We start from the raw sequence: 281778 nt of genomic DNA on the forward strand, positions 1-281778 counted from the left end.
ATGTGTTATCAATTAACTGATTTCTCTAGATGGCACTGCTATCTTTTGCTATTACACTTTTGTTAGTAAGTCATATTTCAGACTGTTACACTACATGCATGAGCTTCCCCCCATTATCTTCTCTCCCCAACATGTGATGTGTCATAACATGCAGATACTGATGTCATATACAATATGTGTATGGCATGAAAATTACGTCCATTTTTCCAAATCATATCATCATGCGTGTGTTGCCTCGGTGATCCTGTGACAGCAGGTTGTGATAAAAACTTGCGAAAAAGATAAGGATTTCATTGAGAGAAACTTATAAATATGGATAGACGGAAAGGCAGAACTGGTGCTGTTGCCAGAGAAGGAAGAAAGGAAAGTGATAAATTTATCTGTTAAGGTCATAGAAAGGAAGAAGGTAGTGTCAAAAGACAGGATCACTTACTATCTCATACCTTTAGGAATTCCCACTTCTGCTAAAGTTGTTCGTTCAGACACTTGAGAGAGAAGGTATTCAGCATTCGCTACAGAACAGAGTTGTCCAACTTCAGTGTCACAGATCCTGAAAGTTGACCTTAGCAAATCTCTACTGTAAGCGCTAAGAGAAAGGCCAACAACATGTGGAGGAAAAAAAAAAAATCAGTAAATTGTCGATTGTCATCTCTATCAACTACCCATAAAGAACCTCCCATATAAAATGAATAGAAATCGTACTGTTTTCTCTTGTTCCTTTTAAAAAATACAATGTGTCTGAAAAAGAACTCCCTAGTTTTAATGTGTCCTAGAATCTGTACAAAGTGACATACACTATTCTAGCTTGTGGTGTTTGACTCATCAACTCTCCAAGTTTCGCTCCCCTGCAGTTGGCAGGTCTGCTTAACCTTGAGTTGGCACCAGTGCTATTTTTTCCTCTGTTCCCTCAGTTCAGTCCAGGCATGCATGCAGTCAATGCAGAGCAGCTCAGCAACAATGTGTACTCTGCAGTGGAATGTGCAGAGTGTTATTTGGCTTGTGAAAACTGAGTTAGTTATAACAGTGTAATGTAATTTTAGATGTCGGTATGGTGGGGAACCACCTACAGCAAAAACTATTTGTCATTGTCTAAAGTCTTTCAAGGAAACCAGAAGCGTTTTAAAAGTAAAATATTTCGTGTGTTTGGAGCCCGAAGAAGTCATTGGCCAGACGTGGTCTACAATTAGGAGCACCTAAGGTACTGTGTATGATGTGCGTAAAAGACTTAAGTTGCATGCCTACAAATTGCAACTGTTACATGAAACAAAACCTACTGATAAAATTGAAAGATATTAGTTTGCTGTTGACTTTATACACAGAACTGATAATAATGTCAATTTTTTTAAAAAAAGATTCTCTTTTCTAGTGACGCTACATTTCATGTTGGTTGGAACAGTTAATTGTCTAAACTGCAGAATTTTGGGGGGCAGAGCATCCACATGATGATCTCCCAAAGTTAATGCCTGGTGCGCTTTGATGGAAGATCGTGTGATTGGTCCTTTCATTTTTGTAGAAAAAACAAACGGGGACGTTTACTGTGGCATGTTGACAGAGTATGTCTTTCTCCAAATGGATGATATTGAGGTGGAAAAGGGGCTTGTGTTTTTCCAACAAGATGGTGCCCCCCCCCCTCATTACAGTAACCATGTGCGTGCGGCTCTTGACACTCGCTTTCCAGGAAGGTGAACAAGCAGGGCTGGCCCAATACCTTGACCACCACGAAGCCCAGACTTAACCCTATTGGACTTTTTCTTTTGGAGCCACATAAAAAATGTTGTGTACAGTGAAAAGATCAGAGACATCAATCATTTATGGAATCGTCATGCTGGTTGGGACAGTTACACCTGGAATGTTGGTGAATACATGGTGAGAAGTGGAATATCGTCTCGATGTGTGGATCCCACATTGAAATCTACTAATATTAAACAAAATTCAAGGAATTATCTTTCATGATATGTACTCATTGATGTAATTTTTCATTAATTTCTGCATTTAATTTATACTTAAAACTAGGGCGGTATTTTTCAAACACCCTGTATAATATCTCGAATATACATAACACTATACATAAGTGCTGGCAGGTCGATAGACACACAAACAAACACAAACTTAAACGTGAAATTCAAGCTTTCGCAACAAACTGTTGCCTCCCACATGGAATGTTTCCCTCTATTATATAACACTATACATATGTATATGTCTTTTTTCTGTAAGAAACACATATAAAAAAAAATTCCTGTTATCTTCTCAGCCACTTTTAGCGCTACACTCTTGCTTTCTCAAGCAAAGATACAATGTAGTTATTAAATAAGCTAGAATAGTAAGGGAAAGTAATATCTTTAAAGAAATAACACAGCCATTAACTCAGACTTCCAAGGGACATTATTCCGCCAAATTTCCAAACTGCAAATTCTTCTGGGGGTATATATTTCTTAACTGTTTCAACATTGTACAGTCCCTTTTCCTGGCCTCTATCTGGGTCAACCAAGAAGAGTGTCTTAGGATGTGGTATTCCTACCATCTTAACAGATGCACAGTACCATGGAAAGAGCTTACCCGTGATGGACGTTGCTTACAAAAACTAAGTCAAAAAATGGCTCTGAGCACTATGGGACTTAACATCTTAGGTCATCAGTCCCCTAGAACTTAGAACTACTTAAACCTAACTAACCTAAGGACATCACACACATCCATGCCCGAGGCAGGATTTGAACCTGCGACCGTAGCAGTCCCGCGGTTCCGGACTGCAGCGCCTAGAACCGCACGGCCACCGCGGCCGGCAAAACTAAGTCACCTACGCAATGTTTATGTGCTTAGGCTGTATTGTTAAACTTACCTAGTCTGCACTGTGCTGACTCGTGTAACTTGTTTATTATCGTATTGTTACTAATGCCTCTTCTTCCTTTGAAGGGGGCCATTTAAAGAATTTTAATAATGGCTCTCTTATAAATTCCTTATGCATTATCTCTACTGGTGATAACCCAGAGGACATGTGAGGTAACTAATTCAATATGACTTGGAATCCTGCTATCATTTGTGCCCATGTGGTATGTTTGTGGGAGCAACGTGTTCTACATAATCAGCCAATCTCTTTAATTACTCTCTCACATGGATTGGACTGCAAAAATTGTGGCTGGTGGTCCACTGACAGCTAAGAGTTTCTTAGATTTTCCTATATCTTTAAAATAATTATTTAAACAGTTGAAGAAAAGTGTCTGCCATAAGGTCGTGTAACCCTTTGGGTGCTATGGGATGCTACTTGTAGTTTATACCACTATAGTCTTCTTTGTCCTTTTGATATACATTACAACTTCATAACAGTTTAATTACTTTTCAACAAGGTTCTTAAAATAATAAAATTTATTCATATGTTATGTGCATTTATGTGTTCTAAAATGTCCGTGATTTTTGTGCATGAACCATATTAATTCATATTCAGCACACCAAGGTGTGCATAATTTCTAACATGTAGTTTGTAAATATGCTTTCCACAGTAAAATAACATTTATTATTGTCTATGAAAGTTGTTCTGATAGGACCAATGAACCCTGTTTACACTGTCGGGGACTGATGACCATAGATGTTAAGTCCCATAGTGCTCAGAGCCATTACACTGTCAATATTTCTCACTGAAATAGTCATCATATTCCTTGTTTGATCTTTAAGAGCTGAACTGCAGTATACTTCATTTTTGGTACAATTAATACCTAAGAAATTAATTGTGAATATCACTCCACATTTCATATCATTCATACTCAACAATATTCTAGATAACACACCATGAACATGGCACTCTGATAGTTTTATATAGTTAATCTCATGTGTAAACTTCTGTAAAAAGAGAAGTCACTTCATCAAGTGATCATGTATTAGTCTGTTCTCTGTAAGAAAGACTAATGCTTAGTGGTCAGTAGATATAACTATCTTCAAACCCCAAATCAAAGTCTGAAATTTCTTTATGCTCCAGATAACGGTGAGCAGTTGCTTTCCTGTGGCTGTATAATTCATCTCATGTATACGTAGACTATGACTTGCGAACACAAGTTTTCTATATTTTCCTGGTGCGATTTTCCTTGGAATAATTCCATGAGTAGTTTATAGAGACTCTTGTCCCAGACTGAGCTGACACCTTTTCATCTGGTTGTACATACAAAATACATTACAGTAACTGGTAATATAAGAACTAATTGTTTCTGTTTTGTAGTTTGTAATAATTCTTCCAATATCATGATACTTCCTTACCTGAATTGATGTATAATACTTTATGGCTATATACTTCTCCTAACATACGGGTTTTGGTGGTGTACGATCAGTTTCACCTCCCTCCTCCTCTAGTAACCATTCTTTAGTTGGAATTGTATGGGTATAGGCTACTAATTTTTGTATATATGGGCCAACTATGGACCAGTCACACCCTGAATTCTGGCCCTCACCCCAGGATGTTCTGTGTTTCTGTTTTTGTTACATCTTTAGTTGGTTGGTTGATTTGGGGGAGGGTACCAAACAATGAGGTCATCGGTCCCATCGGAGTAGGGAAGGATGGGGAAGGAAGTTGGACATGCCATTCCAAAGGAACCATCCCAGCATTTGCCAGAAGCAATTTAGGGAAACCACGGAAAAACTAAATCAGGATGGCCAGAGGTGGGTATGAACTGTTAGCCTCCCAGATGTGAGTCCAGTGTGTTATTACATCTTCACTTAACTCTGGAGTAATACCTGCATTATTATTCACGTTATTATTGGTGGTAAGTACTAATACTGGCAACTGTATATTATTATTGCTAGCTGTGCTCTGCTTATTACATCTACTGTTGACATAACAGAAATTCACCTCTCTTTTGCCTGCAAATGAATTCGGATATTGTCTGTCTTTATTCTCCATGTTTTGATTAGTATCATTAACATTTGATTTACGTTGTTTGTTGAGGGTATGTAATCCCTCTACAAGAGTGAGTAAATCATTCACAGATGTCTGTCCAGCCTCTATAACAAATTTCTTTATGCAAATGATGTGGCAATCAATGCATTACACTTTTACTGAGTGTGATACCTCTAATAGATGCCACTCCATGTACTTCTTATAACTACCCCAAGAACTATTGTAATGCTTTGGTTCAAATAATTTGAGCATTAATTTTCCTTGTGTGCTGGTACACCAATATTTCCCTTTCAAACCTTCTTGAAAATTCTCCCAGGACTTGAAATCTTCAGAATGGTCACTTGTCAATTCTGTTGCATCACTGACTAAATAACTATGCATAAAATCTGTCTTTCTGGAATCCTCTCATCTTTTTGGTAATAATCTAGAGTGTACTCTTAAAAAACATACTGGATGCATCTCCCCATCCAATTTGAACCTTGGAAACTGTTTAGAAAAATTCATCCTGCTTTCCATTTGTATATTCTCGAAAAACTTACGTGCTACGCTAACATTATTATTAGTCTCATTAGTGCTAAATCCTATTTTTGCATTTTCTAGGGCCTTCCAACAATTCCTGTATTTCCTTTCTGTGGTGTACAATACCTCCTAAACAATTGGTTTTAATACTAGTAGATTCAACCGTATCCTGTACTTCTTATTGTGGAAACTACTGTACTCCCTCTCCCGAACTAGTCAAGGTTGCATGGGAACTCAAAATTTCATTTACTGATTTTCCTTTCTCTATCATTTTGCCTTGCTCCTGCGTATCTGAGATGTGTTGTGTAAGGTTCGTACTTTATTATGAACTTCTTTCAAATGATTGTGTACTTCATTCCTCACTAAATCATACTGCACATTAATGTCAAATTGTACTTTGCTAGGCAAATCATTTAATTTTTTCTCCATAGCTGTAATTTTATTTCCCTGTACATTAACTATCAACATTAACTCCTGTTCGGATGCTTCTGTCTGTGATTTAATTGCCACCAACTTGGTAGTGGTAGCTCCTAACGTTTGGTTAATGCTTTCTTCTAACTTCTGAAGAGTAGCATCCCCTTGAGCCTTAATGGTAGCTTCCAATTTGGCTTTCATATCATCCCCAAGTACTTTAAAGGCTTCCTGTGCATTTCTGAATGTTTCTTCCAATTTCTTGTTAAATGCTTTATTGTTTTCCACAATAGCTTCACAAATAACCTAAACAATTCTGGTGCTTCCACTGCCATTTTTCTAGTCTACATTGGCATACTTTACTAATTAAATATCCAACTAATTAGTTAAATTAGATGTTTACCAAGTTTCTTCGCCCACAGACTTCAGTAATTGATCCCATAAGTTCCTGTACACACAACAATAAAATGAAAAAATCCTAAACTGATAAAATTACAGCTCACCCGACATGTAGAACAGTGAACTGGGGATGCTGCACAGGCGAAGCTGGTGCATCAGATTGAGAAGCTGTAGCATGCGGCTGCTACTCTGGTGATGAGCTGCTATATGAAGTGCCACGAAGACTCACGCCATTGTAGTTGGTACACTGACTCGAACTGCTGTCCTCTGGTTCATCTGCTGCTATCCTGTCATTACTCTTCCTTGTCAAACCATAGCAAACTCTTGTGTGTCATAATTGATACATATGTGCATGTCGTTTGTAAACACACACAATGGTTGTCTCAATTAATGTAAACAACTGCAATTATTTATCTTCTGGTTATGAAATTCTGATGTTGATTTTTGAGTTGTCACTGTCAACCAAGTGTTTCTTTCAAATAATTACAACAAGTTTTAATAAACTCTCCTTTCCAGCACCACAGTTTTCTCATCCTTACTAAATGCTGTGTTTCCTCCAGTGTGTGCTTGGTAACTTGGCTGTAACACCGTGAGTGGATCTGTTACTGTGATATGGTCTATGTTACCTTTGCAATATGGTCACATTATAGTTTTTCTTCTTGTGGTCCAGCTACTTTGTATCCATGCATGGTGATGCTGGAAGAGTGTGTCTCACCACTTCCAGCTTCTGAATGACAAACATGTCTTCAGTGATAATCTTCTGTATTGTTTCAACTATTTACATCAAGAAAGATCCAAATATCAGTAACTCATAAACTCATACACATTGATCAATATGTCCAATCACATCGAACTCATCGTAATATCTAAGATTTACGGTCTTCATTGGTCTTGAGCATTTTCACTGCAGTAGGTCCATTTGTTCATGACAACTTCAAGGGACATCACCAAGGATAAACATCCACGTCCATTAAGTGCTACTGCACTCAATATGTGGTGCTTTGCCCCTGCTGTATGTCACTGTGTACACACCATCTCCACAGATCACAGACTGGGGTGCACACAGTGGATTTTTTTCCACTACGTAAAATATTTGTACAAGACACAGCCATCTTCCACCAGTGTGAGCATCCTCTGTGGAATATTGGTCATTCTCATGAGTATGCTATGTTACACTACAGCCATAAAGAAGAAATTCTCATTCAGTGTTGGACACATTAATTTAGGTCCTAGGACAGAACACTGTCAGTGGGAGGAATGGGTGTCGAGATGCTTGGTGCATATGGTCAATGGAGTGGCTAATCAGAGGGAGAGGAGAAGGAGATAACAGTGCAACACTGGCCCCCCAGTCAGTCAGTTCATCAGAACATCCGATGATTGTAATGTGATTGTTTGCTGAAAAACTGTGCCTGTTGGACACTGACATCTGGCAGTTCATCTGTGAAATATTTTGACAAGACTTACTGAGTTCTACAATAAATTTTTGCAAGTAATAGTGAAGATTCTGTTTAAGAATGACAAGGAGGAGGAAACATACTTGGAAAAGACCTGAAGTCAAGGAAGAGTCCAGCTAGATACAGCATGGTCAGACAGATATTACAAAATCAGACACAGGATTGGAAGGTGTACCAAAGTAATGATGAAGAGTAGACTACAATTTAAGAAAATCATCCAGAATAATCAGTGTTAAAGGAAGTGGGATACTAAGTGTGAAGGAATGATGACTCATGTTTGAAGTTCATTAAAAATATGGATACTGTGATAAAGAATATCACAGTTCAGTTGAAGAGGAGAGAACATCTCTACATTTGGGTAACAGACGGAATACTTCATGTAATTGACAAAAGAAGAAAGTACAAAAATATCCAGGAACAGACAGGAATACAATATAAATCACTTGTTGTTGTTGTTGTTGTCTTCAGTCCTGAGACTGATTTGATGCAGCTCTCCATGCTACTCTATCCTGTGCAAGCTGCTTCATCTCCCAGTACTTACTGAAACCTACATCCTTCTGAATCTGCTTAGTGTATTCATCTCTTGGTCTCCCTCTACAATTTGTACCCTCCATGCTGCCCTCCAATGCTAAATTTGTGATCCCTTGATGCCTCAGAACATGTCCTACCAACCAGTCCCTTCTTCTTGTCAAGTTGTGCCACAAACTCCTGTTCTCCCCAGTTCTATTCAATACCTCCTCATTAGTTGTGTGATCTACCCATCTAATCTTCAGCATTCTTCTGTAGCACCACATTTTGAAATCTTCTATTCTCTTCTTGTCCAAACTATTTATTGTCCATGTTTCACTTCCATACATGGCTACACTCCATACAAATACTTTCAGAAACGACTTCCTGACACTTAAATCTATACTCGATGTTAATAAATTTCTCTTCTTCAGAAACGCTTTCCTAAATCACTTAGGAATGAAATAAATAGGAAGTGCTGGGATGCCAAGGCAAGATGGCTGCAGGAAAAGTGTGAAGAAATCGAAAACTAAGAAAATGATTGTTGGAAAGACTGACTCAGCATACAGAAAAGTAAAAGCAAACTTCAATGAAATTAAAAGCAAAGGCAGCAACATTACAAGTGTAAAGGGATGGGAATTCCACTGTTAAATACATAAGATAGCGGATGGGTGGAAAGAGTACATTAAAGGTCTCTACGCAGGGCAGGAATTGTCTGATAATGTGAGGGAATAAGAAATTAGAGTCAGTATGAAAGAGAGAGGGGAATGAGTACTGGAATCAGAATTTAGAAGAGCTTAGAAAGACTTGAGGTCAAATAAAGCAAAAGGAATAGATAACATTTCACTCAAACATCTGTTCAAGATGGTATGTAGAATCTGATACTGGAGACATACCCTCAGATCTTTGAAAAAATATCATCCACACATTTCCAAAGATAGCAAGAGTAGACGAGTCTGAGAACTATTGCACAATCAACTTAACAGTTCATGCAACCAAGCTCCTGATGACAATACTACAAGAGAAGAAGGAAAAAGGAAACTGATGTTCTGCTAGATAACGATAAATTTGGCTTTAGGAAAGGTTAAGGCACTAGAGAGAAAGTCCTGATGTTGCTCTGACAATGGAAGCAAGAATCTAGACAAGTTCATAGGACCTGTCAACCTGGAAAAAGCATTTGGCAATGTAAAATTGTGCAAGATGTTCAAAATTCTGAGTCAAATAGGAGCAAGATAAAGGGAAAGATGGGTAATATAGAAAACGTAAAAGAAGCAAGAAGGAACAGGAAGACTAAAATACCAAGAATGAAGTGGTCATTTTAAAAATGGTATAAAACAGGGATGCAATCTTTCACCCCCACTTTTCAATCTATAAATTGAAGAAGCAATGAAGGAAATGAGAGAGATTCAAGAGTGCAATTAAAATTCGAGGTGAAACAATATCAAAGATAAGATTTACTGGTGACATTGCTGTCCTGAGCAAAAGTGAAGAACAATTACAGACTCTGTTGAACTGACTACAGAATATGGATAGAGAGCAAACCAAGGGAAGATGAAAGTAACGAGAATCAGCAGAAATGAGAAAGTGAGAAACTTAACATCAAAATTTGTGATCATAAAGTAGATGAATTTACGGAATTATACTATGTTGGAAACAAAATAACCCATTTCAGAAGAAGCACGGAAGACATAAAAGGCAGACTAGCACAAGCAAAGACGGTGTTTCTGGCCAAAAGTCTGCTGGTTTGAATTTTCTAGTAGCAGATCTGGATTTGAGGTCCTGTCATGCACAAATTTTCAACTTTCTTAAACGAATTATTTCAATGTCCAACTGCAGCTGGTGTCAGTCTTTCCTTTGGGAAAAAAGAAAAGAAAAGAACTTTTTGACTGTGTATTTATTGGGGCCAGCATTATATGGTAGTGAATCATGGACAGTGGAAAAACAGGATCAGAAGAGAATCGAGGTGTTTGAGACTGGTGTTACAGAAGAATATTGGAAGTTGGGTGGACTGGAAAGGTAAGATATGAGGTGGTTCTCCACAGAATTGGAAAAGAAAAGTAACATGTGGAAAACACTGGAAAGAAGGGACAGGATGATAAAACTTATGTTAAGAAAACAGGGAATAACTTTCATGGCACTAGTGGGAACAGTAGAGGGTAAAAACTGTAAACGACGACAGATTGGAATACACCCACCAAATAATTGAAGACATAGAATGCAAGTGCTACTCAGAGACAAAGAGGCTGGCACAAGAGAGGAATTCGTGGTGAGCCACATCAAACCAGTCTGAAGACTGATGACATTTTAGTTGATGAAATGCCACATGTATGAGATTTTTGTTTTGAAGACCACATACCAAAAAGTAATGCCTCTGAATTTTTTATGTGAAAATTCTTGAAGATTTTTTAAAAATAAAACTAACTATATTAACATTTACATCTTTATTCTTCACTTCTACATATTTATTTCTGAAGTCACCCTGGTGACAGACACATTTGTCCCAACAAAAGAAGAGTTTAATGATACTGTCACTGTAGAAGGTTTGTTGATAGAGCCACAACCTACCTCTGCTTGCACCACTTCATGACTATCAAAATGAAAACCTCAAAGCTGTTCTTTAAGTTTTGGGAACAGATAAAAATCGGATGGGGGCCAAGTCAGGGCTGTATGCAAGACGGCTGAAGACGGTGAACCCAAGGCATCGGATTCTTGCAGGTGTCACAGCATTTGTGTGTGTCTGGCATTATCCTGCTGAAGGAGAGGGTGCTCCATGTGTGGATGAACTCTTAGAATTCAAAACTCAATTCCAGTTGCCCATTTCTCATTCACCAACACAGTTGTGTTACACATCACCCTGTTATATGCTGCAATTTGGGGCCATCTAGTGGTCGAGGGCTGCAAATATGTAGACATTAAGAATAAAGCTATAGAATGTTAATAATTTTTGTTTTATTCACAAAACTTAGAAAGTTTCCACATAAGAAATTCTGAGGCATTTCTTTTTGAAATGCCCTTGTAGAATAATATTGGCAGGCATCATTAAAAAATGTAGTTATATTTGCAAGCCTCTTAATTCTGTCAAAAATTAGAACAATTTGTAGAATATACAGCCAATAATTTATTACAATAACTTTCCCTTTAAATGTGTGCTATTATTGCCCACAGTTCCTGATTTTTATGTTACTGTTAAAAATTTAACTGAACTGTGTTCTACATTTCTGCAAAAATTTTCCTATGTGAACCTGTATATAGGCATTGTAAACAGAGTGAAAGCACAGTTCAACTGTGGCCACAGTCTGTCAATGTTAAAGCAACATCACAATAAGTTACAGACGAGGTACAGAAAAGACTAAGCATTCATTCTCATTTATCCCCTGTCAGTTGTTGCCAGGCCATAATAATGTTCAATAAGATGCTACCTAATTGTTATTGATTATGTATTTATAGTCTGCATACAGATGGGATCATCATTGTTACTTGCAATTCATGGAAATATGTCAGACTCCATCAAGAATATGTAAATTACTGACCTGTGTTTTTGAAGATTAATGAAAAATATGTAATACAAGTAAGTATACACCAACTGCGATTTAAATTTGAAAGTATTGCCTTAGTATTCAAAATTTTACATCGCTGTTCATCAGGTGAACTACAGAAAAGACAAGGCACTAGAAGCCAGTAACTTTACAGGCTGTGTGAATATAGGAGCGTAAATCTTTGAATTTCCTCCAAGTAGATGTACTAGTACAAGCCATATCATTTACACCAGTTTTTGACTTTAATTACATTATTTTAATTGTGCACTTCATGTACTTCTCTGTTGTTTCTGATACCTTCTTAGGTGAAATTTAGTGAAAGTTACGCAGGACTATGGCCATCATTTTCATCTATATGGTTTCGTCAGATTATCTCCTCTTGGTGATGTTCTTATTGTAGATTCAGCTCAAATTAATCAAACAGAATCCAGCTTAGTTTTAAGAGCAAGCAAATTCTCCCCTTGCCCAGTTAACGAAGCACTCTTATTTCTTTAACTTACTACTTTGATCATTTAACGTTGATTTCTTTTCACTACTTGCCCCTGAACTTCCTCTAATTGAATATTTCTCCCCCATAATCTGATCCCTACAGATCAAACATTGTTTAAGAGGATTAAAATGACTTAATTTTAGCAAATTTCTTGTCAAGCGTCTTTACCTAATCTATGTATTTTCTTTATAAAAGAATTGGCGCAGCCAGTACTGGATAACAACAACTGTTTAATAAAACACAGTCAATGTGAGAACAGCGTGTGTTATTTGGCTAGCAGTTAATTTTTTTTTTTAAAAAAAGCCTGATTGATCAGACAAGTATGTCAGTGGTTGAAAAGATTACGCCATGATACAGTATTAAGTGTCATCAAGATTGTTGTCGCTCACTTGCAAACACTCCTCCCTCTGAATGACACTGATTCAACAGCAACACCACATGTATGGGGACAACAAACTGCTCTACTACAGATTAGTGCAGGATTCCTTAGCTGCCAATTAACTGTCCTGAACTGACACAGACTGCAGTACCCAGTGAAGTACCACATATTTTTGCAGATTGTAACTTGAAGAAAGTAGTTCCAGACAGTCTGGAATTATTCTGAATTAATGCTGTGAATGGTTTTCAGTGCACTTGTAATCATAACCGATGAGAACTATCATATCTCTAATATTTTATTGGTTCTCATGCTTGTTATACGATTGGTAATTTTGTATTCACTTGTTCATCATGTTCCGTATATCCATCACAAGGGAGTTTTTCAGGGAACTGGAATGAGAAAAGGTACGTTAAGAAAGGCAGAAAAATCAAAGAAACTCTGTATACTGCCTTAACAATAAAATATCACTATACTGCTTAATGCTGTTCATGTCTATGTCAGCTGTTTTTAATTTGTTTGTTATGTGGCGAACTGAGATTCTACTCTTTGTTGTCAGACAGGAAATGACAAGTAGATGACTAATGCGATTGCCCCACACTAGGAGCCAGCAATTCATTGATATCAATAATTAAATGAAATAAAACACAAAGGGTATGAAATTAAGGGGTTTATGTATGAAGGTGAAAAGGTTACTTGGATAATTAAAACACGAAAAACTTGTATTTATTTCAGTGCTGTGGACACAAAGCAAAACAAAATTACAAATCTCAGGGCCGATTTGACTGCGGGTGGACATGACAGTTATGAATGGTGGGGCGGGGGGGACGAATTGTCTCACCATTATTCATGATCATTCATTGTGAACTGCTGTTGGTGGCAGGCACTGCGCGAGTCAGCTGCCCTCAACAGCGATCACGGCTTTCTGCGAGGCCCAGTGTAGTGTTACCTTTTTATTTTATTTATCTCTTCTTCTCATTAGCTATTGAAACAACATCGCTTTGTAATGTAAATTTTAATTTTCACCAAAAGCACATTCAACGTCGCCGAAAAATACACGTCTTTCGTATCAAGACAAGAGAGAGAAAGTCCTCCTTTAGTTCTTAAAAACAAAAAAACTACGCAAAAGTAAAAAAAAAGAACAAAATTATTTATAAAATCGGTCGCTGGCGCAGCGCTCTTCTGCGTGCGCGATCGTAAATTATAACTTTGTATTGGCGGAGGCGCGGAAGTCAAAGTACCATTACAATGCCTCCTCTACTGACACGCTCCGCAAGCGAGCGTGGCAGTATAGAAAATTTACATAGATACATACATATATGAGAAAATAAGAAATTTACATATTACAAAAAGATATTTCTGAGCACAATGCGCTTTGCATATCAGTCTTTGTATACAGTCTTTTTTGTGTGTACCTTCTTTAGGAGTCGTAACATTAACGTCTTTGAATTGCAGCGTAGTATCGTTGCTTAGCACAGCGTTTGAATTCAGTCCACATGATTCATGTTTACAATGGAATTAATTCGAACAATAAATGTTTCTATTATATTGCTCCAATGTCTTTAAACGTAGTATCGGATTCTGAGTGTGTGTGTACTGCCTGGATCTCTTACGTGTGACTTGAAGAAAATCCAAAGTTTGTTCAATGTGTCAACACGAAATTGTGATCTCCAGCAGTCGAATTTTGGTGGCGTCTACCGGGGTATAAATGGTCAATGAGGGCACAGGAAACACCTCACTGCCTACGACAAGTGATGAGCTTGTCTTTTACACCAACCTGAAGACCTGCCGGCTTCCACAACACCATACACTTCAAAGTATATTGACACTACGTAAATATTTCTTGACCAGTGTTCCATCACGTTGGTTTCTTCTTTGCATTTTCAGTTCCATTTATACGAATCATGTGCTACATGCACAAGTCCTTTGCAGTTCATTAACATCTCCTTAAAATACATTTCTCGATACAATAAGTACATGAATATACAAATATTTACAATTAATCATTACATGAGATACATTGTTGTCATATAGTACATATACAGAATTAAATGAAAAATATAGTCTTTTTTTTTTTTTTTTTTTTTTTTTTACGTTACATTCAAGATCATTGTGCTGACATTGAATTACATTACATTTAGATTGAAATATACATTTTATTTGTTAGCTCATTTTTTTTATTTTATTTATTTATTTAATTTTTTTTTCGTTACACTTGCATCATTTGAAGATAATTGTGGCAACTCGCTAGAATATTCAACTTAAAATTCATCTTGCCTCCTGGAATGAAATTTACACATATTTCAAGCTTCAAGACAGCCCTCTGTAGGAGGATAGGTTCATGGGATGGTTGCTAAATATTTCATAAATACTAGTAAAGTCATCTCCTACAGTGGACTACACAAAATAAAATACATGTTAACTTGATATAATGTAAAAGTTCCTATACCTAATACCGTTTCTAAGTGTGGTGTCCCCACTATTGCTGTTTCTAAGAGTGGTACCCCTCTATTACCGTTTCTAAGAGCGGTGCCCCTCTAACTATCTTAGGATCCTACAAGTATGTACATCAGTGAGAGAGAGTGTGTGTGTGTGTGTGTGTGTGTGTGTGTGTGTGTGTGTGTGTGTGTGTGTGTGTATATATATATATATATATATAGTTCAAGTCAATCATGTTCCTATAAAGTTTGTGTAGTTCATCTCCTTCCTTTCATGAGTATTAAGCAATATAAATAAATGTTTTACTTAATAAATAAATAAATCTTCTTAGATAATTGATGCTGCGTTCCATGCTGTATATCCATTCTGTATTTACCTTGTGGTACCTGTAAAATTCTATTCGTAAATAAATATTTGTGTATGTCTCTCCATACTGTCAGATAATCACGAATTATATAATGTCCAATATTTCATCAACATGTATAAATTTTTCTAAGGGAGGGATGAGAGTATGAGCCGCAACAGAGGACTGACGTTTTGTTTTCTCCTTATTCCCCTTTCTATTTAACGGTGCATCAGTTCAGTTCAGTAGATGAGCCTTAATTATGTCATTAGATGACTGCTAAATATGTTCTCTTAAATAATTCTTCCAATCTGAAGTGTCAAGCCTACATAACTCCAAAAATTTCATTACAAGTTCCCATTAGATTAGTGTTAAAGTGTTATAGATTTAAATCTTCTGGTATATTTCCAACAGTGGCTTCTGTAAATAATTCTTTCCATATAAATCTATACTTTCACCTTTAGTTATAAGAATATATAAGACACCACATAAGTTATCATCTCAGGCATACCAATCTTTCAATAAATAATATTCTTTCCACTACTTTCATTCTGTATTCCATGAGTACATGTGATATAGCGTTCAAATCTAGTTTCTCTCCTCTCAACATATTCTCAATTACTCATAACATTCTCACCTACCCATTATTCATTCTTCACAAAATAACATATACTTATTCCTCAACATTATATATATATATAATACCTCTTATTCATCACCACTTACTTTTTACTTCAACTTCAACAACAATAATAATACCCTTTTCTCATCTTATATTCCATTTACCTCTCTCCATATTACTATTTATCCTCTTATTAAACTAAAATTACATTCACTCATCTCATTCAGTCACTCACATCACTCATATCAACATTACTATTATCACATGCCTCCTAAAGAAAATAATTCTGTTCAGTTCTCTGCCTCCTCTAATGTGTATATGCCTCCTCTAATGTGTATATGCCTCCTCTAATGTGTACATGCCTCAATAGCAACTCCTCTTGTAACCAAATATCTTATTAGCTATTGGATGGTTCACATTGCTTTCTAGACTTACCTGCATTCATTAGATTGTAAGTATCTGTATAACTTAAATGTAGGCTCATCATAACTGTATATCATATTAATTATCTTCTCCTCAGTAGCTAACATTTTACTGTATGTATTTTTTCAAATGTCTGTGTGGATGTAGACCTCTGGGTTTATGTGTTAATGGATATTCTAATGAATAACAGCCAGGGTGTGGAATATTTGCAATTCGGTATGGTCCAGAGTATAAGATCTGCCATTTCCTGTTTAAATGTTTCAGTTTTGTGGGTTTAGGATGTGTTCTTAGTAAAACTAACTCATCAACTTGAAATGTTTGTACTTTCCTGACACCTCTGTCATATTTCTGCTTTCTTTCCTCAGCTTTGTCACATAATGTTGTGTAAGCTTGTCTTACCTTTTCTTCTAAACTAACATGATTTGTTGTTGCTGTAAATTTAGGTAGAGGGTCTGTCCATTCATTTCTTTCTGTTTTATCCATAATTAATTCAGTTGGTGTGTATCCAGTAGAAATGTGAGTTAAATTGTTCACTATTTGTTCAAATGGTGCTAGGTATTCTACCCATTTTGCGTGCTTCTCTGGTGTGTGTGTGTGTGTGTGTTCTCATAAACTGTCCAAATTCTCGAAATGTTCTTTCTACTGGGTTTCCTGCTGCGTGAAATCTTGAAATTAAAATGTTTAACATTCTGTTCTTCAATAAATGTCTTCCATTTTAAACTGGTAAAATATGCTGCATTATCTGTGATCATAACTTCAGGTTTTCCTATTCTTACAAAATAATCTGTTAATAGACGTCTGGTAATAGCAGTGGTAGAAACTGAACGTAAAGCATATAATTTTAAATACTTTGTGAAAACATCTAACACAGCAAGGATGTATTTCATTCCTCCACGTGCTTGTGGATAGGGTCCTGCAATATCTAAAGAAATTAGCTGTAATGGCCTCTTAGGTATGATTGGGTGCAATTCATTCATGCTTGTGCGATTAGAATATTTGGCTTTCTGACATATGATGCATTTCCTAATATTACTCAATACTCTTCGCCTTAAATTTGGAAAGTAGCAATATTGTATAATCTTATCTGTACATTTGGTTACACCATAGTGTCCCCAAGTTCTGTGTGTAAATAAAATAAAATCATCAACATGAGCTTCAGGTAAGCAAACACACCAATGCTGTGATTCAGGGTTTCGTCGGTGAAATAATACTTCTTTGTGTAACGTGTAATATTTTTCAAGATGTGGGTCTGTTCCTGCACGTAATTTATTCTTTATCTGGATCCACCTGGGATCATTGTCCTGCAATATGGCTAACTTCCTGCACATGTTTTTGTAGTAAGGTGCAAATGTACCATCATACATGAGTAAAATTTTGAAATCTGATGTTTGTTCTGTCACATCTGAAAATTCTTGTAGGCCTTGTGGCAAACGAGATAGAGCATCGGCTATAATGTTGGATTCTCCTTTTATATATATAATATCAAAATCATATTCTTGTAGTGATGCACACCAGCGTGCAAGCCGTGGATGTAATAACTTGCATGATAGCAGGAAAGAAAGAGCTTGATGATCAGTATAAAGCTTAGTACGTTTTCCCCATAGAAAGTAGCGAAACTTGCGAAACGCCCATACTATGGCAAGTGTTTCGCGCTTGGTCACTGAATATGACTTTTCGCATTCAGTGAGAGTGCGGCTAGCAAAACTTATAGGTTTGATGACTGTTTGTTCATCTTCTACATGAATTTGGAATAAAAATGCTCCGAGCCCATAGGAACTTGCATCTGTTACTAGGCAAAAGTCTGACGTCATGTCAGGATGACATAACAACGGTGCATTAACTAAAGCATTCTTAATCGCTTCAAAATCTGTCTGACAGAACTCTGTCCATTTCCAAATATTATTATTTTTTTTTTTTTTTTTTTTTTTTTTTTTTTTTTTTAGTAAAGATAGAAGATGTGGACTGTTAAGAAGGTGGTAGGGTACAAATTTCCTGAAGAATGAAGATAGACCAAGAAAGGCTTTGAGTTGTTTACGATTCTGTGGGGATGGAAAATTCTTTATTGCATCAATTTTTCTTGAGTCTGGATAAATGCCTTCAGTTGATATGATGTGACCAAGGAATTTGATTTCTCTCCTCCCGAATTTCGTCTTTGATAAATTGATAGTGACACCTGCGTCAGAAAATTTAGTCAGAAGTTGCTTCAAAAGATTTACATGTTCTTCCCAAGTAGTGGTGGCAATGACAATGTCGTCAACATAAACTGTGATTTGCGATAACAATTGTGGTCCAAGAACAGCATCTAAGGCTTCAATAAATACTCCAGCACTCACTCGTAGACCAAAGGGTAGAACACAAAATTGATAACTACGTCCCTCACATAGAAATGCAGTGTATTTACGACTGTTTTTATGGAGGTTCACCTGCCAAAATGATGAGCGGAGGTCGATATTGGTTAAATACTGTACATTATGAAATTTTAAAAGTTGTTCTTCCAAATTAATAGGTCGTGTGTTGATTGGGATTATAACTTTGTTAATTTCTCGTGCGTCCAGCACTAACCTTACACTACCATCCTCTTTATTAACTGCTAGTATCGGACTGCAATATGGTGAATGTGACCTTTCAATGATACCCCAAACTTGCATTTTTTCAATCTCTTTCAAAACTGCGGGTTTCTTTGACCAAGGAATATTATAATATGTTCTACAGTATGTTTTGTGTGGTTTAACATCCATCTCATAAGTATAGCCTCTAATAATTCCAGGTTTCTCCACAAATACCTCAGCAAATTGCTGCAAAACTTCAAGTAATTCAAGTTGTTGTTCCTTCGTCAGATATTCAGATTCTGTGCATTTCTCATATAAATCATTAGGTTTAATTCCCTGAGATACAGCTTCATTAAAAGTTAAATCACATATGTTTATTGCTGGTGGATATACAAAATGTAACTGTTCAAATTTACCTTGTTTACTGTTTAAGTTTTTACCCTGTGTTAACTCTATTGTCAGTTGTTGTTGGTTTACGGTTAAATGACATTTCCCTTTTCCCAAATCTATGATTGCTTGATATTCATTCAAAAAGTCAATTCCTAATATGCAATGCATAACTAATTTGTCTACTACCAGAAAACTGTAATTGAGTGGTATATTTGAAAATGTGAAGTTAATTAGCACTTGAAATTTCACATTCTTTGATTTGTTACCGGTGGCACTTATAATGTGACAATTCTGTACTGGCAATGTTTGTATGTTCATTATTTGTTTGAGTTCATTATATAAGGACATTGAAATGACACTTGCTGCTGCTCCTGTATCTAACATTACTTCCACTTCATAACTACCAATCATAATTCGCGTTATAGCCTGAATAATCTTCTTTGTTTTACTGGTACTATTAAGATCTACATCCTGATATAATTCTTTTTCTATTTTATTACTGTCATCATATCAGAGAAAACAAATCGTCGGTTCCGTTGCGCTCTGCCCCCTACTGACCGTAACTCGAGCGCTTAGCTCGGTCGTCGTCCGTTTTCCGGCAAATTCGGTTGTTGCTGCGGGTTGGGTTCATTGCCCAACTCAATAATATTTACATTTCTGTCGTGCGTCACCCAAGTATCAGCTGTTTGGTTGTTGACATTACCCCGCGTCACATTGGGAGTTCCGTTAGGTACAAATGGAGGGTTGCTGTATTGCATGTGTTGTGGCGGTTGTCCATTGTGATTTCCCCATACATTATTTCGCCCATGACTGTAACTGGTATTGTCATTACTGTTATTCCTGTAATACATGTTTGGATGTTGTTGGATGTTGTTTCTCTGAAAATATCCTGGATGGTACCTGTTATCCTCTCTTCTTTGATCTCTATAATTTCGGTTCCTTCTACTGTTGTTATTTTGAATATAACTGTTATTGTTCTGATTGTAATTACTGTTCGGATAACCATTATAGTAATAGTTACTGCTTCCTTGCCAATGCTGCGAGTTGTTTCTCCTAATATTGATTGGATTTGTCCCAGTGTAGTGTGAATTGTTTCTTTGAGTGTTTTGTTGTGGTGTCGGAGGCGGATTCCAATAGCCTCTGTCATTTCTGTTGTGCGTACGCGAATTGCTTGGATGGATCGGATACAATTGATTGAAATTCCTGATCTCATCTCTGTAAACAACATCTATCTCATCAACATAACCAAAAAAATTCTTTATGTTGTCCTCGGACACTCCTATTAATTTATCACGGTAAGGAAATGGTAAGTGGCTTTTAAGTGTTCTAATTACGTCTGGTAAATCTGCTGGTTTTGTCCAATATAATGTTTTATCTAGGTAGCGTTCAAAGTATTGTCGTAAAGTCTCTTTCTTCGGGTTGTAAATTTCTGGATTGTATACTTCTCGTTTTAAGCTTTGCTGTTCTGTGATCAACCAGAATTCCTCAAGAAATGCTTGTTCAAACTGTTCAAATGTTAAACCGTCTTTTAATTGCTGCTCCCCACTTAGCTGCTCTTCCACGTAACAAATTTGTAACATATCGAATTTTGTCGGCTTCTAACCAATATCTCGGAAAAATACCATCAAAAGAGCGGATAAAAACAATCGGATGCACTTTGTCTTTCTCATCACATGAAAATGTCTGAAAAGTATCCATGTCGTACTAATGTTTCATCAGCTACTCCCGATGGTATTATGGGTCCTGAATTTTGTGTCAAACTGTGCATAGTATGTGGTGATGTCTGATAGTAATTTTGATCTTGTGGTAGCATTGAAAATGGTTCATTGGGATTTATATCACTCATTGGTAATTCTATTTTCGGCTGTGTGCTGGGTCTAGCATTATTATGATTCTCATTTATGTTTTGGTTGTCTGTTATGGGTTTTGGTATCACTGACGAACTTGGTATTACATTCTCTTTAAGTTTACATACCTCTTTCTGAATATTATCTGTTTCTCCCTTTACTTGTTCCTTTGTTTTATCTAAAATGATCTGTGTCATTGTCTCAAACTTCTCATTTAAATAATCATCACATAATTTGCATTCATGTACAAGTTTTTCTGCTAGAGTTGTGTGTCATTCTTTAAAGATGCTACATCTGCTCTGTCTTCAAGCTTTTCTAACTTTTCTTGTAAGGATTTCTGCTCCAATGTTACATCATTTAATCTGTCTGAAAGGTCTGTAATCGTCAGGTCTAAGTGTTCTTGGTTTGTTTTTACGGAATTGTGTGACTGTCGTAATTCGTCAACTTGGGTACTGGTTTTCTGTTGTTCAAAAACTACTGTTAACAATTTCTCATTACATCGTTGTAAGTCAGTTCTTGTCTCGTAACCTTGTCTGATAAGTCAGTAAATTTCCTTCCAAGACTACTGGTGGTTTCTGTCAAGTCGGCAATTTGTCTCGATTGTTTTTCAAAATTTTGTTTTATGTCCCGTGTCAGTTCATCGAATTTAGTGTCAAATTTCCCAATGTCACGTTTTAAATTGTCGTCTAAAGCATCAAATCTTTTGTCTAAAGTGTCAAATTTTCTGTTTTGGTCACCAAGTAACTTCAGAATCTGGTTGAGCATGTCAGAGTCCTGTGTCTTAGTTTCGTCATTTTTTCGTGTCTGACGTTTGGTTCTGAAGTTGACGTTGTCAATGTCACATTTTGTCGCGCAGTACTCACTCTCCATTCGCCTGTATATCTGTTTAAATATAGGGGTTGTTGTCTTAATCGATCCGGTAAAATTATGTCTTGAACATCCTCCCTATTAAGTTCAATATTCATTTGGCTGTCGGACATGTTTTGCAATGTGTCACTTTCACTAAGCTCGTCCGCGGAAACAATTTCTACGCGTCTAGCGTCCATCTTGCGATTTTCATAATTAATTGCAAATAAAATTTTCCAATGGTAAAAAAAATATTTTTTTTTTAATATGATGTTGAAATCTGAAATTTCTCTTGTGGAAATGGATATTTCTAAATGATTTCTAATTAGAAATTGAATTATTAAATTGGCACTGAAATTTCCCTCTCACAAACAAATGACTGAATATGCTCTTCCCTTATCATTTGCAATAATAGTAGTAAATCAATTTTAACTACAAATTGAAAAAAATAATTTCGAAATAAATGGATCGGAATAAAGGAAGTACAGATGGCTGCTTGAAACTGGAAAAATGTAAATTGCTGTACTCACCATTTTTTTTTCTTTCAGTCTTATGTTGCAAATATAGCGTCAAATATATAGTTTTCAATCCCAAATTTTTCTTTCGCGTCCGTGCAAATTATTTTATGGAACGTTATCCTTTTCCCTTTTTTTTTACCAAATTAATTTCCTCAACATGAAAATGAAAATTAACACAAATTAATAACAGGGAAAACAATATTGTTGTAAATTTCATGCACGTAACATTACAATTGAAATGAATGAGACTTAGTCCAAATTTATCTTCTGATGCTATTAAGTGGTTAAAATTAGATAAAATGTCCAAAATTTGTAATAACTGCACTTGTATCAAATCCTAACTGCACTTGTATCAAATCCGAAGATTGCACGTCCTGTCACCAGGACGCCAATTGTAGTGTTACCTTTTTATTTTATTTATCTCTTCTTCTCATTAGCTATTGAAACAACATCGCTTTGTAATGTAAATTTTAATTTTCACCAAAAGCACATTCAACGTCGCCGAAAAATACACGTCTTTCGTATCAAGACAAGAGAGAGAGAGAGAGAGAGAGAGAGAGAGAGAGAGAGAGAGAGAGAGAGAGAGAGTCCTTTAGTTCTTAAAAACAAAAAACTACGCAAAAGTAAAAAAAAGAACAAAATTATTTATAAAATCGGTCGCTGGCGCAGCGCTCTTCTGCGTGCGCGATCGTAAATTATAACTTTGTATTGGCGGAGGTGCGGAAGTCAAAGTACCATTACACCAGCTACAATCTCCGCACTATCTGCCCATTGTCGGTTGCATGGCTGAAGCTGTAATATCGCAGTGTCAGAAGGTAGATACCAATTGACGATGGACGGAAGAGACTTCATGTCCACTCATTTCTGTGCAATCTCTCAGCTCAAATTCTCTTCGAAATTTTCTTCCTTTTGATGTTTTCATTGGGCGAAAATTTCGAAGAGGAGTTGAGCTGAGAGATGGATTTGGAGTGGAAGTGGAGTTGGTGAGGCGGCACGGAAACAAGAGGACGTGAGGTCTCTTCCATCCATTGCCAACATCCGCCTTCAGACACTGTGATATCACAACTTCGGCCACACAACCAACCATGGCAGGCAATGCAGAGATTGTACCTATGCATCGCCGCAAAACTGCAATTGCTGATGAGGACAGCAGACTCACACTGCACAGTTCCGAGGTGATGCGCCTTACTGCCACTGACAGCAGTTCATGACGAATAATCACGAGTAAGGGCAAGACAATTTGTCCCATTAATAATAGAGTCTTGTACACACCCACTCAAATCAGCCTCAAGATTTATATTACATATTTTTCATTTATCTTCAAAAACAGGTCAGTAATTTATGTATTCTTTTGTTTTGGTTTGTGTCAACACCACTTAAATAAATACGTTTCTTTCATGAAAAGTGATCCAACACAGAGGCAGTTTGATGTTAAGGGTTTGTACAAGGATAAATTACTATCAGAGCTAAAGGAGGCTTACTTACAAAAACAAGTATATGTTAAGCTGCAAGCACATATTGATTTGATGTCTCATGATTTTGTGGCAGTCATCTAGAATTATCTCCATGAGATTGCTTTTATTTGCAGTATAGTTGATTTTAGTGGGGGATTTAATATATTCCACAAATTTTTAACAAGAAGACTGGAGGGTGTTCAGTTGTTTGAAAGTGTTGTACAGTAATTTCAGACTTCATGGAACTATGCTTAGTACCACTGTCGAATTGGAAGATAAAATTGTTTTCATCCACGTCTACAATCAGCAAATCATCTCACAGAGGGTGGTGGTGGTGGTGTACTGTGTTCACTGTTTACAAGCCACTTTTTCCACATTTGCCTTCAGCAATCCCAGTCATGTTGTGCATCATTCTTCAAATGACATACAAGAGTCGGACTTCAACCTAATATTGTTTAGCTCCAAGTATTTACTCACTTCTATTTTTATTGATGAAATTATTGTACAGCTCTGGGTTGTCGTCGAGTATGTGCTATGTGCAAAGTTAAAATCTAAGGCAAACCATCATTCTAATATATATTGTTTTATAAGAAATTTTCATTAAGAACTGAATAAACTACATTTTTTGCATACATTTGGTCTTGAACGTATAGCAAAATCTAGCTATTCATGAAATGTAATAATTTAGGAATCTAGTTATTTAAATTTTACACACAAAGTTTACTTTTACAAAAGATAAATTGGTTAATTTGGGTGAAGAATAAATGAGTTTCTGCACACCACCCAAACAGGGTTTTGTTCTACAAATTTCTTTTTTGTAAACAGATGCGTTCCCATTTTAACTTTGAGCACATGCTCTAGCAGGCTTACAGAAAATATAGCTCTTTAAAGCAAAAGAATCAAATCTTTTCAAAATCCAAACGTAACTTTGTTTTGCACACTTAACAATGAAGTTTGAGACTGACCTGCGACACCCAGTTTTACTTGATAGCAACACTATTTGGAAGCACTTCTTGTACCGTACATCAGTCTGCATACCTGGTTAACAGAGGGCAACACAGTTCAACACTTCGAGGTGCTTTACGAAATTCTTGGACTGGGCCATCTTTAAATCCTAGTCCTAACTAACGATGATGCATGTAACATAAGTATATACATCTGTAATAGTGTGGGTAAGGCAGACACACAAGTTAAGGCATTTACACCTCCGAGGTTAAAGCACTGCATGTCACTATAATCACAGGAATTAAAGTTTTAATTTAAGCTACTTTTTTGATTAAATTCAAGCTATGCATTGTTATCAGTTTTTACTTTCTCACTATCCTTTGTTCAAAATTTGTCCATAAAATGGGAGGGGGGCCAATGAGTAGAGGGGAGAGGGGGGGGGGGGGGAGGGAAGAGAGAGAGAGAGAGAGAGAGAGAGAGAGAGAGAGAGAGAGAGAGAGAGAGAGAGAGAGAGAGAGAGATTCAGTATTTCTCCCTTAATTTTTTGCACTGAAGGAACACTATACAACCACACCCAATACAGCAAAGTGATTAACAAAATACTCAAAACTAGAGTATAACAGCAACATGGGGTTTATAACCTGACGGTTGTGAAAGTGCATTTTTGATGAATATGCAGCCTCTGTCAACCACTTGATAAACTGATGTCTTGAGTGCTGTAACACCATATACCACAACAGCAGGGTTTAGTATTTTCTGCACAGATTTTATTATGAACAACCACAACTGAGTAACAATCACAAAGATACATTCCTTAGTAAACAAAACATTTAGGACATTACACACAAACATCAAATTTAGTAATTAATATTTATGAAACTGACTAAGATAAGAGTTATAATCTGCCGTCATAAAGATTAGCTTTCAAAGAAATTCCTTTCTTTACAGACAAACTGCACGAAAATCCACAATTTTATTACATCTTTACACATTAATTATCCAGTTATGAAACCATATTGTGCTCTGTTATCCTGCAACCTCTTAAAGGAAGCATTATGGGTTTACAGGGGTGGAGTAATACATAATCAAGAATCTTATGGTTTATAACGTCAGTCTGGAATGGGGGAGGAGTAATACAACAAGGAGGCATCTTGAACATTCACACCTTATAGGAACAGAGCTGTATGAGTCTAAATGAGGACCATGAATATTATACAATTTTATTGCTTACGAGTTTAAACTACAGTTAACTGAACAGTCAGACAGTTTGTCCCTATCCTATAACCATTTAAGTACTTCATATTCTTTTTGAAAATATGTACATACATACACATACACACTATCTAAATTCAATAAAACTGTAAACTTCATAAAAAAAACTAAAATAAATCACATGAAACTCTTTCCAATGAATGTACAGATAACCTCATGGTTTGCTTACAAACCAAGAAAAATTAAAAATATTAAGCAATTTATTTTTGGAATAGGCCACCAGGTTGAGGATATCACGTATTGTGTAAACTGCATTAAATTCATTTCTACAGTTTTATTTCTGGGTAAATATTTTATTAAATTAAGAGGGGATTAACCATTAACAACTGTCTAATTATTTCAACAATGCGTTAACAACGACATTACAAAACCCATAATTAAGCAAACTTTTAGTCTTGGCGACATAGCCTGGTCTTTGTATTTTATTTACTACCCAAAGGTCCACAAACATTGTACAAATTGAGGACCTACATTCTACGCAGAAATATGACCGTATATTTTCTATGGATACATTAACCTACTTCATTTTCACTAAAGCTCTCTCAGACTAGATAAAAGAAATGTGCAAAATAATTTTGCAGAGCACAGTTTAAGTACTACAGACATTCAGTGTGTTAAGATGCACCATCTCAGGGAAGAAAAACTTGCCTGTCAGAACTATAGCCACTGTATGAAAGTCACTTCTACACTACTCATACATACACACACAATTGGCTGTCTAAAGATTGCCTGCAAAGAGGAGAAAAGGTTTCAAATCATAAAAAATTGTAACTGCTGAATAGGTCAACTAATTGTCAAAACTCAATACCACCAACTTTTGCTGCAGCCTTCTTACATCTCACACCTCAAATAAGGCACACACTGCAAAGCACATTAAACAAATCTGCAACCTTGCTAGAACAGTTACCGAGAATGTACCCATGCAGCACAGTTAACATGAAAGTTCCATATCTAGATAGAGCTCAATACACTTAACTAAGGATTAGCCTATGGTTCTTTGGTCAGCAATATATTATATATTACACACATATATATTTATATCTATATATGTATATATATGAAATGTTTTGTACTTTGCAAGTGTTAGTGAAATCTTTATTATTCTTGAACATGTGCTGTTACACATGGACTCAAAGCACTTCTACATCTGTTCCCTGGAAGCTCTAGTGAAACAATTGTGTTATTTGAATGGGACCGTAGATAATTAAGTGAACAGCAGAAAAAAATCTTAAACACTATTACATACTTTAAGCGAAGTACATTTGCACCTCTACGTTGAAATAATCGGCATGTGAACCATAAGGAAAATTTCAGTTTAATTCATGAATTTCACTGAACTAGCTCACAAAATTCTTCGTTGTCACCACGCCGTAATACAAAATTATGAAAGGTAATAATGATAAGTAATACGTGAAACAAACTTCACACTACTTTTTATGCAAACTGATTACCTCTCAAATTTATTCATTTAATAGATGTCATAATAAAGATCATTAACATTAAAAAATAATATTTACATATAAGCATTTCATTATACAACAATGATTTCAGAATTTTTGGAGATCAACATGTATGTCACTTATGATAATTGCAGCTTACATTATCCAGTAAAAATAGCTCTTAAGAGAATTATCACTTATGTCTTTTGTAAATTAAATATGATGGTATCCTACTTTGTACAGGATTCAACAATGGCAGTCTTCAACAAATGCAGATAACTACAAACATGCAGTGCAGAAATTGGTACAAGAAATTATTGCATTTCATGCCCATGTCATTGCCTTGCACTCAACCTAATTTTGAACGCCATACCTTTCACTTACACTTTTACAGACGATGGCTTGATTACATAAGTTTATTAACTCTAAAAATAAATAAAACAATTTATGTAAACAATGCAATGAACTTCTCATCTCCAGATCTAATTGTCACTGACTAGAGAGGTTCTACAGGATATCATACCAACCATGAAGCACGAACAACACAGTACACAGTGGACAATATATATATTCATGCATTCTGTGTGTACTACAGTGGCAAGCATGCAATAATTGTTTCCGAAAGTGAGAACACACTCAGAATTTTTTTACCTATTGCAATTTCTCTTAATTTGATTATTAATTTTTAAAATAAAGGCAGGATATTAACATATGTACTCAGAATGTTCCAACAGCATTCTCACTAATAGTCTTAACGGGAATGCTTGCATGAACTTCAGCAGTGACCATTTACAATGGCATTTGTTTACAAAGAGGCCACGTATTAAGTCTATTAACTGTTTAGCCTTTTCGATAATACGGTCAAACGCAGTTTTGTAATCGTCTCCTGCATAACGAGAAATTTGATAATTTATTCATATGTTTAAGATAATGACCTAAGCTTTCATTTAGTACTTATTACTATTGTGTTAAGAAACTAAAGAGATTAAATAAGGACTTAAAATATTTTGTAATAACATTCAAAGCTAAGGATGGCAAAAGCTAAGAAACTACAATGAGAATGATGCGTATGGAACCATGGCATGGCATCTTCATAACTCATGAGGCAAAACTTCAATACGAGAGCTGCAGCAAAACATTGTAAACAACGATCTATATGAGGTCAGGTAGTAACTCTGAAAACAAACACTAATCAAGGTTCACACCACTGTCCTCTAAGAAACTTAACGTAAGCAACTGCTCGTACTTTTAGCATTTCACTGCATATCTATACCACAATTTATGTCAACCAGCTACCCTAACCTTCAACTGTAACTGTCAGAACAATAACAGTTTATTGACCTCCAATCATAAAGATATTAGTTATGATTAAAACATCTACATTATGCTAGAACATTTAGATATCACAACAACCCAATGGGTTTTTTAAAATGATTTGAAGCTATAATGCTCTAAATGTCTGCAGAACGTAACAAAAAGGTCCAACAAAAACTGCACAGCAACAATTTACTTTTCTTTCTAAGACACACGAGTACACCAAAGTCAATGAGCTTCAATAGGCCGGTGCTTGGTAGTCTGTTCCTATTGCACCTGGAATAAAAACATAAGAACTTCGTGAGAATGTGTCCATGAAATGGGAATGTGATACAGTACACAACATCTGTTTTAATTCTCTAAGGAACAAGCACAAAAACACAGAATGGAATGCCTCAGTCTTAAATGTGTTTTGAATTCTATGTTTACATTTTTAATAAACAAGTATGATCAACGTAATTCTGAATGATTTTATGTTTGTTATAAATGCAAGATTATTTCTGTGTTTAACCCTTTGAATGACACAGTCACGCTTTACATTCTGTGATGAGAGCAGCTTTGTTGCTGCTGTACTGCTCACCTAATGTTGCTGCCTGTGCTGAGCAACTGTGTTCCAGTGGCTTTGAAATACGTATCAGATTTTAGGAAAACTCTTCAGCTAAAAATTTTTTTAGCACATTTTTCAGTCTTACATCTTTACTCAATAAAGGAAATTTTTTTTGTTATTCATTACAGTTACTGTGCTGCATCAGATTAAATCACTGCATGAAATTTTAAAGAGTTTACAGACGTAAAAACCACATTGCTTAAGGTTTGCGTATGGTCTAAAATCATACACTGTTTATGAAATTCAGGCAAAATATTTAAATTTTATTTGAAATTAAGGGCAGAAAGATTTCTTATTTCAATCTGCAAGTTACTGGTTTTTATATATGGCAGATGGTCAAGTGTGACATCCATATCTTTGTCCCTGAACATCGGGAATGATCCTGTCGTACTTCGTTAATGTTTGAAGATGACAAAACGTAGCTTTTTGCAAATGATAGCACAGAAAAAGGCATATATGTTGTATGACAAATACTCTTAATTTTTTTGTTTACCAAGATATGGAAGTAAGTCATCTAACAGTGAGGGGGGGGGGGGGGGGGGTTGGAATGGGATGTTAAACACATCAACAGCACTTAGAGGAAACCCAGGGGTTGCATTTAAACATGTCCTCAGTATATGGAGAGTCCTGGAGCACTTAGTTAACTTGTCCACAACAGCTAAAGGATCTTCTGAGAGTGAGGTGTAGTTCACTGTATGCGTCAATCAGTGTCCTGAACCAAGAGACAAGTCCAGATCACTGCTGTTTCGCGTGTCAGCTACTGATAATAGCATGCCTCTAGGACTGAGAAACTTTTCACAGGCTTCACCTGCTTTGTAGCTCGTTTGCTACCAAGGATGAGTAATTGGCGAAACAGTCTACAGTTGAGTGCTGCCCCAGTGGGAATAACATCAACTTTTTTATTCCATGAATATTGATTATACCTGCGTGTCAGTCACTGGTTTGATGACAAAAATACATCTGGCTCTAATGTTGTCTCAACAAAGATGACAAAACAAGTATGCACAATCAATAATAATATTTGGCGAACAAAATTAACAATGGAACATGTAGTGAAAGTGACATTTATTTTTTGAGTTACTTTTGGTAGCCATAAACAGAAAATCAAGAAGAAAAACTGTTTTAATTTTATGCCAAAGAGAAATTCAAAGTCCAGTGTGTAAGGAAGGGTGGAATCTTTTCAGTCACTGAGATATGTCAACTTGTATTACACTAACTGTGTTGCTTCAGACAAACATAAATGACAAAATTTCAAGGATACATAAGCATTCAGCATATAGTTAACAGAACAATACACTTTGTCCACATGAGTGACAAATTTATTGCAATCAAAATCATGGTTTTGTTGTCTGCAAAACGAAAATGTGGCATGCCACACAACAAAATAAGGAGAGGTGAAGCAATCATACCCTTCCTCCAGCATAAAGTTATCATATAAAATTTGTTTAACCTCACATAATCCCATAACCAAAGCAATAGCAAGTGTTACACATTTCATTAATTTATTGCTTCATAATTTCCTTGCAATACATATGGTGAATAAGGCCACTGTAGCGTAAAAACTTCAATAGACCTACAGTTTGCTTGCTATCATGAATAATGCCAATTGTTGAAACTACGGTATCCTCTATTAAGACAGTTTTTGGAGAAGTAAAGGAATGAATCTGTGCAGAGTGAGTCAAGTTTGCGAAAGTGTTATGAGGAATGGAAGTCAAAGACAACGTGAAAAGACCTACTTTCAACTGATCCCATAGGTCACTTCATTGCCAATGCCATTGTCTTACATTAGATCCTTCAAAAGGCGAATCAAAAGCATTTCTGCTTACAACAGAGTGCCTTGGGAGGGGGGGAAGAGAAAAAGGGGGGGGAGAGAGAGAGAGGGGGGGAGAGAGAGAGAGAGAGAGAGAGAGAGAGAGAGAGAGAGAGAGAGACACACAGAGACAGAGACCTTGTTTTATTTACCAATTCATTACACTTATTGGGTCAGTAGAAATTCAGTATGATATTATAATACAGTTCCTACTTTTACATTTTCCCCGCTTTTCACATTCATTTCTGTCCATCTCAACACAAGTATTATTCTCTCAATACAATGCTTTCCTACCATTAATGATTCTGTGTTACAACATTTCCCACATTTTACATTTTCTTTGACATTACCATGATCTTAATTTGAATTTTTGTACAGATATTTGTAGTCTGAGCATGAATATGATGCACTTTTTCCAAACGAATTTACTAATCATGTAACATAACATTAGCATGGTAAGCAATATTTTCACTGCAGGTATGTTCAGTCACAGTCGCCTGTATTACAAGTTCACAATGTTTGGAAGGGTGAGAAAGTACGCCCAGTCACTGCTTTAACGATAATCATTATCTGAAGATAGTAACTAGTGGCAACCTGCCTTCTGCTCATTGCGTTTTAACAGCTTTAAATTAGTTTTCCGCCATTTACACATATAAACTCTTTTTTGAGACAGCTGCCGCTATAATGGGTTTTCACAAATTGTTACTTCTGTGTGAAACATGCCAATCTGAACTAGGCGCGCAGTCTTACGTTGGTATAGCCTGACAAACATTCCTCATCAAGATGCTCCATAACATAATGACAATTTCCGCCCTTCATCACCAGGAACATCCCTCAAATGAGTGACATTGTCGGCACCAAGCTGTTTATTTCGTGCTTACTGTTCTGTTTATGAGGACTTGTAACTTTAGTTATTTAACAAGTATTGTGTTAAAAGTTTTATTTACCATAGTTTTTTAAAATGATTATTGATATGTCTCACATTAGAACAAAAATCCCTTTTTAATGCGATTTCACAAAAGAATAGACCTAATAGCCATTAGAATGGAGCAAAAACAATTATTTAAGATTTTTTAAACAAAATTAAACTGTTTGAATTTCATACTTTTGAACAATATAAAGAGAATGACAGTAAGATTAATTTAGTCATTTTTACTTTTGTTTCCTATGGTGCCCTGTATTTTACACTTTTTTGGGTCCATCCACTGAAAAGTGTACAGAAGGGGTTTTACTGTATATTACTTTTCATGTTAGACACTACAGCATTCATGAGGAAGCACCTTTGACTGCCACACACTTAGTGAAGGACGTATCACTGCCAAGCCAGGCACACTATATTAGACAAGGCTCTGCTGTGGCCACCTTGCATCAAGTCTGCAGCCCCAAGGCCACAATAGCCAACGTGTTCAAGTCCTCCAATCCTATTTCCGAAAATGCTTCATGTTACGAACATAGCTCACAGTTTTTGCAGGTTGAAAGAAGAGATACGAAGTTTGTTTCCAGATGTTGATATATTTATTTTCCAGTATTAAAGAGATTCTAGTGAAAGCCCTGTCTAGGATTCAGACATTCAAAGATATTGCCCCTCAATGCTAATGAGATTGGGACATGGGTATAGCAACAGTCTACTACACTTAAAATGTTATGAGTATAACTAAGATGATCACTGTTCTGAAGAATGAAGCATCTTTACTTTTAGCAGCAAAGAAACTTTTCAAATCTTCGGAAATGAGAAATAACTGGGGACATCAAAAATTCACAATTTTTGTTAAGCGTGAATATAGATGCAAACTCTGCCTCAACATGCAAAAATGTGAATTTAGCTAATTAAAGCTATTTCAAGCTACTTGTATTCCAATGAACTATTTAAACAGAGACAGTTTGAAACAGCTTTATTTTCGGCATATAAATACCAAAGATTTACTCATTTTTCAGTTACTGGTATTGCGAATCATCTCGTTAAACCCAATTTCTGAAGATAATGTGCATAAGAAAAGGTCTGCAAAATAAAAAGTAAATGAACGTAATGATGTATCATTATGTTTGATGCTCTGGTGACCTACCAATTCTGGGTGGCTGAATGGTCTGTGTAAGATGTACATCACGTAATGCACCATACAACTCAATTGTGCAGCCTAGCATCTTAGAACAAAGAAACACTTTTGCCTGCTAGCTACGGTTGGAAAGTTAATATAATGTAAATACTTCAATGTGGCAGTTTTAGGTGTTGGGTGCTTTGGACTATGGTTACATTGATACTGGTACAGGTCAGGCCAGGCCTAAACTACATCATTTACGACACTGAACATCCCCGACAGTGTTGCTCATTTTATTTTCTTGTTTTGAAATGTGTGAAGAAACTAATCATTGTCCATCATGGAGTTTGATTACTACCATCAAAACACTAGAAGGAATCGGCAATCTCTATGACCATATGTGAAGTTCTGCTTACACACACACCACACCACACCACACTACACTACAGATGTACACTGGCTGCTCTGCAAGAGGAGCTGGCTGCTCTGCGAGATGACTTTTTCCCCCGCACAGCACTTCTCCCTCTTGGCAGTCTTAGTTCTAGTTTGTTCATGCTCACAGCCAACTGCCAGTATACAGTATCCGCACTCTGCACTATATGGAAAACAAAACTTATTAACATATATTTTGACAATGTCACAAGCCTTCCCCTAAATTGTGAATTGTTATTTTCAGTTCTACTTTTACACTATGCTTGTCAGTTCCATCTGCAGCACTGTTGAGTGCGAGTCGCACAGCTACAAATGCCCATGTAAGCTCAAAATCATTTGCAGTTTTGTAATTATCGAAATTGGTGGAAAAAGAAAAATGTCAAGAAACACCCTAGATAAAACTCATAAAAATGGTGGTGCTTAGTAACAGATATGATCTGTTTAAAGATTAAATGGAGCTTAAAGAAAGAAACAAGCAAGTACTATTTAAAAACTACTTAAGTTTTTGCAAAAGCAAACCTGGAAGGCTACCAAATTACTAAGGCTAGGTCTTCAGCCAGAAGTGTGAACTCAAATTTCTATGTTTAATCATTTAGATGCTAAGAAATTCACCACAAATAGATGCAACATTTTCAGGTCCCTAGCCGAGTTTGGTTTCCTGCCACAAGTGACCTGTCGGCTTAAAGAAATGGGGCATTCATTTAAGAAATCTGTGAAAACTGGTTGACAGCTGTGCAGAGATTGGAAAGTGTGCATGGGAAATGAGATTAGTCAGGGAAAAAGCATAAAATCGTGTATTCAAAAATTCTACAAGGTGATAATTATACTGCAGTAGAAACAGACCTGACAAAAGTTCGATGTTCTGGACTAGCTGCAGTTACATCTGTAGACGTTGAGAGATTATTTTCTCTGATGAAAAATGTTTTAGCTAACAGGAGACTTAAAATGACTCCAGAAAATTTACAAAAGCATTTTGTTGTTATGTGCAACCAATAAGCATTGTAATGCATAAGCTTTCAAGAAAAATTTCATTTTTTGTAGAGTACAATTAGCATTTTCTTTAAAACTTCCAAGTTATTTTAAAAATACAACATAATATTAACACAGATATGATGGAAATGTATAATTTAGTAAGAAGGAATAATGTAAGTTTTTCCATGTTGCTTTTTGTTGCCTACTTATGTCTTTTTACCTGCATATTTTAATGACTTCTAATGCCTAAGCTTCCGGTCGTCTTAACAAGGGTACTCAATTATTACCAAAGTATATGCTTACCCCTTGTCTGATTAGCCGAAAATGGTGGATCCTGGTAAGCCCCATCAACATCCTGACTGACAGGATATGAGGAATATGGAGCACCTCCAGGAACAGAGCCTGGATCAGCTTCATAACTGGGATTGAATGCAGCATCACTTCCCTGGCGGAATCGCTGGTAAGCAAACCACGCACAGCCTGCCTACAGAATATCGCACAGTCAACAACATGGTAAATGAGTTTATACAGATCCTGCAATATATGCAAAAGAACTCTTGCAATCAAATTTTATATCCTAAAAATGAAAGAAATTCAAATAGAATATGAATCCTCTTTTCAGCACAGCTTCATTGAACAACAATTTATAAATACACTCAGGGTATGATAAGCTAAGAGAAGTCTCTTCAATACTACATGTTAGACAAACAAAACCATCTTTTAGCAAATACATCACAGAGATTACAAGGAAAATGGACCACGATGTTCGGATGGTGTGGTGAAAATATTAAGACGAGAATTTCATTTAATGGTTCAACTTGAAGCCATAACCTTGGTTATATAATAGATTCAGACCATTGTCCCTAACCTAAGGTCCCTACCCTGCAATCACACCCACTATAAAAGCTGGCCCCCAATTACCACTTAATCCAGGCCCACCAATGGTAGATCCTGTAATACTGAGCAACTTCCAAAACAATTATAATCTGACATGTTTTGTGCACAGTGTTTTATACAGGTACAACAAATTAAAATGGCTGAGTACATGAATGGGCATAACATTAGGTACCTCAGGGTTCCCAGTCTCTTGTACAGATAGGAAAAGCCTTTCCGAATGCTTTCCAAACAATTTTGAAATTGCGATATTTTTGCATTATTGTCACTGTGACTCAATAAGTATCCCACTATAGATCCCAATGGTCTGGGCTTTGATCCTTGGCCAGTCCAAAGATTTGTGTGTTTTAAAAATGGAAACCCCAGGTTCGAATATCAACAATATTAGAAGAAACTAGATTGCTACTCATTGTAAAGATGACCTGTTGAGTTGCAGAGAGACAACAAAAAGCCTGTTACAAATTATAGCATTTGGCTAAAAAAAACCTTACTTCTGAAAGCTCCAACCGGAATGCGATTTCATGTGAATAGAAATCTGGAATGGTGTGCGGAAAGAGGAGGGATAGCAAGGTACGGGTGACAGAAGAGAACACTGACGGGGCATGCAACAATTAGATGGTCGCCTGACAAGACCTGAAGGTGCAGCATCAGAAGGTGAGGTGTAGAGGGAAAGAAAAGAGGAAAAATGAAGGACTAGGAAAGGAGAGGGACAGTGAAGGGGTTAAGACAGGCTGATACACTGATACACTGGCACACGAAAGAGTGTGACAGAATGTGAAAAGGGATGAAGTGATAGGATGAGGGGGGGGGGGGTGTGGAAATTGTTGGGTGGTGGGTGTGGGGTGAGGAGGTGGTTGTAGGTTAAGGTCAGGATAATTTTGGGAGTGGAGAAAGTGTTTTAAGGATAACTCCCATTCGCACAGTTCACAGAAAAGTGGTGGCAGAAAGTAGGATCAAGATGGGGGTCTATCATTGTCGGCAGTTCAAACTTATGACAAATGGTGGTACCCCTTAGGGAAATGGAAGCACAGGACAGGAAAGGACAAGGTGCACTCAGTATGTGTGACTGAGGGCCTCATTCAACATGCTGAAGAGGTTATTCTGACAGCCACTGAGCGAACAGGGTGCAACAAACTGCAAATTGTGTTGGCTGTTTGAATAAATGGTGCCTTCTGTGTTCCGAGGTCATTCTTGTTTCAGTCCAGCAACTGGCAGAGAAAGATGAGAAGAACACACTTGTGCTTGGAATTTCAAAAAGCTCACAATTTGCAGCATTGCCCCCAGAACTGACCATGACAGTGCAAGGAATGAGCCAGAGACTTCGAAAGTTCTGCAACAAGCTATGCTGGGACTTCCTGGACTTGGACCATATGGTTGAAAACTGTAGTGTCCCCTAAATAGGTTAGGTGTGCACTACACATCGGAGGCAGCTATTCACTTAGCTGACAGTGTGGGGTGCCCACAATAGTCTTTTAGATTAGGCAATTCTCCATCAAATCCAGATACCAATAGTAGTAGAAAACCAAGACTTATCAGTGTAAGGTCAGAAAAAACCCTCCCCCAATTGATATTACTAAAATCCTAAAGGTGAACTGCTGAAGCATTCACAACGAAGTGCCAGAGTTTGAAGTGTTCATGAAAAGCAATGAAGCTCAAAATTCTAGATACAGAAAGTTGGTGGAAACCCGAAATTGATAGCAGTGAGATTTCTGGGGAAAATTTCTGTGTATAATGAAAGGACAGGCAATGGGAAATGGAGGTGACATTTGTCTCAGTAGATAAAAAACTCAAATCATCCAGGATAATGCATTTCCTAGCAATGTTACTGAATTTAGGTGAACACATTAAGCAAACATAATATTATATCTATATAATATACCTTCATTAACATCACATTTTACTAAAATCCTCTTGTTATAGGTCTCAGAATTCCAGGTTGGAGCACGATTCTGTTCTTGCACATGATCATCATGGCAGTTCCCCCCATTGATTTCATTGCAACAGAGAGTGTTAGGTTTGTAAGTAACCTGTTACTACATTTTATGATCAACCTTTCTACTGATTTCTAATGTAATACTAAAAAAATATGCCTGTTAATCGAAGTGAGAAAACTACTGGTTTGGAAGAAAGAAGAAAAACAATACAGAATACACTATCTCAGTATTGCAATATTATAATGCAGACATGGAAGGGGATTACTTTTGAGTGATTAAGGCCAAGTTTCTGAGATCCGCTTATTCAGAAATTTGTTAGTAACACGTTTCTTATTAACAGTCAACAGGAACAACAATACAATACCAACCACTGAACTGACTCCACCTCCATTTGTTTCTGTAGTAACGGAAAAAAATGCTTTCTCCCAGTCTTGGGAAGTAACTTTTTAACAGCTTCTTTGCTAACTGACTGCAGACAACATTTTCTTTTAAAATTATGGTTGACAATGTAACCCTTAATTTGGGTCCACATCAACTGTGTTGGGTAGATATGTCAGTGACAGGGTGGCAGTCTAATGATATGCCCATATTCTTCCAGCTTGTCAATTTTGTGTATAAGGAATCTTGATATGCACGAGTGTTGTCCAGAAAGTAATGCAGCACATTTTTTTTTCCTCAGCCGAAAACAATGCTACAAATGCACTGTATTATTTGAAGCCTCCCGAGTGAGCATACCAAGTTTGTCACTTCCGACAGATAGCTTAGCTACAGGACAGTTTCAAATGGCATCTGTGGGTGATGTACGTTACAAGAAATGTGCCGTCATTGAATTTCTCACTGCATAGAAAGAAACTGTGGGGAATATCCATAAACACTTGTGCAAAGTCTATGGAGCATTTGCTATCGACAAAAGTACAAATAATCATTGATCATGGAAGGTGAGGTCATCAGAAGGCAATTTGGTGGAGCTCTACGATTTGCAACAGTGAAGGAGACCATCCACGGCTGTCACACCTAACATGTTACAATGAGCTGATGATGTCATTCACGAGGACAGATGCATTACAACTCAGCAGTTGGCACTGTATCTGTCAATCTGCAAAGCAAGTTCACACAGTGAAGCATTGGTTCCGCCACCAAGACAAACATTTTTTTTTTCACTGGATGAAGGCAGTAGAACAGGATGGAGATTACATGGAAAAATAGGTTGTGTAAATGAAACACCATTCTTTCATGTGTGTAATTCTCATTATGTTCAATAAAGAATTGTTGAAGAAAAAAAATGTGGTGCATTATTTTCTGGGCAACCCTCTTAAGAGTTTAGATCCATAAGCTCTGCCTTTTTGAATTCATCGCTTCAACACAAACTCATCTCTCTCACTTTGCCATGGTAGTTTTGTAAACAACAGAATAGCTTGGAGGATGATCAATAACAATCCTTGACAGTCTGGGCACTTAAAATGCCAAACATGTCTCTCAAATGAACTCTTATAGTAAACCCCTACACAAGTGAGCGATATCTGCAATTTCCACTGAACAACATTCAAGGAACTTCCTTCGGCTATTCTCCAGTATTAACACCACAAATGCAACAAATGAAAAACAAAATCTTAATGCCCAAAGACCTACACCACAAGAAACTAGGACAATTTAAACTGTCACAGTGCAAGCAATAGTTGTTTAAGTGGTGGGTGTAAAGGTTTGTCTGGCAACAGTGAGTGTTCGTTGGGGCTACAGCTCCTCAGATTGGTTTTTTTTTTTGTTGGGTTTAAGGGCGCTCAACTGCTGAGGTCATTAGTGCCAAGTCACTGTTGTTAGAGCACATGGAATCTGGGAAAACTCAAGGGGATGGGGGGACACCAGAAGGACCTGACAAAGATGCAGATAAAATAAGTAAAAAGGTTAAATGTCTTTGGACAAGCCAGTTAAAGTTATAAAACGCAGAATACGAGCAGCTGCTCGAGCGTCATCAGCTAAAACATCCGGTAAAGTAGATGGCAGGGACAGGACGACACGAAATTGACCAAAACGGGGACAAGACAATAAAACATGGCGCACTGTTAATACCTGACCACAAGGGCACTGCGGGGCTGGGTCACCGGAGAGCAGGTAGTGGTGGCTAAACCGGCAATGCCCAATCCGCAACCTGGTCAGAAGGACCTCCTCGCGCTGAGATGGTCGGGAGGATGTTGTCCAAGCAGTTGGGAGCGGTTTTACTGCCCGGAGCTGGTTTCCTTGGAGGGATGACCAAGCATCCCACCACAACGACACAAGCCTCTTACATACATCCCCACGAACGTCAGATGACGGGACACAATGGGAGGCTGGCCGAGGCAGGACGACTGCAGCCTTGGCTGCAGCATCCGCAGCCTCATTCCCAGGCACTCCTACATGTCCGGGAACCCACAAAAAGCTGACAGAACCACCATTATCAGCGAAAGAATGGAGGGACTGCTGTATCCGTTGAATCAAGGGATGGACCGGATAGGGAGCTCCAAGGCTCTGAAGAGCACTGAGTGAGTCAGAGCAAAGTACATACGATGAATGGCGGTGGCAGCGGGCATACTGAACGGCCTGATGGAGAGCAAAAAGCTCGGCCGTAAAGCTGGAACATTGGTCGAGGAGCCAGTATTTAAAGGTGGCGGCCCCGACGACAAAGGCACAGCCGACACCATCGTCAGTTTTGGAGCCATCGGTGTAAATAAAGGTGTGACCGGCAAGTCGAGCACGAAGTTCGACAAACCGTGAGCAATACACTGCAGCCGGAGTACCCTCCTTCGGGAGTGAGCTGAGGTCGAGATAAATATGAACCGGAGCCTGGAGCCAAGGTGATGTCGGGCTCACACCCTCTCTGAAGGTGGTAGGGAGGGCAAAATCCAATTGTCGAAGCAGGCGACAGAAGCGAACTCCGGGGGGGGGGGGCAGCAGGGCAGACACATACAACCCGTACTGACGGTCGAGAGAATCGGCGAAGAAGGACTTGTAAAAAGGGTGGTCGGGCATAGACAACAGCCGGCAAGCATACCGACACAGCAGTACGTCGCGCCGGTAGGTCAATGGTAACTCGGCAGCTTCAGCATAAAGACTCTCGACAGGACTAGTGTAGAAGGCTCCGGTCGCAAGACATATCCCCCGATGGTGGATGGAGTTGAGCCGGCGTAAGAGGGATGGCCGAGCGGACGAGTAGACGAAGCTCCCATAATCCAGCTTCGATCAGACTATGGACCGATACAAGCGAAGCAGGACAGCGCAATCCGCTCCCCAAGATGAACCGCTAAGAACTCGGAGGACATTAAGGGAACGTGCACAACGGGCCGCCAAGTAAGAGACATGTGGAGACCAACACAGTTTCCTGTCCAACGTGAGCCCTAGAAACTTAGTTGTGTCCACGAATGGGAGAACAACGGGACCGAGATGGAAGGAGGGCAGAAGGAACGCTTTATATCGCCAAAAGTTGATACAAACCGTCTTCTCTTCAGAGAACCGGAAGCCATTTGCCACGCTCCATGAGTAGAGGCTGTCTAGACAACGCTGAAGGCAGCGCTCCAGGAGGCATGTTCTCTGGGCACTGCAGTAGATCGCGAAGTCATCGACAAAGAGAGAGCCTGAGACATTAGGTGGAATACAATCCATAATTGGCTTGATCGCGATGGCAAAAAGGGCTACGCTCAAGACGGAGCCCTGAGGCACTCCGTTCTCCTGGAGGAAGACGTCGGACAATACGGAACCCACACGTACCCTAAACTTTCAATCCGTTAAAAAGGAATCAATAAAAAGGGGCAGGTGACCGCGTAGGCCCCACCTGTGCATAGTGCAGAGGATACCTCCTCTCCAACAGGTATCATAAGCCTTCTGCAAGTCGAAGAACACGGCTACTGTTTGGCGCCTTCGCAAAAAGTTGTTCATGATGAATGTCGACAAGGTCACAAGGTGGTCAACAGCGGAGCGGCGGCGACGAAAGCCGCATTGGACATTAGTAAGTAGTCGTCGAGATTCAAGAATCCAGACTAACCGAGCATTGACCATGCGCTTCATCACCTTACAGACACAGCTTGTAAGAGAAATGGGGCGGTAACTAGAAGGAAGGTGTCTATCCTTCCCGGGTTTGGGTATGGGAACAACAACGGCGTCACGCCAACGCATGGGGACTTGACCTTCGGTCCAGACGCGATTGTAGGTACGAAGAAGGAAGCTTTTGCCCGCCGGAGAAAGGTGTGCCAGCATCTGAACGTGAATAGCATCTGGCCCCTGAGCAGAGGACCGGGACAGTGCAAGCGCACGTTCGAGTTCCCGCATAGTAAAGGGGGCATTATAAGTTTCCAGATTCAGCGAGTGGAAGGAAGGTCGCTGAGCCTCTTCTGCCTCTTTCCTGGGAAGGAAGGCAGGATGGTAATTGGCGGAGCTTGAAACCTCCGCGAAAAAGCAGCCAAAGGCGTTGGAGACAGCCACAGGATCAACAAGGACCTCATTACCTGAGGTCAGGCCAGGTACCGAGGAGTGGGCCTTAATGCCAGACAGCCGGCACAGGCTACCCCAAAAGACGGAAGAGGGAGTAAAACTGTTAAAGGAGCTGGTGAAAGAGGCCCAACAAGCTTTTTTGCTGTCTTTGGTGACTCTACGGCATTGCGCTCTGAGTCGTTTGTATTCAATACAATTCGCCAACGTAGGATGGCGGCGAAAGGTGCGTAAAGCACGTCGTCGAGCACGGATAGCCTCCCTACAAGCCTCGTTCCACCAGGGGACGGAAACGCGACGTGAAGAAGTAGTACGAGGAATGGAACGTGCGGCAGCATTGATAATAACAGCCGTGAGGTATTCGACCTGACTGTCACAACTGGGAAAATTGTGGTCCGGAAAGGTCGCCAGGGAGGAGTAAAGTCCCCAGTCAGCTTTCGGTACGTTCCAGCTCGAAGGACGTGGGGATGGGGTGTGGTGCAGGAGACTAACGACACAGGGGAAGTGGTCGCTCGAATAGGTGTCAGAAAGGACATACCACTCGAACCGACGGGCAAGAGTGGTAGAACAGATACAGATCGAGAGGTCCAAGTGGGAGTAGGTATGAGTAGAGTCCGAGAGGAAAGTCGGGGCGCCGGTATTGAGGCAGACAAGATTGAGATGGTTGAAGACATCCGCCAAGAGTGAGCCTCTTGGACAGGATGCAGGAGAGCCCCAAAGGGGATGATGGGCATTGAAGTCGCCAAACAATAAGAACAGCGGGGGAAGCTGAACGATCAGGTGCATCATGTCAGCCCGACTAACAGCAGATGACTGGAGTGTAGATGGTACAAACTGAAAAAGTAAAAGCAGAAAGTGTAATGCGGACAGCTATTGCTTGGAGTGGGGTGGTCAATGGGATGGGATGGTAATAGACATTGTCCCGAACGAGCAACATGACCCCACCATGAGCTGGGATACCGTCCACAGGGGTGAGGTCATACCGCTCCGAGGTATAGTGGGTAAAGGCAATACGGTCAGTCGGGCGCAACTTGGTTTCCTGGAGACCAAGGACGAGAGGACAGTGCAGGCAGAGGAGCAGTTGTAATTCCTCCCGATTAGATCGAATACCTCTTATGTTCCAATGAAACAACGCCATCGCTAGTCAAAAAGTTGGGCGAACGAGACGGGGGAAGAGCTGGTCACCTCGACGGCCGCGGAGGGCCAGGTTGCGAAGGAACAACGCTACAACCGACGGGAGGCGGATCCGGTTCCTTCGACTCGTCGCCAGCTGCGGCCGCTGTCCCTGGTTGTGTAGGAGGGGCCGCACCATTTGCCGACAAAAGGCCGGCGGAGCGCCTGGCAGCAGAGCGTCCCGGCGAAACTGAGGACGGCCGGGAGCAGCGACTCACGGATGGAGCGTCAGATGAAACGCGCCGGGATGGAGAGGGGGATAGAGACTACTTCTTGGAGGCCTTCTTGGAAGGCCGAGGAGGCACAGGGATGGTGGGCTGGACCCGAAGAAGGTCCTCACGCGCGGGGTCCGTTTTGGAACGCCGGACCTCGGAAGCTGGGGTCCGGAACATTTCCCCGATGGACGCCTGAGAAGAGGATCGCTTCTCAGGTGGCGTGGGGGGGGGGGGGGGAGGAGGGGGAGGAGGAGGAGGAGGAGGAGGAGGAGGAAGGGTGGCCCCTGGGGCAGAGGGGGTGGGGGCCACGGGGGAGGAGGATTTGGAAGGGAGGGATTTGGGAGGCGGGGGAGGAGGATTTGGAAGGGAGGGATTTGGGAGGCGGAGGCAGAGGCCCCTGATGGGCGGAGGAGGCGGAGGGGGGACAGGATAGGGATGAGGATACCGCGGAAGGAGTGGACACAACTGAAGCAAACGAAGTGGTCAATGGCACGGGATGGAGGCGGTCATACTACTTCCGGGCCTCAGAATAAGAGAGCTGATCCAAAGTTTTGATTTCTTGTATCTTCTTCTCCTTCTGATATGCGGGGCAGTCTGAGGATCTAGGCGAGTGGACGCCAGGACAATTAATGCACCGAGGTGGTGGGGTGCATGTATGTTCCTCACGAAGAGGACGTCCACAATCGCCACAAAGGGGCTCAGCCTCACACCGTGACGACATGTGCCCAAAGCGCGAACACCTAAAACAGCGCATAGGAGGCGGGACGTAAGGTCGCACGTCACACCGGTAGCACATCACCTTTACCTTCTCCGGGAGAACGTCCCCCTCGAAGGCGAGGATAAAGGCCCCGGTGTCGATGCGACGGTCTTTGGGGCCACACTGGACTCGCCGGACGAAATGCACGCCTCGGCGCTCCAGGTTGGCCCTGAGCTCCTCATCAGATTGCAGCAGGAGGTCACGATGAAAAATAATCCCCCGCGTCCTATTGAGTGCCAGATGTGGGACAATGGATACTGGGATGTCCCCTAGGCGGTCGCACGCCTGGAGCGCCGCCGACTGTGTGGCGGAGGTGGTCTTTATAAGAACAGACCCTGAACGCATCTTGCTGAGAGCCTTGATTTCCCCGAAGATGTCCTCAATGTGCTGAACAAAGAACATGGGCTTGGAGGTGGCGAATGTCCCCCCATCGGTTCGAGAACAGACCAAATAGCGGGGGAAGTACTTCGCCCCAAGCCGGCGGGCCTGTCCCTCCTCCCATGGAGTGGCCAAGGGGGAGAGGGCAGGAGAACCAGAACTAGAAACGGTACCTTTTCTTTTGAAATACTCAGCCGCAGAGCGACCTGATACGTGTTGACGTTTCATCTGCGAAACGTCCGCCGCGATACCACCCACTCCGACCAGGGGCTCTCCCCACGGGCGCCACCCAGCCGCAGCAAGGGCCACCTGGCAGGATGACCGTTGCCGGGAGTCCTGATGCCCCAAGGAGACGGGCATCTACTCCTTGGCCGACGTGGGGAGGGTGCAGCTCAGGTATCGGCAGTACGATCCCTGTGTTGTCAGGGGGCTACAACCTAGAGGGTACATGACGACCCCACCACAACGGGCTGGCTACCGTGCTGGATTTCTGGTGCCATGGAAAGTCCATCATGATCGCTGGTGCAGATGGAGACGCACTATGGGCGTAACTTAGACAATCCGTCAGGCGTTTAGGCCCAATTTGAGGAATAGTGGGTATGGTTACAACGCCGGTGCAATGCTGAGTGCCAAGGTCTTAGTGCACTTAGGACCAGTGGTACACCATGTAAGGTGTCCTTCCCCAAAAGGCTCGTACTTCTGTAGAATTTTGAAAAATGGAGGTCAAACCCCAAGGGGGACCATCACATGGAAGGTCGAAACGGTTGAAACTCCTTTTAGTCGCCTCGTACGACAGGCAGGAATACCTCGGGCCTATTCTTACCCCGGACCCGCAGGGGGATCAGATTGGTTGAATCCCTGCAATACCTTCTGCCTGTACCTCATGACAACTTTCTTCATAGCTGTCAATGGTAAAATAATTCTGCAAGGACTGTAGTTACCTTATCCCTTACAACAAACACCCCATATACATTACACAAAAAAGCTAACACAAATGCATGTGTGCACAAATGCATGTGTGCACACATGCACAAATTTGATGCCTAATCTCCTCTCCTGCAATTTGTGTGCTTGTCAATTCAAACACTTTGCAATCTATTTCTCCCTGCAAAATTACTTCACTCAGCTAAACAGGGAAACAGATTTTTCATTGAAAAGCAACAAAACTGGTATTCATTTGGAAAGGAAACACAAATTAGAGAAAGCACCACACGAATTTTCTGCTCAAACACTATCAATGTTCATAACTTATGTGGTCTTTTGTACTGCTTCAGACTATTTTTCTTTACGTTACAGTTTGTGTACCCTTGGTTATGAATAGTTAATCCTCCAGCTATGGGCTACACATGTGTATGGTCAGCTCTTTCTGTGCACGAAGTTATCGCACGAGATATTAATGTCTGGACTACTTTTATATATCCCGCCTCACCTGTCAAATCTTTTGCTCTGAACATTGGGAGTCACATTGTATACATTCTTAATGCTCAGAGCCAATGGAAATTGAAAAGTCATTACTACTTTGACTGCACCGTAGAATATACACCAGGTGCCACGCAGTTTGTGGCAACAAACTGTTTTTGACACTTTACAGCAATGTTGTGAAATTTACAAAATAGTAACATTATTTTTCAGTAAACTGTGATTATTTATCTTATTAGAAAAAGCACATTACACTGCAAATTGAAGTTTACAACTTCACTTGTTTTAACTAATATTTTCAACTACTAGATGTCACTAGAAAATGGACATGGTCATCTAAAATGGCTAATGACAATAAAATAATGCATTTTTACACAAATTAATTCTAAAACTACCATACAACAGCAGTGGAATCTCTACAGTGGAAAAGACTAACAACTTACAGTCAGCTGTGCGACAGCATTGTTGATGGTGGGCCTATATTCTCAATGTGTCAAATCATGCAACATGCTCTTGTGGCTGGACAGAGTACAGCGAATATGCCCATAATTTAGGAAATGACAACTGCAGTTTTGAAGAAAGTCTCTGTAATAGTGATGAGTCAGATGAAGGTGACTTGTCTGCAAGTTGTTGCATAGGGAATGAAATTTAGGTAAGTAATCTTCCTCCTGCTCTACCAACTTTCTTTTACTTCAATCCCAGGAGCAATAAATTTGGATACAATTACTGCATCACTTGAGTTTTTTTGTAATTTTTTGAATAGATGATGATTCATATACTGGTTAACTGAAATTAGAAGTATGTAGCCCAGGATAGTACCAAGTAGTCCAAAAAAATGTGAATTTTTAGTGTAAGAAGTGACTACGTATTAATAAAGATGAAATGGAAGTTCTCATACACAACATGTTACTACAAAGTATAAACAGTTTACCTGAACAACAATGGTACTGGGTCAAATTTGAAACAATTTGTGTTCCAATTTTTTTGAAAGTCTTACCATGAGAAATCAGGTAATTTTGTTTTCCATCAAGATATGCATCTGCGCCCAAAGTTACAAAAATTATTCAAAGGTACTGAGTACGAGGCATGTTCAGAACGTAAGTATACTACATTTTTATATTTTTCATTTTTTGGAAAAATGAAATAACTAAACACAAAATATGTATATATAAAATCATTTCTCTCCCCTCTCAGATGCCACGTCTGGTCAAAAATGGAAAGTGACGCGGACCTTGATCAAGTGTGACTTTCTTTTAACTGTACAGTATATGTTATATTGCATTTAGGAACTTTCAGGTAATCGAACACTTATCAATAATTACAGATTTCTGTAGTTGTATATATAAGTTTGGATGTAGCTGTATTGCATTGATGTACTGGTGGATATTGTGTGGTATGACTCCTGTAGTTGGTAGTATGACTCCTGTAGTTGGTAGTATAATTGGTATAATGTCAACTTTATCCTGATGCCACATGTCCTGGACTTCCTCAGCCAGTTGGATGTATTTTTCAATTTTTTCTCCTGTTTTCTTTTGTATATTTATTGTATTGAGTATGGATATTTCAATTAGTTGTGTTAATTTCTTCTTTTCATTGGCGAGTATGATGTCAGGTTTGTTATGTGGTGTTGTTTTATCTGTTATAATGGTTCTGTTCCAGTATAATTCGTATTCATCGTTCTCCAGTACATTTTGTGGTGCATACTTGTATGTGGGAACATGTTTTATAAGTTTATGTTGTCAGGCAAGCTGTTGATGTATTATTTTTGCTACATTGTCATGTCTTCTGGGGTATTCTGTATTTGCTAGTATTGTACATCCACTTGTGATGTGATCTACTGTTTCTATTTGTTGTTTGCAAAGTCTGCATTTATCTGTTATGGTATTGGGATCTTTAATAATATGCTTGCTATAATATCTGGTGTTTATTGTTTGATCCTGTATTGCAATCATGAATCCTTCCGTCTCACTGTATATATTGCCTTTTCTTAGCCATGTGTTGGATGCGTCTTGATCGATGTGTGGCTGTGTTAGATGATACGGGTGCTTGCCATGTAGTGTTTTCTTTTTCCAATTTACTTTCTTCGTATCTGTTGATGTTATGTGATCTAAAGGGTTGTAGAAGTGGTTATGAAATTGCAATGGTGTAGCTGATGTATTTATATGAGTGATTGATTTGTGTATTTTGCTAGTTTCTGCTCATTCTAGAATGAATTTTCTTAAATTGTCTACCTGTCCATAATGTAGGTTTTTTAATATCGATGAATCCCCTTCCTCCTTCCTTTCTGCTTAATGTGAATCTTTCAGTTGCTGAATGTATGTGACGTATTCTATATTTGTGGCATTGTGATCGTGTAAGTGTATTGAGTGCTTCTAGGTCTGTGTTACTCCATTTCACTACTCCAAATGAGTAGGTCAATATTGGTATAGCATAAGTATTTATAGCTTTTGTCTTGTTTCTTGCTGTCAATTCCGTTTTCAGTATTTTTGTTAGTCTTTGTCTATATTTTTCTTTTAGTTCTTCTTTAGTATTTGTATTATCTATTCCTATTTTTTGTCTGTATCCTGGATATTTATAGGCATCTGTTTTTTCCATCGCTTCTATGGAGTCACTGTGGTTATTCAATACGTAATCTTCTAGTTTAGTGTGTTTTCTCTTGACTATGCTATTTTTCTTACATTTGTCTGTTCCAAAAGCCATATTTATATCATTGGTAATTGGTTGAGTTGTTGATTTGTTGCTGCCAGTAGTTTTAGATCATCCATGTATAGCAAATGTGTGATTTTGTGTGGGCATGTTCCAGTAATATTATATCCATAATTTGTATTATTTAGCATGTTGGATAGTGGGTTCAGAGCAAGACAGAACCAGAAAGGACTTAATGAGTCTCCTTGGTATATTCCACACTTAATCTGTATTGGCTGTGATGTGATATTATCTGAATTTGTTAGGATATTAAGTGTGATTTTCCAGTTTTTCATTACTATGTTTAGGAACTGTATCAATTTAGGATCTACTTTGTATATTTCCAATATCTGTAGTAACCATGAGTGGGGTACACTATCAAAAGCTTTTTGGTAATCAATGTATGCATAGTGTAGCGACCTTTGTTTAGTTTTAGCTTGATATGTCACCTCTGTATCTATTATCAGTTGCTCTTTACATCCTCGTGCTCCTTTGCAGCAGCCTTTGTGTTCTTCATTTATAATTTTGTTCTGTGTTGTATGTGTCATTAATTTCTGTGTAATGACTGAAGTTAATATTTTGTATATTGTTGGTAGGCATGTTATGGGGCGATATTTTGTTAGGTTTGCTGTGTCTGCTTGATCTTTGGGTTTCAGATAGGTTATTCCATGTGTAAGTGTATCAGGGAATGTGTATGGGTCTGCAATGTAACTGTTAAATAATTTAGTTAGATGTGAATGTGTTGAGGTGAACTACTTTAGCCAGAAATTTGCTATTTTATCATTTCCAGGGGCTTTCCAATTGTGTGTAGAATTAATTGCTCATGTGACTTCATATTGCAAAATTATCACTTCAGGCATTTGTGGTATCATCTTGTATGTGTCTGTTTCTGCTTGTATCCACCATGCATGCCTGTTATGTTGTACCGGGTTTGACCATATGTTGCTCCAGAAGTGTTCCATGTCTGTTATGTTTGGTGGATTGTCTATTTTAATGTGTGTGTTATCTATTGTTTGGTAAAATTTCTTTTGGTTTGTGTTGAATGTTTGGTTTTGTTTCCTTCTATCTTCACTTTTTTTGTATCTTCTAAGTCGTTTGGCCAATGCTTGTAATTTCTGCTTCTTTTCATCTAATTGCTCTATCACTTCTTGTTGTGAGATTTTACCTAACCTTTTCCTTTTTTTCTGACATTTCATTTCTTATAAATTGTGTTAGCTGTCCGATGTCTTTTCTCAGTCTTTCTATTCTGATCCGTAGCCTGTGTTGCCATGCTGGTTTTGTGGGTTTCATCTGTGTGTTGGTTGGTTCTGATCTCTGCCTAGTGTGTATATTTAGTGAAGTGAGTGCTCCTACATAAACCAGTAGTTGTAACTCTTCCATAGTTGTATTTTCATTTATTTTGTTGTGTATGATTGTGTTGATAGTTTTTATTGTTGTTTCGACTTGTGGGTTATTTGGCGGTCTATGCAAGAATGGTCTAATGTCTGTATTTGTGTCTTTGTATTCTATATATGTCAGCTGAAATTTCTCTTCTATATCTAACATGTGTGTCACTTCATGTTCTATTTGTGCTTGTTCTGGTGGCTGTCTTAAGATTTCGTTTTCCTCTGATTGTTTAATTGACGCGTTTTGTTCTTTGTTTGTTTTCTCTGGGACGTTTGAGTCCATTACTGTATTTTCTTCTTCTTCTTCTTCTTCTTCTGATTGCACATTATTTTGTTCCAGTATTTGTTGTACTTGTTTGATGTTTTCTAATTCTGACTGGGGTATCCTATTATTTTTGATTATTACACGGATCTGATCAGCTAGTCGTCGTTCTGTTAAAAATTTAAATTTTGGGTATCTGGTAATAAATGTTGTGTATACTTGTGATCTGTATCCAGTTGTGTTGGTTCCTAGGTTTGTTCCTTGGTAATAACAGAACATGAGGTGTCGATTAACTTCATCTGACCATCATCCTCTGTCTTTGTTTTCCTTCTAGGGTGGTTACAGGAAGCATATCCTGCAAAACACCTCTATTTGGATTTGAATCATTTTCCAGTTGGCTAGCAGTGTCGTTACCATTGTGGGCGGGCATAGGGTTCAATCGTCGTCCCCAACCATGACGGCGCTTGTCCGAGGCTTCTTTAGTTCTGTCCTGAACCAACTAATCACACTAAAAGGGGGTTAGCCCTATTAGTGGTTTGTTCTTTTCGTCGCCTTTTACGGCTGGCAGAACATACCGGAGGCCTATTCTTTTCCCGGGCCTCCACGTTTTTTTTACTAATGATACAAAAGGTGGCATTGATAGAGCTGACTGATAACTATTATGAGATCACGTGGAAGCAAAACAAGAAATATTACAAGAAAGTATTTCATCTTGTTATCGATTAGTTTTTTCAATGAATTTATTACATTCCACAAAAAATACAAACACAAACACAACATTTTTCAACTTTAATGAAAGTAACTGAAGCAATTTTTGAGAAATACGTACAAGCATTAACCCTACGAGTACAAGGAGATACACATACATTCTCGTGTGTGTGTTTAATGCAATGTTCCCCATTTCCTGTATTAGATACAATAAATATCAATTATAATTCACTTTTAAATTAAATTTCTGGTTTTCGGTAGCATTCCTTTTATACGATCCTTGCAACTATTCCAATTATGGAATAAAAGTGTCCATGATTTTATACAGAAAAAACTGAAATCACCTGTAGTTTGAGGGCCAGACTGTTCAACAGTTTTTACTGTACTCCTGAGTCACTTTTTCTTACTATTTGTTTAAAAAGTAATTTTAGCTTTGATCTGTAGCAGAAATCAATACGACTATCACATATGTGAAACATTACTCACAGCTATTGGTACCCATGTCCTGATGAGGTATAATGATTGTCAAATACAGTAGATACATTAGTGTTCTGCACTGTACGTATCATTCCAATCATTCCACTCTGGGTGAATTAACAGAAACTATAGTCTGGCACAATAGCTGAATGGTCAGCACGTTTGATTGCCATTCACGGGAGCCTGGGTTCAATTCCTGGCTGGGGTGGGAGATTTTCTCCCCTAAGGGACTGGGTGTTGTGCTGTCATTATCATTTCATCCCCATTGTCGGTGTGGAAGTCGCACAATGTGGCGCCGCACTCAGTACGACTTGCACTTGGTGCCCGAAATTCCCACCTGGGAACTCCCGGACACTGACACCATATGATAATTTCCATTTCCAAGAAAAACTACAGCTTCAACCACTGAAAGTTATGGTTACATACATGCCCCACAGTATTTTTTGTGCTTTTTCACCAATGTGTTGCACACAAAGACAGAACAATATTGTGAAAAGAAAAGTCGCTATTCACCCTATAACAGGAACGCAGAGTCGCATATAGGCTCAACAAAAACGCTGTCGCAAATATAGCTGTCAGCCAGTAAGGCCTTCGTCTAAATTAGACAAACCCCCCCCCCCCCCCCCCCCCCCACACACACACACACACACACACACACACACACACACACACACAACTGTAGTCGTGTGTGTGTGTGTGTGTGTGTGTGTGTGTGTGTGTGTGTGTGTGTGTGTGTGTGTGGGGGGGGGGGGGGGGGGCAAAGCTATATTTGCGACAATCTTTTTGTTGTGCCTATCTGCGACTCAGTATCTCTGCTATATAGTCAGTAGCAACTTTCCTTAACACAGTATTATTACATTCCATTCAGGATTTTCCATTGTTTGACACAAAGAAATTTCCTCCTTATGAAAATGTGAAATTTACAATTTACGATTATTTTGTAGGAAAGCATTTTCTACTGTGCATTAAACAATTTTTAGAATTTAATCCATGCAGGTGCATAGCTAGTGGTCCACAAGCTGTAAAGATACTTGTGTGCAAAATCATTGCAGGAATCTTTTGAGAAGAAATCTCCAAATCATTATTTCCAATTAATTAATTTGGATTGTTTTCTAATGAAATATTCCTGAAGTACTAATCAGAGTATGTCAGTAACACACATAATCTACTAAATCAATTTTTGTGATTTTGTAAATAATATACAACAAATTTCAAAATTTTGTGGATAACATACCCAAGTAAAAATAGAAAAGAAGGAGAAGGCAATGGCAGCTTGAACGTCATTGACTCCAATTCCTCCTTGCGGCGTGCTTGACTGGCTCCACTGATTTGTTAAGTAACAAAAGCCGACAAAATACAAAAATGTCCATAAACCTGAAACAAATTCAATCATGCACTGACTATGCCACAATACATTTTATCTATATTGATCAACAGTTCACAAGAATTTGGTGTTGTTATAACAAGGAAACAGCTTCAACTTCACAAAGAGAAAACAAGTTTAAAGAAAAGAAAGGGGGCCAACTAGCACTTTGGTTTTTTATGTCAGCATCTTTAGTGTGACACACATAATAAATGAACAAGCTGTTAAATTATGGTTTTGATAGATACGAACTGTTCTGTTAGGCAAAGAACAAATTCATTTTACAGTTACAATTTAGTGGCAACTTACATAATCTGTATAGTAATGAAATTTAGTCACAGTAAGTATAAGAAGTAATTAAGAAAGTAGAAAACTATCACAAAACTTAACCAACACGTTCAACTATATCCTACCAGTCAGTCATTTTTTCACAGATCCTTTTCTATTTGTATTTTTATTTTGTCAAATGCAGAAAACTTCAATAGTATCCTGAGAAGAAATGTTGACATGATAGTGTAACTTTTTTTTAAAAAAACCATGTTGCTTCTTTCTCTACTCCCAGGAACTTTTACTAAACTAGCACTTGCTAGCAATACCAAACCAGCAAGGTAAAAATTTATTTTTTCAAAATTAAATTTCACAAGGTAGTAGCATATAACAAGCTGTGCAGATCGCCTTAGCTTTCAATATAGGAAGCAACAGTGTTTCCTGACAGTTCTAGTCTTGATGTGGACCAATCTAATAGTTAATCACAAATTCACTTTAGTAAAATGTGTACCGTAAGTTTATAACACGATCCATTAAGTAAATTCAAATTCTTGTTACCATTCTCAGAGAGATGACGTGTACCATGCAGCTCTCCATGATAGTCTATTCTGTATAATTACGAGGGTCATTTTTAAAGTAAGAACCATTAGTACATTGTGCCCATGCATCCTGTCGTGTGACATTTGTTCATGGTCAGCCACTCTTGGCCCGTCTCTCATGATGCCACCAATAAATTTTATGTCTCTGTCGTTGGTTGTATGGTTATACTGCTTCGTTTGTTACCACGTTAATCATTACTCACACTGACTGAAGTGCGCTTGTTTATTCGGTTCTTCAATGTGAAACAAGTCCGTCCTGCTGAAATTCACCAGCAGTATGTTTAAGTTCATGGTGCAGATGTAATGAACGACAGAATTATGCGAAAATGGTATAGGCCGTTTGAACAAGGAAGGGCAAATGTTTATGATGATGAACAATCTGGATGGTCTATTGTCACAAATGAAGAGTTAACCCAAAGATTTGAGGAGGTAATTCGCTAAAACAGGCACCTTACTACTGGTGAGCTGCATCGGAAATTTCCGTAAGTTTCCAGATCCATAGTTTATCACAGTGTCACTAATAAACTTCCATAATAATAAAGTATGCAAGATGGGTGCCAAAAATGCTGACAGAGGAACACAAAACAAAGCAAATGGCACATTCTTTGTCCGTTTTGGAGTGCTATAGCAAGGATGGTGACAGGTTCTTGAGTCACATGGGGACTGGTGATGAAACATGGATTGTACACTACACTCCACGGAATGAATGTCAATCCAGTGAGTGGCATCATTCAAACTCCCTGACGAAACTATGAAAATGCAAAAAAGAACCTTCAACACAGAAAATCAATGCCACAGTTTTATGGGACCAGAAAGGCATTCTTCCATTACACTTTTTTGCCAATAGGAATGACAATGATGAGAGATACTGTGAAACATTATTAAAGCATAAGCACACCATTCAAAATCGCTGGCAGGGACTGCTCTCTAGCGGCATCGTTCTGCTCCATGATAATGCTCAGCCTCATGTTGTGGCAAGAATAAAGACAACTGGACAAGTTAGAGAATTACTGGTTCATCCACCACACAGTCTTATCAGACTCATCTCTTCCAAAATTGAAGAAATTTCCACAACTTTACAAATGTTTAAATGTTAATGGAGATTAAGTTGGAAATTGAAAAAATATGCATATTTCAGTTTGTGACAATTTATATTCATAAAGTTTCTCTTACTCCATTACACAATGGTTCTAACTTTAAAAACGATCCTCTGACAGGCAATTTAACTTCATTGCTATATTTCAGCTTTTATCTTTATTTACAATTTTTACCTCCATATTTCTTTACAATATTAAATTAACTATTCCTTGGTGCCCCAGAATGTGACCTGTCAATCTTTCCCTTAAATTAATCAAATTTTATCACAGAACTCATCTCTTTCATTCAGTACTTCAGCACTAATTATGGAAACTGCTCATCAAATATTCAATCTTCTGTAGCACTACAATTTCAATGACTTCAATTCTCTTGCTTGCCCTAGTTACTACCAATATTTCATGTCTATATATAATTACTCTGCAGGCCAACTCTTTCACAAAGATGTTAACTTTTTTCCTTTAGAAAAGTCATCATCAATCATTATTATTGACTATCTAGTTTATATCCTTTACTGCTGCCATCAGCAAAATCTTTCTTCTACTTTTAGCATTATAGTTCCTAACCTAATCCCTCAGTCATCTGACAAATTAATCTAAATACAATCTACTACCTTTATTTGCTTTTACTGATGTTCATCTTCTATCAGAATTATAAAATATTAGTTTGTTTATATTTGTAATCCTTTCTCATCATTAAAAGTAAGTTCTACGTGAAATTAACCCATGGTCTCATCCTCAACATTTCACATCTTTATAATATTTTTTAAGTATTGTTTTGCTTGCATGAATTATTCCAAATTTATTTCTTTTATGGCCATCACCCCCAAAAATTATGTGACTTACAGAGCTGAAATTTGCACCATTTTACTCAGTTTCTTGTAATCTTTAAAATCTGTGCGCTACTTGCCCATATTAATACAGATGCAGATTTTTTCCACAGCATTTTTTTTAATTCATAAAATTTTCAATGCTAATTTCATTTTGAAAGGGAAAAATGTCAAACAATATTTTTTAAAGTGTGTGCCAAATTTCATGATGTGTTCTAGTGGGAACCTACTACAATGAATTTTATTTTAGTGCTGAGTGCAGTACCCATCATATAGTCTGTAGGACTTTGTAATGGAATACTTAAAAAGCAAACAATAAGTAAGTGACTAGTATTAGAACTCTATTTAAATTTAAATAGAATTTGTCTTCCCCATGTTCAACATACATCAACACAGGCCCTACATGGACTATAAATAACTCACTAGAAGTCTGTAAAACTGTTTTGGATTTCATAAATTATTCTTTTTATTCTTTTTTTTTACAGAAATGTAAGTAGCTGTGCTTTACAGATTTAGATGCAATGGAAACAAGTACTACAGTTAAAAATTGTCTGTTAGTTCAGGGTTACAAGTAAATTGGGTATTTGCTTTTAACAGTCACACTTATGAAACCATGTAAGAGCTACATGCAAAGGCACTGTAACATGGTTCCTATGCAGTGAGTGAGTGGGACACTTCCAGTACAGTTTGGCAACACTGCTTTACGACCATGACTCTTGCGCCATCCAATCACACAAGCATTGTTGGATGTAGGAACCAGATGCAATTTTAATTGTTACTTGTCACAGTTGTGTGCTCTTGGTGCTGCATTAGTTCACTTGTTACTGGAATGAGTGTTTTGGCTTTTTTTAAACGAAATGCCCCATACCTGCAGTAACAAACATGACAACTTTTGCTGCATACATGCAGTTATTTATGGTTCACATAGACAACAATCAATTAGAGCACTGAAACAATCTTACCCCTTCTAGTTTGGGTATGGAATTGGAGCTGCTATATATGTTAATCTACACTGAATTATTGGTGTTTAGTAAAAACACCTCCATGGAAGTTGGTCTGCCTGCTATTTAGTGCAAACCCATAATTCATAGGTCTGATTGCTATTTTTGTATGGCACCTCCACTGAGAAAACAAGTCATACCGGGAGGAAAGAGGAAGAGAGATATTGAATCAAACGTTTGACTGTCAAGAGAGTAACACGCGTTGCCTGTAATGACTACTGTAGTCTACTATTGTCAAATCAGCTTTCGCAGAACCCAAAGAAAATTCTGATTATATGTAAAGGCTGTTAGTGTCCAGCCCCTAGGGAATGAGACAGGAACTAAAATCGATGGCAGAAAAACAAAAGCTGAAATGTTTAACACCATTTTCAAACATTCCTTTACAAAGGAAAGCTCAGGAAAATTGCCCCAATTTAATCCCTGTACCACTGAAAAGATGAATGAAATAAGTACCAGTCTCAGTGGTATTGATAAACAGCTGACATTATTACAACTGAACAAAGCTCCCGGCCCTGATGGAATGCCTTTCAGGTTCTACACTGAATTTGCAGCTGGATTAGACTCTTGTAACTATAATCTATGGCAGATCACTAACAAAATCCCATGCTCAGTTCTCAGAAAACTAGTACAGGTCACACCTGTACCAGGAAGTTAATAGAAATGATCCACAAAACTAATGTCCAATATCCTTGACATTGATTTGTTGCAGAATATTAGGACATATTCTGAGCTCAAACATAATAAGGTATCTTGAACAGAATGATAACCAGGATAGACTTCAAAAAAGTCTATCATGAGAAACACAACTCTCACTTTTCTCACATGATGTACTGGAAGTTTTGGATTACAATAGATTCAGTGCTTCTCGATTTCCAAAAAGCATGACTCGGTACCACATCTACAATTATTGTCAAAACTATGATCATATGGGGTATGAAGTGAAAAAAAAAAAAATTACAGTAAGTACCACACATGCAGCAGATGGGGTTAAAGTAGACACTAATTTCTAATTTTTTGCGCACGCACGAGTTAGAAATTAATGTCTACTTTAACCCCATCTGCCGCATGTGTGGTACTTATTGTAACATGACAAAACTTTTCATGGGAAATAGGAGAATCTAAAAACAAACGGACTTTGTGGACAAACTCGTTCATGGTCATTGCCTGCAAAATGACCCTGAAGATTTGCTTCCTTTACTCTCACTCAGTCCACAATGTGTTCCTAGATAAATGTGGTGCACTGAGTGAAGAGCACACCTAGGGTTTCCATTGGGACATTTCTCTCATGGAACAGCAGTAAAGAGCATGACGGGCTACTGCTATAGATGCTCAGGACACCACCCCCAAGAGGACGACAAAGAAACAGTACAAATAAATTATGGAAGTTTAATAATGTATATAACTTATTTATTATGGTAGAAATATAAGTGAAATGTAAAGTCTTAAGTTCAGTGCATCAGAATCTATGAAAAGTGTGTACTTGGGTTTCAGAGGAAAAAAAAAAAATCCACTGTGGACTAGTTTAATACCATCATTACAATAAAACTCTTACACAGAGAGCTGTTTTTGCAGATGACTATCCAAGGATTTGTATCAGGATTAGAGAATATGCCCTTTCCTTTCAATTTTCAACACTGGCAGATCCCCACATTCTGATCATGTTCTACATCCTCTTCGCTATAATGGTATAAGCTACCTTGAATGGTCACCAAGGCTTCACAATCATCTAGTTTGTCTTCAGTTTCCTTTAACCTCTTAACAAGCCATGCTTCTGCACCGTAGTCGAGTTTCATATGAAGGACACAGATGATGTGTCGCATTTTTGTATTTTTGATAAAGGGTCATAATCCTCAACTTCATATGTTATGTCTGATGCGGAATGAAGCATACGACATCTCTAAGTAGCATTTTACTAATTTTTTTCCCAATGGTGCGCACTTTATGCACAGGTGTAAAAATATACATACCAAGCCTACTAGGCTTTATCTCACTAACCAGTGCTCAGCCTCACTATCAGCCTGTTTGCCGTGGCTTCACCCTTGCATGTGATCAACACCTGTACTCAACACACCACCTCCTCCCCTTTAGGTCACATCTTCCCACCTCTACCTGTGTATCTCCTCTTCCCCTCTCTTTGCTCATTTCCTCCAGCCCCTCTCTTTCCAATTGCCCCACTATCCCTCTACACCTTCCACCTGCCTCATTCATCTCCTGCTCCTTCCTTTTCTCCATTCATTTCCTCCTCCTCCTCCTCCCCCTCACTTTGTCAATCCATTGTCTATCCACCCCAACCTGTCCCCAGATACGCGGATCAGCATATGTAGCCCCTGCAATACATTTCAATGAAGTAGGCCAGTACTACTCCTGAAACATGCTTGTCAGGCAGGGCAGCCTACATGTTTGGGTCTGGAAAATCATTTCTTGCTTTTGACATGGCTGCCCTGTGAAGCTGGTTCATTTGTCAGGTCAATACCGTTCCCACACACAACATGCTTTTCATGCGAGGCAGCCTAAATGCCAGGAACTGGAAAGAGACCTGTTGCTCATACCTCTATACCTACTGGAGCTAGAAGCTTACAGACCCCACTGTGCTCATACTTGTTAGACCTAAGGTTTTTGCACAACATTTGGTTGAATGTATTGACAGGGATAGCAAAACACTAAGAATAAACAGCAATCCAGCAGTGACTCAGTAGCGCCACACACTTGGTGGTAGCAGTCAGCGCAAGCCAGGGCATTACTGTCGCTGATTGAGTGCAGGTTACTCATTGAGTTTTACCATTCCTGTTAACACACAGCAATAAAACGTATCAGACTAGACTAATCTAGGACTGATTTAACGAACAGGCATGTAAAATTCTGCTTTAAAAAGCATTTTGTTTGTAATGACACTGTCAACATTGAGCGTTGCATGAAGAAAGGCATGATTAGCACTATTGTTTGAGTTGACTCCAGCAACACAATGCTAAAACAAAATTGTGAAAATCTGCTGAAAAACAGAAGAAAATGAGCTTGCCAGAGGGTCACTATATGCCTGGCATGATAAACCCTAGTGTACTTTATGACAAGTATCATTTTAACTAGCTTGCAAACTATGTGGAGTTGAAATTTGAACTAATAAACTGGGTTGGGAAATTTGCATTTAAGAACAGTCAGCAAGCACATTTTTAAAGATGACTAAAATGGCACAAATTTCTAGTTTGTAAGTCAAATAATTTGATATATGGTAATTTCAAGGTTTCAAAACCTAGCAAAAATCATACCATTTTGCAAGCTTTACAAATTAATAAAATAACTCAAAAAGTTAATGCCTAGAAATTTTAATTTTGAATTTTGTTGTTTCGATATGCCTGTAGAAATCATACAATTCTAAATCATCAATTTTCACAGTTTTCTTTTTTGTTTATTGGTCAATTTCACAAAGGGACCGCGAAGGAAATAACTTTTCCTTTTTATTAGCATTAAAAGATCATAGTAACCAATTCATGTGGGAACTTCATGTAATCAATTTAAACTGACCTTTAAGACAAAGTGGGTGTTTCAATAAATTTTAATGTGTGAAGAAAAGCTTACAGCCCTGGCAGAACCATGGTGAACCATTGAAATTTAATTGTTATATAAACAAAAATTGTAAAGAGTGGCGAGGTCATAGATTTAAGTGTCAAAACCAACATGAGCCACACAAATAATTGATATGAGACCCATATAATTCCAATCTTCAGTGTAATTTTGATATGAAATACGAATTACTACCTGGAAACCAAATTCAGACAAAGCTACCTTGTCTGGAAGATCAAGAAAGTATACAGTATTAAAAGGTTGCCAACACAATTCTGCGTATTTTTCTTGTCTGCACTCCAACAATGAATACAGCCAGGTTGTTCAATGTCTGACAAAACTAGTTACACAAAATAATTTGACCACTTTGTCTGTCAGCATTGATTCCTTTAATCACAAGTGTGCTCTTCAATTAGAAACACTAAACAAAGACTTTTGTTCTTTGTTAGTGAAAAGGCCAACGAGTTAATCAACATCAACTCAGGGTGTACACATGGAAAAAAACGGGTTTCCCCTGTTAAAAACACATACTTTCCCCATGTGAAAATACACTTCTTCCAAGGTGAAAAACACACTTTTCCATGATAAGAGACCGTATACTTTCTCTTGGAGCTGTGAAAGTATCAATCGACTGAATGGTAAAGATTTTATACACCAGCAGGGAACTTCAGAGAATGAAAAAAATTCAGTGAAAATAAGTGTCGGAAAGATCTGTGATGTGCAGCAACATTTACACTGCATATTTTCATATGATATGCTGCGTATTTTTGTATTTGCATTAAGAAAGTATTGATTCGAAATAGCACTTATGATTCTGAAGCATTGAAATCTAGATTAACATGGGCTTTTGTAAGCTAATCATATCTCATGTCACGTTATCTCGCCAACCAATGACAGCAGATATTCAGAGCAAATGACATGACAGTCAGCCAATAGCAACATCACTTAAGTAGTGTGAACCACAAATCGGAAAAGTTAAGCTTTCACACATAATTTTGCTCTTTTTTTGTGTGTGTTACACTAAGATACATCACACAAACGTGACAGTAAAATTTTAAATAATGACGACGTCCGGTCTTCTAGACTCTAGAAGTCTTTTACATGGCTAGTCCTCAAGGTGTTAGGTTTTAAATGAGAGTCAAACACACTTTGATTTAAGAAATTCATTGCACATACAACACGTGTCATCTTGTGTAAAAGGAAACTTACTCTTAAACTAACTCTTTTCAAAGCACCATTCGCAATATTTTCTCACGATCATAGCTTCATTTCAGCAGTTGCCAGAGACTGCCAGGAAACAGGCGCTGCGTATGGGCAGCTACGATGACATAGGAGGCCCGCATGTTCATACATATATAGTATCAAGAGATACTACATGATGTTAAAATACAAAGGATACTCTAAGGGCATTGGAATTTTGTAAACCACATTAAAATGAATAAAGCTTTTGAGTGCAGTTTTCAGGATGCAAATTTTCTTAGAGTACCACTGTTGTATTATCTCATGCTTGGTTCCTTATTATGGCATAATGCCTTATGTGCCAGAAGCTGAAAATGGGCACTTGAAATTCACTGATCAGTTTAAACTGGCCAATAGTGCAGAATGAAACACTTCACTTCTAAGGAATTTATTGCCTCTGGGGAAAAATTAATGAAAGCCACATTTATTTATCAAACTGACAGAAATAACTTGATTGTACTGCAAGGCAATTGTCTGGAGGGGGGATTGTGCAAATAAAATAAAAGAACTGAAATTAATAACATATGTTAGCCTTCTGTAATTATCTGAATGTATTTAATTCACTTGATAGCTCCTAGCCACAGAAATCCATTTTGTTTTCATTTGATGTGACGTGTAAACGAAGAGGAAACAGCAAAAATCACTAAATGTAGACATGGCTTACATGTAGACTAACCCCCTGCTCTCTACAACCCAGACTGCTATGCACATGTGCAAATTTGGCAGCTTTGACACACCAGAAAAATTGTTCCGGGTAGCATCCGAGTGCTTGTTGCTACTACTGATTCAGCTAACAGCCACACTTCAGGTAGCCAGAAGCAGGAGAAGGTATGGACCATACGCAACTCAACTGCTTGTGTGTGAGAGCCCATGGGCAACTGCAAAATGTACTTAGGCCTAATGTAAACAGTTGTGATGTCATGCTTGTCAACAGCAATTTATTGTTATGAAGTATTCCATAGTCTTTGTCCTAAAGCCTTTGACACATTTTGCTCTATCCGTTCTTACCAGTCAACATAACAAAAATTTAATTGAAGACTAAAACAATGAAAAATTATTGGGTTTTTCCCGGTTTCCTGGAACTTACCTGTTTAACTATTATGAAGGTTTGTATGCAAGCATATACCTTCACACAAGCAGCCTACAAAGATTTCACTTAAAACTTTGTAAACATTCTAATAAATTTCAGAAATGACGTAAAATAAGGATTAATATCACATGTTTTTAAGTAACCTGTATAACAGATGTGCAGAAGACAGAGGAAAGTATATACCCAGTTCCACTGGTTACAACTAGTTCTCTGAACGCAATCTAATAGTACATCTACAGTCCACCCATGAAATATGTACAATGAATAAGCCATTAGTTGCCTGCTTATGAGGAACTAAAAGCAAGGTAACACCACTACCCTATCACAATATTACCCATGTACAGTAGTATCAGCAACTGCATATCATTATCAACAGCCACTACATTGAAAAGTTGTGCATTTTCAAGTTCCCTCATTCAACTACTGTTCAGCTACAAGACTTGCCTGATAACGCCAACCACTGTGAAACTTATTACTTCAAACAAAGTGATCCATTATTCACTACTTCTCTAACCGACAAAGGATCACAGTGACTGGGCAAGCATTTTGTTCTCCTACTATTTTTTTGTGCATGTCATGAGCAAGAGTGGCCACAGAATATCTGCCAGGCAGGGCAATGTGCACCTCTCCGGTGCTTGGAGACACTTGCCGATTGTGGCAGTTATTCTATGAAATTATGAACATAGATCATGAAGTCAAAGCAACTACAAAGTCTACTTGTGTTAAACAAGTACTGACAAAGGTTGGCATTGTTTATACAGCATAGAAAACGGGAATCACACACTCACTATGACTGGATGTGGTGGAAACCACAAGTGCCCAGTCACAAACGTTAGTGCACTAATAGCATAGAAAAACGCAAGGGGGCAACATCAGAAAGTACTTAGAAGGACGCAGAGAAACAAAATAAAAGAGTTAGATCTTTTTGAACAAGTCCATCAGTGTAATAAAACGAAGGACACACACAGCTGCTTGAACGTCATTAGCTAAAAGTTCCTGTAAGGTAGACGGCAGACGGCAGACATAGGACAACACGAGAGTGAATAGAACGGGGACAGGGCAATAAAACATGACACACAGTCAATGGATGACCACAGGGGCACTGCGGGGCGGGGTCAATGGACAACAGGTAGCGGTGGCTAAATCGGCAATGCCCAATCCGCGACCTGGCCAAAAAGACCACCTCTCGCTGGGAAGGGTGTGAGGAGGTCGTCCAAGCCATCGGGATCGGTTTGATGGCCCTAAGCTTATTTTCATGGAGAGAGGACCAAGCCTCATGCCACAATGATGAAATGTGCCAACAAAGAACCCCACTAACATCAGTTGATGGGACACAAAAGGAAGCTGTCCGAGGCAGGAGGACAGCAGCCTTAGCCACAGCATCAGCAGCTTCGTTCCCAGGCACACCAATGTGGGCAGGAAATAAAACACGAGCTCCAGTATCAGCTACCAACTGAAGGGACCATTGAATTCGTTGCACAAGCGGGTGGTCTGAACATGGGTCACGGAGACCCTGTATGGCGCTCAAATAATCAGAGCAGATGGCATAGGGAGCATGACGATGGTGGCGCATATACTGAACAGCTTGATAGAGAGCAAAAAGCTCAGCTGTAAAGCTTGAACACTGATCAAGGAGCCAGTATTGAAAGGTATCATCTCCAACTACAAAGGCACATCCGACGCCAGCAGTAGTCTTGGAGCCATCTGTGTAAATAAAGACATTATTAGCGAGTCTCAAATGAAGTTCGACAAACCCCGAGCGGTATATCAAATCCATTGTCCTCTCCTTTGGGAGTGAGCCGAGTTCAAGGTGAACGCGAACCTGAGCCTGGAGCCAAAGTGGCGTCGGGTTCTCACCAACTCGAAAAGTCATAGGAAGGGTAAAATCAAGTTGCTGAAGCAGGCGACGAAAGCGAACTCCGGGAGGTAACAGGGCAGAGACATACAGCCCATATTGGTGGTCGAGAGAGTCGTCAAAGAAGGACAAATATGACGGGTGGGTGGGCATTGACATCAGTCAGCAGGCGTACCGACAAAGCAACATATTGTACCAGTAGTTTAGCGGTAATTCGGCAGCTTCGGCATACAGACTCAACAGGGCTGGTGTAGAATGATCCAGTTTCCAGAGGTAACCCCCGATGGTGGACAGAGTTTAGATGGCGTAAGATGGATGGCCGGGCAGAAGAGTAGACAAAGCTCCCATAACCCAGCTTTGATCGGACAAAGGACTGATATAAGCGAAGCAAGACCATTTGATCCGCTCCCCATAATGTACCGCTGAGAACACGGAGGACATTTAGGGAACGGGTACAACGAGCAGCCAAGTAAGACATGTGGAGACCAGAAAAGTTTCCTGTCAAATGTAAGACCTAAAAATTTTGTTGTTTCCACGAATGGGAGAGCAACGGGACAGAGATGTAAGGATGGTGGAAGAAACTAACGCCAGAAGTTCATACAGCCCGTTTTCTCACCAGAAAAACAGAAACTGTTGGCGACACTCCAGGAATATAGACGGTCTAGACAACGCTGAAGACAGCACTCCAGAAAACTTGTAAGCTGCGTGCTGCAGTAGATGGTAAAAATAGTCCATGAAAAGGAAACCTGATACATCAGCTGGGAGGCAATCCGTTATTGGATTGATCATTATGGCGAAGAGAGTGATGCACAAAACTGAGCCCTGTGGCACCCAATTCCCCTCGCGAAAGGCACTGGACTGGACAGGACAGAACCCACACGTACCCTGAACTGTTTATCCATTAAAAATGCATTAATAAAAAGAGGGAGGCGGCTGCGAAGGCCACAAGTGTGCATGGTGCGGAGAATGCCCACCCTCCAACAGGTGTCATAAGCCTTCTCCAAATCGAAGAACACAGCCACCGTCTGGCACTTGCGCAAAAAGTTGTTCATAATGAAGGTAGACAAGGTAACTAGGTGGTCAACAGCAGAGCGGCGCCTACAAAAGCCACATTGGACATTGGTAAGGAGGCGTTGAGATTCAAGGAGCCAAACCAATCGAGAATTTGCCAGCGCTCCATCACCTTGCAGATGCAGCTGGTAAGGGAGATGGGGCGATAACTGGAAGGAAGGTGTTTGTCCTTTCCTGGTTTGGGTATGGGAACAACAATTGCTTCACACCAGCATGTGGGTACATGACCTTCAGTCCAGATGAGATTATAGGCGCGAAGAAGAAAGCCTTTACCTGCAGGAGAAAGATTCTTCAGCATCTGAATATGGATCCATCGGGCCCCGGAGCAGAGGATCGGGACCGGTCGAGAGCACTTTTGAGTTTCCGCACGGTGAATGTGGCATTGTAACTTTCACGATTCAAAGACTGGAAGGAAGGTGGCCATGCCTCCTCCGCTTGTTTTCGGGGGAGGAAGGCAGGGTTGTAATGGGCAGAGCTCAAAACCTCTGTGAAAAAGCGGCCAAAGACATTCGAGAGATACTCTGGATCCACAAGGACGTCATTCGCTACAGTCAGGCCAGAAACCGAGGAATGGACCTTGGTGCCAGATAGCCGGCACAGGCCACCCCAGACAACCGAAGAAGGAGTAAAACTGTTGAATGAGCTGGTGAAAGCCACCCAGCAAGCCTTTTTGCTTTCTCTGATAACACTACGACACTGTGCACAGAGTCGTTTGTAACTGATACAGTTCGCCATCGTAGGGTGGCGTTGGAAGGTGCATAAAGCACGTCGCCGAGCACGAATAGCGTCGCTGCCTGCCATAGTTCATCAGGGGACTGGGACTTGACGGGGAAGTACGAGGGATGGAATATTCAGCAGCAGCGAGAACAACGTCCGTGAGGTATGCGACCTGACTATCGCAGCTGGAGAAGTCAGGATCATGGAAGGTCGCCAGGAAGGTGAAAAGCCCCCAGTCAGCTTTGGAGATGTTCCAGCTAGTGGAACATGGAGAAGGGGCGTGATGCAGGGGATGGATTACACAGGGGAAATGGTCGCTCGAGTATGTGTCAGACAGAGCATACCACTCGAACCGACGTGCAAGTTGGATAGTGGATCCAAGTGGGAATAGGTATGTGTTGCGTCTGAAGGGAAGGTAGGTGCACCAGTATTTAAGCAGGTCAGATAGAGGTGGTTGAAAAGGTCTGCCAAGAGGGAGCCTCTCGGGCAGGATGCTGGAGAGCCCCGAAGGGGATGGTGGGCATTAAAGTCTCCAATCAACAAAAATGGTGTAGGAAGCTGAGCAATCAGTTGTATCATGCTTGCCCTAGTAAAGGCAGACGATGGTGGAGTGTAAACAGTACAAATCGAAAATGTGAAAGCGGGGAGAGTAATTCGGATGGCAACTGCCTGCAGATCTGTGTGCAATGGGATTGGATCATAGTAGACATCATCCCGAACCAGCAACATGACCCCTCCATGAGCCGGAATACCTGCCACAGGGGGTAGGTCAAAACACACCGAGGTATAGTGTGCCAGGTCAATACTTCATTTCTTGGAGACCTACGACAAGCGGGCAGTGCATTCGAAGGAGCAATTGTAGTTCCTCTTGGTTGGCTCGAATGCCGCGAATATTCCATTGAAGAAGTGCCATTATGAAAACAAAGAAAATAAAGAAACAAGAAAGTGTCACCTCGATGCCCGCTGAGGGCTTGGCTTCGAGGGAGCACTGCTGCTGCAATCAATAGGTGGTGAGTCGTGGTCAATCAACTCAATAGTTGCGTCTGCCACCTTCCTGAGCTGGACAGGAGGGGCAGCTTCCTCCGCTGGTGAAAGGCCAGATGATTGGCTACCAGAGATGCGGCCTGACGAAACTGAAGATGGCCGGGGACGGCAACCACTGGGTGGTGCAGGAGAAGAAACGTGCCGCGGCGGAGATGGAGAACTCTACTATGAGCCTTCTTTGAAGAATTATGTTTGGTCGAAAGAACAGTTGATGGCTGTGAAGTTCAGGTATGCAAGAAATCTTCGCATGTCGGTTCTTTGTTGAAGGTCCGAGCATCTGATTTAGAGGACCTCGTCTTTGATGATGATGACTGAACCTTAGGGTTGGTGGGAGGACGAGGAGACGTTGATCCAGCGATCTTAGCACTGGCCGATCTGACGACCGAATCGCTGAATGTGAGATCGCATGTCTGGGTAGCTACCTCGCAGGTAGGACAAGGAGAGGCAAGAACGGTACTGTATTTCCCTGCCGGAAGCACAGTGGGCTTTCTGCTATTTAATAACTTGCGAGCAGCTGAGGTCAACACCTTCTCTTTCACTCAAATTTCCTGTCTACTTTTCTCATCTTTGTAGACGGGGCAGGCGCGAGAGGAGGCAGCATGGTCAGCCATGCAGTTGACGCAACGAGGGGACGGAGGTTGACAGTCACCCTCATGGGCGTCCCTGCCACAGGTAACGCATTTAGCCGCACTTGAAAAAGGGGGGGAAGGGGGGGGGGGTCGGCAACACTGGAAAGTAGCCACTATCCAATAAACAAGACTGATGACTACGGGGTACTGAATAACTACGAAGTTCATTCACTATTGAATAATGGACACAAGATACTCTTAAGACTGTTACAGAATACTAGTTCGAGTCAGCCTTTGGAGGCACTCACAGCTTTCTGACAAAGGAAAACTTAACAAAAAAACATTTTTGGGCTCCAAAGTACATTAGAACAGTTACAGGCCAGGAACATAGCTGTGGACCGAATTTTCCAAAAGACAGTTCATTCTCACAAAATTAGTTCTAAATAAAGCAGTTAAACAGCAGAGAAATTTGAATTTTGGATTACCAGTGTTACCTGACAAACTGAGATTTTTGATGACAGCATTTCTAAAGAGATCGAAAATGTTAAGAAACAAAGGTTTGAAAAACGAAGTGTAAAATCAATACATGAACAGAATTTTCTTAGAACTAAGATCATAAACTTAAGTAAGACCACCCTACCTTACCTGAAACTATCCAGCCCCACCCATCTTCCACTTCAACAAATCCAGTTCTAATTCTACTTTGCATTCCTTCTACCTTAACACAAGCACCACTCCTCCAAAAAATCTAAAACATTGGCAGTTGTCACCATTGTCCTACAGACTTTGCAGGAGAACCACCTCTATATGGATACACAAGATACAGTAATATCAACAAAGACAAGCCGAGATAGAAAACATAATATCAGATAAGCACACAGTACCAGTGACTACTCACAGTGCAAAGAAGAGATGAGAAGCCTTGAGACAATCAATAAACAGGAGACAGAATTAGTAGCAAAGGAGCAGCTCTGCAGGTGTATGAAGAGAGACAGTAGATGCCATTTCAATGATCACATAAAAGTTGCAGAATTGGTAAGTGGCAGAGTTCAAAATGAAAAGCAAATACATATGCATACTGAAACTGAAGTTTAAGTGTTAACTGAAAGCAAGCATAAGAAAGTGGATCACCCACTACCATGCCTTTGGTAAACTACTTTATTACGAGAGTAAAAGACATAAATATAGCACAAACATAGTATTGTTAGGCCATTATCACATCAAAATAGAAACCTGCTCTGGTGAAGCTGCAAACAGTTTAGTTTGGAGTCAATTTTTTTTTTTTTTTTGGGGGGGGGGGGGGGGGGGGGGTGAAAACATGAAGGCTTATACTCCATCTTTCATGACAAGGCAAGTAGTGACCCAAATTGTGGCCATTACATTGAGGAAATTTTGGAATTTATCTAGTACTTTCAGTAAAAGTGAAACTTTATATCAAACCTATTATAATAAGAGGTAACATTTTGAGAAGGCCTATGCCAGTGCGTTTAATGACAGTGAAGTTTCACAAAAGACCAGACTACATTTCTATTCATGGAGTAAGATGTCAGGTGACCATAAATCTTTTCTATCACGGTAAGAGGGGTGGGAAGGATAGTGGGCAGGACATTTCGCATTTCAGGGCACGACGAGAGGTAATCAAACCCTGGCGGAGAATGTAATTCAGTTGCTCCAGTCCCTGATGGTACTAAGTTACGAGGGGAATGCTCCTCTGTGGCCAGACTGTGGGACTTTGGGAGGTGGTGGGAGACTGGAAAGATAAGGAACAGGAGATTTGTTTTTGTGCAAGGATGGGAGGAAAATTACAGTCAGTGAAGGCTTCAGTGAGACCCTCGCTATATTTTGAGGGGGCCTGCTCATCACTGCAGATGCGACGACCACGGGTGGCTAGGCTGTACTGAAGAGACTTCTTGGTATGAAACGGTTGCCAACTGTCAAAGTGGAGGTATTGCTGGTGGTTATTAGGTTTGATATGAACGGAGATATTGATGTAGCCACCTCTCAGGTGGAGGTGGATGTCATTTATGACGTCTTTGCTATCTAGATTGAAGGTGAGGACACCCTACTCACATTCCTCCAGAACCTCAACAACTTCTCCCCCATTTACTTCACCTGGTACTACTTAACCCAACAAGTCACCTTCCTAGATGTTGACCTCCACCTCGAAGAAGGCTACATCAGTACCTCTGTCCATATAAAAACCTGCTAACCACCAGCAATACCTCCACTTTGACAGCTGCCACCTGTTTCATACCAAGAAGTCCCTTCCATACAGCCTAGCCACTCGCTGTCATCCCATCTGCAGTGATGAGCAGGCCCCCTCAAAACATACCGAGGGTCTCACTGAAGCCTTCACTGACCATAATTATCCTCCCATCCCTGTACAAAAACAAATCTCCCGTGCCTTATCTTTCCAGTCTCCCACCACCTCCCGAAGTACCACAGTCTGGCCTCAGAGGAGCATTCCCCTCTTAACTCAGTACCACCTGGGACTGGAGCAACTGAATTACATTCTCCACCAGGGTTTCTATTACGTCTCGTCGTGCCCTGAAATGCGAAATGTCCTGCCCACTATCCTTCCCACCCCACTTACCGTGATATTCTGCCATGCACTGAACCTACACAATATACTCGTCCATCCTTACACAACCTCTGCTCCCAATCCCTTACCTCATGGCTCATATCCCTGTAATATGACCTAGATGCAAGACCTGTCCCATACATCCTCCTACCACCACCTACTCCAGTCCGGTCACTAACATCACCTATCCCATCGAAGGCAGGGCTACCTGTGAAACGAGTCGTGTGATTTACAAGCTAGGTTTTTTTTTTGTTATGGTTTTAGGGCGCAAAACTGCTACGGTCATTAGTGCCCGGTCTGTGACTTAGGAAAAGCTGATCACGGGTCATCTGCTAAAATGGAAGATATATCAGGCGACAGCTGTAGACAGGCGCGTAACTGAGTAAAATAGGGGCACTCAAGTAAAAGGTGTCTCACCATCCACAATTGAGAGCAGTGGCGACAGAGTGGGGGAGGATCGCCACTTAAAAGATGTCGATGGCTAAAAAGACAGTGCCCTATCCAGAGCCTAGTTAAAATTACCTCCACCCGATGAGTTCGAGAGGAAGAGGTCCAAGCACAGAGAAGAGCTTTCACGTCCCGCAATTTATTATTGGGAAGTGTCGACCAATGTGCGTGCCATAAAAGAGCAACACGATGACATAAAACTCTCCGTAGATCGGCGAAGGGAATCATGCGAATAGCTGGCTGAAGAAGAGAGACTGCAGCCTTGGCCGCTATGTCGGCCGCCTCATTTCCACAGATACCAACATGTCCTGGGATCCAGAGGAACGCCACAGAGACGCCCCTCAAGTGGAGCAAGTGGAGGCAGTCCTGAATCCGGTGGACCAGAGGGTGGACAGGGTAGAGAGCTTTGAGACTGAGGAGACAGCTGAGAGAGTGAGCAGATAACATACTGTATCTGCTGATGGCGACGGATGTATTGGACAGCCTGGAGAACAGCATAAAGCTCCGCAGTATAAACCGAACACTGGTCGGGAAGCAGAAATCGATTGGGGTGTCGCCAACAATATAGGCACCCACTACACCAAACAATGTTTTTGAGCCATCAGTGTAAGTAAATGTGGCACCCTTCATTTGTGCGCAATAGAGTAGCAAATGCCCGACAAACAAGTGAAGGGGTTCCATCCTTGGGAAACTGACAAAGGTAACGGAGCAGGCAGGTCCGGGGCCGAGCCAAGGCAGATCTGTACCCCAAGTTGTCAAGAAAGCTTTAGGAAAGTGGAAGGAAAGAGAATGGAGCAGTTGACGGAAGTGGACTCACGGTGGTAGTAGAGAGGAAGGGTGGCCAGGATACCCTAAATCCAAGGAGGCGTCGAAAAAAAATGTCACGGGCCGGATTTGCAGGCATGGAAGACAGATGGCTAGCATAACGACTCAGAAGGACAGCTCGCCGATTGGACAGCGGAGGTTCAGCAGTCTCAGCATAAAGGCTTTCCACAGGGCTGGTGTAAAAAGCTCCAGACACTAAACGTAATCCACGGTGGTGGATAGGGTCGAGACACCGAAGAAGAGACGGCCGAGCAGAGGAGTGAACTAGGCTTCCATAGTCCAATTTAGAGCGCACTAAGGTGCGACAGAGGCGGAGAAGGACCACTCAGTCCTCTCTCCACGAGGTGCCATTCAAGACACGGAGGGTGTTGAGGGATCGCAGACAGCGAGCCGAAAGATAGGAAGCGTGGGAGGACCAGCAAAGCTTTCTGTCCAAATGTAAGACCCAAGAATTTAGCAACGTCCGCGAATGGAAGGTTGACAGGGCCTAGATGTAAGGAAGCCAGAAGAAACTCCATACGACGCCAAAAGTCAACACAAATGGTTTAACTGGGAGAAAAGCGGAAGCCGGTTTCGATGGTCCAAGAGCGGAGGCGATCAAGACAACCTTGAAGACGTCGTTCAAGAAAGCTGGTCCGTTGAGAGCTATAGTAGATCGCAAAATCGTCCACAAAGAGGGAGCCCGAGACATCAGGAAGGAGACAATCCATAACTGGATTTATGGCAATGGCAAACAGTACAACACTTATCACGGAGCCCTGGGGTACCCGTTTTCTTGGGAGAAAGACCTGCGACTGTAACGGTCGCGCGGTTCCAGACCGAAGCGGCTAGTACCGCTCGGCCTGTGCCTGCATAAATCGGCAGAGTTAAATTCAGAAATTTTCTGCGTAAGCAGCATAGGTGCAACCTTTACTGTACCCTTCTTGTCTAAATGAGAAAGCTTGCATACAACTGATTTTATTTTAATTTTCAAAACAACTGAATGGGCCAAACTTTTATTTCAATGGAGATATTCTACATTAGTTTATTATTTATATTTTATATTTTACTATTTAGCGACAAGCAGCAGAAGGCGTTCGATAAAAGAAACCTGTGTGACAGCAGGTGCTACAAGGAGCTATCAATGCCTTATGGGGTTCCCAGAAGAACTTCTTAGCACTTATTTGGTGCAGAAGTTTGTAGTGTTCTTCACAGTTTTAATAAATAAACCAATACACATAGACTTTAGTCATCAATAATACCTTCTGATTCACTATTTACAACAGTCTGCCAATGGAAGGGTAACTTTTCGAATCCACAACTGCAGAAATCCTATGGTTTCGACACTAAGACCTTGTCAAGCTATGTTTGGAGCGCATTTTCATCCGGAAAGGAAGTTCGTTGAAGGTTGTTCGGTATACAGCAAAAATAAGATGAAAATATGAGTGTGGAAGATTAGGCGAATAAGGTGGGTGCAGAATTTCTTCCCAACAAAACTCTTATACAGCAGAATGCAGGCAGGCATTATCATGAAGTAGCATAACTTCATGCGGTTTTCCTGGTTGCTGTTCTTTGACTGCATCTACAAGGCATTAAGTTGTTGACAACAAATATCAGAAGTGATGACTGCACCTCTTTGAAGCAATTCTTAGTATATCACAGCATCCCTAGTCCATCAGATGCATAACATTATCTTTTATAGATGTGCACAAGTCCTTGTACAGGGAGTGTATGCTTTTTTGGACTCTACTATTTCTTCCTTTTCAATGTTAGCATAAAAACAATTTCTCATCACCAGTAACAGTACAGGATAGGATTGGTCAGTGTTCTTCATGAGCCAACTGAAGGCAAGCGAGCAGATATGCACATATAGCTACCCATCTACTTTTGTGATTTTGGATGCAGCATGTGGTACCCATGCACCCGATTTTTGAACTTTTCCCATTGCATGCACATGTCGCACGATGGTGGAATGATCGCAGATCAGCACATTTGCCAGTTCTCCAGTACACTGATGTGGATCATTGTGGTTTAATGTGTTTAGACACACTTCATCAAACCCTGAAAGTCTTCCTGAATGTGGAGAGCCATTAATGTCAAAACAATCCCCTTACAACAAGAAAGCCATTTTCTTGCCATGCTCTGTCCAATGGCATTATCCCCATACACAGCACAAATGTTTCTGGGTGCCTCTGCTGCTGTCACTCTTCTACCGAACTCATTACAATGATTCACAGTAAACATCCCGCTGCATAGGTTGCTGTCATGTCATATCATATCACTAAGTCTGTAGTATAATGCAAGGTGATATTTTCATTTTGCAAGGCATACTACATTTTTGTGTGTATTTGGGATGTTGCTCATCAAATTGTTGTTATCTCTTTTAATATGACTCCACTAAAGGGAATATTTAAGAGAAGAAGAAAGAAGGGAAATGGATTCTACAGAACATGTCCTGTTAAAAGTTTAGAGCCGCAAAATGATGTCAGGGAAAGCAACACTGAATAAGGTGCTTCACCACCACATCCTTCCACAAAGAAGACTATAAGCAGCACCGGAGTATGCAGTGAAACAACTGTCAGGGATACCAGTTTAATATTAGGTTGAAGTGTTCTAAAAACAATACTTAAACTACATGCTGTAATATGTGTGGCAGTGAGAATTTCTGCAAAAGATACAGTTTAGTTCTTAATGTGGAAGTCTCTTGGGCAGAAAAGGTGCCATCAATCTAAACATTCTTGTACAATTGCTGTAAGTATCGATACCAGGCAGGTGCCAGATGTTTAAGCATTGTCAAAATATAGCCATGGATACACAAAAGAGGGAAAGAATAATCAAAGAAACAACTGCAGGAAAACAACCGTCAGAAGGGATCCAGTGGAGGAACGCAAAGTGCCTCGGCTGTGAAGATCTTTCAGCACTCAATGTGGGACTCACTACATTAAATTCATTTAAGTGAATAATTGCTAGCATGCTCTATGATGACCTAATACTACAAAAGTTAGAATGTGTGTGACATGTTTAGAACTGAATGGGTAGAGATTGTAAAACAGGCAGAACTTTAGCAAAAAAACTTAAGATGGCAAGAGGAGGAGGAGATTAGTGTTTAACGTCCCGTCGACAACGAGGTCATTAGAGACGGAGCGCAAGCTCGGGTTAGGGAAGGATGGGGAAGGAAAGCGGCCCTGCCCTTTCAAAGGAACCATCCCGGCATTTGCCTGAAGCGATTTAGGGAAATCACGGAAAACCTAAATCAGGATGGCCGGAGACGGGATTGAACCGTCGTCCTCCCGAATGCGAGTCCAGTGTGCTAACCACTGCGCCACCTCGCTCGGTTTAAAATGCCAAGACTATCACAGGCTGTTTGACTGCAAAATGATCGATCAGCTAAGTGAATGCTGTGGCCAAGCTATTAGAAGAAATACAAACAACCTGGAAGGAAAGGGAGAAGCAGTAACGGCAACTTTTTCTGTAGGACATCAAGTGATAAGAAGCCACTGCACAACATTTGTTCAATTGGCTGGTATAAATACCACAATGCTGATTCAGCAGGAACCAAATACATCCAAAGAAACATCATCCCTGAAGCTGTTGGAATAATAAAGCCAGTACATGCAGAACTAGCACACCCAGATCTTCTGAAGAAATGCCTCACAGGAAAAATTCAAAATTTAAATGTTGTATGGACCAGGGTGTCCAAACACCTATTTGTAGGCTAGAAAATGCTGAAGATTGCGGTTAATGGTGCTGCAATTACCTCCAATGATGGAAATGCAGGCAGAAAAAGTTCTGAGGTAATGTGGAATTAAGTCTGGCCATAATACCGAAGTACTTCTACAAAAACCGGACAGACAGCAAATTAACATGGCAGAAATTATGGACAACAATACAACAGAAGCAGTAAGATCCTTCAGATGGAGGAAGAGGGTGCTGGAATGTTTTAGGCCGTTTTCCTTTACTTCAACTTTTATATGTTATCTCTGAATGACTATGCATTTTCTGCAAATGTTTCTCATTATCTCAGGAATTACTAAAGCTAAAACTCTGACATGATTGGGGGGGGGGGGGGGGGGGGGAGAAGAGATATATATATATCTCGCACATCAATAATTACTTAAATTGTTGGCCACGAGGTACACATAATTGAAGGATTCATATTTTGATTCCAAAAAGTGTGTACTGTAAATTCAAAAACACTACTTTAGTGTTAAGTTTATAAAAGTAAATACGGAGAATCTGGTAGCACATATCAAAATTGAAGTAGTTACTTCATCCATACGTACTACTTTGTAACCAGTATTACCAGAAGGCCTATGTGAGCCCCTGGTTATGGATATGTTGGTTCACTGCTCCAGATTGAACAACGTACTTCGCCTGAAACAACAGCCACCACATTACTCTCATGTCTCTCTAGGGAAATCATGGTGATTAGTCCCCTCTGCAACATGTTTGATGTGAAGTACCTGGCAGACTTCACGACCTCAGCCACATGGTATTGGGGCAACAATGTGCTTTTATGGACAGTTTTGTGGAACCCAATGTAAAATGCAATTGTCACCACAGGGCACGATTCCATTTACTCTGCCAACAAAGCAAAACAATTTCACACTCCATCTACATTAGGCAACTTCCACATCTAAACAGTGCGTTTCAGGCACACTCACATTGATACTGTTGTGCTGCTGCCTGAATCTGAAGGATTTATTTATGTTCTCTCTCACATTAATACAACAACTGGATGGGTGGAGGCAGCCCCCTCCATGATATCACGGCAGACACCAACTGTCGCCACACTCCACATCAAAAGTATTTATTCACAGAGATCTCTAACACTGATCAAGTCAAGTGACTGTGTGATAAAATACGTCCCACATTGTAACCTCCTTATTTGGGATCCTACAAAGAACTCCAATATGGAACCAATAGCTCTGACATTTTGATTAATGACAAACCTATCCTTGTCTCCTTTGACCACCTCAAAACAGCGCAGATACTGCAACACGAACCACCTCTACCATCAATGGATGATGACGATGACAATGATGCTGTCTACCCCGACACATACAACTCAACATTTCAGGTGCCACAAGAGCTATGTGACTGCAGTGTCTCCACACGAGCCAACCGACCTGCCCTCACCTTTAACGTCACAGTATGGCTGCACCAGACTACCACCAAAACACGTCGTCCCCTACTATGTGTATAGCACCTGCTGCACTATTTCTTCCTCTGCAGGAAAAGGTCCAAACATGTCTCACGTAAGGCTACCCATGACGTGGTTGGTCATGTACGCTCCCAACACTGCCCGAAGAATTGTCCAGACAATCCCTCTGCATACGTCAGACACGGCCCAGCTGATTGTGCACACCTGCGCCACCACAGAGTGACAATGTCTGGCACCCTCGCATCTGTAAATGCAGATTGGTTGCCACATTGCACAGTGCTTCACACTTACTAGGGGCAGGTCAGCTCTGTGGGGACATTTGTCCTAATGCGACTCAACATCTTTGGCATGAGCTGTGTGGAAGCCCTTTGGGAAAGCACACCACGACTTCCATGCAAGCTCGACAACATTACTGACTGTACACACTGTACTAGTTGTCCATTTTAATTAACTTTTTAGTATTCTCGTGATACAGGTGTTTCTTCTCTATTTGTGGCTTACAACCACCATAGTATCCCACTTCCTACACATCTTTGTTACATATAGTAACATCATATTGCCAAAATATGTTATATAAACAGGCCTGGAGGGGGAGGGAGGGTACATTATGACGTTGCAGAGATCTATCCCACAAAGGAAAATAATTGAATTATTTATTGGCTGTTCTCACGCAGACAAGATGGTTGTGATGACAGAGTGCAAGAGAGATGGAACAACTGTTAAATGATCTAAACACAAAATTAGAAGAATATGGAATGAATATTAAAAAGAAGAAAATGAAAAGCATGGTAATTGGAGGAAAGGGGAGAAAATGCCGTATGAAAATATGGGGAGAGGAATGAGGAAGTGAATAACTTCAATTACTTGGGAAGTTTAATACTGATGATATTAGGAAAAGAATTGCAATGGCAAAAGAAGGATTCAAGAGGAAACAAAAATTACTTTTCGGAACACTAAACAAAGATATGAGGAAAAGACTTGCCGAATGTTACATCTGGAGCATTGCATTGCATGGTGCAGAGACCTGGACATTGAGGAAGGAAGAGAAAAGAAGATTGGAGGCACTAGAGATGTGGATATGGAGAAGAATGGAAAAGTGAAATGGGAAGACCAAGTAAGGAATGAAGAAATATTAAGAAGAGTTGGAGGAGAAAAACATGCTGAAAGTCATCAGAAAGAGAAAGCGGAACTGGAGTGGATATTGTTTGAGGAGGGACTGTTTACAGAAGGGAGGAATAGAAGGAATGGTGGAGGGAAAAAGGGGAAAAGGATAAAGAAGATATCAAATGCTGGACAATATCAAAGGAGACAAATATTCAGAAATGAAAAGATTGGCTATGGACAGACAAAAGCGGAAGAGGCTTAAACCACAATACAGTACTACTACTACTACTACTACTACTAATCACATTAAAAAAAAATATATTAAAATCTGAAGCACACGTGCACACACACACCACCCCTTTCAGATAATCCAAATATCTAAAAATTTTGTCATCTTAAAACTATTACTCTCTTATTAAAAATATAATATAATATAATATAATATAATATAATATAATATAATATAATATAATATATATATAATATCTGTTATGAAGATAAAGATTTCCCCCAGTTTCTATATAACTAGAAGAGTGAGCACTACAATAGTCTCTAATGGGGCCATCGTTCATTTTCCTTCGTGCCCCTCATTATGTTAATCCTTGAAATCACTTTCTTTGTATTTCAGCTGCAATAGAAATACCCTCAAAAGCTAAAAAAATCCTTGTGAAGACATTCAATGAAATTTCAATAAACAAGAACAGGTCTGGGGGAAATCACTAGTCTGTCTTTTTAGGCTTCAATTAATCCGAAGGAAACGTGATTTATTTATATATATTGCTTCCTACAAGTACAACTCAATCTAATCCGAACAAGTACTAAAATTTCCACGAATATCAGTTCATTAACATTACCTTTTATTTTTTTAATTTATCGATACATTGACAAATATCATTCAACTGCTGCAGTTAGCCTAACTGTCAAATATCTTGTAAGTAATATGGCGCTTAGGTTATAACAGCTATAAAACAATTATTGTCTGTATGAACGTCTTGGTTCAGTAGAACTATTGGAACTGTTACATACCATGGATGCGTTAACACTGAAGCCTACAACCAATGATTCAAAGGATTGTGGTGCATTATAATAAATTTACCTAGCTCTAGATTCATTGCTTTCTTAAAGTAAATCAAAAGCTGATTCATTTTGCTTACGAGCTTACATCAAAATAGACCTACCTTACTTTGCCGTTATGAAAATAAACTACCGATGAAGATTCAGGAGTAAATATACTGGCTTACCTGAAAATCCCAAATCAGCAAGCACATAGTGCTTTCGAGTCTTGACTGAAGACATTTGCTCAAACATGAATTCTCCGACAAGAAAACCGATTGAAGCAAGAAATGCTATAACTCCAATTCCAACACCATAGTTGCAGGCATTGGTATCTTCATTATATAGGCAAACATCTTTCTTAGTTTCACGATCAAACCTGTAGCCTTGAGACGAAATACATCCAAATACAATTATTGCGAACAGCTGAAAAAGAGGTATTTTCTTGTCAGATAAGCGATTTACAATTTCTGCATGAGATACGCTTTAACTATAAAATATAAACGAAAAACTGAAATTAATGAACTGGTAATTCGGATATTCTCGGCAAGAATTAGTCCTAAAAAATCAATATTATCCTACAATCGACTGAGGCCAAAGTTTAGCAGCCGAACGAATCATGGCGGTGAAGCTGTCAAAATTAGTATGTACTGTTTGAAATGACCTGACATAAGTAATCCATACAGAACGTTTACAATTAACATCAAAATTAAATGCTTACCAAACATGCTGCTCTCAAAATAACTTGCGGCCTCTGTACAAATTGTATAGGATCAAACGGAGCACCCGCCTTTCCACCCCCATACGCTCCGCCTGTCTCCATCTTTACTGACCGACTGAAGGTACAGTTTGGTAAAGATCTTATAGACATTCATCTAAGAGGTACTTTGCTGGTTAAGTCAATAGAAGATCTTAATCGACATTTTTAAATTTCTGTATTAGAGAAAACTCCTGGTAAAAGCATTATCTATTCAAAATGAATAATGAGTTGTTCTGAAAGTGTTGACGTTTATAACGCAACTGATTAAAAAAAAGTTGCGAGCACTAAGTTTGAACGAGTTTTTAAGAATAATATCCCTTTCATAAAGTGAATTTATGCAACTATTTTGCATGTTGCTTAGAAAGAAAACCCATTTAATTTATAACTATGTAAAAAGACATTACATTTCAACCAGTAATCGATGATGCTCCTACTAGATCTTTGGCGTACGGGGAATTTCAGTCTTTGCTGTTAAGCGTGAATGCAAAGACTGAAGAGGGAGGTAGTTTTTTAATGTGTTGCTGTAGTTTTATTTGTGGGACACTGAGTTTGGGATACATTGAAAAATTATAAAGACACAGTAAGCTTACATTGGCCAACAGAATTCATATTGATCTTGTTGACTTCGTTAGTGTCAACCAGTGTTTCTACATTTAGAATATTACTTTGTATTTGGAAATATTCAAAATTTCAACGGTAGTAAGAATGTCAAGTGGCAAAGTGTACGAAAATTCAGAGAATACGTGTGTTGTTTGTTTCAAAAATGTGTCTATATATTCTGTGGGAGAATGTGATCACGCTGTATGTTATGAATGCTCCACAAGGATGCGAGTGTTGTGTCGTCAAAATGAATGTCCCATATGCAGACAGGATATGCCTAAGGTGAGCGAATAAAGGCTTCAATGTGATCTTTCCCAAAAAAAATTAACTGAAATCAGTATATCTTTAGCACGTTTAACTATTTATGCTTTTGTATAATCTGTCTTCTTGTTATTAGGTAATATTCACAAAGGAAGTTAAACCATTTCGGTCTATAAGGGATGGTCACTATCTTATGGATAAGAAGTTTAGAATCTGTTTCGAAAACCAAGGAATTCAAGCCGCTTACAACAGGCTCTTAGAACACGTTTGCACTGTGTGCCCTGGCTCTCCAGCTTTCAGAACTTTCCAAAGTTTGAAGGATCATATGAGGAAAACGCATGAACTCCATTACTGTGATCTGTGTGTTGACAATTTAAAGGTGAGATCAGCAAAAACGCAGTTAGTTTCTGGAGGGATTGTTTAGTTGTCACTATATAGGGCTTACGTCATTTTCAGATATTTACTCGAGAAAGAAGATGCTACACACGCCAAGAGTTAGCACAACACCGGAGGAAAGGGGATCCAGATGACAGATCTCATCGTGGTCATCCGTTGTGTGAGTTTTGTGATCAAAGATATATGGACAATGATGAATTGTACAGGCATTTGAGAAGAGATCATCTTTACTGCCACTTCTGTGACGCAGATGGGTATCACCAGTATTATAGGTTAGATATCTTCATTGCCTATCTGCACTTTTTGGTTTTATGTCTTTATTTGTATCCTTTTTGGCCATATTTACGTAGGGTACATAAAATTGTAGGTTGGTAGAACGTTCTATGTAATTGTTCAGCTATTTCTGTAGAACAGTTGGACAGCAAGAAGTTACTCATCAGTCACTGGTCCGTAGGAAAGCATTAGTTATATGTAGGCCCTGCTGTCGTGTGTCCTTCGGATTAATTGAAGCCTGGTTGGTTGGTTGCGTGTTCCATTGATCAATCCCACTTTACAGTAACCGTTATGATGTGGAATGTGTCAAGTGCACAAGAAAAGTACATATGAAACAAAAAATTAATATTTAATTTATTTATTTCTGTTCAAGAATTCATCTATGGTATAGAAGGAGTTGTTAAGGAGACATGACATCAATTTATGTTTCAAGCTATTACTATCGGACACCTTATTTCATCTGGTAATTTGTCGAGAATTTTTATAGCAGCATATTTTACCCCTTTCTGTGCCAAAGATAGGTTGAGCAAAGGATAGTGTAAGTCTCTTTTCTGGTACTAGGGCCTATAATCATGAATGTCACTGTTGTTTTTAACTGGTCCATGTTGAGAACAAATTTCATTAGTGAGTAGATGTATTGTGAGGCTGTTGTAAGAATTCCTAATCTTTTAAAAAGATGCCTACAAGATGTGCAACTATGAACCCCACACATTAACCACTTTCTTTTGAGCAGTGAATACTTTGTCTGAATGTTGAGTTACCCCAAAATATTATTCCGTATGACATCAGAGAGTGAAAGTATGCAAAGTATGGTAGCATACTAATTTCTATATCCTCAAAATTGGCAATTATTCTGATCGCAAAAGTTGCTGAACCTAGTCACTTTAGGAGATCCAAAATATGAATTTTTAAATTAAGATTCTCATCTGTATGTACACACAAAAACTTAGAATGCTCTACCCTGTCTACTGACTTCCGTTGATGTGTTATATTTATTGAAGGAATTGTACTTTTTCCAGCAGAAAATTGGATGTACTGTGTATTTTCAGAGTTTAGAGCTAGCCCATTTGCAGAAAACCAATTAATAACTTTTCCAAAGACCTTATTTGTATCATTTTCAATTCGAATTTCTTTTACTGGATTAATAATGATGCTTGTATCATCAGCAAACAGTGTCAGTTCAGCTTCCTGTTTCAGATAGGAAGGGAGGTCGTTCACATATATCAAGAGCAGAAGGGGACCCATGATTGAACCCTGTGGAACACCTAATGTAATTTCACCCCAGTTAGATGAAGTGGCAAATTTATTTAAATCACTTGACCCATATAAGGAAACTTTTGCTTCCTGTTCTGTAGGTATGACTTAAACCACTCATATGCTATTCCATTTATACCATAGAATTTTAATTTCTGTAACATAATGTCATGGTTCACTCAATCAAATGCTTTGGACAAGTCACAGAAAATTCCTATTGGTGACATTTTACTATTTAAAGACTCTATTATGTGGACAGTGAAATTGTGTATGGGTCATTCCATGTCAGTTCAACCAATTTGAGAAAATGTTCCAGTATGATAGTCTCAGATTTGGCTGAAATTTAGCACACCAATGCTACCAAGTGTGGAACACTCATGTACAAAGTTTTAAGTTCCTGTGCCAATTAGTTCCAGAATTATGGCTTGTGAAAGAAGGTGGCGTGACCTGGAAATTGCAGCCCGCATCTGGCAGTCTATCTTCAAACCCAACTTCAGGTCTTAATAACTTTCGAACTATTCTGCACAGTCCAGTGAAATTTTTACAACCCAGTAACATCCACTTAGAGAACACATACTATGAATCAGAACACCAACAACATATTTCTGAGGGAAAATAAAAACTTCCAGAATGTGATTAAAAAATGTAATTTGTTAAAAGGTATATATTGTAGGTGCCCTCTATGCCAAATATAATTCACTCAAAAAGAATATTAATCTTTTTTGTGGTAAGCTTAATGTGGCCTAAACACACATAGAACTCATCTTGCCCATATTAGTCACGCAAACAGAGTTACATGCACATGAAAATACAAACATTTTTAAAAATACCTCAAAAAACATGGATTTTCAGAGTGTGGTAGCACAAAAGGGACAATTGATATCCAAGCCAAACACTGCATAAGTAGACCATAATATAATATGCGGCAAAATTCCAACTTGTTATTGCAAGGCATTTGTGCACAATAAAAGTTGACAGAGATGTATTTGGTTAAGTTTCTTTTAACACAATTCAGCAAGTAATAGTAATGATGCAGACAGCTTATTTCAGATAAAGCTGCAGCTGTTGTTGGGAACCATTAGGCAACAGAAAGTTAAACAGTGGTAGTTTTCAGGGACAGAATGAGTCATTGTTAGGCAAGAACAACAAAGGAAACAAGCAACAATTACAGGTTACTCATGTTTGTAAGATTCAGTACTGTTGTGGAAAGTCAGTATGGAGGCAGATGAGTGTGCTAGTGGTGATTTTGTTGAAACGAGTTGCAATATTGGTAGAGCACAAGCATCTGAATGTCATAAAACAACATATGGAACAAACTGTGGCATTCACTTTGTACTGTATGATCTGGATGAATCGGACTAAGATTTGTTGCTATGAAGATCCGGAATACACCCTGTGGGCACAAGAAGTACAGTTCCAGGAAACTTTAGTGTTTATCATCATATGAAAGTTTTTCTGGATAAGTATTCTTTCCTACAAAGAAGCTGTTTTGATCCATTTCGAATTCATAAGAAGACAGTGAAGTGTAGCCTCAGAGAAATTGATATAAAATCAGTATTGAAAGTGAATCAGTGCATGGGACTTAACATGAAACCAGGACAAAAGTTATGTTCCAGGTGCATTACACTGCTAAAAAATGAAGAATATTCTGATGATTTACATGACAGTGACAAAGAGTATCGGCCACCTACAACCACAGCGGATGAGAGCAATTAAATACTTCAGTGACTGCTCTTGGTGTCTCTCCCATGAAGACAAACAAAGGTGGGAAAAGAGACAGGCCCTGCTATGGTAGAAGAAAACTACAAGAAGCTCAAATGGAATTAAAACACAAAATAGCTGACGCACTAATGGTGGAAGAGGAAGAACTATCTGCCCCAAAGGAGCATAAATCATGCCAGAAATGCTCTGAGTTTGACAAAATTGTCCATGATTTGAAAGAAAAATGTACCATATCCACATGCCAAAAAAAAAGTAGCTATTCTTACCCTTGCACCTTCCACCTGGTCTATTGACTACACTGCAGAGGAATTCAATGTTTCTACATATATGGTAAAGCAAGCTAGGAAAATAAAAGCAACCCAAGGAGTGCTTCAACAGGCTCAGGGTAAGCAATAGAGTTCAGAAATAAAGGTGCTATTGTCGGAGTTCTATGAAAATAATGGCCACAGCCGAATAATGGCTGGAGAAAAAGACTATGTAATGGTGAAAATGGGAAATGTACGTGTACAGATGCAAAAAAGACTGTTGCTATGCAACATATCAGAACTATATGTAGAATTAAAGGAAAAGTATCCCAATACCAAAGTAGGTTTATCATCTTTTTTCAATCTTCAGCCAAAATGGGGGGCACACACAATGTTTGTGTATGTGAGACCCATCAAAATGCTAAGCTGATGTTTGCTGCTATAAAGGGTTCTGGTATGGATTACAAAGGTGCAATGAAGCTGCTTGTGTGTGACATCAGTTCCTACCAGTGCATGATACACAGGTGTGAAAAGTGTCATGGCAAGGCAAATCTTGCAGAACACATGAATAACAAACTGTATGGTGAACTCCTTATGGGTGACGATGAACTTGTCTCTTATAAACAATGGTCACACATGGATTGCACAAGTATTGGAACAAAGCAAAGTACTGTGGAAGATTTTGTTGAAATGTGTTGTCAAAAAACTGACAAACTGACCACACACAGCTTCACAGCAACAGCACATTCGGCTTATCTGCAGTTTTGTAAGGATAATTTGAAACAAGATGAAATTATAGTGATACTTTTTCTGGAAATTATGCATTTATAGTTCAAGATGCCATCCAAGGATATCATTGGGACCAACAGTAAAGTAACTCTCCAGCCATTTGTGATTTACCATAGAGGTGAAACAGGTGATGTGTCTGTCATGAACCTGTGCGTTTTTAGTGACTGTTTAATTCATGATGTCACTGCAGCTCATGCCCACATTCGCACTGTCATGGCATATGTGAAAAACAAGCTGCCTCACATACATTTTGCAAAATACTTCAGTGATGGGGCAGCTAGTCAGTAAAAAAATTGTAAAAATCTCAAAAATTTAGGCATGCATTACCATGATTTTCAGATTCAAGCAGAATGGAATTTTTTTGCATCAAGTCATGGTAAAAATGTATGTGATGGTATTGGTGCTACCATTAAGCGCATGGCATCACGAGCTAGTCTGCTGCACCCTACAGAAGGTCGCATTCTAACACCTCTTCAATTATTTATCTGGGTACAGAAAAATATCTCCGGCGTACAGTAATTCTGTGTTTTGAAAGATGAGGTGAAATTAGTCGAAGAGTTGCAAAAATGCAGACTAGAACACGTTAAAGCTGTTGCAGGCACAAGGAGCCATCATCACTTCTCTCCAGCAGTCTCTGACAATGTGCAGATGAGCAAACTGTCCGGTTATAACTATAGGTTCATGCACAACATGTGTTTTCAGTGTGTCTGACTCAGGATTCAGAAGCAAAAGCAGCAACATACAACCAGGTTGCTATGTTATTGCTGTTTATGATGACAAATGGTACTTAGGATGTGTTGCAGAGTGCTGTGAAGCAGAAGGTGATGTATTTGTGAATTTCATGCCACCAGCAGGACCAGTAAGATCATTTCATTGGCCATGTTTGGCAGACAGGTGTTGGATACCTTTTGAACATATTCTTATGACAGTTCCTGTTCTTACCACAATGTCAGGAAGACTGTACAATTTTCCACTCAGTGTAAAGAGGGGTACAGTAGCTAAAGTTTGGGAGAACTTCTGTTCAAAGCACAATCAACTGGTTTTTAGCAGTTAAGGTGCAGTAAACATTAATGATAGGTTGTGTTAATCTGTCTATATGTTGTTGCTTAGTGATTAAACAGTTGTGGGAGAGGATAAGAAGAGGCAGAACAGTTTACAATATGTTTTTTACAAAATTGTGTTGTGGAACAATGGCCACATCACCAAATACATCCGTCAACTTCCAATGTAAGCAAATGTCTTGCAATAACATGCTGAAATTTGGAGATATATATCATTATGGTCTACCTATGCAGTGTGTGAAATTTGGCTTGGAAACCTTTTGTCCCTTTTGTGCTACCACACTTCGAAAATCCATGTTTTTCAGGTAATTTTTCAAATGTTTGTATTTTGATGTGCAGGTAACTTAGTTTTTGTTCCTGATATTGGGATGATTGATTGATTGTTTGTGTGTGTGTGTGTGTGTGTGTGTGTGTGTGTGTGTGTGTGTGTGTGTGTGTGTGTGTGTGTGTGTAGGCCACATTAAGCTTACCACAAAAAATTTATACCCTTTTTGAGTGAATCATATTTGGCATAGAGGGCACCTACAATATGTACCTTTTAACGTATTACATTTTTCTAATCACATTTTGGAATTTATTTTCCCTCAGAAATATGTTGTCGGTGTTTCGATTCATGGAGTGTTTTCTCTAAATGGATGTTACTGGGTTGTAAAAATTTCATTGGACTGTGTGGAATAGTTCCAAAGTTATTAAGACTTGAAATTGGATCTGAAGATATTGCCAAATGCGGGTTGCAATGTCCAGGTCACGCCACCTTCTTTCACAAGGGGGAACTAATACTTTGTACACAAGTGTTCCACACATGGTAGAATTAGTGTACTGAATTTCAGTCAAATCTGAGACTATGAGCTGGAGCCCCTGGTTGAACTGACTTGGAATCACCCATATTGCCATCTCAGTGGAAGATCATTTTTGAAATCCTTTGATACTGCTTTATCATCTCACAACCAAACTGCTGCCTTCCAACCTTGTATAGACCACAGGCTATGCTACAGATCAGTATGACACCACAACTAAGATGTCGTATTCACATTTGTTGGCTTTGTCAACTTGGAACCAAACTTTCACTTTATCTTGTATCTCAGACTACATTCCTGTGTTTGTTGTCACAAAGCGGATTCCAAGAAATTATATAAATAAAGAATAATTGTCAGTTTTCTATTTGCTCACATAAGTTGTTTTACGTCATATATTGTCACAGGACAAAGCCGATATCTGCTATCAATAGATTCAATTAACCTCATCTATCAATTTACTTACTATTATGTGCTTTATTATTGTAGGGTGTTTGAATCATATTTGAAGGCTTTTTAAGTTTTATGCTAGCTACTAAATGTGACTTCATTTAAATTACGAGACTACATTAAGTAATTCTTTAACATACCAAATTTTATGTTTGCAAAACACATTTTAGTTAATTCCTGTATCAATATGACACTGAAAACAGTAGCAAATGATGATAGCAGTAACTGTCTCCTAATAAGCCACCCCAATGTATAATAATACAAAACCCATATTTTGATTTTTAGAAGAAAACACATTTACACATTTGATTTTGTTCCCGATGGTATCTTTCCGTATATTTTCTGAACTATGTAGACAAAAATATTTTGGGCCATGAAAATATTGCTGAAATGCTATGCTAGTTTTTTTTACCCCACATTGCTGGTATTGGGTATGCACATAATATGTGAGCCTGGGATAGTGTGGACTTATACAAAGGCAGCCAGATTTAAATGTAAGCAAATGAGAACTTTGTCTGCCTGAGGGTAGAGAAGAGCAGTGGAGCATAGCCCCAATGCCCTCTGGCAGTCTACACTCATTATTTGTGCTTCTGTGAAAGGAAAACTGACATGTTGGCATACGGGTCACAGATCCTTTCTGGTGTCATAGTTGTGTTAAAGGTGTTTGATGCATCAGCATTATTCTCTTCAGTACCTAAATAAGAAAAGAACAACACACAATGGAAAGCAAAGGGGAAATACACAAAGTGTGTGCAGTGGCTTCTGCACCATTTTGAGTAAAATAGTTTTGTAGTGATGATGTCTTTGACCACCACAATTCACACCACAACAATTAAAACGCCTTTTTAAAATCTGCATAAAATCATCAGTATTGTATACAAGAAGGAAGACAAATGACAGAAAGTAAGTGGTAGTTCGTATGTCAGGGTTTGTGTTATTAACAAGAGATACAGAGTTATTGTTGAGTGAAGGAATGTACTACATATGACTACATTTTTATTGCAATCAACCAAAGTTGCTAGAAGTGAATCTTCTCTTTCTGTACTTTAAAGTGGAAATATTCAGCTGGGTGTAATCTGTGAAAGTTATGTGATTATAAAACAACTTATATACTGTTCAGAAGTAATGGTTTTCCTCAAGATGCCAGGAATCGAACCCATGACCCAGTGATTTAGCTGCAGCAGTGCTAGCCACTTGAACGCGAGCTGCGGACTAGTTACAGAGTGACAATTATTGAACTATATGAAATAAAATTGTTGTAAGTTCGGACCAGTTTGCATAAAGATGTTCAAACTGCATGGTTGGCAGCGGGGCATAATGGGAATTGGTATAAGCATGCACATCTGTCTTATTGTTGTCGAATATTTGCATTTGAAAATGTCATTGTACAGCATGTGTGAGCTTATAGCACTAGCGAAGGTCTACTATGCGAGCAATAATAGACCAATTGCGGCTCAAAGGAAGTTTGCAGCAGAGTTGAAGATGAAGACAACCAGTCCGAGTGAGCTAACAAACAAGAATTTGATTTGTAAGTTTGAAGGAACGGGTAGTGTCTGTGATGACAGTGTTGGCGGTTGATTGTCCAAAAAGGGTGAAAACATCAAGAAGACATGCACTGTGTTTCAAATCAGTGCCTGGAAATCAATTGGATAAACTGCACAACAGGTGGGAATTAACTGGGAGATACTGCAACAAATTGTTGTTGCTGACCTGCATCTCATCTTATACAAAATTCAAAGCCATCGGCCATTAATCCCAGGGCCATGGAACAGTGGTTGTATTACACCAACACTGTTGTCCATGTAATTAACGAACAGGACTTTGATGTGAATATGGTCTGGTTTAACGACAAAGTCCATTTTCATTTGGATGGATTCATCAGTTACCAAAATTGGTACATTTAGGGCACTGTGATCTAGAAGTCTCTTCACCGACAGTGGGTGACAGTGTGTTGTTCAGTCACGAAATAATTGGTGTGATATTTCTTGATAGTACTGTGACTGCCAAGTGGTACATGAAGGTTTTGGAAAATGATTTCGTCCCCATTATCCAAAGTGACCCTGACTTCAACAAAATGTGGTTCATGCAAGACTGAACTTGACCCCATCAAAGCAGGAGTGTGTTTGATGTCTTGGAGGAGCAGTTTGGGGGCTGCATTCTGGCTCTGTGGTACCTAGAGACAACTGGGCCATATTCGCCTTGGTATTTAGTCTGTAGCAGAATTGACGGGGACTCCTTTCTACCTAAAAAGCCTCAGTTTTTTGTTCAACATCTTGAGGATAAGTTCGGGGAAGTGACAGAACTGTCAAAGATGAGAAGCGGTGCAGTCTTGATTCAGACACCATCCCCAGCCCAATCCGGGGTGTTACTCACTTGTGACCAGCTGGGTGATATTCTTGTTTCTGTCGCTCCCCATTAAAGCCTCAGCATGGTCCAGGGGATTATTTTCCATCGCGACCTCCTCTTGCAGTTGCATGACGAGCTCCACGCCAATCTAGAACGGTGGGGTGTTCATTTCATCCAGCGCGTTTACAGGGGACTCAAAGACAACTGTGCCTTCATCTTGGCCTTTGAGAGTGATTCATTGCATGAAAAAGTCAAGGCGATGGTTTACCGCTGTGATGTAAAAGCGTACGTCCCTCCCCCTATGCGGTGCTTTAAGTGCTGGAAATTTGGGAACATGTCTTCCCCCTGCACTTCCAACACTGCATTTCGAGAATGCAGACATCCACCACATCCAGATACTCTCTGTGCACCTCCTCCCACTTTCATCAACTGCAGAGAGCAGCACTCCCCCCTACTCGCCAGGCTGCTCAGTACTCCAAAAGAAATGGAAAATCATGGAGTACAAGACCCTGGACCGGTTGACTTACCAAGAGGCTAAACGTAAACTTGAATGATTACACCCCGTTTGGTTGATATCCACATACGCTACCATCACCATCACAAGTACCAGTCGTTCTACACTCTGTGCCATGAATAGTGGGCTCTCCGGGCCTCCAGATTACATCTGCCCTCTTGGTTGTAGGGGGGAAAATCCCCTGCTGTTGCTCCCAAATTACCTCCTTCGGGAGCAAGGCCCCCCTAAATGTAGGGGACATTAGTCCCCACCCCCAGCCGGAGAAGCAACAGCCTCCTCTTGATATTCTCATGCAGAAGGGGTCCCTTGGGGCCTTCTCTCCTATGGTCTCCACTAATGCCACAGTGGACACTCACCAGTAGCTCAAGGAGCCAAAAGCTGCTGGACGAAGAGCTTCACGGTCTTCCTCTGTGCCTGAAGCTGCTTTGGAGAAATCATCCCAGCAAGTCCATAAAAAGAAGCGAGAGAGCAAGCAAACTTAGTAGTAGTCTGCTAAGAAACAGGATTATCTGGTGGCCCCAACACCACCACTCAATATAAATTCTGCATCTGAGGCTGCGGTGGAGATCTTAGCATCCACTGCGGACCTGGATCTCACTGATGCCTCATCCACCATAGAAATGGCTACAAATACTTAATCGGTGGCAGCAGGTGATCCTGAGGCATAACCTGCCTCCTTTCACCTTTCATGCCTTCCCAGTGTCACAATATCATCATCCTCCAGTGGAATAGCAGTGGTTTTTTTCACCACCTGTCTGAGCTAGGGCAACTGTTAAGCTTTACACTTGCTTCCTGCATTGCCCTCCAGGAAACCTGGTTCCCAGAATGCGGACCCCTGCTCTTCGCAGCTATAGGGGATATTACAAGAACCATAGCGACTACAATTGTCAGGTGGAATTTGTGTCCTGAACTCAGTATGCAGTAAACCTGTACCCCTTCAAATTCCTCCTGAAGATATGGCTGTCAAGATAAGGACGATGCAGGAAGTAACTGTCTGCAACGTATATCTTCCTCCAGATTGTTCAGTACCCCTGAACACATTGACTGCACTGATTCATCAACTCCCTAAGCATTTCCTACTTTTGGGAGATTTTAATGCCCATAACCATTGTGGGGTGGCACTGTGCTTACTGGTAGAGATGTCAAAACTTTCCTGTCTCAACTCGACCTCTGCCTTTTAAATACTGGGGCCCCTACACTTTTCAGTGTGGTTCGCAGTCTTCTTCCTCCTCCTTTGTTTGCTGTTAAAGCTGCCTGTTTGCACTAGTGTAGTAATCATTCTTGCAATGGCCTGGCGAGTGGGACACCAACAATCAGGATACATATCCCTGTACCGCCATAGGGTTTCGACAGTATTCCTACGACATTCGCCATACAGAAGTAACATGTCTAACTTCTGATTTGTGTCCATGTCTAGATGTAATGTTCAAGCAGCAACTATGTCTGGATAGGAGACACACGTCCTACTGGTTCAAAGTCGCACGACCTACTAGTTGTATGACGCGCCTGCTTTCCGGGTCGCGCGAGGCGTGTTTACAGTCTGCAGTCGCTTCCGACCGCCTCAACCTTCAATCGCACAATATTTCCCAGTGTCTTTTAAGCAAAGTTTGAATCACAATAGCAACATGCGTTACATCACTATACATGTCTTTTCCAGAGCGTTCGAATGATGCTAAAAAAGGTGTAGCATCCCATTTAAAAAACATTTACTTGCTTCCTGTCTCAACTCGACCTCTGCCTTTTAAATACTGGGGCCCCTACACTTTTCAGTGTGGTTCATGGCATTTACTCGGCATCGATTATCCTTCGGCAGCCCAGGACTTCTCCCATCTGCTCACTGGAGGGCCCGCGATGATTTGTGTGGTAGTGATCACTCCCCCATCTTCTTGTCACTCCCCCAGTGCTATTGCCCTGGATGTCTACCAAGATGGGCTTTAAACAAGGCAGGGAAGCTTACACCTCTGCTGTCACTGCTGAATCTCCCCCACATGATACCATCGATGTGGTAGTTGAGCAGGTCACTGGAACGATCATTTCTGCGGTGGAAAAAACAATCCCTTGTTCTTTAGGGTGCCACCAGCGAAAGTCAGTACCTTGGTGGTCGCCAGAAATTGCCAAGGCCATTAAAAAGCGTCGGCGAGCTCTACAGCAATATAAGTGGCATCCTTCCCTAGATCACCTTTGTTTTTAACAGTTCCGTGCCCGCATTTGTCAGCTTATAAAAAGATGGAAACAGGCATGTTGGAGGAGGTACATCTTGACCATTTGGTGCCATACGTCACCTTCCCAAGTCTGGACGAAGATCAAACTTGTTTGTGGGTACCAGACCCCGACAGGTGTTACTGGCATTAACATCAATGGTGTGTTATCTACCAACGCAAATGCAATTGCCGAGCACTTTGCTGAGCATTATGCTTGAACCTCCGCATTAGAGTATTATTCCCTCAAACAGTGGATGGAAAGGAAAGCCCTCTCATTCACTGAACATCACAGTGAACCCTATATCACTCCGTTTACAGATAGGGAGCTCTTCAGCGTTCTTGCACATTGCCCGGACACAACTTCTGGGGGGGAATGAGATCCATAGTCTGATGATCAAACATCTCTCATCTGACTACAAGCGACGTCTCTTCATCATCAACTGGATCTGGTGCGATGGCGCCTTTCCATCACAATGGTGGGAGAGCGCCATCATTCCAGTGCTCAAACCCAGGGGGAGGGGGGGGGGGAAAAACCGCTTGATGTTGATAGCTATCGGCCCATCAGCTTCACCAACGTTCTTTGTAAGCTGTTAGAATGTATGGTAAGTCAGCAGTTGTGTTGGAGTCTGGAGTCACTTGGACTACTGGCTGCATGCCTGGGCGGTTTCTGCCAGGGTCGATCTACCAGTGATAATTTAGTATCCCTTGAGTCTGCAATCCGAATAGCTTTTTCGAGGCGCCAACACCTGTTTGCCGTCATTTTTGAGTTACGAAAAGCTTACGACACGACCTGGCGACATAATATCCTTGCCGCATTATATGAGTGAGGTCTCTGGGGCCCGTTCCCGATTTTTATCCAGAACTTCCTGTCGCTCCGTACTTTCTGTGTTGAAGTTGTGCTTCTGATAGTTCCTCCCCCCCCCCCCCCCCCCCCACCCCCACCCCCACCCTCCCTTCCACCCTACCACTGTCCAGAAGAATGAGGTTCCACATTGCTCTGTATCTAGTGTATCTGTATTTTTAGTGGCCATTAATGGTCTAGCAGCAGCTGACTTCTACATTTCGTATTGCTCTCCTCCAGTACTGGTGTTGTTGAGCGGCACCTACAGGTTGCCATCCACAAGACACAGTCATGGGCTCTAGCCCACAGCTACCAGTTTTCAGCCGCAAAGTTGTGTGTTATGCACTTCTGTCGGCATCATACTGTTCATCCGCAACCAGAACTTTTCCTTAATGATGATCCACTCACTGTAGTGGAAACACATCGATTCTTAGGACTTGTTTTCGACACCCGATTGACGTGCCTTCCTCATCTTCATCAGCTGAAGCAGGAATGCTGGCAGCACCTCAATGCCCTCCGCTGCCTGAGCAATACAAACTCGGGTGCAGATCGCTCTGTGCTGCTGCAGCTCTACAAAGCTGATGGCTATATGTCGTGCTCTTTAGTACCTCCGTTCATGTCCTGGGGAGTTGTTTCTTCTGTGTACTGACTCCTTGAGCAGCCTACAGGCTATCGACCAATGCTATCTTTATCATACTTTGGTAATGACCATCAAGGAGTCCATCTATGCCCTGGAAGGGTCCAGTCTTTCAGTGGTGTTTGTGTGGACCCCAGGTCATGTTGGAATCCCAGGCAACGAACTTGCTGACAGGCTGGCCAAACAGGCTATGCGGAAACTGCTTATGGAGATTGGCTTCTCTGCAACTGGCCTGCATTCAGTACTCCGCCGCCAGGTTTTGTGGCTTTGAGAGTCGAAATGATATAAACTCAGCACGCACAACAAACTGCGTGCCACTAAGTAGACTACAAATGTGTGGCATTCCTTCACACAGCCCTCTCGCATGGACTGTGTGGTTCTCTGCTGGCTCCGCATTGGCCATGCTTGAGTAACACACAGCTATCTCCTGCACCGTGATGACCCACGTTAGTGTCAGTGCGGCACCCGGCTGACAGTGGCCCATTTTGTGGTGAGCTGTCCTCCTTTGGCTGCCCTGCTATGGACTCTTCAGTTGCCAGACTCGTTGCCATTAATTTTAGCTGACAACGCCTCATCGGCTAATTTATTTTTAAGTTTTATCATTCTATGTAAGTTTTAGTGCATTTCCTTTATCCTTTTGAGTTCCCGATTCTAATGCTTTTAACGCGGATGTTTTCAAGTGTCGCAGAGTGGCTGGCTTTTCCTTTTTATTGTCATGGTTGGCCAGCCACAGGCATCTGCTCTCTTGTTTTTACCCCTTCTAACTGTTTCTTGCTTTTCTCTGTGGTTTTCTTTTCCTGTTTTGTCCTGTTGATTGTCCTTCTGTTGTTCCTCTTGTTATTGTTCTATACGTCTCCTTTATTGTCTTCTTTCCATTGTGTAATTATTTTACTGGCAACAAGGGACCGATGACCTTGTAGTTTGGTACCCCCTCCCCTCTCTTCAACCAACCAACCAAACATCTGATGAGTGTATCTCCAACATTCATGCGTCATGAATTTTCAGTTCTTGTGCCCCACATATTTTCAGCACCTGCATCATGTGTTTTGCAAAGTATGTACCCTTACCACTTTAGAATCAAAGTAGCTCATAATATTGAGAGATTACATTACTGTTCTGAAGGATCAATAGCTAAGTGTCTTGCCTCCATATTAGGACTGCTGAGGGGAGAGGAGCAGTGAGAGGAATGCAGTGGATCTTAGCAGGCAACAGGGAGAACTAGGGGTGCTTTACAGATTATTTGGCTCTTTCTGTTGTAAAGTAAGCATCTTCTGTAATGCCGTAGTCAACAGAGATTATCATCTGTGTCATGAAACAAAAATACAATGATTTTCAAATTTACACAGTTAGCTGTAGCCGTCTGATTTGATGAACAAAAAGAAAGATTCTCGCCACTAAATCCTCCACTTTTTAATTTTGGTGTTTGGGGAGGAAAGGTCAATATTTTACATAGTGATAGTATAAGTAATTCTGAACAAAAAACTGTTATATGAACATTCATCTGCAAAAGTTTCATTAGGGAGGTATGGGTATTGAAAGGAACTTCAATTCTGCAAAGCTGATGTGCACAACATGGATGTTTACATAGTACAATTGGATTGTAACGTGATTTTCTTGAAAACAATGTTACAGAGAAGTATAGTTATGTTACATAACGTTTATTTCCTTTGCATTTAGTACCTAATGCATTACAACATGCATGTTAAATGTATTCAGCTGAAAAAGACGTACCATGTCTTTTACGAACGGCTTTAATACTGTTCACAGAACAGGTTCATATGTCCAACCATGAACATAAATGCACTTTTGCGCTCTAGCGTTTACATGTTGTATTGGTTGTGCAGTTGCATGTGATTGGTTGCTAATCAGTTCAGCAGTGTCCATGATGTGACAAAGCAGTTCATCTTGTGTGTTTACTGTCACTTTATGCGCCTCTGATTTCATCCAACTCCATAAACAGAAATCTAGGGGTGTAAGGTCAGGTGATCTTGGAGGCCAGTTGAGATGGTCCCTCACACGTAAGATAACATGTCGAGGGGCACAGTCATGTTGCAAGTACATTCCAGTTCGCTTGGCTAAAGGAATGCCTTCCAGTAGTTCCACAAATGAATTTTCCAAAAAATGTGGGTACCTCTCTCCCGTCAATTGACGATTGGTAATAATGTACCTATCAAAAGCTTACTGATCATGCTGCACCAAACAATTATGGCAAAATGAACTTGGAAATTGCTATCCACTGAAACGTGTGTATTTTCCCGTGACCATCGATGATTTTTGCATGTGTTGTTTATTCCATGTCGTGAAAACTGGGATTCGTCAGTGAATAGTATGTATGGAAGCAAATGACTATTCTCAATTACCCAGCGACAGAATTGAAGTCATTGGGCAGTGTCGCCAATGTGGAGATTTTTGACATGCTGTATGTGAAATGGATACAGGTTTTCTGCATGTAACATTTCCCATACAAGTGTCTGTGGGACATTCATACACAGGGACATTCTTTGTATGCTTGTACTAGGACTTGGCTCAACACTTGTGATAATTTCTTACTGTTCTTGCAAAGTTTGTTGACGTGCATGCTCAGACAAAAAATGTCTACTTGGAAGAGAGCCTGTTGCACACAAAGTGATAAACACATTGGTAGACACCCTGCGATCAGGTAATCATAGAGTCGGAAAGCACCTGTGGTATTCTTCTCTTGCAGCGGTAGCACTACTCTCACAGAAGCCATAAACACACACCACATCTGCGTATTCCTGATTACTGTAGACATGTGGCATTATTAGCAAGGCTTATACGAACACAGTTAACACCGTACGCTACGCAGTTAACTGATCTGTCGCCAGTACACTACACTACACAATGCGGCTTACAGGGCACAACTGCGCAAACGACGAGTGATTGTTCTATGTAAGTCACATGACCATAATACGTGGTAGGTTGCATAGTGTAAACATGGCATGTACCTGTGCATTGTTTGCAACAAAATCACGTTACGGTCCAGTTGTATTGCATATACGTTCATGTTGTGCACATCAATTTTGCAGAATTAAAGTTCTGTCCAATACCCATACCTCCCTAACGAAGCATTTGTGAACCTATTTTCATATAACATTTTTTGTTCAGAATTACTTATACTATCACTGTATATATATATCCACTGAAGCGTGTGTATTTTCCCGTAACCATCGATGATATTTTTACGTGTGTTGTTTATTCAGTTTTGTGAAAACTGGGATACAGGGTTAGCGGCGTAAGACGTAAGACCCCCTTTGATTCCCGGGGGCGATTGCACGTATCAACAAACATGTTCGGCGAATCGTAGCCGACTATGGGGCACATACTTTGGTACATGCACAATAATCACAACGTTTATATTGACCGAGATAATGAGGCAAGTACATGTTTTTTTAGTGGGACGCTACACTTTTTTAGCATCATTCGAATGCTCTGGAAAAACTGCATATAGTGATGTAACGCTTGTTGCTATTTTGATTCCAACTTTGCTTAAAAGACGCTGGTAAGTATTATAAGATTGAAGGTCGAGGTGGTCAAAGCGGCTGCAGACTGTAAACACGCATCGCGCGACCCGCAGGCCGAGTTGCCGTGCTCTTTGCAGCATGCACGGCCTACGCTATATAGGTAAATCGTCATCCGCCCTCTTCATGATACACCATAGGTACAAGGGTGGCAAGTCGCATTTCGTATTTAACTGTGGCACATGCTAGCTAATTGCATATCAAAAGGGGATTATGAGAACTATGCCAAATGCATGGACATTCCCAGGCTGAAATGAATAGTTATTGTGTGAACATAGCAACCGCTTTGTCATGCAGTTTCTCATTTAAGCTTTGCCCTCTTCCTGCTTACATTTCACACCTGACGCACAGTAAGCCACTGATAATGTTATTGATGGATGTGTCATGGGAAACTTTTCACCAGGTGACGCCTGAGTGTGTCTGTGGGGTAACAAAGTGTCTGCTGTGAAACTACTGTTTCCACAGATAGTATTGGACATTATAATTAGAGAGAATAAACATTTGATAAAGATAATCATTTTATTCATTCATATGCTGACCACCTCCCACCAAATAATATGACAGAAGGACAACCTACGTGGTATACACATTGTCCACACATGTTACATTTATACTTCAAGGATGTTACTGGTCATTGACACATATCATTTAATAATACATTGGTACCTATTGATAACCTTCACAATTCATAGTGTTGTTAACAAAACATGGCATTGTACTTTACTTAAGCATGTACTCAAACGGTTTACCCTCGACTGCAAGACACATCTGTAATCGACGTTCAAGAGAATGGGTAACAGATGAAAGGTCAGTGGATGATATGGCGGGCAAGCTGTGACGATTCGGCGGTGCATGTCATCTGGCATTGTTGGGGCTTTGCGGTAGACTGCATCTTTCAGTGTTCCCCACAAAAAGAAATCAAGTGGAGTCAAATCCGGGGACCTGGCAGGCAATTGTACTGCAGCATTCCATCCAGTCCAATGGTCAGGAAATGTCTCGTTCAGTATTTGACTTGAAACATGTGAGAAGTAAGCTGGGCAGCCGTCGTGTTGGAACCACATACACAGGCACTCATTGAGTGGTATCTCCTCTAGCAGAACGGGTAGAATGTTCCTAAGAAAGTCTCCATACTTATTTCCAATTAATACTCCTATAATGAAATAAGGTCTGACAATGTAATTTCCTACAATGCCGCACCACACGTTGACGCACCATGGCCTTTGGTGTTGTACCTGATGCAGCCAATGTGGGTTCTCAACTGCCCAGTAGTGCACCTTATGTAAATTTACTTTCCCGTGATTAGTGAATGTTGCTTCGTCAGTGAAGAGCACACGTTTGAAGAATGTTACTTCTGTATGGCGAATGTCGTAGGAATGCTGTCGAAACCCTATGGCAGGTGTCGCAGAGCAGACCGACAAAATTTGATACGATGTTCGAAATCACGTCTCGAGTGCCTGATGGGGTGAAAGGTGGTATGGGTGAAACTTTTGCCGGTGCAGAATGCGCATGACACTCGTCTGGCTGACCCCACATTCCGTGGCAATACGTCATGTGCCACAATGAGGATAGATAAACGTCATGGCCAGAACAGCGTCTTCGTGGTCTCTGTCGGTCGCAGTCTTCTTCCTCCTCCTTTGTTTGCTGTTAAAGCTGCCTGTTTGCACTAGTGTAGTAATCATTCTTGCAATGGCCTGGCGAGTGGGACACCGACAATCAGGATACATATCCCTGTACCGCCATAGGGTTTCGACAGCATTCCTACGACATTCGCCATACAGAAGTAACATGTCTAACTTCTGATTTGTGTCCATATCTAGATGTAATGTTCAAGCAGCAACTATGTCTGGATAGGAGACACACGTCCTACTGGTTCAAAGTCGCACGACCTACTAGTTGTTCGACGCGCCTGCTTTCCGGGTCGCGCGAGGCGTGTTTACAGTCTGCAGTCGCTTCCGACCGCCTCAACCTTCAATCGCACAATATTTCCCAGTGTCTTTTAAGCAAAGTTTGAATCACAATAGCAACATGCGTTACATCACTATACATGTCTTTTCCAGAGCGTTCGAATGATGCTAAAAAAGGTGTAGCATCCCATTTAAATAACATTTCCTTGCTTCATTATCTCGGTCAATATAAACATTGTGATTATTGTGCATGTACCAACGTATGTGCCCCATAGTCCACTATGATTCACCGAAAACCGCATGCTGATACGTGCAATCGCCTCTGGAATAGAGGGGGTGTTACGTGACTCACCCTGTGTGTGTATGTATGCTGAAAAAACTATGTTTGCTGTAGTCTTACCAAATTAAGTGTCCATTGTGTTTATCACAGTAGTGATAATGAATCAGTCTTGAGATTTCTTTTCCTCTTTTTTAAAAAAAATATGAAACCCATGTTTGCTTGCAAGGCGATGAGAGGCTTTGACATTCAGTTGCAGTGCCAGTACGGGCTGCTATCTGGACGTAGTTTATCAGCCAGCTCCCTCCATTGCCAACTGAGAGTTCAGTGAATGACAAAAAATGTACAAGAGTGCCTCAGTATAGCAAAAAAATTTATATTTGTAGCAGAACGATAAACTATTCCTAATTTGTTTTCCTTACTCAGTAACTTTCATCTTTTCATAAATAGTTATGTATTCATTCCACAGAAACTTATTAGAACTAGGGTGTCTTTCAGTAGGCATACTTAACTATCAAATCTGCTCTCCAACGTGTTTCTAATCAATTAATTCATTAGTTTAGTCTCCCTTTAGAGTTACAAATCCTTAGTAAAGAAAAAGGACACAGTAGATTGTGTAGATGTGTGAAAATAATTTCCAGTAGTGGCATTAAATAGGTACTTGGGCACTACAGTAAACTTCTGCATCTTGTTTGTTAGGTAAACTGCATCAAAAGGTAACTGATTACTGTTGAGTGTAGTAATGGATTGCTGTGTGCTGAAGGGGTAGGCTGTGCAGTTGGATATGGTGTTCTCAAAAAAGCCTTTTATCTGTGTGTATGAGTACTGCTTTGTTTTGCTTCTAGTGCACCAACACTACTTGGTTGCGTTAATAAACTATGCAGTTTAACAAAGTGACTAGATGTTGTTACATTTAAAGATTTTGCTTTCCAATTTGAGTCTGACTGCTTCCTCAAGTGAACAGCCATAATTTTTCTGCCTGATCATTTAGCTTCAGTAAAATTTAGGACTTGTTATAACTGCTCCTGTATTTCACTGTCTCTGTCCATTGTGTTTTGATCCATACCATTAAGTTACAAGTATGACTTCAGCAGTAAATTGTCACCCTTCAGTGACATATGAGGGTAATCCCAAAAGTAAAGTCTCCTACTTTTGTAGAAGTACATAGACCTCTTTATTTCTACAATGGTTTACATCAATTTACAGCTTGAACATTGAGCTATTTTTCAACATAATTACCATTTCTGTCGATGCATTTTTGTAGATGCTGTTGCAGTTTTTGTATGCCCATGTCATACCAGCTCACTGCCATGCTGTTCAGAAAGTTTTGAACCTCTTCTTTAATCTCATCATTGGAGCTGAATCGCGGGGACCACAATTAATGCTGACAGGTACTGTGAGACTCTGATAAAACTCAAACAGGCAGTTCAGAGCCACAGAAGAGGAATTTTGAGCAAGGGCGTACACATTCTCCGTGACAACGCTCGCCCATACATCTCTCGGCAAAGTTGTTCCCCCACAACAGTTTCAGAGGAACATAATCACCTACCTTCCCTATAGTCCTGACTTGGCGCCCAGTGACTATCACCTGTTCCCTAGGTTAAAAGAACATTTGGCCAGAAAGCGATTCAGCTCCGACGACATGGTGAAAGAAGAGGTTCATAACTTTATGAACAGCATGGTGGCAAGCTGGTATGACATGGGCATACAAAAACTGCCACAGCGTCTACAAAAATGCGTCAACAGTAAGGGGGATTATGTCGAAAAATAGCTAAATGTTCAAACTGTAAACTGATGTAAACCATTGTAGAAGTAAACAGGTCTATGTACTTATAAAAAAATAGCAGACCTTACTTTTGGGATTACCCTCGTATTATTGGAAGCATAATTTATCATTTCTAGATGATGAAGTTACCTTTATATTGTGTTTAAAGATGGAGAGGAAACTATATTGCCAGCACATTGTCCAGTTTGGATTTTTTGTGTAAAAGAAACAAGAATACAGGCTTATACGATGTAACTACACTGGGAAAACTTCTGAGTATATTCCAGGAGACTCAGTGGGTTATTAAAATTACTGGAAAGGACACCTATTTGCTTACAGTATCTGAAAGGATTTAACAGTAATAAATACTCAAGGACTTATTAAAGAACACAAGTAAGAAAAACGAACATTAATGTGCTAAATTCTACTACATATGAACCAATATCTAAATTTAATCACAGTTCAAAAGCACAATATTAAAAATTTGGTTTGATTCTGCGTGATTATTAATTGTTATTTTGTTTCAGTTCCTATGACTTTTTACGAGACCATTTTCGAGCAGAGCACTTTTTATGTGAGGAAGGAGGGTGTGTTGAAGAAAAATTTACATCAGTGTTTCGATCTGCGATAGACTTAAAAGGTAAACCTGAACACCTGTGCGTTTTATTTTCATTTTTTCTTTTTCAGTAGTGTATTGAAACTTGTTGGATTGCAATTTGCGAGGGATTTTAATTGTGAAGAAATTTATAAATTCCCTCTTTCTTTGTGGAAGAGTAAATATTAAATTGATTTTCATATCATTGTATTGTGTTGCATCATCTGCCATTTTGGTAAAAATTCAAAATACCGAATGTTGCAAGCAACTTAGAACTTTGAGTAAAAAATTAAGAAATACACACACACACACACACACACACACACACACACACACACACACACACACACACACACACAATTTTCTTGAATGGCATTTTAAAATTTGGGGTGTGCAGCTAAAGATTTGCAACTTGTGACATTTGGTTGTGAATAAATTTTACACATACTTCGTTTTTCACTCTGTAAGATGTGAAGAAAATTGAAAATAGTTTGTGATGGTATGTATGTACCAAGAAGTTAATGCCTGTGCTGAGAAGTTATGACCAAAAGAACTAAAAACAATAACACCATTTGTATTCACCTTGGCATAATTCATTGATTCATAATCTTTCAAAACCTCGGTTGGTAAGTTTCACATTGTCGTGAAAATTGAGCTTTCATTGATGTTCCCTGTCAATATCACAGTGCTGTATGGAATTAAATTACAAATTTAAACACAGAAAGAAAGTGAAAGATTTATGCAGTACATTATTTTCTTAAACATCTAACAAGTGTTACATAAATTAAGCCTCAAATGTTTACACATCATCACAGATTTGTTTAGTTGAAACACCTAAGTGAGATGACGAGTTGGTTAAGATACTGAGCTTGGATTCAAGAGCAGTGACATTGAAGTTCTCCTTACGGATGTAGGTTTTTCTGAGTTTTCCCTAAGTAATTTAAGTTGAATGTCTGGATGTCTTCTTTGATGAGAGGCACATTTTCTCCCCAAGCCTTGTACAATATGCAGGTGCTCTGCCTCTAATGACATAAACCCTATTCCCCCTTCAACATCTCTTACGGCTCTCCTTCGTGATGGTATGCACAGAAAATGCGGTGTGACTGAAAGAATAAATTAAGAGTAGGATAAAATCAAGGAAAGGAAATTCCAGGTTTGGAATGTCATCAATATAAGGAGAGGATAAATTACAACTTACTGTAAAGATGACACCATGACTTGCATACGGGCACAATTAAAGACACTTGCACATTAGCTTTTGGCCACAGCCTTCATCAGAAAAAGAAACACACTATTTATTCGCACAAGCAAGCTTACCTTATGCACACGTGACGGCCAACTCTGGCAGCACGGTCCAGAATGCAACTGTCACATGGGTTGTAAGCAGCAATCTGGAGGGACGGGGAGGGAGAAGGGGTAGCAGTGTGTGTGTGTGTGTGTGTGTGTGTGTGTGTGTGTGTGTGTGTGTAGCGGAGCGGGATTTTTGGGGGGGGGGAGATGAATGCTGCGTGGAAGAGGATGCAGGGACGAGATTGCTGATGAGCGCAGAGTCAGGAGATTGTGGTGTGGGGAGGTGGGAAACGTGGAGCAAAAAAGGAGAGGAGCAGGGAAGATGGGCGAGTGTGCTAGCAGGGGGCAGCACACAGAGGGTGGAAGGTGAGCATTGGGAGGTGGTGATGAACAGAGGGGTTGGAAACTTGGGCAGAAAGGTGTTGGAACAGCTTGTTGCCATAGGTTGAGGGCAGGATAATTTCGAGAGCGAAGAATGTGTTGTATGGATAACTTTCATTTGTATGGATAACTTCCATCTGCATTTTGCAAAAGCTGGTAATGGAGGGAAGGATCCAGTTGGCTCAGGTCGTGAAGCAGCCGTTGAAATCGAACATGTTATGTTCAGCTGCATGTTGTGCCACATGGTGGCGGTGGCCGTTCATCCTGATAGGCATCAGATTGGTAATCATACCCATATAAAAACCTGTGTAATGATTGCGGAGATGCTGAGTCGGGATAGGCACAATAAAAAGGATTCACACAATCATAGCTTTCGGCCATTAAGGCCTTTGTCAGCAGTAGACACACAAACATATGCAAGCACAACTTGCACACACGTCTGCAGTCTCAGAGAGCTGAAACTACACTGCGATCAGCAGCACCAGTGCATGATGAGAGTGGCGACTGGGTGGGGGTAAGGAGGAGGCTGGGGTGGGGAGGGGGAGGGATAGTATGGTGGGAGTGGCTGACAGTGAATTGTTGCTGTTTAGACGGAGGGAAGGAGAGAAGGGGGGAGGGGGTAAGTAGCGGAAAGGAGAGAAATAAAAACTGGGTGTGGCGGTGAAATGACAGCTGTGTAGTGCTGGAATGGGAACAGGGAGGGGGCTGGATGGGTGAGGACAGTGACTAACGAAGGTTGAGGCCAGGAGGGTTATGGGAACGTAAGGTGTATTGCAGGGAAAGTTCCCACCTGCGCAGTTCAGAAAAACTGGTGTTGGTGGGAAGGATACATATGGCACAGGCTGTGAACAGTCATTGAGATGAGGGGTATCATGTTTGGCAACATGTTCAGCTACAGGGTGGTCCACTTGTTTTTTGGCCACAGTTTGTCGGTGGCCGTTCATGCGGACAGACAGCTTGTTGGTTGTCATGCCTACATAGAATGCAGCACAGTGGTTGCAGCTTAGCTTGTAAATCATGACTGGTTTCACAGGTAGCCCTGCCTTTGATGGGATAGGTGATACTAGTGGCTGGACTGGAGTAGGTGGTGGTAGGAGGATGTATGCGACAGGTCTAGCTTCTAGGTCTATTACAGGGGTATGAGCCATGAGGTAAGGGATTGGGAGCAGTGGTTGTGTAAGGATGGACGAGTATATTGTGTAGGTTTGGTGGACGGCGGAATACCGTGGTAGGAGGGGTGGGAAGGATAGTGGGTAGGACATTTCTCATTTCAGGACACGATGAGAGGTAATCGAAACCCTGGCGGAGAATGTCCCTGTTCGTACCCACTAAATCCATCTCATCCAGTCATATCTGCCGTCCCCTTTCTCTACGCTTATCCGCACTCAAACCAGCTACCCGCAGTAATATACATATATTTATTAATTATTAGTTATTCTCTACTTTGACCTTTGAGACTTCTCACCAATTTTAGTGAGCTTTTGCCTTCCACTATCGTCGTCTTCCTCAGATTTCATCTCTTTCCCCCCCTGTGCATCCATTTCGTACTTTTCACACACATTTGGGTGTATTTTTGTGTAATTTGGGCGTAATTTTACTTTCTTACGTATTTTTTCGCATTTTTGCTCCACCATGGATCCTTGCTCCTTCCATCTGCGTCAATACAGAAAAGTTTTCTTATCCCTAGCCAGATATCAGTCCCACATACTGTTCCTGTGTTGTTGCTTGACTTATAACCCCCCCCCCCCCCCCCTCAATGGCCTTACCATCAAATTACCCATCTCTGGTTGCCACCCCTCATTCCACAATGATCTCCACCTGTTCAGATTCCGCCAATCCTTAGCCCTCACTAACGTAGTCCTACAAAACCATATCAACCAAGTCCAATCCTTCTTGCAGTACCTTCTGTCTATCCGCAGAATTCTCCCGCTATGTACTCCCAAATTCCTGGAACCCATAACACACATGTCAACTCGTGCCCGTCAGGAACTTCAGCAACATTCACAATGCCATCTCAAATAGCTTTCCATCCTGCTCACTTCCTACTCCCGCCTCAGAGTACTGCTATCCACCACTTCTACAAGAACCTCCAAACCTCCCCCACGCCCCCTCATAGCTGATAAACCCTCTCTCGTAGACCTACTACGCTTACCCCATCCTCCAAAACTCCCTCCCACCACCACACAGAACTTAAAACCTAAACAGACCCGCAACACAGCCATGAACCTTTCTTCTAGAAGCCTCAGTCCCACAGAAATATCAGTCCTTTCCAAAGGCCTCACCTTTTGCCCCACTCTCAAATTCAACCATACAGGACTAGTTAAAGATCTTCTATTCTTCTCCCGGTCCCTACAGTGGAAACACTTTTTCGCCACCAACCCAACCAATCAGACTCGACCAGAGACCAGTATTGAACCTTGCCTAACTCAGTTCGCTCCTCCATCCAACCGTGATCCACCCCCACTGCCTGCAAACCACCCCCTGTTAACTTTACAGAATTTCTTATCCTCGAACCTTGCCTCACCATCATTCCCCAAATCCCTCATCATGCGTACTAAACTTACATCCGCAGAAAGAACTGCTGTCCACCATCTAAAAAATGATCCCTATCTTATAATACTACCTGCAGACAAAGGCTCCACCTCCGTAGTTTTGAACTGCAAGGGTTACATGGCAGAAGGACTCTGTTAGCTGTCAGATGCTTCCACCTACAAACCATGTCACAGGGATCCCATTCCAGCAATCCAGCAGGATCTCCAGTCACTATTCAAATCCTTCGGCCCATCCTAGAACCTCTCCCCAGAGTCCCTCTCTCTACTTACCCCTACCACTCCCCGCACTCCCACCTTTTACATGCTTCCTAAGTCAATAAACCCAACCACCCAGGACGTCCCATTGTGGCCAGTTACTGTGCCACCACTGAGAAAATCTCTGCTCTCAGAGACCAACACCTTCAACCTATTACCCAGAACCTATCCTCCTATATAAAAGATTCCAACCATTTCCTTGACCAACTCTCCACAGTTCCTTTCCCTTTACCACACCGTGCCCTGTTCGCCACTATTGATGCCATCTCCCTGTACACTAACATTTCTAATGCCCATGGCATTAATGCTATCGAACACTACGTTTCCAGGCGCCCTATGGATTCCAAACCAACAACCTCCTTCCTATTCTCCATGACCAACTATATCCTTACTCACAATTACTTCGCCTTCGAAGGCATTACCTACAAACAAATCCATGGTACAGCTATGGGTACCCTCTTAGCACCATCCTGTGCTAACCTATTCATGGGCCATGTAGAGGAATCCTTTCTAAAAACCCAGAATCCTAAACCCCTCACCTGGTACAGATTCACTGATGACATCTTTGCTATCTGGATTGAAGGTGAAGACACCTTATTCATATTTCTACAGAACCTCAACAACTTCTCCCCCATTTGCTTCACCTGGTCCTACTCAACCCAAAAAGCCACCTTCCTAGATGTTGACCTCCACCTCAGAGATGGCTACATCAGTACCTCTGTCCATATCAAACCTACTAACCACCAGCAATACCTCCACCTCGACAGCTGCCACCCTTTCCATACCAAGAAGTCCCTTCCATACAGCCTAGCCACCCGTGGTCATCGCATCTGCCGTGACGAGCAGTACCTCTCTAAACATACCAAGGGTCTTACTGAAGCCTTCACTGACAGTAATCATCCTCTCATCCTTGTACAAAAACAAATCTCCCATGCCTTATCTTTCCAATCTCCCACCACCTCCCAAAGTCCCCCAGTCCGGCCTCAGAGGAGCATTCCTCTAGTAACTCAGTACTATCTGGGACTGGAGCAACTGAATTACATTCTCTGCCAGGGTTTCGATTACCTCTTGTAGTGGCCTGAAATGAGAAATGTCCTACCCAATATCCTTCCCATCCCTCCTACCGTGGTATTCCGCCGTCCACCAAGCCTACACAATATACTCGACCATCCTTAAACAACCCCTGCTCCCAATTTCTTGCCTCATGGCTCATACCCCTGTAATAGACCTAGATGCAAGACCTGCCCCATACATTCTCCTACCACCACCTACTCCAATCCGTCACTAACATCATCTATCCTATCAAAGGCAGGGCTTGCTATGAAACCAGTCGTGTGATTTGCAAGCTAAGCTGCAGCCACTGTGCTGCATTCTATGTAGGCATGGCAACCAACAAGCTGTGATTCCACATGAACGGCCACCGACAAACTGTGGCCAAAAAACAAGTGGACCACCCTGTAGCTGAACACACTGCCAAACATAATACCTCTCATCTCAATGATTGCTTAACAGCCTGTGCCATATGGATCCTCTCCACCAACACCAGCTTTTCTGAGTTGTACAGGGAACTTTCCCTGCAATACACCCTACGTTCCCGTAACCCTCCTGGCCTCAACCTTCGTTAGTCACTGTCCTCACCCATCCAGCCCCCTCCCTGTTCCCATTCCAGCACTACACAGCTGTCATTTCACCGCCACACCCAGTTTTTATTTCTCTCCTTTCCGCTACTTACTCCCTCCCCCCTTCTCTCCTTCCCTCCATCTAAACTGCAACAATTCACTGTCAGCCACTCCCACCATACCGTCCCTCCCCTTCCCCACCCCAGCCTCCTCCTTACCCCCACCCAGTCGCCACTCTCATCATGCACTGGTGCTGCTGCTCGCAGTGTAGTTTCAGCTCTCTGAGACTGCAGACGTGTGTGCAAGTTGTGCTTGCGTATGTTTGTGTGTCTACTGCTGACAAAGGCCTTAATGGCCGAAAGCTATGATTGTGTGAATCTTTTTATTGTGCCTGTCGCGACTCAGCATCTCCGCTATATGGTGAGTAGCAACTTTCCTTCTCTCGTATTGTTACATTCCATCCTGGATTTTCCATTGTTAGATTTGTGTGATGATTGCAGCAGAGCTAATATGACATGGCTGCTTTCACAGGTGGCCCAGCTTCTGATGGGGTTAGTATAAGCATGTGACAGTGCTGGAATACGAAGTGCTGAGTGGATGGATTGGGCAGGTCTTGCACATGGGTCTTCCACAGGGACATGATGTTAGTGGCAAGGGGCTCAGATTGGGAGTGGCATAGAGGTGGACTAGTATGCTGTTGAGGTTGGGTGTTTTAGGAGGGTTGGCATGGATCTTTGGTATGATGCTCCGCATTTTAGGGCATGAAGGTAGGTAATGTAAGCCCTGAAGAAGGATGTGGTTTAGTTGTTCCAGTCAGGAGTGGAATTGGGTGATGAAGGGGGCACTCCTTCGTGGCTGGTCCTTGGGGGTGGACTACCGCTCCCATCTTTACCCTACTGCCCCTCCCAACTTTACTTCCCTCTTCCCCTCCCCTCAGGGGGCTCAGCATTTAGTTGCTGGGTACGGGCTTGGCGACCCTGGGGTCCCTGAGCTGGGGACTGGGTAGTGCCACCAGTCCTCAATACCGTAAGCTCTGAGCGTGCTTAAATGACCACCGTAAGGTGCGATGGTGGAACGTTGTACGGTACAGAGCCCGGGGATCTTGGCTTAACTGCCTGGGTCACGAGGATGGTGTAAACCTCTATAAAAAAAAACCCCTCAATCTCAAGATGTGCTGCACACTGAGGAGACGCATGGCTGCTGAGGTAGAACAGTTGCTAGCGGACGACCTCTGGGGAAGCTGCCGCCCCCCCCCCCCCCAGTTGTATTAGGCTTACCCAGGCAAGCGAGGCTCTGTCTGGGTGGACATTCCTTCCCCTAGCTGCTCATGGGACCACCATGAAAAGAAATAAGAATAGTGCGTAAGCACAAGTCTCTAAGAAAGGGAAGTTCAACACTTTAAAGTATGAACCCCCCCCCCCCCCAATCATTCCCTTCCCTGCCCACACCAGGGGAAGAACGGCAGTCTAAATTACCTGGTGAAACGTATTCTCCTTGATTTCTGGTTTGCAGCTGGACAGATGGGAACTCATTTCTGACCACAAAGCCTCAGTTTTTTGTGGAAAAGTTGAGGGCATGTCTAAAATGAGGTCTGGAGCAGTCCTCATACAGACAGCATCCCCAGCACAGTCACGGGCATTGCTTGCTTGTGACAAGCTCGCTGATGTTGCAGTCTCCATTACGCCTCATAAGAGCCTCAATATGGTTCAGGGACTTATTTTTCATTGTGACCTGTTGTTGCAGTCTGACGACGAGCTCCGTGCAAATCTGGAATGCTGCGGTGTCCACTTTGTATGACGTGTCTTCAGGGGTCCTGAAGATAGTAGGGTCGCCACCGGCGCCTTCATCTTGGCTTTCGAGGGTGACATCCTGCCCGAGAAGGTCAAGGCGATGCTATATCGATGTGATATTAAGCATTAAGTCCCTCCTCCCATGTGCTGCTTTAAGTGCTGGAGGTTTGGGCATATGTCATAGAGATGTGACGCCAACCCTACCTGTCAGGATTGTGGATGTGCCTCCCACCCCAACGGCCCATGTTCGCCGCCCCCTGTTTGTGTCAACTGCGGACAGAAACATTCACCTTGCTCGTCAGACTGCACTATTTATCGAAAAGAGCGGTATATTATGGAGTATAAGACCTTGGACAGGCTCACGTACACAGAGGCTGAACGCAAGTACGATCAGCTTCACCCTGTGCGCATTTCATCGACGTATGTTGCAGCAGCTTCGATGTCGCCATCCCTGGCGATGAGCCCCCAAGCTCAGCCGCTTTTTGTGGGCCCTCCAGCCTGGCCGTCTATTCCTGCCCCCTGATAGTTGGGGAACACCCTCTTCCATTGCTCCCCTGTTTTTAACATCAGGAGTAACAACCCCTCCTTCTTTGGGGACTTCAGTCCCCACCTCTGCACCGAAGAAGTGCCCGCCTTCTCCAGCTCCCCTTGCGTGGAAGGGATCACTTGGTGCCCTCCCTTCCACAGTTACTGCCCCTCCAGATGTCAGCCAGTGGCTGAAAAAGCCACCACCTGACGGCCGTAGGGCTTCCAGGTCTTCCTCGGTCCATAAGACTGGGTCGGAAAAGCCCACCCAGCCTGATAAACCGAGGGACAAACAGGACCCTACCTAAAAGAAGTAAAAGCAAAAGAAGGACAAAGAGACAGAAAAGGAGTTCACCACTGCACCTGAAGATGATGTCGAGCAGCTAGCGTCCACTCAAGAGCTAGATGTTGCTCGACCCGCAGCTTCTATGGAAGTTGATCAGGCTACTTCCCATTCGGTGGTGGTGGTGATCTCTTCTGAGACGTGACCTATCCCCGCCAGGTTCTTTCATGTCTTCACAGTTGGATACCATTATTCTTCAATAGAATTACCGTGGGTTTTTCCACCACCTTGCTGAGTTGAAACAGCTTTTGTGCCGCTTCCCTGCCACTTGTCTGGCCCTACAGGAAACCTGGTTTCCTGTTCGGCAGACCCCTCCCTCTGTGGCTACCGGGGTTACTATAAGAACCACGTAGAATACAACAGGGTGTCTGTCGGTGTCTGTGTTTATGTTTTTGCCACTGTTCCTAATGCCCCAGTGCCACTTCACACAGCTCTTGAGGCTGTGGCTGTTAGAATCTGGGCGGGAATGGAGCTTACCATCTGTTCCCTGTACCTTCCCCCAGATGAGGTTGTCCCTCTTGCTGACCTAGCTGCCTTGTTCGCCCAGGTCCCCCCGCCATTCCTCATTTTGGGGGACATTAATGCCCACCACCCTTTATGGGATGGGGCCCAGATCTCGGGCCAGGTTAGGAACATTGAGGCCCTCTGGGCACAGCAGGACATTTGCCTCCTTAACACCGGTGCTCCCACATATTTTAGCTTGACTTGTGGCACATACTTGGCCATTGACCTCTCTCTTAGTAGCCCAGGTCTTCTTCCATACCTCAGTTGGAGGGTCCACGACGACCTCTGTGGTAGCGACCACTTTCCTATCCTGGTTTCTCTTCAATCCCAACCCCCTGACCGGCTTCCACAATGGTCTCTTCATGGAGCTGATTGGGCAGCCTACACCTCAGCTACTATGGCTATTACTCCGCTTCCTGGTGACATTGATTTGGCAGTGGACGAGGTCACAATGGCCATTGTTTCTGCTGCTGAGGCAACTGTCCCCTGTTCTTCAAGTACCCTAAGGCGTACATCAGTCCCTTGGTGGACACCAGAGATTGCGGAAGCTATCCAGGACTGCCGGCGAGCCTTGCAATGACACCGGCATCATCCTTCCCGAGAGAATCTGGCTGCCTTGAAACGGCTGCGGGCCCAGGCTCAGCGGTTAATCCGGCGGAGCAAACAGGCCTGCTGGGAATGATATGTTGCCACCATAGGTTCTCGCACCTCCCCATCTCAGGTGTGGTCGCGAGTTCGGCGCATTTTTGGCTTTCGCCCTCATGCGTCTGTCCTTTGCCTTTCTCTTCGGGGTACACTTTGTACTGGCCCAATCGTCGTCACCAAACATCTGGCAGAGTACTTCGCTCGTAGTTCTGCTACAGCGCAGAATTCCGCGCCATTAAAGAGCAGGCTGAGCGTACGCGGGTGTCGTTTCGCCCGCACTGTTGGGAACAATACAACACTCCGTTTAGTGAATGGGAGTTCCAAAGTGCCTTTACAGTTTGCCCCGATACCTCTCCAGGTCCAGACCGCGTTCACAGCCAGTTTCTTCTCCATCTCTTGGCGCACTGTCAGGATGAATTACTCGCCCTGTTTAACTGCGTCTGGACGGAGGGCGTTTTCCCAACTCATTGGTAGGATAGCGTTACCATCCCGGTGCTGAAACCTGGTGCGGATCTGCTGGTGGTTGATAGCTATCGCCCTATGAGCCTCACCAATGTTATGTGCAAACTCCTGGAACGGATGGTGAGTCGGCGGCTCATGTGGTTCCTCGAAGCTCGGGACCTCCTGGCCCAGCAACAGGGGGGCTTCCATCAGGGCCGCTCAGCGATTGACAATTCAGTCTCGCTAGAGTCGGCTATCCGTACAGCTTTTACTCGGCGAGAACATCTAGTTGCTGTTTCCTTTGATCTTTGGAAGGCGTAGGATACCACCTGGAGCCATAATATCCTTGCTACGTTGCACGAATGGGGTTTACGGGGTCCACTTCCAATTTTTCTGCGGAATTTTCTCTCCAGTCATTCCTTTCGGGCTAGAGTTGGCACTTATTTTAGCTCTGCTCATATTCAGGAGAACGGTGTCTCACAGGGCTTGGTTCTTAGTGTTCCCCTCTTTTTGGTGGCGATTAATGGTCTTGCGGCTGCGGTGGGCTCATCGGTCTGTTCCTCTCTATATGCCGATGACTTTCGTCTTTATTACAGTTCCCCAAGCATCAGTGTCGCTGAACGTCAGCTGCAGGTAGCTATCCATAAGGCACATTTTTGGGCATCCAACCATGATTTTCAGCTTTCAGTCTCTAAGACCTGAGTGACGCATTTCTGTCCTCGTCAAATGGTCCACCTCATCCAGAGCTCTACCTTGCCAATGAACTCCTTCATATTGAGGAGACGCATCGCTTTCTTGGCATGCTGTTTGATGCTAAGCTCACTTGAACATCTCATCTTCGTGAGCTTAAACAACGGTGCTGGCGGCACCTCAACGTCCTTCGTTGCCTCACCCACACTGTTTGGGGGGCTGCACGAACAACCCTCCTACAGCTCTATAAGGCCTTAGTCCAGCCCTGTCTTGACAACGGGAGTGTGGTGTACAACTCAGCAGCACCTTCAACGTTGCAGATCCTCGACTTTATCCTCCATTGTGGTGTCAGACTGGCGACAGGTTCCTTCCATACTAGTCCGGTCACTGCCTTCGTGTAGAAGCTGGAATCGCTCCCCTACGATTCCGCCGACAACAGTTGCTTGTGTCATACATCGCCCGCGTCCATGCCTTGCCCGACCACCCAAACCGCAGGCTCCTTTTTCCATCTTCTGCACTCCCCTCCCCACGACGACGGCCTAGGTCGGGTCTCCCGATCGCGGTCCACGTTCGTTCCCTTCTCTCATCACTCGAATCCTTTCCCCTTCCTCCATCCTTCCGGCCCTCTTCTTCTACCCCTTCTTGGTCCCTCCCTCGCTGGCGGCTTTGCTTGGATTTGTCCTGCAACCCCAAGTCCTCCGTTCCATCTGCCAGTGTTCGTCAACAATTCCTGGCTCTTCTTGCCTCGTTTCGCGATGCAGATGTAGTCTACACCGATGGTTCTGTGGTCGATGGACGCACTGGGTTTGCTTTCATCCACAGCTACTACATTGAGCAGCATTCACTGCCTTGTGGGAGCAGTGTTTTCACTGCGGAGCTGGTTTCTCTTTATCGTGCACTCGCTCACCTTTCCTCCTGCCCTGGGGAGTCATTTGTCATATGCAGTGACTCCCTGAGTGGATTGCAAGCACTCGACCAGTGTTTTTCTCAGGACCCTTTGGTGCGCGGTATTCAAGATGCTATTTTTGCTCTCTCAGAGTGTGGTCGTTCAGCGACGTTTGTGTGGGTTCCGAGCCACATTGGCATTCCAGGAAACGAATGTGTTGATCGGTTGGCCAAGCAAGCCACCACTTCGCCACCCCTGGAGCTTGGTCTCATCGAAAGGGACCTCCGGTCAGCCCTACATCGCAAGGTCCGCGATGTCTGGAGCTCTGAATGGTCTGTCTTCAACACGCCAAATGAGCTCCTCGTGATAAAGTCGTCCACGGCCATATGGAACTCATCCTTGAGGAGCACGTGTAGGGACTCGGTTGTTCTCTGCCGTCTCCGAATTGGACATACGCGGTTGAGCCAAAGCTATCTCCTTCGCCGTGAGAATGCGCCCAAGTGTCACTGTGATGCAGGGCTGACAGTGGTTCATCTTCTGCTGGACTGCCCCCTTTTAGCCCCCTTGTGGCAGTCCTTCAATTTACCAGGTGCACTTCCTTTAATGCTAGGTGACGATGCCTCTATAGCTGACTCAGTTTTACGTTTTATCCATGCAGCTGGGTTTTATCGTTCCCTCTAGTGTGGGCACTCTCGCATGATTTCTCAGGCTACACCCACTCCAGCGACTTTAAATTGTGACGTGAATACCAAAACAGTGTCTTTTATGGTAACAAGTTGTGTTGGTACCTCTATCAAAGCTTTCCAGCTGGAGATTCTTCGTTTGTAGTTGAGTGGTTGACCTTTTACCTGATCCATCAACCACTGTAGTCTGTTTTACTCTAGTCAACTATTTGCTCTGCTCCTTTTAAGTGTCCCCTTATTTTGTGTTATTGTGGTGTTCATTTTAGCTCTGTACCCGTTGGTGTTCCCTCCCTCTGGGTGCAGAGGTTACGCTTTTATTGTATAGGCCTTTTACAAGTATATCTGTTTGGAACAGGGGACTGATGACCTCAATGTTTAGCCCCCATCAAACCCCAAAACCAACCAACCAACCTCTTCCCCTACCATCGTTACCCCTCTGCCACATCCATCTTTACTCCCTTCACCTCCCTTTTTACACCCCCCACCCAGCCTCTCCCACCCTGCCCATGTTATCCTTACCGCCTTTCCCTCCCATTATTTACCCCCCTTTCCCCTCCCATTGTTACTCACCTCTGCCCCTCTCATCTTTATCCCACCCTGCCCCTTGCATCTTTACCCCACTCTGCCCTCCCCATTTTACCCCCTCTGCCTCTCCTCCTCCTCCTCCTCCTCCTCCTCCTCCTCTTGCCCACTACGCCCTTCATTTTGCCCACTACCCCCTTCATTTTGCCCCACCCCCGCGCCCTCCTCTCTTGTGGGTGTGTAGAGTGGAGTATGTTCTGCTGTTTCGATGTGTTGCACGAGGATCAAAATAAGGTGCAGTATACTAACTTGCTATTGTGAGATGATGAGCCAGACCTATGTTGAAATTCATGGTGCATTAATGACCATGGCTGTTGCACTGGCCACACTGAGTGTGATGATGTTTAAGCAATTTCCTGTGATTTTTTACAACTGTTGAGCTGTTCCCCACCATCTGCCTTATAAAATATGATACACTAACTTTTAAAATTAGATCATTGTGGAACAAGGTTTACATAATTCACAGGCTGGTGGTGCACATGACTTTCCTCCCTTACGTAACTGATAAGCGTGTCAACAAGATGGGTATCCAGCTGCAAAGTCAAATAAAATAAAAGGAAAGAACACCAAAGGTTGAGTAAAGTGGAGACTGTAGTAAATGGGATAAGTGCTAACAAAAATATGGTGTTTAGTAGTGTTGTCCTGTTGGAAGACAGAATTATTTTCATCTACATATATATTCTGCAAGCCACCATGTAATGTGTGGCAGAAGATATTTCACATACTACTGTTTCGATCCAAACCTTGTTTTCTCATACATGCGCACATTTTTCATTCATTTATCAATATGCCCTGTTGCTCATTATTTCATCAGTGAAATTCAGATTTTTGATTCCAAGCCAGTTTATGATCCTCAGATAAGAATTGACTCACCTTTTTACGTTATAGCCAAAATTACTGTATATGTTTGTTCTGCAGTTCTGTATGTGCTATGTCTAAAGTTAAAAATGTAAGTGATATTGAAGTAAATGTCTTAGATATAGGAATAAAAACTGTTGTTAAGAGCTGGAAAAACTGTCTCTATATTGTTTATTTTCTTTGTTGTTACTGATTGTACAGCAAAAATACTCCAGTCTCATTTTCATTATTTTTTCCAATTAAGAATTTATGGATTTTAGTGCAGTTTTGAAAAAACACAAATTGTAAGCTAATTCAATGGAATAGCAAATATAACTCAACTCAGTTCAAAACAAAATTGTTTCTGAATACTATTCCAACTGGATTTCATTTTGTAAATAAACCATTGTTCTATTATTATTTAGGCCAGTTCTTTTGGCGTATCAGCAAAAAATAAATAAATTAAGTTCACTTATGGTTGTCATGTGTGACTTCATTTTGGGTATGTAGTGACTGCTTGAGACAACAACATTTACAGGTACTCTTTAAACTGCTAAACCAAGTGCTACACTCGCAGGAAATAATCCTTACACTAACAGAACTTAGATTTGCATATCTGTTAAAGGGAGGCCAGTACTTGACAAGATGCTTTAAGGGGTAGTCAGTAATTACACCATTGTTTTGTGACTAGATTGATACAAATTCCCGCCCCTGCTTCAAGATGGGAAAAATAACTGCAATAAGGTAAGATTATGGATTACTAATCACATGAAAGAGTGCATTAAACATTTTTTGTAACAACGTCTGTATCTGCACATTAGGTGCTTAAGGCTGACATTTTTACCGTACTTAGTGGCTGTATACATAATGCCAGTTTGCTTTTAATTATGAACGAAACTGAATGATCTCATTTGATAGAAACTGAATGTTCGCTGATTGAGAAATTCATATAGCACCCACAAACATTGTCAGATAAGCAGAAATAAGTTTGTAAAGCAGAAAGTGAATTGAAACTTCTCAACAAGTTAAAACTGGATTGTGGACCAGAATTAAAACTCTCAACTTCACCTTTCATAGGCAGTGTTCTTACGTGTTGAGCTACCTATAGGTAAATAAATGACTGCAGAAGTTACTCTGGTAAGGTTCGCAGGAGAGCTCTTTTGTAATTGGAAAATGGCAGAAGAGGTTTTGGCAGCACTGGAGCTGGAGACAGGTCTGCAAGAGTGTTGCCAAAAAAAAAAAGAAAAGTTTGAGTCCTAGTCCAGCAAATAGTTTTATCCTAATAAGAAGTTTAAAGTGCGTCTCTCTCTCTCTCTCTCTCTCTCTCTCTCTCTCTCTCTCTCTCACACACACACACACACACTGGTGTGCAAAACTTAAGGACCAGAGTAACCTTCACATGATGTGTCACAGTTGAGTAACAGCTCAATAAAATTTCTACCATACGTAGAAGGAACAGCTGCAGTGTAGTACAGAATATAACTGAAAGCAGTACGCAATGAGATGAACATAAATGACACTTTTCTTCAAAGACAATAATTAGTTGAAGTCACTCGGATTTCTAATGGTTCCCTGGACATTACAAAAAGCGGAACATTGTTCTTAATGGAGTTTGTGATCAATATGGACAACAATGCAAGCTCCCATACTGGCAACAAGGTTGATAATTAGTTCTTACAGTAGGACATTCCCTTCCCCCCACCAGCACAGTTGGTAGCTGGTGCATGGTTGTTTGTGTATGTGGACATACTGCAAAATGTCTCCTCAACACATCCCACACATACTCAAAAGGATTTAAGCCGGGGGGATAGGCAGGCCTGGCCATTTGCCTAATATTGTCTCGTTCCGAATCTGCTTTCATCAGAGAAAGGTATGTGACTCCACTCCTCATTTGCCCAGTTCCTATGCCCTTGACACACGATTGCACCCAGTGCTGCAGATGTATGGATGTCAGTGGAACACATCGTACTGGTCATCTGGCAAAGACACCATACCCCTGCAGTCACCTTGCCACTGTAGAGTGTTATGTTGTGTGCCTGCCAGCCTTGTCACACATGGTTGCAATTCCACCTGCTTTTTGGCGTGGTTCATTTCTTGGCTGGGACCAATGTAGTGGTCGTCTGCTGCTGCAGTTGACTATGGTCGACCACCTGCTCTCCTTCAGATGGCAGTGACTGTGGTTTGGAATGCTCCCTGTGCATGTATAACAGTGCTGTGAGCAATATCAAACTCCTGGGCTACTCTAACAGCACTTTATTCTTCTTCCAGTTTCCAGATGATTCTTCCCTGTGTGAAGTCATCAAGATGTTATCTCCCTACCATGTTGTGATGTTGACACGATAGTCGCACTGACCTTACACATGTGATGCCCAGCTTTCTGTATACAACTGGGAGACCTCTGACAATATGCTCCCGACTTCCATTCATTTCCCAACTTCCTGCTGACATCACTTTTATGACTTTTCTTCCCTTTCAAAGTAGTTAGGAAAAAGGTGTTGGACATGTAGTAAGACAGGTTATAATAGTGGGATTATGTTAATGATCTAAAAATGGGAAGACAGGAAGAACAATGCACATTATTAATGGATATAGTAAATGTTATATGAACTTGAGCATACTTTCTGAAAGTAACGAATGTCACGGGAACATAATTAGTAATTTAACAGTTTCTGTGAAAATATTCGTTTGTTCAGACCGCCACCATAACAATGAAAAAAAAGTAATTATTAGTCTGGGTACTTGAATTTATTTCCAAACAACCAATGTCGTGTATTCTGTATATTCTGAATGTTGTGCTGTATTATTAGTGTGAATATAATTAATTTTATGGATAAAACTATTTTTATTCCAATGTTTTGTTTCAGCCCACCGTGCTTCAGTACACGGTCGGAGTCTTGGGCGAGCGGCCCTCAAGCAAGCACGTACACTGGAGTTAGAATTCACTTTGGCCCCCAGACCTAATGCAATACGACGTGGTCCCCGTAGTGGGGGTGCTGGCGGTGGCAGTAGTGGTGGGGGTGGTGGCAGCAGTGGTGGTGGTGCCACTGGTGGCTATGTTGAAGATAGCAGTGGAGAACTGATGGGCTTTGATGAAGGTGCTGCTGCACCACCACCTCCACCACCACTTCCTGCTGCTGCAGATTTTCCAGTGCTCGGCGGCAGTTCTGGTGCAGTCACAGTGCGATCCCTACCTCCTCCTCCACCTCCCGTCTGCCGACCCCGGCGTCCTCCTGTCCTGAGGGAAGAAGATTTCCCCGCATTAGATAGTGGATCGTCAGGTGGAACCTCTGGTCCACAAGGTCGGAAGACTGTGCGTGTGAGTGTAAATGGGGAACGGCCTTCATCTGCTTCTAATCTCTCCATCAGTGTAAATCGGCGTGCAGATGGAGCACTTACGACTCGACTGTCAACTTCGCGTGGCTCCAGACCAATTCCTGCAGAATCTGGCACACCGAGAGAAGATTTTCCAGCTCTTGTTCGCCATAGTGACACTTCCTCTCAGTGGTCTTCACCTATTGTGAATAACTTGTCCAATGGTGACCCACGACAGTCCCGTGCACAGTCACAGCCACACCCTCGACAGTCCTCAATAGTTAAAACTATGGGAGCAACAGCGAAGAAAGCATCCTCGTCACTTCTGATTCCTATGCCGACTTCTTGGCCTGTTGCACACGATGAAGAAGACAGGGCACCTGCACCTGTGTCTTTGGGAACTGTCAAGGTAAAGTCCAAAAAGAAAAAACCAAAAGGAAGTGTGACAAATCAGATTAGTTTAGATCAACCACCCAGTCCTTGCAAAGTGGCAAACCAGCAGGACTCGGGTACTAAGAAAAAAAAACAGAGTCCTGATAACAGAACTAAAGAGTCAAATATCAATGGAAATGTGAATGACTCTACAGATTCTGCTACTGCTTCAGTTTGTGCGACAAATGCACCTGAGCGAAAGAAGTCACAACTGCTCATTACTGGTCTCAATGCTGCCAATGAAACAGGAGGCAGCCTTCCAGCTCCACCGCCTGGTTTCCACAGTACGTTGTCACCACCACCTGGTTTTTCTGTTACACTGAGTTCAGTTGCGAGGGCTCCTAGTTCAGTGCCTGAGAGCAATGGTAAGATATTGTTACTACATCTCCACTGAAATGCCTTTTTTTGTTATTAACTCAGGATGACATTGAATATATATCGTTTACCTTAAATTGATAATTGATTTATCTGTTTCTTTGTTTGTTGTGACTCTAGGTCTGACGTTCACAAGCAGTAGTGGAAGGAGCTATGCAGTGAGTGCACAGTCCTCTGAGGGTCACAAATTTGTACCACCACCCGGGGCAGATCACCGCAACAGGCAGTTGGTAGCCCGTGTAGCTGAGGCAGTTCCTGATTTAGATACCTTTTTGCGTCGATCTGCCGAATTCCGAAGAGGGGCACTGACTGCCAGAGAGTTTTATGATGCTTGTGCCCAAGCAGCTGGTGAACAAACTTTTGCTGAGATATTTCCTGAACTGCTTCTCTTGCTGCCAGACATAACGAAACAGCAGGTAATCACACTGGCTAAATATATGTAATTGGTGATGTGTATTCAGAGAGACTAGGTATTTGCAACTTACCTTTGTGACATATGTTTGAAGTTGATGATATTGGTCTTCTTCATCATGGTTAGAAATTAATAACAAATTTCATTTGATGTTCAAAGCCTTTTACAAAAACTTCGAACCAAAAATTACTGAGAGCAGATGTATTGTACAGCACAGCTTGAGTGGGGTGTGTGCAAAGCGGAAGAAGTGAATTGCCAGGGGTAAATGAAAGTCATAAAATCCAAGAGAAGTCTGTGTTGGTTGCAGATTGGGACTACAATGTGACTATTCAGGAAGGATATTAATTATTCCACATACCAGTGATATTGGTGGCAGGAATGGATAGACAGACCTCTAGACAGTGATATGACAGGGCTGAAAGTTGAGTAGTAGAGTAAAAGGCAGATACATGTTACAAAGAGACGAGGTGGGAAAAGATGCCATGTAGGGTGCCCCAGACATGAGGGAGTGAGATTCAGAAGCATCTCTGCAGGCAAATGTGGGAGGCAATCACATGGTCTACCTCCCACACCTCGATTGATTTTACAAAGAATGCTGGACAGGGCAGGATCTTAGTATGGGCTTTTTACTGCCCTTAGACTATTGATTTGTCAATCCAGCACTTGTAGCTGGCTCGATCGATTGGGTAGCAAAGGTAAAATCTCAGTGAGATAGTCTGATTGACAACTGCGATTGTACCTACAGTTACTCAGTTTGTAATCTTAGTTTGTGTTTCGAGATTCACTTGAGGCAGTGCAGTCTTTTAAGGCGATGTTTGCTATGAAGATATTAGTACATGAAATTTTTTTTTCCATATGACATTAACTGTAATAACAAATTTTGATACACTAAGCAGAAATCTTGAAGTATGTGCAGAAGTATTGGTCCTAAAGTGTACTTTCGTTGCTGTATCGTTGTATTTGTAATAAGTAACAAAAGTGATGATTTGCATGGAACACACTGCAACATGGACAACATCACATATTCTTAAAGTTACTTGAGTGTTTTTTCAAAAATGAACATCAAATTTCACCATTGTATAAATTCCACAACAAATGCTTTTCCCCCTTCCTCCCCCCACCCCGTTTTCCCCCAATTTGATGTAGATAGTAAAGAGTATACTTCCTACAATAGGACCAGTCCTAGTAAATGAACCTTTGGTTAATGATAGGTTTAAGCTCGTACAATCTTTTGTTCTTATTTTTTGTAAATCTTCCATTTATTTGTTGCAATTATTCATAGCAATAAGTAACTTTTTTTATTAAAGATTTTTTTTATGTTACTACTTTATTAATAAATCTGTTTTACCCCGTCAATAAGATTTGACTGCATCGTATTACTTATATATTAGTTGCTCTTTAGAGACAGTGAACTTCCGTGTCAAATTCTGCATAGCTGTCTATGTAAGGCAAATAGCTTTATATGCTGCGTGCCCAGCTTTCTTCTTACTCCATGTTCGTATCTGGCCTGTATGTACCTTATTGCATTAGTAGCTTTTCAATGAATTTTCAGCAATGATAGGTTATGGGAGAGGTATATTGTGTGTGTGTGTGTGTGTGTGTGTGTGTGTGTGTGTGTTAATCACCATCATTTAGAGCTCTTACTATGTAGCATGAAACTAATCATGCCTGGCAGCCATTTTGGAGGCTGCAATTTTGAATGCAACTCATAATTTTCAAGTGGAAAATGGGTTGTGTAATGCAGCAAACAGATAAAGAGATAGAAAAGAAATTCAATTGTGCCATTTGTTTGAGCATAGCTTTATTCGTTCGTGAGTTGAGTGATATTTCTTCCTTACAGTTTACACAAAAGCTCATGGTGTTACCACTTTTAGGGGATTTCGATCAACCCCTCCCAGGCAGACCACACATTACTCACAGTGTGATGATGAAACTTCTCATCAAATTCTGTGATACTGGTTCAGTAGCAAACAAAAAGCCCAGTGATAGAAAGCAACTACAGAAAACAGCTACAGGTGAAACTTCAATCACTGTACTATATCATTCAGTAAGAGTCCAGGCCACAGAATTTGCTACATCTCACAAGCAACTACATTCACCTGTACATCAGTGAGAATTTTGGCCACACACAAATGACATCCTTACAGAATTTTAATGTTACAACATCTTAGTGAGGACGATCCAGATCATTTGGGTCAGTCTGCAGAAAGGGGGACATGCAAGTTGGACCAAAAACTGTTGTTTGCTCTATGACATACTGTTCACAGATGAAGCTAATTTCTGTACAAACAGAGACATAAATAAACAAAATCGCAAATACTACTAAGATGTCAACACTCACTGTATGATCAATCAAAGATAGTTGGCACATTAAAAGTGCTTATTTTTTATGGAATATAGGGTTCTTTTATTGCTCAGCCCTTCTTTATTGGGAGTATACCAACAGCAGTTCGTCATCTGCAGTTGCTGCTATCTGAAGATGGCATATTTCCAACTTTTTGTTACACACTGATGTCTGAAATGTCCCCTCTACCTTGGGAAGCATTCCAATTACTACCGATGTTAAGGATTGCATCGAATAGTAATATCGGCACTTACCGAATGAAGCACACGGTTCTTTGTTGCTGGTTAAGGAATACTTAACCTAAATTCCTTTGGATGTAGGCTGCTCCTCTAGGAAAGAGAATACTTGGTCTTACTGTAGCTGGTCTTTATATATGTGTATGTTGCAATAATAATCTGCAGAATTTTGAGTCATCGTCGTGTACTCACGAAAAATACAAAACATTTTCATTGTCCAGCCGTTCCATCCACACCAGCCATGTGCATTCAACTGCTGTTCCAACTTCCTCCAAAACACATCGCCCCCAAAGAACAAAAATTTACAAAACATTAACATCTTTGGAAATGGAAGATTAAAGATTTAACCACTAAAATTAATATCAATAATTCTGTCTCACTAGAAAATGCATAATTAAGATCTGATTAACAATTGGCATAAAGATTAACAATTGGCATAAAACCGAAAGTAGACACTAAGATCTGCACATAGTAATGGGAAGGATAGAAATGGGAAGGTGGTTCCATTTCATGTCCCACTTCATTAGAGGCTAAATGTCTGTGCATACCTGGATTCCCAGTTTCCATGGAGCTAGATAGGTTGTAGTGTGTGTAAGTGGAGTGGCTGCCATGTTCCATAAATTTAAGTCAATTAGATTTTTCTCTGTGGAAGCATTCGAAGGCAGTCGTGTTTGTGGTGAAGATCACAAACCTTGAACACTGCAAGGAGTGGATAAGGATCACTGAAAAATGTTTGCACTTTAGGGCCGTTTAGTTACTCAGGTGTCTCCACAACGGAGCAAAGAAAAGCAATATAGCTTTGTGATGCATATAGGAAAGAATCATTATTATATCACAGTCTAACATTTACTGCTGTGCAAGTTATTGGTTTGGGCAGTTGGAACAAAACTAGCACACCTAGCAGCTAGAAAGCCAGCTGTAAGATTTTGTTTTTAATTATTTTTCTACTGAATTAAAGGAATTGCTGTTATATTTTTGCATTCCAAGCATTAGTAAATTATCGAGAGACATAATTGTTGTTAAGTAAATGTAAAAACGGATGAATCTCACTGATTGAACGGCTACAACTTATTTATGAAGAAATACTTATGAATATGTGTGTGACTGCAGCTTACTCTGCTGAAAGCAAGAGAATATAAACACATATTTCATGCATGAGAAGGGACTATGTCTGTTGTCTTCTTATTGTGATAAGCACTTTCCTTGAAACATAATTTTATGTCAAACCTAATGATTTTCACTTTCTTATACTTCACATGACTTTCTAATGTACAAATATTTCTGTGAAACTGATTACTTTTGCTTCAAAAGTGGCTGAGTGAATATGTGTAAGATTCTTGCTGGTTTTTGGCTCAGGTGTAGCAGCAATTGTGGAATTGGTTTCTTCTGTGTTGTAAATGGTTTAATGGCTTTTGACAATTGATTATCACATCTCATGATTTTTTTTTTTTTTTTTTTTCTTTCGGATACAGTTGTGGTGTCTTACTTTGTATGTTAAATAATAAAGGTACTTCATTTCATACAAGTTTCCTCCATTCCACATTTACTTATTTGAGTTTAAGTGTAGTGTAGAAAACATTGAGTAGATATACATTGTCTTTCTGCAAAATGTCAAGTCTTCTACTGTTTATTATTTATTTTTTGTTCTTAAAATAAACTGACATTCATAAACTGACATTCTTCAGAAAAATCTGTAGATGACAAGAGAATTGTAAATAAACTGTCCCGTAATGTACTGAACTGTACTTCCCAGGGTCCTCAGGAAAATAAACAAAGACAATAGTGGTATCATTTTTTAGTTATTTGTGATTTTTTTATGGCACTACATATGCTCCCTATTGTGAAAACTGTTAAAAATCCGTATTTACAATATTATTTGCACTCATCTGGTATTGTATTGGGAAGTATCCGCTTGGAGTGCTACTGTCACAGTTTATAACAAAAATAAGCAGGATTGTTATGACTGTATGTGTTAAACTATGCTTATATGCTGAGAAAATTGTGTTACTCTGATAAACACCTATACTTCAAGTGGACATTTTGCCATGATAAAATTTACAGCAGAGCTTACACTATGCGACTGCTTCAGCATGCGAGCTAGCCATCTCCACTCCCTTCTACACAACAATCAATTCGCCATCACTTTTTAGGCTTACAAAAAATATTACTCTGTGCGAGATATGCTTAAGTAAACACTCTGCTACTTTCAGGGAAGCAAGAGTTCCACATTTGGGAAGAAGTTGCATGTGACCAATTCTTGAACTCCACGTAAACGTGTGGTTTTTGGGCATTCTTATAGACTATGTTTTGTTGTTGAACAAGGTTTTATATTTTTATTCCACATTATTTTAAAAAGTTAACAAAAATGCAGTGCTAAATGGCACAGGTTATAAAGCATAACGTCATTCATTAGTAGTGGGCTTCAAATTCTTGTCCAGCCATACATATACATCTACACGCCACAAGCCACTTGACAGTGCGTGGCAGAGGTTACCTTATAGCAGCGTTATCAGTTTTTGTTCCTGTTTCATTTGCGTATTAATTTGGGGAGGGAGGGGGGAGCAGTGGTTGTCCATAAGCCTCTATGTCTCTCTGTGTGTGCTGATCTCATCATCATATTCTCATGATGCTTATATATATGAGTTATATAATGGGGACAGCATAATGGTCACACAGCATTTGTCGAAAACATCATCTCTAAATTTACATGGAACAGTTTTTTGAGACCACATCATCTTTCTTTTAAAGATCCCCTTTTACATTCCCTCAGCATTTCTGTTACTTCAATATAGACTATACCGACCTGTTACAATCCTAGCTTTGTGTCTCTGAATTTGTTCAATCTGTTGTTTTACCTACTTTGTAATGAACCCAATCTCTAGGAAAGTAGTCAAGAATTGGTCATAGTAATGTCTTGTATATGATTTCCTTTTGAACAGAATAGGTCGTGTGTTGAAAAGAGATCATAGGATGAACATCTACAGAAGTAAAACAAGGGCAATGGAATGTAGTCAAATCAAATAGAGCAATTCTGAGGGAATTGGATTAGAAAATAAGCCACTAGAAGTAGTAAATCCTATTTCGGCAGCAAACTGATTGTGGCCAAAGTAGAGAGCTTATAAAAATAATTGTTAGAATCAAATATAAATATAATAGCAATGGAGGTTAGATTATATGGATTTGTGATTATCCGGATTGTGAAATGTGAGAAATATCTCTGTAGTGTAGTCTGTGTCTGCAGGAACATGTCACATTGGGACTACCAATCTGCACCCTGCATGATCTCTGCTGCACCCATTTCATAATTGTTTTAGTTTAATAGTTGCTAATTGGTATGCTGTATGTCACACCTGTGCTTAAAAATTTCAAAGCACCAGAGAGTGGTGTTATCGCCTGAAGATAAAAGTTATTGATCCATCAGAGAGAGAGAGAGAGAGAGACTAGTTGTAAATTAAAATTAAACAATAATTATGGCAAATGTATTTCTGTGATCAGCGGTATTAAGAATACTACTGGTTCATTTTTTAAGTACACCTGTGAACTTGATACAGTAGTGAAGATGGGAGTAAACATCAAAAAGTGATGATGAAACAAACAAATGATCTTTTGGAAGAAGCTTTATGTAATTCATATGTACAAAAATGATCAACTAGGCAATTGATAGTTGCTCATTTGTTGTATAAAGGGGCACTACAGTTTAAAAAAGGTGTCAGTGAATTATTTGTGCCAAAGATTTAAATCTAATTATGGAATACACAAATTGGAAATATGAGCTGAAAAAATGTCAGCTGAGAGTAGATGCAGCAATTCTTTGAAAGGTGGTTTTAAAAAATAACTGGACAGAAATGAGGATGACTTGGACTTTGTTTACAACATTGATGAAACTATATTAAAATGGAAATAATTACCTTAAAAATCTTTCTTTTTGTGAGAGAATTCAGCTTTACAATATAAAACTAGTAAAGAGTGAGTAACTATTAGTTTGCACACACATTACCGGGTCCTGTAAAATGCCCTTGTTGCTCATCGGAAAATCCAAAACCCCAGATGCCTAAAAAATGAGGGTTCCCGTAATTTTTAAAAACCAAAAAAGTACGTGGATGAACATCGAAGTGTTCATTGACTGGTATGACAACATTTTTATCCCTGAAGTAAAATAATTTCAACATGAAATTTGTAAACCAGGGAAAATTCTATGTTTACTGGATAATGTGCTAACCTTTCCTTCAGCTGAACAGAGAGAAAATGGGATGTTTGTAGTAAAGTTTGTGTCTCGTGATGTGACATCCTTTCTACAACCAGTGCGCCAAAGTGTTACCAAAACTTTAGAATGACTTTATAGAAAGCAACTTCTACATAGATTGTTATCTGTTGATAAAGATAACATAGAAGTTGTTTTGTCATTTCTTGAAATTAATGAATTTAAATTAGTGTTGTTACATGGTTATAGATGCCATGGGATTTGATTGAAAAGAAGACTAAGAGAGGCTGACTTATGAAAGCAATGACCAAGATTTTCAGATCATGTCAGATGACGAAAGTGTTGGAAACCTATTCAGGCAAATGAACAGCAGGAAATCCAGGTAGATGAAACAGAGGAGAACGTAGATGCAGAAAATGCTGCAGACTTGTTTCATGTAGAAGCATTTCAAGCCCTGGAAACAGCTTGCAAATGGTTCAAAAAATAAACAGTTATGACATTGTGAGTTTACTGTGTTTAAAACAAATTTGTGATAAGCAACACTGAAGCAAAACAGTTGTTTACATCACATGACAATCTCCAAATATTTTAAACAAAATTAAACTACAGTGACTGCCCTGTGTGACTTTTGCTAGGTATTTCATGACTAAGGTTGCAATAATTTCGTAATTTTAAAAACATATGCATGTATGTACATATGAAAATATCTCTCTAATCTCATATTAAACATTGGTTTGTGTTGATTTCAATAAGGTTAACTTGTTTTTGTTGTTTCACATAAACACCTTACAGTGTGTACACAGCCCAGCCCACTGTCTATGTTTGCAATAACCACTCGCACATGGCTAGTGGCTGCACTTGCAATGTAAGGTATGTAGTGTGTGTCGAGGGGGTGATTGGGATGTGGATGACAGTGCAGTCGTTGTCATACTGCAGAAACGGAGTTATTTATCTGCCGTGCAGGATGAGTTATTTATCTGACATGCAAGATGAGTTTACCAGCTCCCCTGGCCACCAGTCTCCCCAGATTTAAACCTAATCAAGAATCTTGAGACTACCGCAATTGGTGTTTTGGACCATGGATCTTCAACCGAGAAATGTAGCACAGCTGGCCACAGCACAGGAGTCGGCATTGCTCCACATTCCTATTGGTACTTTCCAGAATCTCATTGGCTCTCTTCCTGCACATCTCACAGCAGTCTGTACTGCAAAAGGTGGTTATTCAGGCATTTGACAGGTGGTCATGTTAATGTGACTGAACAGTGTATTAAATCTAGAAAGATAACCATATGACGAAAAAGCTGTTTCCTTCGTACATTCATTTTCTTCATACATTCGGTTATCCAGATTTTTGATTGACCAAATGACTTACAGCAACAATTAGTTTGATTAATTGAGTCTAAATTGATGTCAGTAACATTGGTTTGTAATTGTGTGCAACCATTCTTTTACCCTTTTTGTAAATAGGAGTGACCCTTGTTTTGTTTCCAGTCACATGACTCAATTCATTGTGCAAGAATTTCTTGCAAAATGTGAGCTAGGAAAGGACTAATACTGTGTCGTATTAAAAATGAAATCTAATCGAAATCCTATCAGGGCCTAGTGGCTTGTTCGCTTTAAGTAGCAATAATTGTTTTTTTGTCCCCCACCCCCCCAAGGCTTCTGATATCAATATCTCCTATTTGTGTTCTGTACAGCCCTCATGCGTAATTTTTATATGTGGAATTAAATATTTGTGCTTTCTGTCTGCTGTATTCAGTTTCAGTACCAGACAAAGACCCAAGCACTTTAATGGACTTTAATCTCTAAGATTTTACTAATAGATCTTTTAACAGGATTTAAGTTCAAAAATCATTGCAGGCTTCACAAGTGAGCATTCTGATGGATGCAGGAATGGCTGTTAACTTTATGTAGTCAACTTCCCTGCAGCTCTATAATATTATAGGTGTAGTAGTCTCTGCTTTTGCAGCATCTTTGGGCGGTACCATGAAATCAGAATAAGTCTTTTGCAATCTTTAATTTACTTGGAATGTAATTATCCAGCCGGCACTTGATAATTTGATAATGTTTTACGACTAACAGTTGTTCTGCTTTTGACAGATCACCATTAAATGTTCTTATTTCATCCTTTATATAAATTGTGATTCTCAATCAGTTTGGCCACTTGGACATTTTTGCCTAGCTTTCTTGATAGCCTTTGTGCCATTGGTGGCCAGTATTCATGTAATGGCATCATGGTTGCTCATATATCTCTCATTGGTGAGACTCTAGAAAAGATCAAGTCCTTTTCTAAGTAGGATGTCAAGACTATTTCTTTTGCATGTGGATTGTTAGGCTAGTTGTTCAAGGCAGTTGACAGGTAATATTTTCAGTATTATTGTGCAAGACTGTTTGTCCTCGCCTCCGGAAATTGAAATGTTGTTAGTAAAAGTCTCGAAAAGGTCTTGACTGATTTACTTTAAATTTTAAACCATACTCTTAATTCACACAGAAATGACTGTTTTAAAAAACAACAATGTACAGGTTTTCTGTTAAAACTGACTATGAGAAAGAAACTGCAGTGCTTTAGAAATGTGTGGTTTTGTTTCCTTGGTTACAACCAGTTTTAACTAAGATAGTGGGGCATTTAAAGAATTAGACAAATTGTTCATCACTTATATACTCTGTCTCATTATGTATATTTTTAAACATAAATTGTATACACAACAATGTACTTGGCTGTTTTCTTCCTCACAATGGTTTTAATAGAAAACAGGAAAGTTGTATTTTTGTCTTATTGACTTACAATTAGAATACTCCTACAAAACCTGAATTTGCAATAACAATAAACAAGGCAGAAGATCAGGGGATGGACAGATGGGCAGGAGGAGATGGGCCGAGAAAAAGGAGTAGTAGATGTACAAGGAGGGGGGGGGGGGGGGAGGAGGAGGTGATGAACAGTGAGATAAGGGTGGGGGGATGAAAAGAGATTGGGAAGGAGAAGATTAGGATATGTATCAAATTCTCATACACATTAGATACTTGTGCTTTCTCTTTCCTTTCCCTTCCATTTAACCAGACCCAGCCACAGCACCAAGTGTCCAGGTACAGTTAGTGTGTATGTAGTTTCCCCCAATCAATATTGAGCACATCAAAGTCACCATCTGCTAATACCACATGCTTAAGGTACTTCTATGTTATCGAGTTTTTGGCTGTCTTTGACTACTCTGTGAACAATGTATCGGAATCTGGTGTTCGATAGAAACCCATCCAGTTATTAATAAAGTCCACTGCTCCTGGCTGCTCTTGCCCTTATTATAAGGAGCAGTTAAATGAAAACAAGACAGATGGAGAAAAATGAGTCAGCTGTTTATTATTTCAAAAGCAGTCCCCATAACTGTTAATACAATTATCTCACTGTAAGACAAGACAGACAGTGCTTTCATGGAAAAATGTGGTTGTCTATGGAATCATGCACCTATTCATTCAAAGAAAATAGACACCCATCAATATCTTTCTCCATGGCTCCAAAAATTTGTAGATTGCGTGGGGAGGGATCGGGACAGTATGGAGGATGTGTAAGGGTTTCCTAGTGAAACTTCTGCAGTGTAGTCGAAACAACAGGCGCATCAACTACGGGAAGGCAATGATGACCTTTCCCTTTGACTGCAAGTGCCTCTGTTTGTTTACTTTCTGGAACACAGCACCACAATTAACACTGTGGTTACTTTTCAGAAACAAGCATGCCATCAAGTTCAAATGCCCAGGAATGTTGATAGACAGCATCACCCTGTTGCAGGATAAAGCTTGCCCACACATTGCCAAGGTTGTTCACTTTTCTGCAGAAGCCTCCATGAAGTCCCTATCTTTCCCCATACAGTTTCCATATTTTTGGGAAGAAAGACATTCACAGTTTCCGTTTTGATCGGGCGAAGAGGTGCATGCCTGGGTACAATCCTGGTTCCTTAGGCAACCACAAACATTTTACCATTTTTGTCTCACAGTGGGATAACTGTGTTAACAATTAAAATGATTATTTTTGAAATAATAAATAGTTTACTTACTTTTTCCTTCTGTCTTCCATGTTTTCATTTGACAGCACTTTATAATTCAATCTGATTCATTACAATTAATGATTCTGCTTGTCAGTATAAACACTTGTTTTTCTGAAGAGCCTAATCTGTCATTCTGATATAAATTTCCTGTGGAAAATTATTTCATTATTGCAATATCTGCCTTTGGGCCATAATCAAGTGGTACTGCAAAAGATAAAAAAAATATACACAGTCTCTCAAACATGTCTTCTAATACACTCAAGTGCCAAAGAAAATGATATAGGCATGTTTATTCAAATAGAGATATATGTAAACAGGCAGAATACAGCACTGTGGTTGGCAACCCCCATATAAGACAAGGAGTGTCTGGCGCACTTCTTACTGCTGCTACAATGGCAGGTTATCAAGATTGAAGTGAGTTTGAATGTGATGTTACAGTCGGCGCATGAGCGATGGGACACAGCATCTCCAAAGTAGTGATGAAGTGGGGATTTTCCCATACTACCATTTCACGAATATGCTGTGAATATTAGGAATCTTGTAAAACATCAAATCTCTTATATCACTGCAGCAGGGAAAAGATCCTGCAAGAACAGGACCAACGATGACTAAAAAGGGGATCATTCAGTGTGATAGAAGTGCAACCCTTCCCCAAATTGCTGCAGGTTTCAATGCTGGACCATCAACAAGTGTAATTGTGCGAACCATTCAATGAAACATCATCGATATGGGCTTTCAGAGTCGAAGGCCCACTTGTGTATCCTTGATGACTGTATGACACAAAGCCTTAAGCTTCACCTGGGCTCATAGACACCAACATTGAACTGTTGATGACTGGAAACATGTTACCTAATAGGATGAGTCTTGTTTCAAATTGCATCGAGCGGATGGACATGTATGGGTATGGAGACAAACTCTTAAATCCTTGGACCCTGCTTGTCAGCAGGGGACTACTCAAGCTGGTGGAGGCTCTTGGGACTCCTGACAAGTCTAGATACGACTCTGACAGGTGACATGTACGTAAGCAATCTGTCTGATCACCTGCATCAATTTATGTCCATTGTGCATTCTGATGAAATTGGGTAATTCCAGCAGCACACGGCCCCCGACACATCCAGAATTGCTACAGAGTGGCTCCAGGAACTCTCCTCTGAGTTTAAACAGTTGCGCTGGCCACCAGATTCCTCAGACAGACATTATTGAGCAAATCTGGGGTGCCTTGCAGTGTGGTTTTCAGAAGAGATCTCCTCCCTCTCCTACTCTTACGCATTTATAGACAGCCCTGCAAGATTAATGGCATCAGTTCACTCCAGCACTCCTACAGACATTAGTAAAGTCCATGCCACGTCGTGTTGGGGGCACTTCTGCGTGCTCGCAGGGGCCCTACACAATATTAGGCAGGTGTACCAGTTTCTTTGGCTCTTCAGTGTAGTAGTACATTACAAGAAATGTTGAAAATAATACATGTTTGTGAAAGTCTGCATACAGTGTCTGCGCCAAATTTTTTGTATGTTTTTATATTTTACCTATTTGTTATTTTAGCTTTTGTAGTACTACTCGATAAGGTCCCAGAAACCAAAATTGCAAGAGTGAAATAAATAATTTTCTACAGCCTACGATGAACATGATGGTTTCAGAAAATTCTGCATGACTGTGAACTTTGACCATGAGAAGTTAATTTCATATGTTGTTCAAAATTTCATTAGTCTCTATTTCAAGTTTAGACTACGGTCAGTTCCTCATATGATGTGAGGTAACTGCTTTCTTAAGGAGACATGAACTCTGGGCCTTTACTGAGAATACTCCAGCACTTAACAGCTTTCATATTGATATATATACACTCCTGATTTGCTATGTGGTCTGTTGAAATCATTGGTTTGCCTGATGGTGGTTTTCTTTTTATTGAGGGCTAAGAGTTTTGTCTAATCTAAACAGAAACTATGTGCATTCAATAGTACCTTGTTGCCCAAGCGACTTTCTGTTGTATAATGTGCATTTACCTATCCAGTGCAACTTTACACATCTCCACAGTGCAGTGTAGGTCAAGTAATATACAGCCTGTCTTGACAAATAACTGGTGGGCCTCTTAAGTTACACCCTCCATTCTCCACCAGACCAGAGGACTCAGTCCAGTCCTTATAATGATGTTGTAAATTGACAGCTTTGCAGAAACCTCATCAGTGAGATTGGCTGCCAACGCCATTTCCACCAGTCTCTGGAAAGAACTGATATTGGTCTCAGAACCCAGGTGACAGACATTGTTGCCAGTGTGAACAATGATCTACAGCTGACTGCAACCTGTGCTCTCAGTTGCTCCCAGGTTCTCTCTTGCACCCCTCAGGGTACACATTTCCTTTGTTTCCCACCTGTTATGCTGTTTCCATAAGATGGGCCATGACGAGCTTAACATTGGAACTACTGGTCACTAACATTCTCTTCTTTCCCATGTACTTAACGTGTATGCGTGCTTGTGCATGTGCCCTATAACAGAGGAGATGCTGCTGCTGTTTGAGCATGAAAGGCAAAGCACAGAGCCATTGGCTCTCTCATTACCAGTGGGAGGTAGTACCTCACATCTCTTTATCAGAGGTATGATGCAAGCCTTTCAGCTATTAGCCTCATACAATCTTCCCAGCAAACAATTCCAGAACTGGCCACATTGAATCAGCACCTGTCAGATGATCACTCAGAGCTCACACCACATGAGCAGACAGAGTAGCTGGTGATAGGAGACTACCAAATCATTGGCACAGCTTGCAGCAGGCATATAAAGTCAGTAAACAGTGGCCAACACAGCTTGCAGCTGTTCACAAACAGCGGCAAACTCCTTTGGCATGATCTTGTCATGGTCACAATCCCAGTCCATATCTGAATGAGAACTCAGTTCTTTCTGGAACAGAAAAAGAGGAATAGGTTATCCTTATGTAAAGACTAAACGAGAAGAAATATACAAACTTCAGGGTCCATCTGCTGCAAGACTCATTGTACTTCATGCCGATGGCACAGGGTCTGAGTCACTACTGGAAGTTACTTAATAGTTGCTGGTTCAGACTGGCTGGTTGGTTGATTTAGAGGAGGTGACCAAACAATGATGTTATTGCTCCTATTGGATTAGGGAAGGAAGTCAGTCATGTCTTTTCAAAGGAACCATCCTGGCATTTGCCTGAAGCAATTTCAGGGAAATCGTGGAAACCCAGGATGGCCGGATGAGGGTTTGTACAGTCGTCCTCCAGAATGTGAGTTCAGGGTTCAGACTGATTCACACAGTAGTGTTGCTAACAATGACATTGAACCACACTATACATAAAATAAAGAAGAACCTAGCAGCTCCAAAAATACAAATACATAAATTATAAAGCACTACACACCCACACTGTTTACTGCTCATTTGCAAACGGAAGCATGTAAAAACTCTGGAACAGTACCTAGAGCTGATATCACAGTGTCTGAGTCAAGTCTATATAAAGCTTTTCCATGGCTTTTCTAAACCTTTAGATTCTAAACTCATCATAAACTTCATACTAATTGGTTTCACTGATATTTCGCTTGATTGCTTTCCAAGCCCTCCAAAAATAAAACAGTATAAATAGCCATTGAAATTCCATGGTGGATCCTTTGAAAATTACACAGTTTATGTCCATCTCCGTGTATGTCCTATATCTGTTTGTGCTGAGTCCTTTGTGATATGTTTTGTGATGAGATGTTAAACCCTAATTTTCCAACATTCTTTGTTGATTCATCATACTAGTCTGAAATTTGTGTGCCATATTCTTAATTGGCAATTGTGTTTGTGCGTGTTTCCTAAAACAGAAAAACACAGAAAGAAATAAAATAAAAATGTTGGCTGCTGGAATGAAACACACAGTCTCTTGAACAAAATCGCTTACTTCAAGTGAAGTAATTGATATGATATGATATTTTGTTAAACTGGAACTGGAGTCCAACAATTTATTTTACATATGATGTGGCATTATTCTTAGTATTCTACTGGTGCATCTCATGACAGATTTATAGCTTTTACTGAATTGAAAAAAATGGAAATGAGCGTTTGGCATCATTGGCCAGGAGGCCCCTCACGGGGCAGGTCTGGCCACCTTGGTACAGGTCTTATTACATAGAATTCTTGGCAGTACAGCCAATCACCAAAATTTCTTGGTTAACTAAGAGACACACAACACATTTACTGTGAGGCACACCAATGTGCAAAACTACTGTAATAAAATCTTAAATTTTACTGTTTGCTTAATCTGTTGCTGATAAGTGAATGACCAAGATTGACCAGGATTAGTAAATTTTGTGTCCTGGTGTGGCAGGCTCTTCTTGGTGAGTGCCTGCAGGTGCCTGGGTGGGAAAACACGACATTTGGACAGTCAGTGAGCCGACCATAGCCTATGTGACTGTTTGCCCTGCTCAGGTGCCAAGCTGGGCAAATTAAACACGTGTACGACAGAACGATGCGTGAATACAATGGATTAGTGCCGCCTGGCCCTGGGTAGCCTGTGCTACCTGCATTCATCCACAGGCTAGATGATGGTCACTCGTGGGTGCCCGCACACCATGGCAGTGTTGGAAGAGCCTGTGATATAGGTTATCAGATATTTTTTACCTGAAATCACATCCAGTAACTGCCAAGGTAGTTTTTTGAACAGTGCCAAAACAGTATTCTGTCAACAAAGATGTAACCCGCAATCCAATATATTGACATGACATCATCTTTCCTAATAGTTACTTACGGCTTATTCCATTTATGTATAAAATAGTATATAAAATCAATTATTAGGTGCTCTTATCATTGTACTAATTCATTTTCTTTTTGTCTAAACATTGAATATAAAGTTCTTTGTTTGCTTTGTTTAGTAGTAATATCTCTGGTTTTTAACTGATACAGTATCTGTTTAAACCCATCTATTTTTATAGTGTTCATCTGAAATTGCAGTATTTATTAGCAGATATGAACAAACATAATGCTATAGGTTATGCACCAGTGACAATAACCAATCATTAATTTTTCGCCCAAACTGGTCTGGAGTGTGCTGCCTATCATCAGTGGTTTATACAGTTTCTTTGAGAGATTGGAGTTACATGACTGCATAGGGAAGAGTACTCTATAGAGGCACATCCATAAGACGATTTTTTTGTCTGCATTGTATGCAAAGCTGCTGGCATGCTCTTGATCTTTTGCCCCACATATTGTTCATTCACATTTCTGTTGCACTTGCCACTGCACTAGTCACTTATTCTTTTGCCCAATACTCTCTATCTAAAGCACATCTTTCATCCAAGATCTGTCGCTTTGATATAGCTCATCAACAATACTCTGAAATTTGAATCCTGACTGTTATTTAATTTGATTCATTTATTGCCCCTTATATATCTTCAAAAACAAGACCTAGAGTGAATTTTTGCTCTTTCCAGAATTCACACATCTTAGTAGCTGGCAGGTGCATACTCTTCCTGTCTCTTTAACCAAACAGAATCAAAGATTAATTTGTAATGTTCCTTCATCATGTCGTTGGCTACTTAAAATTGACCCTCCCTTTGGTAGCCGTAATATACACGAAGGATGGTTTTTCACTTTGTTTATTTGTAGAGACTATAAAGAGTAAAGTAGCAAACCAAATAAAAGTTAGTGTTTAAAGTGCGAAAATGATTGATAAAAAATGGAAGTTTATCTTTTCTGGTGAATAAATAATTCTGTAACTTAATTGCTTTGCTTGTTTGGTTATGATATTAGGCTAAATGTAAAAGTTTTACATACTTCTTCCCGTAAACATAATTGTCATCATTTCAATATTGTGAAAAGGAAAGTTGCTACTCACCATAAAGCAGAGATGCTGAGTCACAGATAGGCACAACAAAAAGACTGTCACAATATTTTCTGTCTTGAAATATTTGTCATTATGCGGTGATTCTGTTCAAGATGAAGTGAACGTAGATGAATTGGGAGTGAATAACCACTCTCTAATTAATAAATAAATTAAAAAAAATAATCTTCATAGTGTGAGTTGTGTTTGCATTAGTGTGTATGTGTTTGTCATCTGATTTTTGACTGAGGTCTTACTGGCCAAAAGCTATATTTGTAACAGTATTTTTGTTGTGACTGAGCATCTCTGCTATATGGTGAGTAGCAACTTTCCTTTTCACAATATTGTTGCATTCCATGCTGGATTTTCCATTGTTTGGCATCTTTTCATTTTTCTTTCTTTTTGTTTTACAGCATACATTCAATTGTCTTTACCCTTGATCTTCTTTGGGCAACCTGTCAAAATATTGCCTTTAATATCTTTTAGAGATCTCTCGAAACAGTGGACGTTTTCGTTCTTTACCTGAGATGTTGAGTTGTGTAGTTCTTAGAATATTTAGCAACTGAGAAATTGTGAACACCTGTGCAAAACACTGTATTGCATGTATCATCTTTTACTGTGAAAAATAGCAGTTTCTAACATGATCCTATTGAACTTTTTGTCTATTGTATTTTCTACTCTGATCTTGGTTATTCTGTCATCGTACAGTCACTTCCAGTAGCTATTAAACTGCTTTGTCATGAGTAAGCAACTGTCTGTGGATTAGTTTTACTTTAGCTTTAATTTATGTGCTTCTCTGCAAATATTTCATAATGATGCTACATACCATTTCTAAATTAACCACATTAATTATTTAGAAATTAACCAACATATGGTTTATTACCATATTTTTAAGTATTGAATAATGTAATCATTATTTAAAATATTTAGATGTAGGGTTTATGACTGTATTTTACTTTTTGTCACACAAACATGCTTCCTTTGATATTGTAGCCAGAAAAGTAATTACTGTGGTTGACATTTATTTCCTCAACTACTGAAAATTCTTATGGTTGCTACCACAACGTTCTGTATGATGTCTGTGCTTTCACTACAGATTTGTGTCCTAAGCTCTCACTTCCCTCACCTCCCACCTGAGATTTAATTTTTAAATGCACTGGGTTATTGCAGCATTTTCTAACAGCTGGCAAGATTTTATAAATTTCAAACAACTTTGTCTTTTTGTAAGTCCTATTCAATTAGTTGCCCAGATTGAGCCTAAAGTACAGAATTACACATAAAATTCATTTCAATACACATATGATAACCCATATAGCATGTTTAATATTTAGCTAACATATATTGATTATTTAATAGCTGCCTTTTCTGGAAATTTATTGTTTTTTAATCTGATGATTATTAACTCATAACTGTCATATCAACGTGATTATAGTGTTTTTCATCATGATACTGCCTTTGATGTGTGGAGATAAAAGGAAAACTGATCTCTCTTAAATTCCTGTGTTGTTTGTCTCATGTGTTGTCATAGAAACAACTGTTTGCCTCTTTGTGTGTCTGATCTCCACATTTTGAACAGACATGGCCACATATGGTATTGCATATTTCAGAAAATTGATCAATTTAAGCATGTATGAACAATGACCATAAATTTCTTGATTATCCATCATATTGGATGGTGGGAATGCAGCCGCATGTAGTAATAACAATAAATAAAGTAGTCTCAGGGTGTAGTTATGATGTTAAGTTTTATTGCATGATTGATTTTGAGACTTCATGCCTCATCCTCAGATGCGCCTGAACATATAATGAAAAACTTTTAAGATTGCATGCATAAGTGCATATATAACATTATATATAATTTCATGGAAAGAAAATTTTGTAAGCTATCCATTATACCTGTCTTAAGGTTGGGCTAGAAGTTTAAATATGAACATATGGGAATCATAACTATTTGTAGCAGATGTCAGTAGTAGTTCAACAATATTTTCTGTCTTGAAATATTTGTCATTATGCGGTGATTCTGTTCAAGATGAAGTGAACGTAGATGAGTTGGGAGTGAATAACCACTCTCTAATTAATAAATAAATTTAAAAAAAATAATCTTCATAGTGTTGAAAACAGCTTTTACATTGACCATTAGTAAATATTAATTGGACAAGTGCACTAGGTATAACAACAACTACTATTTGTGCGCTAAAGGTTTACACACACAAAACGTAAAATTGTTAATTTTCACCTGTGGTATCATCATGAGATAATGTGGAGTAGGAATTATAATTAGTCCTAACAAATACCAATACTAAGTCAATATTATTTTCTGTCTTGGTATGTTAGACATTGTTATTACTCGGTTTTCAGGTAAACTGAACCTGGATGTATTGGAAGTGATGATGACTCTATTATAAGAATATCTGTGGCCATGAGTAAATATCAATTTGAAAGGTACCCTGAGGTATAGTGATAATTATGTATGCCTCATAGGCAGTAGATTTGAAATTTGAATTTATGTGAAACATTTATCTGTGGGATGTCCTGTGAATGTTACGATAAAACAAGAGAAATAAGGGCTCGCACAGAAAAATTTAAGTGCTCGTTTTTTCTCGCATGCCGTTCGAGAGTGGATCGGTAGAGAGACAGCTTGAAGGTGGTTCATTGAATCCTCTGCCAGGCACTTTATTGTGAATAGCAGAGTAATCGTGTAGATGTAGATGTAGAATGTAATAGTGACGAGATTCACAACCACTATCTTGTTTGACCCACAGTACACCATTCTTCTTCTTACATGTAATACATCATCATATAATATTGGTATCCATCTTTCTTCAAAATTGAAGAACAATTGCAAAGAGAATATTTCTAAGTATATAAAATATTCATCTAATTGCAACCAATACACTCAAACTGGAGAGACAACATGACACAATAAAATGTTTTACTGAATTTTGTTGCCACATGGTTATCAGTATCCAGGAACTACCATGACAGTAAATCACTGGTGTATCTTTCTGACTCACTGTCATCTAGATAGAGATTAACCTTTGATAATTTGGATTAAATAGTGATGCAATTTACCTGTAACGTTTAATATAATGGCTCCTATGATATTAATGATTCTAGTAAGTGTTAGTCTACTTTCGATATTGTTATTACCTCTGAAACTATGTTTAAGCAGCCTAGATGATCAGAATAGTGTTTTATTATACCATGTTGACACTCCAGTGTTATCGTATTGCTCGCGATTGCTTGAATGTTTTATGTGTATAGAAATACTCTCTTTGTAATGGCTCTTCAATTTTGAATGGAAAAATGGATATCATTGCTATACAATGATATGTTAATGTAAAGTGAAGACTGCTGTTGTGTTAATATTTGACTGTGGTTGTGTATAGTGGCAATGTGGATCAAGTAAGATAGTGGTTGTGAATCTAGTCACTACTATATCCTCAGGATGTTCCTTAGGTGATTATTAACATAAATTCACACTTCTAATGTATAGCCTACGAGGCATTAATAGTTTTTATTATACCTCAGGTGACTTGTCAATTAATATATACTTGTGGCCAGCATAAATATTGTGTAGTACCATAAATGTTGTTGTAATACAATGATTATACACTCTCAATAGGTCCAGGTTCACTTACTTGAAAAATAGGAATAATAAGAATGTACAAGGTGCATTCAAGTTCTATGGCCTCCGATTTTTTTTCTCCGGACTGGAAAGAGATAGAAACATGCGCATTGTTCTAAAATGAGGCCGCGTTCATGTCCCAGAGATGGCAGCACCTTACGGCAGATGGAATTTTACCGCCAGCGGCGAGAATGAGAACTGTTTTAAATACTTTAAATGGCGACATTTTCCTTACTTGGACAGCGTGCAATCATTCGTTTTCTGAATTTGCGTGGTGTGAAACCAATTGAAATTTATCGACAGTTGAAGGAGACATGTGGTGATGGAGTTATGGATGTGTCGAAAGTGCGTTCGTGGGTGCGACAGTTTAATGAAGGCAGAACATCGTGTGACAACAAACCGAAACAACCTCGGGCTCGCACAAGCTGGTCTGATGACATGATCGAGAAAGTGGAGAGAATTGTTTTGGGGGATCGCCGAATGACTGTTGAACAGATCGCCTCAAGAGTTGGCATTTCTGTGGGTTCTGTGGACACAATCCTGCATGACGACCTGAAAATGCGAAAAGTGTCATCCAGGTGGGTGCCGCGAATGCTGACGGATGACCACATGGCTGCCCGTGTGGCATGTTGCCAAGCAATGTTGACGCGCAACGACAGCATGAATGGGACTTTCTTTTTGTCAGTTGTGACAATGGATGAGATGTGGATGCCATTTTTCAATCCAGAAACAAAGCGCCAGTCAGCTCAATGGAAGCACACAGATTCACCGCCACCAAAAAAATTTCGGGTAAACGCCACTGCTGAAAAAATGATGGTGTCCATGTTCTGGGACAGCGAGGGCGTAATCCTTACCCATTTCGTTCCAAAGGGCACTACAGTAACAGGTGCATCCTACGAAAATGTTTTGAAGAACAAATTCCTTTCTGCACTGCAACAAAAACGTCCGGGAAGGGCTGCGCATGTGCTGTTTCACCAAGACAACGCACCCGCACATCGAGCTAACGTTACGCAACAGTTTCTTCGTGATAAAAACTTTGAAGTGATTCCTCATGCTCCCTACTCACCTTACCTGGCTCCTAGTGACTTTTGGCTAAGGTAGAAAATATTATTGAATTAGTACTGGTATTTGCTATGATTAATTATAATTCCTCTTTGGAGTATTAGGATTTAGCAGAGATCTCTAAACTAACTTTAAGACAGGTAGACTGGTTAGTATATATTGTATATTTTCCAAAAAATTGTGTGTTAAGTTGTATATGCACTTACATATGTAACCTTAAAGCTTTTTACTCTGTGAACAGTTGCATATGCAGATGAACTTCCAGTACATCTAGATTCAGTTTACCTTAAAACCAAGTAATAACAATGTCTAACACACCAAGACAGAAATCAATCGTGCAGTAGAACTATTATCTCTATAACTGCAGCCAGAGGCTGTTTAAATTGTTGTTATAATCATCAGTTTTTCATATTTTACCTCATAAGTGTTAGTAACCATAACTGTCATTGTTTCAGTCCATATAATAGTTCTGCAGTTTCTATTGATTGTACAAAGTGTGCTTTGTTGTGTTTCACACCCTTTCAGAAAAAGTCCACAAATTTCTCACAGACACGGAAATTGTCTGTGTTACTATGAATTGATTAGATTCCATTGCACATGGTTACATAATTGGGGAAATATTAATGTCACAGGTTTTAAGAAAAAGCCAGAAGCTACAATCATTTACAACAACACAATCTTTGGAGTAGGCATTTAGATTACGTTTGTTACAATTACAGCATAGATGCTGATCGTTGGCAGTCTCCCCCGCCCCCTTGGGGAGAGTAACTGCTTTGGATTAATGTGTTCTTTAAAAAGTTTGCTGAGGCAGGAAAGTTACAATATAAAATTAAGACTTTATTTATAGGAAAAGGCATTGGTCCCAGCATTTTACACCGTAGTCCAGGTAAGATTGCTAAACAAAAGAGGGGAAAATCTTGGTAGTCATCAGTTTTTAATATTACTGATGATTTATTTTGTATTTCAAAGTGGCTGGACTGTGATCATTCACAAGTATGTAGGGAGCAGTGTGTAATCATGTCCAGCATATTCTGCAACAACAATAGTAGAACACACCCATGGTTCATAAATTTGTTGGAGTCACAAATTCCAGTGTTTCCCTTGTCAAAGATGATGTGGGCCCAACCTGATGACCAGATCAGAAATTGAAAAGTTATGCTGTTTTATACGTCACTCGTAGAAATAAAACAAAAAAGAATGCAGTTTTCCCCGAATAGAAAACTTTGTATGTAGCAGTATTGTGTGCCAATGTAGTTACTGTAGTGTGTAGCTAAAGTACAGAGAGGAAAGTGTGTAGGATGTGTGCCCACCCTGTTAGCCGTGCTGTCTAACACACTGCTTTCCGAGCAGGAAGGCGTGCTGGTCCCCGGCACAAATCTGCCTGGCGGATTAGTGTCGAGGTCCGGTGTGCTGGCCAGTCTGTGAATGGTTTTTAAGGTGGTTTTTCATCTGCCTTGGCCCTTATTCTGCCTGTTACACTGTGTCGGCGATTGCCGCAAAATCAGTGTCTCCATCTCCATGTACGCAATTACTCTACCAAGCAAACATTTGGGGTTACACTCATCTGGTGTGAGACATTCCCAGGGGGGGTCCACTGGTGGCCAACCGCTCAGTAACCCTGTGTTCGGTGTGGGGCGGTGGTGATGTGAGTGGACTGCTGTAGCCTCTCCGTCGTTTCTAGGTCTCCAGTTCAATACAATACAATGTAGGATGTGTGAACTAAAAGCAAATCTGTGCCCCTTATTCACTTTCATTAACAATTTTCAGTAAAACTGACTATATGTCCCTATTTAAATTCAGCTTTTGCAGAAAATACCAACTATTAAGGGACAGAACAAGAATAAAGTTTGCAACCTGTAACCTATCACTCCAAAAAGTCTCAAAACTGGATTAATAAAAACCAGAAAAAAGTTAATACTTCAGGTATTCTACATAGTTTTCCACCACTTGAGTACAATGCATAGCCCATTCATACAACCATGTGAAGCCATAAGAAAAGGTCTCCTTTGAATGATTATCAACTTGCATGTCTCATTGGCTTGAATGTCAGGGTGGTGTTTTACTTTCATGTGTGTTTATGGCGACTTCACTGTCACACCATGAGTAGGGAACACTGTGTGACAAATCTATCAGTTTTATGTGGTCTAAGTTACTTTTACTGTTCTTCTTCAAATACAGTCGCCTTTTCTTTTTGATTTCGTGATCCAGCTACTCCATAGCACAATCGTACATCAACTTATTCTTCTCAACTTCATCTCCAAGCAGGATGATGCTGTAAGAGTGTATCTCACTCTTTCCAGCTAATTAATGATGATCATGTCGTCAACAATTATCTTCTATATTGTTTCAACTGTGTACATAAATTGTGAAGACAGTTCTGATTATCGATGACTCATAACTTCAGATACATCATTCAGTATGTCTGGCCACATTGAACTCAATTTAAGATCTAAGAGCCTTGCTTCGTCTCAAACATTTACATCTTAGTACTTCGATTTTCTCTTAGATGTTCATGACACCTTCAAGGGGTGCCTTTAAGAAATACGTGTCGATGTCCAGCAAATGTTACTGTGCTCACCACACCGCACATGTTGCCCCTGCTGCGTCACGTTGCTGCATATCCATCATCTGCACAAATCACAGATTGAGGAATGCACACTATTTTTTCATGCTACATGAAATGTTTATAGACACAACCATCTTTTGCCAGCACGAGGGCCTTCAGTGGAAGATATGTCATTTTTACAAATAATCTATGTTACACTACATTGATTATGTCGTCAGTGTGTGGACCTTTCATGTGAGTGAATGCACTTTGCTGTTTTGTAGTAGTTTTGTACTGATAACACCATGAGTTCTCACCTATGACAGTATTTTCTAGAAAAGAACTGCCCTCATTTTACATTTCAGTCAAGTCGCAGCAAGTGCCGTCTGCATTGTTTTTGTTCAGCTATCGAGGTGTTTGGGGCAGAATTTTACACACACTTTGCCATTGTTTAAAATGTTCTCCAGAGTGTGCGAACACTTGATTTAGAGATGTTGCTCTGCTGTGATTTGCGACACAATATTGTTGACACACTATGGCTTCACATCCACTGCTTAACACTGTCTGCTTGCAGCTGACTGGTTGAATGCACCTCTGTTGTTTACAGTTGTTAATTAAAGCTGCCACTATAGTTCCTGCACTGTTATCACTTCTATACCAGGAATAAAATCAGTCTTGGAACTTTTGGGCTGACAGAAAATGTTCTATTTCTTAGGCAGCTTCACAATTTAATGCCAGTGCTGATGCATCATGAAAGTAGTGCAATTTGACTGGAAGGAAATGTTATATGCATTGAGACTGAGAGCAAATTGATTTTCACTTGTGTAAATGATAATGGAATTAATCGCAATATAAATTACACCATTATGTTTCATATTGTCATTCTCTTCAGTGATTCTAGTGTGCTATAAGATATGCACAAATAAAAAGATACTTAAGAATATCTTGTGATGTCTTCGTGACCTACAGTCCTGATTCAGTCTTTCTAAGTACAAGACTGAGATAATGCATATATGCATGCAGGGGTGTATGTTTATTACTTTTCATCTGTGTACAATTAGTTTCATCTAGTGGTCACTGCACAAAGCCTAGGCTTTGTGGGAAAAAAAACTTTTCCCAGGTTAGAATATTATTTGTATTCTTATGTTATTTGTAAATCTTACCCCAAACAACCCAAGTTGTTATAGATGAATTTGTTGTGTTATTGAGTTCAGTTGGCAGCAGAAATTGAGTGAGCCAAAGGACAATTAGTTATACAAAGTTGTCTAATCTAATAAAAGGATCACACTGCGTGTTCTGAAGATTACTGAGTTCATGTTCATTGGCTCACAGCCAAAAAAAAGTGGTCTTACCCACTGTTGGAACATTCAACAAGGTGTAACTATTTGGAACAGAGGAAAGTTTCTCATTGGATTTCTCATGCAACATTCACTTGTAAACAGAATTGTAAGATGGTCATTTCAGTGGTTGATATTACTTTAATTTCCAAAAAGGCTCTGTATGAATTGAGTTACATCATTTTACATTTGTGGCTTATTCTCCAACCCTGACCATTTGTTGATTCAGCAGCTTTAGACATAAGAGAAGTTTTACATAATTTTGTGGTGGTTTGGGCCACCAGTGATTGTTCAGAAGAAAGTTAGAGCATTAGCACCTGGAGAAGACAGTGGCCATTTGTGTGGGAGCTCTGATTGTGTGAATGGGTGTGAATTTTCTACATCTGATGGACTGATAGCTGAATATATCTAGCTATCTTTTTCACTGTGCTTGTCTGTGACTGAACCCTCCTTTATGTAGTGAATAGCAATCTACCATTTCCAGTGGTTGGTATTCCATCCTGGATTTTACATTGTTTGATTCAGATGAAGGAAACATGTTTTGTAGTGTAAGAAGTACTGAGTAGCGTATGTGGTGTACCCAGTAAAGCATTCTGCATACTCTTGGAAAGCATTCTGTATACCCTTGGAATTGGATCACTTGTTTCCTCTGAAGATCATAAACAAATGTCTCCATGCCATGAAGGTGTGCAGGTGATGAATAACATGTTACTTACTGAAGCCAGAATTCAGAGTTCCGAGAAAGGTTGCTTGAGAGGGTTACTTCTTACAGATAAAAACAAACACTTGTAATGATATATTAAATGTGTGTGTACTAATTTGAACTAGTTTAAATGGATCCATGTCGTTTGTTTGTTGGTGTACACTAAATAATTTTTCATTGCATACTGGAATGCTGTTTTATGCCATCCATAAGGTTTTGAAAGAATAAACAAACTGTTGAAGTGGAATCTGTCCGAAATACTTATCCACCATGTGCTAACCTTGTTTATAAGATGCCCACCTCTGACACATCTGGGAGTGTCCTCAGTCTCAACACTTTAGTGAAGTACAGGATTGATTAAATAAATACCAATAAACTGAAACATTGGTTAACAAACTGCATTTTAGTAGAAAATTCCGTATTTATGACTATGCTGGTGCAGCACTTGCTTTATAAACGTCACATTGTCGGTAGCGTAGTTTTTATGTCATTGGGAATGGTAACTAAATGTAACCCTGTTGTTCTCTTTATTTTCTATAAATAAAGTTGAAATAATAAACCATAGTCCTTAATCCTATAGTTAAATATTGTTTGAGGAAAACTAAATTTGAAGTAATTGAGAGACTGTTTGAAAGTTCCTTTTATTTTGTACTTAATGTGAAGAAAAAGCTGTGAGAAGCAAATTAATACTGCTTCATCAATTACTGATTTTAAGCTCCTATGTTACATTACCAAGAGTCTTAGCAGAAGCCTTGTACCTATCTGTTATTGAAGCTGTGTACAACTTTGTCGTCTTGAAATCACTGGTCAGCAAACACACATCTGTGAATCGGGGAACATTGTTTGAAGTCTTTGTATGATTAAACAATGTTGTTAATTATTAAAGAATAGTACAGAGGTTTCTTGTCTTGCAAGCAAATAAGTGTGACAGTTTAAACAGCTCACCTTTTATGCTTCAGATTATAGGCAGTTTAAGTAACAATTCAGCTGTTTGTTGTAATACAACAGAAAATGTCATATATATTGACCCAACAGTCTTTCAACAGATCGAAAAACTCAGCAAAGAATAGCATTAATGTACACCAAGGGGTCAGCAAAGAAGAAACACAGTTGTTCCTATCACCCCCACACGTTCCCCCTTTTGAAAGTCCCACAGCTTGGCAGCACCATTGATATATAATCTTTGGCAGTGCCTTCATCAAGAAATCATCTGGCTGCTTGATGGTTCTGATCTATTTGATGCTGAACTTTCTCAGATGATTAGCTCACAAATATTGGTGCCTTAAATCACCGTGTTTTGTTGGTGAGATGCAGACTGTTGTGACTAAGTGCAGTGGCACCCCTTTAATCACAGAACACACTTACTGGTTTCCCGCAGTGTTGGACATTAATTTCATGGGGTAATCCTTGAAGACATATTGTTTGTTGTGCTGCTGTTGATAGGGTCATATACAGGGTTATTACAAATGATTGAAGCGATTTCACAGCTCTACAATAACTTTATTATTTGAGATATTTTCACAATGCTTTGCACACACATACAAAAACTCAAAAAGTTTTTTTAGGCATTCACAAATGTTCGATATGTGCCCCTTCAGTGATTCGGTAGACATCAAGCCGATAATAAAGTTCCTCCCACGCTCGGCGCAGCATGTCCCCATCAATGAGTTCGAAAGCATCGTTGATGCGAGCTTGCAGTTCTGGCACGTTTCTTGGTAGAGGAGGTTTAAACACTGAATCTTTCACATAACCCCACAGAAAGAAATCGCATGGGGTTAAGTTGGGAGAGCGTGGAGGCCATGACATGAATTGCTGATCATGATCTCCACCACAACCGATACATCGGTTTTCCAATCTCCTGTTTAAGAAATGCCGAACATCATGATGGAAGTGCGGTGGAGCACCATCCTGTTGAAAGACGAAGTCGGCGCTGTCGGTCTCCAGTTGTGGCATGAGCCAATTTTCCAGCATATCCAGATACGTGTGTCCTGTAACGCTTTTTTCGCAGAAGAAAAAGGGGCCGTAAACTTTAAACCGTGAGATTGCACAAAACACGTTAACTTTTGGTGAATTGCGAATTTGCTGCACGAATGCGTGAGGATTCTCTACTGCCCAGATTCGCACATTGTGTCTGTTCACTTCACACCATTAAGAAAAAATGTTGCTTCATCAGTGAAAACAAGTTTCGCCGAGCGAGGTGGCGCAGTGGTTAGCACACTGGACTCGCATTCGTGAGGACGACGGTTCAATCCCGTCTCCGGCCATCCTGATTTAGGTTTTCCGTGATTTCCCTAAATCGTTTCAGGCAAATGCCGGGATGGTTCCTTTGAAAGGGCACGGCCGATTTCCTTCCCCATCCTTCCCTAACCCCAGCTTGCGCTCCGTCTCTAATGACCTCGTTGTCGACAGGACATTAAACACCACTAACCTAACCTAACCTAAAACAAGTTTCGCACTGAACGCATCCTCTTCCATGAGCTGTTGCAACCGCGCCGAAAATTCAAAGCGTTTGACTTTGTCATTGGGCGTCAGGGCTTGTAGCAGTTGTAAACGGTAAGGCTTCTGCTTTAGCCTTTCCCGTAAGATTTTCCAAACCGTCGGCTGTGGTACGTTTAGCTCCCTGCTTGCTTTATTCGTCGACTTCCGCAGGCTACGCGTGAAACTTGGCCGCACGCGTTGAACCGTTTCTTTGCTCGCTGCAGGCCGACCCGTTGATTTCCCCTTACAGAGGCATCCAGAAGGTCTAAACTGCGCATACCATCGCCGAATGGAGTTAGCAGTTGGTGGATCTTTGTTGAACTTCGTCCTGAAGTGTCGTTGCACTGTTATGACTGACTGATTCAGTGAAATTACCGACCCAGCTAACTTAAAATATAGCTATTGTTGATAGAGATCTGATACATAATCGGCATCACAGAAGCCTTCAATTTGTTGCTTCATATTAGGTCATCTAAATACACTATCCAGTGGCAAATTTTTAATCCCTTCAGCACTCAGTGTAAGAAACACTAGAATGTTGCTGGTGCATTCTTCAAAACGAATGACATTCTTCTACACTGAGAATGTTCCCAAGGTACTGGAAACACAGTCTTTGATCCATCCTCTGGATCAACTCCAAATGATGGTATCTACTCCTCAAGTCCGTCATCTAGAAATAATGGCACTGCCCACAATTATCTACATCTACATCTACATGACTAGTCTGCAATTCACATTTAAGTGCTTGGCAGAGGGTTCATCGAACCACAATCATACTATCTCTCTACCATTCCACTCCCGAACAGCGCGTGGGAAAAACGAACACCTAAACCTTTCTGTTCGAGCTCTGATTTCTCTTATTTTATTTTGATGATCATTCCTACCTATGTAGGTTGGGCTCAACAAAATATTTTCGCATTCGGAAGAGAAAGTTGGTGACTGAAACTTCGTAAATACACTCCTGGAAATTGAAATAAGAACACCGTGAATTCATTGTCCCAGGAAGGGGAAACTTTATTGACACATTCCTGGGGTCAGATACATCACATGATCACACTGACAGAACCACAGGCACATAGACACAGGCAACAGAGCATGCACAATGTCGGCACTAGTACAGTGTATATCCACCTTTCGCAGCAATGCAGGCTGCTATTCTCCCATGGAGACGATCGTAGAGATGCTGGATGTAGTCCTGTCGAACGGCTTGCCATGCCATTTCCACCTGGCGCCTCAGTTGGACCAGCGTTCGTGCTGGACGTGCAGAGCGCGTGAGACGACGCTTCATCCAGTCCCAAACATGCTCAATGGGGGGCAGATCCGGAGATCTTGCTGGCCAGGGTAGTTGACGTACACCTTCTAGAGCACGTTGGCTGGCACGGGATACATGCGGACGTGCATTGTCCTGTTGGAACAGCAAGTTCCCTTGCCGGTCTAGGAATGGTAGAACGATGGGTTCGATGACGGTTTGGATGTACCGTGCACTATTCAGTGTCCCCTCGACGATCACCAGTGGTGTACGGCCAGTGTAGGAGATCGCTCCCCACACCATGATGCCGGGTGTTGGCCCTGTGTGCCTCGGTCGTATGCAGTCCTGATTGTGGCGCTCACCTGCACGGCGCCAAACACGCATACGACCATCATTGGCACCAAGGCAGAAGCGACTCTCATCGCTGAAGACGACACGTCTCCATTCGTCCATCCATTCACGCCTGTCGCGACACCACTGGAGGCGGGCTGCACGATGTTGGGGCGTGAGCGGAAGACGGCCTAACGGTGTACGGGACCGTAGCCCAGCTTCATGGAGACGGTTGCGAATGGTCCTCGCCGATACCCCAGGAGCAACAGTGTCCCTAATTTGCTGGGAAGTGGCGGTGCGGTCCCCTACGGCACTGCGTAGGATCCTACGGTCTTGGCGTGCATCCGTGCGTCGCTGCGGTCCGGTCCCAGGTCGACGGGCACGTGCACCTTCCGCCGACCACTGGCGACAACATCGATATACTGTGGAGACCTCACGCCCCACGTGTTGAGCAATTCGGCGGTACGTCCACCCGGCCTCCCGCATGCCCACTATACGCCCTCGCTCAAAGTCCGTCAACTGCACATACGGTTCACATCCACGCTGTCGCGGCATGCTACCAGTGTTAAAGACTGCGATGGAGCTCCGTATGCCACGGCAAACTGGCTGACACTGACGGCGGCGGTGCACAAATGCTGCGCAGCTAGCGCCATTCGACGGCCAACACCGCGGTTCCTGGTATGTCCGCTGTGCCGTGCGTGTGATCATTGCTTGTACAGCCCTCTCGCAGTGTCCGGAGCAAGTATGGTGGGTCTGACACACCGGTGTCAATGTGTTCTTTTTTCCATTTCCAGGAGTGTAGATCTAGCCGCGACGAAAATTGTCTTTGCTTTAGTGACTTGCGTACCAACTCCCGTAACATATCTGCCACACTCTCTCCCCTATTATGTGATAATACAAAACGAGCTGCCCTTTTTTGCACCCTTTCGATGTCCTCCGTCAATCCCATCTGGTAAGGATCCCACACCGCGCAGCAATATTCTAACAGAGGACGAACGAGTGTTGTGTAAACTGTCTCTTTAGTGGACTTGTTGCATCTTCTAAGTGTCCTGCCAATGAAACGCAACGTTTGCTTCGCCTTCCCCACAATATTATCTATGTGGTCTTTCCAACTGAAGTTGTTCGTATTTTAACACCCAGGTACTTAGTTGAATTGACAGCCTTGAGAATTGTACTATTTATCAAGTAATCGAATTCCAACGGATTTCTTTTGGAACTCATGTGGATCACCTCACACTTTTCGTTATTTAGCGTCAACTGCCACCTGTCACACCATACAGCAGTCTTTTCTAAATCGCTTTGCAACTGATACTGGTCTTCGGATGACCTTAGTGGACGGTAAGTTACAGCATCATCTGTGAACAACCGAAGAGAATTGCTCAGATTGTCACCCAGGTCACTTATATAGATCAGGAACAGCAGAGGTCCCAGGACACTTCCCTGGGGAACACGTGATATCACTTCAGTTTTACTCGATGATTTGCTGTCTATTACTACGAACTGCGACCTTCCTGACAGGAAATCACGAATCCAGTCGCACAACTGAGACGATATCCCATAGGCCCCGCAGCTTGATTAGAAGTCGCTTGTGAGGAACTGTGTCAAAAGCTTTCCAGAAATCTAGAAATACGGAATCAACCTGAGATCCCCTGTCGATAGCGGCCATTACTTCGTGCGAATAAAGAGCTAGCTGCGTTGCACTAGAACGATGTTTTCTGAAACCATGCTGATTACGCATCAATAGATCATTCCCTTCGAGGTGATTCATAGTGTTTGAATACAGTTTATGCTCCAAAGCCCTACTGCAAACCGACGTCAATGATATAGGTCTGTAGTTCGATGGATTACTCCTAGTACCCTTCTTAAACACTGGTGCAACTTGCGCAATTTTCCGATCTGTAGGTACAGATCTATCAGTGAGTGAGCAGTTGTATGTGATTGCTAAGTAATCTGAAAGGAACCTAATCAGTATACCATCTGGACCTGAAGACTTGCCCATATCAAGCGATTTGAGTTGCTTTGCAACCCCTAAGGTATCTACTTCTAAGAAACTCATGCTAGCAGCTGTTCTTGTCTCTAATTCTGGAATATTCCATTTGTTTTCCCTGGTGAAGGAATTTCGGAAAACTGCGTACAAGGACTCCGCTTTAGCGGCACAGTCGTCGGTAACAGTACCATCAGCACTGCACAGCGAAGGTATTGACTGCTTCTTGCTGCTTGTGTACTTCACATACGACCAGAATTTCTTCGGATTTTCTACCGAATTTTGAGACAATGTTTCGTTGTGGAACCTATTAAAGGCATCTCAATGGTTTCTGTGATGTGTGGACTGAAGTAAGCACATGTTGTTGTCTTATTGTTGCAGTAAGTGACAGTAGCTGCAGCAGCCTTACGTGAACTGTTTGTAGACTTTCTTTGTACAACCACCCTTCCCTCCCGCCTATGGGCTACTACTCTCCTCTATTATGCCATCAGCTACTACTGATTTATATGCTCTTCTAAAATCAGTTGCAGATACCTTGGTATTCTTCCCCTCAGATGCTTAACTTTCTCATACAATGCAGTCTCAGCAGCATCCTGTGCCGTTTCATAGCTTACACCTTTGTGCAACAATCTTCCTCTTCTGGGATTGCTAACATTGCCACTAATGTTCCCTTTAACAACTCAGCCTACTCAGTGCCAAAATTGTCCACGTTGATGGGTATTAGCTTGCTGCCATCTTTTTCTGTACACATCCAATACTTTATCTTAATAAACAACATGCCGTATCCAACACATCACGATCCTCCTCTGTTTCCACTACACACAACGTACGAACTGCTAAGTCAGGCTCCACACTCATCCACAGCAACTTTTCAGTGCCATTTGATTAAGCCTTAATGTCACTGATCGTGGTTTAACAGGATTTCCTTGTTCAACAGATGCTCCTCGCGACAGTCACCCTTGGCAACAACTTCCCATAGGTGGATGTCTTCCCACTAAGTTCCACCACACACAGCTGGAGGTCAATTATGGCACCATGCTGATGGAGAAAGTCGAACCCTAGGATCGTGCTGTAGCCCTCGCTTACATGAGACAATGCTTCTACACACTGCCTCAATGTGGTTGCCTCCAATTGAAAACTCACCATTACCAAGCCCAGTGGTCATATATCATTATCATCCACCTCACGCAAATTATAATATGGTTAGTCCTATTGCCTCCTACCCAGTAAATCTCTCGAGGCCACTGAAACGTGCATTCCTATGTCCAACAGAAGCATATGCTTTTTACCATCTATTTCACCCGCTATGGTATGTTCTGCATCTTCAGTCATATTTACTGCATTTCTTTTTGCTAGGAGGGCTGTATGGCAGTTCTTGGGTCCCAATTTCAGTTTAATGGGTGCTTATTAACACCCACACACCACCCCTGCTAATATTACCATAATACTGCCAATTGTTCATACCACCCATATTGTTCTGTTGTTAGCAGCATTACCTCTGGGTGTGCCCCATACGCCCTAAATTAAAATATCTTATATTCAGAGCAATCACTTTCATTGATCTTTTACCTTGGTTGCAACATCAGTCTCCTCAAATTCCATTGCTAACCTAACTGGTGCATGGAGATTCCTAGGTGGACCAGTATGCGTCATCCTAGAGATTTGTGGTGCTAAGCATGCCAGGAAAGCATAGTGTGCCCTTTGCTCAGCTTCCTGTAACACCACCTGATTTGCCTCATCACTTTTCATTAATTCATACATATACACATTAAATTTCCTTTTCCTGTGTGCCAAATTCTGTGTGGCTTCATTGGGCCTCTTAGCAGTTATACTTAACTGCTCAGGAAAAAACTGCACACAGTTCTGCTTCTTATCTTTGCATCAATCCTTGACTGCACTGCTCAGAAGCGTCCCCCTTGTCTAGTGGCTCCATGCATTGTACAAAGGATTTCACTTCTCTTAAAAGGCACAATTTTGTTATTTTGCAGCAGTACTCATCCAGTGAACCCCCTATGTCAGCCAATGACAAAAGATCCCTCCTGAAATAACACATCAGATGACCTACTGGAAAAGGGAGTAACAAGGTTTGCAACTATTAGATGTACTTCTAGACTCTGACATTTCAACAACCACAACTCCTTATCCTTCTGTGCTAGCTTTTTGTTCACAAATTTTTTGTCTGCTCTCAACTGCACTGCCTCATTCACTAATGATTGTATAGCTGCCTGATCGATGTGTGCCTGGTTCTGCAATTGCATTACGCTTACTCATGCTCATGAATTCCATAATGGCCACCCAACAGTAAAAAGAAGGGAAGACACTTTAGTTCATAACACTACCACAGTTATTTCTTATGGCTAGTCATGAGTTAATCATCGACTCCCCATATTGCGTAACCATGTGGCCAAAATGACGACGCATAAAACAAACTACTGCCACAGATTTGGCATCATGGGCAGAGTGCCCAAGTAAATTTCACTGTGCACATTGCACAGGCTCCAGTCACAGATCCTTAAAATTCCCTTCACTTTGTGACATCCAAGGTTCCTCTAGCCTCACAAAAATAACTTTGCAGTTATGATGGCTCGTAACTCTTGACCCCACGATCGTCACAAGAGCACAAACAAAGAGTTTCACTCACCCGTAAACAAAGGTTCTGTTGGCTTCAGTTCAAATATCACACTGCTGGGATGTAGTACAATCTCTTCTGTCCATTGGTGGTGACGTCAGCTCTGCTGACAACTCTCTGTAGGTGGAGTGCCAGACCTGTGGGTCCCAGTGACAGACCGGTAATTGAGAGAAATACTTTATTATACTTCAGTTACAGAACTTGTCATTGTCAGTGTGAGACGGACATGCCCCACTCCAGCACTGTGGGCCGGCAGTGGCCAGCAGATGGCTGGCTTCTGCCCCGTGCAAAGAAGTGCATCAGAGTCTTGCTGTGCTGACACCTGTCTGGCAGCAACCCAGCAGCCCATCAGTTGACGAAGGCCATGACTCAGCAGTCCTCTCTTTCTTGTGCTGCTACTGCTTTCCACTTTTGAACACCCATGCTTAGGTGATTCAGGCCTGGCTCACATTCACGAAGTCAGTGAGGGAAGACTGCTGTGCACAAGACATGACCCGCTGCCTCCTTGGCAGGACTCTGGCCGCGACAGGTGCGAAAGGCAAGTCACCAGTGCTGTGGCACTTAACTCCCATACAGTGGACTTTGTGCGAAAGGCAACTGATGCGACACAGTCTCAAAACCATTGGTGAAGCTGGCAGTGCCCAGTTCCATCACCTACTGTAGCCCTGGCATCGTGATAGTGCTGCTGGACTTAGAATGAATCTGCCTCAAAATTCTTGGTTAGTTATACTGCTCTGTGGTGTCATGTAGCTCATAATGTGGTTCTTGTTCTGGTGTGGTGGCACATTACTGCTCACACTGGCTATTACTGGTGCACAGTGCAGTTTCCACTGAGCTGGGCTGGGCTCATCTCACAATCACATTGCATACATGTTGCTGTAACCTGTGTGTCACCACGTTGCTTTTACCAGATAGCTAAAAGTTTTGCATGGAACTAGGTAGCTATGTTTCACATTTAATTTTATATACCCTAGATTTTTATAGTGAAACGTGTACTACAGTTGATGAGAAAATAACAGCTATTAATAAAACCATAAACTTCCAATCATTGTAGATGGGCCATACCAGTCAGCTTATCAAAATTAAATAGTGATTATCCACAAAAAAAAAACCATCTGGTCCATTCAGCTAGTTCGGCACAAAAAAATCATAAACATTAATTTTTATTAACAAAAATAAAATGGCACCATATTAAACACAGGCAAAGCATAACTAAAGAGGTAAAGTGATGACAAATTATGCCACACAGGTATAGTGATCGTGATTCATCTGTTTCTGAACAGATAATTCATTATAGATAGGAAATTCACAAATAATTTCTGGTATCATAATCTATTGGATATTGACTCAAATCATTCCTTTAAGAGATTATTAAGTCTACTTGGTTATGAATGAAATTCACATACACCCTGTTGCCAGGAACACAGATTGTCAAAACTATTTATTCCATGATAGTTGCATGAGAGGCCAGCCATGAAAATGGCAAACTATTTACGATGTCACCAAAGAAAAAACATTTGTTTCCAACAATTTACGTAAGTTTCAGCTCTTTGGATTTCTTAACACTTGTAAGAATGTCTTAGCTTGTCTGATTGTCTCAAGAGTTATTTCATGCGTGTTTTAATTTTACTATATTAAAGCTGAAATTTCAACTTGTTAGACAATAAGTTTTAGCACTTTCTGGTTAATATAGTTTCTTACTGTGTGTTCTTTCTAGTATACAGTACATAGTTATAATTCTTAAGTGATTCACTATTTGGAACTTCTCTTCTGTAGGAACTGTGGACAGTCTATACTTCAGTGAAGCCAGAAAGTGGAAAAGGTGCCCGTATGCCACCGCTGGAGGTGTGTGTTGTGTGTGGACAGGTTATCGCCACAGATGATGCACGACAGCACAAGGCAGCACACCACCTGGATAACCAGTTTCCAGCTCTCGGCACTCATAAGCCGGGGACAGTAGCTGCTCCATCGACGACTCCCACCTGGGTTCGGAGGCAATAGCCATTTGTAGCGTTGTCTGTTATAATGGATTGTAGAGAGTACAGTTGACTGTTATTATGCTCAAATTTCCCATCTGCCCATGTCCTTCAAAAGGTTTGTTACCACAAGTCATTTGTCTGATTCACATGATACTTTGGTTGGCACTACAGTAAGGACTGCAAGTGATTCTTGAGGACTGTGGTACTTTCTTTGCTGTGCAGCACCAGAATTTGTATTTGAAATATCTGTTGGGTAATTAAGTCCAAATGCAATGGGTCCATCATCTGATATTAATGCCATTTTTCTTCTGTTTGCTACACAATATCTGTGTAAAGTGAATGTGTATTGGTAAGTTCAGGCATATTTATTGTCTTTTTTTGTTATTATTCTGGGAATTTTTCTAGAAATACAAAACCTTGCCATTTAATGTAATATTGTATCCAAGAGCAGTCGTAACAGATAAATGTGTGATATATCAGTGAAAAATAAAACTTTTTTATATTAATAGCCCTATTTTTAGACATGAAATGTAAGAAGTCACATGTGTTGCTTCAGTTCACATTACAGAGAAAGTAAACAAAATGTGTGCAAGTAGTGAAGTTTGTTCAATATCACAACCCTCTCCGATAAATATTTTCACCGACTGGAAGTGTGGAGTATACCAATTATTTAGTTTTACCTCTTAGTGATATTTTGGAAACTGCTATTGTCAGTGGTTAAGTTTTTAGTTTTTCTCTGCATTCCTGTTTTCAAACATGAGAAGTATCAGAATTTCCTTTCATTCCCTATTATTTTCATTACTTTTACAAACAGCCTAGTGTGTGAGAAAGGATTTAAGGGAGAGGAGACTATAAAGTAAACAAACGAACATTCTGATTTATGAAATGCTATAAGAGATTTGTACAACGCTACTTCTATTTCTTGGGTTAGCTGTTAAGATGTTTTTTTGTTTTATGTTTTACTGGTACTCTAGCACCAACTGACCGTACTGAGATTTGACTATATTCCTTAAGAGTACATTTGTTGTGTAACAGAAAGTTGTGCTGTAAAAGCAGCATTCTTCAATAATTGCTGTGTGTGTGTGTGTGTGTGTGTGTGTGTGTGTGTGTGTGTGTGTGTGTGTGTGTGTGTGTGTGTGTGTGCGCGCGCGCGAGGGGATTTCAGTTGGAGAGCTCCCCACCTCCTGTTCACAGACATAGCAAGAGAATGGTCACTCCACTGCTTGGTGTGAATTCTTATGTGCTTCATTGCTCCAAGTGGTATTTTAATTAACGCTGATTAACCATTGGACATTTGTTTCAACCTGTTGATAACAAAGCAAATATTCTGAGCTGCAGCTGTTCAAATGTACTACACTTGTCTCTCAAGAGTACTGTGGCAGATGAGATGAAAGAAGGTATTTTATCACTATGTGCCTAAATTGTTCATTGTACGATTTCAGCCAAAGTTTAGGCTACTGCTGATTTGCCATTGTTGGAGAATGAATGAGGGCTTTGTCTTGTAATGTATTTCTATTGTTGTTTATACTATATGTAAATATATACATAAATAATTGTTGCATAACATTTGTTCTAAAAGAAATTATTTTAAACCTGATTTATTTATTAAATAAAAGTAATATTTCTGTAATTGTCACTTGCTTATTCATATTCTCTCAGTTTCTCTCAAATGAATTTACACATGTGTTGCCAAAGAATCCCACACCTTTCTTGATATGAACTGCACCACACAGGGATAACGGACTACAAATGGAAGCTAGTGCCGCAACTAACCATGGAGCTAGTCATTGATCAAGTGTGGTGCTGCCAATGCCTTCTTCCATGTCATTCGTCTTAAGAGTCATCAGGAACATGGGTAATCATCATCATGTTGTAGCTAAAGTATAATTTGTCAAAGAAGGGCACCTACTAGTCAGCTTGCCGCTGCTTGTTTTTGTGACTCACTCTAGAAGTGTTGGAAACATTGGGTTCCACTGCTCCACTGAACATTGCTTAACAACCTACCCTCTGTTTCATGTAAGTGATTATAATTTCTTGAGCAACGTTTTAGAAATGGTAGCACTACTACACACATACTTCACTCTCCAACCAGTCTCAAGTGTAAGACCAGGTAGGAGCTCTTTAGTCATACCATTTCCGCAGTCTGTGGATCGTGTGTAATGCACTACATTGAAGTGTAGTGTGGGTCTTTAACCATTTGAGGAATGAAATAAAGCAACTGTTGGGGTTGTAATTTTCCAGAAAAACGGGCATTAATACTTGAGCCCTTAGTTCAGAGGTCACTACTCAAAGATCACATGAGCTACAATGTTCCTAGTGTAATAATCAGGAGATCTTAATTTGATGTGCCTCTCCTAAAAATCAAAAACTTAAAAGTTTTACACTTTTCAGGTGTACAATTTTTTGCAAATATTAGTATATGTCATCTAGGAATAGATCTTGGAAGACTAGATTCTACCATTTTCTTGGAGTTGGTTGTATGGGGGAAGGAGAGATATGGTACCTTCACAAAGAATACTGTTCAAATCAAACAGCTGGATAAGGACTGTAGAGAAAGGTAAATACACCAAAGTAGCATAACAGAATCCATAAAAATGAATATTAAGAAACCATTGGAAAAGATGTCAATGGCTAATGGCTTTCATATTTTCCATATACATAAGATTAAAACAAAGTATCATGCCTCCTCACATCACAATGTTTTCCTCCTGCGCAAACTCCCAAAATCTCTGCAGTTTCTTCGTCCAGTTGACAGCAAGACATGTCAGGCAAACTTACATATTTTATTACTTGACCATGTCATTTGTGGCATAAATACTTAATGAAAGTTTTTAATACCTTGCAATCTACTTACAGTATTATATTCATTGTATTATGATTTCATTAACTGCCTGTGCATAATTCTTAACTGCCTATTCTCTATGGTCCCTTTTCATTAGTCTTCTATGCTGTAATTCATGACTATTTAATCATTAATTTTTAATGAGCTTCATCCCCATAATACTTTGAAATCCTGAGCCCATTTATGGCTGATTGTCTCCTTCAGTGGAATCATGAGCGATATTTATACATTTTTCATTCATAATGAAAATATGTGGCGATGTCCTTGTGAAATTATTACGGATTGGAACACACACTGGAAAACAATTTAGAACTCAACAACTATGTAATGAAATTGTTTCACATTAGGTTACTAGAGTATTTCATTTCAATACGCATGAAGTCAGCAGTAGAGTAGCAATATAACCAGTCCCTCATCAGCAAGACAGGAAAATTTTGGAGAGGGAGTGATATCTTTTTGAAAGAAAAATGCAATCCTCGACTGCAAGAAAAATGGAATGTTACTTGTAAACTTATTGTGCAATATCTACTGGAAATTACTTGTTTTTACTGTTAAAATACTGTAGGTCGTCCACTGTAGTGAGACAGGAGCGGAAAAACTGGGATGTACCGTGGAAACAAAACTGAGTTCTGTCGACGAAAGATTAGTGTGTACAGCATACGATTTGTGTTCTTGCTCTATGATGCAGCAGCACATTTGCAGGTATCCTAAGCTGGGGTCAGTTGCCTGAAAGTCAGTGTGGCACACAGGTATTAATTCACTTTCTACTGCAGGTACCTCTGTGAATAAATTTAAAAAGTATCTTGCTCTTAATTTTGAAACGTCCAGCCACTGTCCACTCTTCCCATTCAAACCCGCATTATTACAAGTCCAGTAGGACATGTGAAGCACTTGGAAAAACTGAGTACTGTTCAGTATGGGTGAATGACTGAATTACATTGTTTACACGCAACACAGCTTGGAGTATACGAATTTTGGAAACTAATTTTATGTATTAGGTTTGATTCAATTTTGTTAGATTAATCAAATATCAGGTTCCAAGTGTCAGTTATGTTACATAAATAGTATCTGTCAGTAATCAGTTTTTATGATTTAGTCAGCACGCAGAAATCAGGTTATCAGCAGTCACTTTGTAATAAATCTGCCTATTTGTGTGTGTGTGTGTGTGTGTGTGTGTGTGTGTGTGTGTGTGTGTGTGTGTGTTTTTTGCTTTTTCAAACCCCACGATTAATTTTAACCAAATTTGGTACACAAACAGCAAGCTTTGAGTATCAGCATGTGGATTTTATAACCTAGCACCAATAAGTGGAAATGTGGCAAAAATTTGTGCCTTCAGGCCCTGCTATATAGCTTGTTTTGCATGATTGGCATGTTGTGTGGTTATAGTATTGGCCTGCTTTATTGGAGTGCTTTGCAGAACAGCCTACACATGAGGGGCAAGAAGTGGTTGTCGAGAAACTTGACTGTTGTGGGAGTAATATCGCCCTACTTTATCAAACTATTTTGTGGGGACTAGACATGAGGATGAGCACAGATAGATGAAGGCTGAAATAAATAGAGGAGGAAATGGTCAGAGAGAGGAGACACGGGTGAATGGATAGGGGGAAGGTGGCAGGAGGGGATGTAATCTCAGAAGGTAGAGGATGAGAGATACAACAACAACAACAGTTACGTGAAAACCTTTTACTTAAGTAAATGAGTTGGCGAACACACTTGCAGCGAGATCCAGTGTGTCTGAATGCTTAGCCAAGCCAATTATACTGTAATCTCTGATAGAGGCTGCGTATTTGCAGGTGTTAACACAAAACTGAAGGGGACCTCTTATCATCTTCGATAGTGGCATTGGTTGCAGCGGTGTAGGAGGGTGTGTCCACAGTCATCGGTTGACAGCTGCATTTGCTATGTGGCTGCCTCATAGCTGTACTGCAAATGTTTAGTGCCAACCTTTGAATTACGAATAGACACGCATGTTTTGGTGTTTATGGTGAACGCCTACACATTCCATCCCCTCAAACCTCCTCACTGTCATTGGTTTCTGGCTTTGCTGGTAATGGGGGGTGGGGGGGGGGGGGGGGTGGGGGGAGAGGAGTCTTGACACAGGTGTCACTGAGGAGGCAGGAGCCGGAACCATGGTCATTTCCCTTGCAAATGATTAGGAACACCGGCCAAAAATCCAGTCATAGGATGTACACCCTTCATCTAGACACGGAGCATCATTCTGGAATTGGCAATGACACAACGGCAACTGTAGGTCCTTGTAAGCATGCAAAAAATTGGCAATACAGGGAGAACCAGATCTCCACACCACTTTGTGGTGGTGATGTTGGCAATGGTGCGTCTGTCTTTGGGTTCCCTGTCCAATGCATGCAGTGCTGGACCTGAGGGAGGTGAGGGCAACTGAGACTGCAAGATTGTGCAGGGCTCCCTCTCTGAAACCAAGAAATCTGCAGCAGGATTACACGGTTTACAGGAGTGTAGCTGATTCTGATGCCACCTGTGCAGCCCAGGCGACTCTGTACGAGATAGTGTGTGGCCCAAGACTTGAGTGATGATACCCCATTTGCAGCATCTGTTTCTGCCAAAGACATGATTATTAATGTTAAATGTAATGTGTTGGGGATGAAGAGCTGACTGCAGCACTTGACGCAGCAGTGTTCTGTGTCTGCGTCCATGCAATAGTTCAGCAGGTGACTTGCCATTGAGTGGCCAGGTATGGTATCAAGGCAGAAAATCACCAGAGCGTGCTCCCATGTGTAGGGGGATGTAATTTGTCCATTTGTTGTTTAAGTGTTTGGCTTTGCCATGATATTGAGGATGGAACAGCGCACTTGTCAGACGATTGTTGCCATTGGTATTAAAAAATTGCTTGAAGTATGTCAATGTAACAGGGTGTATGCGATCCGGGAAAAACCCGGGAATTTTTCCATCCCGTAGAAAACCCGCAAATTGTTTAGAATTCCTGGAATTTTTAATTCTTTTACTATTCAGTTAAATTTTTTTTTATTTTGACTGGTAAGAACCAATACTCTTACAAAGGATATTATTGTATCCCGCTATTGCAGAATGATACTGCAGCAACAAAACATGAACGGGAGAAAAAAAAGAAAATAAAACTTAAGTTGCAAAGGAAATGCGCCGTATACAACAACAACAATAAAATAGTGCTCATACAAGCGTCTGCCAACAGTAACGTGTGTCAAAGGCTTTAGGAACACTGTGCAATGCTTTAGAACTACATATGGCCTCCTATGAGCGCGACGTGAAAACTGTTTAAATTAGATTCGTTTGAGCAGTTGTGGGCGGGCTCTTGTTCATGCGCAATTGAGTCGCGTATGAGTAATACCTTCTCCCGCTTCTGCTTACGGAAGTATGGCTGGGCGCCACTACTTAATATTGCCCCGATTCGGAAATATCCTAGATCCGGGGCTGATGCACAGAGCAGTCAGAGTTGTGGTGGAGAGCTGGGTCGTCTCCCAAGTGATTTTGTTGTTTCCTCTTCGTTTATTGCTCTCACCTTAAATGATACCAAAACGGATTTTTGTGGCCGGGAGCTATCAAATGAATTAAAATACATTCGCATAATTACGGTAGGCTAAAATATGTTATTAGTTTCAGATTTTATTTCCACCTTTCTGACAGTCAAGCATTAATGACCTTACAGAACAATGAAGTTATTTTTGCTGGTTTGCTAAAGAGATTTGGCTTTTATTAATCCCTTCTACTGAGGCAGTCAATTTATTTGAAAGGAAGTGTTTAATTTCACACTATTGGCTAGTTTCAACTGTTCGCTGCATTTCGAGTGCACATATGGCATTATGCTATTATAAAGAACCAAACATGAGTACTGGTAGTCCAAGAAAATTTACATACGGATGCGCATTTTAAGCCGAATTATGCACTTTAGTGTGGTTCGCGAAATCCCGACGGAAGTATCCTTTGATGTCTTGGTTCTTTTATGACATAATGTAAGATCTTTTAATGTCTCACACGTACGAACATATGGGCTACCTGCGTCATCGTAGCTGCGCAAGCGCGGTGACGCCAGTTATCTGGCGCTTTCTTGCAACTGTTGAAACGAACCTATTTGTAACAGGTCGCGGGAAAATATTGCGAATGGTGGTTTGCAAAGCGTTATATTCAAAGCAGGTTTCCTTTTACACATGATGAATTATGTGCAAGAATGTACGATGAATTTCTTAAATCGCAAAGCGTTTGACTCTCATTTAAAAATCAACTCTTTGAGGACGATCATTTAGAAATATTTCGAGCCCAGAAGATTAGACATTTGCGTCGTTATTAAAAATTTTACTGGCACATTTGTGTGTGTGTATCTTAAAGTGCAACAAGCGCAAAAAAGATCAACACATGTGGAAGCTTAGCTTCTCTTCCAACTTATTAATCTTCGAGACCAATATTATATGTGAATGCTATGTATATTAATTTAAGCCATTAACTTTTCTTATTTGTGTATTCGCGCTACTTAAGAGTGATCTTGCTATTGGCTGACTACATCACGTCTCCTATTGCTGTCATCAGCTGGCGAGATCACGTGAATGAGCTATGACGTTTACAAAATGCGCATCACAATATCTCAATTTCGATGCTTCGGAAATTGACATGCGTTATTTGGTGGAATTCAAATTTATACCTTCGTAATTCGAAAATATGCAGCGTACACGTTGCTGCACATCAAAGGTCTTTAAAAACATGTTTTTGTCCCCTGAGTTTCGTTTTCTAAAGTGCCGGGAAATTCTACATCGGTATATAAAACCGTAACCATTCAAAGGATTGATGAATTACAGTGCCGAGGAAGAGTATACTGTCACTTAACAATTTCAGGGGCAAAATAAAAAAAAATAATTTTTAATTTTTCCTTGTTTTTATTGTATTAATTTTCATACAGTGAGACAGAAAAATGTAAAAATTAAATGAAATATACATAAACTGAACACAGGGTGGTTTCAAATGGAGCCACTGCTCGCTAAATGTAATCACTTTTGAAGATACAGTAAAAAGCAATTCCTTTCTGCAGATAAGCATAAGGCTACCTGGCAGTGACTACATGTCCATCTGCTTCTGTGGGATTCTTTCTTTGTGCTGCAGTGCACACAGCGCCTTGAGGTTCCATGTTTTGCTTCCGATATACGTTTCTCATGAGGAACAAGAGCTTTGAATTTCTTTGCAGATGGTTCTGATGGTGTACTGGGATGGCCAGGACTATCTTTGAAGACATTACTGCCTACCAGGCCTGTGGCAACACGTCTTCGAAAATCCTTTAGTACTTGCTTCGCTGCTGGATTACATAATCCAAACAGAATAAATTCATTTCCAATAGAGATATCAACTATATACCAAAATAATCTTAGCTACCACCTTCGTGATTTCCTGTCTATTGCATAAAAACTGTTCATCATATCTGCCTTATCGACACGTCCCAAATTTTCATTATATGATTTCACTATTTTTGGGCAAGGTACCTTTGTGATTTTTCTATCCTTTTCTTTACGGCTGACTTATTCAACACATACAGGCGAATCAATTGTAGACAGCACCATGACTACACATTTGTCTTTCCATTTGATGCAGGCAATGCCATCAGAACGAACTGACCAGTCAAACTCTCCTATTTGCAGCTCTTTGTCTGTTTTTAGCGTAGGAAGTCCTTTTCTGTGTGATCTAATTGTTCCACAGGCAAAAAGTCAGTCATCTTTTAGCTTCTGTAAAAGTGAGACACTGGTAAAAGAATTATCAAAGTATATGTGGTATCCCTTTCCTTCCAAGCCTTTACACATTTCTCCCACAATTCTCTCTCCTAAGGATTTTTCCACTATGCCTTCAAATTTTCCAGTATATATCTGAAAATCACAAATTTATCCAAGCTTATCAGCTCTGATCCAGATTTTGTATCCCTCTTGATGGGCTTTTGGGGCATATATTGGTTGAATGCAATTCGTCCTTTAAACTTCACCATGAATTCATCTATAGCTTGCTCCTTAGTAGGTGGATAGAATTCTTTGAAATTTATCGGTATCTGATTGATTAGTGGACGGATTTTACATAATTTGTCATAATTTCTGCTCTCCCTTGAAGGCATAACAGCATTGTCATTGATGTGAAAATGTGTCAGAATCCAGCTGAACCTTTTTACCGACATTAGTGAGGAAATGTACTCATCTCGAAGTTCCTTATCGGACGACCAGCAATCACGATAATAACAAGGTTTCTTAATTCCCATTAGAATGTTTATAGCCAAACATTCTTTAAGTTCTACTTTAGAAAGAGGCCTGAAATTGCCACCTTTCTGTGTTGCGTACAGGTTAGACTGGAAAACTGTGTGTTCTAACATAGTGTCACAAAACAGACCAAAAAAAAATCGACTGGTTGCATACCTTCACTGTCATTTTTAAGTTTCCCTCGTACACCAGCTTCCACTGAAAAATTGGTGGCAAAGTTCTTTGCACTGACGTCCTTTCTCCATGAAAAATTCCCAATGGAAGACAGTGGCAAATCGTCATTAGTGCTGAAACTATCATCACTGTCATTGTCAAAATGGTCCTCACTCTCACTTTCCAATATAATTTTAGATAAAACAGGTGTTTTCATTCGCAAATCCAGATCACTGTCTTCAGCTAGCACATCACTTTCACTGTCACTGCTAGTGTCAATCTGTGAGTCTGGATCTGAAGGAAAGGCACTCCAGAATTTCCTCATCCTTTAGTCTGTGAGAATACATCACGTGAAACTGGAAGAAAAAAAAATTAGTCACACCTACTAATGCTGCCATTACAGGAGCAATGGTTTCAAATGGAACCACCACAACATTCATGGAAATAAATGCATTAGTTTGGTTATTATTGCAGTACATATAGTGTTAATGTAAACAGAACAGTATTCTGCATTTAATACATGCATAAAAGTTATCTAATACAGAAGAATACAGTCACAATTTGAGAATAAAGACATTTGCGCACAGCGTACAAAAATGGCTAACCAACTCGCCTCACTACTTGTTAATATTTACAGATTTTGAATCGGTTCCAGTGACAGCCACTAGAGGGCAGCACCAACTAGGCTGCTGAATGGTGTCCCCAATTGTAGCCACTGCTCTTTTGCCACAAAATGAGAAAATTGTAGGTGGTTTCAAACGGAACCACTTCCTCTTAAAGGGTTAACACGGAAAAAGTGTATTTTCATCTGGGAGAAATTGTATTTTTAACCGGGAAAAATCCGGGAATTTTTTTTCCTTGTCCACGTATACACCCTTTGTAAGCTTTGATGGTATTTGCCAGTATGGGAGATTCCATTGGCGCTACAAATAGAAATTTTGTATAAGCATCTGCAACAATTGGCCAACAGGTGTTCCAATATGAACTCACAAAATCAATGTCTATTCTCTGCCAAGAGGCACTTGGCTTAGGCCAAGCAAGGAAGGAACCTTTGAGGTGGAGCGCTATGATGCTCCGCACTTGCCTGACAATGTGGTTTCCACTGTTCAATTTGTGAAACCATCCCTACCAATGTTCAGTGGCATTGGGTAAGCTGCTTTGTATGCACTATGCCCCAGTGGCCTTATGCAAAAGACAAATGACTTCCTTTTGGAGAGATTGTGGAACTATCACACGCAGTTGATCACTATCCTAATGGAGCAGAATGGCACCCTAACATACAGACAAACCATGCTGAACTGCGAATTATCACTGACCCACTATATTGTGAAGAGTTTTGACAGTATGTGACGAACTGGTGCAGATGTATAGAGGTTCTCAAAGTACCCTCCGCCACGCACCGTTGGGTGGCTTGCGGAGTATGGATGTGGATGTAGAGAGATTAGAGCCCACACAGAGGCATACCTACAATCTTTCTTTCCACGAACAATACGAGACTGGAATGTACTGCAGCAGAACTTCTAGAGAGGGTTCTGGAATCCAACAATGATTGATGAGGAAACCATCAAGAGTTTCACAGTTCTGCACATCAGTATGCAGATAATAGTATTCGTATCTGTCAAATGCTGTATCATTGCTAACTGGTAAACGAGGGGGGGGGGGGGGGAGGGGGGGGGAGGGGGCTGTGCATTCAAATGCTTGGCTGCTGGTCTGTGCACGATTTCAATTTCATACTGATAATTTGACAATTTAAGGAGATGGGACCTGGATAAACTGACTAAACCAGAGGTTGCACAGAGTTTCAGGGAGAGCATAAGGGAACAACTGACAAGAACGGGGGAAAGAAATACAGCAGAAGAAGAATGGGTAGCTTTGAGGGATGAAGTAGTGAAGGCAGCAAAGGATCAAGTAGGTAAAAAGACAAGGGCTAATAGAAATCCTTGGGTGACAGAAGAAATATCGAATTTAATTGACGAAAGGAGAAAATATAAAAATGCAGTAAATGAAGCAGGCAAAAAGGAATACAAACGTCTCAAAAATGAGATTGACAGGAAGTGCAAAATGGCTAAGCAGAGATGGCTAGAGAACAAATGTAAGGATATAGAGGCTTATCTTACTAGAAGTAAGATAGATACTGCCTACAGGAAAATTAAAGAGACCTTTGGAGAAAAGAGATCAACTTGTATGATTATCAAGAGCTCAGATGGAAACCTATTTCTTAAGCAAAGAAGGGAAAGCAGAAAGGTGGAAGTAGTATATGGAGGGTCTATACAAGGGCAATGTACTTGAGGACAATATTATGGAAATGGAAGAGGATGTAGATGAAGATGAAATGGGAGATATGATACTGCGTGAAGAGTTTGACAGAGCACTGAAAGACCTGAGTCGAAACAAGGCCCCGGGAGTAGACAACATTCCATTAGAACTACTGACAGCCTTGGGAGAGCCAGTCCTGACAAAACTCTACCATCTGGTGAGGAAGATGTATGAGACAGACGAAGTACCCTCAGACTTCAAGAAGAATATAATAATTCCAATCCCAAAGAAAGCAGGCTTTGACAGATGTCAAAATTACCGAACTATCAGTTTAATAAGTCACGGCTGCAAAATACTAACGCGAGTTCTTTACAGACGAATGGAAAAACTGGTAGAAGCCGACCTGAGGGAAGATCAATTTGGATTCCGTAGAAATATGAGGACATGTGAGGCAATACTGACCCTACGACTTATTTTAGAAGCTAGGTTAAGAAAAGGCAAACCTACGTTTCTAGCATTTGTTAGGAAAGCTTTTGACAATGTTGACTGGAATACTCTCTTTCAAATTCTGAAGGTGGCAGGAGTAAAATACAGGGAGTGAAAGGCTATTTACAATTTGTACAGAAACCAGATGGCAGTTATAAGAGTCGAGGGACATGAAAGGAAAGCAGTGGTTGGGAAGGGAGTGAGACGGGGTTGTAGCCTCTCCCCGATATTATTCAATCTGTATATTGAGCAAGCAGTAAAGGAAACAAAAGAAAAATTCGGAGTAGGTATTGAACTCCATGGAGAAGAAATAAAAACTTTGAGGTTCGCCGATGACATTGTAATTCTGTCAGAGACAGCAAAGGACTTGGAAGAGCAGTTGAACGGAATGGACAGTGTCTTAAAAGAGGCTATAAGATGAACATCAACAAAAGCAAAACGAGGATAATGGAGTGTAGTCGAATTAAGTCAGGTGATGCTGAGGGAATTAGATTAGGAAATGATACACTTAAAGCAGTAAAGGAGTTTTGCTATTTGGGGAGCAAAATAACTGATGATGGTCGAAGTAGAGAGGACATAAAATGTAGACTGGCAATGGCAAGGAAAGCGTTTCTGAAGAAGAGAAATTTGTTAACATCGAGTATAGATTTAAGTGTCAGGAAGTCGTTTCTGAAAGTATTTGTATGGAGTGTAGCCATGTATGGAAGTGAAACATGGATGATAACTAGTTTGGACAAGCAGAGAATAGAAGCTTTTGAAATGTGGTGCTACAGAAAAATGCTGAAGATTAGATGAGTAGATCACATAACTAATGAGGAGGTACTGAATAGGATTGGGGAGAAGAGGAGTTTGTGACACAATTTGACTAGAAGAAGGGATCGGTTGGTAGGACATGCTCTGAGGCAGCAAGGAATCACCAATTTAGTATTGGAGGGCAGCGTTGAGGGTAAAAATCGTAGAGGGAGACCAAGAGATGAATACACTAAGCAGATTCAGAAGGATGTAAGTTGCAGTAGGTACAGTGAGATGAAGAAACTTGCACAGGATAGAGTAGCGTGGAGAGCTGCATCAAACCAGTCTCAGGACTGAAGACAACAACAACAACAACAACAACAACAACAACAACAATTTGACATCAAAGACCAACCTTGCAGCCTTTTGGCAGGACTGACTTGGCAGGACTGAACAGCATCAATGGCTTGTGATCTGCCACTAAGTAAAAGCATCCTTCCGTAAAGATACTGGTGAAATTTTGTCACTCCGTAGATAATGGCAAGTGCTTCCTTCTCTTACTGAGATTAATTGCATTGAACTCGGATGTAAAAGCAGTCAGCCTGTCCATTTGTCCAACTCGGTACGAAAGCACTGCACCAATCATTTACGAGGAAGTATAAACTGCTAGCACAACCGGCTTAGCTGCTTGACACTCCCAAGACCATACAATGGGAAAATTTTACATTCATAACCTGTGTAACAGAAGTGCAGTTTGTGCTGCATTTGCAATGATAAAAATGTAGTAAGTTTTCATAGTACTCCTTTAAGTTCACTTAATGTTGCAAGGTGCCAGGAGGTCATGAATAGCAGTTAAATCAAACTGCAGAGGTTGGCTGCACTGAGCATTGATTACATGGCCTAAGTACTTGATTTCCATTTGAAAAGAAAAAAAAAAACCTTGTCTGTGTTGCACTTGAGACCAGCAGCAGAGATAAATTTAAATAAACTTCTGAGTAGAGAGATGTTCCTCAGGAGAATGACCTGAAACCACAATATTGTCTACCTAATAATTTGCACATTAAGGCACTTTAGGAATCAGCTGTTAGAGATAGCACCCATAAATCGCAGGTGCTGAAGTACTGTCTAAGGGTAAATACAAAAATTTTATAATACGATGTAAGTGTTGACAGCAAAAAATTTCTGGGACTGCTCATCAAACGGAATCTTCAGATAGACATATCGTTAGTCTGTTTTAGAGAAGAAACAAATTGTTCCTACCTTAGCCAGTTCTGTACACCAGCCAGGAGATATAGTAAAGATTGATAAGTGGTGTGGCCTTGTAAAATTAATACATGGTGCTCAGGGTTAGAAAAAACAAACTGTATTGGTTTTTTGCTCGTGAGGATGATTTCCAGGTGGATGTGAGAAGTTAACTCCAGTAGCCACAGACCAGTCTTAAAGAAGAAGGGAAAAATCAGTGAGGAAGGAACTAATCCATTTAGAATCTGCTCTTGGCAGCAGCTTGGAACTGGAGAGAGAGATATTTTTTGATCACAGCTCCAACAACCCTCCATCTCACCAGTCATGTCAACCTGATTTGATTGAGAAGGTGGCTTTGTTGATGAGGATTCGGTCCATGCTGGTGTGAACTAGTAGATTTTGCTGCATCAGCTCAGTCAATGGATGGAATAAGCAAAATTTAAACAATAAAAATTGCTCGAGTGCAAGTGGGGGATACCTTGTACATCTCCTCCACTCTCACTGAAAGGGTTCACCACAGGTAAACTTTACAATCCCACGGGGACTGTAAATCTAGGTGGTAACAATATTTTAATTTCATTTAAGAATTCAAAATTGTAATTTCATTCAACAATTCAGATCTTGGATTGCGAGTATAATAGTTAAGTCACTATGTGGTGACCACAGTTGTCGACACAAGACTGTGACGGCAGTTGCATTCAAAGGAAGCCAAAACTGGTTTGAGGGACAGCTTTGAGAAGCACAAGCAGTTAAAACGCTCAGACAACAAGGACTGGATGTAATGTAAAAATACTCAATACATATTTACAAGTGATTGATTCCTAGTATTATTAGGGGAGGTAACAGACCTGATATAGTTTGTAATGTAATGGGAGCCACATGACGTTGAAATGCCTACTCACCAGATTTCTGTCAGTCTATTTTAGAATGATGTGAGTGTACAGTGCCCAACGTCCTTATGGTGACTGGGTAACCACCAGGGTGGTACATATTGTTCGCCAATCTGACGATAAGGCAGATAGAAATCTCAGAAATGCATTTTGAAAAACGATAGTTTGTTTTAACTGTAATCAGGGAGGACGGAAGCATTGTAAGTCAAATCTATTTTGGGTTCGTTATAATCACTGATGAAGTCCTCTAAGTAACATTGTAACTATCCAATTGATCCAATAAAAGCTAAACTGAAAATATATTAATATGGAGAAGACACCAAGCCAACTGCTTCATTCTGAGCACTAACCAGAATGATGTATGAAATTAAATAAGTTTGGAAGGGAATCAAATGCATAGGTTTTCTGAGCCATTCTATGTGCCTCTCCTTCCGGCTTACAAGTAAGGTTGGTGACTCTTACCGACACTTCGTCACTCCACGCAGACAGTTTCCCTACATATTCTGTATGAAAATGTGGACATTTTTGCCTGGTTTGCCCATGAAGGTGGTAAAACAACAAACCCCTTGCAACATGAATTACAGGCTGGGACATAACTGGCTATGGGAACTCAGCAAATGGGGAAGCGATGCTAGCTGCGAACACACTGCAGTTTGTGGACTCATATTTGCTAATGCCTCATTAAGGTGCCTTTGCAGATCTTCGTTCTCCACCCAGTGTTACTCAAGCCTAGCTTGGATACTGATCAGCCAGAACATTATGACCATCTATGCAATAGTCATGGCATGGAAACAATGGGCTCTTGGTAGGTTACCGGAGGGAGTTGACACCACATCTGCACACACAAGTCATCTCAGAAGTGTTTGATCAGATTCAGATGTGCTCAGCCTACTCCAGCCAGCATCTGTAATGGGAGGGAAGCATGGTCTTCTGAAGTGCCTCTCACTGGTTGCTGCAGATTGCAGCAAGCCCTCACTGTTGTCTGTGGTACTGATTCGCGTTGTTGATTTTGGAGTGGCACAATTATTTTGCAACAATACCATAGAATCAACACCAAAAATGTTTTGACTGTCCCTTGAAGACAACACTGTGAATAAAAATGTCTGGATAACATTCTGAAAGTGTCAGGCAAGCTATAACAACCAAGAACTGGTATATCATGACCATTATAATCAGAGAGAGTTGTCTGCGAGTGCTACAATTTAGGCTTTCCTAGTAGATTCATAAGTGCATCAACTCAAAACTGTCACCAAAGCTCCCGCATCGAACTGCATGCACACATTGTGATTAGCAATATGCAAAGTGTCAAAAACTTTGTTTGCTTGTCGCTGACTAGGAGAAGAGTTCTGAGACTTCTTCAGCACTGTTTTTGACACTGGGCTAGCACACAGGAACTAGCACTAGATGACTCTGAAAGTACGACATTGACCTTCATAGGCTGACATTTGGAATAAGGAACAGATTACTTGTGTGACTTTTGCTTTTGCAGACCCATTGACTGTACACATCTATGCTTGCCCTAATGAAAACACTGTGTGTCATGACAGGGGCACACCTGCCACTTGTTTGATGTGATGCACTGAGAGCAAGATTTCACACCATAAGTGTCTGCATAGCATGCTGGTGATGTTGTTTATGGCACTGCCCTGGCTGTGATTTGAAATGTGGCGTGTGAACTGGGTGCATCATCTTTTTACTATCAACCCTACTTTGCACCACAGAAATGAGAGGAGAGTCAGCTACCTCAGCACTATCATAAGAGTCCTGTGATTCAATTAATTCAAACACTTGCTTCAAACATGGGTCCAGATACAGTAGTATTTATTCCCTGACTCTAGAGTTAAACACATTCTGGGTGATAACATCTTGAATCATGGTGTCACTGTAGTATTTGCCGCACTCACACTTAAACCTGCTATGCTTGGTCAGACCTTGTAAATAAGCTATCCAGTTTTTGTTAGTTTGATGAAGTTGTCAATGTAATCTGAAAGAGTTACAACGAGCAGCAGCCATGTTCACTTGTACATCAAAATACTTTAGGGGTGGGAGTATGTGAGGAAGTGAGCTTATGTGGCAGCCTATATACTGTGATGCCCCTTGTTGCCAGAAATGTGGTATTCTGTCCGTATATGGAATATGATATGCAGTGAAGTGGGTGTCAAGCTGAGCAAAGTATTCAAACCAGTCTTCTAGCTGTGCATTGAAAGTCCAGACAGGCATTGCTCATTGTGGCACTGCTTAGGGTGCTGTGAGTGACACAGGCAGACTTGCTTGGAGTTGCATCAGTTATGTCATTCCTGCAGCAGTTGTTTAATTTGAACCTACAACTGAATAACTTGGGTCTGAGACAGTTCTGTGGTATATTGGTCATGATTCAATACTCAATAGACACTGAATAGCAACAAAATGGCAGCATTGGAGCTGTAAAGAAAGTATCGACTAGAATTTACAGACCAGAATAAGAAAGAAAAGCTTTGTGTGTGTACAAGAATCCGTAAGAAACACATGCAATCTTTCTTCACTGCCATAGGGTTGCAAGAGAGAACTCCATTTAAGGGTAGGCAAAGAAAGCACAGCCTCGGCACGAATGTTATGGTATCCTGTAGTGATGCGTGAGTTCTAAAGGCAGAAAGCAGAGAATGAGAGACAACAGTTACGTACATAACTTGATGAGTTATGGGCGCAAATGCAGTCAGATTCAAACAAAGTGTTCAGAATGTCCTAGTCTGTAGCAAAGTCCATAATTTGTAGTCACTGACAGAGAGAGGCTGTGTAATCACGGGCATCGATCGCAATTCTGAAGGGGCCTGCTGAAAGCTTGTGTTGGCCTCTTAAGCATTTCGGTAGACTGCGCCAACCAAAGAGGGCATGTCCATAGGGTGGTCATCGGTTGGCGGCTGCTTTTGCTGTGTTGCTGGCTTCTGCAGTGGTACTAGGAATGTCCGTTGCCAGTCTATGAATTACAAATACACACACCTGGCATGGTGTCTGTGGTGAATGACACCACCTGGGAGGAGAAGATGAAGGACAGAGAAAGAGGGGGCAGAAAAATATGGAATAAAAAAGAGAGGCAGGAGGAGATGTACAGGGATGAAGGGACAGAGTGAGGGTGAGGAGGAGGAGGAGGAGGAGGAGGAGAGGAACAGATGTGGGAGGAAGAGGTGGACAAAGAGACAATGGGTGGAAGAGGAGGACACACAGGACAAAAAAGTGTCTTTTTCAACCCATGACACATAGGCTGCCCTGCACAACACACATTACACTATTAATATCAGTGTGCCTTCCAAAGGCTTCACTTGCAGATGGTCATGGCTAAGAAGGGAGAGGTGGAAAAAGATAGATAGTGAGGGATGAAGAGGGTGGGTGGACAGAGACAGGTTAGGATGAGGACAGACAGAAAGGAGGACATAAACAGATATATATGGTAGGTTGATGTGAACAGAAAAATGGGAGGAAGGAGGTGGACAGGAGGGAAAAGGCTAGCAGCATGCATCCATACATATATGTATGTGTGTACAAGATCTCTTCCCAAACCTCTGGATCAGTTGCAACCAAATTTGGCACATGAATGGCAAACTTTGAGTATCAGCTCTGTGGGGGATTTATAGCTTCCTAGCTCGAATAGGAGCCAAGATATGGGGAAAAACATGTTTTTTCAGCCCCTGCCCTCCATGACAGGTGTGTTGTGTGGAAATAATATTGGTTTGCCTTGCCGACCTGTTTCACAGGGCAGCTTACTCATCAGGAGTTAAAAACAGTTTTACAACCCCTGACACGTAGAGTTCACTTCACGACAGACCTGATATGGTGGTGTGGTATTGGTCTGCTTCATCGACCTGCTTTGCACGACTGTATATATGCCATGGACAAAAAACTGTTTTCAAGCCTTGACATGTAGATTGTCCTGCATGACAGGTAGGTTGGACTAGTTTTGAGTGTTTTATCAACTTCTTTTGCAGTGAGTACACATGCAGATGGACATGGCTGGGAGAAGGTTGAGAGGGATTGAGGAGGGGATTGACAGAGAGAGGGAACAGGGGGGATTGACAGAGATAGAAGGCGCTGGAGGAAATGGATAGGGGGGAGGGGGCAGAGCAGAGGGAATGGACAGATAGTGGCGGGGAGGGGGGGGGGAGGAGGACAAGTATAGAGAAGAAGGAGGAGGAGGAGGAGGACATGGAGAGAGGAGGAGGAGGACAGGGAGAGAGGGGCAGGAGGAGTGAAGGGGAGAAGGAGAGGAGAACAGGGAGAGTTGGGGATGAGGCAATGGAGAAAGGGGGAGGGGGAGGAGGATATGGGGAGAGAGAGGGGGCAGAGAGGTAGGGAGGAGGGGCTGTGCGCATTGTATGTTACTTACAGATATTTGGGTGAAGCCACAGAGAAAAAGTTTTTTTTAAAAAAAAAAAAAAAAAGAGAAAGTTCACTTTCCTTACAGATGTCAGAGAACTGAGGAGAAGGAGGTAACATGTTTCAAAATCTTATCCACATCAATTAATGTGTAATAATCTTCTATTACACCTAGCTAAAACACATATTGTGGAATCATGAGAATACGCACTACACATCCCATTTTTCCATGTAATCTCCATCCCGTTCTATGGCCTTCCTCCAGCACAAAACAAGGGCATGTATGCCCTGTTGGTACCAATCCTTGTTCTGATGGCAGAGAGAGTGCTTCACTGTGTGAATCACCTCCTCATCGTACTCAAAATGTCTTCCACAAATGGCATCCTTTAATGGCCCAAACAAGTGGAAGTCTGAGGAGAGTAGGTAAGGTGGGTCAGGTGTGACAGCCACAGATGGTCTCCCTGACCGCTGCAAATCATGGAGCTCCATCGAACTGCCTTCTGATGACCTCACCCTCCATGCCCAGCAACTAACTGTACTTCTGTTGACAGTAGATGCTCCATGGACTTTGCACAAGTGTTTGTGAATGTTCCCCACAGTTTCTTTCTCTGCAACGAAAAATTCAATGATGGCGTGTTGCTTGTAACATACATTACCTACAGACATCATTTTGAAACAGTCCTGCAGCTACATTATCTGTTGGAAGTGACAGAAAGTTGGCGTGCTCACTCAGGAGACTTCAAGTAATATATACATAACATTTTGCATTTGTAGCATTGTTTTTGGTTTAGAAAAAAAATGTGTTACATTACTTTATGGCCAAACCTCGTAACATGTCCTTGCTGTGCTGGTACTGAAAATGGCTGAAAGGACATACAGCTCACTTGTATGGCTTAATGACCCTCTGGGATAAAACATTGCAGAGGTAAAATAGTCCTCAGTTTTGATCTCCATGCTGAGGCTATTCAGGAAGATGTTGCCATCATGAAAAACTAAACTGGCATTGTATGGGTCTGAGTGTGGAACATTAAATCCCTTAATCAGATAGGGATGGTAGAGAATATAAAAAAGGAAATGGATACGCTTGTGTAAGATATGGGCGGGAATTAAGGATAATGCAGTGGCCGGAAGAACAGGCCATGTAGTCAGGTAAGTGCTGACTTACAAATAAAAAACTAAATAGACGTAATGAAGGAGCACTTGAATGTCTAATAATGAAGACACAAATAGGAATTCAGGTAAGCTACTATGAAGAGCATAGTTAATGCATTATAATAACCAAGATGGACATGAAGCCAACATCCTCCACACTAGCACAAGTTCACACTGAGGTGACAAAAGTCATGGGACAGCGATATGCACATACACACATGGCGATGGGATAGTGATACACACATATACAGATGGGGTTGTATCGCATACACAAGGTGTAAAAGAGCAGTGCATTGGCAAAATGTCATTTGTACTCATGCAATTCATATGAAAAGGTTTCCACCACGAGTATGGCTGCGCGATGCAAATTAACAGACTTTGAACACAGAATGGTAGTAGGAGCTAGACAAATGGGACATTCCATTTTCGAAATTGTCAGGGAATTCAATATTCCAAGATACACAGTGTCAAGAGTGCCACCACGGACAATGCACTGGTTCACAATCTTCACTTAAAAACCAAGAGAGTAGCAATTGCACATAGTTGTTAGTGCTAACAGACAAGCAACACTGCATGAAATAATCACAGAAATCAATGTGCAATGTATGACGAATGCATCTGTTATGACAGTGTGATGAAATTTGACATTAATGTGGTGTGGCACCGGGTAACCAATGTGAGTGCCTTTCGCTAACAGCACATCACCTGCAGCACCTCTCCTTGTCTTGTGACCATATTGGTTGGCCTCTACATGGCTGCAAATTGTGGCCTGGTCAGATGAGTCCTGATTTCAGTTGGTTAGAGCTGATAGTAGGGTTCAAGTGTGTTGCATATACCATGAAGCCACTGACTCAAGTTGTCAGCAGGGCACTATGCAAGCTGGTGATGCTCCATAATGGTGTAGGATGTGTTTACATAGATTTTACAATAAAATGGCCCTAAGCACAATGGGACTTAACATCTGAGGTCATCAGTCCCCTAGACTTAGAACTGCTTAAACCTAACTAACCTAACGACATCACGCACATCCATGCCCAAGGCAGGATTTGAACCTGCGACCGTAGCAGCAGTGCGGTTCCAGACTGGAGCACCTAGAACCGCTCGGCCACAGCGGCCTGCTGGATTTTACAAAGTATCGATTGAAAAATAGCTGTTTTTAATACACTCACCTATAAAATTGTCATACACACCACATTATAGCTGTTGCACAGTTCACAGTAAATATTCTTGTTTCCCACCACCAACTTCAATGCATTTGTGCACTCTTGGGAGAACATATTGTGCTGCATGTCTCAGTGCTTCTGACATTCTCTAATGAGGACAGGAGCATCCATGGTGTGACCAATCAGTCCATCTCATGTATTCACATGTACATTAAATGTATTCTATCTCTGAAACCATTTGGAACAGGGCATATGTCCATTTAAAGTTTTTTGCTTCAAGTGAACATTTCCGCCATATCGCTGAATGTTGACCAATCCTCCTGAGACACCCCGTACAGATGAGATATACAAAGGATGGGGGGAAGTGGCAGAATTACTTCTCCACACTGTGGGTATTGATTGTCTTTGCCATTGGAGAATGCAGAAAATTCATGAAATCTTCCTAGTGCCTCTGCGAACCCCAGATGTTCTCGTGTACCCTATGGTCTAATATTCCAGTTTCAAGAATACTTCATCAAAATGAACTGTGTGATACATGTCTTGAACAGCAACAACCACACAACTATGTGTAATCTGTGTAGGGAAGTGTGAGGTTAATGTTATAAGAACAAGATGGAATTGGAATTCCTGGATTACAGTCGGAAGCAGGGGCAGCAGAACCTGGCCATATTTGTGATTCCACATGTGGAGAAAGCAACATACTATAAAATAACAAATGAAATCACATTGTAGAATTTGGTGTACAGCTGGTGGCTGAATAGTAGCAGAATAGGTGGAATGTCAAATAATGTAATGGAAACTGATTAATAATTGCTGCTTGAATAATTAAAGAAAATTAGTTTTAAAGAATAACTGAAAGAAATTGGACTGTACACATATCCTGGCTGAATTTTAATTGGTACTAAATCAACAAACCTTCAATGTCAATACATTTAAGATTAATATTCATCGCTTAAATTTATGCACTTCTTCACATTAATTCCATTGTGAGTAGCACTGCTTATGACAATGCTGATATGTGATCCCCCCTCTGCTGCTCACGCAAATTCCTGTAGTCTGCTTTGATCCTCTTGATACTGGAGTCTCGGCACAGGCAAAATGATGAACAGACGGGTGTTATTGATATAAATGTATATAAATAAACCTGGTCTTCCTAATAACTTTTATAACACTTTGTAATATATAGTTGGAGTGCACATTTTGAAACAATACTGGCATGGCGGAGCATAGTATTACATCTGCCTGCTACCATTTATAGAAATAAACAGGTGAAGATACAGAAATTAATCAATTGAAGAGCATATCTCTTCTCTTTTTTGTATAAAAACATTATCTCTGGCACAAAGTAATTCTTTAATTCACATGTATAAAAAGAAAAGAATGAAGAAAAAAAAGAAAAAAGTATGATCCATTACAATTGTCCCCCACTGTGCACTGATTCCATACTGTGGTGCACAGTGTCTGAGCTTATTTCCATTTTTGAGAGTTGATAACCCTGGCCAGTATGGGAATAGCCTTTATTTTCAGCCGTTGGAGTTATCCTGTATGGTTATCAATTTATATGGGCATGTCAGCTTCTTTTAGCACACACATACATATGTAAGTTTTCTTTCATAACAAAATTCTTGCTGTAACCGCTTAGTCCCATCGTTGGCAGTTAGTATCTGCCCATTGTTAAGCTTGCAAAGCATACACGCACAGCACAATGGTCATTATCATCCCATCTTGTGCTCACATGTTTAGTATAAAGCCAGAGTGCCCATGTTTTGCGTTTACAGTAGCTTTCAGAGCACATATTCGTGAAGCTCATGTTCAGCGGTGTGATCCCTTGAGAAATCTTTGATGTGGTGACAACTGGTTTCCATATCAGTGGCCCAAGGAATTTGTTTCACCTCGTCGCTCTCATATATTCAGTGGGGACACCAGCAGTACGTACGACATCCATCGACAAGGTAGGTTTCTTGCCGTTCTAGAGTGCAGAAAATTCATGTTTTTATAACATTGTTTAACACAGGAGATTCATGTTTTTACAACATTGTCGAGTTCCAACAATTCATGTTACATGAAGTACAGCCATCTTTAGCTTATCACATGCACACCGATCAATACGACATGCACACTTAACACTTTGCTGCCAGGTTCCATGTGTTTTTGCACTTTGTTTTTGAGCATCTTTCATACAGTTGCATTAGATAAAGTTTCTGTAGTGTCCTTTCCACATACTATACAAATAACAGAAAACATACAAATACAATTACAAAATATGCTTATCCTATTCATTTGCTGACGTGCCATTATCATCACTTATATACATTATAGTCTGCTTGTCATTTTGTTTTAGTACATATTGTTAAATTACAATTTCATTACACTGTTTGATTCCAATTATATGAGTATTTATTTTACGCTCATTTGGTTATACATTCTTCCACTAACATTCATACAATAATAGATTCTATTTACCTTTATGACACAAACTGACATACATTTCATTTCAATTTACAATGACTTCATGTTGGAGCATATTTATTAATTCCAAAGAATTAAAGAAGTAAACAACTGTCGCTACAATTGATACTACATGCCACTCAGATAACTACACATGGCCTCTCCTCTCTAGCATTGTCCAAGATGGATCTATACGCCACAGGGTTGAGGAAATTCCATGGAAAGGCATTTATGTGCTCAGTTATGGCTCATTACTAGACTTAACTGTGATCCCAAGAACAAAATAGTTTGTTGTTTGTAAACACAACTCAAATCTGTTGATACCAATGATATCAAATACTTATTCAGTGTTTAGTAGTGCATCTCAGTATTCATTTGTTATGTTCATTGTATAAGGCATACGGAGTTGTATCATCAATGAGACATGTTATGTGCAATGAGAGTAAAACAGTGTTTACATAAGTAACAAATGTGCATAAAAATTTCAATGTGAATCAGGTGTTCATGGGTAGTTGACAGTCACAGTAGTTAGTTTCGCCCCCTTGATTATTTGGTAGTGCTCAACCTTAGTTCAGGATTGTGATGTATGACGTTACTGCAATTGTTTTCTTCTTCACATACTTTCACACTGTAACATTCTTACGTATCATAAAATTATAACTACATGTATCTTGCAAGTAGCTTGATTGCTACTAATACCTTTTTCATGTATTCAACCATGTATGCATTCATTTCAGTGTGCAGTCATCCTATCACAAAACTTGTTTAATGTCATGTGTGCATCTCTAATTACCTTATGAATCTGAAAGATAAAGTGTATTATAGGCATGGTGCAACCTCTTATTCAGTTTGGCACTTATACTGTACTCGCTTGATTACCTGCAGCAAGACTTTTCTGATCCATCGAATATTAGTGCATGTACTTTGATTCTTAAATTTGTAAATATTGTACATATACAGATATAATGCATATAGTAGCATAACTTGAGTAAATATCTCATAGTTTAGGGCCCCTTTCCATGTGTATAACCCCTCACCTTATCTGTATTGTATAGATAGTCCTTAGTTGTAGTATAAACTTATCCTTAATTTTCTATGTCCCTGTTTATGCAATAGGCTTAACAAATCCTAGTGCAGGCTGTAGCTCATAGGGTTGGTTTGGTTTGGGTGCTCCAATACTTAACAGCTGTGTCTGTCTGGCATACATGCAATTGTGGTTCATTCACGAGCTTGTTCTCCAGTGCGCATGCGCTGTGTCACTCTGATACCACTTACATCACGGTGAGTTGTGTATTGCATTGTGCCCTATCGTGCATTTCACAAGTCCATTTATTTGTTTACAACTGGGCCACATGCGAGGTGAAGCATTGTATTTAGAGTATCGTTGTATCCAGACACATAGAATTAAAATTCTTACTTTTTACACCCACTCATCTTATCACTTCCACATTTTACATATAAGAAAAAACACAAACAAAAACTTTCCTTATCAACTAACAACATAAATTCTTGAATGTGATTTTCCAGCACTCTAAATCTAATACTATTGTACACATATACAACTTAGAGGGTGTACTTACCTTGATCATATCTGATAAAGCAAGTGTCGATCGAGCTCGTGCCCCAACTCTCCTCCAAGGTCACAGAAAGGGGGCCTACCATGACCTGTTCAAGTTTCCCAGCATCGCTGTGGCATCTGGCTCTTGATTAAGTGTAACTTCTACCACATGGACTGATGGTGTTTGATTGTGCCAGTTAGTATTCTATGAGACTCTCAGCTGAAATTCTCTTTGCCTATGGGTGTTATTCAGCATATGTGCATTGTTTTGCTGGCTGAATCCCACTGTCTATGGAGTATTCATCTGTCTTGTATTGTTTTGCATTTGCCAAGTGATTGGTTGATTACTGCCGATAGCTTGTGTCTGTACTTATGGTACAGGCTGGTCATATGCTACTTGCCCATTATAGTTGATTTTGTTACATTTTTGCCTTTTTTTATATCTGCCCTTGAATTTACAGCTTTGTCCATTGCCATTGTGATTACTGTCTGGGGTAAGGTTGCCATCCATGTTGTACTACGAATCCGTTGTTTACTTGTTGGTCCATAAATCTCTGAGGTGCCATCTGTATATTAATAGGCTTGGGTTGTACTGATCTCTCTTCGTATATCAAATCTATTGAGTCCAGTACAGATTGAAAGTATTCAGTGTCATGTTCCAGAATGGCAGTTAGTTTTTCCCAAATTTGGGGAGGAAGATGGGTCCTTAAAATTTTCAGCATGTCTTCTTGAGGTATCGGGTTAATCTAGTATCTAGTTTTATTCAAATATTTTACCAAATAGCCCCTTAAGCTTCCATGTTTGCTACTGAATGAGGCTGGGTTGAATACTTCACATCTTGTATGGCCTCAGACCAATATTTATCCAGAAAGGCTCTCTCAAACTGTTCATAGTAGTGGCAATGTTCCACTATGTCCTTAGCCCATAGCAGAATGTCACCCTGTGTGTATCCAACAACAAATCTAATTTTCTGGGCTTTGGTCCAGCTACGAGGTAAAACATTTTGAAGTGCTCCATTAAAGACCACAGGGTTTGTTCTTTCCCTTCAGAGGTAAATACCAGAAATTGTCGAAGCCTAAGTAATCCCTCACGTGCAAGTAATGTTGACAAACATGCTGCACTGTCAGTACCAAGAGTGTTTATGTTCACTTGTGGCATAGCGCATGGCAACTGCACTTGCTCGACAGTTACAGCTGCCAGCAAATGTTGCTGAATTCTGTGATCTTCACTATTTTCCTTCGACAGGCAAGCCACATATTGTGGGTAACCAGTGAAAGTATCTAACTTCTCTAAAAGCATGGGTTTGTTTTCTGTCAAATGTTGTTTTGAAATCTCAGTACTTTTAGCAATACTGCCTCATAACCTTTCCTCTGCTTCCTTTAAACCTGACTCTATTTTAGCTAGAAGTTGACTTTCTTTCTCCTGTAGAGATTCTTCTACAGTATCTACACACATTTTGCATTCTGACACTACCTTTTCAACAAGGGTACTGCCCTTATCCAGCATTCCAGCTTCAACTTTTTCAGTTATTTCTTTTACTTCTGCATTTATCTTATCTCTCTGTTATTTTGCAAAAGTTGGCTCTAAACTTAACTGGTCTACTCTTATACTCAACTTTTGTACTTCTGCAGATAAGTTTTTCCAAAAGCTTTGCAACTCGCTGACTGCATTCATAACATTTTTTAGCAATGCATCCACTTGGGATTGCATCTCCCGAATTTGAGAATGTGCTTCACTAATGTTTTGTAACTCACCTGCAAGTTGTTCCTGATTATCATCTATGGATGATACTTTTTTTGTTAACATATTTACATTGCAGGACGTGTCTGTAATTATTTCTTGTTTTAGTTGTTTACCTAGGTTGGTCAACTTCCCAGATAGTTCATCCAATAATTCAGTGCATATAGTTTTGCTTGCCTCACTGAACTGTTGACTAATAGTATTCCGGAAGTTGTTAAATTCCTGATTTTGGTGTGTAAACTGTTGTCCTATACCCTTAAGTTGTTGTGTTACACTTTGCTGAAATTCCTGTTGTTTTGAAAAGTGTTGCATTACACTTTCCTGAAATTCCTGTTGTTTTCTAAACTGCTGTGTTACACTTTGCTGAAATCCATGATGATTTGTGAGCTGTTGCTTTACACTTTCCTGAAATTACTGTTGTTTTGTAAATTGTTGTGTTATTAGTTGCATGAGTCGTGTCAAATTGTGGGTGTCACTAGTATTTACATTGCTTTTATGAACTGTTTCCTGTTCTTGTGTTCATGATGTCATGAGCAAATAATCAAAGGAATTTTCACTGTCAAGCCCTTCAGTTTCACTATTTGAAAAAATGTTTCCCAATAAGTACTGAGAAATTATCTCATCTGGTGTCATAAAAGTGACATCGTGAATAGTTATGTTGCTAGCATCATGATTTTTTGACAGTGGGACACTAACGTCATTGTTTTGGGTGCCATCAGCCAGTTCACAATTTGGTGTGTTACCTTCAAGTGTTGCAAGCTCAGATTTCCAAAATCTTGGCATACTGCATTTTGCAATGTATTTTCAACAATGGACGTTTCCTTTGACTCCATTGTGAATAGTTTTAAACAAAATTATGAGCAAAATTTTTCAAAAATGAAATTTTGCCTGTATCAGTACTTTTCAACTAAAGTATATTTATCTGTGTATTTACTAATGAACCTGATTATTCTCTGACACAGTCTTATAGAATCTGATGTCTTATCTTGCACTTTAATGTTGACATTATACAAATTTTTGTCTTTTCTTTAGAAATGCACTTTCCACAAAGGATATTAATTGGATGGCTAAGAGATTATTTACTGCCAGAGAGACAGCACCAAGTGTGGCCATATAAGCAAGAAGCGTGACAGCTTCGTACCTTTACCGCTGAAACTAGCATTCCTGGCATGTGTCATTTGTAGCAGAATTTAGTTTTAATTTTCCCCTTTAATGTTTTTCTTATTTCCAATCTCATGGATACTGTGATGTATAGATTTTCGTATATATAAATATTTTCGGTGCCTACAGTGCCACGTCTTTCAGTGTCACACAAATTTTTATTTTTAAAGGGGATCACTTAAGACTATTTCCATGGGTTCGCCCCTCAAATTTCTCCCTCATATCACAAAATTGTTGTCTGATGTAGTACAAACTGAAAAAATAAATTCCTTTTAAAGCACAGTTTCGTATATAATTTATATTCAAAACCTTACACCTGTGTCACAGAACAAATCCTACATAGAGAATACTTTACACAAGTTTAAGGGATGAAATGCTTCCAATAATTATTACAGTATTTAAATAACATCAAAATATGAACAGGCTGAAATGAACAAACAGTACATGAGACTATGTTAATCAATTCAACTGTAAAAAGCTAAGGAGCATATTATTAGCAAAATGAGAAATATGCAAAAGTGAAATGCCAAAATGAGCACTTCTCAATTGGAAGTAAATCAAAATGATCAGAATGGCTGAAAGAGAGCACAATAACATGAGCCATAAATGAATAAGAGCTAAGCAACTAAGCAAATAAGAGAATAGGAAAAAATTAGATGCCAAACAAAATGAGATGCCAACAAAATGAGAGCTGGCCGAACTCCGTCGGCACTTATATACGGTTGCGCTCGTGGCGGCACCTCGCGGCCCGTACGCAACATGCGCGCCTGCAATCGCAATGCACTCTAAGCACTCGCGGCGGCGTCTAGCAGCCCGTATGCAAGTTGTGCAATTGCTGTTGCAGGTCGACCCTTAATCTATGATGTTATGACATGTAACACATACAACAAAGGTTTCATTAGTTTCTTGTGGCAATAAAATGAATCATTTATCTCAAAAACTTTTTATCTCAACAATTGAAAGGTTCTGCTCATATTCTGCTCGGTGCCAGGCACAAAATAATGGTAACTGATTAATAATTGCTGCTTGAATAATTAAAGAAAATTAATTGGAAAGAATAACTGAAAGAAATTGGAAGGTAACATATTCTGGGTGAACTTTAACTAGTACTAATATCACCAGACCTTCACTGTCAATACATCTAATATCAGTGTTCATCACTTAAATTTATGTACTTCTTCACATTAATTCCATTGTGTGTAGCACTGCTTATGACAATGCTGATATGTGATTGCCCTCCACTACTCATACAAATTCCTCTAGTCTGCTTTGATCCTCTTGATACCAGAGTCTCAGCATGGGCGAAATGATGAACAGACAGGTGTTATTGATATTAATATATAGATAAACTTGGTCTTCCTAATAACTTTTATAACACTTTTTAACAAACAGTTGGAATGCACATTTTTAAACAACACTGACATCGCAGAGCTAATCATATGTCCGCCCACTACCACTTATAGAAACAAACAGTTGAAATTAATCAATTGAATAGCATGTCTCTCCTCTTTATTGTATAAAAACATTATCTCTGGCACAGAGCAATTCGTTAATTCATGTTTGGCTTTACGTGTATGCATATAAAAAGAGAAGAACAGAGAAGAAACGAGAAAATAAAATGATCCATTACAGGGTCCGTGTCTTCCCAACACAATATTTTGATACTGAGTTGCAACGTCAAAATATTATGTTGGGAAGACATTGACCACTGGCAGTACACCTGATTCTATGAGGTGGCAATGAATCAATGGGGAAGTGTAAGAAATTAAATATGCCATGTTCACCAACAGCACACTTACTCATACATTGTGTTAGATAACAACACATGTGGCAACAATGTGACAGATAATAAAATGTTCAATATGCTGAGGTGCACTGGCTACGTGGCAAACACGCCAGATTTTAAACCATCCAAATTTGTTACAAATGTTATTATGCAGAACATGTCAGTTGAATAAAACGTTGAAGAGACAATAAAAAATATTTTCTGTCTTTGTCTGATTACATGCTGACCATGTATTTATTCATTTATTCTTTTTAAAATAGTGTTTTTCTATATCAATGAGACCTGAACACACAAAATGCATTGCTTTTGCATATTTTCCACATAGGTTTCTTATAAGCATTACATGAGTCAGTTGCCTTGTTCTTGGATTTCAACATGCTGCATTGCTGTCTTATTCCCTGGTTTGTCTTCATTATTAGACCCACTGCTGATTACAGGAAATATATTTTAGCACTTATTTTTTATGTGTTCATGCCATACTTTTTTGTTGAGGTGTTGCAGAAACTGCATACTGATAACATCCTCTGACTGCTCTGAAAAGAATCCATGCATTTATTCTGGTGAAGTCAGATATATTGTAAAACACTTACATTGACTATCTGTGGGAAGTTGCATATGTAATGCTGCTGTTTATGGAAGATTTTAAGAGTCATTCCAAATTTCTACACATGAAAGAAGTGCACTGAGAATGAGAACTTTTTTTCTTGGTTGATAAACAGGTAACGCTCTTTCTCCATGCTTCGTCACATTAGTTCTAAATAATGATACTTTTGATATCCTTAATTATGCAAGTATCAGACGGAACACACTAGGCTTTGTAGCCTCGCCTGTCAATACCTTGACCAGGAGCAAAGTTCTTTTCACTTCTAAGCAATGGTGCCATAAGCTTCTTGACAACATATTCAAAAACACTTTTTGATCAGGAGTGACCGTAAGTGGAATGACCATATAAATCAAATAGCAGGGAAATCAGATGAAGATTGAGATTCATAGGACAAATCTTAAGGAAATGCAGCTCTTGCATGAAAGAAGTGGCTTACAAAACACTTGTCTGACTGATTCTTGAATACTGCTCATTACTCTGGGGCAGGGGAGACAAGAGCAACACAGGATTGTATAGTCACCATGAGAGCACTACAGAGGTGCTCAACAAACTCTAATGGCAGATGCTGCAAGAGATGTATTATGCATCACACAGAGGTTTACTATTGAATTTCCAGCAGAGTACAATCTGGAAAGACTCAGACAATATTTTACTTCCTCCCACATACAACTTGCAAAATAATTAAAATGAAATAATGCAAGAAATTAGAGCTAATATACAGGATTACCAACAGTCATTCTTCTCACATGTCATTCCCAAATGGGAGATCAGTAAGTGTTACCAAGAGCACGTTCCACCACACACCATAAAGTGATGTGGAGTACTGATTTAGATATTCACCTTTTTCCAGGTGAGGAAATTTGTAGAACAGACATTTGGTGTCTACAACTACAGATAACCAAAATTTTGAGGGAAATGTATCTGTCTTACTAACAACTAAAATGCCACCCTTAAATGTGTGAGAGGAGGGAAGCATTTTAATTACCACTGATGCTGAGTGAGACTAAAATATACACTTTGTGTAGTTCTATCTATAATTGGACAGTGGTAATAGTGAATTCTTAATCATATCATTGGAGAAACTTAATGGCTCAGGCCTCCACCATTCACGACTAAAATATACACTTTGTGTAGTTCTATCTATAATTGGACAGTGGTAATAGTGAATTCTCAATCATATCATTGGAGAAACTTAATAGCTCAGGCCTCCACCATTCACGACTAAAATATACACTTTGTGTAGTTCTATCTATAATTGGACAGTGGTAATAGTGAATTCTCAATCATATCATTGGAGAAACTTAATAGCTCAGGCCTCCACCATTCACAAGTACAATGACGAGTGAAAACTAGAAAATTTCAATCAAAGTTAATGAAATTTGTCATAATAAATTAGTTGCTCCATGTGGTGAGATAGTGAACTTTGATATCCTTGGGGGCTGTTGCATCAGAAAGTCTCAGCATTTGACATTGCAGATGTACTAATTTTTAAATAAAAAACAGAGTACATCACTTTTCTTGTCTTTTATTGTGACCGATTTGGATGTACGTAGATGACATGTACATTTCTTCTCTGACAGCCTCCCAAAGAGTCTCATGCACACAGCTTCCAAAAGGCAATAATGCAGACTCTTTGACTGACTGACTCCCTCACTGCCTCTGACTGTCCTCAACTGACTACTGCATCGTTGCTCATGCACCACTCCATTTTATATAAAACTAAACAATCCAATACATTGTTAAATGTATGAATTACAAAATAACAATTAAAAGTAATTAGAAGATTTTCATTACTTAGATTTTGAAAAAATAAAAGGAAAAGAAAAATTGGCCACATGTTGCCCTACATGTTCTGATATACAATTTGTAAGAGTTTACTTAATTTCATATATAATTTCAGTGAGTTTTACAGAACAACCATTTAAATTACATTTTATTTAATTATAAACAAATTACTTTGAATAAGACTTTGTTACCAGTGATTTGGTTTGCTCTGTAGTAGAGCTATAATTTTAAATAATCATAATGAATAAACATTATAGCTTTTCAGAAATAGGAGAGAAGTAAAATTTTTAATAATACATGGTGCAACATGGCTGCACAATTCATATCGCAAAATTTCAAAGCTGGATTATTAACAAACAGTTTACTTCCCCATTTGGGCTAAATGTATCTGTAGCTGAATTCATAGGAGCTCTGGATTCTGTCTTGGGAAGTGAAGTGAGTTCTAAATTAATTGTGTATGTTGCTGACATTTTTGTCAGTGAAAAGACATGGGAACAACATCTGGATCTGTCAAGAGATGTGTTTTCAAAATTGGAACAGGAGGTATGACTTTGAAAATAGGTAAGTATAAATTTGGTGTGTAAGAAGTAAAATGTTTAGGACATGTTATATCTGAGAAAGGAAATGCAACTGATAAAGAGAAACTTGATGCTATTGCTACTTTTCCTCACCCTTGCAACAAAAAACAGCTTAAATCATTTTTTCGGTTAACTAGATTCTATAGAAAATTTTGTAGCTGCCAAGCTTTGAATGCTCCATGCCTGTGTGAACTTTTAAAGAAGAATACTGTTTGGGATTAGATCAACGGACAGTTGTGTCAAAGTCAGACACTGTTAGATTCATTTTTCCTTTTAGTATTATGACAGACAGTAGTGATGTTGGTTTGAGTGCTCATTTATTTCAGGAGGTTGAAGTTGAAGGTGTTATTGAATAGATAACTTGCAATTGTTAGTCTTCAATATTGCAGAAGCATGAAAAGACATACATTGCAACTGAGAAACAACTTTCGGCTGTACATTGGGCATTCAACAAGCTTAAAAATGATTTAATAGGTCACAAAGTCATCATGTACACTGATCACAAAGCATTATGTTATCTTCAGGAGTGTAAGCTGTACCATAACAGAATTACCTGTTGGGCCTTGTTTTCACAGCAGTTCAGTTATGAAATCGGATACATGAAGGGCACAGACAATGTAGTTGCTGATGCTTTGCCTAAGCTACCTTTAGTGAGTGACTCATCTAACAGCTTTGGAGAATGAGAGAAAAAGTTTAAAATTATGTACTTGAGGAAAAAGATATCTCGAAAATTTGCAATGACATCCGCAGGTATCAAAATCATGATCAAAATTGGAAATTGGTTAAGAGCATGTTGGGTAAGAAAGGAGGAGAAAAGACTGAAGAATATTAGAAGGTACACAAGGATACTTTATTCAGGAGACATAAGATTGACAGGTGACTGGAAACTATGTTGGCCGGAACAGTGTATTGATACTTTAACTACTTATACTCATGAGAAATTTGGTCATTGTGGATCAATCAAATGCACACAAAATATGCAGGAAAATGTCTATTTTTATAACATAGGAAGGAGAGTCAAGTAGAAGAATACAAGCTGTGACAGATGTCAAAGAGTGAAGGTAAGTAACCAAATGAGTACAGGTCAAATGCAAAACATATTGCCTAGTAGTAACCTAGACCTCATGTCTGTGAATATCTATGGACCTTTGCCTAAGTTTAGGAATGGATTTTGTTATGTTTTTGTGGTGGTCGGTGTATTTTTGAATTTCATAAAGCTGTTTCCTCTTAAGAAAGCAACCAGTAAGCAAATCATTTCTAAATTTGAAAACACACAGTTTCATCAGGTTCCTAAAACAATTTTATCTGATAGTGATTCTCAGTTTACATCACAAGCTTGGAAAGATTTTGTTGATCATGCAAAAATAAGGCATATTTTAACTTCTGTGTACCAGCCATCAAGTAATCCTGCAGAAAGATATATGAGAGAAATTGGAAGATTGTTTAGAACATATTGTAGTAAGAATCATACCAGCTGGATAGATTAGATCAGTGATTTTGAGGATATTATGAACAGCTTTCAACATTCTTCAACAGGTTTTTCACCATTTGAAATCATGTTTAATTTCAGACCAGATAACTTTATTTTTGAGAATGTAGAATTTGCATCTTGTAAAATTCTGTCATCACAAGAGAGACAAGAGTGAGTCAGGGAGATGATGAAAAAGCAGGGGGATAGGAGAAAGCAGAGACATGATGGTAAAGGAAACTTTTCTAAGCTTGAGATAAGAGATCTTGTGTTGGTGAAAGCCAAAGAGAAATCTAAAGTGTTGACATCTGAGATAAGGAGATTCTTCGATGTTTATATAGGACTATTTAAAATCCTTGAAAATCTGCATCATAATACATACTGGCTTATATAAGCTAAATCTAAGCAGTTGTTTGAATTACGCAAACTCACTGAACTGAAAGCTTCTAGACATGATCCATAAGTATCTAATTTTTTTCTCTCACTCCTTTGTCAGGAGTGTAGTATGTAAGATGAAGTGATTTTTAAAGTTCTGTCTTGTCTATTGACTGATTTTAAGTCTATGGCACACTATATTTGCAGGTTCAACAACTATATAATTGTACTATATAATATATTTAAATATCTGGTAATACATTTCTTATTTTAGAATGCTATTAGTGTTAAATATTATTATTATTCTTGTGTTCTCTGCAGCTAATGATTTAATTTAATTGTCATGAACTCTTTTGGGTATATTCATGGGTGTTGTGGTAAATTGAGTGAAGACTTGTTTTAATAATGTATACTGTAAATATTAGGAATAGTATCTCAAAATTTTATATGTGCAAACCAAACACATGTTTATGCTAAACACAGAATTCTTATGCAAGTACATCATGGACTCTGGTCCATACTTCATTTTGTAGGCATTTGTCGAATGCTTCGTCAGTGTAGTCCAACTTGTCTTGCTTGTGTAATTTACTTTCAGATATCTTTAGTATATATGTGTATATTACCTTACTAGTTCATTTTTTCATTGCATTTAGCTCTGTTTATTAATGTACCAAATGCGTGAACACTTGGTAATCCATTGTGACATGAACACTCAACACTTACTTTTTCAATATAGATAGGCAAAACATATACCATGTGGTGTGAAGGAGGTATTGAACAACAAACTAAGTACATAAAACAATGTTTCAGGATTCAATGTAAAAACTAGACAGGAAGTTACTTATCTGTTGGAGTGTGTGATGAGAAATCTAGGGAGGAAACTGAAAGATGTGGTTGATCCACTCTTATACTCCTGTATGGCTGCACCCTTGTTTGCTCAGTCGACTTTCAAGAGACCACAGGTGCTGGGTAATGTACTCAAGCATCTGTCACCACATCAGTCTTGTGACTGAAATTCATAAATTGTCAGCCAAGAAATTATCCTATATACAAAAGTCTTTTATTTATATAAATTTCAAGGAACTGTTGTTTAGAAAAGAAGTCACTGCTATGGACAATATTATTCCACATAAATGTATGTTTTTTTCAAATAGGGGGATTAATTTCTCAATACATTATGTAACTTTAAATCTGGTTTGACATGAGTTGATGTTCTATGACTGACGATTTGTTATGTTCAACAAAGAAATGTGAAAAGTTAGAAAGTTTAGGAGTATGTCCTATGAACCATGCTGTTAATAATTATCAGAATCTGATAAAATTAGACACTATTAGGTTAGTAGTTATACATTTCAATGAATTTTCTTATCTCAACACTCAGAATGAATTTTTTAATTCCAAATGAATATTCATGGCTTCTATGTATTTAGGTTAGTTTGTACGAACAATTAGCAAATAGTGTGGAAGGCATTTATGTTAGTGTTCATGACTTGTGTACAGACCTGATTTCACACACTGATTTTGGTCCTTACACTACTCGATTATGTCATGATTCCAATGTATTAATGACTCTGATTACCTATATTTATCCTGAGTACTGCATTATATTATCCCATTGGAACTTAAATTGTGTGCGAATTCATGCTTAACTCTGTTTTGGGTACCCCTGGTCACCATGACTGTGCGTATGTGAACTCAAGGAGAGCGTGCAGCTATTGATTGAGGTTAGATGCCTCTTATAATTATTCTTCACATGTGATTGAAATTATTGATATCTGATTATGAACATTATTCATTTTGTTGTGTCAAAACATTTCTACTGGTGTGTACCTGGTGTGGTTTGGATTCGTGGGTCACACCCCACATCGTAAACATAGGCCCTAATATTTTTTCATTATTTTCTCTTTTCATGAGTCAACATATCCTTACATACTCTGATTTATGTGGCTGACTGATTTTGTGCTGTACTCCTACATGCGATTGAGTATATTCTTCTGGTCCGTACCTCTCATTGTGAATTTTTCGAGTCAGCACACTCCATACATAAGGAATCTGAATTTTTTCTTCTCTTTTGATGATTTTGAAGGTGTGACTTTATAGATGTAAACTTGCAGTTTGTAATTCTAGTACTCTATATTGCCTCTGCACTTATTTCTATAGTTTAGTGTTATAATGTTGTAGCTATAACTTTGTATCATTTGTTTTGGGACAGATTGTTGCACAGATCTGAAATCTGTATGCTATGTCCTCATATATGTATAGATTGTGACTTGTATAGTAGATATTTTTCTTACTTTTCAGTAATATGTTATGTATCAGACACTTCTATACATCTGAATTCTACTTATGTAGATTAATATTGTTATACTTATGGCTTTTACTATGTTTGTAGGAACAATGTTCCACTTTTGTATTGTGGCCATTTACTTTAGATTTATAGTAACATTTTCCTATAATATTTTATTATTCATTTTTACGTAACATTAACAGACACTTAAACCCCATACATTGAAATGCTGAAAGGTACTTAAAGATTACACTACATTAGACCATTCTGTATGAAGTTGGATTTTGTCCATAATTTTGGAAATCGTTACCATATGATAATTTTGCCATTTCACCGCTCAGGTTTCACACTTATTTAGACTATAGACAAATTGTAAGCAAGAAGAACTCTGTTCGCTGTAATCAGAAAGTTGTCAGGTGCTCGATATTTCCTTCTATACCTTTTGCAGTTTTTTTGTAAGCTAACCTTTACTTATGTACACAGGGAAGCAATGATCACACAATCTAAAATTTTCTTGTAATTTTGGAATTTAGCTTCACGAATCTGTATTCTATCTGGTCACAAAATATTGTAAATATAATGTTTCCATATTATGTGAGGGGGGTGTTGTAATGGGACATCCTCCTCTAGAATTACGTTTCCTCAAAAGTAGTTGTTGATACGAGTATTATTTTTCCATTTTTGGACAGATCAAATTTTCATATATTTTTATACCCAGTATATCTAAAAACAAATATGATGTGACTTACCAAACGAAAGCGCTGGCAGGTCGATAGACACACAAACAAACACAAACATACACACAAAATTCAAGCTTTCACAACAAACTGTTGCCTCATCAGGAAAGAGGGAAGGAGAGGGAAAGACGAAAGGATGTGGGTTTTAAGGGAGAGGGTAAGGAGTCATTCCAATTCCGGGAGCGGAAAGACTTACCTTGGGGGAAAAAAGGATGGGTATACACTCACACACACACACATATACAGACACAAGCAGACATATATGTCTGCTTGTGTCTGTATATGTGTGGATGGATATGTGTGTGTGTGCGAGTGCATACCCGTCCTTTTTTCCCCCAAGGTAAGTCTTTCCGCTCCCGGAATTGGAATAACTCCTTACCCTCTCCCTTAAAACCCACATCCTTTTGTCTTTCCCTCTCCTTCCCTCTTTCCTGATGAGGCAACAGTTTGTTGTGAAAGCATGAATTTTGTGTGTATGTTTGTGTTTGTTTGTGTGTCTATCGACCTGCCAGCGCTTTTGTTTGGTAAGTCACATCATCTTTGTTTTTAGATATATTTTTCCCCACGTGGAATGTTTCCCTCTATTATATTTATACCTAGTATGTTATATTTCAACCTAAAATTTACGAAAAGGGATTACTGTAAAAATATTTTAGTTTCAGTGTTATAATCGATAAGTACTAGTTCTGAATGTACAGTTAAAATTATTTTTTTAAGAAATATTTGAAATTACAAATTATTGGCACTCTTCAAATTTCTATTATTACTTACGCAATCCTATGCTGTTTACTATGGTTTTTTCTGGATTCATTTACAAAATAATGATCAAAATTAATGATGTAACAGAAACAAGTAGAAATTTATTTATTAAGAAAAATTGTAAACCCTTTTTAAATGTTATTTCCACAGAATGTGAGAATTGTAAGCATACCTCTGATGTGATTGGACATATTTTTGTATTTTTTGTGAACAATGTAATTTTGGTTATGTTAATGTGAAAAATCAAAAGACTATATGATATACTAGAATGTGAGAAAATATATTTACATGAAAAAAAGTGCTGCAACACAAATCTTCAGATTTATTTAGTTCAAATCAACCATGAGGACTTGACATGATGATTTTCAGCCTCAAGACAAGAAGATCTGAAGCCAACTCAACATGACAAGCTAAGTAAACTAGAAAGTTTATGGTAATCTTCACTCCTCTCAAATCTTCATAAAATACTTGAATGTGAACAATAGATGGAATCAGGAAGGAGGGGGGATATTACAGTAGATAACAAACACTTCCCTATCAAGGAAACATTTGGTTAGTATAATTTTTACACAATCAGGCAAATTTGGAGGAAAACTATCTTTACATTGCTGTAGGAAGTCCACTGGGTGTATTTTAAAAACACCAAGGAAGTATTTAAGAGATAAAATGGTACAAAATTTCAGCCAATTTGCAGATATGACATATTTGTTTCAACATCATTTAATCAGACGTTAACCTGTTGTAAATCTTCAGACAAAGTCTCAATTTTATTGTTAACACTGGTAGTATGGTTATGAATTTGATCATTATTTAGTTGCCGGCCGTGGTGGTCTCGCGGTTCTAGGTGCGCAGTCCAGAACCGTGCGACTGCTACGGTCGTAGGTTCGAATCCTGCCTCGGGCATAGATGTGTGTGATGTCCTTAGGTTAGTTAGGTTTAAGTAGGTCTAAGTTCTAGGGGACTGATGACCACAGCTGTTAAGTCCCATAGTGCTCAGAGCCATTATTTAGTTTGTTTCTTTTCAATGAATTCAATTTCCTGCTCTGTATATCCATGCATGATTTTGAATTCAGAGTTCCTTCTACCTAACTCAGTATGAATAACATCCTCAACATTCTCCACATGCAATGATACATGATCAACTTTATTGTTTATTGTTTGAATTTAAAGGTCAGTTGACTCATGTAACTGACTAAATTTTGAAAAGGTGTTCATTATTTGTTCCTGCGTAGTCCAAATTTTCCTCTCGATTGTCTTAACAGTGTCATTTAGATTGACAATACTCTTTTTTTAGGTCACTGTTTTGACTAACAATGCTCTGTTTTGGGTCTTTGCTTTGCCTTATAAGTTCATTCTTTAAATCATTATTCTGACTTGTAAGCTTATGTTTGAGGAGTTGAGACTGACTTGTAAACTTGTGATTGAAGAGTTGAGACTGAATTGTAAGCCTGTGATCCAAGAGTTGAGATAATCTTTCTAATAAACCTGAGGCCTGTCGGCTTGGAGAAAAAGCTAAGAAACATGATGCCTTGGATTACTGTTGCAGGTTCGGTGTTGATTGAGGATGGTGAATATATGAAACCTCTCCAGCTGTGCCAATATTTTCTGTGCTTGTCATATTTGAAGAAAATATAGAGAACAAAACATGAAAATTAACCTGCGTAACCAGATTATCATCACATGAAAATTCACAAGTATTCTGCCTATCAACAGTCACATGACAAAAGAAAGTTGGAAAAAAAGTAGTCTGAAGAAACGTAATTTAAGAAATTGTGCTCATCCCAAATGTTGCCATGCCACACTTTCTGCCTTGTCCCAGTTCTTGTCCAGTAATCGATTGTTACATGTCACAATTAGACTCTGAAATGCACAAAAATTAGTACACAGACTTACACATATCCCATCTCAATGACACTATATTGAAATACCACCCTTAAATGTGTGAGAGGAGAGGAGCATTTTAATTACCACTGACGCTGATTGAGAATGCAATATATAGTTTCTGTAGTTCTGTCTGTAGTTGGACAGTGGTAATAGTGAATTCTCAAACATACCATTGTAGCAACTTAATAGTTCAGGCCTCCACCATTCACAAGTGCGATGACGAATGGAAACTGGAAAATTTCAGTCACAGTTAATGAAAGTTGACATAATAAATTAGCTGCTCCATATGATGAGATACTCCACTCTGATATCCTTGGGGGGCTGTTGCATCAGGAAGTCCCAGCATTTGATGTTGCTGATGTACTAATTTTTAAATAAAACACAGAATATATCACTTTCCTTGTCTTGTATTGTGACCGATTTAGATGTACATTGATGATATATACATTTTGTGTCTGACAGCCTCTGAAAAAATGTCTCACATATGGCTTCTGAAAGGCGATAATGCAGACTCATTGACTGACTTACTCTCTCACTGCCTCTGGCTCATATGCCACTCCCTTTTATATAAAATTAAGCAACCAAATACATTATTAAATGTATGAATTACAAAATAATAATTAAAAATAATTGGATGAATTTTGTTACTTATATTTTAAAAATGGGCCACATATTGCCCTAAATGTTTTAACATACAAATTTAGAAGAGTTGACACTTTCATATACAATTTCAATGAATTTTACGGTACAACAATTTAAATTACATTTTAGTCAATTACAAACAAGTTACTTTGGGTAAGATATTGTTATCAATGTTTTGGTTTGCTCTCTAGAAGAGTTATCTTTTTAAATAATCGTAATGAATAAACATTGTAGCTTTTCAGAAATAGGGGAAAAGCAAAATTTTCAAGAATATGTGATGCAACATGGCTGCACAGTTCATATCATGAAATTTCAAAGTGAGATTATTAACAGATGGCTTCCAGAATGAGATTTTAACTCTGCAGCGGAGTGTCTGTTGATATGAAACTTCCTGGCAGGTTAAAACTGTGTGCCGGACCGAGACTCGAACTCAAGACCTTTGCCTTTTGCGGGCAAGTGCTCTACCATCTGAGCTACCTAAGTATGACTCATGACCCATCCCCACAGCTTCAGTTCTGCCAGTACGTCGTCTCTTACCTTCCAAACCTCACAGAAGCTCTTCTGCGGACCTTGCAGAACTAGCACTCCTGGAAAAAAGGATATTGTGGAGACATGGCTTAGCCACAGCCTGGGGGATGTTTCCAGAATGAGATTCTCACTCAGCAGCAGAGTGAAAATGCCAAAAGTTTCCACAGGATTTTGCAGAAGAACTTCAAGAATTTCAGAGGTATGTCACCACACTTAAGAAAGAGAAGAATTTTTCAATGGGCCAAATAGGCAGTACTGATAAAACAGCAATTCAGTTTGACATATCACATAATTATGCAGTTGATTAGAAGGGAACAAAAGAAATTATCATAAAAAAATTCAGAATGTGAAAAATATCACACAACTATAGTACTGGCAATCCCAGCAGATGGGTGCAAACTTCCCCCTTTCTTAATCTTCAAGCAGCAAAAAATCCCCAAGACCCCTACAAATGAGAAGCTGTTGTCTGAGGATGTCATTGTTGAAATCAAGAGAAGCTTTGGATGACTGAAACTTTAATGCATGACTGGCTCTAAAACATGTGGAAACTCCATCCCAGCAGGCTTTCCAAACTACTGTCAATACCTTGTCTCGATGAATTTCATGTTCATCACACTGACAACATAAAAAAAGAAGATTCACAGCCTAGCCAGTGAACTTGTTATTATTTGCGGAGGAATGTCTTCAATGTTACAACCACTGAACTTCAGGAGAAATAAACCTTTCTAAGGTTACGTTTAGGAACACTACAAAAAATGGTTTTATAAACAAAACCATGAACTGGCTCTGACAGAAATAATTAAGCAACCTGCATAGTTTTTTTTTTTTTTTTCATGTCATTTATTTTCTAATAATGACTATCACTTAAAAATTGTTGTTTCTTTGATAGTTCATATGTACATCCATTGTTGCATAAAATAAATTGAGCCTACCAGTTACACACAAGTAAACTTTTATTTATTTATTTATTTATTTATTGTTCCGTGGGACCACATTTAGGAGAAGTCTCCATGGTCATGGAACGAGTCAATACATGAAATTATAACACGATTGTAGAAACAGATAAAATGAAATATAAGAAACATATTCAAGCGACAAGTCGTTAGTTTAAATAAAGAAAATCAAGAATGTAACACTGGAATTTGCTTAATTTTTTAGCTCTTCCAGGAGCTCCTCGACAGAACAGAAGGAGTGAGCCATGAAGAAACTCTTCAGTTTAGACTTAAAAGTGTTTGGGCTACTGCTAAGATTTTTGAGTTCTTGTGGTAGCTTATTGAAAATGGATGCAGCAGAATACTGCACTCATTTCTGCACAAGAGTCAAGGAAGTGCATTCCACATGCAGATTTGATTTCTGCCTAGTATTAACTGAGTGAAAGCTGCTAACTCTTGGGAATAAGCTAATATTGCTAACAACAAATGACATTAAAGAAAATACATACTGTGAGGGCAATGTCAAAATTCCCAGACTATTGAATAGGGGTCGACAAGAGGTTTTCGAACTTACACCATACATAGCTCGAACAGCCCATTTTTGAGCCAAAAATACCCTTTTTGAATCAGAAGAATTACCCCAAAAAATAATACCATATGACATAAGCGTATGAAAATATGCGAAGTATACTACTTTTCGTGTTGAAATGTCACTTATTTCAGATACTGTTCTAATGGTAAATAAAGCGGCATTTAGTTTCTGAACAAGATCCTGAACATGGGCTTTCCACAACAGCTTACTATCTATCCGTACGCCTAGGAACTTGAACTGTTCCGTCTCGCTTATAACATGCCCATTCTGTCTGATTAAAATGTCAGTTCTTGTTGAATTGTGGGTTAGAAACTGTAAAAACTGAGTCTTACTGTGATTTAGCATCAAATTATTTTCCACAAGCCACAAACTTATATCATGAACTACATTATTTGATAATGTTTCAATATTACACACAAGATCCTTCACTACCAAGGTGGTGTCATCAGCAAACAGAAATATTTTTGAATCACCTGTAATACTAGAAGGCATATCATTTACATAAATAAGAAACAGCAGTGGCCCCAGCACCGACCCTTGGGGAACGCCCCATTTAACAGTGCCCCATTGGGACTGAACATCATTACCACTCTCAATATTGCGGAGGATTACCTTCTGCTTTCTGTTCTTAAAGTAGGGGGCGAACCAATTGTAAGCTACTCCCCTTACTCCATAATGTTCCAACTTCTGCAGTAATATTTTGTGGTCAACACAGTCAAAAGCCTTCATTAAATCAAAGAAGACACCTAACGTTCGCAACCTTTTATTTAATCCGTCCAAAACCTCACAGAGAAAAGAGACTGTAGCATTTTCAGTTGTTAAGCCCTTTCTAAAACCAAACTATACATTTGACAGCAAATTATGTGAATTTAAATGCTGCAGTAACCTTGTATATACAACCCTCTCAATAACTTTAGCAAACACCGATGGCATAGAAATAGGTCTATAATTGTCAATATTATCCCTGTCTCCCTTTTTATAAAGTGGCTTCACTACCGAGTACTTTAATCGGTCAGGAAACCGACCATTCCTAAAGGAAAAGTTACAGATATGGCTAAGTACTGAGCTAACATACGTGGAACAATACTTCAGTATTCTGCTAGATACCCCGTCATATCCATGAGAGTTCTTGGTCTTTAGTGATTTAATTATTAACTCAATCTCCCTCTTGTCAGTATCATGGAGGAGCATTTCAGGTAACTGTCTCGGAACACTTTTTTCTAAGAGCACTATATGATTCCCTGTTGGGACTAGGTTTCTATTTAGTTCACCTGCTATATTCAGAAAGTGATTATTAAGTACTGTACATATTTGCGACTTATCAGTAACACGGACATCCCCACTACGCACTGATTCTATATTCTCGACCTGTCTCTCCAGAGCAGCCACTTCTTTTACGACTGACCATATGATTTTAATTTTATCCTGAGACTTAGCTATTCTATCTGCATACCACATACTTTTTGCCTTCCTAATAACTTTTTTTAAGCACCTTACAATACTGTTTGTAATGGGCTGCTGCATTTAGATTTTGACTGTTTCTAACGTTTTGATATAATTGCCACTTTGTTCTACAAGATATTCTTATCCCTTTAGTCAGCCACCCAGGCTGCCTGTTTGTGCTAGTATCCTGTTTTGAACGTTCTAACGGAAAGCAACTTTCAAAGAGCACGAGAAAAGTCTTGAGGAAAGCGTTATATTTATCATCTACTGTATCAGCACTATAAACATCTTGCCACTCTTGTTCCTTGATAAGGTTTACAAAAGTCTGTACAGCAACTGGATCAGCTTTCCTAAAAAGTTGGTAACTATATTTAACATGTGTTGCAGCACAAAAATCTTTTAGACTTAAAATTTGTGCATCATGATCTGAAAGGCCATTCACCTTTTTGCTAACAGAATGCCCTTCTAATAATGACGAATGAACAAAAATATTGTCTATGGTTGTTCTACTGTTCCCTTGGACTCTCGTTGGAAAGAATACGGTTTGCATAAGATTATATGAATTAAGGAGGTCTACCAGCATCCTTTTCCTTGCACAATCACTTATACAATTAATATTGAAGTCACCACATATAACTAACTTTTTATATTTCCTATAAAGTGAACCAAGAACCTCCTCTAGCTTTAGCAAAAATGTTGTGAAATCGGAGTCTGGGGATCTATAAATAACAACAGTAAGAAGTTTAGCTCCACTAAATTTAACCACACCTGCACAACATTCAAACACCTTTTCAGTGCAGTACTTTGAAACATCAATTGACTCAAATGGGATACCGTTTTTCACATACATGGCTACTCCCCCACACCGCAAAGAGCTCCTAGAAAAGCTGCCAGCCAACCTGTATCTTGGTAAAGGAAGCCTCTGAATTATCTCCTTATGTAAGAAGTGTTCAGATATACCAATAATTTCAGAGTCAACATCTATAAGCAGTTCACAAACTTTATCTCTAATACCTTGTATATTTTGATGAAATATACTAATTCCCTCATTAATCGGATACCAAAGCTTTGTAGAAAGTGGTTTCTTTGTTAGAGAGACTTCCCTTAAGCAGGAATACCTATCAGCTGACTTCAGTCTAAAAAAGGTACAGCTCTAACACCCACAACTACCGGAATTTTCCCATGAGTGATCCCACCACCCCCACCTATGCTGTCACCTATAAGTTTTCAAAATTGAGGTTTGCATTATGTTTCATTGTGCATTAGATTAGTGTAAAAAAAGTATATTCCTTCAAAACCAGGAAAACATGGCTCAAAGTTGTAAAGGGACATCTTCCTCTAATATTACCTTTATTCAACAGACGGTATCAATACCAAAAATACTTTCTACCTTTTAAACAGATTGATATTATCTCAGCTCTTTTTCTAAAAGAATTTCATACATTTTGTACATGCTGTGGTATATTTCAGGCTAGAATGGATAAAAAAATTATTTTATTTTCTTTGTCACAGTCAATATGTACTAGCTCTGTATGTACAGTTAAAATTACTTTTCTTTTAGAAACATTTGAAATTACGAAATACCTGGCATACTTAAAATTCCTATTTTTAATTGCACAATCTGATGCTAATTATTAAATTTATTTCTGGATTTGTTAATAAAATAATAATAGAAATTCATTTGCCAACAAAATTTATGAACTCCTTGGAATATTGTTAGTACCACAGAATGGATTAGTGGTGAGCATGCACAGAACAAGAAAAACGAGAAACACAACTCCCGTGTTAAAAGTGGGAAACACAGACTGACAGCAGTGCCTCAAGTGGCATGGAGATGAACTAAAATATGAAAACATTGTGGGTTGCAACCCCCCCCCCCCCCCCCCCCCCCCCTAATTTACTTACGTTGTAGGTTTTTATTTTTATTCTGTTACCTTATTTTTCAGGGCGTGCTATGTAATTATTTTGGCTGTCATCATAATAAAATAATGGAAACACAGCTATAGCACACTGTACCACAGAAGAGGAAACCTTATTCAGTAATATTTTCAGTCTATTTTTGACGTTTGCATCTCTCACAGACAAGAAAACATGATAGGAGCAGCGACTGTCAAGTGCGAACGTCAAAAATAGACTTTTAAATTGACATGCTTATATTGTTACCTATCAACATGTAAAAGCTCCAGCATAGATGCAACACTTGAAACTGAGAGTAAGTCAAAACAAGCTTGTAGTGTAAATAATTGAAGCAAAAGAAAAATAACATTGTAGCAGCTAAACTGGATTACAAATATTCCTGAATAATGTCATAATTTTTACCTCATACAAGCTGCTGGATCAATGGAGAGAAAAAAGCCTATTATTAAGGAATAAGCAGCAGTTAAAGAGGTTCAATTAAGAAATATTTATCACAGTAGTGATTAATGAAGAATTCTTAAATTTGTTACAACTATGTTTCAGGACTAGTAACTTCTGTCCAGCAAACTTGCACTACTGACCATTAATTTCTTAAAAAGGTTCCTACATCTTACTACTGTAAATGCTTCAACACAAAAAAGAAAAGTTCAATATCAAGTACCAAAAGCAGGAAAGATGGATAAAAACAGTGAAATGAAAACAAAACTTACTTCTTATTTATTTCTCAATCAATCAAAAAAAATTTATTTTAACTGCTATAAAGCTTTAAACTGTTTTTCACAAGGGACACCTGTCACATGTTTTGGAAACACACCGCTGATCTTCACAAACAAAATAAGAAGCACAGTTCACATATGGTGACAGTTTATAAACACTCTTCCACTTTAGAAGCAACTCTTGATGTTGTTTTGGAAACCTGTAGAAATGCTTGTTGCAAATTTCCTCCGCTGAACCCACGTAATAGCCAGACGAACAGCCGAGGAACTTACAGGAGTATTTCAACGTCAATCTGTTGTGTTGAATATTCTGAAAAAACATAAAAGTCTTCATTAAATAAAACTACTACAGACATATCAAAGTTATTTAAATAAACAAATGGAAACCACACTGCTTAATTCACGATAGAAGAGAATACATTTTATTTATAGGCTACGAGATTATTTAATGAAAAATGAAATGTCTTACCTTACAATTAATTGTGGACATTTTTCAGCAGGAAATCTCTTCAGTTCCATGGTGAACTCTATGAATTTAAAGTAAAAAATCTGTTTATAATGAAGATGAGTAGTATGTAAATATGAAACAAATACAAAGACGACTGTAACCGAGGATTCAGTGCTGAGCAAGACGACAGAATATTTCAAAACAACCACCATTGGATTTTAGACAGCTCTCATTGGTCAATTCCAGCTTCGTTTGACCCCTAGCACCTGTAGTGGTCTGGAATGGAACTACGTGGCTTGCCTCTTCGCCCATATAGCTTTCACCCCCGCGTGGGCATGCCTCTGATGTGATCGGACATGTTTTTAAGTTTGCCAATAACAATGTAATTTTTGCTAATGAAATAGAAATTGCAATGACAGAGAGAGATAGAAAAATGTGAAAAAATAAAAATCAAGATAAAAATGGGCAATTCTTCAGTCATTATTATGCCAATTGAAACCATGAAAATCTATAAAGTAAAAAATTTCAGCCTCAAGAATCAACCCCTAGACGTGACAAGAAACGAAGTTATGTAAAAAACTTGTTTGTATATCTTACTCTTCTTGAAGTTAATTAAAAGATTTTATTTTGAAATGAGTGACAATCAACAAGTGATGTGAGGGAGGGCAAGATTACAATTGGTGGTGTTGTCTGGGGTCAATTGACTGATAATGAAGTTTTGTCTGCTGCAGAAGAAGGGACAATGGTTTTTGTCATTTGCAGTTTATATATTACTGAATTTCTGAGCATGCGAAGTAAGAAGATCAAGGACTGCCCAACAAAGTCATACCAACAGTGACAAAGTATTACCAACAATGATGGACCATATCAATTGAAAGAGGACTTTACAACTGCGACAAGGGACATCAAAAAAGGAACGATAAATACAAACTATTTGTGAAATAAATTGGTTTGTGAATTCATCTGATTGTTACCAAAATGAATAAGGATGAGGGTAGTAGTGACGTAGAAGTGAAAGCTGTAGGACACAGCCAGGACATGTTTGAACCAAGTGAAATCATAGTCAGCAATGAAACAGTAAAAACTGATATTTTGCAGTTGACTTTGGCAAAACTAGAGGAAATGAAGACAGATAACAATAGTAAATTGAATAGGGTGCAAGGCCAAATGGACCAACTTAGTAATCAGGTTTCAGAGCTAAAAAATAGGTTGTCAGAGGGGTTAAAAAGAGTGAATGAAAAAGCTGATGTCTTAGAAAGTAAATTTATTGTTTTTGAAAATGAGTTAATCACTGAATCTCCATAATGGACAAAGAATGTTAATCACATCAGAGTTGAACAGAAGGCTGTAGCAGAAAAAATGGAGCAAAACTTTAGCAGTTTAGTTCAAAAAATTTTTAAATGCTGAAAACAATAAGCAAACTGATGTAAATGTGTTAAAAGATATCTTGAAGGTGAAACTCTGTCTTGGGTAAATCTAAATTTAAGTCAGTGGGAAACATATCAAAGTTTTAACAAAGTTTTTTTAAATAAATTTTGGTCAGAAGCTGAACAGGGGAGAATCAAAAGTGAATTTTTGAATGGTCCTAACTATAGGAATAGGGATGGTACTCTGAAAGGGTTTTGTAAGAATCAACTTAAGAAATTAAGGCACCCTGACATACCATTTGACAAAATGACATTGATTGACGCACTTAAGAGAATGTTACCAGAAAAGTTTAGTGGGATTTGGTAGATGGATCTGATGATCACCTTGAGCAGTTTTTACAATATGTTGACAGGCTGTATAAGGCAGTAGAAAGAACTATGTACCATAACAATCAGAATGTTAGAAATCACAATGGTAATAACTACAGAAACATAGGTAATTGTAATTTCTATCAGCATCAAAATGTTAATAGAGACAGAAATTTTGAACATCAACAGAATAGGAATAATGAGGATAACCATGGGCAATTTAAAAGAAGAAACAATCATAGAGGTAACTCCTTGGGAAATGGCAGTCCGCCTCAACAAAGGTCCACAGTTTTGGGACGAGGAAACACAACAAGCACAAGACTCCCAATTTACACTTGCAATTAGTAATAACAGTATTAATAATGTGGCACAGGTATCTGAAGGTGAACAGAAAAAATATCAGATTTTCATTTATGTTTTGATCAAAAGTTTTGGAATACTAAGTTCAATTATAGTGATGTAGGTGCTAATCACAATCCAGGATGTGAGAGCAGTGAGAATTTTGATGTAGTATGTATTAATGATTTCTTCTCTTGGTCAGAAAACAGTGTTATTGATGTATGTAAAACAGGCAATGATGGTATTTGATCTGAACTAGGAGGTACTTTTAATGTAGATGTGAATGAGAGCTGTGAAATAACTGAGGCTGGTAAGTCTGAGACTGGTAGTTTATTGCAAATGAATGTAGGTGAGGTGAGTGACTTTGATGGAGATGACACTTGTCTTGTTAATGATGTTGTTTATGAAGTAATTTTGGAAGAATATGATGATGATGATGATGATGATGATGATGTATCAGGTATTTGTGAAGTTTAAGAATAATGAAGTTTCAGATTTATTTGTGAATGATGTTGACAATACAGATTAGGTAAGTACAGTATGTGATGATGTAAGTGAGAGTCATGGAAGACCAGTCCAGTCAAAGCAGTTTTTCATTAATGTCATGCAGAGTAATGATCCAAACAGTAAAAGTGAGTTATCTGTAAGCCTAGAGAATAAAGGTGAAAGCTTTTTTAAGTTTGTTTGGGACCAGATTGATCATAAGATAGATAAATGTGCATTGTGGAATAAGTTAGCTGTGGACAGTGAAAATTTCTATCCAAATTGGTGGAATGAAGATCTAAGCATGAAATGTAATTTTGACAGTAATATATTTTGTGTTCCTTCATTAATAAGTGATTTTAGTTGTGCTATTGAATCCATCCATTGCATTCAATCTTTACCTGAAAACATGAGTATCAAAGTAATGTTATGATAACAGTAAAGTTGATAAAACCCAGCAAAAACAGTGTGGATGTAGTATTTGATGAAATTGAAAGTGATCTTTTACATGTGTTGTCTAATAACAGACATGATGATTCAGATTTTTGGTGTCCTTACATTAAGATTAAAATTGATCAGTTGGAAGGGAACTGTTTGATTAATACAAATAGCCTAATTTGTGGCATATGTGAGCAATTTAGAGACAAGATTAGGTATAGTAAGAATTTAACAATATTAGAGAAGGAAAGTTGCCGCTCACCATATAGCGGAGATGCTGAATAACGATAGGCACAACAAAAAGATTCACACAATTACAGCTTTTGGCCATTATGGCCTTTGTCAACAATAGACACACATACACACACACATACACACACACACACTCACCCAAACACAACTTGGCACACATGTCTGCAGTCTCAGGCAACTGAAACCACACTCAGTGGACTGTGGTTTCAGTTGCCTAAGATGGCAGATGTGTGTGCAAGTTGTGTTTGCTTGAGTGTATGTGTGTGTGTATTTTTGACAATGTCCTTAACGGCTGAAAGCTATAATTGAGTGAATCTTTTTGTTGGGCCTATCGTGACTCAGCATCTCCCCTATATGGTGAGCGGCAACTTTCCTTCTCTAATATTGTTACATTCCATCCTGGATTATCCATTGTTTGATTTGTGGCGCCGATGAGATTGACACCAGAATCGATCTGAGCATCATCTTTGAACGTAGCAAAACATTATGTCTGTGTAGTTCCACCATCCAGTTTTCTGTAAGCTTTACTTGTGTGAAGAGGTAAATAAATGAACTCCTAATTATAAGGTGTTGGTTGGTATATCTCACCCGAGCATCCACCTGACTGGTGACCCTGAGTTGTAACGTCTTCTGTTTTTGCCGTTTTACAATGTCCGTGGCCTCCGCATCGGATATTTTCATGTGTATTACATCAACACAACATTCGAACAATAGCTTAGGCCCAACGCCTAATGCCGGATTTTGTGATCGACATGCATTGTGTTGCGGGCGATTTATACCCACCAGGACTGCAACACGATGCCTCTCACTCGTCGATTATGCTGATTTCACCAGACATTTTTGTGCCTGCAACAATATGTGAGGTTAGGAGTGTGCATGACTCTGGCTATCAGACACCTTTGTTCCCACCACATGTGCCCTACCTCATCGATGGTGCACTTACCTCTTATGGATCTCTGTGCAGTGTGGGATCAATGCAGATTTCTGCAAATGCTCCGTTGGATAACCTACCATGGCCAGGACAACAGTTTGCCACGCCGCAATCCATTCAGTACCTCGTGGATTCCTGCCACGTGGCCGGAACTGCTTTGTTCACAGGTCAACCTCCTCAGCATCCGACCACACCTGCACCTGCCTCGGTTCAGCATCAGCACATGCCTTCCTGTTTCAATATCTCGACCTGCAACAAGAACAATAGCTTGTTATCTGTCAATGACCTCCATCTCCGTCCAACTGTTATGCCTCAGCATTTTGTGCCATGACATTCACCTTTTCCGCACACCGTTTTGACTGAAGTGACTATGAACAGTGAACATTCACACATTTCGCCCAATGTTCGACATCATTTTCCTCACTGTGCTTTTGGACAGCCCGCACCTCAGCAGCCTTCCTGCAACACAAGTGGCTCCGACTCTGATTGCACGTCAAGTTTTCCGCGGCCTGCCACGTGTTTTCAAACTTTGAACTTTTTCTTACCTGTCACCCCCATGCCCGCTCCAGTCGAACTTCCACAACCGCAATTGACACATTACAGTGTCTTACCCGCGTCGGCCTTCTGCGTCGCGACGATCGCACTCATCCACAACGCATCACCTTCACACTGCCACCCGACCAGCCGTCGTCACCACATACGCTGGAGACACACTCTCCTGGAATACTGCAGCAACAACAGCTCGTTTCAAGCAGTGCCCCGACGAATTCAACTCACCCTGTTCTTCTGAATGTTCTACAACGCTTACTGACACTGCCGCCGTTCAATACGGACAGGGCAACAACCTGGTTCAAAATTGTGGACGAAGTGTTCGACCATTTCAAACTCGACAAATCAACCAGATTTCTGTGCCTTATCACCCGCCTGCACGACCAGGAGCACTTGATTGCTGACCTGGTCGAAGCCCCAGACTCAGCTACCTGGTACACTCTAGCCAAAAAGACAGTTCTACATTGGCTTGCGTGCTCAACTGAGACAGCAATAAGGCAAGTGCTCTGCATCAAACAACTAGGCAAAGACAACTCTTCACAACTTTGGAGACGGCTACGGACCCCTGTTGGCGATGATCTACTCTCTGACACAGATCTCCTCGCCATCTGGACAGATAAACTACCTCCCCACATCCGCTTTGCTCTGGCTCAGAGGTCTCCCGAATCTGTCGAGCAACGAATGACAATTGCTGATGAACTACATGAGGCATCACTGCTCTATTTCGCCAGCCACTGCCTACCTGGCAAGTCTCAGGTTCAGGCCCCTCGTCCCGCGGCCAGACGCGGCCGGGGTCACACTGTTCTGACCATTCCGCTCACTCCGGGATGCAGTATACAAACAGCTGGGACGTCACGGGCTTCACCCTCGGTCACACCCCCTCCTGCAACCAAACTGGCTGTGGCCTCCGAACCTCAGCCACCGCCTCAGGCAACGAACTTTCCACACAAAATGCAGCCGCACTACCCATACTGTTACTTCCACATACGGCTTGGTGAGGCGGCACGGAACTGCAGACCACCCTGCTGCTTCACAAATGCAAATCGCAGGTAGGTCCTGGTGCCGCCTCCTCCGCACAACATGACAGGCAACTCCCAGTGCTTCATTCTGTCCGGGAACAATCAGATAATTATGGACGTCTTTATATTAAAGACATTTCGTCGGGATACTTTTCCCTAGTGGACACAGGTGTCGATGTTTCGCTGCTGCCTACATTCTTAGTGTCTTCGAACATCCGCCCTCATCATACTTCACTGCAAGCTGTGAACTCTACTAAACTACAATGCTCGGATTCAACCTCCCACGTTGTCTCACTCTCCACAAACTGTAGACTCGAATCGACTTTTTAAGTGTGCAATATTGAGGAACCTATACTAGGCATTGACTTCTTATGACACCACAAACTTTCACCACACCTAGTGTGAAACACCGTGTTTCATCACCCATCCAAAACTCACTTCCTTTGTGCTCTGTTGAGCAAACCCTCCCGTGACACATCAGTCCGGGTTCATCTCATCCGCACGTGCTAGGCTCTGTCGACGACGTTACAAGAAACAACGCAAAGGTGCCTTGTCGAGCTTGAAAACATCACTCGCCTACTAAAGAAAACTTTGAGCTCTCCCTCCGGCTCCATGAAACTCAGCTCCAGCCATCCGACGCAGCAAAGGAATTACAGACACTGCAGCAAGGGCAAAGCAAGGTCAGTAAGTGTACTGAATCTGATTATAGTCCCAGCAATCAAGCCTCCATGTGCTTACCTCCTGCTATCCCTCGTAACTGTGCTATCAAGTCTACCATAACATGTACTGACAGTTCCACAGGACCACACCCCCCTAACACGGCAGCATTTGACACTCAGACAGACATGAGTGCGCATGCGCGACGAGTGTCACGTGTTCCCCTACTGACAGCTCCTACCCCTTCCCTCGCGGACAGCACCTCAAACTATGCAACTTTGGCTCCCGCGTGCCGCCGTGCAACTGCCACTGACAACACAAACAGTGCAATTGCGCCTAGCGCTTCACCTGCAACCGTGCTGCCACAGGCTGTAACCTCGGACAATGGACTCACTAACGCTTCACGAGCTCTACCAAGCTCGTCCGACCATGGTGCCACTGCTGCGGGCCGACGGCCATCTCGTCACATTGACCCCTGGGACACTTCACCGCCTCGACTCCCGTCGGATCTGCCTAGTGGCTCCAAACACCACGACCTCGCCTCGCCTGTGCCGCCCACCTCACATTGTCATCAAACCGCCTCCCGTGCCGCCAGCAACATTTCCATCATCACCAACGGCACGGTTCACAAGCTTCGCCTCACACCAGGCCCCTCCATCTCCAGTAAACCACATCGACTTTTTCCGAGTGCCTCTCCAACCTTAAAAAGCAGATTTCTGAACTTCTAAGCTCCAGCGTCATTGAACCCTCTGCCAGCAGCTGGTCTACACCCATTCATATGACACCCAAGAAAGACGGGTCCTGGCGCATGTGCGGAGACTACAGTCGACTAAACGCACGAACAATTATGGACACCTACCCCATTCGCAACATTGCCGACTTTACCAGTTCTCTCGCAGGTGCGACCATGTTCTCTGTCATTGATTGCAAACGAGCCTACCAGCACATCCCCATGGCTCCTGAAGACATCGAGAAGACAGCAATCACCACCCCAATCAGGTTATTTCAGTTTCAATTCATGCCCTTCGAGCTAAAAAACGCAACCCAGACCTGGCAACACTTCATCAAGGAAGTGCTGTTCAGCCTAATATTCTGCTTTGCATATCTTGATGACATTCTTGTGTTAACTCCTCCATCGAGGACAACATTCGACATGTTAAAACTGTTATCAGGACAAGTTGCAGCTACATCAACCCGCTGTCACTTTTCTTGGTTTTTGGGTCTCTGCCGATGGCGTTTCACCACCCCATGACAAAGTACAAACAGTACTAAACCTACCCAGACCTTCGTCATTCAGAGAGCTCCGGTGCTTTCTGGGGACAGTTGATTATTATCGACGTCATCTACCTCAGGCTGCGGAGATTCAGGCTCCACTGACGGACATCTTGGCAGGCACCAAGACTTCTGGATCTCGGCCCGTTCCATGGACCCCTGTTATGACTGATCCTTTCACTGCCCTCAAAAATCTTCTTGCCGAGGCCTGCACCATCGCGCATCCTCATCCCAATGTGCAGCTTTTCATCACTACAGACGCAAGCAATACTGCCATCGGCGCTGTCCTTAGCCAGACAGTCGACGGCCAATCTTTGCCTCTGCAGTTCTTCTCGCGCAAGCTCCCCAATGCACAATGGAAATATTCCGCGTTTCACAGGGAGTTGCTCGCGGTCTACGAAGTGATCAAGCATTTTAAGACCGACATTGAGGGACGCCCTTTCTATGTTTTAACAGACCACAAACCCCTGGATATGGCCATTTCAAACCCGCCAGCTGACCCACCTCCTCGCCATTTCAGATACATGGACTTCATATCTCAGTTCACCACCAATGTCAGACACATAAAGGGTGCTGAGAATATAGTTGCTGATTTCCTTTCACGAGTCGACGCCATTCATTTGCTGTTAGACCTCTCTGACCTGCCTAACCTCCAGCCCGCTGACGAGGACACACAAAACCTGATTTCAGACTCTGCCTCTTCACTACACTTCGTCCGCACCACCTTCCCTGGCATTTCTGGTGAGATCTGGTGCAACGACAGTACGGGCACGTTACGCCCCCTCATCCCCACCACGCTCCGTCGAGCTGTCTTCAACGCACCGCATAATTTAGCCCACCCCGGTGTTCGTGCATCCGCCCACCTCGTAACGGAGTGCTTTGTGTGGAGAAATGTCAACAAGGACTGCCAGCAATGGGCATGCTCCTGCATCGTGTGCCAACGCTGCAAAGTACACAGGCACACTTCACCCCCCCCTCGGCGTCTTTTCGATCCCTCCTGGGAGTTTCCAGCATATTCATATTGACATTGTCGGCCCTCTCTCCCCCTCTAATGGCTTTCGTTATGTTCTCTCGTCTATCGACTGAACACTTCGGTGGGTCGAGGCTGTCCCTCTTCCCAATATCATGGCAGAAACTATTGCTTGAGCTTTCGTCGAGTCATGGGTATCGTGTTTCAGATGTCCAGCTATCATCACGACTGACCAGGGCAGACAATTTGAGTCGGCCCTGTTCAACGAGATTTGTAATATTTGCGGCATCCGGCACATCCATACCACAGCATATCACCCGCAAAGTAAGGGCTAGTTGAGTGCTGGCACCGCACTTTCAAGGTGGCTCTTCGATGCCATGACTCTCTTGGACAGAGGCCCTTCCCCTTGTGCTACTTGGCATTCGTGCAATTTATAAGGAAGACCTCAAAGGCACAACAGCCGAGTTCGTATACGGCCAGAACATAGTTCTCCCTCGTGAACTTGTGAGCCCTTCCGCTTCTCTCCCTCAGTCTGACTTACCTTCCTTTGTGGACCGCGTCAGACGCCACTTCATCAACCTCCACATCCCTCCTCCTGCCAGCCATTCCCTCCCTAAGGTTCACGTCCCGAAATCTCTGAACAATTGCGACTACGTCATGCTCCGAGATGACACTATCCGTGCTCCCCTCCAACCCCCATATACCGGCCCGTACTGAGTTCTTTGGCGCTCAGCCAACACCTATGACATCTGGATAAAAGATTCAGCTGTTACTGTCTCTCTCAACAGACTTAAGCCGACTCATGTCGAACCCGCTTCTATCCCCCTTCAGGCCACGACCACGCCACTCACTGTCATGGCTCACGGCACTCTGACCACTCCCTCCACTCCTCCACTCCTTACTCACTCAGTCGAGTGACTTCCAGCTCCAATTGTCGAGCTCTTCTCTGACCTCGCCCTCTACTCCGGTCTCACGCACTACGTCGGGTGATCACACGCTCCCCATGTTGAGCTTACCTATGATCACACCCTCGCCACCGGGCCCTTCTCCAGTCCCTTCGACCTCTCCCCCATCGCCTGCCTCGCCCTGTTGAGGTTTCTCACACCTCCCCATCTTGAACGTGCCCTTGCTCGAGGTGTTTGTGCCTGTCCCCCGGGACATAATCCACGACATATCTATAATACTATGTGATGACACACTGTTCATCATATGTTTCCCTTCATCCAGTGCTCATGACACAACCTCCACCATTCCCTGCCACCTGGTGAAATGTGTTCCCCTCTCGCCCGACATCGACCTGGACATGCTTCGTGTGTTTGCCATGCCCACCGGAGACATCGTCGTTGTCGCTCTGTTTCTCCCGCAAACCGCCGGCCTACCTGTCGCTGCATGACCAGCATGCCCAGTTATGACGCCCGGCACGTTTCAACGACTTCCAGGTTCGGTGGCCAGACCTTCCTTCATGTCATTTACGAACACAGCTCCCCGACGACACTGTTGAGCTGACCATGGTTCGGCTCCCGCGGACCACCCCTACCGATGCCATAGTCATCCCCCCCCCCCCCCCTGCCTCTCAGGAGTACTCCGTACTGCAGGGAGGGAGGGGGGGGCATGTGTGGCGCCGATGAGATCGACACCAGTATCGATCTGAGCATCATCTTTGAACCAAGCAAAACATTATCTTTGTGTACTTTCATCATCCAGTTCTCTGTAAGCCTTACTTGTGTGAAGAGGTAAATAAATGAACTCCTGATTATAAGGTGTTGTTTGGTGTATCTCACCCATGCATCCACTTCAACTGTAATTTGTTATGTGACATGTCACATCATTGTCAATGTATCATTTGTCACAGTCTACGGAATTTACATCTACAAAAAAATCATTAAAACTTTTCTCTCAGTTTTTGAAGTAGGCCTATCTGTGCAACTACAGCTTCCTGAATGTTCCACTGATGTTACCCCTTTTGACAACATAGCACAGTCATCTCTTTTGTCTGTCATAGTACTTGCATTTGACCAATGGCCATTTTTCTTACATTTGAAACAAACCACTCCTGTTTTAGATTGTTTTGATAAGTGACCTGCTTTACCATATGAAAAGCATTTTCCATCTTCATTCCATTTATAATGAGATATATTTAGTGTATCAGCTTCAGATGAAGATTGATTGAGTCTTTATTGCTGTTTGTTAATTTTCATTTTGAATGTCATTTCTGTAGCAACTTTCATCATCGCTATCGGTTATTCTCAGTTCATAATTTAAACACCGTTTTTGTAACTTATTCCACACCTTCTCTTCAGCAGATAAATCATAAATGTGATTTACCTCTTTGGGTAAAATTCGCAACTGTCATGCACAGAGGTCATTATCATCAATCGGCTTGTCCAACAATGAAAGTTGAGTTTATGCCTCACCAAATTTGGCAAAATTGTCTTGCATATCACTAGATGGTTTCCACACAATGTTATTAAATTTGTCATGAGGAAGATCCATGTTTTCAGCTGAGTGAAAATAATAAATTTTATGTAGCTTATCCCAAATCTCTTTAGCAATCTTGCATCCTCCAACATGAAGTAGAGGCTTGGCGTCAAGTGACAGAATTAGCTATTTCCTTGCCTTTGCATTAGCCTTGGTCCATTTAGCAAGATCGGTTTGATAATTTTATCCATTTTCTTCTGGCATAAGCAACTCACCATTTGTGATGTCAAAGATTTCATTGTATTCTAAGATAGTTCTTATTATAATTCTCCAAGTCCCCCAATTTTCTTTGCCAATGAGTTTCTTAATTTTCTGTCTTTTGTTGGCCATTGTCTTGTCAATTACATTGCTACAACATCAAGTTATCATTGAAATCGGTTACAACTTTATTAACTACCCACATCTGCTACCATGCTGACAAAACATCAAATGCCATTTTCAAATGAACCATTTATTTGAAAAACCACAAAAGTATAACAATACCACAATACTATCAGTGAAAAACAAAAACACACTTTACATCACAGGCACTCATTGCATACAACTGAGAAACCAAAGAACAGAACTATGATGACAAGTGAAGGACAACTTCCAAAAATAATTAAGGCTTAGGACACCATATGTTATCATCAAAACCCCATTACTCTACACAAGTGGGGTCTCTGGGGCCTGCTTCCATTTTTCCTGCAGTACCCGCCATATACAAGAGAAAGGGGTCCCTTAGGGCTTTGTATTGAGTTGTGTTGCTGAACACAAACAGCCATACGAAGGGTGTAGTCCTGTGCTCTCACCCACAGCTTTCGTTTTTCAGCCACCAAGGAATGGGTCATGCACTTTTTCTGCCTCATAATGTCCACTCACAATCAGAACTCTACCTCGATGACCAATTGCTCTGGTGGTGGACTTTTATTGCTTTTTGTTACTGCCTCAGTAACATCAGCTGAGTTGCAGACAACTCTACACTTTTACGACTTTACAAAGCTCTAACCCTGTCCCACCTTGGTTATAGGAGTGTGGTATGTGGTTCAGCATTACCTTCAGCACTGCAGATGCCTGACCTGATACACCATTGTGATTTCCAACTTCTGACAGCTGCCTTTTGAGGCAGTCCTGTGTACAGCCTACTAGTGGAGGTTGGGTTTCCTCCATTACACATCATGTGCCAACAACTGCTGCTCAATTATGTGATACACATTCTCTGCTCCCCTGAGCATCCAAACTACCATGTTCCCTTTCCTAGTAGGGAAAGCCACCTTCCTCAATAGAGGCCCAGGACTGGAGTCATGATCTCATTTAGCATACAGTGTGTCTACTCTGAACTCAAACATCCTCCACTGTCACCTCCTGTCGGAAGTAATCTCATATACCCCATGGTGGGTATCCCATCCACAGATGTGTTCCAACCTATGCCTAGGACCGAAAGACTCTGTTGGCCCCATTTTTCATCACCTGTTCTTGGCCATTCTTGATGCATCCCAGGATCAGGAAGTGGTATACATTGTTGGCTTTACTGTTGACTGAGAAACCAATTTAGCCTAGAAACATGGAAGGTGCAGTGAACTATGCTCCCTACTGAATGAAAGCAGTGTATTCACAGCAGAATCTGTGGACATCACTCGAGTTCTGTCACATTCGTTCTTGTACTGGTCAGATGTTCTTAATCAGCAGCAACTCCCTGCGCAGTCTTCAGGCTATCGACTAGTGCTACCTCAGTACCCACTGGTTGTGACAATCCAAAATCTCTTTTTTGTTGTCCACCAAGCTGGACAGTCAGTTATCTTTGTCTGGACTTCAGGCCACATTGGGAATGCAGGAAACAAACATGCTGATTGATGGGTCAAATTGGCTACTGGTAGGCCAACTCTGGAGAAAAACCATAGCTTTGATCAACTCTATACTGCCAGTTGTTGGATACTTGGAACTTGGTGCAATAAAGGGAACCACAACTAAGTGGCTAATTTCACTTCGTACTTATTGCGGGGAATCAACCATTCCCTTTTGACTTCACATTGGCCACAGTTGGCTGACCCATGGCTTCCTACAATGTAAGGAACCAGTGCAGTGTCCATCTGACAGTGGCCCACATGCTAATGGACTGCCCCAATTTAGCCACCTTACAGTGAAACCCTAAACTTACTCACAGGCTGCCTCTGGTGCTAGCAGATGATGCCAAAGTGGCTAATATGGATTTATGGTTTATCCATTAAGGTAGTTCCCACTCCCTTTTGTGAGGCAGGACAAAATGGTCTCGCTGGCCACTTCAGGCTTTGGAGGAATACCCTGTCACCTGCTTCAACTCATGGGGCCCATGTCTGCCATTGCTCAGTGGTCCAGCCTGGCTCATGCCCTTCCCACCATTTTTATTCTTCTTATTCTTTTATATTTGTCATTGGTTTACTGTCTCATCACCATTGTTCTCTTTCCTGAGATTTTATCAAATTGTCTGCATTGCTAGTTTTTCTTGTGGTAATGATGGGTGAGGAAATACCAGTTGGTGTGGCTCCCATCATATAACATGTGCTAAGGGGCCTCCAGCTGCTTTTTGAGTGGGGCAGCTCACCCACCTTCACCTTCAACCTCTCTCGCTTCTACGTGCTTCTGTCTCTTGGTTTTATTGATTCTCAGTTAAAGTCGAGTTCCTCAGGATTTGTTTGCTTTGTTCGTACTCTCTGAGCACTCTTGCTGGCTTGTTGCATAGTGGAGGATGTATAGGGTGGAAAGATTGATGATCTGTAGTTTGGTCCCTTTAACCCCATCAGTTCAATCCTGTCCAATACAATCCAGTCCAATAAAGAACTGGCATTTGAATTTAAGTTTTTGCTTGTTCACTCAATGTCATGCCTTGTGCAGAGTGATCAATGAACTGGAAAATATTATAAAGGAGAGTAAATAAGCTACATTATTAACTGACTAGGTTACATTTGATGCAGTGACCAGGATGAAACTGTTGGTTTAATAAACTATTTTTACATGGGAAATGTGGCCCAGTTACATTGGCAGTGGCAGGTGAATGTTGATATAATTGAGTGACATCATGAATCAGGCCCAACACACTAGCAACCAACAGTCTGTAAGTACCTAATGTGCACATGTGTGTTGGAACAAAGTGGCTGCTGCTGGTGTAGTTCTACCGTCTTTCAGTTTTTTCCAGGAGACCAAGTGAGCCAAGATCACATGCATGGGGACAGAGTATTCTGATTGTGGGTAGTAACCCATCGTCCAGTGTGGGCAGACTCACATCTGTGCACAGAGTATATTTTCATCCTCTACTCCTTCCTGATGGCAGCTGTTACAGTGCAAAGGGTGGTATATTGGCAGTAAATAAAGAGCAGATGAGAAGTAGCACAATGTAGAAAAGTGTAGCTGCTCCTGAGACATGAAACTGGCCAATATGGATGTGAAGGTAGCAATGTTTTTATGAATGGAATGGACCAAGGACAGGCGGTTATTGAACAGGAATCAGTAGAAGAAAGCAATTGTACCAATGACAGTTTTGTGTCTCATGAAGATGACAGTGCTGAAAGGTGTCTGCAGGTATCTAATCATGAACATTAGTTGTAATGCCGCAAGATTATGATTGTAATGTTGAGGAACTGCAATTATTTCCAAAATGGGATAGGTTGGTACAGATGTTTGATAATATTGGGATGCAAATAGGGCCAATTAAATCTGAAGTTGGTTCAGTTAAATTTGAAGTTGGTCCAGTTAAATCTGAGATGGACCTGTTAAGCTGGAGACGAATTCCATCAGAGGACATTTAGGCTATCAGAAATGAATGACTCAATACAAATGATGAGCAGGAAGCGAAAGGGAATTGTTTAATGATTGTCATAATATGACTGAAGAATCAGCCAAACAATGTAGAGGTACTAGAATCTTTGTTGAATAGTAAATTAGTCATGTGTAGTCATTGTAAAGAGAACCACAAATCTGTGGTAAAAGTAAGCAAACTGTCCCATGAGTTAGAGAGTAAATGCATGAATACTGAAAAATATGTTGTAGCAGCACACAGTAAAGAAACTAATACAAGAGTCACTACAAAAGAAATGCACACTATTTTTGTAAAAATACAGATTTCATTCTGCATGTGTGAAAGTTTTACAGTGTGTGGATACATCCTTCACGCTTGTTTTCAAACTTAGTTCAACCTCTTCCCGTGAGTGGTCACCGTTCCCGGAGGGTGTACACTCCAGTGACGAGCCGCGGCGCTACCGTGTGGACCGAGCGAGGCAAAAGGCCGCGTCACGGAATGTTCTGCTCCTGGTGCGACCGGAGGCGCCGTATCGTCCGCGAAGAAGCGAAAGACACTTAAACGGCGACTGCGTTTACGACCGCGCGTACGCATTTACGGCGGAGTCACGTTGACTCGACGCACGTGGTCCGCGGCGGAAGAACGGGAGAGACGTGTGTCGCGTCGCGTCGACTAGCTCGCACTGGCCGCCTGCTTTGTTTCCGTGCGGTCCGGTGTGCGACGCACCGTTGCCGAAATTCTGCGTAACGGTACAGCTGCCCCTACTTATGTCGGCAGTGCCGTAGTTCAGCCCTTCATGCGTTGGACGGTGCTGCCGCCACACAGATCCCCCCCTTGGAGAGCGGTGCTCCGTAGCTGCGAAAACGCGGCGATCGTTCGGTGGCGCGCGTGTGTTTAAAGTTCGCGCGCTGCGTGATGGCAGCGCGGCAGCTTTGGTGGGGTTCGGTCGGCGTCGGAAGGGCGGCGGCCCGTGACGTCAGCGCGTCGGACCGGCGAGCGTGCGGTGGGCGTGTCCTCGCGCTGGCTGCTAGTGACAGCGGCAGCAGGCACTGGCTGCGACTGTCCGTAGCGATGCGCGTGAAGGCGCGCGTTGCAGGTCATTGGTGGTGACGTCTCGAAGGCGCTTGTGCGAGTGCGTTGTCGTCGGAACTCGAACGCGGGTCCGGGAGCTGCTACGGACAAGCCGGGCGGTGTGGAGCGCAATGTCCTGAGCTCGACGGCGGAGTGAATGCGGTAAGCTGGCGCGGATGCCGATCCGGCCTCAACTGCCGACGCGGCGGAGGGAAACGACGCGAACGCGGGTCCAGGAGCTGTGACGAACGCAGGAGACAGTGTCCGGGGCTCGACTGGAGTTACCGGCCGAAGGCACTTGCAGCTGGAGGTCGGGTCTCTACAGCGGACGGCGGCTCGTGGGCGCCGAATTCTGACGGCGTTCGGCGGCTCGGGCGCGTGATTCCCGGTTTGGGTGTCGTGGCGCGCTGGCGACGCAGCACGGCCGTTTGAATCGGACGCGGCGGCCGGCGCGCGTGACGTAGTCCGCTGGCGGCTGTGGTGGGGGCGACCGGTGCGCCTGTGGTGGGCGCAGTCCGGGCGGCCGTACCAGCTGCCTGGGCGTGGTGGTGGGAGGCGCACGTGGCAGCGCGATGACAGCAGGCTGCAGCTGTGCGTCACCGGCGGCTCCGGGTGCGGGTTCCGTCTGACCGCTGGCAGAGGGAGTGTCGTCCATGATCAGATCTTCTGACGGGTCGAAGAAATGCGTGGCTGATGGAGCGGGCAAGACGTAGGCTGGTTTGATGCAGTCGACTGACACTGTCGACGGCTTTCCGTTGCACTCGAGGACCAGCGTTTTGTCTCCTCGGGCGATCACGCGCTGCGGTCCACTGTAGGGCGGTCGGAGAGCTGGCCGTACTGCGTCGGTACACAACATGACGTGCGTGCAGTGCTGCAGGTCGGCGTGGACGAATATATTCCCGGTGCCGTGCCGCGTTGGTGCGTGCGCTCGGAGGCCGGCCATGTGACTGCGCAGACGTTCCGCCAGAGTGGGTGCCACGGCGTCGCGTGGGAGTCTTATATCTTCGACAAAATCGCCCGGGATTGTCAGAGATTGCCCGTAAACGAGGTCGGCAGGTGACGCGCCGATCTCCTCCTTCGGCGTGACTCGCAGGCCGAGCAGCACCAGTGAAAGCGCCTCTGGCCATGGGGTGTCGTAGCAGGTTAGAGCGGCTTTGAGAGTCCTGTGTAACCGTTCGACCATGCCATTCGATGCCGGATGGTAGCTGGTTGTCCTGTGTAACCGGGTGCCACACAGTCTGGCGACATGCGTGAACAACGCACAGTCAAACTGGCGGCCGCGATCAGTTGTCACGTGACTGGGACATCCGAAGCGTGCCACCCAGGTGTCGACGAATGCGGTGGCGACGGTCTCGGCTGTGACGTCCGCGACGGGCATTGCTTCCGACAAGCGAGTGAAGCGGTCCACCATAGTTAGGAGGTACCGCTTGCCTTGTGAGAGAGGAAGCGGGCCGACGAGGTCCACGTGAACATGCGCAAATCGGTGTGTTGCGTCCGGGAAGGTGCCCACAGGTGCGTGGGTGTGCCTCCCGATTTTAGTGTGCTGACATGCGGTGCAAGTGCGCGCCCATTCGCGACAGTCCTTCCGAAGCCCGGGCCAGACGAAACGCGCAGCCACGAGCGTCGCAGTGGTGTTGGTGCCGGGTGTGACAGTCCATGGACACGGTCGAAGGCACTGCGCCGGAATTTCTCTGGGAGGAATGGTCGGTGCGTGCCGGTTGAGGTGTCACACCAAATCTTCCGTGCGGAGCCGGGGACAGGCACCAGCTCCAGTTGCAGGCTGTTGGAAGTGTTGCGATGGAAGCGGTGCAGTTCTTCGTCACTCTCCTGTACTTGGGCCACGTCCTCAAAGTTCACAGGGGGTGAAATAACGGCACACGCTCAGGACAACCAATCAGCGACGATATTGTCTATCCCCGAAATGTGTCGAATGTCAGTCCTGAATTGCGACACGTACTCTAACTGCTGGAGTTGGCACGGTGAACACTTAGTGTGGTTGTTCTCGAACGCGTGTGTAATGGTTTGTGGTCGGTGAAAATGACGAATTGTCGTGCTTCTATGGACGGTCGGAAGTATTTCACCACCGCGTACACCGCAAGCAACTCTCAGTCATAAGCGCTCCAAGCACGTTGCGAATCGGAAAGCTTTTTAGAGAAAAAACCGAGAGGCTGCCAACTCCTGCCGACACGCTGTTGTAACGCCGCGCCGATGGCGGCCTGGCTGGCGTCCACGACTACAGCTAAGTCCATGTCATGTACCGGGTGCGCGAGCAGCGTCGCTTCCACGAGACTCCTTTTTGAGTCCGTGAAGCTCTGCTCCATTGCGTCTGTCCAATTCACGAGGGTCTTTCCTTTTGAGGTAGGACCTTGTAACGCCTTAGTCAGCGGCTCTTGCACGGCTGCGGCGTTGGGCAGGTGTCGATGATAAAAGTTCAACATGCCGAGGTAATGTCATAATTCTTTGTACGTCTGCGGACGTGGCATGTTCTGTATTGCCTTCACTTTCTCCGGTAGTGGTGTCGATCCGGTGGACGTAATTAAATGGCCGAGGAACTCGATTTCCGTCACACCGAACTCGCATTTAGCGGGGTTAATAACGATGTCGGCTTTGCTCAGGCACTGAAAGACGGTCGTTAAGTGGCGGCGGTGGAGTTCGGGCGACTTGGAATACACCAAGATGTCGTCGAGGTACGTGAAGCAAAATGGCAAGCCTCGCAAGACGCCGTCCAGGAACCGCTGCCAAGTCTGGGCAGAATTCCGAAGACCGAAAGTCATAAACAGGCTTTCAAAAAGCCCAAAGGGCGTTACGATGGCTGTTTTTTCGATGTCTTCGGGCGCCACCGGAATTTGGGTGTACGCCTTTGCGCAGTCAATCTTGCTGAACACCCTGCAGCCCGCCAAGGCGTAGCTGAAGTCTTGAAGGTGTGGGACTGGATATCGGTCCGGCACCGTTCGCGAATTAAGGGCGCGATAGTCCCCACACGGGCGCCGCGAATTGTCTTTTTTGGGCACTAAATGCAATGCCGATGACCATGGGCTGCTCGATGGTCGCACGATGCCTTGCCGCAGCATGGCCTCGAACTCTGCCTTTGCTGCTGCAAATCTGTCCGGCGCGAGTCGACGTGGGCGACACCATGTGGGGGGTCCAGGTGTGGTTATTATGTGGTGCACCGTCGAATGTTTGATGTCTCTCGGTGCACCGGCTGGGCGGGTGAGGTCGGGGAATTGTTCCAGAATGTCAGCGTACGGTCCGGGGCACTTCACAGGTTTAACACTGTAGTATGCAGCCTGCAGGCGCTGTCCCGCTACCTTTAAATTAGTTGTGGCGTCGATGAGCTGGCCGTTTGCATTTCGGCTAGTAGCCCGTGGTGGTCGAGAAAGTCTGCACCCAGGATCGGCTCACTGACGTCGGCCACGGTAAAAGTCCACGAGAACGTGCGCCGTAGGCCTAGACCTATATTGCGGCTGTGTGTGCCGTAAGTTTTAATAGTGGAATTGTTCGCCGCTGTAAGGCAGAGTGCCTCGGCCTGCCTGCGGTCTCGTAACATAGAACGGGGGAATATCGAGAGGTCCGAACCCGTGTCGATGAGGTACCTCACGCCTGCCCCCCGTTCCGCAACAAACAGACACTTCGATATCATATTGCAGCCGGGTGCGCCTAGGTCCGGTTGCAGCTGGCGTTTGGGTGCGAGCAAGGAGTGCGGCACCTGGTTGCTTCGTTGCCGAAGCGGGCGTGGTACCAGCAGTAGCTGCTTTGTGCATGCTGTGACAGCGGCGGGGTACCGTTGGAGCGGCTATTGCTGCGTTGCCGGCTGCGCGAGCCGCGCCGCCTGTCGCCCGGTCTGCTGCCGCTGCAGCGCCTGCTGCCCTCTTTCTGCGAGCGCGCCAACTGGTCGACTTGCATTGAGAGAGCTGCCACCTGTGCGGTCAAGTGTTGCACTAGCTGGTGCAAGTTGGCATCCGATGCAGGTGCGGGAGGCGCTGGCCGCCACGGAGGTGGGGGAATGGAGTCGTAAGATGCCGCAGTCACGGTGCTAGGTTCCGTTGTCAGCGCGTCGTGCACCCTGTCGGCCAAGTTGGCGATGGCGTCCAGCTGCATCTCCGTCTGTGCAGCTATCACTGCCTGCACCTGAGCTGTCTGTGGCTGCGCGGCGTCCGCGTGTGTAGTCCATGCCTGTAGCTCACTCTCTAGCCTCGTGTTGCGTGCGGGCAGTTCTTTGATGGTCTTTTGCAACTCCTCTAGTGTCGCCATCTTAGTTCAGAGTCGAATCCTCGTACAAGAGTAAAGTACACAGCTAAAATAACATGACAAGGGAAACACACGAAAGAAAAAAAAAAATAACACCAAGCAGTCCGCGATCAAAACATACGCGCACAAAAACAATACAAAAAAATTTAGTTAAAAAAAAATTTTACTACGGAGCACTGTTCGGCGCGGGCGTATACGCGCAAGCCTACTCGTGGTTCCACGTCTCTCGTACCGACGAACGTTCGTCACCATGTGTTTTTTTAGCCTCAAATCACGTCGGGGTCACCAGTGAAGCGGGAACGTGTGGTTTCCCTGCTTACGGTTGCTCACGTGCAGTGAACCGGCTTTATTGCCGCGCCCACGCACCATGCTCAAGGGAGAGGCTTTGTGGCAATAAACGACTAAAGCAGTTTCTGGACAGGACACATTTATTTTTCCTACCATTACAATAAATGACAAATAATATACTATGCTAACGTCCGTCTATACAGGCGCGTTGCACTGGCGGCACGGCTCGGTCACTGTTCCCGGAGGGTGTACACTCCAGTGACGAGCCGTGGCGCTACCGTGTGGACCGAGCGAGGCAAAAGGCCGCGTCACGGAATGTTCTGCTCCTGGTGCGACCGGAGGCGCCGTAACGTCCGCAACGAAGCGAAAGACACTTTAACGGCAACTGCGTTTACGACCGCGCGTACGCATTTACGGCGGAGTCACGTTGACTCGACGCACATGGTCTGCGGCGGAAGAACTGGGGAGACGTGTGTCACGTCACGTCGACTAGTTCGCACTGGCCGACTGCTTTGTTCCCGTGCGGTCCGGTGTGCGACGCAACGTTGCCGAAATTCTGCGTAACAGTACAGCTGCCCCTACTTGTGTCGGCAGTGCCGTAGTTCAGCCCTTTGTGCGTTGGACAGTGCTGCCGCCACAAATGAATTGTCACGCTATGCTGGGATAATGGAAGGAAGTGCTTGCAGAATACTGAAAGTGTTGATGAAAAGGTTTGTGCCAGGTGCGTTCCCAGGTTGTTGACAGTGGCTCACAAAGAAACAAGAAAAACGGTATGCAGCGAACATTTGGAACACTACGAGAATGGTGGAGATGAATTTCTTGGAAGAATTGTGACAGGTGATAAAACATGGTTCCATCATTTTTCACCAGAGACAAAGAGGCAATCAATGCAAATTCACCCAAGAAAAAAAAATTCAAAACCACACCTTTTGCTGGAAAAGTTATGGCTATGGTGTTTTTTGATTCTGTAGGACCCTTGCTTGTGGACATCATGCCAAGAGGAACCACCATAAATTCTGGTGCATATGTGACAACACTGAAGAAACTTCAAGCTCGACTGAGTCATGTTAGACCACAAGCAGGATGTTTTGCTGTTGCATGACAATGCACAGCCACATGCCAGTCAAAAAACCATGGGAGCAATCACAAAACTCATATGGACAACACTGAAACACCCACCTTACAGTCCTGACCTGGCTCCATGTGACTATCATCTCTTTGGGAAACTGAAAGACTCTCTTCGTAGAACAAGGTTTGAAGATGATGACTCCCTTGTGCACAGTGGCTCCAATAAGTTGGTCCAGAATTTTACCGTGCAATTATATAGGCGCTGGTTCTAAGATGGCATGAGGCAGTTGAGAGGGATGGAAATTATGTGGAGAAATGAAAATATTGTTCCTAAAGGATGTATCAACACACTTAAAACTTTCAAGGAACTATAGTAGATTTAACAGACCAGATAAAAGGGAGAAATATGGAGTAAACTGAATCAGGATGAATAACACAAATGATAAGCAGAAGATGCCAAACAGTTGGGAAACAATCTTGTCAAGGGTCAGTACAAAATACAGAGAGGAATGTTGTCCCCAGGCTGAAGTGAGGGGCAACCTCACCTTGAGAGAGCACAACTGGGAAACAGGGACAGACTCCTGTGAAAGATCTACAAGACAAAAAATAGAAGACAAAGCTGATAGCATATCTGAGGTAGTGGTGGAACAGGAGCAAGATTGGAGAGAGAGCCACAGAGAAGTGTAAAATGAGAGAACCAGATGGAGAATAGGAAACCAATTAAAAAGGGAGTTGAAACAAAGTGGAGGGTTCTTTTAGTTACAAAAAGATAGGAGTAGTCTGGGTCATTAGAAAATAGGAATAACCAGGTAGCTGAAGATATAGTTTTAGGTGAAGGGAAAGACAGTTCCTCTGGGGATGAAGGACTGGAATTTAGGTCTTTGGAGAGGTAGGTAGGTGAAACAGGACAGTCTGTTAAAAGCAGCATGGAGAGGGTGTACCAGCAATCATGTAAAGGAAAACAGTAAGTGCAAATGAAATTGTGGACTAGTGAGAATAGAGTAGGGTGCCAATGGTTACACAACGTTATCATTTCTGACAATTTTGACAGCAGCCACAACATTTCAGACTGGGTAAGGCCAGTGACTGACCCTTATCTTTCAGTTCTCAGTGACATTATATTAGACACTTTGTCAAGTATCAGAGATACGTGAGAATAAGATTAACGTACCAAAGAACAAAGGAACTTCAGATTGTCAATTGTAAACAGCATCCAGAATCAAGTTATGTAATGTCTACGCTTCTTATTATTTTAATAAATGTATGTGAAAATTAATCAAGTTCTGTTTAAAGTTGGTCACCCTCAATCTGCTACTCTAAGCGTGCAAGTGCCATTTCAATCATCTGACCTAACGGCAGAAAATAAACACGCCACAATAAGACCACGAGACATATTGCTGACACTCGCTTACTTCGTTAGAGCAACAAGTAAAATAATCTGATGGTGTGTGTACCAAAGGTCTTACAGTACGCACACCACAATAAAAGAGTCATCTTGTGCTTTTCTGACTCCATTTCAATGAATTTTATTTATGTACAATCGTCACTTTGTAAAATGATTTTTTCACTCTACAATTACCATTTTGCATGGATACTTGCAATTATCTGCTGTGATTCAAGAATGGTACAGGCTCTATTTTCTTTGGGTTTCAGCATATTGCTGCTGGTGAGGTACATGCTGCTTTACAGGAACCCAATAATCTTCATCATTACTCTCACCTTTTAATTTAGCATGCTCTTCATTAAGTATTAACATCAATTGTTTGAGACCGTTGTATCACTTTCCAAATGTATTATCTTATTGATTTTATTGTTCTATTTGTTGTGACTCGCCGATCTTTCAAAGTGCCGCTGCGCAGTTACGTGCGTCCTCTACATGCGGCGCTGTTTGCCAGCCATGCAGCAGCAGCACCACCTAAGTGGCCAGCAAGCCAGTGGCCGCTAGACTCGGACTCAGTTATGATTTGACTGTTAAAGTGTACACATGTCTTACTCTGTTTACTTGATGTGTGACCTTCATGTATTGCGTCTTCCTTGAAATATATTTGCTCAACTTGAAGTTATAACAATTGGTGACGAGGATGGGATTTTTCTTTTCCATTGTTGACCCACATGTTTCCATGGCTAGTTTAGAGCAACTATTGCAAGGTCTCATAGAACAGCAAACGCTTCTCACAAATGCGATTCGTGATTTCGTCGTGGCATCAAATACGGGGCATCTCTCGTCGTTATCTCTACCTCCTTTTCCTCCTTACGATGAGAGAGTGGAAGACTGGTCTGATTATGAAAAACGTCTTCGACAGCACTTCTTGGCATTTCATGTCGTGGACGAACACACATGTAAGTTTCTGTTCCTTTCATGGATGTCACCTCAAATGTATCGGTTGTTGTCGCAGTTGGCTCCTTTGAAAGATTCTGTGTCTTTGTCCTTTGTTGAAATGCGCTCACTTCTGTCCATCTATTTTCAAAAGCAAATGCATGTGGTAGCCTCTCGTGTTACCTTTTATCATTGTCAAAAACAGCTGAATCAATCCTATTGCACTTGGGCTGCTGAACGTCACTGCCTCAGTAGAAAGTGTCAATTTGTTACTGAAGTTCACAAAGAATCCTACGCCGATTCCATGGTACGGGATGCTATTACCCGATCGGCGCCCGACAAAGAAGTTAGGCAACGTGCCCTTCAGTTGGCAAATCCGACTCTACATGAAGTCCTATCCATCGCTCAGTCTTTTGAAATTTCTCGCGCAGCTGGAGCGCAAATAGAGGCATGGGACAATATCGGGGAAATACAATCTCTGTGCGATGTTGACGAAGCGTGTGGCGTGTCCCCGCCGGCCGATCTGGCCGCAGTACGCTCCCAAGCACAGCCTCGGCCTAACCGTAAACAAACTTCTAAGAAACTGCAGCAAAACCCTCGGCAACTTCCTTCATGTCCACGGTGTTTTATGAAACATTCACGAGAAGATTGTCCACAACGTTGGGCTGTGTGTCACAAAGGCAAAAAAAAGGGTCATTGTCATCCGTTTGCAAATCCGACCGCATACATGATGTTCATGAACATGACGCTGATTCTGATTCTGTGTTGTCTGTCAATTGTACTTCTTCCCTTTCAGGGAAATTATTCCTCACTGTCCAAATACTTGGTCGAGATGTTCGCATGCAGGTGGATACTGGTTCTGCTGCCACTATCATCAATTCTCAGACGTATCTTCAGTTGGGTTCTCCAATCCTGTCACCTGTCACTAGGCAATTACAGACTCTTGGGACAATTTGATGCTGAGGTATCTTACAAATCTGTTGTTTGCACTGTTCCCATATTTCTGGTCCTTAACATGCCTTTTGGCCTCTATCAATACCAACGATTGCCATTCGGGGTTGCCAGCACCCCTGCTCTCTTTCAGCGATTCTTGGAACAATTATTGCTCACCGTCCCTGGGTGTATAAATTACCAGGACGACATTGTTGTCACTGGCTCCACCACTGATGAACATATTCAAAACCTCCGCAGACTTTTTCATGTCTTACAGACTGCCGGTCTTAAGTGTAATCTTCAGAAATCAAAATTTTTTCAGGCATCTATCATGTACTTGGGGTTTCAACTCTCTCGGGATGGTATTCATCTGCTTCAGCAAACTGTCGCTGTGATCGATACCCTTCCTCACCCTACATCTGTTAAGGAACTGCAGGCCTTCTTGGGGAAAATAGCATACTATCACAGGTTTTTACCGTCTGCTGCTTCAGTGACTCAGCTGTTGCATCGCCTGTTGCATAAAAACGTGCCTTTTCACTGGTCCGCATCATGCGATGCAACTTTCCAGAAATTGAAGACTATGCTGAAACAGGCCCTGTGCCTGGTTACTTATCAACCTGGCCAACATCTTGTTCTTGCCATGGACGCCTCTCAATACGGGGTCAGTGCAGCCCTTGCGCACAATTTTTCTGACGGTTCTGAACAACTCATTGCTTATGCCTCCAAAACGCTCATGGATGCCCAACAAAAGTATTCTAAAATTGAAAAAGAAGCTTTGGCCATTATTTATGCTCTTCATAAGTTTGGTGTTTTTCTCTATGGATCCAAATTTTATATTGTTACGGATCACAAGCCACTTGTTTCCTTGTTTCATCCATCAACGTCACTTCCCGACAAGGCTGCACACCGCCTCCAGCGTTGGGCTCTTTACTTGTCTCGTTTCAATTATGAGATTCATTTCCGGCCGACGGCCCAACATGCGAATACTGATGCACTGTCTCGCCTTCCCATGGTCCTGGTCTGGCATTCGATAGGGACGAACTTTTGTGTTTCCACCTGGATGTTGCCAAGCAGCGGGTTGTGGATGGGTTCCCCATCACTGGGGACCGGCTGGCGGCTGCTACGGGTTCTGACCCTACCCTCTCCTGGGTTTTACGCTGTATTCAGAAGGGTTGGCCAGATCGTCCATCTGCTAAGACTTCTGATCCGTTGCGGAGCTACTACACTTTGCGTTACCGCCCCATGGCTAGGGATGGTGTTATCCTCCTTTCCACTGAAAATGCTTCACCGCATGTTGTGGTACCTGCGTCTTTGCGTGCTTTGGTCTTGTGCCTCCTTCACCAAGGGCACTGGGGTGTCTCACACACAAAATCTATGGCGCTCTGTCATGTGTACTGGCCTGGCATCGACTTTGAAATTGCACACATGGTCACTGCCTGCGGCCCTTGTGCGTCACAGGCTGCTGCCTCGAAGTCATCTTTGTCACCATGGCCTTCGCCTGAGAAGCCCTGGGAGCGTATTCATGCTGACTTCACGGGACCTTTTTTAGGTACTTATTGGCTTCTTGTTATTGATGCCTACTCTAACTTTCCTTTCATTGTCCGTTGCACGTCGCCTACCATCACGGCAACCACCAATGCTCTAGCTAGCATTTTCTCTTTGGAAGGCCTTCCCTCTACTCTTGTTACTGAGAATGGTCCATAATTTGCCTCTTCCGATTTTGCAGATTTTTGTGCCCATCATGGCGTCATGCATGTCACGGCCCCTCCATTCCATCCACAGTCAAACGGTGAGGCTGAACGACTGGTCCGCACATTTAAGGCTCAGATGAGGAAACTCCTGACTTCTTTTGCTGCTGATGATGCGCTTCTCCAATTTCTGGCTTCTTACCGTTTCACCCCCGTGGGCGGCCACAGCCTGGCTTAGCTCATACATGGCTGACAGCCCCGCACGCTACTTCATCTTCTGCAGCCTTCCAACTCACGGCCGTGGGTGCCCGACCTTGTATGGGTACAGGGATATGGCAGGCGGCCAAAATGGAGTCCGGGCCGCATCTTACGACACCGTGGCCAACGCCTGTATGAAATCCAGATGGACACCAGTGTTGCAGTGCGTTATTCGGACCAGCTTTGGCCTCATGTGCCAGCAACGCCGTTTCCGGATGCTTCTACCCCACATTCGGCTCTACCTGGCTCTTGGGATACTGGAATCTCTCATTACTCACAACGCAGTCCTCTCACCATCATATTCGTGCCAGCACAAGAACTGATGCCACCAGGAGACGTGCCCATGCAGGAACCAGATGACCATCATCTGTCGGAGCAACTCTACTCGCCTCCTTCTCATACAGATGCGGACACATCGCCCATGTCTCCTGTTACAACCGGACTTGCCGCAACGGACAGATTGGTGTGAGGGGCCCCAGTAGATTCGACCCCCACGCCTCCTGTCATCTCGACCTGTTATCATCACAGACACTTTCGTCCGTACGGGAAGCCTCCTCCTCGAGACTTTACGGCCAGTCAAACAACACCTATGGACGTTAGCAATCTACAAGCCACCTCCATCAAGACCTGTGCAAAAACTTCAAAGAGGGGAAAGTGTTGTGACTCACCGATCTTTCAAGTGCCGCCATGCTGTTACACGTGTCCTCTACGTGCGGCGCTGTCTGCCAGCCATGCAGCAGCAGCACCACCTAAGTGGCCAGCCAGCCAGTGACCACTAGACTCGGACACAGTTATGATTAGACTGTTAAAGTGTACACACGTCTTACTCTGTTTACTTGATCTGTGACTTTCATGTATTGCGTCTTCCTTGACATATATTTGTTCAACTTGAAGTTATAACAATATTACTGCGTAATTTTTTACACATTCTGAGTGCCCCCTTCCCTCCCTCTCTCTCTCTCTCTCTCTCTCTCTCTCTCTCTCTCTCTCTCTCGCCCCCCCCCTCCCCTCTCCCTCTCACTCTCTCACAGGTCACCACATCAGACCTGACCACCAGCAATTACTTGTTATTTATCATTTCTGAAAGATTCTTGAAATGTTTTATACCTATTAAGTTTCAATATTCTCGAATATCCAATGTGAGTTTAAACAGCTGCACTCTGCATCCATGAGATCAGTTCTGATTTGGCTGTATGTTGGTGTCAGTAATAAACATACTTTCAGTGTTAAAGTGGTGTATTTCATTGGTGACTCTGCTTTCATATTTGAAGATGAGTGCGGGTACTTCAAATCATCTTCATCAATATGGCTACAATTAGGTGACACAAAAACTGTCACTTGTGTGGACAGGTACCAGAATGCAAGCATTACATCATTCCCACTAAAAACAGCTCTCTATTGAGATTTTACACCAACTGAGTAAGTTGGCTAGGAACTGGGGTTCTTTTAGTGGAAAGCTGCTGAACACTCACCGATCTTGGATTTATTGACTCAGACTTTATTACAGTAAAAGCTTTCATTCCTTGGTACTCAAAAGATATATATTGATAAAGCTTCAACTGAATTAATCAGTAAATGTATTACTTTTTAAAAACTGGAACATAAAGGACTAAGTCCCAGCAGAAATAACATTAATGTAAGGCAGAACAATACAATTAAAAGGGGACTATTAATCTACAGTTATATTTTAAAAGAGAACAATTTCATTCAACTCCTTGTACATCAAACAATATAAGACACTATAACATTAAAACAGATCTCAGTGTGTCCCTGCCTGTAATATGTAGTTATTAAAGGACATTCTAAAGTGTCCACCAGAAACTCCTATTGTTAACAATTATCAATATGTGACTCTGTAAGGTCAGCTTTAACAAACTTTTCAGTAGTACATTACTGGAGACTATAAAAAGAGTCATATAACTTCATTGGCAGTTGGTTACAATAACACGAAGTAAGAACAAATCAGCAACACACTCTCAAAAACTTAAGCCCAGAGAATTTGTGTACCACCATATCCACACATTCAGCTCAATTAAAGATTACATGACTGGAGCCAAAATATGCACCACCCCATCAGCTGGTCAAGAATGGACAAGTGCACCAAAAGCCACTTGCAATTACGAAACTATGCTGTGCTAGCATTTGTTTTTAAAAACTGGAACATAAAGGACAACGTCCCAGCAGAGTATTATCAAGCCTCTAGAACAAATAGAGAAGTGAAATCAGTTAACTCAAATAACATACACTTCAATATGTGTGCCTAATTAGCAGCTGTAATGCACACAATGGACAACAACAGAGCAATTGTGCAAAAGTATATAATAAATATTATTATTATTATTAATCGAATAATCCACAACACCATCAAATTGATTTTTAAAATTTTGAAGTGCACTAATTATCTTTCAGTCTAGATTTACAAATCTTGTCAGTATGCTTCTTTTTCCGCCATAAGTACTTCTCATTTTAGACCATGAATACAATACTGAGTTTTACTGGACTTCCTCCTCAGATGCAGGCAGCTGCAGTGACATGACGTTAGCATAATGCACGGAAGAAAAGAAAACTTTCATTGTTTTGCACTAAAAAGAAATCTCACACTTCATACTTCCATAAAAATTATTAGTCAGACAACACAATGTACACTAAACACTTCTCACAAAAGACACGTCTTCTCCCTACGAGAACTGAAGACAGAGTCTATGTAAAAATTGACAAAAAAAAAAGAAAATGAACAAAGTTTTCATCATTTATCTTTCAGTCTAGATTTACAAATCTTGTCAGTATGCTTCTTTTTCCGCCATAAGTACTTCTCATTTTAGACCATGAATACAATACTGAGTTTTACTGGACTTCCTCCTCAGATGCAGGCAGCTGCAGTGACATGACGTTAGCATAATGCACGGAAGAAAAGAAAACTTTCATTGTTTTGCACAAAAAAGAAATCTCACACTTCATACTTCCATAAAAATTATTAGTCAGACAACACAATGTACACTAAACACTTCTCACAAAAGACACGTCTTCTCCCTACGAGAACTAAAGACAGAGTCTATGTAAAAATTGACAAAAAAAAAAGAAAATGAACAAAGTTTTCATCATTTGTCATTTGCCTTCCGGCGTAGCAAAATACATCTTTTCTGTAGCTTACAGAGGTCGCGCTAGTGTTTATTATCATTGCTTTTTAGCTTTTGTCGTCGCTTGTTCGGGCTTTTCCTTATGTACCTATACAATTGCCCACACACTTTGTGGTGATATGAAATGGAGGCGCACAGTGTTTTGTGTGCACACGTACAGCATAAATTTAAATTTTTGCCAAAAGGGGTACAATGACATTTATTTGTTGGCGTATTTTTCTTTGCATATTGAGTTGGAGATGTCAGCTTGGCTTGCTTACACATTATCTTGCAGGAAATACGTAACTTACATACAGTATGATAATTCATTAAGTATTTACATGAGGGCGCTGCAAGAGCGGCTACTTGTCCTTTTGGCAACATTGTCAGTCTCTGTGCGCATGTACACAAAATATATTTGTTGGCTGTGCAACAGCCATTAATGATCCACATATTGTTGCATACAGTCATTCGTGCATCCACTCGCACTTTTAGTGTCATTTTCACACTGAGTGCCGTACTATCCGTCGAATAATTTGATGTGGCGTAGTTTTCATTGTGAGTGCGGTGCATGTGCGTTTACTCTTCAAGAACCGACGCTGTGGCACATAATTCACCTTTGATATGGCCCGGGAAGAAATCTTCTCTGTCGTTTCCACATTTTCAGTGGGGTGAATACTGCACATCAACACCCGACGTCAAGGTAAGTGATGCTTGCACGATTTTAGTTTGCTCATTAATATATCAGACGTTGCGTAGCACAACATTACTAAAATTGATTCGTTGCATTATTGCACACGCGTTTGGATACCACTATATATTTCGTCGTTCACTTTGTCATGAGAATCATTTTAGTTCTTGAGGTTTTTCCCTTTTTTGTTAGTTTTTCAAGTTCATCTTTTACATATGGCTCGATATACACTTAAAATTCACATAAACATTTTGACATAACAATGCATATTACAATGGCTAGCACTAAGGCTGACATTCCACGCATTATTTGTATCAAACGCAGAAAATTTCAAATACTAAAACATTACAAAATTCCTTCTTCAATTATAGTTGTTGGTTAGTAAAGTATGTTTGTTAACTTAAAAAAATCCTTTGTACATAAATACAAATAACTTATTTACATTTCATTAAATTTGTTACTATATATCCTTTTAATGCATCCACATTTTATTTTCCAGTCATGCATACTTCAGTTATGAGAATTTAATATTATCCTAGGAAGAAATGGAGAAAAACATTTACATCAGGATTCTACAGTACATGTTGCTGGCTTAAGTCTGCTTTGGCGCCGCCTCCTGCGTTGGAGAGGGAATAAGGAATTACTATTTTACTGGTTTATCGATTACTAAAGAAATACTGTTCGTCCTTTCTTAAATCACTTATCAGGGAACTCCTTTTTCATGGAAACGAAAAATATTAACTATTTATGTACTATATACCATAGCGTTGCTTATATTTGTTTACACATAGCCTTTTGTTCGAAACGCAGAACTTTTTGCATTAACGTCACGCTTACCTCTTTACAATTACGTGGAAATGCCATCATTTATATTCACATGTGATGCGATATGTATTAATTAGTTGTATTTGAGGTCACATGCATCCGTGTTTATGTGCACTTTGTAGTTAGTAGGTACGGGTAACAGTTCTGTAGCTGCACTGCGATGGTGTATGTCCTTATTCTTCTTTTGCTTGATGACCAAAATATACACATAGACGTACTAATAACTAAATAATTTCTTTGAGATGCAGCCCGTTTTTTTCATTTGGTACCTATAACACCCGTCGTAAATCTCTTCTTCTGCGCCGTGTTGATGCACCAGTCGCTGCAATATAAAAACTTATAACTAACTTAAAAACTAATGGTGTTTTGTAGCTCATAGGCCACTCATATACTCGGTCATCAGATTCGTTCGCAACCGTTTTTTCATGTTTCATTCTTATTTGCTTATATATTTATTCATTTGCATTTTTATTTTTTTTATTCATTTATCCTGCAAAGAAAGTTGTTTTTACATCTCGTACAATATCTTATCTTTTGTTAGCAAACACGTCTTGTATGTTTCGTTATAATGATTCCTTTTAATTCTAGTATATATATCTTAGTATTGACGCAACTTTGAATATTGATATAATATTATATTCTTTAGTTCCCTGATAGTAAATATAGTTGTTACATGTTATTAATTATTTTTAAATTGAGTTTGATACTTGTGCATCTTCGCATTTCTATTTGGTTGCGCCGTGAGTTAGCCTGTTGCGCTTGTGCACAGTCAATGCCTCTTCCCTTACGAGACACGAGACACTGGTGTAAACATGCATTGTTGAACGCTCACAGCTGAGTTGTACGCTGCTCCAGTTTGCATTGCGCTTCGCGTGAAGCTGAGTTTTTACACTTTCTTCTTGCCAAATGTTTGTCTTTGCTTACAAAACAAGAAAATTACTTGAGTCTATAGATATTTCATTCAAAAATGCACATAATAATTTTTTAATAAAACTATGACATTACTTACATGACTACTGTTTGCACTTGTTCTTCTGGTGTATTTTTCGTCGATTCTATTTCATGTTGGTATAGGTCGTCTTTTATGTCTCGTTGCTCATCGAATCGTACGAAACATGTTTGAAAATCTGATTTGCCCCCACCTCTTGTAAGATCTATAGTACGGGGCTCAACTATGACCGATTCAGGTTTTCTTGCAGTGTAGTCTGATCTACTTCTGTGCATGGAACAATTTCTGTCAGTTGTACTGTGTGATTGTTTCTTCAGTTTCTATTATTACCAACTCGCGACATATTTTCTCGAGTGTTCACATGACTATTGTGAAATGTTGCTGTATTGTGATTTTGTTGGGAAAAGGTCGGCTGCGATACGGCGTGTGGCATGTTATTGTTGTTGCCGCTCGCTCGCCATTGGTGCGTCTGACTGTTTTTATTTACATGCGGTGCATAGTTTTGAGAGGAGGGCTTGAAACTAGCTTGTTGATGGTAATCGTTCCTGTTACACGGAAAATTTTGCTTAAATCTTTTGTTCCTGCCATTTCCATTGCCGTATCCATTACCGCGGTTAATGTATCCTTGTGGTTGCGCGTACCAACTTTGCTGTATGTTCGCGTCTGGTCTTTTTGTATTGACGATTCGAGTTATGTTGTGGTGTTTGGCTGTCTGACGCCCTATTTGTTATTACTTTCTCGTCATATATTAGGTCGACTGAATCTAAAATGGATAGAAAATATTCTGTGTCGTTTTCTGGTGTAGTAACTAATTTTTCACGAATGTGCAAACGACTTTTTAAAATTTTTAAAACATCAACATGAGAAATAGGATTAGTCTAATAACGCGTTTTATTGAGATACTTCTCAAAATACCCTCGCAAGCTACCATACTTGCTATTAAGAGGGCGGGGTTTTAAAACCTCTCGCCAAAGTCTTTTCTGTACAGTTTCTGACCAGTATTTGTCAAGAAATGACCTTTCAAATTGTAAATATGTGGCACAACGCTCGGCTGCCTCGGTTGCCCACCTAAGTACATCGTCTTGCGGGTACCCAACAACAAACATGATCTTTTGTGCTTCTGTCCAATTTCTAGGAAACACATGTCGAAAAGCACTAATAAATACAACAAGGTTCATCCTCTTACCTTCACTCGTAAATGTTGGAAATAGATGGTGTCTTAATAGACCTTCCTAAGCAAATATAGTGGACAAGCAGTTTGCATTTTGTGCTGTGTTTACGTAGCTGTCATAATTATTTACATGTCTCGTAGGTACTGGTTCTGGTGTTATGCCATGTAAACTTACAGTCTGCGGTTGTCATTACTACTGGCATTGTTGTAGGGTTTGAAATGATCTGTTTGCATACATTACTTTGGTTTGCTGTGGCTGGCTCTTTGTTTATGTGTACAACTTGTGTCTCTGTAACACTTTCCCCTAAGTAGTTGCGTATCCTGTGCTCTGTAGCTTGCAAATTGGTGTTCACTTTATCGATAACGTCATTTTCCTTTTGCTGAATAACTTTTTCAACTACATCATTGATTAATCTACATTCCTTCATTACCTTTTCCGCTGCAGTACTGGTTTTGTCCAAAGTACCTTCTTCAGCTTGTGAAATTACATCAGATAAATTTTCATGAATTTTGTCTATTCACTACAATACATTTAGGAGGGGAAATTAAGGAAAGGCATGTCTAATTACTATGCAGGAGATGCTACCGAGCATAACTAAGCAAGCGGTTGCATAGCAATCCTACCTTTGCTGCGATGAAATTCCGGTTTCACTTTTGAATCCCTTTTGAATTGGTTACTTTATCACAAGAATTTTTGGTTTTGGTTCTTTTGCTCCCAGTCCTGATGTAGCACATGAAAATTTAAAAATAATTAGCACATGGAAAAAAATTTCATACAATGTTATAAATAATTTTAAACAATTTAATTTACACACAACTGATTTCATGGCTTTTTCAATGTCATGTCATCCACAATACCATCAAATTCAATATTTATAAACATTGAAGTGAATTAATTGTCTGTCAGTCTTAATTTACAAATCTTGTAAATTGTAAGTCAGTATTAGCGTGAACTTACGTCGATTTTGCTTTCTTTACGCCATTGAGATTTACGGAATTTAGTTATATGCTTCTTCTTCTGCCATAAGTACTTCTCATTTTTGGCTGTGAATACAATATTGATTTTTATCTGACTTCCTCTTCAGATGCAGGCAGCTGCAGTGACATGACGTTAGCATAATGCACGGAAGAAAAGAAAACGTTCGTGGTTTTGCACTAAAAAGAATTCTCACACTTCATACATCCATAAATTTTTTTATTCAGACAACACAATGTACACTACACTCTTCTCACAAAAAATATATCTTCTTCTTACGAGAACTAAAGACAGAGTCTATCTAATAATTGACAAAAAAAAGTATGAACGAAGTTTTTATCATTTGCCATTCGCCTTCCGGCGTAGAAAAATACATCTTTTCCGAAGCTTACAGAGGTCACGCTAGTGTTTATAATCATTGCTTTTTAGATTTTGTCGTAACTTGTTCGGGCTTTTCCTTATGTACCTATACACAATCCAATATTGTTCTTTCACAAAAGTCAATTTGGTGGTGAAATATGCCAAACCTCCCAAAATAGCTACCTTCACAATTACAACACTTGGCAGAGAATGAAATGAAATGATCGTACGGCATTGTTGGACGGGAGACCCCATGCGGGGTGTTCGGCCGCCGACAGTGCAAGTCCTTTTTAGCTGACGCCACTTCGGGGACTTGTGAGTCAATGATGATGAAAGACACTCAACACCCAGTCATCACGAGGCAGAGAAAAATCCCTGACCCCTCCGGGAATCGAACCCAGGACCCTGTGCGCGGGAAGCGAGAACGCTACCGCAAGACCACGACCCGCGGACAAGCGAAGAATGTACAAGCAGAATAAGGTGAGATAGGTAACATAGCACTTTCAATTAAAGCTTTGAAATGTCAACAAGGACATAGATTCAAAATACAATGACTACAGTGAAGGCACTGTATAACATGTCTAATGATCCATGATACAAACACAGTCCCACAAAGCTCAACGTTCCATCTCACCATAGAAACAGCCATCCAAGCACAGCATTCCTCCAGTAACATTACAGGAGTTGACTGCATCTGTGGAAAAATCAATCAGGATGCATCACCACTGTTATCATCTGATTGAACAACAATCGTCTGGTCATAATAGTGTGTTCTTTGATTGCCCTGGAAGACAGTATATCAGAACTACAATATATGAAATATTAGTTCACTTTATTACAAGAATGATAAAAACATTTACATAACTTTACACTGTTCATTGCCACAGGAATGTGCCAAATATTTACAAGCTGTCTTTGAATATTAAAGCATCACTTGAAACCCATATTTACAAAAAGCATCTCTTGAAGTATACATCTCATGAAGTTCAAAAGTGCAGTTCCATCTAAGACACGTGTAACACTAGTGTCTTGAGCAGTCATGAACTGGACTGAGCCTTCCTCTGCTCAGCTGTACATCAGCCTACATGATGTGGCACTGCAGAGCTGCATAGCTGATGGCACCTCCCTGCCCACAACCCAGTGTCCATCATGAGAGCGATTGGGAACACTGGCTGAAAAACTAGTTGCAGAGTGCACACTAGCATCCAGAGCCACATACACCACGGTTGGGTGAATGGCACAGGGATCTTCTGGAGTGGCATAATGACCTCCTGGGGAAAAGCGCGTCGATGAACATTCATTCAGGTTGTGGCATGGGTGGCAAAGTCCGTAGCAGTGCCCGAGTGTCGATCTCCACAGTCACCGCAGAGGATGGTGGCATGACTTGCAGAGAGATGGAAGTGACAGATGGTTCAGACCACAGTGACATGCTTGGTCTGTGGGCAAATATTCTGTGGCAGAATCACTGACATACGCAGAAGTGTGCTGCATCTGGTGTTAGTGGCGTTGCTGCAGCCCAGTAGAGACTTGAATGAAGAAAGAAGAATGTTCGGTAGCTTCTGTTTTGAGTCTGCACTTCCACCACTGTATCTTTCTCATAACTTTGTAGAAGACTTCATCTTGTGGCTGATACTTTGTCTGACCTCTTTGAAGGGATTGTTTCTGTAGCAGCTGTAAGATATGCAACAAGGTACAATGTCCATGAACGTGTAACAATTCTGCTGGTGAGCCCTGTCACATGACAAGAAGAGGTAAGAGGACAGAAAAATTTTCAGTGCGTGCTCCAATATGTGGGAGGAACTAGTTTCTCCACGTGCCTTTTGAACGTTCAAATTAACTGTTCACCTTCACCCTTGCACTGAGTGTGAAGAAGTGCTATGGTCACATGGAATATGGAAAACCGTTGGAAACTGGCTGACATGAATTATTGTCCATTGTCTGAGACACTGACCTGTGAAATACCTACAAGACAAAAAATAGAAGATGAGGCTAATATCGTATTTGCAGTAGTGGTGGATGTCATGTGGACAATAAACAAAAAATTTACTATAAGTGTGAACTACTGACAACCATCGGATGTTCCAGAATAGACCTGCAAAATCTATATGAATGCATTGGCACAGTCCAAATGGACGTAGCAACTCAACAAGCATTGCGATGGAGCTGTCTGATTTTCCATGCAAACTTGGCAGCGAGCAGTCATTTGCTCAGTTCGAGTGTCCGTTCCCTGCCAAGTACAATATCATCTGGTGAGTTGGCCTTGGCGCAATAAAGACAAAATGTCACACTGTAGGAAGTGGGGCATCACAACACACACACACACATCATTGTTCTCCATATGCAACTGCAGAATACCTGTTCATATGGGTAGCACAGGACAATGTAAAATGTAGCAAAGCACCCCTGTGTGGGGAATGTCCGTTGAATTGTATGGCCACCCATGGAACACATTTGCGAAACAACCTGAAAGCTGTGTCAGATGCAGTTGCAGTGGTAAGACACTGCAAATTTGGAGGAAAATACTGAAGACTTTCAGAAGCCTGGGTATCAATTTGAAAACACGAATCCTCAGGTGAATCAAACACATAAGTTAGTGCTCCCTGATTTATCCCTGTGCGAAATATGTTTTCAGATGGAACAGTTGGATTTCGTTTTTCTTGTATTTAACTATTGTCAAAGCACTCATGCCATAAGCTGCACTTTGATATTCATACCCGTCCATATGATTTCAATGGACACCATACTGAAAGCTGCGCAACTATGTTGAATTTGTGGCTTTGAGTGTGAAAGGTAGCTCATGATGCGATGTGCAGTTATTGTCTCGACCTAAAAACATTGCTTACCAAAGTTAAAGTCAACCAATGTCAGTTGAGTTACCATCAATCAATGAAAACGTTCGGCACGAATCGACTAGAAATTAACTTTTGACGTTTAACGCTTTCGCGGCTACTAGGGCCGAGCTTCCTGACTGCTTGGTCGGCTGACGGGAGGAAACACAGTGTGTGCATGGCCAGTGGGCGGAGGCCTCAGCCCTGTGGTCGCTGTAGGCTACGGCCAGTGCAGGCTTCCGCACGTTCTGGTGTGCAGAGAACCACCGTTCAGTAATTCCTGTAACATGAGACTTACGAGGGGTGTTTGAAAAGTCTGTGCAAAAATAAGCCATAGTAGATGATCAATACCAAAAGACAGTCGCCATGATCTTTCCAGCAGAAGGACTGGTCTTCGCCTTTTTTGGTGCAGATTCTCCATTTTTAACCCATTGTTTAGATTGTTATTTGGTCTCAGGAGTGTAGTAATGTATCAATGTTTCATCCACAATGACGAAACCACGCTTAAAGTCCTGCGTATTCTTCCTGAACAGTTGCAAACCATTCTTGCAACACTTCACACGATTCAGTTTTTGGTCAAGCGTGAGCAATCGTGGAACCCATCTTGTGGATAGCTTTCTCATGTCCAAATGTTTATGCCAAATATATGTACCCATTCATTCGAGATTCACACAGCACTAGCAATCTCACGCACCTTAACATTTACATCTACATTGATACTCCGCAAGCCACCCAACGGTGTGTGGCGGAGGGCACTTTACGTGCCACTGTCATTACCTCCCTTTCCTGTTCCAGTCGCGTATGGTTCGCGGGAAGAACGACTGTCTGAAAGCCTCCGTGCGCGCTCTAATCTCTCTAATTTTACATTCGTGATCTCCTCGGGAGGTATAAGTAGGGGGAAGCAATATATTCGATACCTCATCCAGAAACGCACCCTCTCGAAACCTGGCGAGCAAGCTACACCGCGATGCAGAGCGCCTCTCTTGCAGAGTCTGCCACTTGAGTTTATTAAACATCTCCGTAACGCTATCACGGTTACCAAATAACCCTGTGACGAAACGCGCCGCTCTTCTTTGGATCTTCTCTATCTCCTCCGTCAGACCGATCTGGTACGGATCCCACACTGATGAGCAATACTCAAGTATAGGTCGAACGAGTGTTTTGTAAGCCACCTCCTTTGTTGATGGACTACATTTTCTAAGCACTTTCCCAATGAATTTCAACCTGGTACCCACCATACCAACAATTAATTTTATATGATCATTCCACTTCAAATCGTTCCGCACGCATACTCCCAGATATTTTGCAGAAGTAACTGCTACCAGTGTTTGTTCTGCTATCATATAATCATACAATAAAGGCTCCTTCTTTCTATGTATTCGCAATACATTACATTTGTCTATGTTAAGGGTCAGTTGCCACTCCCTGCACCAAGTGCCTATCCGCTGCAGATCTTCCTGCATTTCGCTACAATTTTCTAATGCTGCAACTTCTCTGTATACTACAGCATCATCCGCGAAAAGCCGCATGGAACTTCCGACACTATCTACTAAGTCATTTATATATATTGTGAAAAGCAATGGTCCCATAACATTCCCCTGTGGCACGCCAGAGGTTACTTTGTCTGTAGACGTCTCTCCATTGATAACAACATGCTGTGTTCTGTTTGCTAAAAACTCTTCAATCCAGCCACACAGCTGGTCTGATATTCCGTAGGCTCTTACTTTGTTTATCAGGCGACAGTGCGGAACTGTATCGAACGCCTTCCGGAAGTCAAGAAAAATAGCATCTACCTGGGAGCCTGTATCTAATATTTTCTGGGTCTCATGAACAAATAAGGCGAGTTGGGTCTCACACGATCGCTGTTTCCGGAATCCATGTTGATTCCTACATAGTAGATTCTGGGTTTCCAGAAATGACATGATACGCGAGCAAAAAACATGTTCTAAAATTCTACAAGAGATCGACGTAAGAGATATAGGTCTATAGTTTTGCGCATCTGCTCGACGACCCTTCTTGAAGACTGGGACTACCTGTGCTCTTTTCCAATCATTTGGAACCCTCCGTTCCTCTAGAGACTTGCGGTACACGGCTGTTAGAAGGGGGGCAAGTTCTTTCGCGTACTCTGTGTAGAATCGAATTGGTATCCCGTCAGGTCCAGTGGACTTTCCTCTATTGAGTGATTCCAGTTGCTTTTCTATTCCTTGGACACTTATTTCGATGTCAGCCATTTTTTCGTTTGTGCGAGGATTTAGAGAAGGAACTGCAGTGCGGTCTTCCTCTGTGAAACAGCTTTGGAAAAAGGTGTTTAGTATTTCAGCTTTACGCGTGTCATCCTCTGTTTCAATGCCATCATCATCCCGTAGTGTCTGGATATGCTGTTTCGAGCCACTTACTGATTTAACGTAAGACCAGAACTTCCTAGGATTTTCTGTCAAGTCGGTACATAGAATTTCACTTTCGAATTCAATGAACGCTTCACGCATAGCCCTCCTTACGCTAACTTTGACATCGTTTAGCTTCTGTTTGTCTGAGAGGTTTTGGCTGCGTTTAAACTTGGAGTGGAGCTCTCTTTGCTTTCGCAGTAGTTTCCTAACTTTGTTGTTGTACCACGGTGGGTTTTTCCCGTCCCTCACAGTTTTACTCGGCACGTACCTGCCATCCATCACCATATCATGGATTTTATCAATGATTTCTGGAGTCGTAACCTCCACAGGGCGTCCAGAACGTTCAGCATCATTTGTGCCCATATGGCCATTCCGAAAATTTTGAAACCACTTGTAAACTGTTCTAATTGAAGGTGCAGAGTCTCCATAATGTTTGTGAAGCTTCTCTTTAGTTTCCTGAGGCGTTTTACCTTTCATAAAGTAATGTTTAATCACCACACGAAATTCTTCTTCGTCCATTTTTTGACAATCACTCGACTTCCTTGATTCACACAAATGCGAAACACAGAGAAATAGGCCAATATGGCTGAAACTCGGTGTGCATTGTTTCCAAAGTTGCTACTAACTAAACATGACCTCGACAATCGCTGGTGGTGCTATCTCTCGGACTTTGCACAGATTTTTCAAACGCCCCTCGTACACTATTGACGTATGTGTCTGCATCTTGTTAAAATTTGATAAACATCGAACAGATGTGTTTCAAGATATATAGTTGTAAAGTGAGTAGAGCTTAACGAAAACGCCGAAATCTCGGACAGTTCTTGCTACTATCTTAAATAAAAAATAATTACAGAAATTAAAAACCAAATTGTATCACGTATCCAGACAAAGAGTTAAACAAAGAATGTATCTGGGAAACTCATTTTGCGATAGGCCCATGGCTTCGTTTGAAATTAAAACCTAAAACCGATTCTCCACAGTAAGCAATCAGATAGTAAGTATCTACCTTCTTCTTAATTTCTGTTTTCTTTCTCAGTTCGTCACTTTCAGTATGGTTTACTTTAGTGGTTTCCCATCCTCATTTTTGACGCAGGCTTAGGACTGCCACTGGCTGAGTTAAAAACCATTTTTTTTTATTTTTACTTACTTTTTATTTTACTTTTACTTTCCTTTCCTTGAAATGTATAATGTTGCTAAAACGTCCCAATATTTCTTTAGTGTGTAATTTTTCGAAACATGACACCATGCAGACAGCCACATCACACTTTTTGCCTCTTATGCGACTCATTTTTCGTCGTGAATGAGCAGTACAAACTTTGTTGCTATGAGTAACCCTGGATACTGACCCTCTTTATTCTGCAATCAGAAAGGGCTCTCTTCTTTGGTTGTCCATAGTATCACACTTTTACACGTTTGACCATGATATTTATCAAGCAACTGATGGATTATTTCCAAGTGGTATTTCGCTAGTGGTATCTTCTGTTGCTTTTGTATTTCAAAAATAGTTTTCTGCATTAAGCACACACAAGTCATTCAAATGAAAGAATACTTCATTGTACCACTTCTTTGTCTCTTGGATGCACTGTACAGAAAATAACAGCATGTCTGTCTTATCAACTGCACTCATCCACTTATTATAGCTGACAACACAGGCAGGTTTCAATTTGTTTTGGCCCAATCTATATTCTTATTTCTCTGTCTCCACAATCTCTGGTCCATTTACGATGGAAAGCATACAGACTTCTTTTTTGTCCATCTATTTTAGTGCCATTAATGGTCCATATGATTTGAACAGTATTTCCCCATTTCTCAGCTTGTCTGGCAATGGTGGCAGATGTTTCCCGTTTTTGCACACTGTTTCGGTGGCGTTTGTACATTTATCATGGAGCCACGGGAATAATTGAGGGCTCAAACACCAGTTGTCTAAATAAATGGTATAACCTTGAAGTATGACAATAAACTCACAACAACATCGCCTGATTTTCCCCAACCAGCATTTCAGAACCTATTTCCTTGGCAACACCAGTGTAGACAATATAATCCAAAATATGATTGGTCTGTACGTCACAAAGGACGAAAATTTTAATGCCAAAATGGTTGCATTTACACTCCTGGAAATGGAAAAAAGAACACATTGACACCGGTGTGTCAGACCCACCATACTTGCTCCGGACACTGCGAGAGGCCTGTACAAGCAATGATCACACGCACGGCACAGCGGACACACCAGGAACCGCGGTGTTGGCCGTCGAATGGCGCTAGCTGCGCAGCATTTGTGCACCGCCGCCGTCAGTGTCAGCCAGTTTGCCGTGGCATACGGAGCTCCATCGCAGTCTTTAACACTGGTAGCATGCCGCGACAGCGTGGACGTGAACCGTATGTGCAGTTGACGGACTTTGAGCGAGGGCGTATAGTGGGCATGCGGGAGGCCGGGTGGACGTACCGCCGAATTGCTCAACACGTGGGGCGTGAGGTCTCCACAGTACATCGATGTTGTCGCCAGTGGTCGGCGGAAGGTGCACGTGCCCGTCGACCTGGGACCGGACCGCAGCGACGCACGGATGCACGCCAAGACCGTAGGATCCTACGCAGTGCCGTAGGGGACCGCACCGCCACTTCCCAGCAAATTAGGGACACTGTTGCTCCTGGGGTATCGGCGAGGACCATCCGCAACCGTCTCCATGAAGCTGGGCTACGGTCCCGCACACCGTTAGGCCGTCTTCCGCTCACGCCCCAACATCGTGCAGCCCGCCTCCAGTGGTGTCGCGACAGGCGTGAATGGAGGGACGAATGGAGACGTGTCGTCTTCAGCGATGAGAGTCGCTTCTGCCTTGGTGCCAATGATGGTCGTATGCGTGTTTGGCGCCGTGCAGGTGAGCGCCACAATCAGGACTGCATACGACCGAGGCACACAGGGCCAACACCCAGCATCATGGTGTGGGGAGCGATCTCCTACACTGGCCGTACACCACTGATGATCGTCGAGGGGACACTGAATAGTGCACGGTACATCCAAACCGTCATCAAACCCATCGTTCTACCATTCCTTGACCGGCAAGGGAACTTGCTGTTCCAACAGGACAATGCACGTCCGCATGTATCCCGTGCCACCCAACGTGCTCTAGAAGGTGTAAGTCAACTACCCTGGCCAGCAAGATCTCCGGATCTGTCCCCCATTGAGCATGTTTGGGACTGGATGAAGCGTCGTCTCACGCGGTCTGCACGTCCAGCACGAACGCTGGTCCAACTGAGGCGCCAGGTGGAAATGGCATGGCAAGCCGTTCCACAGGACTACATCCAGCATCTCTACGATCGTCTCCATGGGAGAATAGCAGCCTGCATTGCTGCGAAAGGTGGATATACACTGTACTAGTGCCGACATTGTGCATGCTCTGTTGCCTGTGTCTATGTGCCTGTGGTTCTGTCAGTGTGATCATGTGATGTATCTGACCCCAGGAATGTGTCAATAAAGTTTCCCCTTCCTGGGACAATGAATTCACGGTGTTTTTATTTCAATTTCCAGGAGTGTATATGGTATATATTGCTTGAATCGGATCCTTCCTTTGAAAAGTAGCAGATTTTCGCCGATCACTAAGTTTAGAAAGGGTACTACTGCCGTCGGAATTTATTTGTTGTGTGATCTACAGTGAGACATATTTTTACAAGAATATCTTCAGAAGCAGTGAAATTGTCACTGAAGTGCAATAAACTTAGGATCAATTTGACCGGTCCCTGGCCATTATGTTACAAAATATAGGTGTTTGAAGCGAAGAATCTGTCGACCAATATTTATTCACTTCTAATTTTTTATTTCTAGGCATATGCAGAGAACACGCTAGGAAGAAATAAAATTCTGCTGGCCTTATATGCTTCCAGCATGCTAATCTCGTGGTTACTGTTGTCATTTTTTCCATGATAAATTTATATTATACAGATGACAGAAACGAATTACATGGACATGAAGTACAAAAAATCTAAATGACTTGCTGATTCTTCGAAGTCTGCTTTTTACCAGCTAAATGCGTTCACAAAAGGGTGTCGTTTCGTCACTGGATGATTCTGCATCCAGTCATACTTTCTTTTTTCTAACGAAGTTTCACTTACTCATCTCCTTTCTATTCTCAGAGGAAGAATCTTCTGTTCGTGATGTCAAGGATTCTGCAATATGTCCATATGCATCTAACTCTTTGTTGGAAGAAAGCTCCCAAGTATCACTACAGTCTTCATCGCTACTATTCATTAGAACACCTTGTGCGATATATTGTGTCCCGACATGGCAAAGGCTACATCCGCGAACGCTGTCATCTCACCAGAAGCGAAAAGATGACTGGCCGAATGTCAGACTCGTAAGCAGAAAGGGCCAAGAGGAGGTGAAAACTACAGCTCTTTCGTACATTACAAAGAAAACCAGATAATGGCATTGTTGTCAGAAATGCGGAAAACAGCAAGTAGCCATTCTAATGTGTATGTTTACCTGCTCCCTAACTTGAGCATATATGAATGCCATTAGCCATCTAGACTTTCCGCCTGCCGGACGTATCTCAATGCCTGTAACTGCAAAAGGGTTAAAAAACATTTGTGATTGTAGAAAGGAGAGAAATATTTGTTACGAAATGGCTGGGAGTCGCGAAAGCCACAATTCGTGCCAGTTCGCAAACCAAGAAACTTTGTGTACTGCCTCCTTTTATCCCCACAAAGCCATGATGTTCAAAAACATTTAATGTTTCATGTTTGCTTGTTGATGTTATAATGTGGAAGTCATTAAATATCTGAATATGAAGTAGAAACCCATTGAAAATTAATGTCTGTGGCAGCATAAACATCTTGCATCAATGAAAAACGATATGAGAATTCGCAGAAAAGAGTCATCAGAATTATGGCTAGAGTGCACCCCAGATGCTCTTGCGGAAACTTATTCAAACAGCTTGGTATCCTCACCATGCCATCTCAGTATATTTTTTTCCACTAATGTGCTTTGTGAACAATGATTATACAATATACAAAATAAACAGCGAAACTCATGATCGTGATATGAGAAGTAAACATGGTCTTCACAAAGATATAAAAAATCTCAGCTTGGTGCAGAAAGCAGTACATTATTCAAGCATAAAAGTATACAACAAACTTCCACTTCACGTTAAATCGATCATTGGGAATATGACTAAATTAAAAAAAGAAACTGAAACTTTATCTTTTGAATAGTTCTTTCTATTCTTTGCAGGAATGTTTTGACAGTGTGTAACAATTAGTACAATGTATTTAATTTTTTAAAAATCCTAGAAAAGCTGGTTATGTAGCATTGGCATATCAATTGATAACAGAATGCCTTTTATATGTATTAGAATGTTAGGCATAATTTGTTTGTGTAACCATTCTCACTACTATAATTTGTGTTGTTGTTTAAACACTTGAACCTCATGTATCTGTTTATATGTGATTTAGTTTGTAAGGCTCATGACCATTTAGATATGGTTACTACTGTAATAATCTGGCACTAGCGATATACTCGGATCAAGGATCTGTGGAACTGGCGCACTTATGCCTGCTCTTGTAGCTATCATTAAATACGTCAAACAATCCATGAATTCTCTGTTCAGTTTATATCCAACCATGTCACGACAGGGATCTTTAATGGGTTTTACTTACACTTGTGTTTTACAGGGTTTACAGTCTTCCACACTGAATCTTTTCAATAAGTTTTCGTGTTGATGAAGAAATATTTTGCCATTGGTCATCTGTATATTTATACCAAGGGATAATTTTGGTTCTCCAAGTTCTAGCGTTGAAAATTTTAATTTTAACTTTTAATATCAGTGATTTTTCTTTTACAATTCTCAGCAATTAGAATATCATCCACATACCGTAGCAAATAAATGTTATAACTATCAGTACTTTCAGCATACAGACATCTGTCAATTTTGGATTAGCAAAACCAAGTTTCCTCAATAAAAGAGTCAAATGTAGAGTTCTAAGTTCTTGGTGCCTGTCTCAGTCCGTATAAAGCTTTATTGAGTTTGCATATAGGTCCTTCCTTAAAATTTACTTCTTGAGGAACTTTCATATAAATTTCTTCAGTCAGTTCTCCATGCAGGAATGCATTTTGTATATCTATTTTTCCATAAACAAATCATGTTCATTCACAAGACTAAGAAAAGTTCTCAGTATTGTGACGAGAAACTGAAACATGTGTCTCCTCGTAGTATATTCTTTTACCTGAGCACAAACTTTCGTAACTAAATGTGAGTTATACCTTTCAATATTTCCAGATACACCGCTTTTTACTTCAAACACCCACTTATTGTCAATAGCTCTTTTATTTGCTGGAAGTGGTGCATAAGTTCAAGTTCCAGTAGATGACAGAAAGTACAATTCTTCCTGTCTTGTTTTTGTCCAGTCTTCTTTATCATGCTGAGCTTTCAAATCTTCAAAATTCTGATGTATGTTTTCCACAAATGCTTCTGCATTCAAGGCTAACTCTGCATAATCCTCAAAGAGCTAGATTTTCTTGTTATTCTATTGCTTTTCTGCAGGCATTCTGCTTCCTTTGCTTTTTCTGAAGTAACAGGCTGTGAGTTATCTTCAGCATTTTGCTCAGTGTCCTCAAAGTCGGTATCATTCTGGTGTCCTTGTCTTCTACTGTATTCTGTGCTATGTTGTCCATTTGAACAGTTTCCTTCAAGATGCAGTCATTGATACCTTCTCTTTCAAACAGAGACTTATCTTCTTCAAAAATAACAACTCTTAGAAATACAATTTTATGTTGTTTGTAATTCCATAATTTGCAATCATTTGAACAATATCCAGTCATGCAACATTTTACTAACCTGCTGTTAAATTTTTTCTCAGTAATTCCTTTGAAATGTGCCAGTATGCATTACATTCAAACACATATACAGTTTCTTCAAATATGCCTTCCTTCCATACCATAGTTATTTCTCCACCTAAAGCTGAAGTAGGACTACAATGAATAATAGAAACAACTGACAGTACTGCTTCTGGCCAGAACTGCTTTCCAAGTTTGCATCCAAGAATCATACTATGAGCCTCTTCAATTATAGTATGAGTTAATCTTTCTGTCACTCCATTTTGCTGAGGTGTATGCCTTGTGGTAAACCAGAACTGTACTCCCTTTTCTTCAAACAATTTTGTCATTTAATCCGAAATGTATTTATAACTGGTGGCACATCTAAATCTGTCGATTTTCTTGTTAAAATGAGCAGTAGCCATTCCATAGTATATTTTAAAATAATGAAACACTTCTAACAAAATCGAACAGTAAAAAACCCAAGTCGTAAAAAGAGAAACACACACACACACACACACACACACACACACACACACACACCAAAAATGAAGCCAGACTGTAAAGTTCTTGTTTCAGTAACCAGTGATGGTGGTCATGTGTGTGTGTGTGTGTGTGTTGCGTTTGCCTTTGGGTGGAAGTTGTCCATTTCTTATGCAAGCCTAGTTGGCTGAAATTCACTTTCTGACAGTCTCTTGTAGTGCCTATCTGCGACTCTGCATCTCCTCTACATGGAGAGCGGCAACTACCCTCTTCATAATGCCACACGAGTGATTTGTCAGAAATCTTCTTTGTAGAGTGATTGCTCTTCCCCAGTATTCTACCAATAAACTGAAGTCTACATCTGCTTTACCCATGACTGAACCTATGTGATCATTCCATTTTATATCCCTACAGACCCTTACTCCCAGGTATTTGTATTATTAGTTGGCCAATTCCAACAGCGACTCATTGATATCATAGTCATAGTGTGCTATATTTTTTCGTTTTGTGAAGTGTACAATTTTACATTTCTGAACATTTACAGCAAGTTACCAATCTCTGCACCATGTTTAAATCTTATCAAGATCTGACTTAATATTTATGCAGCCTCTCTCTGACAGTACTTCATTATAGATGACAGCATCATCTGTAAAATGCCTTATTTTACTATTAAGGTCATTAATGTACAACATGAACAGCAAGGGTCCCAACACATTTTCCTGGGGCACACTCAAAGTTACTTCTACATCTGATAATGACCTGCCACATGCTGTGACCTTCCTGCCAAGAAGGCCTTAATCCAGTCACAAATTTCACTTGATATCCCGTATGATAATACTTTCTACAATATGCGTAGGTGTGGTACTAAGTCAGATTCTTTTCGGAAATCAAGAAACGCTGCATCTATTAGGTTGCCTTGATCCAAAGCTTTCAGTAGGTCATATGAGGAAGGTGCAAGTTGGGTTTCACATAATCGATGTTTTGGAAAACCATTTTGGCTGGCATTGAGAAGGTTGTTCTGTACAAGAATCCTCATTATATTTGAGCTCAGAATCAGTTCAGGTGGTTGTTTGGTTCGAACATGAGACTGAATAAGTGGTAATTGTGTTTGTTTGCCCTGTATGAAGGTCAAAAATTTATTTATGTATTTAGATAACTTCCCTTTTTCGGTTCCCTGTGCTAGATAAAGAAGTTTCTTCATATTTTTTAGGTTCAACTGTCCTAAGCGTTTATGCCACAACTCTACATCACTCTCTGAAACACAAGCACTGCACATAGAATTCTTAGTATGTTTGAATGAAAGGGTACACATACCTGAACCTTTTCTGTGAGATACAGTTATAACTTTATCACCCTTTCGAATTTAACCTACCAAATTTCCAAACACAATGTGGTATCCAGCCATTTCTAGTTTACAAACTGACAATAAATGTGATACTTCAAGAACATCTTTTATTTTTATTTGAAATTTCTTTTCAGAAGCAATGCTTTCAACATCAACTCTTATAACCTTTCTGGCAAACAAAAATGTATCTGGCTGTCGCTTGATGCTTCCTTTGACCTTGCTGAGAGACATGCTGAGACACATGCTGTTGATAAATACAGTTCTTCATTTGCTCACTTGACTAGGTTTCCAGAACAGCAACTACAACATCGTATTGTGGATGCATCATTAGTAAAAAATTGCAGTTTTCCCAGTATTAGCACCGGAGGCTTTCAAATAATGTGGGGTTGTTGGTAGATTTCGTAATGAAAGACATTTTAAATGAATAATGTTTTATTATAAGTAACACATATACACAACTGAACTGCACAGTTCAACAGTAAACAACAGACTGCCTGACTCCTCAATACAGGCCAAACATCTTCATACAGATATTTCACATTACTCGATACATCGATCTGCCACAGAGCCCCTGCCTGCCTGATAGGCATGCTGTTGCCTGAGGATGCACCAATCTTTCTCCTTGGCTTATTTCCAGTTCCAGTGATGGGTTCGGTCTTTCTCATGGTCATGCCACACATCAGGAGTGAGTTCTGGTGATGGTGTTCTGCCTAGTTGATCTGTAGGCGACGAAGGCTGCGGAGATTGCCTCCTTTTGAGTGTGGTTTGGGTGTGGTCGGCATCAGCTGCAGGTGCGGAGGTTGGATTGGCTGCCATGTGATGCAGGGACCTGTTGAGGGGGGCGTGGTCTGCATCAGCAGTGGGTGCAGTGGCACAGGCATGTACAGGCTCGGTAGGAGCAGTAGAGGTAGCTGCATAGCTTGCCGGCTCGACTGTTGCAAAAGGGGCATTGTCTGCCTCATCGGCAGACATTTTGAAGCTCTCTGTTGTGGAGGAAGACGTTTTCTCGCCATCTGAGAAAGTAGCCAGTTTGGCATGAACCTTCTCGGTCATGGCAGTGACTGTAGTTGCGGGATGTGGTTACCCAACATGTGCGGTAGTAACAGGTGTCCTTGATGTGAATGCAGTGAAGGTTGTCCATGCATGTACCAGATCCGCTGATGTATTGTTGATGAATGCTTGCAGGGTCGCATTTGCCACATGAAGAGCTGTGATATTGTGTCTCTGGTTGAGGAGTTTGTACAATGAGTGTACCAAGTCAGTAGTGACACATGTGAGTTCAGCTGACTGTAGCAGAGAGACAGCATTCATCACTCTCAAATGCGGAGGCGTTGCGACCAAGGAGCCCTCAATGCTTGGTTGGAGGCATGTTGTAACAGTGTGGACATCGAAACGTCTGGAGAGAGTCTGTAGTGTCGCAGAAAGTCTATGCCTAACACAGGTTCATCGATATCAGCCTTGTTAAATGTACAATCAAAACACAGTGCTGACTGAAATTTAAGTTTAAGAGGAGCATAGACCGTGACTGATGAGTTATTAGCTGCTTGTAGCATCATGACGTAAGTTGTTGGTGGCGTAACAGACAATGCCAGGGGTATAACAGTAATATCTGCACCCGTGTCAACCAGGAAGATCGTGTCACTGATGAGATCACAAACATAGTCTGCCTGGCAGTAGTTGTTTATTATTTGTTGACTCGTGCTAATGTAGGCACCCTCTAGAATGCCTGCGAGATTATGCACCTAATTCATCCTGCAGCGCCAGTTTGGGTCCCATGAGCAAGGCCGGTGGCACTTCTGAACTGCATTGCCATGATTGATATGGTACCAGCACAGAGGATACATGGAGTGTGGCTGCGAACCATGGGCAACATCTGTCATTGCAACAGTGGACCCAGTCGAGGCCATGTTGGTGGCTGGTGGTGGTGGGGCCAGCAGGCTTGTTACCACCGCCACCAGATAGCACCTTGACCTAGATTTCGACCAGCGTGACTTCCCACGGCCGTGCTCGAAACTGCAAGTGTTTACAGGATGCCAACTGTTGGTGCTATCGCTGAACCCAGCACAGAGATGAGCTGATCATGTCTTATGATTTTGTAGGCGTTGTCTGCCAGCTGTATATACGTTTCTAGAGGGCCAGTAGTGTGAGATAAGAGTTGGAGTAAGAGGGCTTATGGTATTTTAACTACCCAGAGTGACCACAGTGCTTCGTCTGATAGGAATGAAGAGTCTATTAATTATCTAATCTTTCACCAAAGTTTAAATGGTGTGAGCTTGCCGAGCGATACTTCATGCAGTATGTGATGAATTACACCATGTGGGGTTTCCGACAATCATTAAAGAATTGTGGATTTTTCATCTTTGTAGCAGTCCCTTGTCATTGCCACAAGGATGACATCAAATGTCTAATCCATATGCTCGTGTAGAGCAGTAAGCAATGTGACAAACCATGTTTCATCAGATAGGACGCCATGAACATTCAGAATGCTGCCCATTAGAGAAAACCATGTTTTCGGACTGTCCCTAGTAAGTGGTGGCAGTTGTGATGAACATCCTGAGAAAGACAGCAGAACAGAAAAATACATGGAGCGAACATTGATGAAGGCGTTAAGACTGTAGAAGCCACCACTGTATCTGGGCACTTAACTTTATTCTGTCCTTGATGTACATGCATGTAAACAGGTGCACTATCACACAAGCTAGCGTGGCACAAACGGCTGTGGCCATCGAAAAATTCGGAATGCACAACTTAATCCACTAAGCATTGGTTACCTTTTCAGGTGAATTAAAAATGCTCGATATAGGAGCACCACACAAAGCGGAAATGGCAACAGTCACATTATTCATTGGTAAAAGTTCACTGTTCATGCACTGCTGCTGTTGCACTACGTTGAACACTAGTGGATTGCCTTTGAATTGTATGAAGTTACGTGTACATGTCGGTAATATGGCATCTTGGTGGAAAGCTGGCAGCCTAGGTTGTAGGTTAGGCTCAACAAGTGTAACAAACAGGTCACACTATATTACAAAATGTTCATGAACAGAAAAACCACTCGATGGAGCAATACAATGTGTAAGATGTGCTGGGAAATGTCCATGGGGCATAGAAACTAGTGCAACAAAGTTCATTGTCGGCACTGTTTGTTGAGCGAATTGTACTGGCAGTGAAGCAAACTGTTCACAGTTTTCAAATTTCACACGATTTGAAGCACCATGATAGTAAATCAGGGTGGGAGAAACGAGCACAGGTGATCATGTGGTGCATGAAGTCGGTTGCTGTGTCATAGCAGTCATTGTTGTTGGCCACATTGTCCTGTGCTATTTTGTGTGTGGAAATTGCCTGAATCGTGGAAGTTCACCAAAGACTTGTAACATGGGGTCACTAGAGAGGGTGTGGGTGGTTTTTGTAGCGAAATAATGTCCCGAACACCACTTTAAATGAATAATGCCTTATTATAAGTAAAACGTGGGGTCGCTAGAGTGGGTGTGGGTGGTTTTTGTAGCGAAATAATGTCCTGAACACCACTTTAAATGAATAATGCCTTATTATAAGTAAAACACTTATACAAATCAATGACACAGTTCACCACTAAACAACAGACTGCCCTATTTTTCGGTACATGCCAAAGATCTTGGTACAGATATTTCACATTACTCAATACATTGATCTTCCACACAATTATTAACTTTATTAACTTATCTAACTTTTAGAAAATATTTTCAATAGGATTACCATTTGCATTAAACTTCATTGTCCACAGAGTCTTTCTTAATAAAAGTTGTTTAGCCCCACCTTGCCCCTCAAAAGTTTAAGTTAATGAATTCCACAAACCATAGGCAGTTTCCATGTTATTGGCATTCTCGAAGGAACTGCCTGAAATTCTTTGAATTATTTGTGAATCAGCCTTCTTATCATTTTTGCTAAGTTCTCCCTGATGAGCTTCCTTTTGTGAACATTGTTCAGCTGTGTCATCCTGCACACATTTCTGAGTAGCACTTTTCTACAAAACTCAATAATTCCAAATTTCCAGTTGCTAAAGGCGATATCATCAAACAGCAGTATCCTGAACTTCTCCATCTCCTGAGCCATGACTGTGAATTATGCACTGAATAAATTGATTAGCTTTTCCACATTTATCTCTTGCACTGTAAAACTTGGCCCCATAACCTGTTGTTAATGTTAGAAACTGCTAGGTATTTAGATTTGTAATATCAATTTATTACTTATCACAATTACAACCAATTAGTTTTGTTTTCTTGCTAAAGTTGTGGGACTTCAGCGAAGCAGTACCTATCATTGCTACACCCAGCTGTTATATTTCAGTCATCGGTATTGCTCTTGCTGTTTTAGATCTCTGTTCAATAACAGAATCTCTAGCATTGGGTATAGTGTGCAAAACAAGAAGTGTCTGTGAGAGCTTAGAATTGAGAAATGCAACAGTTTAGATTAGTGCGTTTTCCTGGTTTGTAGGCTTAACCTGTTTCGGCAGCTGTAACTAAGTTAAGGCAACAGTCAATAAGCAAGTTACTGTATAAATTATATGCCTAAAATGTAACCTGTAGGGCTATCATCACTGTCAATGCCTTTCTGGTTCAGATAAACTTTGTCTTTACTGTGTCATGTTTCTTCTTCAGAACAGCCTCAATCTTCTGAAGAGCATGGATCGCTAGTTCTTATGGATTACACCCTACTCCAAGGCTTAATGTAGGCAAAGAAAAAGAAAAATTAATTTTACTGCACTTGGGACACAGGCAGCTTTGGTCAATGGGTCAGCACTGTCTTCTCACAGTCTCTGATCTTGTTCCTGCTTTTGGCACACAAAACAGGTAGTTTCATGTTTCAATCTAGGTGTGCAAATGTAAATATCTAGAACCTACGTGCAAAAGCTCAAGAACTTGAGACATCATATCTTTTTTATGTACTCCTGTGCACCACGAAACAGTTCTCTTCAGATGAGTTTTTGGGTTGAGATTCTAGTAATTTGTAATTAGTTTCACATTCTCCTGGATAAATTTAAGTTTTATGAGACTGTTGGTATAGCCAACTAATGTGTAATGTCATATCTAACCAAAAGAATGCAGAACATTGTACATAATAATTCAACCAATATAGTCCGGGGACATAATTCTGACTGGGGAGAAATGACATATGGGGTTTCCCAAGGTTCAATCTTATGTCCTCTATTGTTCCAAGGATAGTGTATCATTACGTTTTAGGATAGGTATTAACATGATGTCTCTCATCCAGTTTCTGCAAATATTCGGTCTTATTGCTGAATATGTTTGGCGTCACATTTGCGGCAACAACATGAGGACGAGAGTACCGACATCTCGGCCAGGGACATGTATATGTTGAACTGTTTGTGTGTGTGTGTGGGGGGGGGGGGGGGGTGGCTTACTGAATACCACTCTTGTCGTCCAACTGCAAAAGACAGGACCATCCAAGTTTCCACATCTCCATTGCACTGCACTTAATAGAAATGAGTCCCCAAACTAGGCATTGACCCATACAGGCGACTTTTGGCCAACCTAGGTGGTATTGATGGTAAATAATTTTTGTTTTGGTTTTATTCAGTAGTAATTACGATGTTTTGTGTGTTATATATTTATGGTAGGTCGGTTGTGTTTTAATTGGTGTAGTGAAAATGGGGCATTTGGGTTTTTGAGTTGTTGGGGTTTTGTCTCCATTTTTCGGAGTTGTGGGTGTTGGTTTTTTGGTATCTATAGCTGCTCAAATGGTTCAAATGACTCTGAGTACTATGGAACTTAACATCAGATGCCATCAGTCTATCTATAGCTGCAGTTGAGCTATATGGCTCAAGGGAAATCTCTGATTCCACTGTTAGTTTCTTGGTATCGATAGCTGTGGTTAAGCTATATGAGTCAAGTGAAGTGTCCAATTCCTGTGAATTTATTGGTGTAGCGGAAAGCTGTACATTAAATTTTTTTATATTTTTTATTTAGGGATGGTGCAGTGTTCTTTTGTTGTTGCATATTTAGTTTGTCATTGCCTTAAGCCCCCAGTGTTCCGCCGTTGTCTCGATGGTTTCATTTTATTTTTGGAGTGAGATGTTATTGTGTCTTCTTATTTTCGTTCATATTTCTTGGCATGTTTGTGTAGTGACATTAGTGTCGTCATTTTGTATACGCTGGAAGTAGCAGTTTCCGCCATATTGATGACGTCTTGGATCAAAGCAAACGGGTTTAATCGGCCGCTCCTGTAATGCCCTACACTGGTGGAATAGCAACTTCGCATTGTGTGTCGCTGTCAAGTAACATAACTCGACCAAACGCTGATCCTGAATTAAATTACTACAGTATAATACAAAAGGGTACATTACATCATATTCAAAAGGTACCGTATATTCAATACTTCCCCTAACTTGTGCTGCTGTAGACCTGTGTTTTCGCTGTATGTCGAGAAAAATTTGTCACAAATGTGGGGTTAATTTTTCTCTACCTTGCTGTTACCGAGGTAAATGCACGTTTGTTTCCGCAAGTTATGCCTGTGGAGCAAACTCTTCATGGAGACATAGCACAATGCTACACATTTCATTCATAGCCAAACCTGTGCAAAATGTATACACAATAATGGCGCATTGAAAATAGAATGTTTTCAATTGGCTGATGGCAACCTCTGTCCTCACTAGCTGTCTGCGATATGGAGCAAATATCTTCGGAATATAATGTATTTCAGGTAGAGGAAATATGCACTCTTTGCGAGGCCGCTACAGAAAGCCACAAGTTGTGGCGCAGAGGTCGCAAAATATAATACAACTGATAGAAATAACCAGTTATTGAGAAGTAGCAGTTACTGTGATTACTGCCCATCTGATACTACCAGTTATTTCCATAAATGTCAACAGCCCTCCCGCCATCTGTTTACCGAAGCTTGTACTACGCCTTCGCGTTAACTCATCTGAGATCTGGCTTTAATGGAGACGGATAGACCATCGAACATAAAGGCATTGCACATGTACGGTTGTTTCCTTGAGTCACAGCACTGTGTGTCAATTTAATTTTGGCGGGTAGTACAAATAGTTACCATAAGGAATTCGAGCGACTATGGAAATATATGTCAGAGATCTGCATTTTTCTCCGGCAAATATTGTATTTGTTCACAGTTTTTGTTCTCTGGAAATTAACAGCTACCACAACAGGTAAATTGGAAGTTGGTAACTGTGTTTCTGACTCCATTTAAGAGATGTAGAACCCGGTGATATTTCCAAAGAGAATAGGTACTGGAGTAAACAAAACATTTTCGTATTGCTGCGGAAACAACCACTGAGAATTTACAAATAACGGGATTCAGTTCTCTCCATTTCTTGTAGTAGTGGTGTCACTCTCTTTCCAGGTTTTGATTGCGTTAGAGGATATATGAGGCATTATACATAGCTAGTGGAAATAGCTATGTATAATTCCTCGCTGAGGATATTCATTTTCGCTTCATGTTCGTGTTTTTCTCTGTACTATTGCCCTCGGGCTAGTAGTACTAGCAATAGTCTTGTACATGTAAAGCTATGAATTATTGTACCGTTATGGCCGACCGGTTCTAGGCGCTTCAGTCCGGAGCCACGCTGCTGTTACGGACGCAGGTTCGAATCCTGCCTCAGGCATGGCTGTGTGTGATGTCCTTAGGTTAGTTAGGTTTAAGTAGTTCTAAGTCTAGGGGTCTGATGACCTCAGATGTTAAGTCCCATAGTGCTTAGAGCCATTTGAACAATTTTGAAATATTGTAAAGAGTATGCAGCATCTTACTATTTTTACGGGTTTTACGCTTACCGAAATATTTGAGTATTGTAGATGAGCTCAAATGAAAAATAGTTGAGTATCTTCTCAAAGTGTACCATATACCTAATGCTTGGTGGCATCATTATGATGAGAAAGTGCCAGTGTTGGATCAATCAATCTGATTAAAGTATTTTATCAACATGAATACGAAGAAACTCGTGCAATTTGGTGAAACATAGCTTTTTTGCTTTACTAAGAAAAAATGTTTTCTCAATTTGTACAAATCCATTGAAAATGGGCTTTTTTTATTTAATTAGTTTTTGGTCACAGACTTTGAAACACTTTCTACATAGTATTGAGCACATCAATTTTATTGCAGTGGTATACGTGCACTTCAGACACATGTATGGCAAATTAAGCATTTGATGGAGGCATATTTGGAATGAACAAGGTATGCTTACAACAACAATCATGTCAGATACCTCATCAGTGGTATAGACTTACTCATTTAGGGTCTACTAGTACTTGTGCATACTACATGAATGTTTTTGAATAATATAGGCTGTTATGTTTTCATAGAGCTCAAGTCAGTTCATTTTCTATTACATTAAGTAACACTAAGAAACTTTGTCAGGTGCGCTCATTGCTATGTTGAAGTTCTGTTATATGCAAAACTTTTAGTCCTTCATTTTGAAAGCTCACCTGTCTTGTTCATGAATAGTCTGTTACATATACAGACATTTAACTGGAATATTATTAAATTGTAATACAAAAAGATCGAGGCAGGCAGGTGGCATTGACAGATGAAGTGTTTACTATTGCCTCATATGTGTAACACACGTGATAAAAAAGCAAAACATGGAATGTCAGTAAAGTATTCCTCAGGACAGGAAATTTTTTTATTCGAAATTTCCAAAAATTTAATACAAATTCGTATTCTCATCATCAATACTATTAATTCAGACTGAAAATCTGGATACCCAAAGAAGAATTAAGCCCCTATTACACGATGCGCGAAAAACGTGCACCAATGCACCAGCGCTCCAAGCGTGCATTTCTGTAACTACAGGCTGGTTCACGTAGACCTGTTACCCCATCCACGAGGTTTTTACCTGGTGCACACGCGCAGTAGACGGTAATAACGCGCAGAACGCAGGACTGTCTTTTATCTCTTGTTTAGTCGTTCGTTCTACCGCGCGAAACACTAGGGGGGCAGTGTGACAGGAATGTCATTCGTTCAAACTGTTTATGCGTGCTCAAGGTTCCTATTTAATAAGAAATTGTTTTTATCATTATTTATTAAGTAATTGTAGGTTACCACTGTTCTGAATTACAGACTAAGTAGTCAGTTTTATATTACGACACTTGGTTACACAGGTACATGTATACCTAAATTTATATTTTGCATATGGATGACCCACTTGTTTTTGGAGCTATTGCCTTGGCAGTGACAGTAGATCTCCCGATTAGGGCAGAACGACGACGAAGACGAAAAGTCAGACGCTGTTGAGTTCGACCCTGGCTGAAAAGAAGGAACGAAGGCAGTGGATTATATTGCTTATGAAAGAACTGAGGACCGAAGATCTGCAAGGATTTCGAACTTCGTGTGGATGGACATGACCTGTTTCGAAAAGCTGCTGTCTATAATAGAAGATGGAATTAGCAAGTGTGAACAGTCATGAGGGAGGCTATCTCACCTTCTCGAAAATGAGAATTAAATCATCTGTTTATATGTTTTGTGATCATACCCATCTAGATCAGTGATTTAGTATGTTATGTTGCAGGCTGATTGTATGTTATGTTTTCTAGCGACTGGGGAATCTTTCAAGATTCTGGCTTTTAGTCACAGAATAGCACAGCTCACCATCTCAAAAGTTATGTATACACTGCACTTTGAAACATTTTAAAAACCAATACCTAAAGGTGCACTTGCGTTATTTTTCCAAGTTTGGAAAATGGAATGCAATGTGCAATGTGCTACTCAACGTTTTGCAGTCATCGTCTGTCCCACTGGGCGAAACTGCACGGACTCTCTCGTCATCACTGCCAGTTTCTCTTTTCTGTCATACTGAAACAAAGGAAGAGATCCAATCAAATCTAACATGAACTTTCGTAAGCTAAGGCATTACGATACTAATCGAAAATCACCATGTTATCTTATATGCATATTACTCAGGAAGAAACGAGTGCCAACATACCATGTTACGATGTAGCGGGTCATATAGAAACCTTTCCTCATTGTATGACTGAATTAAGATGCATAACGCCTCTTTCCTCCATTTTATTTGTATAATACAAGCTGTAGCGTCGATAGGTCACATCGACCATGTAAAGCATGACCTTTGAACTCTAACTGCTCTGTGAGCCGCCATCTTAATGTTCCAGTCAGCCTTTGTACCTTGTACAGTGTACACATGTATCTTTCTTTGTGCTGAAATATATGTATCCGTAGACATTTATGGGAACAGTTTGTTGCGTATACAGTTATCCGTATTCCCGTTTCCGATATTGGTGACTCCGAAGTTTCTACATCTTCCACGACTTCCGCGCTGGCTTTGTGGAATCAACAGGTTTTATGTTCAATGCCACGGCTGCCACACCCATCGTTTTATACGAGGATTTGGAGGCTCAGCTACTACTACCAGGCCACTCGAATCCCCTGCGAATGGTTGTTTCGCCGCTAATGGACAGTGATTCGCGATCTCCAACGAAGTTAACCTCAAACTTTGTAGCTCTGCAATGGCCGAGTGTTACGCTGTTACCTCAAACAATCGACTCAGGTTTCGTGTAGCCGGACTGTGCACGCCAACATGTGAAAGGTGAAGTGAAGGATTTCCAGAATCGTGTAACGATCGATAGCTCGTGCAGTGTTCAAAGGGACCCATATGCGCACACATGTTTTGATCCTCTACGCACTGTGTGCAACGCCGCCATTCGTGCAAAATGCACACACGGTCAACTGCTGCCAGTTTTGCCTTCCTCACAAATTAATAACGGACATTTTTATACATCAAGTTCGCCAGGTACAACCACCAGATCTGTCGTCCAGTTTCTCGACCACGTGGGTTCGAGCACACCTGATGGTGCTTCACCATCCAGCAATGTTGTACCACAACAATGTGACTGCCACCAGGTTTCACCACTGATTTATGGTCCTACCACACAGGGTGCGTTTTTGATGTATACAAAAAACTCTCGCTGTTGCGAGTACCAAACCACCCCCCTCCTACCCCCCTCACTCATGGGGGCCGCCGATTCCGACCATACAGCCACTCGCTGCTTCCGCAGTACTGTCTGCGCCTGCTGCGCCGGCCTTCCACGTCATTTCCGAGGTAGACAATTTAAGTACTGTGACTTTAACCTCTGGTCCAGTTTACGCGCCTACCTCACGCGCTGCTCATCGGTTCATTCCCACGGTACCGACCGTGCCTACCGCATTGTGCTTCCATGACTCATCTGGGACATTGCAACTGGCCATTGTTCGGGATGTGTTTGCTTGTAACAAGCCCATGCCAGTAGTGTCGGGTTACAGGACAGCCTATCCTACCACGGAACAGCAGGCCTTCCAAGGTACGCCAAAGTTACCCTCATCCACCCCATCTGGCTGTCTGGCGAAGCTACCTCCTCTGTATGAGGACATCCCCGTTTCATGGTTCGCGCTTGTGGAACACCTTTTCGAGTTACATCAGGTGACCGATGACGACTCTAAATTTCTATGTCTCGTCACACACCTGCATGACCACCCAGATTTAATTTGTGACCTCCTCCTTTCGGCACTGCCCCCGCCGAAATACGAGTTCGCCAAGAAGACAATATTTGACCAACTCACCTGCTCATCACAGGAATTAATAAACAAGATCCTGTACGAGGAACACCTGGGGGACCGCACTGCATCACAACTCTGGCACCGCCTTTGGCTACTTGTGAGTAAACACACGATGCCAGACGTTACCCTGTGGGCGGTATGGTCTGCCAAGTTACCTACTAACCTGCTGATACACCTGCTACCACACTCCTTCAAGTCTATCGGCTCTCGCCTTTGCATCGCAGATCAGCTGTATGCTCTACTGCGGCAAAAACAGCCAGCTCACCTCTCACCACTGGTTGGCACTACGCCTCCTGTTTACCAGCCATCTGCAGGCAGAGGCAGGGCTCGTACTCCCTCCACGCCATCTACATCATGGGCTGTACCCGTTCGCTCTCTCCTCTTTCCGAGCACTCAGGAATCACACACACACCATACGTCCCAGTTTACATTCCGGAACAGATCAAAGAGGACAAACATCCGCCACTGTCACAATCATCGCCACCGCCACATTTGGCTCATCCATACTATTGGTACCACAAGATTTTCGTGCATAAGGCCAAGAAGTGCAGATTACCTTGCCAACACCAAAACGCCGGCCGCAGGATCTAAAAGACGCCAAGTCCTGTGGGGAACTTCACAGGCATCCTCAAACATTGCTTTCTGTCCACTCGTGCTCTAGGCCGACCGGTCGTTTATACATGACCGACGTTTCGTCGCAGCTTGTTTTCCTAGTCAACACAGGCGCTGACATTCCATCATACCTACATTGTTGGCTCCTCCTTTTTTTTCATTGACGAAGTCGCTTCTATGCGCTGTCAACGAATCAACATTACAAACTGTTGGCTCTGCTAAAGTTATGCTGCACTATCCTCTCCTCTACGTTTCTGGTGGACTTTTTACGTCGCCGACGTTGACAAACCAATTCTCGGTATGGATTTCTTGTCCCATTACAAACTATCCCCGAACATATTCCAAGGTTCAGTGCTACACCACCCTTCTGACACTCAGGTACCATGCTCAGGCACTTATGCTCGTCATTCCGTTTCTGTCGTGACATGTGATTTGGTTCGCGAGTGCTCCACCCTCACAGACAAAATTGTAACATGCATCACTAATCTACTGTCAGAGTACGTTGCAGCGGCATAGTTCCGTCGGCAAAACGACGAGTTGAAACAATTCGTTGCTCACACTTTCGATGAGCTCACCATGGTTCGTACCTTACTGCTGTAACTGCAATCCACAGTTCCTCCACCTGATCGACCTTCATCAGCAGACACCAGCAAGGACACTCATCAGGTTAGTTCAAAAACATTCATTGTGTGTGATGATTCGCATTCAGTGATCTCTGCACCTGTCTCATGCCCGCTACGTGCAGTGCCATGTGTTTCAAACAGTGCTTCTAATGACAGTCGTGCACGTGTTGTGAACATGCCCACCACGCAGGCAGCTGCCCCGCGTGTTGGTAAACATTCCCCCTCTATCTCACGCGAACCACGTGATTTAGTGGCCATCACTGTTCCCCACGCCGGTTACTAGAGGCAAAGCGAACAACAGACAGTCGCTGTGCGCCCTAATCTGCTCCGTGCTGTGTGAGCAGCTGGCCTCTCCAAACAAGAGAACGCCGCTCTCACATAATAGGCATACGATTTTCATGCTGCCTTTTCCCACTCGCACTAAAGGCTACGCCTCAATCTGCCCCACTAGTCCCAAAACTTCACATCAGGACTTTACTCAGTCTCGTGCGCAGCTCTCAATCTCTTCCGCCACTGACAGAACGACACACAAGATAATTACCACTGCCAGCCCTCCTATTAGGCATAAGGCTAGATGCCTCAACCCCATTAAGTTACGCGCGGCCTGGCAAAAGATTAACAAACTTCTGGAGGCAGGCATTCTACAGCCATCGGACAGCATTTGGTCTTCACCGATTCACCTCATCACCAAACACGATGGTTCTTTTAGAATGTGTGGTGATTACAGACTCTTAAACACTCATACTGTCATTACCAATTACCCAGTGCAGAACATAAACGATTTCACCTGTAAGTTATCGGACGCCACAAATTTTCAGTGTGATTGACTGTAAATGTGCCTATCACAAGATTCCCCTAGTGCAGGAAGACATTCCAAAGACTGCTATCATCACGCTGCTCTGTTTGTTCCAATACAATTTCATGCCATTCGGCTTAAAGAATGTGGCACAAATGCGGCAACGTTTCATTTGAATCAATCTTACAACAGTTGGAGTTCTGCTTTGCATACCTGGATGACATCCTCATTTTCAGCAAGTCGACTGAGGACCACAAAGATCATTTAACCCAGGTCCTCCAGACCTTGAACTCCAATGGTGTTGAGGTCAACAAAGATAAATTCCAATTGCGCCATTTTTCTGTGACATTTTTGGATTACACCATCTCTGCAGACAGAGTACAGCCTCCTAAATCCTGCGTGCAGGCTATCACGTCATTGCCACCCCCGGCTACATACAAAGAACTCTGACTTTTTGTGGGTACTATAAATTACTACCGCTGACATCTATCTTCTGCCGCTGCCGTGCAGGCCCCGCTGATGGACTTGCAGTTCGGCAAACAGACTTCAGGTCTTAAGACAGTCAGTTGGACTGAACCTATGCTAGAGGCCTTCAGGGCTCTAAAGACAGCATTGGCTCATGCCGTCATACTCGACCACCCCGATCCGTCTGCCGAGTTGTTCATCACTACGGACGCCAACGACATCGCGCTTGGGGCAGTATTACAGCAACGCAAAGGCGACACTGTTTCACCCCTTCATTTCTTCTCTAAAATACTGTCTACAGCACAGAAGAAATATTCCGATTTTGATAGAGAACTTCTGGTGGTCTATGAAGCCGTCAAACACTTTCGCCCTGACATCGAGGGCCGTTCTTTCTTCATCCTTACTGACCACAAACCACTGGCGGACGCCTTCTGCAACACTCACAAGGACCCACCCCCTTGGCGTTTCCGCTACTTCGACCTGGTCTCTCAATTTACTACCGACATACACTACATCAGAGGCACGAAAAACATCCCCACTGATTTCTTTTCACAGATCAATGCTGTCTCACGCATCGTCGATTTATCCAACCTCGCCGCTGTCCAGGCCTCTGATGAGGAATCTCAAGCCCTCCTCACAGATCCTCAGACATTGCTTGTGTTTACCAAAGCCAAGTTCCCCGGCGTTTGGGACGAAGTGTGGTGCTACTCTTCTACTGGCACTATACGGCCATTGCTCCCTCCCATGTTGCGCTGACAAGCCTTCGACACCTTGCATAACCTCGCCCACCCTGGCGTCCATGCCACCACACGCCTCCTCACTGAGTGTTTTGTTTGGGAAAATGTTAAGCAGGACTGTCAAACCTGGGCATGTAGCTGCATTTCCTGCCAACGCAACAAAATTGGACGCCACACCTCTCCACCACTTGGCAAGTTTGACATTCCACAAAGATGTTTTCGTCATGTACATATCGACCTCATCGGCCCTCTGCCACTGTCAGAGGGCCACAGATATATCCTCTCCTCAATCAACCGCATGTTTCGTTGGGTGCAAGCAGCAGAAACCGTGGCCACGTGATTTGTCTCATCATGGATCACCAGGTTCAGTTGCCCGTGCAGCATCACCACTGAGCAGGGTCGACAGTTCGAGTCTGCACTTTTCACGATTCTATGTAACTTTTGCGGTATTAAAAAAATTTATACAACAGCCTACCAACCACAAAGCAACGGTTTAGTGGAAAGATGGCACCACACCCTTAAAACAGCACTCAGGTACCATGACTGCCTCTGGTCTGAGGCGCTTCAGTGGGGTCTCCAGTCGACCTTTGAACTTGACATACAGGGAACCATCTCCAAATTCGTTTTCAGCGAGAACCCGATTCTACCTGGGAAACTTATCCTGCCTGAAGCACTTGAGGATTCCCCCACCTCCCCAGACTTTATTAGTAGAATGCGCACTCACTTTATACATGCATGGCTACACCCGTCAACAGCACTCAAGACATGCTAACACTTTATGCTCAAGGACGATTCTGTTAGATAACCCCTGCAACCCCAATACCTCGCCCCCTTTGAAGTACTCCGGAGGGGTGAGACGACGTTCGATATTATGGTTAAAAATCGCCCGCAGACTGTTTCGCTACACAGGCTCAAGCCTGATTTCATGGACTCTGATGCCTCTCTGCCATCCTAGTCCGACCATCCGGACGAATTTTCCATTGCCAAGCCTGATAATGAGTTAGCTCATCCCATGGTAGAGTCTTCTCCTTCTGATAATTCATCACCGCAGTTCACCGGTTTCCCAAGCATGTCGTCATCAATCCCATGCGCAGGTTTTGACGATGTTTCATCTACTGGAGGGACTTGCTCCCCGACTTTCAACTTGCGCTGCAATGTACCACCTAACTGCGTCGACGACGTGTTGATTGTCGCTTTCGACAACGGTGTGCTAGTGCTCCTTACAGACACTGCAGACTCGACACTCAATGAGGAACTAGATGTCAAGATAGTGCATAGCCTGTCCCTCTCCCGAGAGTGCGATCTATCAAGAGTTAGTGTGTTCATCTCCCTCAGATGGCTCAATCTGCATTAGGGGCAGGCATGCTCGCATGCCGCACCCCTCCCCACACCTCTACTCCCAGGCCGTCTGATGCATCGTAGGCCTCTGCTGGCTGTCTGATTATGATATGGGCCTGCAGCCCATCACCATGGCTTCGCACGCCGCCCTGACTAAGATGGAGCTTCCAGTCGTGCGCCTGCCGCCTGGCATTACTCACTCTGACGCCAACGCCCACATGAGCTCCCTTCAGGTCTCACAGGCCATATTCCGTACTGCAGGGGAGGGGCTGGGGTGGAGGCAGGTGAGGAGGCGGTGGAGGGGGCGGGAGATTGTGTGGTGTCAATAGGTCTCATCGACCATGTAAATCATGATCTCTGAAGTCTAACTGGTCTGACGAGCCACCATGTTAATGTCCCAGTGAGCCTTTGTACCTTGTACAGTGTACATGTGTATCTTTCTTTGTGCTGAAATATATGTATGTATAGACATTTATGAGAACAGTTTGTTGCATATACAGTTATATGTATTCCCATTTCCCATAAAAGTAATTAAAAGAACAAATGCTTTCATAAACAGCTAGTATAAAAGAAAGTCTACTGGCAAAAAAAGTTTTTTCTGCGTTTATGAAAACCTGCTAACTAAAAAAAAGACGTGGAGAATACCCAATACGAAAATTGAAATTAGCTACTAGGCACCGAACAATAAGCAAATAACAAGCAGAAAGCGGTGAGGTACCCTCTTCATCGCATGTGCGAGTTACTGCTACCTTGTACGCTTGCGCAGATTGACGGCAGTTTAGAACTGCTGTTTATTCTGGTGCATGGTTAATGTGTCTACTAATTTCGTAGTTTCGCCCGCTCTACAGCTAGATGGCTGTCACGCTAGATAGTACCATTAACGGCAGGTCGTCATGTAATACCCGCTTTACATTAACAGTGTAAAAGAGGTATTGTAATGACGTCTGTGGCGTTTAAATCTGTTACCCTTACGACGTCAACACAATCAATCATCCACTGGAATTCTCCACACAATAATGCCAAACCTAAGAGATATGCAACAAAGTGGAGAAATGTACTTTAGTCTTTCTCCCATCAAAAAATTAAGTCTCTTGTGGAAGCTGAAGAAATCTAGCAGTTTCACAAATCTCACATAAAACTTGTGTAAGTGTACTCACACTTTCCTCAAATGGACTAACTCGTACAAGAGTAAACAAATCTATGACATTAAGTATATTTTTGTGTTGTATTACAAAGCCATACACTTATTCTATGAAGTGAACAGCACAAGAAAGTAAGCTTCGAATTTTACTTATAGAATTTTTTAAGCTTATGTATTAGTTCATACTTCGAAAGAAAGTTTTTAAAATTTCACATAAACAGTGCTATGGGGAAGTTCCGCGTACTTCATGCTGCAGCTGCAAGGATAATATTAGCCACCGATAACCTACATACATATAATTTGAAACACAAATAACCGTCCACACATCAACTGAAATGTACCAGACAGTGAATTAGCTAAGGTTATGGCACGATTCATACGAAATTCCTTCCACTTTGCACTAATAACAGTTATTATTATACTGATAACTAAACTCATAGAGTCTACTTACTTCATTATTTGACTTTAACCCCACAGTCTAATAGAGGGCTGGGCAAATACTTTTTCGCCAGCACGGGTGCTCGCAGATGACTGCAAGGCCTGCCCGCGCCTCCCTCCCACTCAGCCAGCCAGCAGTACCCCCACCATCTACTCAGCTAGCCAAGCACGTCATTGCATCACATGGAGCCACTCGGTTCGTTTATTTCCCGTCATTTCTGTTGTCTGTGAAGATACCCCATTCGGCGTTTGTGATAAAACAGAACTAGCAGGTAGAAAATGGCTGAGGAGGACTTGAAATCCGTGAAGCGAAAGTCCTTTGAACCCATACTCGTCAATCCGCAGTGGGAAGGAGAGAAATTTTTTTTTTGGAACGCAAAGCAGACCTCAGTGTTTGATTTGCAATGCAACATTGTCTTCACGAAAGAAGTACAATATGAAGTGATATTATCAACTGCTTCATGAGAAGGATATAGTCGGTTTGAATAATAAAGAAAGAAAACCCAAACATATCGAACTGAAGCAGAAAAAGGAGAAAGACGTATGTATACATGTAGATAATTATGACATTGATTCACATTATTATTGTTATTAATAATATTTTATGTGCATTTTCTGTCACTTTTACCTTCTCCTGTACGTATTTATAGGATCAATACCTCATCATCCACAGTGATGCAGCGATGCCAGAAAGCTATCATGTGACTCTTAAAATAGCTAAAACAGCACAGCTCTTCGGCAATGGAGAATTTGTGAATGACCACTCCCCTTTCACAGAGAACGGTTTTAAGGCATATTGAAGAAATAGCACACGATGTGTAAGCTCAATTGAGAAACAGGATCAAAGATTTGGTTTTCTTTTCGTTAGTATTGGACGAAAGCACTGATGTACGTGATGTTGCTCAACATGCAGTCTTTTTGCAAGGAGTTTGATGCTCAGTGCAATGTGATTACAGAACACCTCAATTTAGTGTCAATGCATTACACAACAACAGTTGAAGATATATTTTCGTGCATAGAATATATAATAGATAAATACGAGCTATGTTGGGAAAAACTTTCATCGATTGCAACAGATGGGGCTCCTGAAATGATTGTTCATAAGTCTAGTGTCGTTGCTTTGATACGAAAAAAGTTGCAGTCAGTGTCCAACAGGAACTACCAGCAATACATTGCAGTCTTCACCGTATCAATTTTCTAGCAAAATGTGCCAAACTAGTTGCCTTCATGGATGTGGCTATAAAGACAGTTAACATTCTCATATTGCATGGTTTGGGGCACAAACAATTCAAATCGTTACAAGCAGATCTCGAGTGTGAATACAGCGGTGTTCCATATTTTTGTGAAGTATGCTCGTCGAGTCTAGGTGTAGCTTTAGAACGATTTTTTAATTTACGTGAAGATATAGCGGTATTCATGGATGCGAAAGGAAAACCAGTAAAAGAATTGGACAACCACAGTGGATTTTAGACCTTGCGTTTTTAACTGAAGTAACCAAGGCATCTGAATAGCTTGAATGTAGCTTTGCAAGGTAGAAGTAAGATAATTATCGAAGTGTTCATTTAGAACTCATTGACTCTCAATGCAGTCGTGTGCTGGAGGAGAAGTTTCACACTGCAGAAATCTTGGAAAGCTTCTACACATGAACAGTTTCCATTGTTATTTAAAACAGCTGCTCGTGTGTATAGTTTTTTTGGAACAAAATACCTGTGCGAAACTGACAAAATCGAAGCTTAGGAGTAGTCTTACTGATGTTCATCTGACTGGTGCAGTTAGTTAGTTAATTAGTTAGTTGCATGTTCCATTGATCAACCGCACGGTATGGTAGCCATTATGATGTGGAATGTGCCAAGTGCACAAGAAACGCACATATGAAACAAGATATATATATATATATATATATATATATATATATATATATATATATATATATATATATATATACAGATATATAGTTAAAGATTAATATTTCTATTATTTACTCCATTCCCTTAAATGGCCCAAAATGCATATACTACATTTATAGATTTATTTATTTCTATTCAAGAATTCATCTACTGTATAGAAGGAGTTGTCAAGGAGATATGACATCAATTTATTTTTGAAGCTATTACTGGTGTCTGTCAGACATTTTATTTCATTTGGTAATTTGTCAAAAAAAATTATAGCAGCATATTTTACATCTTTCTGTGCTAAAGATAGGTTGAATAAAGGATGGTGTAAGTCCTTCTTTTTACTGGTACTATAATCATGAATGTCACTGTTGTTTCAAACTAGTCCATGTTGGGGAGAACAAATTTCATTAGCGAGTAAATGTACTATGAGGCTGTTGTAAGAATTCCCAATCTTTTAAAAAGATGCCTACAAGATGTGCGACTATGAATGCTGCACATTATTCTAACCACTTTCTTTTGAATAGTGAATACTTTTTGTCTAAGTGTTGAGTTACCCCAAAATATTATTCCATATGACATCAGAGAATGAAAGTATGCAAAGTATGTTAGCTTACTAATTTCTATATCCTCAAAATTGGCAATTATTCTGATTGCAAAAGTTTCTGAACCCAGTCGCTGTAGGAGAACCAAAATATGAATTTTCCAATAAAGATTCTCATCTATGTGTACACCCAAAAACTTAGTATGCTCTACCCTGTCTACTGACTTCTGTTGATGAGTTATATTTATTGAAGGAACTGTACTTTTTGCAGCAGAAAATTAGATGTACTCTGTTTCCTCAAAGTTTAGAGCAAGCACATTTGCAGAAAACCAATTAATGACTTTTCCAAACACCATATTTGTATCATTTTCAATTGGAGTTTCTTTTACTGGATTAATAATGATGCTGGTATCATCAGCAAATAGTGTCAGTTCAGCTTCCTGTTTCAGATAGGAAGGGAGTTCGTTCACATACATCAAGAACAGAAGGGGACCCATCATTGAACCCTGTGGAACACCTAATGTAATTTCACCCCAGTTAGATGAAGTGGCAAACTTATTGAAATCTCTTGACCCATATAAGGAAACTTTTTGCTTCCTGTTATGTAGGTACGGCTTAAACCACTCATACGCTATTCCATTTATACCACAGAACTGTAATATCTGAAAACATAATGTCATGGTTCACACAATCAAATGCTTTGGACAAATCACAGAAAATTCCTATTGGTGACATTTTGTTATTTAAAGACTCTATTATGTGGACAGTGAAATTGTATATTGCTGTGTCAGTGGAACAGCAGTTTTGAAATCTGAACTGTGATTTACTAAGTCTCTCATTACTGTTGAGATGGCTAACCACTCTTAAGTAGATTACTTTCTTGAAGATTTCTGAAAATGCTGCAAGCAAGCATACTGGATGATAATTATTGACATCTGTGGTGTCCCCTTTTCTATAGAGTGGCCTGACAATGACATATTTTAGCCTGTCTGGGAAAATACCTTGATTTAGTGATGCATATGGAATTGAAACATGGACGATAAATAGTTTGGACAAGAAGAGAATAGAAGCTATCGAAATGTGGTGCTACAGAAGAATGCTGAAGATCAGATTGGCAGATCACATAGCTAATGAGGAGGTATTGAATAGAATTGGGGAGAAGAAGAGTTAGTGGCACAACTTGGCTAGAAGAAGAGATCGGTTGCTAGGACATGTTCTAAGGCATCAAGGGATCACCAATTTAGTATTGGAGGGCAGCATGTAGGGCAAAAATTGTAGAGGGAGACCAAGAGATGAATAAACTAAGCAGATTCAGAAGGATGTAGGTTGCAGTAGGTACTGGGAGATGAAGAAGCTTGCACAGGATAGAGCAGCATGGACAGCTGCATTAAACCAGTCTCAGGACTGAAGACTACAAAAACAACAGTGATGCATTACATATGTGACTCAGAACATCAGCTGTAATTGCTCCACATTGTTTTAATATCTTATTAGAGATGTCATCTACTCCAGCACAACATTTAATTTTCAAAGATTTAATAATTTTACTTATTTCACAAGAGGTTGTTAGGTGAAACTTAATCTGACTAATTTTTTTCAAAACAGATTCTTCCATGTACTGCCTGGCCTTTTTTTTTACTGTTCTCACCAATTTTTTCTCCCACACTTAAGAAATGGTTGTTAAATACATTAGCTATTTGTGTACTGTTGGTTAGGATGGTCTTGTTCTCCTTAATAGTAATACTACCTTTCCCAGTGGTTACTTTTCCTGCCTCCCTTCTAACGACATCCATATTGATCTGATTTTATTGCTGCAGTTGTTAGTTTCTTCTCTAACACAAATATTTCTTGATTTCCTTATAACTTTTCTCAGTATGTTACAATAATTTTTATAGTGTAAAACTACTTCTGGATCTTTACTAGTTCTTGCTGTCTCATAAAGTTTTATTTTTCTTTCTGAAGACACATTAATACCTGTAGTAATCCAAGGTTTCTTTGAAAAGTGTGTGGTGTTACATTTAGTAATTTTCTTTGGGAAATAATGTTCAAAAAGGCATATAAATTTATCAAAAAATATGTTGCATTTATCATTAGCATTTGGCTCATTGTATACATCTCCCCAATTAACATTTCTTAAGCTTTCTTTGACAGGCTCTATAGATACTGGATTGAGCGACCTCACACTTTTACTTAATTGTTTCTGAACTGTACATCCTGTTAGGTTTTGTAAGTTAAACAGTTGTGCATCATGGTCTGACAATCCATTTACCACAGGGAAAGCATGTGTTTCTTTTACATCCTCTCTCCGTACAAATATATTATCTATTAGCATGTTACTGTCTTGATCTATATGTGTAGGGAAATTGATCACTGATACTAAGTTATATGTTGTTAATAACACTTCCAGTTCACTTTTCCTCTCAGAATTATTTAGAAAGTTGACATTGAAATCACCACAGATTAATAACTTCTTCTTTTTGTTTGACAGACAGCATAATAGGGAGTCAAACTTTTTTATGAATAGCTCCCAGTCTCGTAATGGGGACCTGTACACTGTTACTAATATCAATACTACATTATCTAGCTGAAGTTCACATGCACAAACCTCAAAGTTCTGATCAACACAAAATTTGCTTACTTCTACAGTTTTGCAATTATACCCTTGTTTTATGAAAATGGCAGCTCCTCCTTTATCCATCCTAGATCTACAAGTGTAAGATGCTAAATTATACCCAGTGATACTGACACTATCCATGTCCACAGTTACATGGTGTTCAGACAGACAGAGTATATCGATCTCATTCTTATTTATGAGATCATCTAAACACACTAATAGCTCATCTACTTTATTTTTTATTCCCCTGATATTTTGATGAAGTAAGTTGATACTGTCCTTAGCTTTACCCCTATTTAATGTACATGAAGTTTGTTTTATTCTATTTATCTTGATTGTCATCTGTCTGGAGTTTGACTTTAACCTAATGCGCCTAATGACAAGTAATTTCACACCAAATATCAAGATGCTAGTTCATAATCATTGTAAAAACATCCAGGATTATGTAAATTAATGCCTATGTCCTATTCGTATGTAGTACCCCTCGTCCGAACTACACACTTCTGTGTAAATATAATGTAACTTTTACAGTACAAATGTGTGTGTTTCTTAATCCTTTATGTCTGTATCTTATTTGTGGCCGTGAAAGTAGAACTTGTTACAATGGTTCGAAACTGTGTTTCATCAGTACATGGCCAACCGTTGCATGGCACAGTATACACAAACTTAGGGTAAGCTCATTTTACACGTATGTACACGTGAAATGACCTCGGATGTATGTGTGTTTCACCTGCACTACGTACATTAGCTTGTCCATACTCAGCTGTGTGCATGAAGACTCTCACAGCAGCATGCCTGTCTCACCATGCAGTGTGCATACCCAAGCGCAGAGCCACATCGCATAGCTCTGCTACCCTCACTACGTACCCTCACAGCTGCTCAGTATTGCTCCGGTGGGTCACGGTGCCTGTGGGCACTCTCACTCACTCTCATTACTTTATTTCCCCTCTTTGGGGTAGTGTGTTGGGGATTTTGTAGCATTTTGGCTTTTACTCCACGTGTTTACTTGTGTGTGTGATTTCTCTGATTTTTGGGTGTCTTCGTAATGTGATGAATGTTCTGTGTGTGTCTGGTACTTGCCTGAGGTTGGCGAGATCATTGCTATTATGGGGAGGGAACAGGATTAGGGACTGGATATATGGATTTTCCCTTCGACTTATTCATTGAAGATCGTCATTTGGCATTTGTGCTTGTCGCAGGAGATGTCATACTGACCTAGGGAGCGGATGAGGTCATTTCCTGATCTGGAAGAGCTCTCATAGAAGGCCCTTGCCAGTTCTTGGAAACGCCCTTTCAGGAGTGGGATTTCAGCTGTGGCGTCCAGATCGTCGGTGGGGAATACTGTCAGTAGATGCAATGCCCTCCTGAGGGCGTGGTTCTCCAGCCTCTGGAATTTGTCCAGATGCTGCTTCACCTTGTATCCCCAGAGAGGGCGTGCATTCTCCATTACTGGCTGTCAAGGGCCTGATATACATTTACTCCTGCAGAGCATGGAAGGGAGCTGCTTGTGTTGAAGGTATAGGATGGACACTCTTGCACAGACCTTCCTGCTGACCTCGTCTATGTGGGGTTTCCATGTAAGATGAGAATCCAAGGTTACGCCAAGATACTTTGCGGTTCTGCGTCAGGGGAGTTAGGTTCCATTTAGGTGTAGGTGGAGGGGGGGGGCGTTGAGAAGGTCTGTGCCTTCTCAGCCTCCAGGTAATCAGCACAGCCTGCGTCTTCTCAGAGTTGATGGTGATGTGCCAGTGGAGGGCCCAAGTTTCTGTGTCATTTACAGCCCTTTGTAGCCTACAGATGATGAGGTCCTTGTTCGCATTACATGTGTAGAAAGCTGTTTCATCTGCGTATTGTGCGGTGTGCACCAGGGGGGCTACTGGTGCGTCCGCAGTGGACAAGCTGTACAATACGGGCCCCAGAACTTATCTGTGCAGTACCCCAGTACGAATATGTCTTTTGGTGGAGGTGGCTGTTTCTACTTCAACAGAGAAAGTTCCATCCGTGAGATAGTTTTTAATCTGCTTAACTATGCTCCCAGGGAACCCTTGTGTGTATAACTTGTAGAGTAGCCCTCTATGCCATACTGAGTCGAAGGCTTTTGTTACGTCTAGTAGCACTATCTTGCAGTAGCCTCTGTGGTTGAAGCGCTCTGTGGCTCCTACAACCTCTCTCATGATCCGTTGTGGGGCAGAGTGGTTCTGCCAGAATCTAAACTGGAAATCTGTTAGATGTTCCTGTTGGGTGTTAGCAGGAGGCGCTCATAGAACCTGATGAGATTTGGCAAGAGGCTAATCAGCCTGTAGTGCTGTGGGAATAGAGGGTCGTTCTCTGGTCTGTGCATCTGGACCACTTCTGTATGTTTCCAGCAAGCTGAGAAATTGTGGAAACGAGTAATATCGTTGAAGACGTTCGCGAGGCGTGGTATCGCCGAGGGTGGGAGGTTTTTAACTAACTGATTGGTGACACTGTCATCTCCTGGCGCCTTTTTTGTTGGAATGGATCTAATTAGTTTTGCCACGTCTTGGGGGGTGAAAAGTGGGAGTTCTTCTTCTGGGTCTTTCTCAGCATTGAGGAAGACATCCAGTTGATTGCGAACTATCATCGTCTTTGGGTTCTTCTGCCTGGAATTGCTTCTGGAAGGTATCAGCAGGGCGTTGGCCTTATCAGCATGGCTGTAAACCATCTCCCACTCACTGTGCAGAGGCGGCATTCTAGAGTGTCTTTTAGTGAATTGTCTGGTAGATTGCCAGAGTGTGTGATCGTCTATTTTGAGGCTGAAAGGTGATTTTGCCATTGCTGGTTTCTGTGCTCATTGAGTGCTGCCTTCAGCTCTCTCTGTAGACGATTGAGCAGCCTCCTGGTGGCCTGGTGTCTTGTGGCCTTCCATTGCTTTGCTGTTCTATTTTTGTGTCGAATTTGAGCTAGCAAATGTTCCAGGAGCTGTATTTGTGGGGGCGTCTGTCCCTTTGTGGGGGGATGGTCTCTCGGGCCTACCTCCATTTTTAGAAAAGTGAGTGGACTTGACTAGACCCCATCTTCCAGAGTGGTGGTTGTGCGCTAGTTGTTGCAGTTTGACACCTGATCTGAGTGGGAGCAGGGTTGGGGAACTGGTGGGGAGAGGTTTATGCTCTCTGTTGCAGTTTATGTTATGGGTTCCCTAGAGCTTTCTCTGTTGGGGACCTGGTCGCTGTTGTTTTGTATTAGCTGGTGTTGTTCTTGTGTTTGTGATTGATGTTGTGGTGATAGGGCTATACTTTTGTGGCTTCTTTGTGGAGAAACCACTTCAGTGTACTCGTATGTTGCCCTCGGAATGTCGGGTCTTTGGTTTAACCCAAGTCTTGTCTGAGTGTGTTGATATGTTTGGTTTCTTTGTGTGTCTAGAGGTGGTGGTGGTGTTTTGTTTTTTTGTGTGTGTGTGTGGGGGGGGGGGGGGGGGGCTTTGCGCCATTTGCCTGCTGTGTGTGTCATTTATGGATCTCACAATCTTGGTAACCCACAGCGTTCTTTTTGCCACACAGCACACACCTTATTTGTGAGTCTGTGGGTTTGAGTGTACAGGACCTCGTTTCGTGGGCCTTGGTGCACTTCCTGCATCTTACTGCCATCGTGCAGTGTGCAGCGATATGGTTTAGTCCTTGACACCTGAAGCACTGTACCATCTTGTTTTTGGAGCGCAGTGGCTTGGTGATGAGAGGCGCAGCCAGGAACATTTTTATCTCATTTTGTTCTGGGGGGTATCCAGCAGTGTGACTTGGAATAAATTCCACTTGCTTTCAATTTTACCCATCTGCTGAACTGCCTTGACGACGAATCCGTGGGCAGTCAGGTCTGTTTCAATGTCCTGTGGGGACAGTCGTCTTGGGAGGTTTCTGATAACAATGTTTTTGATACGTGTTTTTGTTGTAGGGAACGTGTAGTGGGGTATGTTTTTGCTGGTAAAAAGGGTCTTGACTGTATTGTAGTCTTCCAGTGTGTGTAGAGTTATTTTTATCTTGTCACCACCAGCACGTTTTGCTTTGAAATTGTCTCCCCCGATTTCCGTTTTTAACAACTCAAAGAGTTCCTAGTAATTTCGAGGAACCTCCGCGACAATCAGAGGGTGGGTGACCTGTTTCTGTGTTTGTGTTGCTGTTATGTTGTTTTATGTTTCCTCTGGGTTATCAGACACCACCTGAAACCTGTTCAGGGTGGATTCTACTCCCCAGGCTGCCGGAAGCTTTTCCTCACCAACACGAAACCATCCGAATCCTGCCCGGTTATGCAGTTCCCTTCCAGGGCGGTGGTTTCCTGGTTCCCTCCCAGGGCGACAATGGGTGCTGTTGGGGTCATGGGCTCCTCGGAGATTGAGAGAGTCGTTGAGGTAGGGTTGGTGGACCTCTTCTTGCCCTTTGTGTGTCCATCCTTGTGCTGCTTCTTTGCACGCCACTGTTTGGATAAAGTGGACTTGTGGGGGGGGTGGGGGGTGGGGGAATTTTAGGTATTTGGACTGGGTGGAGGATTGGGTCGAGGTGGTGGGTTTGAGGAGGATTTCGATCGGTTGATGAGTCATCTGCTTGCCTTTACTCAGGGATGCTATGTAGTTTTGGGGGATTGTTTGTGGCATTGGCAAGCAGGAGCAGACATTAGGACAAAGGGAAGAGGGGTGGGATTGCAAGTACTGACTATGTGTGATGATGTTGGTGTTTTGTGGATTACAGCATTAGGTGTGTTTGTAGCAATGTCCAGAGCAAAAACGGGGGCTGCTGCCAGTGAAGAGCCAGTTACAACCGTCGTTGACACCGTTAGGTTACCTGGGTGTATTGCTGGCCCTATCGCGCTGGTGGACACAGAGGTCTGGATGGCGGCGACAGAAACCTTCTCGTGGCCGGCTCCCAGGTGTTGGCCCACAATTTCCCTAACCTGGGGGGGGGGGGGGGGGGGGGGAAGGAGCAGAGCCTGATTCTGTGGCAGCTGGGATGCTCGAAACGGTCGGCGATGTGCCCCTTGGCAACAACAAGACGCGCCTTTTGTTGACAGTGGTAGAGCGTTGCAACCCCAAGACACCACTAGTGCACGACATTCCAAAGTGGCCAAAAGATACAACAGTTCCGCTCTCAAGGCTTCCTCAGGCTGCCTTG

General features: G+C 41.0%; 2 protein-coding genes across 2 annotated transcripts; one reads left to right on the plus strand and one right to left on the minus strand.

Annotated features, from left to right (window-relative positions):
- Nucleotides 1-25692: 25692 nt before the first annotated feature.
- LOC124777384 (synaptogyrin) lies at nt 25693-79857 on the minus strand. The gene is made up of 5 exons (XM_047252774.1): nt 79743-79857; nt 79210-79447; nt 52806-52945; nt 35133-35313; nt 25693-29248 (listed from the first exon to the last, which is right to left on the minus strand). The coding sequence occupies exons 1-5, from the start codon at nt 79842-79844 to the stop codon at nt 29211-29213; spliced, it is 699 nt and encodes a 232-aa protein (XP_047108730.1). The 5' UTR covers nt 79845-79857; the 3' UTR covers nt 25693-29210.
- A 384-nt stretch (nt 79858-80241) lies between these two features.
- On the plus strand, nt 80242-158972 carry LOC124777383 (E3 ubiquitin-protein ligase ZNF598). The gene is made up of 7 exons (XM_047252773.1): nt 80242-80663; nt 80779-81021; nt 81099-81310; nt 102178-102290; nt 119133-120377; nt 120508-120803; nt 157140-158972. The coding sequence occupies exons 1-7, from the start codon at nt 80487-80489 to the stop codon at nt 157362-157364; spliced, it is 2511 nt and encodes an 836-aa protein (XP_047108729.1). The 5' UTR covers nt 80242-80486; the 3' UTR covers nt 157365-158972.
- The last annotated feature ends 122806 nt before the right edge of the window (nt 158973-281778 follow it).

The sequence above is a fragment of the Schistocerca piceifrons genome, chromosome 2 (genome assembly GCF_021461385.2).
Source record: "Schistocerca piceifrons isolate TAMUIC-IGC-003096 chromosome 2, iqSchPice1.1, whole genome shotgun sequence".
Lineage (NCBI taxonomy): Eukaryota > Metazoa > Arthropoda > Insecta > Orthoptera > Acrididae > Schistocerca > Schistocerca piceifrons.

Excerpts from the sequence above, each read along its gene's own strand:
- LOC124777384 (XM_047252774.1), bottom strand. The coding sequence starts at position 79,844 with ATGGAGACAGGCGGAGCGTATGGGGGTGGAAAGGCGGGTGCTCCGTTT. Across the intron at positions 79,448-79,742 it reads TTTTGAGAGCAGCATGTTTG|CTGTTCGCAATAATTGTATT; the intron begins GTAAGCATTTAA and ends CCTCTTTTTCAG. Across the intron at positions 29,249-35,132 it reads TTCGGCTAATCAGACAAGGG|GTGCAATAGGAACAGACTAC; the intron begins GTAAGCATATAC and ends TTTTTATTCCAG.
- LOC124777383 (XM_047252773.1), top strand. The coding sequence starts at position 80,487 with ATGTCAAGTGGCAAAGTGTACGAAAATTCAGAGAATACGTGTGTTGTT. Across the intron at positions 80,664-80,778 it reads GCAGACAGGATATGCCTAAG|GTAATATTCACAAAGGAAGT; the intron begins GTGAGCGAATAA and ends TCTTGTTATTAG. Across the intron at positions 120,378-120,507 it reads TTCAGTGCCTGAGAGCAATG|GTCTGACGTTCACAAGCAGT; the intron begins GTAAGATATTGT and ends TTGTGACTCTAG.